Below are 288,358 nucleotides of genomic sequence, written 5' to 3'. Positions count from 1 at the left end.
TTCAATACAAGGATTCTTAGAATTTCTATTACAAGGAATCCTGGATGCATCTTTTCTTATACAACATATGTTTAATCCAACTACGTAAAAAGGTTGTTCCATATCCAACACATTGACTGATCTATCTGATAGAATTAAAAGGGTTATTCCCATAAAGCTTTAAAGTTATAAAAGTACAATATAAAAATATATTTGTAACATTCCTGGCGGCATCACTGCATGGCCTCCCATCCCCCACCTGCCTTACACACCAACTTACTCACTACTCTGGGCATTGCTGTGTGTTCTGTCCTCTGCCGCCTCCTTGCTGTGAAACCTCATGTCTCCTGCTTGCTGGCTTCATGCTTCATGGCTGTGTGCTTAGGGCGGCGGCCCTGGCACTTCCTGTTTCTTATAGTGTCAATGTGCACCTTCCTAAGATGTCCCCTGACAATTGCCAAGAGGCCTCAGGTACTTAAGGCATCCTCGCCCATTGGAGAAAGCCTGAGCAACAATTTCTCTCAGTCAGTGACTTGCTGCTGTGTTGCCATGTCCTGTCTCTGTTTTCTGCCTTTTCTGGGGGCTGCATTCCCGCACCTGTTACTGTGCTATATGTGTCTTGTGTTCCTGCCTCCCTGAGGGCTGCATACTCAGGCCTGAATCCTTGTCCTACATTTGTTCCCGTGTCCGTTCCTGTCTGTACTGTGTCCTATTCCTGTACCTTATCCCACACCTGACCTTGTCTGAACTGCATCCTTTACCATTTGTATCCCTGTCTGTTGCCTTTCCTATTCCACTGTGTGTTTCCTTGTGGTCTCTGCATCCTGTGACTTTGCTCTGCACTCTGCTCTGCTCCGCTCTTTGCTCCACACCCTGCAGCTCTGCTCCGTACCTTGTGGTTCTGCTCTGCTCCACATCCCACAATTCTGCCCTGCACCACACCTAGCAGTTCTGCCCTGTAGTCTGAACTGATTCCTACTGGTTCTTACCGGTTCCTGTCTGAACAGGCTCCTACCAGTTCCCATATACCATTCATACTTGTCCGTGTTTCTGTCCTCTCTGAATCAGTTCCAGCTTATCCAGTCTGAACAGGTCCCTACCAGTTCCCATATACCATTCATTCTACTCCATGTCCCTGTCCTTCCCAAGTCAGTTCCTGCCCCTTCTGTATCAGCCGTACCCGCCTGCCAGTGTCTCAGCTGTGCCCGCCTGCCAGTGTCTCAGCTGTGCCCGCCTGCCAGTGTCTCAGCTGTGCCCGCCTGCCAGTGTCTCAGCTGTGCCTGCCTGCCAGTGTCTCAGCTGTGCCTGCCTGCCAGTGTCTCAGCCGTGCCTGACTGCCAGTGCCTTAGCCATTCCTGCTTGCCTGCCAGAGTACCTGCCGTGCCCGCCTACTCACAAGAGTAACAGCTGTGCTCACCTGTCTGTCTGCCAGTCGAGCCTGTCGCCCACACCTGTCCTAGCATTCCGTCCCCAGTGAGATCAGCTGCTACAGCCAGACACTGCCCTGCAGTGGTAACTGGCAGCTACCTCCCGCACAAACCTGACCTCGCCATCAGAGGCTCCACTGAACACCAAGGTAGCTGCTTAGTCACGCTCCTTCCAGGGTAGTCTGGTTTGTGGCACAGTGGGTCTACACCTCCACGCTCTCGCCAACCGGTCAGGTATATGAATAGAAGGATGAGCTTTTTTATATAAGTACAGACGAGAAAATTTATTCAGATTTATATGTAAATACTTTTATGCCCTAAAAAGACAAAAGTATTCTCTGAGTGATAGCTTTACTGTCTAACCAGGAAAATTAAAGCTGCAAGATAACATAGCACATAGGTTCCTTTATCGGGCAGGTTTACAAGTGAACCACTGAAACAAGAGCACAACATGAAATGTATAAAAAATTAAGATAATTATTAATAAAGATTATTATTAAGTCTGAGGTCTGGTTGCTGCCGAAATTCCAGGACTGCATTGAATTGTCCATGAATTGAGGTGCCAGAAAGAAGCCATCCAGCCCTCAGGGATTCTTCTTTCTGCCATTTTAGCTCTGGACAAAAGTGCGTTGCACAGTGACTTCTGAGGTCTGGTTGTGGCTGGGAGTCAAGGTGTACAATGAATAGGCCGGGATGTATGGTGTGGAGGAAAGAAACACTGAGGACACAACCGTGGACAGCAGGCAGCAAAAGGGCTGGAAAGGTTAGCAGTGAGGTGAGTATAAGAACTTTTTTCATCTTACAGTAAAATCCACGTAATTTGGCAAATTCAAATTTGGTATGATCCATTATTTCTCTATGTGCAAGTCCTTAAAATAAAACTCAATCAAATAAATTTTATATTCAATTTTAGGAGTTCATCTTCATATTGAGATGACTTAATCTATCACTTTGTACATGCAAAGTCATGCCCCCCGAAGAGGCATTGAGCAAAACGCGTGTTGGGGGTCTCCTATCTACTACGTCTCTTGCAGGTCTGTCTATGTGTTTGTCCATGCCTTTGAATTTTGCTTTCATTTGTATAGCCTATGGTTAGGTTTCCCTCTTCCTCCTCCTTTATGCCCATATTAATGTTTAGCATCTGACTGTGGGCATGTTTACTTTCTATATTCTATGGTACTGAGGCACTACGCACTTTATTGAATTTATTTTTCAGCACTAATGATTTACTTTGAATTTTGATTTTACCATGATGTATATCTCGAGCCATTAGAATTGGTTTCTCTATGCCTGTATTATTGTGTTACTTGAGTGTGGTTATACATACTGCTTCTAATTATGTCACTAAGACGGTATACTTTTTCTTTTATATAACAAGCTAATATATAACTTTTTTAACACTAAGTATTCACTTTTAATTTTGATCTTATTATATTTTTCGTATTTAAACCACTACCAAAAATATCTGCTTTGATTAATTTTGCTCAGGCTAACAGAGACTTCTTACTGCTCCCCTGCTCTGACGTGGCACTTAGATGTCGCCTTCTGTTGTATTTTAATTCCATTTTTGTCTCTATTGAATCTATATTTAATTCTGTTATTTAATCTTGTGATAAAAATTATTGAGTATTTTATATAGCTCTGGTGTCCATTTTTCTTTGGTTTTCTTCACTTTGTACATGCAGTCTGATATGTGGACACTGTTGTATGAAGAAGAATAAGGTGAGCCGAATGACAAAGATATTTGTTGGAAAAACTTCATTGTAAGGGCTCGTGCAAATGACCATACTTTCGGTCCGAGTGCTATCTGTTTAAAAAAACGATTGCACTTGGACAAATGTTATTCAGTGGGGCAGTGCAGATTAGCAACTTTTTTTTCACTGACCAAATCGGCCCAAAACAATGCAGCGGACAATAGTTTCTTCTATAAATCGGATGAGAATCACTCATTCAAGTCTATGGGTGCACAAAAAAATCTGATGCTATATGGAGCCACAGTACAGCATTCAATTTTTACAGATACTTTGCAATTCTGCAACATTGGAAACTGTAAATGATCCTGTAAATGATTAATAGCTGCTGTAAAAAATGGATTGTCTACAGACAGCACATGGATGACAAGTGAGAAAAAATGGTCCCATTTTCCTGGTTGAAATTCTGAACAATTTTTCATACAGTCCTGTGAATCTACCATTACTTGAGTTTTATTAATTTAAATTCCTGGTAATTAATAGCTGTATCTGGATGCATAGTCATAAAGGAACACTGGTACTCATAGGACTCATATGCTTCTGCACCAGAGATTTCAGTGAAAAAAATGCAAGTTTTACTGAATATTTTCCCACAAAATGTAAATGCATCTGATAAGCTTCTTCTGCTCTATAACTTCCTGCCTGTATATCAGATATCATTTTCAACATTACACATTCCCTTTTAAGCATGTATAAGAATACCCAGGATTCCCACTTAATAAGTGGCAGGTATGGTGGAGAAATTAAGCCACAGTAATAGGCCATACGTGTCCAACATGTAGAAACTGGGAAAATATGTAGTGAGTGACTGATATATGAAAGTGTTTATGCCAGTTTTTGGGGGGGCTTAATACACTTTTGAAAAGTCAAACTGTTTTTGCGCTGCATAATGTTTTCCAAATAATCAGCATCTTTTTGGTAATTTGTTTCACGTCAGTCCTGACCAGCTGTGCCAAAATGGGCAGCGCTGGGGCAGGGGCATCGCTTTGCTTGCCTGACAAACTCTTTACCAAATATTGTGTACTTTAGATCAGAATGTGGGTGCACATCACTTGTAAGGTGAGCCTGATTCATTAATTGGGTTCTCCAACAATGTAACAAAATGGCCTCCTGTTATGTAATTCAAATGGAAGCCTGTCATAGTTACATGTCAGGATTGGCAGCAATCCGAAGAAACACCACTCTCGAGACCTGCCTCTCAACCGAAAGGAGCTGCATTGTAAGCACACATACCTCCGTGAGCTGAGAAATGTGTGACAGGAAAAGTAATAAATCTTCTCCTCATGGCTGACTGCGCAGATTAGACGCAGGCTGGAGGAAAAAATCTTTTTGCTCAGTCATCCATGAGTAGAACATTTAGGCCGGGGTCACACTTGCGAGTGCAATGCCAGAAAATCGCGCGAGTCTCTCGACTTAATCCCCGGAACTGCCGCCGGCACTCTGGACCGGGGCATGCGGCTGCATGTATTTCTATGCAGCTGAACGCTCTGGTCCCGAGTGCTGGCGGCAGTGCCGGGTATTGAGGCTAGAGACTCACGAGAGTTTCTGGCATTGCACTCGCAAGTGTGACCCCGATCTTAATTTTTCTCCTGTCATACACTTCTCCCTCCGATCATGGAAGTACATGTGCTTGCAATAAAACTCCTTTCAGGTCTTTGGACCTGTGTTTCATCAGACTGTAGCCCATCTTGACACGTGACTAGGACAAGCTGCCGTTTGAATTATGGGATGGGGGTCATTTTATTATATTCTTGGAGAAATCTTTAAGAGGCTTGCACCTCTTGATAAATCAGAAACCTCTTAGTCCGCAACACTGCTTCATTTAGACTGTTGAGTACAACACCATTCTTAATGAATCAGTTCCTTAATGTGTGTAATATTCCACTGGGTGATCCCAAAATATACACAAGAAAGGATATTCTACAAAAAAAAATGTTTTCGCTAGTTTTCTACAACCTTTGTAAATAAGTTGATGATGGAGATAGCTCTTTTCCTCCTTTCTCACCCGTCTTTCTACATAAAGTAACAATGTAAAATAGATTTTCTGACATACGGTACTCTCCCTATAACCAGGTGCCTGTTAAGCACATTTTTGGAACTGGTGTTGTGACAGTTCAGACAAGAAGGTTGTCCAATTAATCATGTAGAGAAAATGAAATTAAAATTGCAATCAGAAATCATGTACGCTTTCTTTAAGAAAAACTCTGAGATCCATAACACTTGCACTGATATAAAAGCTTTTTAATAAAATTGTAAACTAGAAAAAGAGATTATTGTTGTTAAAAATCCCCTGGGATAGTTAATTACACACATTAACACCTAAACAATAAAAGATTTTTCATGCCAGGCCGCACAGCGGGACTTGTCTCACAAGGAGGAGACTCAGCTGTGACTTCAGCTTTGCATATATATATATGCAGATGACAGCTTCCAGGAACATTATGTGAAGTGGCACAAGACATCAGGTGGAAGAAATCTACACAAGATAAGATGCTTTCCTTGTCTGCTTACCCAGGCTATTACACACCATATAGAAATACGTCTGGGGAAATATCTTCAACTTTTCAATGATTTTCTGTCTGCAGAGCAATAGCTGTTGTTGATTCCCTCAGATAATATTCACCAGGGAACTTAGCTAAATGTTATCTCGCTGTATTAAAGATAATTTCCGAAACACTGAGAAATGGCAGTAGATTCCAAATGAATACATTATGGTAGCAATGAGCTTGAATTGTTAACCCATGATTTGTCCTTAACTTAAACTTGTAAACATTTTTATATTGTAGCTATAATTAGTACTGCATATGGGATCGTTAACATGACTGTATTTTTGATCTGAGTGCCATCCGTGGGAAAAAAAACATGTATAGCACTCACAACCATGTTATCCATTAGGGAGCTGCAGAAAATGTTTTTCTCACTGACTGAATCTGGGAGTTCAAAAATTTGCAACTGCACTAGTTTCTTTCGTAAATTTGGATGAGAACCGCCCATTCAAGTCTATGGATGCATAAAAAAAAAATTGGCTTCCATGCAGAACTACAGAATGGCGTTGTTTTTTTTTATACATTACTAATCTCTAACATAGGAAACTATTAGCGGTCTTAATTTATGAATAGCTGCTGCTGCTGTAAAAACGGAGTACAGCTCTGTATCATTTTTAAAGCTAAGTGCATAAGCTGAGTATTTGGTCCGTATTTTAACTCAGTATGAGAAAGCCAAAATCTGGAAAAGTCAGAGGAAAAGTATAATAGAAACACGTCACCACTTCTGTATTTATCACCCACTACTGGTTTTGGCTTAGAAATACTGAGGCAAAAACTCACCAAATCCTCAACATGCACATGATACCTTATACTCTTGTGTAATCACGACCTATAGTTTATTAAAGCGAGATCACTAAATGTAATCTGTCAGGCCAATTTGACTAATAAAAGTAGTGGTAAGGCTGTATAAATTCTATCTGTTTTGTGGTATTCCGGTGTACTAGCGATGAAAAATAAAGTTTTGACTCCAAATACAAATACCGTATATACTCGAGTATAAGCCGACCTGAGCATAAGCCAACCCCCCTAATTTTGGCACAAAAAACTGGGAAAACTTAATGACTCGAGTATAAGCCTAGGGTGGAAAATGCAGCAGCTACTGATAAATGTCAAAAGTAAAAATAGATACCAATAAAAGTAAAATTAATTGAGACATCAGTAGGTTAAGTGTTTTTGAGTATCCATATTGAATCAGGAGCCCCATATAATGATCTATAAAGTTTATGATGGCCCCATAAGATGTTCCATATTAAAATATGCCCCATATAATCCTGCATAAAGGTTAATAGTGGCCCCATAAGATGCTCCCTAGACGCATTTGCCCAATATAATGCTGCACAAACATTGATTATGGCCCCATAGGATGCTCCATAAAGATTTTTGCCCCATATAGTGCTGCACAAATGTTGATTATGGCCCCATACAGACACTTGCCCCATATAGTGCTGTACAAATGTTGATTATGGCCCCATACAGACACTTGCCCCATATAGTGCTGCACAAACGTTGATTATGGCCCCATACAGACACTTGCCCCATATAGTGCTGCACAAACATTGATTATGGCCCCATAAGATGCTCCATAAAGATACTTGACCCATATAATGCTGCACAAACATTGATTATGGCCCCATAAGATGCTCCATACAGACATTTGCCCCATTTGCTGTTGCTGCGATAAAAAAAAATCACATACTCACCTCTCCGTCGCTCAGGCCCCCGGCACTTTCAATATTCACCTGATTTTGTTTCGGTGCCGCTCCATCTTCAGAGTCTTCTGCACTGACATTCAGGCAGAGGGTGCGCACTAACCATGTCATCACGCCCTCTGACCTGAGCGTCACTGCAGAAGATGCTGAAGATGGAATAGCGCCAGAAGGAGGAACAGGTGAATATCGCGCAGTGCAGCGCTCCTCTCCCCATTATAATCACCTGCTCCTGGCGCTGTGCAGTCCCTGCTTCCCCGCTGTTGCACTTATAACTGTACTGAACGGTCACCGTTACCGCTCATTACAGTAATGAATATGCGGCTCCACCGCTATGGGAGGTGGAGCCGCATATTCATTACTGTAATGAGCGGTACCATGTGACCGCTCAGGTACAGGAAGAAGCTGGGGCGCCGGGAACATGCAGGGACCGTGCCAGGAGCAGGTGAATATAATTAGACAGCCCCTGCTCCCCCTCCCCTGCTGACCCCTGGGTATGACTCAAGTATAAGCCGAGAGGGGGACTTTCAGCCCCCAAAAATGGGCTGAAAATCTCGACTTATACTCGAATATATACGGTAAGCTGGTAAATACATTGTAGGCATGCCAACTAGGGATAAATGAACCCGAATTCTAAAGCTCGGGGTTCTTACTGGGCACCTAGTATCCGGTGGGGAACTACGAACACAGACTTCCGTGTTACTGTTCGGAGTTAAGATACTTAATAAAGCTTGTTATCAGTCTGCAGAGCAGCCAATCATCAAGCGTTCAAGCTGTGAGAACTTCTGGAGCCATCAAAGCCATGCCAAGTATTGGCATCACTGTGATTGACTGGCGACACCCGTGACCTGGCCAGTATAACTACCGAATCACAGGTGGTGGCGCTGCTCAAGTAAAAATAAAGTGTAAAATAAATGAATAAATGAAAAAAAAAACAATGTGGGCCCCCATATTTATAATAACCATCTAAGGGAAATCAGACAGCTGTGAGATGGTTTTAATATGCTGGGAAGGGCCAATATCTAAGGCCCTTCCCAGCCTATTAGCATCAGTCCCCAGCTGTTTTTTTTGCCTTAGCTAGTTATTAAAAATAGGGAGGACCTCACATCATTTGTTAGGGGCTCCCTCATTTTATCCCTGGTGTGCTGGCGCTGACATCAAGTCCACTGGTTAGTAAAGGAGAGGCATCTGTCAGACACACCCATTACTAACCCAGTAGTGAAAAGAAATAATCACACACACAAAAAATCGTTATTTGAAAAAATTCCCCAACAAATACCCTCTTTGACTCACTTATTAAAATGAACGAAAACACTCGTCTGCCAATAGTATTCCAAATGTTAATCCCATGATGATCTCCATCTCTGTCTTCCAATGCATAAAGCCCTTTCAGAGAATTTAATAAAAAGGTAAAAGAAGGAACCTGGAGTTTTTTCTCAAATAAATATTTTTTTGTGTGTGTTTATTTTTTTTTACTACGGGTTTAGTAATGGGGTATCTGAAAGACACCTCTACATTACTAATCCATGGACTTGATGTCAGCACCAGCTGCAGACATCAACCCCACAATCCCATCATCCCAATTGCCACTGCATGAGGTAAATTGAGAAGAGATGAAGCTAAGCGCCAGAATAGGCACATTTAATGCATGTGCCATTTCTGGGGAGGCTTAGAGCTGCTTTTATTAGGCTGGGAAAGGGCCAATATCCATGGACCTTCCAACCCTATTAATATCAGCCCCCAGCTTCCTGCTTTGCCATAACTGATTTTTAAAAATAAAAGAGACCCCATGTCATTGTTTGTGAGTACCCCCATTTTTAATAACCAGCAAAGGCAAAGCAGACAGCTGAGGGCTGAAATTAATAGGCTGTGAAGGTGCATGGCTATTGGTCATTTCCCAGCATAAAGGACTATGGACAGCACACATGTCACATATATACATATGGAGAACACACAGACACGGACCAAGGATATCACCGGTACTGTTTTTTTCCTGTACAGGAATCACCAGGAATTGTGAAGGAGCCTAATGTTGCAATTAACAGGAAAAGCTTGGTCATTTACATATACATTTTCCATGTGAAAATCAATTATGAAAATCAGATGATAAACACTTAAAACACTGGGACTGTTATAAGTATACGTGAAAAATTACTGATGTCTGAATGAGGCTTTATATTTCTCTTTCTTTCTAGTATACACTACAGGTTTTATTAAAAAAACAGCATCTAAAATTGCACTAAGACTAGAGATGAGCGAACGTACCAAGGTTTGGTTTGGTTCGAAATGGCGAATGTCCCGATGTTTGACAAACAATTCAAGGAACATACCCGAACCCCATTTACATCAATGGAAGGCAAACCAAACACACAGACCACACCTTCAGTGAGACCAAAAAGCGGCTAAAACAGATACAATTAGGGGCAGACACCAGGAAAAGTTGCATCAATTGACCAATCAATTGTGTCATAAATAAATAATTTTAAAAAATTGATGTGGTTTCCCCTATGTTTTTGATAACCAGCCAGGCAAAACTGACAGCTGCGGCGTCAGCAAGGCTGGTTATCAAGAATAGAAAGGTTCCCATGCTGTTTTTTTAATTATTTAAATAAATAATAAAAAAAAAATGGCATGGGGTCTGCCCCATGTTTGACAGCCAGCCAAGCTAAAGCTGACCACTGTGGGCTGGAAATCTCAGGCTAGTAAGGAGCCATGAAAATTGAATCCCCCAGTCTGAAAATACCAGCCCACAGCCACCCCAGAAATGGCTCATCTACTAAATGTGCCAATTCTGACCCCTTTGCCCGGCTCTTCCCACTTGCCCTGTAGTGGTGGCAAGTGGAGTTCATATTTGTGGGGTTGATATCACTTTTGTATTGTCTGGTGACATCATGCCGATGGCTAAGTGATGCAGAGGCATTTATAAGATGCCTATACATTATTAGTCCTATAGTTATATCGTAAATAAGCATACAGCCAGAATAAAGTCCTATAATTGAAAAAATAACACAGATTCCTTTAATGAATCTGTTAAACCATACTTACAGATGCAACCGTCCAGGCTGATAATCACTGAGGAATGAGCTCTTGCAAGCTCAGCATCACTGTCTAGTGGTGACATCATCGAGGTAACCGCTGGTCACTGAGGCTGCATTCCCAGCTGGTTCCCTGAACAGCGGTGACCTTCGTGAGATTACTGCTAGCACAGTGAGAAAAAGTCTCAAGGTTCTGCGCTGATCTCACTCAGGTCCCCACAGTTCAGGGGCATGACTGGGAATGCAGCCTCAATGACAAGTACTAACCACGATGATGTCACCACTAGTCACTGAGGTTGAATTCGCAGCAGTTCATTCCTAAATGGTTCTCAGCCTTCATGGTCGCATCTTGCCACTGTCCAGGTAGAAAACTGTTTATCCCCAGTCATGGATTGCAGCTTGAGACAGAATGACGGACAGGTGAGGGATATGGTTGTTTTTAATTTTTTTTATTACAGGAGACCATGGCATCAGTGGAATGGGTGATCACATGAGTCCATAGTGAACTCGATCATTTACCGAACTTTGGATGACTTGTATTCGAATGCGCAGCTTTCGTGTCAATTTTGAGATTGGCAATCGTTTATCAAACAACTTCGCTCGTCTCTACCTAATACTACATTTATTCGACCATATCTTCAATCCAATTGCTGTCTGTGTAAAAAAACTGACATCAATGAAAAAACACTATGACTAAAACTGTGTTATCCAATTGGGCTGTTTAGATTACAGCTCTTTTACAAAAAACAAATGTCAGCGTGAAAAAATATTGTAGCTTGTATTTGTCTCTTACATATTTCAGATGAGACTCTCCCATTTAAGTCAATGGGTGTGGAAAAAAAGGGATTCCATAAAGAGTTTCTGCATTGCATCTGATTTTTATGGATACAATGGAATTCTTAGCAAAGAAAACTATATTCCATGTTGTAAATGTTAAAAACTGCTGATGTATAGATAATTGATATCAAACAAAATGAACACAGATAGCATACAGATGAAAAATCATTTTTCTCGATAAAAATCAGATGATTTTTTATCTACTTAAGAAAGATAGCCAAATGCTACATAAAACCTTTGGTCTGGATTTGCACACATGCACAGAAAATTCTGCTGCTTTTTCATTGGCAATTAAAAGATTTTTGCATTTCCAAAATGCTGTGTCCTAATGTTGCTTTAAAGCGAACCTGTCAGTAGGATTTTGCTAAGTAAACTACACGCATTGTCAGGTTGGCACAATTACATTAATTAATATGATACCTGGGAGGAAGAAATACAGTTAGGGCCAGAAATATTTGGACAGTGACACAAGTTTTGTTATTTTAGCTGTTTACAAAAACATGTTCAGAAATAAAATTATATATGTAATATGGGCTGAAAGTGCACACTCCCAGCTGCAATATGATAGTTTCCACATCCAAATCGGAGAAAGGGTTTAGGAATCATAGCTCTGTAATGCATAGTGTCCTCTTTTTCAAGGGACCAAAAGTAATTGGACAATGGACTCTAAGGGCTGCAATTAACTCTGAAGGCGTCTCCCTCGTTAACCTGTAATCAATGAAGTAGTTAAAAGGTCAGGGGTGGATTCCAGGTGTGTGGTTTTGCATTTGGAAGCTGTTGCTGTGAGCAGACAACATGCGGTCAAAGGAACTCTCAATTGAGGTGAAGCAGAACATCCTGAGGCTGAAAAAAAAGAAAAAAACCATCAGAGAGATAGCAGACATGCTTGGAGTAGCAAAATCAACAGTTGGGTACATTCTGAGAAAATAGGAATTGACTGGTGAGCTTGGGAACTCAAAAAGGCCTGGGCGTCCACGGATGACAACAGTGGTGGATGATCGCCGCATACTTAATTTGGTGAAGAAGAACCCGTTCACAACATCAACTGAAGTCCAGAACACTCTCAGTGAAGTAGGTGTATCTGTCTCTAAGTCAACAGTAAAGAGAAAACTCCATGACAGTAAATACAAAGGGTTCACATCTAGATGCAAACCATTCATCAATACCAAAAATAGACAGGCCAGAGTTAAATTTGCAGAAAAACACCTCAAGAAGCCAGCTCAGTTCTGGAAAAGTATTCTATGGACAGATGAGACAAAGATCAACCTGTACCAGAATGATGGGAAGAAAAAAGTTTGGAGAAGAAAGGGAACGGTACATGATCCAAGGCACACCACATCCTCTGTAAAACATGGTGGAGGCAACGTGATGGCATGGGCATGCATGGCTTTCAATGGCACTGGGTCACTTGTGTTTATTGATGACATAAGAGCAGACAAGAGTAGCCGGATGAATTCTGAAGTGTACCGGGATATACTTTCAGCCCAGATTCAGCCAAATGCTGCAAAGTTGATTGGACGGCGCTTCATAGTACAGATGGACAATGACCCCAAGCATACAGCCAAAGCTACCCAGGAGTTCATGAGTGCCAAAAAGTGGAACATTCTGCAATGGCCAAGTCAATCTCCAGATCTAAACCCAATTGAGCATGCATTTCACTTGCTCAAAGCCAGACTTAAGACAGAAAGACCCACAAACAAGCAAGACCTGAAGGCTGCGGCTGTAAAGGCCTGGCAAAGCATTAAGAAGGAGGAAACCCAGCGTTTGGTGATGTCCATGGGTTCCAGACTTAAGGCAGTGATTGCCTCCAAAGGATTTGCAACAAAATATTGAAAATAAAAATATTTTGTTTGGGTTATGTTTATTTGTCCAATTACTTTTGTCCTCCTAAAATGTGGAGTGTTTGTAAAGAAATGTGTACAATTCCTACATTTTCTATCAGATATTTTTGTTCAACCCTTCAAATTAAACGTTACAATCTGCACTTGAATTCTGTTGTAGAGGTTTCATTTCAAATCCAATGTGGTGGCATGCAGAGCCCAACTCGCGAAAATTGTGTCACTGTCCAAATATTTCTGGCCCTAACTGTACATATTGTGGTTCTTGTGTAATCAGTTTTACAAGTTTTCAGTTAATGAGATGCTTGTGCTCTGGGGCAGAGTTTTAAAATTGGTGCTCTATGCCAGAGAAACCAAGAAGAGATCTGCCCACAGGCCGGCCAAGAAACACTCTCTCTGCCTCTACGATTAGGAACATGTTCGTGCTTCAGGGCAGGCGTGTGGGCTGGTCTGTACTTGGTTTCTCTGGCCTGGAAGATAAGACTCTGTCTACAGTCCCACCCCAGAGCATGAGCATCTCATTAACTGAACATTTCTAACACTGGTGATTACACAAGAACCACAAGACAGGTTTCTTCACCCCAGATATCATTTTAATCAGTGTAAAAATGCCAACATGACAATGCCTGTAGTTTACTTAGCAAAATTTTGCTGACTGGTTTGCTTTAAGGTCTTCAGCATAAAAAGATAAGTGAATCAAATCAAAAACTTATTTTTGCTAACTTTTTTTTTAAAAATTGTCTTTAACACGAATCCTAAAATGTTGTGATTTGATTCTCTCAAATCCAGCAAAATGGAGAATGGATTGAACCAGAGGGGTGGACAGTGAGATGAGAATTAGATTGTTTCTTTTTCTTAATATCGTTAATTTATTATGTTCTGGAATCAGGAGGGAATCTAAAGCACAATAATGAACATTCAATTAGCATTGAATAAATTGGCTACGATTTAAATTTCTCTGTAGAATTTGCCAAATTTAAATCTTTGTAGATTCAATTATGTATACATAGCACCCAATGGAATTACTAAGCCGTGAATTGAATCTTTAGGAACATTTTGGTTAATCTTGGGAAACTGAGCCCCAAACCTCTAAAAAATCATAATACAAAATGTGGTATAGTTAAAACATTTGCAATCCAACATGACAGTCTGAATAGTCACCATGTTGAAATATGTAGGAGACACGCCAGTTTGGCCCTGTACTTTCTCTAGGAAGATCATCTATTTGATAAAGGTATCAGAGCAATTAAATGACCATCCTGAAAAGGTTCTTCCTAATGGTCCAAACATATAAATATGTTCAAACAGACTGCTCTGGTGGACGGTAGCAGAATTTAGCAGACAGTGCGCAAATGCACTTTGTATGCTAGGACAAGAAATGTCGCAAATCTTGCACTCAACATCACTGTCCGGAGGTGCCAACTAACCAGTGGCGTAACTACCGCGGTTGCAGCGGCCGCCACTGCGATGGGGCCCGGCAGGTCAGGGGCCCGCCGCCCGGCAGGTCAGAGGTAGGGTTGAGTGAAACGGATCGTTCATTTTCAAAAGTCGCCAACTTTTGGCACAGTCGGGTTTCATGAAACCCAACCCGATCCCTGTGTGGGGTCGGCCATGCAGTACGTGACTTTCGCGCTAAAGTCGCGTTTCAATGACGCGAAAAGCGCCATTTCTCAGCCAATGAAGGTGGACGCAGAGTGTGGGCAGCGTGATGACATAGGTCCTGGTCCCCACCATCTTACAGAAGGGCATTGCAGTGATTGGCTTGCTGTCTGCGGCGTCACAGGGGCTATAAAGGGGCGTTCCCGCCGACCGCCATCTTACTGCTGCTGATCTGAGCATAGGGAGAGGTTGCTGCCGCTTCGTCAGAAGCAGGGATAGCGTTAGGCAGGGTCCATTAACCCCCAAACCGCTTGTGCTGTAGCGATTTCCACTGTCCAACACCACCTTTTGTTTGCAGGGACAATGGAGGCTACATTTTTTTTCCTCAGCGCTGTAGCGCATTGGGCTGCCCTAGAAGGCTCCCTGATAGCTGCTTTGCTGTTTGTACACCGCTGTGCAAACCAACTGCTTTTTTCAAAGCAAAAATCCTGTTGTTCCTTCCTTTCTGCACAGCTATCTTGTTTGTTTGTCCACACTTTTGATTTAATTTGTGCAGCAGTCCACTCCTTGTTATTGATGCCTGCCATACATTGCTGAGATTACTGCAGGGAGATAGTAATTGTAGGACAGTCCCTGTTTTTTTTTTTTTTTAATTCTCCCTGAAAAAAAATAAATAGTGGGAGATTAATCTTGGCATTTGTGCTTGAGTGCCAGTCGTGTGTGCCATCTCTCTCCAATTTTGGGGCATAGAAAGCCTGGTGTCTATAATCCTTTTTTTTTTTTTTAAATTCTCCCTAAAAAAAAAATAGTGGGAGATTAAGATTGGCATTTCTGCTAGAGTGCCAGTCCTGTGTGTGCCATCTCTCTCCAATTTTGGGGCACAGAAAGCCTAGTGTGTAATACTGGGCCTGATTTCTTGGCAATTCTCCCTAACAAAAAAAAGTAGTGGGAGATTAAGATTGGCATTTCTGCTAGAGTGCCAGTCCTGTGTGTGCCATCTCTCTCCAATTTTGGGGCACAGAAAGCCTAGTGTGTAATACTGGCCCTGATTTCTTGGCAATTCTCCCTAACAAAAAAAAGTAGTTGGAGATTAAGATTGGCATTTCTGCTAGAGTGCCAGTCCTGTGTGTGCCATCTCTCTCCAATTTTGGGGCACAGAAAGCCCAGTGTGTAGTACTGGGCCTGATTTCTTGGCAATTCTCCCTTACAAAAAAAAGTAGTGGGAGATTAAGATTGGCATTTCTGCTAGAGTGCCAGTCCTGTGTGTGCCATCTCTCTCCAATTTTGGGGCACAGAAAGCCTAGTGTGTAATACTGGCCCTGATTTCTTGGCAATTCTCCCTAACAAAAAAAAGTAGTGGGAGATTAAGATTGGCATTTCTGCTAGAGTGCCAGTCCTGTGTGTGCCATCTCTCTCCAATTTCGGGGCACAGAAAGCCTAGTGTGTAATACTGGGCCTGATTTCTTGACAAATCTCCCTAACAAAAAAAAGTAGTGGGAGATTAAGATTGGCATTTCTGCTAGAGTGCCAGTCCTGTGTGTGCCATCTCTCTCCAATTTTGGGGCACAGAAAGCCTAGTGTGTAATACTGGGCCTAATTTCTTGACAATTCGCCCAGAAACAAAAAAAAAGTGGGAGATTAAGATTAGCATTTGTGCTTGAGTGACAGTCCTGCGTGTGTGGCATCTCTCTCAAATTGTGGGCCACAGAAAGCCTAGTGTCTGCAATACTGTTTTTTTTTGGTTTTTAATTCTCCCTTTGAAAAAAAAAATGGGAGATTAATATTGGCATTTGTGCTTGAGTGCCAGTCGTGTGTGAAATCTCTCTCAAATTGTGGACCACAGAAAGCCTAGTGTCTGTTTTTTTTATTTTGGTTTTTAAATTCTCCCTGAAAACAAAAAAAATAGTGGGAGATTAATATTGGCATTTGTCCTTGAGTGCCAGTCGTGTGTGCCATCTCTCTCAAATTGTGGGCCACAGAAAGCCTAGTGTCTGTTTTTTTTTATTTTGGTTTTTAAATTCTCCCTGAAAACAAAAAAAATAGTGGGAGATTAATATTGGCATTTGTGCTTGAGTGCCAGTCGTGTGTGCCATCTCTCTCAAATTGTGGGCCACAGAAAGCCTAGTGTCTGTTTTTTTTTTTTTGGTTTTTAAATTCTCCCTGAAAAAAATAAATAGTGGGAGATTAATATTGGCATTTGTGCTTCAGTGACAGTCCTGCGTGTGTGGCATCTGTCTAATTTTGTGCCACAGAAAACCGAGTGTGTAACATTGTGCCTGATTTTCCTTGCAGTCTCACCCACCTATAAAGGGATATCTAAATCCTACAGAAGTTTGAGTTCACCTTGTAAGTTGTTTTACAGTAACAAATACCGTTACTTTGGTTACGTTTTTAAAACAATGAAGAAGTCTGGTGGAAGAGGTCGTGGCCATGGGCGTTCATTGCCAGCTGGTAATGATGGTAGTGGTGGTGGAGCATCAGGTGGTCGTGGGAAAAACAATATAGCACCTAAGTCTCGAGCTGTGGAGCCAGGTTTGTCGTCTGGCTATACAAGGCCTCGAACGCTCCCTTTTCTGGGAGTAGGAAAACCGCTTTCAAAGAGCAAGTTTTGGCTTTCCTTGCTGACTCAGCCTCTAGCTCTTTTGCCTCCTCTTCTGAAACTGGTAAATGTAAAAGCAGCGCGTCGTTAGTGGATGTTCACGGTCAGGGACAAGTCGCTCCATTGTCCTGTTCAGCAAAAACAACAACAGAGAAGGATGCGTCAGGTGACACAACGGGTTACTCCATGGAGCTCTTTACACATACCGTTCCTGGGTTAGAAAGTGAAACAGTTAACAGGCCATGCCCATTACCAGTTGAATCGGACATGGAGTGCACAGATGCACAGCCACAGCCAGATTACTATGCTGTTCTTTTGACTCAGACCACCACATTGCCCTCGCAGTGTACTGATCCAGAATCAGACCCTGATGAGACTATGGTGCCCCGTCACAAACGCTATACCACCGGCTTACACGGTAACACAGACGAAGTTGCACATGAGATAGAAGAGGAGGTCATAGATGACCCAGTTGTTGACCCCGATTGGCAGCCATTGGGGGAACAGGGTGCAGGTGGCAGTAGTTCTGAAGCGGAGGAGGAGGGGCCGCAGCAGACATCAACATCGCAACAGGTTCCATCTGCCAGGCCCGTATCTGGCCCAAAACGCGTGGCAAAGCCAAAACCAGTTGGAGGACAGCGTGGCCATCCGGTTAAAGAAGCTTAGTCTGCAATGCCTGAAAAGGTATCCGATGCTAGAAAGAGTGCAGTCTGGCATTTTTTTAAACAACATCCAATTGATCAGCACAAAGTCATCTGTCAAAAATGTTCAACTACCTTAAGCAGAGGTCAGAATCTGAAAAGTCTAAATACAAGTTGCATGCATAGACATTTAACCATCATGCATTTGCAAGCCTGGACTAACTACCAAACGTCCCTTAAGGTTGTAGCACCCTCGGCCAATGAAGCTAGTCAGCAACGCTACATCCATTCCGTCACTGTAAGGCAACCATTTTCCGCACCACCTGCAGTATCTGTTTCGTTGCCAGGCCAAAGCAGCCAGGGTCAGGGAATCACCAGTTTCGTAGTAGGAAACACTGCATCTAGGGCACCGGCAAGAATACCATCTCCAACCGTCTCTCAGTCTGCCATGTCCACCGGCACCCCCGCTAGTTCCACAATCTCCAGTTCTCCAGTCCAGCTCACCCTACATGAGACTCTCGTTAGAAAAAGGAAGTACTCATCCTCGCATCCGCGTACACAGGGTTTTAACGCCCACATAGCTAGACTAATCTCGTTAGAGATGATGCCCTACCGGTTAGTTGGAAGCGAAGCTTTCAAAGCCCTGATGGACTATGCTGAACCACGCTATGAGCTACCCAGTCGACATTTCTTTTCGAGAAAAGCCATCCCAGCCCTCCACCAGCATGTTAAAGAGCGCATCGTCCATGCACTCAGGCAATCTGTGAGTACAAAGGTGCACCTGACAACAGATGCATGGACCAGTAGGCATGGCCAGGGACGTTACATGTCCATCACGGCACACTGGGTGAATGTGGTGGATGCAGGGTCCACAGGGGACAGCAATATTGGGACAGTTCTGCCTAGCCCACGGTCTAGGAAACAGTTGGCTGTAGCCGTTCGCCCCCCCTCCTCCTCCTCCTCGTCCTCCTGCAGAAGCGAGAGCTCGTCCACAGACCGCAGTCGCACAACCACTCCATCCGCAGCTGCCACTGTTGCACACCAGGTGTCCCATTATGGGGCAGCTACTGGCAAGCGTCAGCAGGCTGTATTGGCTATGAAGTGTTTGGTCGACAACAGACACACCGTGGAAGTTCTGTCCGAGTTCTTGCAGAAAGAAACGCAGTCGTGGCTGGGCACTGTAGATCTTGATCTAGGCAGGCAAAGTAGTGAGTGATAACGGAAGGAATTTCATGGCTGCCATCTCCCTTTCCCAACTGAAACACATTCCTTGCCTGGCTCACACCTTAAACCTGGTGGTGCAGTGCTTCCTGAAAAGTTATCCGGGGTTATCCGACCTGCTCCTCAAAGTGCGCGGACTTTGCTCGCATATCTGCCATTCGCCCGCACACTCCAGCCGTATGCAGACCTATCAGCGGTCTTTGAACCTTCCCCAGCATCGCCTAATCATCGACGTTGCAACAAGGTGGAACTCAACACTGCACATGCTTCAGAGACTGTGCGAACAGAGGCGGGCTGTTATGTATTTGTGGGAGGATACACATACACGGGCAGGCAGTAGGATGGCAGACATGGAGTTGTTAGGTGTGCAGTGGTCGAAGGTACAAGACATGTGGCAAGTCCTTCAGTGTTTTGAGGAATGCACACGGCTGGTAAGTGCAGACAACGCCATAATAAGCATGAGCATCCCCCTAATGCGTCTGCTGATGCAAAGTTTGACGTACATAAAGGAGCAGGCTTCTGCAGCAGAGGAAGAGGAAAGCCTTGATGACAGTCAGCCATTGTCTGGTCAGGGCAGTGTACAGGACGAGGTAGCGGGTGAACAGGAGGAGGAGGACGAGGAGGATGATGGGGATGAGTATTTTTTTAATGAGGAAGCTTCTCCGGGGCCACTGGAAATTGTTGGCGTGGCAAGGCCGGATTCTGGTTTTTCGAAGGACACAAGTGACGTAAATGTGCCAGAAACTGACCCTCAACCCAGCACAACCGCAGATTTGACAACTGGAACTTTGGCCCACATGGCGGATTATGCCTTACGTATCCTCAAAAGGGACACACGCATTATTAAAATGATGACCGATGACGATTACTGGTTGGCCTGCCTCCTTGATCCTCGCTATAAAGGCAAATTGCAAAATATTATGCCACATGAGAACTTGGAACAAATATTAGCAACCAAACAATCAACTCTTGTTGACCGTTTGATTCAGGCATTCCCAGCACACAGCGCCGGTGATCGTTCTAATACGAGCTGCAGGGGCCAGCAGACCAGAGGTGTTAGGGGTGCACACATCAGAAGTGGCGTTGAACAGAGGGGTTTTCTGACCAGGTTGTGGAGTGATTTTGCTATGACCGCAGACAGGACAGGTACTGCAGCATCAATTCAAAGTGACAGGAGACAACATTTGTCCAGTATGGTTACTAACTATTTTTCATCCCTTATCGATGTTCTCCCTCAACCGTCATTCCCATTTGATTACTGGACATCCAAATGACACCTGGCCAGAATTGGCAGAATATGCATTGCAGGAGCTTGCTTGCCCAGCAGCTAGTGTGCTATCAGAAAGAGTATTCAGTGCTGATGGTTCAATATTAACCGAAAAAAGGACTTGTCTGGCTACCCAAAATGTTGATGATCTAACCTTCATTAAAATGAACCACTACTGGATTTCGAATTATTTTGCCCCACCTTTCCCGGCTGACACCTAGATTTCCAATGAAAAGGTCTTGCTTCTGGACTGCTCTGACAGAGTTTTCCAATCTCGTAATTTGCAGCAGCTGTTTGTCCAGCATACAACATGTTTACACCACCCTAAATGGCCAAACTCCCCCACGGGGCCGTGCTCTCGCCACTTAGCGCAAGCACCCGTGAGAGTGCCGTTTGTCTGAAGAGGTGGGCGTGCACGCTTTTGGTCGATGGCACTGCCACTGGGTCCCTCATAGTACAATAAAGTGTCTCTGGTGGTGGTGGCGCGCAACCAATGTCAGACACACCGTTGTAACATGAGGGGCCCTGGGCCTGTACCGCCAGCCACAAGGCAGTTTCCCCCCCCCCACCAGCTCAAACAGAGCTCTACGATTTGCAAAATTATCTCTCACAGCTCCAGCAATGTTTAGTCTATGCGCTGACATCCTTCAATGCCTGGCACTGACAATACCAATGTGTTGACATGTATGATGCTACTTAAAATAGTCTGGGGCAGTGTCCTATATTTACACCAGTAAATACTTTGCGCCAAATTACTAGGTCAGAAACACAGCAGAGGAGCCCACCCCTGTACCTAAGTATGCCACCCTTTTGTTTTTTGGTTTTGTTGTATTGCGAGACATTAACATCTATTTATTTTTTGGGAGTACTAACTGTCAGACACTCATTACAATCGGCCTCCGCTGACAACACCAATGCTGCCTGTGTACCCCTGCAAGATAATTCCAAGTGCATAGAGCCTACTTTTGTTATATTAGGCCTACTAAGCCTGTCTGCGGTCCCTCCTTCCAATAGTCCTTCACTGACCAGACCATTGCTGCCCGTGTACCCCTGGAACCTATTTTTAAGGGCTTACAGCCTACTTTTGTTATGTTAGGCCTACTAAGCCTGTCTGCGGTCCCTCCTTCCAATAGTCCTTCACTGACCAGACCACTGCTGCCCGTGTACCCCTGGAACCTATTTTTAAGGGCCTACAGCCTACTTTTTTTATGTTAGGCCTACTAAGCCTGTCTGCGGTCCCTCCTTCCAATAGTCCTCCACTGACCAATGACCAATGCTGCCCGTGTACCCCTGGAACCTATTTTAAAGTGCCTACAGCCTACTTTTGTTATGTTAGGCCTACTAAACCTGTCTGCGGTCCCTCCTTCCAATAGTCCTCCACTGACCACACCACTGCTGCCCGTGTACCCCTGGAACCTATTTTAAAGTGTCTACAGCCAACTTTTGTTATGTTAGGCCTACTAAGCCTGTCTGCGGTCCCTCCTTCCAATAGTCCTCCACTGACCACACCACTGTTGCCCGTGTACCCCTGGAAGCTATTTTAATGTGCCTACAGCCTACTTTTGTTATGTTAGGCCTACTAAGCCTGTCTGCGGTCCCTCCTTCCAATAGTCCTCCACTGACCAGACCACTGCTGCCCGTTTACCCCTGGAACCTATTTTAAATTGCATAGAGCATCCTTTTTTTAATTGTAGGCGTACTAAGTCTGTCTGCGGTCCATAATTGAAATTGTCCTCCACTGACCAGAGCAATGCTGACTGTGTACCCCTGTAACCTTTTTTAAACTGCATTGAGCCAAATTTTTTGTTTAAGGCCTACTACCTGTGTCTGTCTGCGCCACTCAATACAGCTGTCCTCCTCTGAAAAAAGCTGAGCGTCAATAGTCTGGTTTTCAGCCTATAGGAATTTGAAAACTGCATTGGGGCTACTACTTCGGTAGGGCTTACTAACAGTGTCTGCCGCTCCAAGGTGTTCTCCAGGTTGCCTCTCCATAGCTTCGATCTTCTAGCTCTCGTTCAGTAGTTGTTGAAACAACACTGCATTAAGCCTACAAGTTGGGTCTGGGTTGTAGAGATGGTGTCTGCCGCTCCAAGGTGTTCTGCAGGTTGCCTCTCCATAGCTTTGATCTTCTAGCTCTCGTTAAGTAGTTGTTGAAACAACACTGCATTAGGCCTACAAGTTGGGTCTGGGTTGTAGAGATGGTGTCTTCCGCTCCAAGGTGTTCTCCAGGTTGCCTCTCCATAGCTTCGATCTTCTAGCTCTTGTTCAGTAGTTGTTGAAACAACACTGCATTAGGCCTACAAGTTGTGTCTGGGTTGTAGAGACGGTGTCTGCCGCTCCAAGGTGTTCTCCAGGTTGCCTCTACATAGCTTCGATCTTCTAGCTCTCGTTCAGTAGTTGTTGAAACAACACTGCATTAGGCCTACAAGTTGGGTCTGGGTTGTAGAGACGGTGTCTGCCGCTCCAAGGTGTTCTCCAGGTTGCCTCTCCATAGCTTCGATCTTCTAGCTCTCGTTCAGTAGTTGTTGAAAGAACACTGCATTAGGCCTACAAGTTGGGTCTGGGTTGTAGAGACAACGTCTTCCGCTCCAAGGTGTTCTCCAGGTTGCCTCTCCATAGCTTCAATCTTCATGCTCGTGTTAAGTAGTTGTTGAAACAACACTGCATTAGGCCTACAAGTTGGGTCTGGGTTGTAGAGACGGTGTCTGCCGCTCCAAGGTGTTTTCCAGGTTGCCTCTCCATAGCTTCAATCTTCATGTTCGTGTCAAGTAGTTGTTGAAACAACACTGCATTAGGCCTACAAGTTGGGTCTGGGTTGTAGAGACGGTGTCTGCCGCTCCAAGGTGTTCTCCAGGTTGCCTCTCCATAGCTTCGATCTTCTAGCTCTCGTTAAGTAGTTGTTGAAACAACACTGCATTAGGCCTACAAGTTGGATCTGGGTTGTAGAGACGGTGTCTGCCGCTCCAAGGTGTTCTCCAGGTTGCCTCTCCATAGCTTCGATCTTCTAGCTCTCGTTCAGTAGTTGTTGAAACAACACTGCATTAGGCCTACAAGTTGGGTCTGGGTTGTAGAGACGGTGTCTGCCGCTCCAAGGTATTCTCCAGGTTGCCTCTCCATTAGTGTTGAGCATTCCGATACCGCAAGTATCGGGTATCGGCCGATACTTGCGGTATCGGAATTCCGATACCGAGATCCGATATTTTTGTGATATCGGGTATCGGTATCGGAAGTGTAAAATAAAGAATTAAAATAAAAAATATTGTTATATTCACCTCTCCGGCGGCCCCTGGACATCAGCGGGAGGATCCGGCGTCCGGCACGGCTTCTTTCTTCAAAATGCGCGCCTTCAGGACCTGTGGAATGACGTCCCGGCTTCTGATTGGTCGCGTGCCGCCCATGTGACCGCCACGCGACCAATCAGAAGCCGCGACGTCATTCCTCAGGTCCTAGAAGGCGCTCATTCTAGGACTTTAGCTGAGGAATGACGTCGCGGCTTCTGATTGGTCGCGTGGCGGTCACATGGGCGGCACGCGACCAATCAGAAGCCGGGACGTCATTCCACAGGTCCTGAAGGCGCGCATTTTGAAGAAAGAAGCCGTGCCGGACGCCGGATCCTCCCGCTGATGTCCAGGGGCCGCCGGAGAGGTGAATATAACAATATTTTTTATTTTAATTCTTTATTTTACACTTTAATATGGATCCCAGGGCCTGAAGGAGAGTTTCCTCTCCTTCAGACCCTGGGATCCATGAGGATACATTCCGATACTTGATGTCCCATTGACTTGTATTGGTATCGGATATCGGTATCGGCGATATCCGATATTTTTCGGGTATCGGCCGATACTATCCGATACCGATACTTTCAAGTATCGGACGGTATCGCTCAACACTACTCTCCATAGCTTCGATCTTCTAGCTCTCGTTCAGTAGTTGTTGCAACAACACTGCATTAGGCCTACAAGTTGGGTCTGGGTTGTAGAGACGGTGTCTGCCGCTCCAAGGTGTTCTCCAGGTTGCCTCTCCATAGCTTCGATCTTCTAGCTCTCGTTCAGTAGTTGTTGAAAGAACACTGCATTAGGCCTACAAGTTGGGTCTGAGTTGTAGAGACGGTGTCTTCCGCTCCAAGGTGTTCTCCAGGTTGCCTCTCCATAGCTTCAATCTTCATGCTCGTGTTAAGTAGTTGTTGAAAGAACACTGCATTAGGCCTACAAGTTGGGTCTAAGTTGTAGAGACGGTGTCTGCCGCTCCAAGGTGTTCTCCAGCTTGCCTCTCCATAGCTTCAATCTTCATGCTCGTGTTAAGTAGTTGTTGAAACAACACTGCATTAGGCCTACAAGTTGGGTCTGGGTTGTAGAGACGGTGTCTGCCGCTCCAAGGTGTTCTCCAGGTGGCCTCTCCATAGCTTCGATCTTCTAACTCTCGCTAAGTAGTTGTTGAAACAACACTGCATTAGGCCTACAAGTTGGGTCTGGGTTGTAGAGACGGTGTCTGCCGCTCCAAGGTGTTATCCAGGTTGCCTCTCCATAGCTTCGATCTTCTAGATCTCTTTCAGTAGTTGTTGAAACAACACTGCATTAGGCCTACAAGTTGGGTCTGGGTTGTTAGAGACGGTGTCTGCCGCTCCAAGGTGTTCTCCAGGTTGCCTCTACATAGCTTCGATCTTCTAGCTCTCGTTCAGTAGTTGTTGAAACAACACTGCATTAGGCCTACAAGTTGGGTCTGGGTTGTAGATACGGTGTCTGCCACTCCAAGGTGTTCTCCAGGTTGCCTCTCCATAGCTTCGATCTTCTAGCTCTCGTTCAGTAGTTGTTGAAACAACACTGCATTAGGCCTACAAGTTGGGTCTGGGTTGTAGAGACGGTGTCTGCCACTCCAAGGTGTTCTCCAGGTTGCCTCTCCATAGCTTCGATCTTCTAGCTCTCGTTCAGTAGTTGTTGAAACAACACTGCATTAGGCCTACAAGTTGGGTCTGGGTTGTAGAGACGGTGTTTGCCGCTCCAAGGTGTTCTCCAGGTTGCCTCTCCATAGCTTCGATCTTCTAGCTCTCGTTCAGTAGTTGTTGAAACAACACTGCATTAGGCCTACAAGTTGGGTCTGGGTTGTAGAGACGGTGTCTGCCACTCCAAGGTGTTCTCCAGGTTGCCTCTCCATAGCTTCGATCTTCTAGCTCTCGTTCAGTAGTTGTTGAAACAACACTGCATTAGGCCTACAAGTTGGGTCTGGGTTGTAGAGACGGTGTTTGCCGCTCCAAGGTGTTCTCCAGGTTGCTTCTCCATAGCTTTGATCTTCTAGATCTCGTTCAGTAGTTGTTGAAACAACACTGCATTAGGCCTACAAGTTGGGTCTGGGTTGTTAGAGACGGTGTCTGCCGCTCCAAGGTGTTCTCCAGGTTGCCTCTCCATAGCTTCAATCTTCATGCTCGTGTTAAGTAGTTGTTGAAACAACACTGCATTAGGCCTACAAGTTGGGTCTGGGTTGTAGAGACGGTGTCTGCCGCTCCAAGGTGTTCTCCAGGTTGCCTCTCCATAGCTTCGATCTTCTAGCTCTCGTTCAGTAGTTGTTGAAACAACACTGCATTAGGCCTACAAGTTGGGTCTCGGTTGTAGAGACGGTGTTTGCCGCTCCAAGGTGTTCTCCAGGTTGCCTCGCCATAGCTTCAATCTTCATACTCGTGTTAAGTAGTTGTTGAAACAACACTGCATTAGGCCTACAAGTTGGGTCTGGGTTGTAGAGACGGTGTCTGCCGCTCCAAGGTGTTCTTTAGGTTGCCTCTCCATAGCTTCAATCTTCATGCTCGTGTTAAGTAGTTGTTGAAACAACACTGCATTAGGCCTACAAGTTGGGTCTGGGTTGTAGAGATGGTGTCTTCCGCTCCAAGGTGTTCTCCAGGTTGCCTCTCCATAGCTTCGATCTTCTAGCTCTCGTTCAGTAGTTGTTGAAACAACACTGCATTCGGCCTACAAGTTGGGTCTGGGTTGTAGAGACGGTGTCTTCTGCTCCAAGGTGTTCTCCAGGTTGCCTTTCCTGAGCTTCTATCTTCAGGCTCTTGTTAAATAGTTGTTAAATGGAACAACTGCATTTGGCCTACTAGTTGGGTTGGGGCCTACTAACAGTGTCTGCTGCTCCTTGCTGTTCTCCTGGTTTCCTGTCCTGAAATTCCACTTTCAGGCTCTCGTTAAGTAGTTGTTAATGTTAGACTGCATTTGGCCTACTAGTTGGGTTGGGGCCTACTATCGGTGTCTGCCGCTCCTTGCTGTTCTCCTCCACTGAACAAAGCTGTGCCGCCTGTTTACTACTGTTGCCAATTTTGAACTGCATTTAGACTACTTACTGATTTGGGCCTACTCTCTGTGTCAGCCTCTCATTACAGTTGTCCTCCACTGCAATGCCCCCTGGTTAGTCCTGTTACCAATTTTGAACTGCATTTAGCCCACTTTATTCTTTGGGCCATTTATCTGTGTTTCCTCCTCATCCTGCCCATTGCCCAGCCAGTGATGGATGAGTCTGCTGGTACATTGACCCATAATGCAACATTCCCCGTGCATGCTACACAGCAAGATTGTGACCCTGCTGAAAGTCAGGTTCCTCTTCCCGCATACCATACCACCTTACACGGGGACAAAGAGGAAGGTGCAGATGAAAGTGCAGGTTCCTTCATCAGGTGGGGGAGGAATACTCGTTGGCGACGTCACTGGCACAGGGCCCCTCATAGTACGCAAAAGTGTCGCTGCCGGTGGGAGGCGCCCCCGCCGTGCAAACACACCGCCATACTTTGAGGGGCCCTGTGCCAGTGCCAATGCCAACGAGTGGGCCCCCCCTGCTTGCTCAGGATCACAGCACTTGCAAAGTTGAAATACTTACCTCTCCCTGCGCCACTGCCGTGACGTGGTCCAGATTTCCTGGACCCACTAAATACTTGAACCAGCCCTACCCCCCACAACTTTAGCCAAATGACCCCCAATTTCCAATACCTTACTATTATTATAAGGTAAATTAAGATTGACAAGCTTCAGTAACAAGAATGGATGTTTTTGCCATTAAAATGGGCACTGTACATGTTTTCCTGGCCTCCACTCACTGCCGACTATGCTCCCCCATTGACTTGCATTGGGTTTCGTGTTTCGGTCGATCCCCGACTTTTAGCGATAATCGGCCGATTCCACTCGAGTCGACTGTTGAGATAGTCGGGTTTCGCGAAACCCGACTCGACCCTAAAAAACTAAAAGTCGCTCAACTCTAGTCAGAGGCACCGGCCGACACCATGTTGCAGTGCAGAAGATCCCTCCCTCACGGCAACATTCCGAGGCGTATCTAGGGGAGGCAGGGCGCAGCCGGCAGGGGGGGCGCAGTCGGGGGCGCCTAATGTGGTGGTCCGCAGCATCTCCCCCGGCCGCTGCATTCTGCCACCCCCCGCACTGGGAGTCAGCTGTTCTCTGCGCCAACTGTCAAGCTGACAGCCGGCACAGAGAAGCTGCAGATCGCCGACTCCCAATGTGAGCAGAGGTGGAGGGGAGCCCCTGCAGAGTGGCTGCGGCAGGCAGGGAGAAATCCCTGCAGCGCCACTGCCCAGCGATCTGTCTTCCTGCTTCCTCTCACACAGACGTGCTGCAGGATGACGTCATCATCCAGCGGCCGGCTGTGTCAGAGGAAGGAGATGAGATGCTGCGGCAGGGCGTGAGGTGAGGTGTGTGTGTGTGTGTTGCACTCTGCAGGGGAATGTGTAGAGAAGTAAATGGTGTGTGTGTGTGTAGAGGGAGGAGAGGGCAAGGATGGGGATGGTGGTGGAGGAGGAAATGATGGAAGTGGTGGAATGGGCAAGGATGTGGATGGTGGTGGAATGGGCAAGGATGGGGATGGTGGTGGAGGAGGAAATGATGGAAGTGGTGGAATGGGCAAGGATGGGGATGGTGGTGGAGGAGGAAATGATGGAAGTGGTGGAATGGGCAAGGATGGGGATGTTGGTGGAGGAGGAAATGATGGAAGTGGTGGAATGGGCAAGGATGGCGATGGTGGTGGAGGAGGAAATGATGGAAGTGGTGGAATGGGCAAGGATGGGGATGGTGGTGGAGGAGGAGATGATGGAAGTGGTGGAATGGGCAAGGATGGGGATGGTGGTGGAGGAGGAAATGATGGAAGTGGTGGAATGGGCAAGGATGGGGAGGGTGGTGAAGGAGGAAATGATGGAAGTGGTGGAATGGGCAAGGATGGGGATGGTGGTGGAGGAGGAAATGATGGAAGTGGTGGAATGGGCAAGGATGGGGATGGTGATGGAATGGGCAAGGATGGGGATGGTGGTGAAGGAGGAAATGATGGAAGTGGTGGAATGGACAAGGATGGGGATGGTGGGGGAGGAGGAAATGATGGAAGTGGTGGAATAGGCAAGGAGGCGTATCTAGGGCAGTGGCGTATCTTGGGGGGGGCATGTAGGGAATTAATTAATAGGGAATTAATTAATAGGGAAAATGTGAATTTGGGTGGAAAATATTTTGGCATGGTGGGGGGGCCCCATTTGAAAGTTCGCACCGGGGCCCATAACTTTGTAGTTACGCCACTGCAACTAACCAATGAGTTGCATTTAAATAAAAGAAGATAGAAAAAATAATCTGCCTGTAACAATAATATCTCTTCAAGTGTACTTGAGCTGTCCCATATTTTATGATTTATCTCATTTGTCCATGTTCATGTTGATATACAGCATAATGAAATCTTGGATTATGAATGTCATTGGATATTGCCATCACAGAGCAATATGATATGGTTTTATTTCTTTGTATCAGTGTTAAGTGGTTAACTGCATATTACAGAAAAGCAGGGCTAGTTTCCTTCCTGTTGTGCATACTGTAACAAAATGCACATAAACTAAGAGAGAGATTTCCATAAACCGAGGCCATATTTCTGTCACCGCGTATGCAGTTTTATTATTACTATTACTCTTAGCCATCTCTTCACATTCCTATATTGCTAAACATATTCATTGCCTGGATAAATTCTTCATGAGTCTTTGTATTTGTTTAACTGTAAGATCAACAGACAGAAGTTAGAATTTTCTATGTGCCACTGCAGAGTCAACGTATGTGGACATCATTCAGGAATTCACTAGAATATTAAAGACACTGACAGAAAAAAACATTCTTAGGTGTCAGCTACTGATTACAGTGCATTGTGGAACCCTGAAGAGCTTGGCGTCGCATAAGTTTTTGGCTCAGAGTGCATGAAGCTGTGATAAAATTCAGTAAACTACAATTTAAATGCTGCTTGCAGTTTACCAATGATTTTGTCTTCTATGCCAAGTTGAAAAATAGTTGTAAGAAGAAGCCTTAAAAGAAATGCACAACTTTGGGCATGTTCTAATTAAATGTACATATTTTTAGGTACAATTTTTTTATTGTATTTCATTAACATTTTTGGAGCATTGGGTTGCTGAATCAGCGTATCACCATACATAGCAGTGTGGAATGAGTTACCAGTGAATCCATCGGAGAACACATTTTGATGTCGGGTTTGTAACTAGAGATGAGTGAACCTGAACTAAAAAGTTTTGGTTTCGTACCAAACAGGTCGTGTCCGGTGCTAAATGCCGAGCACTGACTTCTTCTGGAAGTCCGTTGCATTGTTCGAAGTTCTGGGGGAAGGAGTAGGAGAGAGCATTTTCAGCTTAAAGTTAGGGTTCCCATTGTTTTCAATGGAGTTTGGGTTCTGGTTCAAGTTCGGGTACAGTTTGGAATAAACTTCTGGTTGGGTACCATAATCCAAATTTCCACTCATCCCTATTTGTAACCAATATATTTTATCTTCTGAAAAAAAAAAATTAAGCTGATATACAATATGTACCCCAAAATAAAACTGCACATACAGTAGCATATTTTTTATTTGTGCCCTCCTTTTGTACCCAGACCACTCATATGCCTCAGGCAAAAAGTGGGCTGTAGCATGGCATAGTGAATAATATAACAAGAACTCCAGACCCTAGGAATGCCCAGCACTATTGAAGAAGTAGAATCTAGAAATAACGGCTCATGAGTTCATGATTAGGGATAAGCAAACCCAAACAGAAAAGTTTGGGGTTCATACCGAGCACCTATTGTCCATTACCAAACCCCAAATCCAGACTTTTTACTGCATGGCCAGTTTCCTGTTATGGTTCTCCAGTCTAATAAAGCTTTTTGAAAGGCTGCAGTGCTGCCAATTAACTTGCTTTTAGACTCTGAGTACTTCCAGAGCCATCAGAACCATCACAAATATTGGCATAGCTATGATTGATCAGCGCAGCACGAGACCTGTATAAAGGTCTAATCACGAGTGTCGCCGCCATTTTACTCTCACTAGATGGTGGCCCGATTCTAAGGCATCAGGTATTCTAGAATATGTGTTTATGTATGTTTAAATATAGCAGCCACATAGCATAAAGCAGAAGCCACGTAACACAGACAGCCATGTAGTATATAGCACAGCCATGTAGTATACAGGAGGCACATAGTATATAACACAGCCCACGTAGTTTATAACACAGCCCACGCAGTATATAACACTGCGCACGTAGAGTAAAACACTGCCTACGTAGTATATAAAACTGCCCACATAGTATATAACACTGCGCAAGTAGTATATAACATTGCCCACGTAGTATTTAACAATGCCCACGCAGTATATAACATTGCACACATAGTATATAGCACTGCGCGCGTAGTATATAACACTGCCCGCGTAGTATATAACACTGCACAGATAGTATATAGCACAGCCCACGCAGTATATAACACAGCCCATGTAGTATATAACACAGCCCACATAGTATATAACACAGCCCATGCAGTATATAACACTGCGCATGTAGTATAAAACACAGCCCACGTAGTATATAACACAGCCCACGTAGCATATAACACTGTGCATGCAGCACATAACACAGCCCACATAGTATATAACATTGCCCACATAGTATATAATACTGCCCACATAGTATATACCACAGCCCATATAGTATATAACACTGCTCACATAGTATATAACACTGCGCACGTAGTATATAACACTGCCCACACAGTATTTTACAATACCCACGTAGTATAAAACACTGCCCACGTAGATTATAACACTGCCCACGTAGTATATAACACTGCCATGTAGTATATAACTATGCCCACGTAGCATATAACACTGCCCACGTAGTATAAAACACTGCCCACGTAGTATATAACACTACCTACAGAGTATATAACACTACCACGTAGTATATACCACAGCCCACAAAGTATATAACACAGCCCACGTAGTATATAACACTTCCCACGTACTATAAAACACTGCCCACGTAGTATATAACACAGCGCACGTTGTACATAACAATGCACACATAGTATATAACACTGCCACATAGTATATAACAAAGCCCACGTAGTACATAACACAGCTCACATAGTATACAACACTGCCACGTGTTATATAACACTGCCCACGTAGTATATAACACAGCCCACGTAGTAAATAACACTGCCCCGTAGTATATAACACAGCCCACGTAGTATATAACACTGCACACGTAGTATATAACACTGCCCTCGTAGTATATAACACTGCCCACGTAGTATATAACACAGCCCATGTAGTATATAACACTGCCCATGTAGTATATAACACAGCCCACGTAGTATATAACACTGCCCACGTAGTATATAACACAGCCCAAATGGTATATTACATTGCCCACATAGTATATAACACAGCCAACGTAGTATATAACACTGTCCACGTAGTATATAACACTGCGCACATACTATATAACACTGCCCTCGTAGTATATAACACTCCTTACGTAGTATATAACACTGCCCACATAGTATATAGCTCAGCCCACGTAGTATATATCACTGCCACGTAGTATATGACACAGCCCACGTAGTATTTAAAACAGCCCACTTAGTATATAACACTTGCCACGTAGTATATAACACTGCGCACGCAGTATATAACACAGCACTCATAGTATATAACACTGCGCATGTAGTATTTAACACTGCCCATGTAGTATATCACACTGCCCATGTAGTATATCACACTGCCCATGTAGTATATAACACAGCCCACGTAGTATATAACACTGCCCACGTAGTATATAACACAGCCCACATAGTATATAACACAGCCCAAATGGTATATTACATTGCCCACATAGTATATAACACAGCCAACGTAGTATATAACACTGCCCACGTAGTATATAACACTACGCACATACTATATAACACTGCCCTCGTAGTATATAACACTGCTTACATAGTATATAACACTGCCCACATAGTATATAGCACAGCCCACGTAGTATATATCACTGCCACGTAGTATATGACACAACCCACGTAGTATTTAAAACAGCCCACTTAGTATATAACACTTGCCACGTAGTATATAACACTGCGCACGCAGTATATAACATTGCACACATAATATATAGTACTGCGCGCGTAGTATATAACACTGCCCGCGTAGTATATAACACTGCACAGATAGTATATAGCACAGCCCACGCAGTATATAACACAGCCCTCGTAGTATATAACACAGCCCACATAGTATATAACAGCCCATGCAGTATATAACACTGCACATGTAGTATAAAACACAGCCCACGTAGTATATAACACAGCCCACGTAGCATATAACACTGTGCATGCAGCACATAACACAGCCCACATAGTATATAACACTGCCCACATAGTATATACCACAGCCCATATAGTATATAACACTGCTCACATAGTATATAACACTGCGCACATAGTATATAACACTGCCCACACAGTATTTTACAATACCCACGTAGTATAAAACACTGCCCACGTAGATTATAACACTGCCCACATAGTATATAACACTGCCATGTAGTATATAACAATGCCCACGTAGCATATAACATTGCCCACGTAGTGTAAAACACTGCCCACGTAGTAAATAACACTGCCCCGTAGTATATAACACAGCCCACGTAGTATATAACACTGCACACGTAGTATATAACACTGCCCTCGTAGTATATAACACTGCCCACGTAGTATATAACACAGCCCATGTAGTATATAACACTGCCCATGTAGTATATAACACAGCCCACGTAGTATATAACACTGCCCACGTAGTATATAACACAGCCCAAATGGTATATTACATTGCCCACATAGTATATAACACAGCCAACGTAGTATATAACACCGTCCACGTAGTATATAACACTGCGCACATACTATATAACACTGCCCTCGTAGTATATAACACTGCTTACGTAGTATATAACACTGCCCACATAGTATATAGCACAGCCCACGTAGTATATATCACTGCCACGTAGTATATGACACAGCCCACGTAGTATTTAAAACAGCCCACTTAGTATATAACACTTGCCACGTAGTATATAACACTGCGCACGCAGTATATAACACAGCACTCATAGTATATAACACTGCGCATGTAGTATTTAACACTGCCCATGTAGTATATCACACTGCCCATGTAGTATATCACACTGCCCATGTAGTATATAACACAGCCCACGTAGTATATAACACTGCCCACGTAGTATATAACACAGCCCACATAGTATATAACACAGCCCAAATGGTATATTACATTGCCCACATAGTATATAACACAGCCAACGTAGTATATAACACTGCCCACGTAGTATATAACACTACGCACATACTATATAACACTGCCCTCGTAGTATATAACACTGCTTACATAGTATATAACACTGCCCACATAGTATATAGCACAGCCTAAGTAGTATATATCACTGCCACGTAGTATATGACACAACCCACGTAGTATTTAAAACAGCCCACTTAGTATATAACACTTGCCACGTAGTATATAACACTGCGCACGCAGTATATAACATTGCACACATAGTATATAGTACTGCGCGCGTAGTATATAACACTGCCCGCGTAGTATATAACACTGCACAGATAGTATATAGCACAGCCCACGCAGTATATAACACAGCCCACGTAGTATATAACACAGCCCACATAGTATATAACAGCCCATGCAGTATATAACACTGCGCATGTAGTATAAAACACAGCCCACGTAGTATATAACACAGCCCACGTAGCATATAACACTGTGCATGCAGCACATAACACAGCCCACATAGTATATAACACTGCCCACATAGTATATACCACAGCCTATATAGTATATAACACTGCTCACATAGTATATAACACTGCGCACATAGTATATAACACTGCCCACACAGTATTCTACAATACCCACGTAGTATAAAACACTGCCCACGTAGATTATAACACTGCCCACATAGTATATAACACTGCCATGTAGTATATAACAATGCCCACGTAGCATATAACACTGCCCCACGTAGTGTAAAACACTGCCCACGTAGTATATAACACTACCTACAGAGTATATAACACTACCACGTAGTATATACCACAGCCCAAGAAGTATATAACACAGCCCACGTAGTATATAACACTTCCCACGTACTATATAACACTGCCCACGTAGTATATAACACAGCGCACGTAGTACATAACAATGCACACATAGTATATAACACTGCCACATAGTATATAACAAAGCCCACGTAGTACATAACACAGCTCACATAGTATACAACACTGCCACGTGTTATATAACACTGCCCACGTAGTATATAACACAGCCCACATAGTAAATAACACTGCCCCGTAATATATAACACAGCCCACGTAGTATATAACACTGCGCACGCAGTATATAACACAGCACACATAGTATATAACACTGCGCATGTAGTATTTAACACTGCCCATGTAGTATATCACACTGCCCATGTAGTATATCACACTGCCCATGTAGTATAAAACACAGCCCACGTAGTATATAACACTGCCCACGTAGTATATAACACAGCCCACATAGTATATAACACAGCCCAAATGGTATATTACATTGCCCACATAGTATATAACACAGCCAACGTAGTATATAACACTGCCCACGTAGTATATAACACTACGCACATACTATATAACACTGCCCTCGTAGTATATAACACTGCTTACGTAGTATATAACACTGCGCACATAGTATATAACACTGCCCACACAGTATTTTACAATACCCACGTAGTATAAAACACTGCCCACGTAGATTATAACACTGCCCACATAGTATATAACACTGCCATGTAGTATATAACAATGCCCACGTAGCATATAACATTGCCCACGTAGTGTAAAACACTGCCCACGTAGTAAATAACACTGCCCCGTAGTATATAACACAGCCCACGTAGTATATAACACTGCACACGTAGTATATAACACTGCCCTCGTAGTATATAACACTGCCCACGTAGTATATAACACAGCCCATGTAGTATATAACACTGCCCATGTAGTATATAACACAGCCCACGTAGTATATAACACTGCCCACGTAGTATATAACACAGCCCAAATGGTATATTACATTGCCCACATAGTATATAACACAGCCAACGTAGTATATAACACCGTCCACGTAGTATATAACACTGCGCACATACTATATAACACTGCCCTCGTAGTATATAACACTGCTTACGTAGTATATAACACTGCCCACATAGTATATAGCACAGCCCACGTAGTATATATCACTGCCACGTAGTATATGACACAGCCCACGTAGTATTTAAAACAGCCCACTTAGTATATAACACTTGCCACGTAGTATATAACACTGCGCACGCAGTATATAACACAGCACTCATAGTATATAACACTGCGCATGTAGTATTTAACACTGCCCATGTAGTATATCACACTGCCCATGTAGTATATCACACTGCCCATGTAGTATATAACACAGCCCACGTAGTATATAACACTGCCCACGTAGTATATAACACAGCCCACATAGTATATAACACAGCCCAAATGGTATATTACATTGCCCACATAGTATATAACACAGCCAACGTAGTATATAACACTGCCCACGTAGTATATAACACTACGCACATACTATATAACACTGCCCTCGTAGTATATAACACTGCTTACATAGTATATAACACTGCCCACATAGTATATAGCACAGCCTAAGTAGTATATATCACTGCCACGTAGTATATGACACAACCCACGTAGTATTTAAAACAGCCCACTTAGTATATAACACTTGCCACGTAGTATATAACACTGCGCACGCAGTATATAACATTGCACACATAGTATATAGTACTGCGCGCGTAGTATATAACACTGCCCGCGTAGTATATAACACTGCACAGATAGTATATAGCACAGCCCACGCAGTATATAACACAGCCCACGTAGTATATAACACAGCCCACATAGTATATAACAGCCCATGCAGTATATAACACTGCGCATGTAGTATAAAACACAGCCCACGTAGTATATAACACAGCCCACGTAGCATATAACACTGTGCATGCAGCACATAACACAGCCCACATAGTATATAACACTGCCCACATAGTATATACCACAGCCTATATAGTATATAACACTGCTCACATAGTATATAACACTGCGCACATAGTATATAACACTGCCCACACAGTATTCTACAATACCCACGTAGTATAAAACACTGCCCACGTAGATTATAACACTGCCCACATAGTATATAACACTGCCATGTAGTATATAACAATGCCCACGTAGCATATAACACTGCCCCACGTAGTGTAAAACACTGCCCACGTAGTATATAACACTACCTACAGAGTATATAACACTACCACGTAGTATATACCACAGCCCAAGAAGTATATAACACAGCCCACGTAGTATATAACACTTCCCACGTACTATATAACACTGCCCACGTAGTATATAACACAGCGCACGTAGTACATAACAATGCACACATAGTATATAACACTGCCACATAGTATATAACAAAGCCCACGTAGTACATAACACAGCTCACATAGTATACAACACTGCCACGTGTTATATAACACTGCCCACGTAGTATATAACACAGCCCACATAGTAAATAACACTGCCCCGTAATATATAACACAGCCCACGTAGTATATAACACTGCGCACGCAGTATATAACACAGCACACATAGTATATAACACTGCGCATGTAGTATTTAACACTGCCCATGTAGTATATCACACTGCCCATGTAGTATATCACACTGCCCATGTAGTATAAAACACAGCCCACGTAGTATATAACACTGCCCACGTAGTATATAACACAGCCCACATAGTATATAACACAGCCCAAATGGTATATTACATTGCCCACATAGTATATAACACAGCCAACGTAGTATATAACACTGCCCACGTAGTATATAACACTACGCACATACTATATAACACTGCCCTCGTAGTATATAACACTGCTTACGTAGTATATAACACTGCCCACATAGTATATAGCACAGCCCACGTAGTATATATCACTGCCACGTAGTATATGACACAACCCACGTAGTATTTAAAACAGCCCACTTAGTATATAACACTTGCCACGTAGTATATAACACTGCGCACGCAGTATATAACATTGCACACATAGTATATAGTACTGCGCGCGTAGTATATAACACTGCCCGCGTAGTATATAACACTGCACAGATAGTATATAGCACAGCCCACGCAGTATATAACACAGCCCATGTAGTATATAACACAGCCCACATAGTATATAACAGCCCATGCAGTATATAACACTGCGCATGTAGTATAAAACACAGCCCACGTAGTATATAACACAGCCCACGTAGCATATAACACTGTGCATGCAGCACATAACACAGCCCACATAGTATATAACACTGCCCACATAGTATATAACACTGCCCACATAGTATATACCACAGCCCATATAGTATATAACACTGCTCACATAGTATATAACACTGCACACATAGTATATAACACTGCCCACACAGTATTTTACAATACCCACGTAGTATAAAACACTGCCCACGTAGATTATAACACTGCCCACGTAGTATATAACACTGCCATGTAGTATATAACAATGCCCACGTAGCATATAACACTGCCCACGTAGTGTAAAACACTGCCCACGTAGTATATAACACTACCTACAGAGTATATAACACTACCACGTAGTATATACCACAGCCCAAGAAGTATATAACACAGCCCACGTAGTATATAACACTTCCCACGTACTATATAACACTGCCCACGTAGTATATAACACAGCGCACGTAGTACATAACATTGCACACATAGTATATAACACTGCCACATAGTATATAACAAAGCCCACGTAGTACATAACACAGCTCACATAGTATACAACACTGCCACGTGTTATATAACACTGCCCACGTAGTATATAACACAGCCCACGTAGTAAATAACACTGCCCCGCAGTATATAACACAGCCCACGTAGTATATAACACTGCACACGTAGTATATAACACTGCCCTCGTAGTATATAACACTGCCCACGTAGTATATAACACAGCCCATGTAGTATATAACACTGCCCATGTAGTATATAACACAGCCCACGTAGTATATAACACTGCCCACGTAGTATATAACACAGCCCAAATGGTATATTACATTGCCCACATAGTATATAACACAGCCAACGTAGTATATAACACTGCCCACGTAGTATATAACACTGCGCACATACTATATAACACTGCCCTCGTAGTATATAACACTGCTTACGTAGTATATAACACTGCCCACATAGTATATAGCACAGCCCACGTAGTATATATCACTGCCACGTAGTATATGACACAGCCCACGTAGTATTTAAAACAGCCCACTTAGTATATAACACTTGCCACGTAGTATATAACACTGCGCACGCAGTATATAACACAGCACACATAGTATATAACACTGCACATGTAGTATTTAACACTGCCCATGTAGTATATCACACTGCCCATGTAGTATATCACACTGCCCATGTAGTATATAACACAGCCCACGTAGTATATAACACTGCCCACGTAGTATATAACACAGCCCACATAGTATATAACACAGCCCAAATGGTATATTACATTGCCCACATAGTATATAACACAGCCAACGTAGTATATAACACTGCCCACGTAGTATATAACACTACGCACATACTATATAACACTGCCCTCGTAGCATATAACACTGCTTACGTAGTATATAACACTGCCCACATTGTATATAGCACAGCCCACGTAGTATATATCACTGCCACGTAGTATATGACACAACCCACGTAGTATTTAAAACAGCCCACTTAGTATATAACACTTGCCACGTAGTATATAACACTGCGCACGCAGTATATAACACGGAACAAATAGTGTATAACACTGCGCACGTAGTATATAACACTGCCCATGTAGTATATCACACTGCCCACGTAGTATATCACACTGCCCACGTAGTATATCACACTGCCCACGTAGTATATAACACTGCCCACGTAGTATATAACACTGCCCACGTAGTATATAATACTGCGCAGGTAGTATACAACACTGCCCACACAGTATACAGCACAGCCCACTCAGTATATAACACTACAACATAGAATATAACACAGCCCACGTAGTATATAACACTGCGCACATAGTATATAACACTGCCCACGTAGTATTAAACAATGCCCACGTAGTATATAAAATTGCCCACGTAGTATATAACACTGCCCTTGTAGTATATAACACAGGCCACACAGTATATAACACTGCCCACGTAGTATATAGCAGCCTCGCAGTATATAACACTGCCCAAGTACTATATAGCACGGTGGGCACCTTATCCCTGTTAAAAAAAGAATGAAAATAAAAAATAGTTATATACTCACCCTCCGGCGTCCAGCAAAGCTGTCCCTATGTGCGCGATGCGGCCGCCAGCTTCCATTCCCAGCGATGCATTGCAAAATTACGGAGATGACTTAGCGGTCTCGCGAGACCGCTACGTCATCATCTCGCGAGACCGCAATGCATCGCAAGGAGTGGGAAAGGCGCCGGAGGGTGAGTATATAATAATTTTTTTTTTTTAAATTATTTTAAACATTAAGTTTTTTTTACTATTGATGCTGCATAGGCAGCATCAATAGTAAAAAGTTGGTAACACAGGGTTAAGTGGAGTAGGGAGAGGTAAGTATTTCAACTTTGCAAGTGCTGTGATCCAGAGCAAGCAGGGGGGCCCACTCGTTGGCACTGGCACAGGGCCCCTCATAGTACGGCGGTGTGTTTGATGGTGGGTGGCTCCTCCCACTGGCAGAGACACTTTTGCGTACTATGAGGGGCCCTGTGCCAGTGACGTCGCCAACGAGTATGCCCCCCACCTTATGAAGGAACCTGCACTTTCATCTGCACCTTCCTCTTTATCCCCGTGTAAGGTGGTATAGTATGCGGGAAGGGGAACCTGACTTTCATCAGGGTAAGATTCTGGCTGTGTAGAGTGCAAGGGGAATGTAGTGGTCTGGGTCAATGTACCAGCAGACTCATCTAGCAGTGGCTGAGCAATGGGCAGGATGAGGAGGAAACACAGATATAGGCCCAAATAATAAAGTAGGCTAAATGCAGTTCAAAATTGGTAACAGGACTAAACAGGCGGCATTGCTTTGTTCAGTGAAGGAAAACTGAAATGAGTGGCAGACACAGTTAGTAGGCCGAAATAATAAAGTAGGCTAAATGCAGTTCAAAATTGGTAACAGGACTAAACAGGCGGCATTGCTTTGTTCATTGGAGGACAACTGTAATGAGTGGCAGACACAGTTAGTAGGCCCAAATAATAAAGTAGGCTAAATGCAGTTCAAAATTGGTAACAGGACTAAACGGGCGGCATTGCTTTGTTCAGTGGAGGACAACTGTAATGAGTGGCAGACACAGTTAGTAGGCCCAAATAATAAAGTAGGCTAAATGCAGTTCAAAATTGGTAACAGGACTAAACAGGTGGCATAGCTAGGTACAAGGGTGGGCTCCTCTGCTGAGTAGCAGACAGTGGTAGTAGGCGCAAAGTATTAACTGGTCTAAATGGAGGCCAGGGCCCCTGTATATTTTAACTATCATCTATCATTTCAACAAATTTGTATTGGCAGTGCCATTGAAGGATTTAACAGCACAGACTACACGGTGGTGGAGCAGGGAGAAGTAAGTATTGTAAGTGGTAGAGCACTGTTCGAGCTGAGGGGGAACACTCTCTCGTGGGTGGCGGTACTGGCACAGGGCCCCTCATATTACGATGGTGTGTCTGACATTGGTTGTGCACCACCACCGTCAGAGACACTTCATTGTACTATGAGGGACCCTGTGCCAGTGCCGTCACCCAAGAGTGGGCACACCCACCTGTCCAGGCAAACAGCACTCGCACGAGTGCTTGCGCCAGGTAGTGACCACGGCCCTGTGGAGGGAGTCAGCCCATTTAGGGAGGTATAAAAATGGCCTATGATGGACATTCAGCAGCTGCAAATGGAGGAATTGGAGCAGTCAGTAAGAGGAGGACAAAAGCAAGACATTTTTCCAGCAAGCTACGTGTCAGCAGGGGAAGGTGGGGCAAAATAATTTGAAATCCATGATTGGTTCATTTTAATGAAGGTTAGAACATTAACATTCTGGGTAGCCAGATGTGTCCTTTTTTCGGTCAGTATTGAACCAGCAACACTGAAGACTCTTTCTGATAGCACACTAGCAGCAGGGCAAGCGAGCTCCTGTAATTAGTGTTGAGCATTCCAATACTGCAAGTATCGGGTATCGGCCGATATTTGCTGTATCGGAATTCCGATACCGAGTTCCGATATTTTTGTGATATCGGAAATCGGTATCGGAGTGTGCGGTGCGTATGGTTCCAAGGGTCTGGAGGAGAGGAAACTCTTCTTCAGGCCCTGGGATCCATATTAATGTAAAAAATAAAGAATAAAAATAAAAAATATGGCTATACTCACCCCTCCAAAGAACCCTGGCTGTCACCGCTGCAAGCGTCCGCCTCCGTTCCTGAGAATGTAGTGAGTGAAGGACCTTCGATGACGTCGCGGTCAGGTGAGCGGTCACGTGAGCGGTGAGGTGACCGTGACGTCATCGAAGGTCCTTCACTCTCTGCAATTCTCAGGAACGGAGGCAGGCGCTTGCAGCGGTGACAGCCTGGGTCCTTCGGAGAGGGTGAGTATAGCCATATTTTTTTTTTTATTCTTTATTTTTTACATTAATATGGATCCCAGGGCCTGAAGGAGAGTTTCCTCTCCTTCAGACCCTGGGAACCATCAAGGATACATTCCGATATTTGTGTCCCATTGACTTGTATTGGTATCGGAACTCGGTATCGGCGAGATCCGATATTTTGCCGGTATCGGCCGATACCATCCGATACTGATACTTTCAAATATCGGAAAGTATTGCTCAACACTACCTGTAATGCATATTCTGCCAATTCTGGCCAGGTGTCTATTTTAGATGCCCAGTAATCAAAGGGGAATGACCTGTGAGGGAGAACATCGATAAGGGAGGAAAAGTAATTCGTAAACATACTGGACAAATGTTGTCTCCAGTCACTTTGAATCGATGCAGCAGTATCTGTCGTGTCAGCGGTCATTGCAAAATCACTCCACAAACTGGTCATAAAACCCCTCTGTCCAATGCCACTTCGGATTTGTGCACCTCTAACACCTCTGCCATGTTGCCCCCTACGGCTCGTGTGAGAATCATCACCGCCGCTGTGTGCTGGGAATGCCTGAACCAAACGGTCTACAAGAGATGCTTGTTTGGTAGCCAATATTTGCTCAAGGTTCTCATGTGGCATGATATTTTGTAATTTTCCTTTATATCATGGATCCAGGAGGCAGGCCAACCAGTAATCGTCATTGGTCATCATTTTAATAATGCAGGGGTCCCTTTTTAGGATACGCAAGGCATACTCAGCCATGTGGGCCAATGTTCCAGGTTTCAATTCACTGCTTGTGCTGGGTTGAGGAGCACTTTCTTGCAAATCAACATCAGTTGTGTCCCGCAAAAACCCTGAACCTGACCTTGCAACACCACCAGTTTGTATTGCCCCCTAAGAAGCATCCTCCTCCCATAAATATTCATCCCCATCATCCTCCTCCTCCTCTTCATCCACCACCTCATCCTTGAGAGTTCCCTGAACAGACAATGGCTGACTGTCATCAAGGCTTCCCTCCTCCTCGGCTGCAGACGCCAGCTCCTTAATGTGCATCAAACTTTGCATCAGCAGACGCAAAAGTGGGATGCTCATGCTTATGATGGCGTCGTCTGCACTTACCAGCCATGTGCATTCCTCAAAACACTAAAGGACGTGACAGAAGTCTTGTAGCTTCGACCACTGCACACCAGACAACTCCATGTCTGCCATCCAAGTGCCTGCCCGTGTATGTATATCCTCCCACAAATTAATTACAGTACGCCTCTGTTCACACAGCCTCTGAAGCATGTGCAGTATGGAGTTCCACCTTGTTGCAACGTCGATTTGTGGGCGGTGCTGGGGAAGATTCAGCGATCGCTGATAGTTCAGCATACGGCTGGAGTGTACGGGCGACCGGCAGATGTGCGAGCAAAGTCTTCGCACCTTCAGGAGCAGGGCTGGTAACTCCGGATAATTTTTGAGGAAGCACTGCACCACGAGGTTCAAGGTGTGAGCCAGGCAAGGTATGTGTTTAAGTTCTGAAAGGGCTATGGCAGTCATAAAATTCCTTCCGTTATCACTGACTACCTTGCCTGCCTCAAGATGTACACTGCCCAGCCATGACTGAGTTTGTTGCTGCAAGTACTCGGCCAGTAACTCCACGGTGTGTTTGTTGTTGCCCAAAAACTTCATTTGTAACACAGCCTGCTGACGCTTACCACTAGCTGTTCGATAATGGGACACCTCGTGTGCAACACTTGCAGCTGCGGATGGAGTGGTCATGTGACTGTGCTCTGTGGACGAGGAGGAGGAGGGGTAGCGAATGCCTACAGCCAACTGTTTCCTAGACCGTGGGCTAGGCAGAACTGTCCCAATATTGCTGTCCCCTGTGGACCCTGCCTCCACCACATTAACCCAGTGCGCCGTGATGGACACGTAACGTCCCTGGCCAAGCCTATTGGTCCATGCATCTGTTGTGAGGTGCACATTTCCACTGACTGATTGCCTCAGTGCATGGACAATGGGATGGCTTTTATCGCAAAGAAGTGCCGACTGGGTAGGTCATACCGTGGTACTGCGTAGGCCATCAGGTCTTTGAAAACTTCGTTTTCAACCAACCAGTAGGGCATCATCTCTAACAAGATTAGTATAGCAATGTGGTCGTTCAAACCCTGTGTACACGGATGAGAGGATGAGTACTTTCTTTTCCTAACGAGAGTCTCTTGGACTGGAGAGGTGCATATGGTGGAACTAGCGGTGGTGGTGGTGGACATGGCGGATTGAGAGAGGGATGGTGATGGTATTCTTGATGTTGGCCTACATACAGTGTTTCCTACCAATAACCTTGTGATTCCCTGACTGATTTGGCCTTGCGACAATACCTCCACATTTGCTGCTGGTGGTGTCCTAACCGGTGGCCTTACAGTGAGGGAAGCAATGTAGCATTGCTGACTACCTTCATTCTGAGCAGGTGCACCAACGGTACGGGACGTTTGGTAGTTAGTCCAGGCTTGCAAGTGCATGCTGGTTAAATGTCTAAGCAAGCACGTTGTATTTAAATTTTGAGGATTCTTCCCTCTGCTAAAGGTCTTTGAGCATTTCTTACAGATAACTTTTGACTGATCATTCGGATCTTGGTTAAAAAATTGCCACACTACACTCTTCCTACTATGGAATACCTTTTCAGGCATTGCACGCTGTGCTACTTTCTCCGGATGGCCACGCTGTCCTAAAACTGTTTTTGTTTTTGACAAATGTTTTTGGCCAGATACAGGTCTGCCAGATGACAGCTGTTGCAATGTAGATGGCTGCTGCGGATCATCCTCCTCCGCTTCTGAGCTACTGGCAGCGGCACCCTCTTCCTCCAATGGCTGCCAATCTGGGTCAACAACTGAGTCATCTATCACCTCCTCTTCAATGTCATGTGCACCTTCCTCTGTGTCACCGTGTAAGGTGCTATAGCGTTCGGGACGGGGCACCATAGTCTCATCAGGGTCAGATTCTGGCTCAGTACACTGCGAGGGCAATATAGTGATCTGAGTCAATGGAACAGCATAATAATCTAGCTGTGGCTGTGCATCAGTGCACTCCATGTTCGATTCATCTTGTAGTGGGCAGTTAACAATTTCCCATTCTAACCCAGGCACGGTATGTGTAAAGAGCTCCATGGAGTAACCTGTAGTGTCGCCTGATGCATCCTTCACTTTTAGTTTTAATGAAGGACACAAGGAAACGTCTTGTTCCTGGCCGGGAGCATCCACTCGCTGCTTTTATATTTGGAACTTTCTGAAGAGGAGGCGAAAGAGCTAGAGGCTGAGTCAGCAAGAAAAGCCAAAACTTTTTCCTGCTGATCTGGCTTTAAAAGCTGCTTTCCTACTCCCAGATAAGGAAGCCTTCGAGGCCCTGTGTAGCCAGACGATGACACTGGCTCAACACCTCCAGCCTTAGGTGCTATTGTGCTTTTGCCACTACCACCAGATGCACCATCACCACCATCAGTACCAGCTGACAACCACCGCCCACGGCTGTTCCACCAGACTTCCTCATTTTTTGGAAAATCTAACCAAAATAACAACCGTTATATGGTACTGTAAAACAAGGTAGAAGGTATACAGTGGGGCAAAAAAGTATTTAGTCAGTCAGCAATAGTGCAAGTTCCACCACTTAAAAAGATGAGAGGCGTCTGTAATTTACATCATAGGTAGACCTCAACTATGGGAGACAAACTGAGAAAAAAAAATCCAGAAAATCACATTGTCTGTTTTTTTAACAATTTATTTGCATATTATGGTGGAAAATAAGTATTTGGTCAGAAACAAACAATCAAGATTTCTGGCTCTCACAGACCTGTAACTTCTTCTTTAAGAGTCTCCTCTTTCCTCCACTCATTACCTGTAGTAATGGCACCTGTTTAAACTTGTTATCAGTATAAAAAGACACCTATGCACACCCTCAAACAGTCTGACTCCAAACTCCACTATGGTGAAGACCAAAGAGCTGTCAAAGGACACCAGAAACAAAATTGTAGCCCTGAACCAGGCTGGGAAGACTGAATCTGCAATAGCCAACCAGCTTGGAGTGAAGAAATCAACAGTGGGAGCAATAATTAGAAAATGGAAGACATACAAGACCACTGATAATCTCCCTCGATCTGGGGCTCCACGCAAAATCCCACCCCGTGGGGTCAGAATGATCACAAGAACGGTGAGCAAATTTCCCAGAACCACGCGGGGGGAACTAGTGAATTTACTGCAGAGAGCTGGGACCAATGTAACAAGGCCTACCATAAGTAACACACTACGCCACCATGGACTCAGATCCTGCAGTGCCCGACGTTTCCCACTGCTTAAGCCAGTACATGTCTGGGCCCGTCTGAAGTTTGCTAGAGAGCATTTGGATGATCCAGAGGAGTTTTGGGAGACTGTCCTATGGTCTGATGAAACCAAACTGGAACTGATTGGTAGAAACACAACTTGTCGCGTTTGGAGGAAAAAGAATACTGAGTTGCATCCATCAAACACCATACCTACTGTAAAGCATGGTGGAGGAAACATCATGCTTTGGGGCTGTTTCTCTGCAAAGGGGCCAGGACGACTGATCCGGGTACATGAAAGAATGAATGGGGCCATGTATCGTGAGATTTTGAGTGCAAACCTCCTTCCATCAGCAAGGGCATTGAAGATGAAACGTGGCTGGGTCTTTCAACATGACAATGATCCAAAGCACACCGCCAGGGCAACGAAGGAGTGGCTTCGTAAGAAGCATTTCAAGGTCCTGGAGTGGCCTAGCCAGTCTCCAGATATCAACCCTATAGAAAACCTTTGGAGGGAGTTGAAAGTCGGTGTTGCCAAGCGAAAAGCCAAAAACATCACTACTCTAGAGGAGATCTGCATGGAGGAATGGGCCAACATACCAACAACAGTGTGTGGCAACCTTGTGAAGACTTACAGAAAACGTTTGACCTCTGTCATTGCCAACAAAGGATATATTACAAAGTATTGAGATGAAATTTTGTTTCCGACCAAATACTTATTTTCCACCATAATATGCAAATAAAATGTTAAAAAAACAGACAATGTGATTTTCTGGATTTTTTTTTCTCAGTTTGTCTCCCATAGTTGAGGTCTACCTATGATGTAAATTACAGACGCCTCTCATCTTTTTAAGTGGTGGAACTTGCACTATTGCTGACTGGCTAAATACTTTTTTGCCCCACTGTATATAAACTTGTTGAGAATTTAAATCTCCCTTTTTTGGGGGGAGACTGAACCAAAACTCAGGCCCAGTGTATATAATAACGCAATCTAAGTAGCAGAAAGTGGCTGGCTGATATATGACAAACTAACAGGACTGCAGTATATCCACTTTGTGAGAATTTGAATCTCACTTTTTTGGGGGGAGACTGAACCAAAACTCAGGCGCAGTGCATAAATCAACACAATGTAAGTGGCAGAAAGTGGCTGGAAGATATATGAAAAAATACAAGGACTGTAGTACAATTTCAATCTCCCTACAATGATCTCAGGAAAAGTAGGGCAGCAATAAAAAGGACTGCTGCACACAAAAGTGTGGACAAATAAACAAGTTAACTGTGCAGAAAGGAGCAACAGGATTTTTTCTTTTAAAAAAGCAGTTTGTTTGCACAGCAGCGTACACACAGCAAAGCAGCTATCAGGGAGCCTTATAAGGCAGCTTAATAAGCTACAGAGCTGATGCACAAAAATATAGCCTCCACTGTCCCTGCAAAAAAATGGTGGTGATGGACAGTGGAAATCGCTACAGCACAAGCAGTTTGGGGGTTAATCTTCCCTCCCTAACTATATCCCTTCTTCTGATGAAGCTGCAGCAACCTGTCCCTATGCTAAGATCGGCAGAAGTAAGATGGTGGCCGGCGTGCACGCCCCTTTCTAGCCCCTGTGATGCCGCAGAAAGCAATCCAATCACTGTCGTGCCCTTATCTAAGATGGTGGGGACCGAGACCTATGTCATCACGCTAACCACACTCTGCATCCTCCTTCATTGGCTGAAAAATGGCGCTGAAAGCGTCATACGAAACGCGCGCAGATCACCGACCTTATGGCCGATCCCACACTAGGATCGAGTCGGGTTTCATGAAACCCGACCTTGCCGAAAGTCAGCGATTTTTGAATTTGTCCGATCCATTTCGCTCAACCCTACCCGTCGCTGATTGGTCGCGGCCTGGCAGCCACGACCAATCAGCGACGCGGGATTTCCATGTCAGACAGACAGACAGGCAGACGGAAGTGCCCCTTAGACGATTATATAGTAGATTAATGTAGGAATATGATGCAGCTAGAATGCAGGACAGATTGTGACTGTGCACTCTGCAAAAAAAAATGCTGTGTGTACTCTGCAATCCATATCTGTTGTAGCAGGGCCGCCATAAGGGCATTACTGACCTGACTGGCGTATGGGGCCCGATCAGCAGAGGAGGCCCACATCAGGTTCCGTCTCTACTGCTGATCGGGCCCCAAAGGCAGGATTTTGCCAGTGCAGTAACTGAACCTGCGTCTGAAATGCAGGTTCAGCTACTCTATTGCCATGCGGACCAGGACCGTACGGCAATATGTTAAGCCGCCAGCCAGTCGAAGGCTGGCAGTTGACATCAGCACGCACATTGCTGGCATATGATCTCATTGTCATTCGCCAGCGAGTGTGCTATTGAAATACCTGGAGGGATTATCATCACCACAGGAGAGCAGGAGAAAGGTTTTTTATTGAAAGCAGCAAGCCGCAATATGTTTCACATGCAGGATGAAGACACATGGACCATGTGTTTCCATCCTTCTCAGGGCAGAATGGAGACAAGGGGGCAGGATGGGAGACATGGGGGCAGAATGGAGACAGGGGGCAGAATAGAGTCAAGAGTAGAATGGAGATACAGGAGCAGGATTGGAGACATGGGGGCAGAATGGAGACAAGGGGCAGGTTTGGAGACACGGGACAGAATGGAGACATGGGGGCGGGATGGAGACACGGAGGCAGAATGGGAGACACGGAGGCAGAATGGAGACACAGGGCAGAATGTAGACATCCTTTTCTGCGGCCTCCCTGCTAACACCCTTGCACCTCTCTAGTCCATCCTTAACTCTGCTGCCCGACTAATTCATCTCTCTCCTTGCTACTCCTCCACTTCACCCCTCTGCAAATCTCTTCACTGGCTCCCATTCCCTCAGCGTATCCAGTTCAAATTACTAATACTGACCTACAAAGCCATCCATAACCTGTCTCCTCCATATATCTCTGAACTAATCTCCCGATATCTTCCCTCACGTAATCTCCAGTCCTCCCAAGACCTCCTTCTCTCCTCCACACTTATTCACTCCTCGTCCAATCGCCTCCAAGACTTCTCCCGAATATCGCCCATCCTCTGGAATTCTTTTCCCCAACACGTCAGACTATCAACCACATTCGGATCCTTCAGACGGAACCTAAAAACCCATCTCTTCAGGAAAGCCTACAGCCTGCACTGACCCCGCTGCCTCCTCATCACTACCGAAGCTACCACCTCACCAACACTGGAGTTCCTGCAACCCTCAACCTACTGTCTCCTTCCCCATAATCCTGTAGAATGTAAGCCCACAAGGGCAAGGTCCTCGCCCCTCTGTATCAGTCTGTCATTTTTAGTTTGTATACTGTAAGTGATATCTGTAACTTCTATGTAACCCCTTCTCATGTACAGCACCATGGAATCAATGGTGCTATATAAATAAATAATAATAATAATAATAATAATAAAAGGGGCAGAATGTAGACATGGGGTCAGAATGGAGACACAGGGAAGAATGGAGACACAGGGCAGAATGTAGACACGGGGCAGAATGGAGACAGGGCAGAATGGAGACTAGGGGCAGAATGGAAACAAGGTGGCAGAATGGAGACATGGGGCAGAATGGAGACAAGGGGCAAAATGGAGACAAGGGGGCAGAATGAAGACAAGGGGCAGAAAGGAGACAAGGGGCAGAATGGAGATACGGGGGCAGGATGGGAGACATGAGGGCAGAATGGGAGACACGGGACAGAATGGAGACAGATGGGACAGGAATATGGGGCAGGTTGGAGACAGATGGTGCAGAATCATGGGGCTTGATGGAGACACATGGTGCAGGAATATTGGGCAGGATGGAGACAGATGGTGCAGAATTATAGGGCAGGATGGATACAATGGAGACAAATGGGGCAGGATCATGAGGCAGGATGGAGATAGATGGGGCAGGATGGAGACATGTGGGGCAGGATCATGGGGCAGGATGGAAACACATGGTGCAGGAATATTGGGCAGGATGGAGACAGATGGTTCAACATCATGTGGTGGTAATATGTTTTCTGGACATGGAGCAGTGTTATTTGTCCCTTGTATGTGATATTATTTGGTCACTGTGGTGGTAATATGTGGTCTGGACATGGTGTGGTGGTATTTGTTCCTTGTATGTGGTATTATAGGTCACTATGTGGTGGTAATATGGTGTCTGGTCATGACGAAGTGGTATTTGTCTCCTGTATGTGATAATATTGGTCATTTTAAAAATTTAAAAATAGATAAAAATATACCTAATTTGCATTGGCTATTTTAACAAATGATCAATAGGATAGAGTAGAGTAGGGCCCGGCCAAAATAGTCTACCTTGTTGTGTGGCGGCTTAAAAAATCTTTTGACTGTGGACAGTTTGACGGATGGAGGTGGGGCTGGTGTGGAGCCTGGGCGGAGTCTCAAGGGGGCCATAAAAATTTTGCCAGTATGGGGCCCCAAAATTCTTAGTGGCAGCTCTCGGGGTTTGGTGTCCAGGGACAAGTTTCTAAAAAGTCCGTCCGAACCCGGCGAACCCGAACATCCACGAGTTTGCTTATCAATATTCATGATTGCTCACATTCATCTGGCCCTTGGCATCTTGGCATTACCAAAGCTTGGATTGCATTCTTCGACTCTTGTTTGGACTTCCAGAAAACTTGTTTGCAGGGAATCTTCCAAATCTAAGCTGTGCATATTTTGCAGAAATACTAATATGGAGTTTACACTCAGGTCTTTTACTCTTCTGTTTGATCTGACACCTTCATATTTAGACGGTGCAGAAATGTTTTCTAAAAAGCGTACACTGTCTTAGGAACCTTTCATTATGATTTCCTTGACATTCTGTTTCTTCCTGGCGACACTCTTCCTAGGGACTCTCCTTATCAAAGTTTAAGGATATGTCTGACTATATCAAGGAAAATTTGGGTTTCATTATGAATATTCTTTTATGACTGGAGCTGGATTCTTTTTCTATAAGAGTAATAGAACCTTGAAACCATCTATTCACTGAGCAAGATGACTTTGAAAAACAAATATGTAATACCTTTGATCTTAGAATTGCTTGATCGCATGAAATTAGTTATTTTTCCATGTTGGATCTCCTAGGGATGTCTAATTGGATTTAGTGAAGGAGACATGGAAACTCCCTGTAATAACCAGTATGCGCACTATAAAAAACCTTATAATGCCATTTGGTTTCAATAATGATAAATACCTCGGGGGGTCCTAACACATTGCTTAAGTTATTATCCAGGACAGCCCACATGCAGCCAGATGGCCAATCAGTGACTATCTGCTGAAGACATTACTGAGACACTAAAGGAAAGTCCCTAGGATGCTAATATTGTTCATATAATGCCGTATAATTTTGATTGATTTGGGGTACATATATATATCAGTAGGCAATGCTGAAAGAATAAACTACTAGTGATATATAAGTGGGCAGCAGTCAATGTGTTAAGGCTCTCCATAGATTTCTCAGCCTTACAAACTACAAGTGTCATCAAGTCATTAAAAATGTATTTAATGTGGTTTCTTTCCTCACTGCCCTAATTCACAGAAGTGAATTCAAAGATTTGGTCAACTTTTGCAAAGTTAAACACTTCTTTCCACTTTCTTTTAGCTTCAGTTTTTCATCATTCTGAACAAAATAAATAGTTCTTCTTGAAGGTCAATGCTATTTTAATCAAAGTTTATTTTTTATTTTCAATAGTCTAATGGTAAAAAACACATTTCCTATGGATTATTTTCTTATTGGATCTTTGCTTTTGAGAAAAACTATTCAATCAGAGGCAAAGAATTGCTGGCAATGAATCTTGAAGGAATAGATATAATAATAAACTTGGCACTCAGTGTTTGAACAAAAAAGAGCTTCCTTTTATTTGTGCATCCAGACAAAAATGGTTATGAACGTTTTCGGTCCGTCACAGGACCTTCATCAGAACATTCTTTAACATGAACCTGATGTGAAGGGGTGCTCTGTAAGCGGTCATGAGCGTCCAAATTATAGGGACCTGCTGCTGCGGGTATGTGCTGTAGACCAGCTGGGCATCATAAGCCAAGGACAGCGCAAAAGGCAATGGCAAAACTATTGCAAAAAGAACCGTGCTGTATCCCAGTGTGCGAATGCGCCGTACAGCAGGGAGCGTTCCTCCCTGGTCCATGTTGAGTGTGATACACACCATGTCACCAAATAGCCCATTGAGCATCTGTAGCCCTATATACAGACCCACTGACTGATTCCAAGATTGTAGACACCTGTGATGCTAGTTAGGCTAGTTAGTGAACACATCTTGATTTAAAATGTCCCTTTTGTCACATTAGTTTCAGGGGTACCATCATTTCTGTCCAGGCCTATTTCATGAGTTTTATTTTTTTAAAGATTCTGTGGAAGCATCTTTGAAAAGCAATGTCTGACTTTCATTTGTTCCTTTTCATAGATCGTTCATTTATTATTACTTTTGTCAGATTCAAGTTATTTCTGTGACCATTGTGGGTTTTTCTGTCATTAAACGAGGGGTACCAACAATTTTGACCACGTGTGTGTGTATTCATATATACATATATATATATATATATATATCTACTATATAATTGTCTAAGGGTTACTTCCGTCTTTCTGTCTGTCCTGACTGTCACGGATATTCATTGGTCACGGCCTCTGGCTGCCGTGACTAATCAGCGACGGCCACAGTCCGATTAGTTCCTCCCCTGCAGTCAGGTGCCCGGCGCCCGCTCCATACTCGCAGTCACCGCTCACACAGGGTTAATGCCAGAGGTAACGGACCGCATTATGCCGTGGGTAACTCACTCCGTTACTGCCGCTATTAACCCTGTGTGACCAAGTTTTTACTATTGATGCTGCCTATGCAGCGTCAATAGTAAAAACATCTAATGTTAAAAATAATAAAAAAATAAAAAATCATTATATACTCACCTTTCGCGATACTTCGGTGACCGTTCCATGCAAGTGGCAGGTTCTGGTGCCAAGGATGGTATGGGAGAAGGACCTGCCATGACGTCATGGTCATGTGATCGTGATGTCATCACAGGCCCTGCGTGCCTGCGCGAGAAGGACCTGCCATGACGTCATGGTCATGTGACCACGACGTCCTCACAGGTCCTGCGTGCCTGCGCAAGAAGGACCTGCCATGACGTCACGGTCATGTGACCGAACTACAAGGGGCCCTCGGAAGGTGAGTATCTGTTTATTTTTTATTTTTTAACCTGTAACATACGTGGCTGGGCAAAATACTACGTAGCTGGGCAAGATACTACGTAGCTGGGCAATATACTACGTGACTGGCCAATATACTACGTGGCTGGGCAATATACTACGTAGCTGGGCAATATACTACGTGACTGGGCAATATACTACGTGACTGGGCAATATACTACGTGGTTGGGCAATATACTACGTGGCTGGGCAATATACTACGTGGGCTGTGCAATATACTACTTGGCTGGGCAATATACTACGTGGCTGGGAAATATACTACGTGACTGGGCAATATACTACGTGTCTTGGCAATATACTTCGTGGGCTGTGCAATATACTATGTGGCTGGGGAATATACTACGTGGCTGGGCAATATACTACGTGGCTGGGCAATATACTACGTGGGCATGCATATTCTAGAATACCCAATGCGTTAGAATCGGGCCACCATCTAGTATACTGTATATATATATATATATATATATATATATACTGTATATATATATATATATATATATATATATGTGACGCCCAGGAGACCGGGATACCCAGCACCGGACCAATGGAGTCTGTCTCTTGAGGGGGATGTCACGGGTGGCTTGACCCGGTGCTGTGGCCTCAGGCAATGCACAGTGTAAGGGGTATCGTGAGGGGACAGGCACTTACTTGATCAGCAACAGGTTCTCCCAGCGGTGACGATCCCGATCCTGGATAGATGGCTATTGTCCAAATGAAAGACTGAGGCACTGAAACGTTTAACCAGTTTACTTTAACATAAAAGGATTTACAACCAGTCCTGTCACCGGAGTCTGTATGGGAACTCTGAGTTACTTTGACCCTGCCGGGGTCTTCGCCCCTTATTGTACGCAGTTTCTGTGTGGCCCTGCTGCTGTATGTGAACTGGCTGCCGGCCCAATCTGTCCCCTCCGGGTCCTGGTTCGACGGGCAACCCGAGTCCTTTTATCGGCTTACCCCCTCCAGGAGTACCGCTGAACTCTGTGTCTGTTGCTGCGTCCGGCCCTAGTGAAGCTGATATCACCTCACGTTTTTCCGGTTGCTGTATTATATATAATGAATACAGCCACGGATCCGGTATCCGTCTTTGCGCCTGTTCTGGGTAGTGATTAATGCTACCCGGTTCTCACAATGTCCTTTTTCTCTATCACTCTTCTCCTCAGGCCGGTGATTTAGGCCTGGTAACAGTCACAGGGCTGTTAGAGATTCAACTGTATGACCTCTCACTTTCAGCTCCTTGGCCCAACTGCCATTTCTTCTCTCAGACCAGAATGGATCAAAGGGAGTCTCTGGAGCTCCCCCTTCTGGCCGGAGGTGGTAGTGCAGTCTTGCTGTTTTAGTGTTTGTATCTACTGTCAGTAACTATTTTTGTGGCAAATACCCCTAGGGGTGCCACATTTTCCCCCTTAGTTAAGAACAGTACTCCGGGACTGTGGGACAATAACATTTTGAAATAACAATTAATATGTACAGTCTTAAAAATGAAAAGTTACAAAAACCACTCAAGGAAACAAAAATAGAGTTCTGTAAAAAGTCACTTCAAATAGTGTCCATTAATACAGTCCTATCCTTGAAGGTATTAGGAAAGGCACTGTACTTAGTGTCCAGGAATTTAGTTCCATTTTTCCAACAGAGTTATCAATATAAAGTCTAAAGAAAGTTCAAAAAGAGCAAAAAGCAAAGTTCAAAAAGCAGTCTTTCCGGAGCTTTGATTTAGTGCCTCTGGGCTGATAAAAAGTTCAAGAATATGCAAGAAGTTCATACAGACAAGTCTCTGTAGGCACTGGGCTTAAACGATGCAGACTGATAACAATGACTATACTACATTTTCTGTTTAACTATATACGGCATAACATATATACAATTCACATTATGAGCTTTATAGTTGGTAATCTGCATACCTGGCCGGTAATTGACCCTGGGTACTACGCTGTGATCTACGTAATAGCGGTATCTCTTCATGTGGAGTACTACTGTCTACTGCGGATGTAGTATCTGCCCGCTCTGCTAAAGATAATTCCATGACTATGGAGTTGGCATGTCCACCGTGAATGGGATTAGTCTGACCAGGAATCTGTTCTTCCTGGCCTGGAACCTCCTGTAGTACGGGGTCAGCCTCTTCCTGTCTTGGGACTTCTGGTATTGGGTTCGGTGTTGGGTAAAAGGCCACCATGGGAACCACTACTGCACCATGGTATGTTAGTAGGGTTTTGGGAAAGTCTCCTATACAGGTGTGATACACTTCCTCTTCTTTTTCCTTTACTGGTTGAACCTGTATGGGTTGAATAACTTCTGGTTCTGGCTGGACAACGTCTGGCTCTTTCAATGCTTCCGGACATAATTTAAGATTGTCTCTTGACACTAGTACAGCTGTTAAGCCTCCGTTTTTGCTAATGAGACACATTTTAGGATTATCCACTCTTGTTGGTAAAACTGTGTAGGGTACGGCTTCCCACTGATTGTCCAGTTTATTGGTTCGACGATTTCTCTTGAGCACTTGGTCACCCGGTCTTAATGGGGTCGCTAGAGCATTCTGGTTGAAAGTTCGCTCTTGTCTTTCTCTAGTTTGCTGAAGGCTTCTTTCCACACTCTCTTGCACTTGGCGATACTGCTTTTGCCGTATGATATCCCAATTGGAGTCTTGAACTTCTGCGTCTGGTTTCAGAATTCCCATTTCTAGATCGATTGGTAATTGGCCGGGTCTTGCACGCATAAGGTAAGCTGGGGTGCAGTTGGTGGAGCTCACCGGGACATGATTATACAGATCCACCAAGTCAGGCAATCTCTCTGGCCATTGATTCCTTTCTGTCTCAGGTAAAGTCTTTAGTAGGTCTATTACAATATGGTTCATCTTCTCGCATAAGCCGTTTGTTTGTGGATGATAGGCCGTCGTCCGGATCTTTTTGCAACCATACATATTACAGAATTCTCTGAAGATCTCTGATTCAAAGGCTGTACCTTGGTCGGTGAGAACCTGTTCCGGATATCCATGGGGTCTACAAAAGTACGTTTGGAACGCTTTGGCTGCTGTTTTTGCTGTTAGATCTTTTACGGGTACTACTACCAAGAAGCGTGAATAATGGTCCACGATGGTCAAGGCATAGACATAGCTGGACCGGCTTGGTATTAACTTCACGTGGTCTATGGCTACAAGTTCAAGTGGTTGTTTGGTGATTATGGGCTGCAGTGGTGCTCTTTGGTTCTTTTGATCGTTTCTTCTGAGGTTGCACGGGCCACAATTTCTGCACCACTGTTCGATTGATTTTCTCATCCCGACCCAATAAAATCTTTCTCTTAGAAGTACTTCTAACTTTTTCCAACCGAAGTGACCAGCACCATTATGGTAAGCTTCAAGGACCATCTTCACATCTTGTTTAGGCACGATAATCTGCCAAACCAATTCATGTGTTTTCGGATTGGTGTATCTTCTACAGAGCTTCCCTTGATACAGGAACATTTTGCCTCTCTCTTTCCAGAGTTGATGCGTCTCTTCTGGGGGCATCCTCATCAGGATATGCACTTTGCTCAGTCAACAGTTCCTTCACCAACTTCACAGCCGGATTGCTGTCTTGGGTGTCAGCCCATCTATGGTGTGCTAACGGATTAAAATTCACCTCTTGTTGTTTCTGATAGGTACTTGACTGATGATGTTTTGCCTTGGGACGATGGAAGGCTGGTAGTTCAATTTCTTCAAGCTCCCCCGTTTCCTCTTCTACATCTCTCAAGTGTGGCATCCGGGATAGGGCATCGGCATTTCCATTCTTGCGACCTGCTCGATACTTGATTATGAAGTTGTAATTAGATAACCGGGCTATCCATCGCTGTTCTAACGCACCTAATTTGGCTGTGTCCAGGTGGGTCAATGGATTGTTGTCAGTATAGACAATAAATTCTGCAGCGGCCAGATAGTGTTTGAAACGTTCAGTCACAGCCCAAACTACTGCCAGTAGTTCCAATTTGAAGGAGCTGTAATTTTCTGAATTTCTTTCAGTAGGCCGGAGCTTTCTACTTGCAAAGGCGATGACTTTCTCCTGACCTTCTTGCTTTTGTGACAGCACCGCTCCTAGTCCCACATTACTGGCATCGGTGTAGAGGATGAAAGGTTGATGGAAATCTGGGTATGCCAGAACCTCTTCTCCGGTTAGTGCCTTCTTTAGTTGTTCAAAGGAGTCTTCCCTTTCGTCGTTCCACTGAAAAGGAGGGTTTCGGTTTGAAGGTTTCTTCGTCTGCCCTACCAAGGTGTCTTGCAAGGGTGCTGCCAACTTGGTAAATCCTTTTATAAATCTGCGATAGTAACCCACCAATCCCAAGAATTGTCTCACTTCTTTTGCGCTGGTAGGTCTTGGCCAATCCCTTATGGCGCTTATTTTCTCGGGATCTGGTGCTACTCCCTCCGAACTCACGATGTGTCCCAGGTACTGTACCTTTGGCTTGAGAAGGTGACATTTGGATGGATTGACTTTCATGCCATACCTGGATAAGGCTTCGAACACTTCTGCCAGGTCTATTAAGTGTTGTTCGTAAGTCTTTGAGTAGACGATCACATCATCTAGGTACAGGAGGACGGTCTCGAAGTTCTTGTGTCCGAGGCAGCATTCCATCAGCCGCTGGAAGGTACCGGATGCGTTGCAGAGTCCGAACGGCATGCGATTAAATTCACATAGACCCATTGGTGTGGTGAATGCCGTCTTTTCCTTATCTCCCTCAGCCACAGGGACTTGCCAATACCCGCTTGTTAAGTCTAAGGTGGAAAAATAATTAGCAGATTTCAAAGCAGTTAAGGACTCTTCTATCCTAGGCAAGGGGTAGGCGTCTTTATGGGTGATGTTATTAATCTTCCGGTAGTCTACGCACATTCTCATGGTTCCGTCCTTTTTTTTGACAATCACTAGAGGGGCCGCCCAGGGGCTACAGCTGTCTCTTATCACCCCGGCCTGTTTCATCTCCCTCAGCATATCTTTTGCACACTGATAGTGAGCGGGCGGTATGGGTCTATATCTTTCTTTTATTGGGGGATGGTCACCTGTGGGGATTGTGTGTTCTACCCCTTCTATCCGTCCGAAGTCCAATGGGTGTTTACTGAAGACTTGTTCATATTCCGTCACTAGCCTATACACCCCTTGTTTTTGATGGGTAGGTGTTGAATTTATGCCCACGTGTAGCTGTTGGCACCAATCCTCCATTTCTCCATCTGAGCCATTGCCTTCCACCTGACAGGTTGGTTCTAAGGGCTCAATGGTTGTGATCGCATTGTTGTCAACAGTATATAGCTTTGCCATTGTAGCATACCTTGGCAAAGTGACCTCTTCCTCTCCACAGTTCAAAAGTCGTACCGGCACTCGTCCCCGGTGTACCTCGACTATCCCTCGTGCTGTGAGTATAGTGGGCCTGCTGTCGGTGTACACTGGTTCTATTAAGGCTTGATAATCTCGTCCCTTAGTACCAATTGCTGCTCTACACCATACCAGCATTTCTGTTTTTGGTGGGATTACAATAGACGTTGGATCACTTACCCTCACACTGCCGATTTCTCCACCTGCAACTTCTACCTGTTGCCTTAACATCAATACTTTTATTTCCCTCCGGAGAACTCTCTGCTGGCAGGATTGGGCAGTTTCAGCAATTTGCTGTAAGACAGAAATGACTTCGGAAAAGCAGTTCTCTAACACATTCATTCCTATCAATACAGTTGGTTCACAGTTCCGCCGGTCAACATCAACAACAATTATACCCTGTTTCTTCAATTCTACTTTATCAATCTTTATGGTCATCTCCCTGAATCCTAGTTTCGGTACCAACTTACCATTACTGGCCCATATATCTAGTTCAACATCAGAGGGCCCTTTATCAATATCTGCATCAGCCCAGTACCTCTTATAAAGGATATACGGTATAGATGAAATCTGGGAACCTGTGTCCAGCAAAGCGTTGAGAGGAATTCCGTCCAGCACGATAGGGATAATGGGTCGTCCTCCGATGTACCTGTCGTGCCAGGGTGTTGGGCTTTGAAAGTTCATTCCTGTGAAGCGGCCCGCATTCCCAGGGGATTCCCATTTAAATCACAATCTCGTGCAAAGTGGCCTGGCTCCTGGCAACGGCGGCAAATGGGCTGTCCATCCGGTTGGTAGCGGTCGCGGGGTCGTCCTCTCCATGTCGGGTATCTCCGGGGTCTCATCCAATGAACATCTTCTCTACGGTTTGCCAACTCCATCTTGGGTCCTCTCATCTCCTGCATGGTTTTAGCCATTGAAGCAACAACATCAGTTAAAGAGTCAAGCTTTTGTTGAAGAGCCTCATTAGTACTGGGCCCCAGGGGCTTAGCAATGGCCCCGGACATAGCTGATGTCACTGGTACTCCATGTTGTTGAGGAGCCTCTGCCATGAGTTGCGCAGGCTCCTGATCCCGAGGTGCTTCTGCCAGCTGGAGACGTATAACGCTCTCCTTTAATTGGGCAAATGTCAATTCAGGGTTCTTAAAAACAAGCATGCTCACATGCCCCCGGTGAGAAGGGGTGTAGAGTCCCTCAATAAATTGATCTCTTAGCAGTTTATCCGCTCCGGTGTTAAAAATGGGTTCAGCCAGTGTAAGTGATTTAAGGGCTTCCTGCAGGTTTAAGGCAAAGTCTCTCACGCACTCATTAACTTTTTGTTTGCAATTAAAGAATCGTACTTTAGCTTTGCTGCTGGCAGTGGTTTCAAATGTAGCTTTTAATCCAGCAAATATGTGTTCAACAGTGCCTTTTAGATCAGCTGCCCATGCTGTGACTTCTCGCTTAGCATGGCCACTTAACTGCATCATCAGGAGACTAACACGCTGAACTTCACCCACGGGGAACATGTCAAAATGGGCCAGCATCTTTTCTCTGAAATCGTCAAGGGTATTAGGCTCACCTTCATACATTGGAAGCCATGGACCACCCGGGGTATATGGCATCAGCACCGGCATGATGGGCGCCACTCCTTGCACCGCTGCGCTACCGGACTCTCTATCGACACTCTGTCTTTCAGCTGTATTAGCGTCGCCGGGTGCTGCGGCGTCTCCGTGCTGCGACATACTGTGCCCCCTTAGTTAATCCGGACCCTTCCGGTCCTCCGCTTCCGTCGGGATAGTGTAGATTCGTTCCGCTGTGCAGCAGGATCGATTTTCCCCTTGCTCTGACGTCAGAGCGCTCAGCTTGGTGCCGCCCACAATGACACGCACCCTGCTACTCCCACCTGCCGCGCGCTCTGTAATGGCGGATTCTGAAGTTTTTCAGTTAGACTGGGGCTCAGGTGATGGCGTAGCCCTATTAACAGTCTCGTGCCTAACGGTTATGAGGTGATTACCTCAGGGGATGGCGGCCATCTTTACTCCATTATAACCAATGGGGAAAAGTCACTTTCAATAGTTTTCAATGGGAAATGGAATTTTCTTTAATAAAGTCAATTTTCAAGATTTTTCATCCAAGTTTTCACAATTTTGGACTCCAATCATGGCACACAATACCCGGTATACGGGCTGGCTGGATCCTGTTCGTGACGCCAATTGTGACGCCCAGGAGACCGGGATACCCAGCACCGGACCAATGGAGTCTGTCTCTTGAGGGGGATGTCACGGGTGGCTTGACCCGGTGCTGTGGCCTCAGGCAATGCACAGTGTAAGGGGTATCGTGAGGGGACAGGCACTTACTTGATCAGCAACAGGTTCTCCCAGCGGTGACGATCCCGATCCTGGATAGATGGCAATTGTCCAAATGAAAGACTGAGGCACTGAAACGTTTAACCAGTTTACTTTAATATAAAAGGATTTACAACCAGTCCTGTCACCGGAGTCTGTATGGGAACTCTGAGTTACTTTGACCCTGCCGGGGTCTTCGCCCCTTATTGTACGCAGTTTCTGTGTGGCCCTGCTGCTGTATGTGAACTGGCTGCCGGCCCAATCTGTCCCCTCCGGGTCCTGGTTCGACGGGCAACCCGAGTCCTTTTATCGGCTTACCCCCTCCAGAAGTACCGCTGAACTCTGTGTCTGTTGCTGCGTCCGGCCCTAGTGAAGCTGATATCACCTCACGTTTTTCCGGTTGCTGTATTATATATAATGAATACAGCCACGGATCCGGTATCCGTCTTTGCGCCTGTTCTGGGTAGTGATTAATGCTACCCGGTTCTCACAATGTCCTTTTTCTCTATCCCTCTTCTCCTCAGGCCGGTGATTTAGGCCTGGTAACAGTCACAGGGCTGTTAGAGATTCAACTGTATGACCTCTCACTTTCAGCTCCTTGGCCCAACTGCCATTTCTTCTCTCAGACCAGAATGGATCAAGGGGAGTCTCTGGAGCTCCCCCTTCTGGCCGGAGGTGGTAGTGCAGTCTTGCTATTTTAGTGTTTGTATCTACTGTCAGTAACTATTTTTGTGTCAAATACCCCTAGGGGTGCCACATATATATATATATATATATATATATATATATATATATATATATATATATATATATATATATAAACCCCTTCGCGATCTTGGGCTTTTCCATTTTTGAGTTTCCATTCTTTGCTTCCCTTCTTTCCAGGGCCATAACCTTTTTATTTTTCCATCAATATAATCATGTGGGGACTTGTTTTTTGTGGTACTAGTTGATCTCTGCAAACAGGTAGTGGATTGGATGGCAGATGATGTTTCCAGTCTGTTTCCCTGCTCCACTCTGTGTTCCACACAGTTCAGTCTCACGAGCCAGTAGTCTGGACCACATAATCCTCACCCTGATCCTCCTTCTTCTTACCATAGTGAGTCCTAGCAGGCAAGTGATCCCACACTGTTACACTATGAGGAGATCTTTACCTTTACATTTGTTGCTTCTTTTGACCTCTTGAAGTGGACCAGAATGCAGAAGAGGAAGAGGAGGTAGTGTATGATGAACTAATTGACCCAACCTGGCAATTAGAGGTGAGCAAAGCTTTTAAGGTTCTGTTTGTCTCAGTTCGCAGACCTTACCAGAGCCCCACTGATTTCAATGGGAGGCAAAATCAAATGCATAGACAACATCTTCAGGTGGCCATAAAAGCTGCCAAAACATCTAAATTTAGGGTCAGACATCAGGAAAAGTGGCATCAAATGACCCAGAGTACAAATAGTAAAATTGCCCTACATGGATACATGGAACAGCGCCTGGGACAAAGCTTGGACCAGCATTTCTAGCTTAAACATTGATCAATAACAGTTAGATGAGTGACAGGTGTAGGATTGATACTCTGAGAGCTCTGCCAAATTCAAGCAACACACATGAAGGAGACCCAACTTGGAGTCCAACCATTCCCAAAAATTAGAGGGAGACACCAGGAAACGTGGCATCAAGTAGACATTTTATAATGGCACAGCAGTCAGGCATGGGCCATGCATGAGACAGAATCTGGGCCAGAGTTTACATTTCTCCTGCCTTTACAGGCAACACACAACAAGGAGACCCAAATAAGAGTCTCTATTTATCAAAAATTTGGTAATAATAAGAGGAATATTAGGTGCTTTTAAAAAAAGAAGGCAAATTGTAAAAGTAACAGCAATGGAAACACCATCTGATTGTTGCATCACCAAGGCACTTGTTAGTAACATCAGAAGCAGTAGCCACGAAAAAGGTGTTACAAGCTGCAATAATGTGAGATCAATGCAGCACACTATTAAAAATACACTATCGCCTAGACTGCGACTGGGGTGCAAAAGTTATTGGAGATCAATGACTTGTTCATCTTGATGAAAGTTAGGTGGACTACACTTTTAGGGTACAGTTGGATGCACTTATCTGTCAGGAAACCATCAGCAGTGATGAAGACACTATCTGAGAGAACGCTGAATGCTAGGCATGACAAAACCTCCAACGAGTGACTAGCGAGCTAAGGCCACTCTTCCATTTTTGAAGACCAAAATGCAAAAGGGTCCAAACTCCCCCTGATGGCATCAATATTGAGCAAGAGATACCGCTGCACTATTATCTCCAGTCGTTCATTATGTGTCAGACATGTATTCTGTTCTGCTGGTGCAAGGGATGTTGTAAAAAAATGTGCTAAATGATTAAAGGAAATTGCTTCTGCCACTTACACTGCTGCTGCTAATGTTTTTACATTGTCGACTCGACATTCCCGGGGTTGGAAGTCTAAAACTGAATTCCACACTGTGTGCCTTACTGCTGTCTTGGGGAAAAACCACTCTTAAGATTGTCTACAAGCGTGTTTCGATACTCCCGCATACGCGCGACCCTTGAATCTGTCAAAATTTACTCTTGCACCGATTACCTAACAGAATGGCAACTTAGCAGTCAGCACTATTTCTAATCCTAACAATATGGGTATAATGTTGAAGATAGCGCAGCAAGAAAGCGTTCATGTGTCAGGCACCTCCATGAGGTCCAAGTCCATGGTATGTTTGTGGCGGGATAACACTCAAGCTTGTTTCCTCCGTCCCCTCCCTCCAGCCACAGACAACAGAGAGGAAATCATTATTTTCTTCATCTACTGACTGATGCGCTCCCATCACCTCTTCGTCCTTGTCCTCCTTCATTTGTTCCTCAACTCCTACACCTTAACTAACAGGTTGTTTGGTAGCACGAGGCCCCATGATAGTTGTAATCCACCCTCCCATTGTGGTATCTCGGTGCCCATTCTACTGCTGCTGAATGAGACAGTTGTCGTGTGGCAGTAGATTTCTGTAAAACTGTGAGATCAGGTTTCAAAGAGCATGTAAAGACAGGAAATAACTGGGAGAGGGGAGATTTTTTGATAATTTGGAGAGGAGAGAAACAAAACTAATAGAACTGTGCCTGTCAGATCAGTGTTACAAAACTGCAGCACAGAACTAGGAGAGATGGGGGAAAGCTGACCCTGCACTAAGACTATGCTAAAACCCTACGATGGAGTGGGCGACCCATTCCTTGCGAATAGACCCACCGATGATCCTAGCCTAAACTCAGCAAAGACCTATAAGATAAGGGGAAGGAGGTCCCTAAAAGATCTAAGGACTGGGTACAAAAATCAGGTCACCTCCTAATAGGAAACACAGAGAAGGCTGCAGAAACAAACTGAAAACAGAAACAAAAGATAGCAGAACCAGAGATCCCAGAACTGCAAAATATCAAACACCGAAACCCGTCTAAGCACCTAGCCAGAACCCTAGCAGATTAACACTGTTGTCCAGCAAGGAATTGGAGGCAGGTGCTGGGTAATAAAGGGTAATACAATCATCTGACCAAGACAAATTAGCACCAGGGGAAAAAGACCAGAAGCCAGAAAACCACAAGATGGCGGATAGTCAAAACAAAGCAGATTCTAACAATCAGCTGAGCCTGATGGAGGATTAAAAGGATCCTGTCACTAGCTTTATGCTGTCAGACCCATAGTCATCATGAATCAGGGCCTAGCTGCAAGATTGTAGCCAGATATGTTTTTCTCTGAAGGGTACTGGTATCTCAGACAAAAATATAAATAGAAGATTTGGCTGGGGACCATAGCTGGAGATGAGACTTTGTCATGTTTTCATCAGAAGTCTTCTCCTGCACTTCTCTACTTGATTGACAGGTCTCTCCAATGACTTGGAGTGGAGCTGAGCAAAACTGGTCAGTCAAGCACCAAACTAGTCTCACCTCTAGCTATGGTCCCCAGCCAGATCTTCTAGTTATATTTTCTATGAAATACCAGAATGTTTCAGAGAAAAATATATCTGGCTGTAATCATACAAAAAGGCTCTGATTTGCTTGCTTATGACTTAAGCAGCATGAATGAAGTGACAGGTTCCTTTAAAGTTAGATGTACTATATAAAATGATCTACTTAATAGAAGACACTTTTCTGTTATGATGAGTGGCTTGGGTGAGATATTAGCCAATACACTGTTTTTACTGCTTATACATACAAGTTGTATGGTTTTCTCAGCAGCTTTTAATGTGTGTCACAGATCGAAGGAAGATATTCAAAGCCAAAAGGTGTAAGAGGCTGTTATTACCAAAGTGGTTTTGATGTAAACAAGAGTACCTTGGCGAGCATCCTCAGAAATACGAAGCAGCCTCTTCGGTAGCTGGCAGCCATGAGTAGTGAGAGAGGCCTCGTCATATGCTACTTTCTGAAGTGGGGTTAATTGGAAGCTGTCAAGAAGCAGGCAATTACTGACACAAACTGAACAGCAGTCTGTGCTGGGAAGATTCAAGGCTTCATGCCTGGTCTACTTTATATAAGATGGTCTGTCTTGTAAGAAAAGATAATGATTTATCAATGCAACTGTCTCGTCTTTGTCTTCTTAACCCTGTTGGCAGGGAAGAGGTTAGTTTAAAGTATAAATGCACTGATGGCTGTGGGGAAATAATATTTTTTTCTTTCTTGCAGCAAGAAGGCATGAATTGAGTTTAAAACTCTACATCTTATGAGATCTTTCCGTTCCCTAATCTCATAAAATCTCCAACCCAAAGGACAAGTTTTCAGTCGTTAGCTGCAATCGAAAGATATGATTTGTTCAGGAAAAGTCAGATGTCATGACGTGAGGAGTAAAACTCTAGTTTATGCTGCAATATGTTATTTTATATGCTGTCCATCACTTCAATATCTGACTTTATTTAAATATAAAAAGGGCAATGTAAGCAAAGAGCTTCACACTATATTGAAAATGTGACATAATATGTATCATTCTTGTAATTTCTACCACCTTAGTTTGACCTCTCGCTATCGTTTCATTCTTTGTACATGAATAATTCATTGGGCTCCAATAAATGTTTCTAATAACCCCTTCTATTACTTTAAATAGAAAAAAAGTGTTGTTTAATATCTCATACAGTACAGAAGTGCTAGTACACATACAAATGTGGTACCCATAAATATTGGGTATTTCAACACTTTCTGATTGGTAGAAGTTCATCTCTGGGACCAGACAAATTGTGAGAATATATAGGCTGAAGCACCACAGCTCTTGAATTTTTCCTGGGTTTTATATAAAGATGCTGCTACATCTGCAATGAATAATGATCCTACAAATGCATACATATTTTGGGAACCTGTATTGCCCATGCTACACAATTACATTTCCATACTTGGTGTGCAGACATTAGGTGTTGAAACCATTGTTCAGGAATCAGGAGACATCCAGGAACAAAAACGATTCATCCAGGACAGAACAAAAGTGATAAGTGAGTCTTTTGCAATTTGAATGTGCCAACTTCGCCTAATTTATCAAAAAATCTCATTTATGGAGAATCAATTCATGATTAATCACAATTCTTTCAATTGCCCTGAAAAGGCATGTAGAATGAGGCAGTTTATTAAGCTGTTATCTCATGTCACATATCTTGGGATATGTTGAGGCAAGAACGCAGGTAAACATTAGCACATTGGCTTAAGTGTATAGCAACCATTTGAAAAGCTATCCTTAGTTTGTAATGATGAACTTTTTAGTAAAGAGATGCGGTAACACATTTAAAAGTACGTTGTACTGAAATAATCTTATGCAATATACCTGGATATGTTTTTAAAATAAGACATATGATTTTTTTTTTATAAAAAGGCCACCCGAGTGAACTCAAATGCTAACACAAAAATGTAGTTTTCAAATTTTATATTATTCATATTATTCCACATAAAAAGTAAAGAAAAAATAACTGGAGTAAGATGTCCCACCAGCAGAAAGTCCGTAATGTCCAACTTAAGTAAGGAGCATAAAATATTTATACCAGGAGAATTTGTTTTGAGAATGGTATGTTCTCGATTGCAGATCCAATAACCAGGAGAACATACCGTTCTCGAAAAACACCTCCTGGAATAAATATTTGATGTGCTTTTCTTCAACTGAGCATTTCTAATTCTCTGTTGGATCACATCTTACTCCAGGTTTTATTTTTTATTGTTTTACATTTTATGCTGTGCTCTTTTGATGGACCTTATCTACTGAGAACTACAGGATTTGGACAGCTCTACCTTAAAGATGTGGTTGGTCCAACATTGATAATATCTATATATATAATTGTCTAAGGGTTTTTCCGTCTGTCTGTCTGTCTGTCTGTCTGTCTGTCTGTCTGTCCTGGAAATCCCGGCTCTCTGATTGGTCGAGGCCGCCAGGCCTCGACCAATCAGAGACCGGCACAGCATCGACGTAGAAATCCCGCGTCTCTGATTGGTCGAGGCCGCCAGGCCTCGACCAATCAGCAACGGGCACAGAGACGATGATGTCATAAAGGACGTAGAAATCCCGCGTCTGATTGGTCGAGGCCGCCAGGCCTCGACCAATCAGCAACGGGCACAGCGACGATGATGTCATAAAGGACGTAGACATCTCACGTTTCTGATTCAGCGACGGGCACAGTATCGACGTAGATGTCATAATGGTTGCCATGGCGACGATGATGTCATAAAGGTTGCCTCGACCAATCAGCGACGGGCACAGTCTGCCGCGAATTCTGGAATCATCATTGTCCATATACTACGGGGACATGCATATTCTAGAATACCCGATGCGTTAGAATCGGGCCACAATCTAGTCCTTTATAAATATGTATCTTTAAGTTCTAACCACTTTTGCTATTTGCTTTATTGTAAAGTCATAAAGGCAAACATTGTAACCTCCGTAAAGGTACCGTCACACTCAACGATATCGTTAACGATATCGTTGCTTTTTGTGACGTAGCAACGATATCGTTAACTAAATCGTTCTGTGTGACAGCGACCAACGATCAGGCCCCTGCTAGGAGATCGTTGGTCGCTGGGGAAAGTCCAGCACTTTATTTTGTCGCTGGATCTCCCGCTGACATCGCTGAATCGGCGTGTGTGACGCCGATTCAGCGATGTCATCACTGGTAACCAGGGTAAACATCGGTTTACTAAGCGCAGGGCCGCGCTTAGTAACCCGATGTTTACCCTGGCTACCGTTGTAAATGTAAAAAACAAACACTACATACTTACATTCCGGTGTCTGGTCAGGTCCCTTGCCTTCAGATTCCCGCACTGACTGGTGAGCGCCGGCCAGCCGTAAAGCAAAGCACAGCGGTGACGTCACTGCTGTACTTTACGGCCGGCGCTCAGTCAGTGTTGGAAGCTGAAGGCGAGGGACCTGACCAGACACCGGGAATGTACGGTAAGTATGTAGTGTTTGTTTTTTTACATTTACAACGGTAACCAGGGTAAACATCGGGTTACTAAGCACAGCCCTGCACTTAGTAACCCGATGCTTACCCTGGTTACCCGGGGACTTCAGGATCGTTGGTCGCTGGAGAGCTGTCTGTGTTACAGCTCTCCAGCGACCAAACAGCGACGCTGCAGCGATCGACATCGTTGTCGGTATCGCTGCAGCGTCGCTTAGTGTGACGGTACCTTTATGGTTCAAAGTCCCAAAAACACAACCACAGTAAAGAAACCAGCAAAACCAAACAACTGCCTGGAGGTGTGTTTTCTGATTGAGCATCACTATGTCTTAACTACTATGATATTTGAACATTTTGTTTTTTTATTTTTGAGGGAATTTGTGTTTCTTGTGGCACTCCAATATAAACTAACTTGTTTACTGAATTTGATGTATATTGCACTTTTGTATTAGCCATTTAAATATTTTTGTTTTCTTTTGGTGCCCGTTTACTATTGGGATTTCTCTTTATCTTTGTGTCTATTATGTTGGAACCATGGATGTTTCTTAATCTATTTTCAGTGAAACTTTTCTAATGTTTATATTTATTTTTATCCTTGCCCTTTTTTCCTTTTACTGATCACTTAAAGAAATATGAAAGATAGGTCAGTGCATTGGGTTATTTGTTACTACCGGGTTACAATCACATTCTATGGTAAGGTCACTATGTTGTGTTTGTGATAAAGAGATTCAAAGGGGTCAGATAGAGTAGTAGGAGAGCGGGAGTGTTATACACATCTTCAAGGTAATTTGTAATTTTTTTTTTTAGACTTCCTATACCTAGTGAATTTGAGTTTTTTAAACATTCTGTCAACTCTACCTATTGCCTTTCAATATAAAAATTGATTACCACTACTTTATCGCTACAATGTAATCCAAGCAACAAATACTAAGGTTGCACCACAATATACAAAGGATTACTGTAGAACATTGAACCTGCATTGCTGCCATAGGAAATAGGAAAAAATTGAAAAAAGCGCTATATAATGTACACATGAAATATTTATCTGCAAAAATTGCTATGAAAAAAGGAAGGTACTTCGCACATGTATTGGCCAATATATGTGAGCCCAATTGCTATATCAAGGCGTCCTTCGTAAATTGGGTCCCTGTCCTGATATGTCACCTCTCCTGGGCAAAAAGACTTTAATTTATGGGGCAGGAATGGACCAGCTAATGTGCTTAAAAGCAACTGCGGTTGATGGGAGTGTGAGTGCACATGTCCAAAAGGCTATGATTAAATAGAAAAGAGAGAGGTGACATATCAGGACAGGGACCCAATTTACGAAGGACACCTTGACATGGCAATTGGGCTCACGTATATTGGCCCATCTATGTGCAAAGTACCTTCCTTTTTTCATAGCAATTTTTGCAGATAAATATTTCATGTGTACATTATATAGAGCTTTTTTCTCAATTGTTTCCCTATTTTCTATGGCAGCAATGCTGTTTCAATGTTCTAGAGTAATCCTTCTTTGTATATTATGGTGCAACCTTACTATTTGTTGCTTATATGAATTTTTTGGTTGGTGCCTGTTCACAATGTAATCCAGCCATGAGAACTTTAGCTTCAGGTAACATAAACAAATTGTATTTTTTTCTTTATAAATGGAAGTCTATATAGCAGCTAAACAGACTAGATTCTGTGATTTTTTTTTAATTAAGACATTTGAAATTTTTAGACAGTTTTTTTTATTTTGATGCATTGGAACAATGAGAAAAGCATGGTTTTGGAAATACTAATAGCCTTCAAGCAAACCTAATGAGATGAGGAAAGTAAAAATACATACCATATGTGGCACTCCAGGAATTCGGTTGCCACAATGGCATTGCCTCCCTCACAGGGGGTGATGTCAGGCCTGAAGCAAGGAGGGATCCCTTGGCCAGGCATACACTGCATGCAACACAGTTCCTGCTCTGGGCCAGAAAGGGGAGCTTGAACCCAACTTCAGAGGAGGTGCTCTCTCTGGTCAGGAGGAGGAAGCTCATTTAGAGTTTCAGTTGATCAGTGCTGGGGACTGGATGAGTGAGGAGCTTGTCCCCAGACTAGAGTTGCAGTGTGAGTCAGATAGGAAGAGAGAAGTATAGGAAAGTTTGGGAAGAGGAGCTGTGACCACGCTCATCCCAGAGCTCGTCACTAGAACTGGACACCGGAGTCTGTGGCTGCAGGGTATCACGGTTCCAGCAGCTAAATCCAGGGAGCAAGGGATTGCGGGTCCCCAGGCCCCATCACACACCTGAAGGCATAGCAGCATGTTAGAGCCTGAAGAAGCCACGAGGAGCGACACCTGTGAAAGACTTAAGGTACCAGCCATGAGGGTAACGTTTTCTGTCAGAAAGTGAGAGGAACAGAGGACTGAGCATAGCTTTATGCAGCAAGGACCTCAGAGAGAAAAGCACAGAAAGTTGGCCTCCATCCCACCTGTCTGAGTTGATCCTAAGTTGCTTCAGGTTGCCTGGACCTCCATTGTCATCTGTAACCAGTGCTCCGGTCTGCATCTCTATGCATCCAGTAAAGGTAAAGGAAGCTACAACCCCGCTGTGTCCTCAGATTTATTTGCTACACCATCTGCCCTGCACTACAACCACCATCATCATCTCATCACTTATACATACAGTTGCCCGGGAGTCTAGCTCTACCTGTGGAGAGCTGTACCGACTCTGCTGCATCACCAACAGCCCCAGTGGACTCTGAAACAGCGTTGGCTAATGTCTTTATTGCCGAATACCACAGGTGGCATCACAAACTATTTCATTTATCCCCTCTACTAATCCCCTTTTCATTTTTATTGGATGCTCAGGGCCACAGACCTGGTCACTGCTGCCATGACACTTCCCTTTTAAGAACATTGCCCAACCCGGTACTGAGTACCCCACGGACCTTGGCGGCGCTCCACATATACAGGACAGCAGTTAAGTGTCGATGTCTGGGAGCATTGGGATTAGCTGGCATCTCCTCTGCATCAAACTTTTGATAAAGTACCCTAATTGAGAGTAGGTAATCACTACAGAGAAATGTAAATTCTATAGTTTATTCTTTGCCTTTTTTTTACTTGTCAATGTATGAAAGGAATTAAAGAATTTTTTTCCCACATAAGAAAAAACATATAATGTATTAGTAAATTAGAAGTTAAAGTATTATTAAAGGTAATTATTATTTCTACTTTGCTTTCAGAGACAAAGGGTCCGATTCATTGAAATTAGCACTTTGCAAGTCTTAATGCAATGGCATGCACCAAATTCTATAAGAGGCATAAGCCTCTTAATGAATTGGGCACTACTTATCAATTGTGTGAGTCTCCAAGTGACTTGCCAGAAATGGTTTGTTATGGACTTTTGAACTTTTGTGGTATAACTTATGCCACTAGTGAGTGGCAGATCTGGCTGGAAATAGTGCGAAAATGCCAAAAGCCACAAAAAAACAGGTTTTGCATCAGAAATCTATGTATGAAAAATTAGGCACTTGGTAATGAATTGCTCATTCTGATTCTTAAGATTTTTTAGGATTGACATGAAGACTTTCACTTGGCCGTTTCAAAACGTTATCTATATTCTTCTGTCCTAGCGCACTTCCGCAGAAACCTTTCACACCTTGACATTCACTCACTGACTCTATTGTACCACTGTCCTCCATATCTTCTCTCCATGACACAGAGTGACACCATTTTCAGCAACACCATACTCACATCCATCAGCTATTGACTCGGTTGCCGCTCTCATGCATGACAATTTGCAACATATCAATAGACAAACATGACACCAAACTTCACCAAAAAGCTTTGTCAACTGTCCAGGGTTGCACAGCTGCGCTGGAAAAAAAACACTCTCAAAAAGACTTCAGTGCATTCAAAAAAGCAACTTTCTCATTCAAGTTATTCCTCATTTCTGCTAAACATCTCTACTTCACAACCCTCATTCTCTTTATGGCACAACTCGAAACAGTTATTCAACACTTTTATCTGCCTCCTCCATCAAGCACTGCCCCCCTCTGACCTTCCTCATCTCTGTAAAAGACTTGGCTGCACACTTCAAAAATAAAATTGACCAAATAAGACAAATCTTTACTGCATAATGCCTATATTCAGCTATGCCCCCATATCACTTGCCTTCAATCTCCTTGAACAGCATTTCCATGCTGATGTCACGGGGTTACCGTAACATAGAGGAGCCAGAAGACCGCAGCGTCTGATAGCTCCTACTCCTGTGCTGAAAAGAAACACTTCACCTTCCTTTTAAATGCAGTTTATTTCTTTTGGCAGAACAGGGGTTAATCAGCCATGTTGGGAGCTCTGGGAGTCTGAGATCTCAGCTGAGCTCAGTTAGCCACTCCTCTCCCCTACATAGTATGAGTCTTGTTTTAAACACATCGTCAGAACTAGCTTATGCTGCATGGCTTGGAGGAGACATGTTTTTTGGTGCTTATATGAGGAGTTTGGAGGAGTTATCTGTGACAGTTGCCTGGGTTAGTAAGTGCGATAATTCCCTTCCATCTTCTTATTTTGTTCTTTCCCTATCCTACACTCCCATGCATCCCTCTGTTATATGTGAGTGAATATTTGTGTGCCTGGTATTTTCAGTTACCCCTTGTTCATGTTGCCTTGTTTGTTGGGTTGGTGTACTGCGGTGCATAGCAGCCCCCTCTTCCCTGGGTGGGGGAAGGGAACAGATGGAGGACTAATTCAGGAGATAAGGCAAGGGTGGCGGCCCTGGCATCTTCACCTTCAGAAGTATCCCAGGGAATGGGGCAAGCTAGGGTGTCCTCTGGTGTTAAGAACAGGTAAGGAGTCCCTGGTACCATGTCACCGACAGCAGAGTGACAGCTGAACTTTCTGTTACGGCTGTGACCGCAGACGCGGCCGAGCCGACGCCTCCACATCGCCAGACATAGCGACGTGGGGCGAGCGTCCCAAAAAGGAACGCAATGTGGACCCACTGGACCACATAGAGTTACCTGGACCTACCCAGACTAGGGAAGGGCAGTAAGCAGGGTCTGTGACAGCTGAGCATGTGAGCAAGATGACGATATGCAGAACTAGACTACACCGCACAACTTCAGGTATGAAGAAACAAAGTTTACTTAAATGATAGCACAATACATAACAGAACATAATGATGTCAAGATCCCGATTCCACACGTCTAGGAAGGGTACACGTCTCATACATCGGACGAAGGCAGGAGGACATCATGGGTTGATGAAGTCCAGGATTATCTGGCATGGGCATGCTAGGACGGCCTCTCTCTCAGGCCTCAGGCGCAGCACAGACTCAGCAGGAGAACATCAGACACCGACTTCACACGGACTTCTGTTGATGGCAAGGGTCATTACGGGTTGATGCAGTCCAGGGTCATCTGGCACGGGCTTACTAGGATGGCCCCTCTCAGGCCACAGGAACAGTACAGGCACAGCAGGAGAACATCAGACACAGACCCAGGACAGACGTCATCACAGGGTGGACCCCAAGGAACTGGTGGAACATCGGGTCACAGGCAGGACATCAGGACATCGGACACAGGCAGGACATCAGGACATCGGACACAGGCAGGACATCAGGACATCGGCAGGACATCAGGACATCTGGGACACAGGCAGGGCAACAGGACATCGGCAGGACATCAGGACATCGGACACAGGCAGGACATCAGGACATTGGACACAGGCAGGACATCAGGACATCGGACACAGGCAGGACATCAGAGACAGGCAGGACATCAGCAGGACATCAGGACATCTGGGACACTGGCGTGGCAGCCCAGGTCATCGGCTGGGACACTGGCGTGGCAGCCCAGGGAATCAGGACATCAGACACCGGAAGGACATCAGGAATACAGGATAGACATCTGGGACACTGGCGTGGCAGCCCAGGTCATCGGCTGGGACACTGGCCTGGCAGCCCAGGGAATCAGGAAATCAGACACCGGAAGGACATCAGACACAGGCTGGACATAGTAACATAGTAACATAGTAACATAGTTAGTAAGGCCGAAAAAAGACATTTGTCCATCCAGTTCAGCCTATATTCCATCATAATAAATCCCCAGATCTACGTCCTTCTACAGAACCTAATTGTATGATACAATATTGTTCTGCTCCAGGAAGACATCCAGGCCTCTCTTGAACCCCTCGACTGAGTTCGCCATCACCACCTCCTCAGGCAAGCAATTCCAGATTCTCACTGCCCTAACAGTAAAGAATCCTCTTCTATGTTGGTGGAAAAACCTTCTCTCCTCCAGACGCAAAGAATGCCCCCTTGTGCCCGTCACCTTCCTTGGTATAAACAGATCCTCAGCGAGATATTTGTATTGTCCCCTTATATACTTATACATGGTTATTAGATCGCCCCTCAGTCGTCTTTTTTCTAGACTAAATAATCCTAATTTCGCTAATCTTTCTGGGTATTGTAGTTCTCCCATCCCCTTTATTAATTTTGTTGCCCTCCTTTGTACTCTCTCTAGTTCCATTATATCCTTCCTGAGCACCGGTGCCAAAAACTGGACACAGTACTCCATGTGCGGTCTAACTAGGGATTTGTACAGAGGCAGTATAATGCTCTCATCATGTGTATCCAGACCTCTTTTAATGCACCCCATGATCCTGTTTGCCTTGGCAGCTGCTGCCTGGCACTGGCTGCTCCAGGTAAGTTTATCATTAATTAGGATCTCCAATTCCTTCTCCCTGTCAGATTTACCCAGTGGTTTCCCGTTCAGTGTGTAATGGTGATATTGATTCCTTCTTCCCATGTGTATAACCTTACATTTATCATTGTTAAACCTCATCTGCCACCTTTCAGCCCAAGTTTCCAACTTATCCAGATCCATCTGTAGCAGAATACTATCTTCTCTTGTATTAACTGCTTTACATAGTTTTGTATCATCTGCAAATATCGATATTTTACTGTGTAAACCTTCTACCAGATCATTAATGAATATGTTGAAGAGAACAGGTCCCAATACTGACCCCTGCGGTACCCCACTGGTCACAGCGACCCAGTTAGAGACTATACCATTTATAACCACCCTCTGCTTTCTATCACTAAGCCAGTTACTAACCCATTTACACACATTTTTCCCCAGACCAAGCATTCTCATTTTGTGTACCAACCTCTTGTGCGGCACGGTATCAAACGCTTTGGAAAAATCGAGATATACCACGTCCAATGACTCACCGTGGTCCAGCCTATAGCTTACCTCTTCATAAAAACTGATTAGATTGGTTTGACAGGAGCGATTTCTCATAAACCCATGCTGATATGGAGTTAAACAGTTATTCTCATTGAGATAATCCAGAATAACATCCCTCAGAAACCCTTCAAATATTTTACCAACAATAGAGGTTAGACTTACTGGCCTATAATTTCCAGGTTCACTTTTAGAGCCCTTTTTGAATATTGGCACCATATTTGCTATGCGCCAAATAAGAAATAATGGTTTATCTATTACATTACTTAGTTCTCTTAGTACTCGTGGGTGTATGCCATCCGGACCCAGAGATTTATCTATTTTAATCTTATTTAGCCGGTTTCGCACCTCTTCTTCGGTTAGATTGGTGACCCTTAATATAGGGTTTACATTGTTTCTTGGGATTTCACCTAGCATTTCATTTTCCACCGTGAATACCGTGGAGAAGAAGGTGTTTAATATGTTAGCTTTTTCCTCGTCATCTACAACCATTCTTTCCTCACTATTTTTTAAGGGGCCTACATTTTCAGTTTTTATTCTTTTACTATTGATATAGTTGAAGAACAGTTTGGGATTAGTTTTACTCTCCTTAGCAATGTGCTTCTCTGTTTCCTTTTTGGCAGCTTTAATTGGTTTTTTAGATAAAGTATTTTTCTCCCTATAGTTTTTTAGAGCTTCAATAGTGCCATCCTGCACTGCATCAGGAATACTGGAAAGACATCTGGGACACTGGCATGGCAGCCCAGGTCATCAGCTGGGACACGGATGGCAGAGGACCAGGTAGCGGAGGCCATCAGGTTCCTAGCTACGGCCGTCAGGCTCCGGGCATCAGACCTAGGAAGGAACTCAAGCGTGATGGTGCAAGCACCGCCGAACTGGAACTGGGCCAGACGGGGTTAGCACCGCATGGAAGGCTGAGCACAGAATAGTAAGAGCTTAGCCAGAACACCGAACTCCATCTTTAAAAGATGAGCCCGGAAAGTTCAGTCACTGGGTGCGGGGTGTAAGACACAAAAGGACTTCAGGAACATAACACAGGCAGGTTCAGACAGGATCAGGTACTGGATATACAGCCTCCAGGACGGGCGGATCTGGGTACTCTGCCACCAGAACAGGCGGGTAAACAAGACACAAACGGATCTGGATATACAGCCTCCAGGATAGGCAGATGTGGGTACTCTGCCCCCAGAACAGGCGAGAGACAGGTATCAGCTCTCCCAGAACATACTGCAGACAGAACGGGAGCTGGATACCTCACAAGGCAAGACACAGAAACAGAATGCAGTGCTCTGGCAACGCCTAACAGGAAAGAGGGAGTTTATACAGGAGCTGCTCCTCAGCAATAGGCTGAGGAAGCAACACAGGTGCACACTCAAACCCTAATAAAAGCAGGGTAGGTGTGGCCGCGCGCACCCTAAGCACAAACAGAAACCATTACAGCACAGGAACTGTGGCTTAGGGCACCTAGCAGCGACTGCTAGCCTGGACACACGTGGAAAGTCATGCACCAGTTGCAGAGGACCTCGCAAACCATGGCTAGCTTCTACAGCAGCAGCCAGGGACCGCACATGCGAGTGGCCATGCAACAGAGCAAAGACATCATAGCACATGTACAGCTACACAGCGGTGGCAGGGAACTGAGAAGCATCCATACAGGTAACAGACTACAGTATCCCTGCAAGTTAGGGGGAGAGGAGCAAGGGTTAAAGCAGAGACATGCAAAAGTAACGCCGAAGAAAAAGGTATAAACCCAGCGGCGTTACACTTTGTACAGCTTATTCTAGCTCATTCGTTGATAACCTACAATCCGACTTCCAACCCCACCATTCTGCCGAAACTGCCCTGACCAAAATTACTATAGACTTATAATGCCAAAGTTAACAGATAATTCTCTATACTCCTCCTTTTAGATCTGTCCTCTGCCTTCAGTACAGATGACCACTCCCTCATATTACATATCCTCTCTTCCCTTCCCATCAAAGACTTTGCTCTCTCCTGGATCTACTCATACCTTTCTAACCGCCCATTTAGTGTCTCCAATGGCCATGGTACTGCTGAAAATGTCATCTTGTCCCGCAAAAAACGAGCCGCCATACAGCGTCATCAAAGAAAAAAGAAAAAAGTTATAGTCCTCAGAATAAACCGATGCAAAAATAATTATTTTTTCTATAAAATAGTTTTTATCGTATAAAAGCACCAAAACATAAAAAAGATATAAATGAGGTATCGCTGTAATCATACTGACCCAAAGAATAAAACTGTTTTATCCATTTTACCAAATGCAGAACGGTATAAACGCCTCCCCCAAAAGAAATTCATGAATAGCTGGTTTTTGGTCATTCTGCCTCACAAAAATCGGAATAAAAAGCGATCAAAAACCGTCACATGCCTGGAAATGTTACCAATAAAAAGTCAACTCGTCCCACAAAAAACAAGACCTCACATGACTCTGTGGACCCAAATATGGAAAAATTATAGCTCTCAAAATGTGGTAACGCAAAAAATATTTTTTGCAATAAAAAGGGTCTTTTAGTGTGTGACAGCTGCCAATCATAAAAATCCGCTAAAAACCCCACTATAAAAAAAAATCAAATTCCCCTTTATCACCCCCTTAGTTAGGGAAAAATTAAAAAATTTAAAATATGTATTTATTTCCATTTTCCCATTAGGGTTAGGGTTAGGGCTAGGGTTAGGGCTAGGGTTAGGGCTAGGTTTAGGGCTAGGGTTAGGGCTAGGGTTAGGTTTAGGGCTAGCGTTAGGGTTAGGGCTAGGGTTAGGGTTAGGGCTAGGGCTAGGGTTAGGGCTAGGGTTAGGGCTAGGGTTATGGTTAGGGTTAGGGTTGGGGCTAGTGTAAAGGCTACAGTTAGGGTTGGTGCTAAAGTTAGGGTTTGGGTTGGGGCTAAAGTTAGGGTTAGGGTTTGGATTACATTTACGGTTGGGAATAGGGTTGGGATTAGGGCTAGAAGTGTGTCAAGGTTAGGAGTGTGGTTAGGGTTACCGTTGGGATTAGGGTTAGGGGTGTGTTTGGATTAGGGTTTCAGATATAATTTGGGGGGTTTCCACTGTTTAGGCACATGAGGGGCTCTCCAAACGCAACATGGCGTCCGAACTCAATGCCAGCCAATTCTGCGTTGAAAAGGTAAAACAAAGCTCCTTCCCTTCCGAGCTCTCCCTTGCGCCCAAACAGGGGTTTACCCCAGCATATGGGGTATCAGCGTACTCAGGACACATTGGACAACAACTTTTGGGGTCCAATTTCAACTGCTGCCCTTAAAAAATACAAAACTGGGGGCTAAAAATTAATTTTTGTGGAAAAAAAGATTTTTTATTTTCACGGCTCTGCGTTATAAACTGTAATGAAACACTTGGGGGTTCAAAGTTCTCTAGATAAGTTCCATGGGGGGTCTAAATTCCAATATGGGGTCACTTGTGGGGAGTTTCTACTGTTTAGGTATATTAGGGGCTCTGCAAATGCAATGTGACGCCTGCAGACCACTCCATCTAAGTCTGCATAGCAAATGGTGCTCCTTCTCTTCTGAGCCCTCCCATGCGCCCAAACAGTGGTTCCCCCCACATGTGGGGTATCAGCGTACTCAGGACACATTGGACAACAACTTTTGGGGTCCAATTTCAACTGCTGCCCTTAAAAAATGCAAAACTGGGGGCTAAAAATTAATTTTTGTGGAAAAAAAAGATTTTTTATTTTCACGGCTCTGCGTTATAAACTGTAATGATACTTTATACCTGGTATAAGAGAGATGCCGTAAAGGTACACATAAAATTGGCCATTTTTATGCGCTAAACGCTCTCATTTTTCATATTTCTAGTGCAGTAATGCAGTTCAAATTTCGTGTTTTCAAGTTTGCATGTTTTAGCGCTGCATTGTGCTGCCTTATTTACTTAACTATATACGAGTTGGCGACTCTAGGTTCAGCACCTGTACACACTGAGTCTATGTTTGGATGTGCAGGTCAGGTTTTTAAAATGTATTCTCTAGCCTTCTGATCGTGCACTCCGCCTCCTAGCTTCAGGTGTTTTAATTACAGCAGGTCCAATACCCCTCCACAGAGAGAGAGAATTTTAGTCTAAGAAGAGGTTTCACATGTACCCATTCAGATGGAGATGTTTATTCTCAGTGAGGTAAGGCAAGTGTAGGACCTGGTATAAGAGAGATGCCGTAAAGGGGCTACCAGGTACACATAAAATTGGCCATTTTTATGCGCTAAACGCTCTCATTTTTCATATTGCTAGTGCAGTAATGCAGTTCAAATTTCGTGTTTTCAAGTTTGCATGTTTTAGCGCTGCAGTGTGCTGCCTTATTTACTTAACTATATACGAGTTGGCGACTCTAGGTTCAGCGCCTGTACACACTGAGTCTATGTTTGGATGTGCAGGTCAGGTTTTTAAAATCTATTCTCTAGCCTTCTGATCGTGTACTCCGCCTCCTAGCTTCAGGTGTTTTAATTACAGCAGGTCCAATACCCCTCCACAGAGAGAGAGAATTTTAGTCTAAGAAGAGGCTTCACATGTACCCATTCAGATGGAGACGTTTATTCTCAGCGAGGTAAGGCAAGTGTAGGACCTGGTATAAGAGAGATGCCGTAAAGGGGCTACCAGGTACACATAAAATTGGCCATTTTTATGCGCTAAATGCTCTCATTTTTCATATTTCTAGTGCAGTAATGCAGTTCAAATTTCGTGTTTTCAAGTTTGCATGTTTTAGCGCTGCAGTGTGCTGCCTTATTTACATAAACTGTAATGAAATACTTGGGGGTTCAAAGTTCTCTAGATAAGTTCCATGGGGGGTCTAAATTCCAATATGGGGTCACTTGTGGGGAGTTTCTACTGTTTAGGTATATTAGGGGCTCTGCAAATGCAATGTGACGCCTGCAGACCATTCCATCTAAGTCTGCATAGCAAATGGCGCTCCTTCTTTTCTGAGCCCTCCCATGCGCCCAAACAGTGGTTCCCCCCCACATGTGGGGTATCAGCGTACTCAGGACAAATTGGACAACAACCTTTGGGTCTAATTTCTCCTGTTACCCTTGGGAAAATACAAAACTGGGGCTAAAAAATAATTTTTGTGGGAAAAAAAGAATTTTTATTTTCACAGCTCTGCGTTATAAACACTTGGGGGTTCAAAGCTCTCACAACACATCTAGAGGAGTTCCTTAGGGGGTCTACTTTCCAAAATAGAGTCACTTGTGGGGGTTTTCAATGTTTAGGCACATCAGTGCCTCTCCAAATGCAACTTGGCGTCCCATCTCAATTCCTGTCAATTTTGCATTGAAAAGTCAAATGGTGCTCCTTCGCTTCCGAGCTCTGCCATGCGCCTAAACAGTGGTTTACCCTCACATATGGGGTATCGGTGTACTCAGGACAAATTGTACAACAACTTTTGCAGTCCATTTTCTCCTGTTACGCTTGGTAAAGTAAAACAAATTGGAGCTGAAGTAAATTTTTTGTGAAAAAAAAAGTTAAATGTTCATTTTTATTTAGTGGATGCTTTCCTGAAACGGAAAGTACTTGCAAGCAGCATAATACAAAGAATAGCAGGTTTACCCAGAATCCTTTGCAGTAGGCGGAGCTATGCAAATCATCTCTTTCCACCCCTGTCTAATCCACAGCGCTTGGAACCGCCAAGCGTGCAATGCTGCGGATTAGTTTCTAAATTTACACAGCCAACCAATTCCTACCTGCGGACACGTGTTTCGGGCTTTAGGCCCTCATCAGCACAGGGCTGGAATTGGTTGGCTGTATGGAGTGGGGCTCGGTGAGCAAGCGATACATACATGCTAGCCACCTTAGGGAGAGACCCAAGTTGGGCTAAATGTAGCGGGACGAAAGAGACCGAAAAGCCCTCTACTCAAAGGAAATACATAGTGGATGCTTTCCTGAAACGGAAAGTACTTGCAAGCAGCATAATACAAAGAATAGCAGGTTTACCCAGAATCCTTTGCAGTAGGCGGAGCTATGCAAATCATCTCTTTCCACCCCTGTCTAATCCACAGCGCTTGGAACCGCCAAGCGTGCAATGCTGCGGATTAGTTTCTAAATTTACACAGCCAACCAATTCCTACCTGTGGACACGTGTTTCGGGCTTTAGGCCCTCATCAGCACAGGGCTGGAATTGGTTGGCTGTATGGAGTGGGGCTCGGTGAGCAAGCGATACATACATGCTAGCCACCTTAGGGAGAGACCCAAGTTGGGCTAAATGTAGCGGGACGAAAGAGACCGAAAAGCCCTCTACTCAAAGGAAATACATAGTGGATGCTTTCCTGAAACGGAAAGTACTTGCAAGCAGCATAATACAAAGAATAGCAGGTTTACCCAGAATCCTTTGCAGTAGGCGGAGCTATGCAAATCATCTCTTTCCACCCCTGTCTAATCCACAGCGCTTGGAACCGCCAAGCGTGCAATGCTGCGGATTAGTTTCTAAATTTACACAGCCAACCAATTCCTACCTGTGGACACGTGTTTCGGGCTTTAGGCCCTCATCAGCACAGGGCTGGAATTGGTTGGCTGTATGGAGTGGGGCTCGGTGAGCAAGCGATACATACATGCTAGCCACCTTAGGGAGAGACCCAAGTTGGGCTAAATGTAGCGGGACGAAAGAGACCGAAAAGCCCTCTACTCAAAGGAAATACATAGTGGATGCTTTCCTGAAACGGAAAGTACTTGCAAGCAGCATAATACAAAGAATAGCAGGTTTACCCAGAATCCTTTGCAGTAGGCGGAGCTATGCAAATCATCTCTTTCCACCCCTGTCTAATCCACAGCGCTTGGAACCGCCAAGCGTGCAATGCTGCGGATTAGTTTCTAAATTTACACAGCCAACCAATTCCTACCTGTGGACACGTGTTTCGGGCTTTAGGCCCTCATCAGCACAGGGCTGGAATTGGTTGGCTGTATGGAGTGGGGCTCGGTGAGCAAGCGATACATACATGCTAGCCACCTTAGGGAGAGACCCAAGTTGGGCTAAATGTAGCGGGACGAAAGAGACCGAAAAGCCCTCTACTCAAAGGAAATACATAGTGGATGCTTTCCTGAAACGGAAAGTACTTGCAAGCAGCATAATACAAAGAATAGCAGGTTTACCCAGAATCCTTTGCAGTAGGCGGAGCTATGCAAATCATCTCTTTCCACCCCTGTCTAATCCACAGCGCTTGGAACCGCCAAGCGTGCAATGCTGCGGATTAGTTTCTAAATTTACACAGCCAACCAATTCCTACCTGTGGACACGTGTTTCGGGCTTTAGGCCCTCATCAGCACAGGGCTGGAATTGGTTGGCTGTATGGAGTGGGGCTCGGTGAGCAAGCGATACATACATGCTAGCCACCTTAGGGAGAGACCCAAGTTGGGCTAAATGTAGCGGGACGAAAGAGACCGAAAAGCCCTCTATAGCATCCACTATGTATTTCCTTTGAGTAGAGGGCTTTTCGGTCTCTTTCGTCCCGCTACATTTAGCCCAACTTGGGTCTCTCCCTAAGGTGGCTAGCATGTATGTATCGCTTGCTCACCGAGCCCCACTCCATACAGCCAACCAATTCCAGCCCTGTGCTGATGAGGGCCTAAAGCCCGAAACACGTGTCCACAGGTAGGAATTGGTTGGCTGTGTAAATTTAGAAACTAATCCGCAGCATTGCACGCTTCGCGGTTCCAAGCGCTGTGGATTAGACAGGGGTGGAAAGAGATGATTTGCATAGCTCCGCCTACTGCAAAGGATTGTGGGTAAACCTGCTATTCTTTGTATTATGCTGCTTGCAAGTACTTTCCGTTTTAGGAAAGCATCCACTATGTATTTCCTTTGAGTAGAGGGCTTTTCGGTCTCTTTCGTCCCGCTACATTTAGCCCAACTTGGGTCTCTCCCTAAGGTGGCTAGCATGTATGTATCATTTTTATTTAAACATTCCCAAAATTCCTGTGAAACACCTGAAGGGTTAAAAAACTTCTTGCATGTGGTTTTGAGCACCTTGAGGGATGCAGTTTTTAGAATGGTGTCACACTTGGTTATTTTCTATCATATAGACCCCTCAAAATGACTTTAAATGAGATGTGGTCCCTAAAGAAAAATGGTGTTGTAAAAATGAGAAATTGCTGGTCAACTTTTAACCCTTATAACTCCCAAACAAAAAAAATTTGGTTCCAAAAATGTGCTGATGTAAAGTAGACATGTGGGAAATGTTACTTATGAAGTATTTTGTGTGACATATCTCTGTGATTTAATTGTATAAAAATTCAAAGTTGGAAAATTGCAAAATTTTCAACATTTTTGCGAAATGTCCTTTTTTTTCACAAATAAAAGCAGGTAATATCAAAGAAATTTTACCACTATCATGAAGTACAATATGTATAGAGAAAACTTTGTCATAATCACCGGGATCCGTTGAAGCATTCCAGAGTTATAACCTCATAAAGGGACAGTGGTCAGAATTGTAAAAATTGGCCTGATCATTAACGTGCAAACCACACTTGGGGGTAAAGGGGTTAAGGGAAAAATATTTCCTTACCAACGGAGCCGTGTATGATCTAATGATTGCCCCCCCATATAACATAAATTAACTGTTTTTTATCACATCTTTGTGAAGCAGAGTTCAAATTCCCTAGTCACACGCAGGCCTGATTACTGCCACACCTTTTCTCAATCAAGAATTCACTTAAAAAGGACCTGACTGACAAAGGAAGCAGGCCAAAAATCCTCAAAAGCTAATCATCATGCCGAGAGTCAAAGAAATTCAGTGATTATCCCCCAAACGAAATGACTGTTTGAGCCACCCTTACTGCAATCAAGCATTTGCAATAATTGAGTCTTTTACAATGCTCTGGTGGAATTCCCAAAGCTTCGCAAAGATGTGATAAACTACAGTTAATTTATGTTTTAAGGGAGGAGGCAATAACTACGTCACACAGGACTCTGTAGATTAGGAATTATTTTCCCTTAATAATAAAGACCTACTGTACATTTAAAAACTGCATTTCAGGTTTACTTGTGTTATCTTTGTCTAACATTTAAATTTGTTTGGTGATATAAAACATTTAAGTATGACAAATATGCAAAAGAATAGGAAGTCATAAAGGGAAAAATACTTTTTCACACAACTGCAATAGTATATGGATGAGTAATTGAGTACAGAAAAAAAATTCACTGCTTCTTGGGAGTGTGATATGACAATAAAATGTACCAAAGGGCACCTAATACTATATGGATGAGTAACTGAATACACAAAATGTTTAAACTCTTTTTGGGAGTGTTATATAAAATAAAATGTGTCATAAAGCACGTACGACTCTAGACGAGTAATTGATTCTTGAAAAATGTTTCAACACTTTTTTGAAAGGTTATATAACAGAGAAAAGTACCACAAAACATGCAAAGCAAAAAACCATAGCAAAAATTTTCTTTAGGTCAGATGCTGCAGCTATATATTTAGCAATGGACTGCAAAGCCCTAATCCCTGCCTACAGACTGTATTTAGCCACTCTCCCTGCTTGTGCAATTTTCTCTCCCTCCCTAGGTTAATTGCAGAATGTATCTGATACAAACTGCAAAGCACAAAATTAGCCCTTACAAGGACTGTTAGTATGATGGTCCAGATTCAACACTACAGGACTCTGATTATGTAAACTGTTTACACACACATCTGGACAAGCATTTTCTCCCTCCAATAACTACTGTCACAGAGCTATGCAATGGTCTCAGTGTGCCAAGCCTGATGGTGCCTGTCCTTTTATAACCCCTGGTGATGTCACGTGCCAGCCAATGACAGTAATGCCACTACCAAGATGGCTGCAGCATTACTGTGACTCGCAGGCAATCCTTGCATGCTTATAGGCTGTGTAAGAGGTGCCAAACATGTGGAGCTGGGATTCGAGTTTGAATTCGAGTACAGGCTAATGCTCGCCGAACGGCAACCACATTTGATCACAGACACCCAGACTCTTGAGTGATATCTAAATATCACCGAGCACATTCGCTCACCTCTAATAATTATCCAATTACTTTTCATATCTTTAAAAAGAGGCAGCTACATATTAAAGAGCTGTAATTCCTAAACCCTTACTACAATTAGGATGTGAATACCCTAAAATGAATTTGAGAGGTGGCACTTCAAATCTATATTGATTATAGACCTATATCTTGAATATGTTTTAGTAAACAGCCTAAATGCCAATCTGTGCCACTGTCCAAATGTTTTTTGGATGTAACTGTATTTATCAAGTGGAATGGAAATCTACTCAAGTTTTACATAGATCCACATTAAACAAAATTACAGATTTTTTACAGCAAAATGGTGGCTGACGGCTGCCATTTTTGTGAATCATAATAGACCATCAAGAGGTTAAAAAATCCTTTTACTTACCTTACTGCTTACCTCTCCGGCCCGTACCATCATCGCTGTTACCACTCTTGTCATCATCAAATCTTCTGATTGTTGCCACTTGTGCTGAAATTTTGTGATGTCATAACATTGTTACTCTATTTACAGAACCCTCATCAAAATTAGGTGTTTCGGCCCGGCGTGAGAGTCCCGGTGATTACTGTGTAAGTGGTGACCAGAAGTAGTGGAAAGGACCGGATGGGTGACGTGGGAGCTCACAGGCCAGAGAAGTGAGCAGTAAGATACCGTATATGTAAAGATTATTTTTTTTATCTTTTATAGGTTATGCCTATTATGCGCTGGTATCTGAGTAGACCCCAGAGCATAATAAGTGACATTAAAGTTGCAGAGATTTACTTCTCTTCAAATCATATTTCCAGAAAAATTTGCACAAACAGGCAAATTCAAATTTTGCCTTATCAGCTCATCTCTAGTACCAAGGCATCTAAATAAGGTATAAAACGACTTTGTAGACGATCGTCATTAAAAATGATGCATCACTTTGTGTACATCTATATATATTTACATCAATACAAATCAAACTATCAACTTTGAAAAATACAATCCTACATAGCAGATGAGATTTTTTTTAATCAAGACAACTGGAATTTATTTTATTTTATTTTAAATTGGAATAATGAAAAAAAATGGTTGCAGAAATACAAACAGCCTTCAAGCAAACCAGTTGTGATGAGAAAGATAAATATACATATTTGCTTTGTGAGTATTGGATGGCAGTAATGTGACAATGTCTGGGAGCATTTGGAAATGCCAGTACCTCCTCTGCATAAAACTTTTGAAAAATTACCATAATTGAGAGTGAGTAATCACTAAAGAGAAATGTAAATTTTACAGCACAGAGTTTATATTAAATGTTTATTGTACAGTAAATGTCACTTTTATATGTTATTTTCTTCAGTCTTTCAGTTATGTAAATTTAGCAGGAGAAGATGAAGTTCCCCTGACAAATATCTTTGAATGTACTATAGTCCAACAATGGTGAAAGAATATACATAAACCTAATGACCAGCTTATTTGGATCGGTTAATTATTTCTTAGTCACTTTTTGCCCATTTTCATATGTGTAATGTCTGACTCTGTGCTCTACACTTTCAAGATTATATTTTACTTGGTCTTTGAATTTTGACACGCTGTAATATATCATTTTGTCTGCATAATGACTGTGTTCTCAGCTTCAGTACCTGATTGGCACCTTCTGAAAACTTTACTAAATGTTCCTCCTAATAATTTGTGTAAAACATAACAAACCACAATGTACTCATCTTTCTCGGGTCCAATAGCATGTTTCCCTCTCTTCCCTTGGTGTCTGACATTAGCTGTAATGCTGACATCATGTCGAATGCGAGGCAATCAATCAGTGAGCCAAACTGCCTTGCCTGTATAGATGGAACGCACCCTTTAGATTGGCTGAATGTACTGATTGGCTACCGTGCTCTTGATGTGTCATCAGTAGTGTTGAGCGATACCTTCCGATATTTGAAAGTATCGGATGGGATCGGCCGATATCGATACCCAATACCAATGCAAGTCAATGGGACACAAATATCGGAAGTGATCCTGGATGGTTCCCAGGGTCTGAAGGAGAGGAAACTCTCCTTCAGGCCCTGGGATCCATATTCATGTAAAAAAATGTACTATATAAAGCTGAATGTGTGTGTGTGTGTATGTGTGTATGTCCGGGATTGGCATCTGCACCGTCGCAGCTACAGCCACAAAATTTTGCACAGTCACACGTCTGGACCCCGAGAGCGTCATAGGCTATATTGTGAGGTGAAATTTTAACCCCGCGCGTTCCAATTCACCAAACAATTTTGCCCCTATCTACATAATGGGGAAAAAAGTGAAAGGAAAAGTGTTGGAAGCGTCGCAGCTACAGCAACAAAATTTTGCACAGTCACACGTCTGGACCCTGAGAGCGTCATAGGCTACGTTGTGAGGTGAAATATTAACCCCGCGCATTCCAATTCACCAAACAATTTTGCCCCTATCTACGAAATGGGGAAAAAGTGAAAGGAAAAGTGTTGGAGGCGTCGCAGCTACAGCCACAAAATTTTGCACAGTCACACGTCTGGACCCTGAGAGCGTCATAGGCTATATTGTGAGACGAAATTTTAACCCCGCGCGTTCCAATTCACCAAACAATTTTGCCCCTATCTACATAATGGGGAAAAAAGTGAAAGGAAAAGTGTTGGAGGAGTCGCAGCTACAGCCACAAAATTTTGCACAGTCACACGTCTGGACCCCGAGAGCATCATAGGCTATATTGTGAGGCGAAATTTTAACCCCGCACGTTCCAATTCACCAAACAATTTTGCCCCTATCTACCTAATGGGGAAAAAAGTGAAAGGAAAAGTGTTGGAGGCGTCGCAGCTACAGCCACAAAATTTTGCACAGTCACACGTCTGGACCCCGAGAGCGTCATAGGCTATATTGTGAGGCGAAATTTTAACCCCGCGCGTTCCAATTCACCAATCAATTTTGCCCCTATCTACATAATGGGGAAAAAAGTGAAAGGAAAAGTGTTGGAGGCGTCGCAGCTACAGAAACAAAATTTTGCACAGTCACACGTCGGGACCCTGAGAGCGTCATAGGCTTGGTTGTGAGATGAAATTTTAACCCCGCGCGTTCCAATTCACCAAACAATTTTGCCCCTATCTACATAATGGGGAAAAAAGTGAAAGGAAAAGTGTTGGAGGCGTCGCAGCTACAGAAACAAAATTTTGCACAGTCACATGTCGGGACCCTGAGAGCGTCATAGGCTTCGTTGTGAGATGAAATTTTAACCCCGCGCGTTCCAATTCACCAAACAATTTTGCCCCTATCTACATAATGGAGAAAAAGTGAAAGGAAAAGTGTTGGAAGCGTCGCAGCTACAGAAATAAAATTTTGCACAGTCACACGTCTGGACCCCGAGAGCGTCATAGGCTATGTTGTGAGGTGAAATTTTAACCCCGCGCTTTCCAATTCACCAAACAATTTTGCCCCTATCTACATAATGGGAAAAAATGAAAGGAAAAGTGTAGGAGGCAAATTGACAGCTGCCAGATGTGAACAAGGGGGACTTAAAGAATGAGAGCGATGGCGCCAAAGAGTATATACCATACAGTTGCTAAGGTGGGGCCTCGACATGGGATACTCACCACACATGGGGATATGAACACACACAAAATGCGCCACACACTACCACGTGCTTGAACACATATTACCCTCAGCACACATTTCACCACAAATACACCAACCTCGCCACATAAAAGTCAAAACACAAAAGTCGCCACTCAAAACTCGCCACGGGCAGAACTCGCCACATGCAAAAACTAGGCTCTTGCAAAACTCGCCACAAGTGCAAAATTCTCCTCATGAAAAACTCGCCACATGCAAAACTTGCACACACGGAAAAATTGCCACATGCACAAAAGTTGCAACACATGCAAAAGTTGCCTCACACAAAACTTGCACATACTCAAAAGGCACCACACATAATACTCGCAACGCGCAAAACTCGCCATGCGCAAAACTTGCTGCACACAACTTGCTACACTAACCTGTCACATGCAACTCGACACACAAAAAGTTGCTACACGCATGTTGCTACACAAAACTCATCTCACAAAAGTCGCTGCATGTCGCCACACGCAACTCAACACACACAACTTGACAAACGAAACTCGCCCAAAAACACACACAAGTCTGGTATTATCCTTCAAAAATAAAAATCTGATTAATAAGCAGACAAACTACAACAATTGCACCATATAGGAAATACGGCAGCTGTCAGTCACATGACCTGTCTATTATGTGTATGTGTGAGCTAATATATACTGCCAGGGGGAGGGCTTCCTGTTGGCTGGGGATTTATCAGGCTGCCAATTTAGCTTACAAATACTGAGGTAAAAATACTGAGCAAATAACGTGTGAACGAGGTCTAATACAGGAGGAGATGACACACAGGTATATACTATATACAGGGGAGATGACACACAGATATATACTATATACAGGAGAGATGACACACAGGTATATACTATATAGAGGAGGAGATGACATATAGGTACATATATATACAGGAGGAGATGACATAAAGGTATATACTATATACAGGAGGAGATGACATACAGGTATATGCTATATATAGAAGATGACATGCAGGTATATACTATATGCAGGAGGAGATGACACTCAGATATATACTATATACAGGGGAGATGACACACAGGTATATACTATATACAGGAGGAGATGACATACAGGTATATGCTATATATAGAAGATGACATGCAGGTATATACTATATGCAGGAGGAGATGACACTCAGATATATACTATATACAGAGGAGATGACACACAGGTATATACTATATACAGGAGGAGATGACATACAGGCATATACTGTATATAGAAGGAGATGACATTCAGGTATATACTATATATAGGGGAGATGACACACAGCAGGTATATACTATATACAGGGGAGATGACATACAGGTATATACTATATACAGGAGATGACATACAGATGTATACTATATATAAGGGAGATGACAAACATGTATATACTGAGGTGATGAGGTGAAAATGAGAGGTGTGAGGTGAAAATGAAAAGGTGTGAGTGCAAAATGAGAGGAGTGAGGAAAAATAGTGGAGTGATCAGAAAATTACAGATGTGAGGTTGAAATGACAAGTGTTAGGGGGGAATGAGAGGAGTGAGGGAGAAAATGAGAGGTGTGAGGGAGAAAATGAGAGATGTGAGGGGGAAAATGAGAGATGTGAGGGGGAAAATGAAAGATGTGATTGGGAAAATGAGAGGCGTGATGGGAAAATAAGAGAAGTGAGGTGCTATAACTAACCACAGATATTTACTATGCCCAGGCAACGCCGGGCTCTTCAGCTAGTAAAGAATAAAAATAAAAAATATGGATATACTCACCCCTCCGACGAACCCTGGCTGTCACTGCTGCAAGCGTCTGCCTCCGTTCCTAAGAATGCAGTGAGTGAAGGACCTTCGATAACGTCACCTGACCGCGACATCATTGAAGGTCCTTCACTCTCTGCATTCTTAGGAACGGAGGCAGACGCTTGCAGCGGTGACAGCCAGGGTTCGTCGGAGGGGTGAGTATATACATATTTTTTATTTTTATTCTTTATTTTTTTACATGAATCTGGATCCCAGGGCCTGAAGGAGAGTCTCCTCTCCTCCAGACCCTGGGAACCACATGCACCGCACACGCCGAAGATGACTGGGAACACTTCCGATTCCGATTTCCGATATGGCAAAAATATCGGAACTCGGTATCGGAATTCCGATACAGCAAATATCAGCCAATACCCGATATTTGCAGTATCGGAATGCTCAACACTAGTCATCAGGAGATAATATAGGAACAAAAGTTTCACATTTTGCTGATCTGTGCGAGTCTCAGCAATCGGACCACCACTTTACAAAGGTAAAAAACATTTGTACTGACAACAAGCATAATAGGCAAAGTCTAGTAGATGCTAAAATCTCCTATTTCTCTCATTTAAAATGTTGTTGATAACACTTTATCTTTCCTTTCCTTATCCTTTTGTTTAGATCAATGTTGTGCATATGTATGTTTTTACTGCACAAATAATTTCACCTTTTTCTTGCAAAGAATACAAATACTGAAACACTTAAAATAAGCCAATTTACAAACTACGCCATGATATAAACACCTCTATGTTATGCAGGGTAAAAACATTCACAAAACGTTCTATTATTTTAATATTTTTCTCCTGACCTGGTCTATCTGCCAATCAAAATACAGCTACAAGCGTCAGCTTACCACCAAGTATGCTTTCAATGACAGTTGCGTCAGCTTACCACCAAGTATGCTTTCAATGACAGTTGCGTCAGCTTACCACCAAGTATGCTTTCAATGACAGTTATGGAGCTTTGTTCTGAGTGGTAGGCCAAATTTATTATGTCTTCGTGAAACACAGACCAAGCTCAGATGGCAATACGCTTCCACACCATCAAGTCTCTTGATAGGTATATACGAGGAAGTGAGCTTAGGTCAGGAGACCTAACTGCTGGATCAGATCTTTCTTTTCAAACTCAAGTCAGTGTTTCACTTACTTCTAAAACCAGCCTTATTCGGTCTTGACCTTCCAACGTCTGACCTTCAAGGTTGAAAACTTTTTTTTATGATTGAAATCTTTTAGTCCTTTGTTGTTTTTAATAGCTAACTCTTAATCCTTGCAGGATTTCCGCCCCTGAACCTTTCAGTCCTACCTGTTGATACTGATTTTGACTTTTTCCAAGATCATTAATAAGACTAGACACATAATTCAGAGAGTTTTTAGACGCTTTATGAAGTTATTAGATATTAACCTCCATAAAACAACTGTGCTACTAAAGAAAGACTCTGATCAGAACTGATGCATTTATAATGTCCAGTACTGAAGTGGCAGGGTTGATCAAATTTGAACAGAGAAACACAGTGTCCTTTACCACTCTCTCAGTAAGAATAACACCCATGGTCAGACTGGAAGGTCTAGGTCTTACAGAATGAAATTATTCTAGAATCCCACACTATGGCTATATGAAAACACCTGTAAGCCATTATCTCCATTATATTGGAGCATCGACTTTAAAAAAGACAGTACATCCTGCACATCTACTTTGTTTACACCTTACTGGGATGTACAATATGTTAGTTTGCATTAAAATGGTTTTTGGTGAAAATGAGTTATTATCACCTATCTGCAGGATCAGTGACAACTTTTTGATTGTGAGTTTCTGACTACTCACATATCAGAAGAATGGGAAACTTTCATCCTTGACAGAACTCTTTTATCCCCATTTAAAGATGGAGTGACAGGTTAGATATCTCGCTGCGACCCCATTCATTCGCTTTGAGGTTGTCAGTAAAAGCCGAGCACACTGCTCGACAGCCACTTAGGGAATGAATGAATCAGTGGTTAAAGTAATCATTCTAATGGACATTTTGCCTATCTGTGCGGGTCCCAACAGTCAGACCACCAATCAATAAGTTGTCACTTATCCTGTGGAAATGTAATTACTTGTTTTCACCAGAGAACCCCTGTAAGTGCCACTGTGTAACAAAATGTTACAGGACAGGAAGGGTTTAAACTTACAAGTATTTAATCTCTAATGGAAATAATGAATCTTCAATTCAGTGATATCATAGATAACAAGTGACCTCCATACACAACACAATCCACTATGTCAATGCCAGTATACCAATAATACCACATACAAGTAACAAATACAGGGACATCATGACCAGACCACATAATGCCACCACAGTCATGGAACAATACCACATACAAAAGGTAAATACCACCACACAATGACCCGACCACGCATTACCACCACACAGTGAATAATTAATACCACATGCAAGGGACAAATATCACCATACCATGACCAGACCACATATTACCCCTGCAAAGTGACCAAATAATCCCCCATACAAGGGAGAAATACTGCCATACAATGCCAAGACCACATATTATCAAGATATAGTGATTCAATAATACCACATACAAGTGGATAAATGGTGAGGCAAAGTAGAGGTGTTTTTTTATTGGCTGGCTGAGAGTGCCTTCAGTTCCTTTGCTTTGTCTTCCTCCCGCTACCCTGCTGAAAGTGCAGATTCCTCACCTGTGGCCCATGGTGGTCTCTCTTCCACCTCACCTTCTTGCAAATCAGTCAAGCAGTCTGAGCCCCAAGTCATGCAGCATTCACTTCTGTTTGTTGATGACTCTGCTGGCTGTGGTTCTGTGGGCCATCCACCTGGTCCTGACCAACAATTGTAAGAGATTCAGTACACTGATGCCCAACCACTTGTTCTGTTGGAGTATGAGTATGTTGTAGGGGTAGTGCAAGCAGTCAGCGGACCACTGCAGCACATCTCTGATGATGATGAACCACAGGTGCCAACTGCTGCAGCTTTCTGCTGTGTGTAGCCTGGCAGGGGTGAGAACTTGGTGGAAAATCAGGATTATAATTATTATTAATTTTTTTTACAGCGAAATTAATTCCATGGTGCTGTACACGAGGAATGGTTATGGTTACATAAAAAACACAAATAGAAATTACAATGAACAAACTAATAAAGACAGACAGATTCAAAGTGGGAGATGACCCTATACTTGCAGCCTTACATTTTACAGGACAGTGGGAAAGGATACAGTAGGTTTAGGTGCTGCAGCTGCTCTCGTGTTGGTGAGGTGTCAGGGGGGTCATTGCAGGCTATAAACTATTCTGAAGACATGAGTTCTCAAGATCCGCTTGAAATTACCGAAAGTAGGTACTACCCCAAGTAGTAGTAGTAGTACTCAGAGTAGTAGTACTCCAAGAGATTTTTCGTCATAGTAATCCCAGATGTTTTTGACACAGTACACACAAAGGTTTTTTGGCAAAATACTCCAAATGGCAGGGTTGCAGAGCCCTAATGGCACAGTTATTTTTGAGGCACAGCTACAACTCGTACAGATACAGCAGTAGAGTAAAACATTTTTTACACACACTACAATAAGACGGCTGCAGAGTGGAGTAACTTTTTAGAAACACTACTATTATAATTTTATCACCCCACAAATGGGAAAGAGACATAATGCAAAATCTTTAGGACAGAACACATTATATACCGTGTAAAACAAGATCACACTGGCGCTGTCCTGTTTCGCTATACTGTGTAAGCCGCTGGCACCCTGGCAGATGGGATGTGCGAATTTGCCCAAGCAAATGTCCAATAAAAAAGTAAAACAGGGGGCTGCCGCCCTAATACACATGTGCCGGTGCACAGCCTTAGGTGCCTGTAGTCACTGCATGTTCCGGAATAGCTAGAGCTGCACTTGTGTGTATATACCATTTCGTCCTAGGCCCCTATCACCGACCACCAAAGGCAATAGCCATGGAAATACTCCCACTAAGTTGTACACATGCAAAAATGGAGTAAGACAATCCATCAAAATGATAAAAGAATAAGTATTTTTATTTGACTTATTATATAAATAGGCACTTAAACAACAATTACAACCATATCAAAGACATAGTTCTTATGAGCAAAGGAACAGTTGTGACAGGAGAAAATCAAGTTCAACACCGAAGGTGAAGCATAGTGGGTCAGCGATTAGTAACCAAACCCAGAAAATAAGTAAAGTGACAGTGCATTCAACTCATCAAAAAAGTTAGTGAGAGTCATGCAGCTATACCAGCACTACCATAGTAAACAAGATATTCAGATATGCAATCATAGTGTTAAAAACATATACGCTGACTATAGTAGCACACAAATCACCCATATTCATTGCTCTTGCCCATAGCTATCATGTGACATTGCACCTACTGCCCCACCGCGTGTTTCGCATTGGCTTCTTCGGGGTGCTGCTATACTATGGTCTGTCTCCATTGCCCATTATAAACTTCTCTGCCAGGTGTTAAACATATCGCTGAGTACATGTGACCGATGACCAGGACCAGAAGTTGCATCACCTCAGGCCCTAAAATGGCGATGCGTGTCACAGGAAATGCCCAATGACATCACTAACCCACACGCATCATATGCCGGCACCGGAAACGACGCTCCAGTGGTCACTCGCATTGGAGACATGCGCATCAGCGATCCCTCATGTTAGCAAGCAAGCCCAGGATGGTCCAGAGCCCTCCCTGTATAAGTATGAAAATGTGCACATCAATGTGAACGGTACAGGGACAGCAAAACAGGTTCAATCATGCATCAACAATATATTGGGCATAGATATCAGATGATATGTAACTATGACAAATACATTCTTATTCAGACAAGCATTTTCAACATGAGGATATACATTTTCATTAGACAAAACGATATCTGCATGGAGAATTTCCTGCAGAAGACAAGAAATCCGCATAATACAGGGTGGGTCATTTATATGGATAAAGCTGGGTGGGCCATTTATAAATTTGCATCCAAAATGGCCGACTTCAAAATGGCCACCATGGTTACCATCCATCTTGAAAAGTTTCCCCCTCCCATATACTATTGTGCCACAAACAGGAAATTGATATCACCAACCATTCCCATTTTATTTAGGAGTATCCATATACTGTACATGGCCCATCCAGGTCTATCCATATAAATGGCCCACCCTGTACATTCACATACATGTGTATTATAAGTGAAAAAGATAAAAATATATTTTGAAAAAATACAGGTGTAGTTGTAATTTGATTAGTATAGGATTGACATCCCATAAACTATGCGTGAGGACACGCGAACATGTGAGAGATATTGAGACCGCCCGTGATGTGAACGACGTGGAGGGTCTTAAAACAAATCCCAGACATTTCAGACTAAAACATAACTGTAATCCCACTTATTTGAAGATTTGAGAAATTGATCAAATATGTATGGGCATTAGAGGTGGTGATGTTGTACGGACCCTCACACAGAGGGAATGTCGTTGGATTGCTGTTTCGGACACGTTGGCACCAGCGAGTTTAAATGAAAATGGATCTTTTGATGTTATGTTTATTGTGTTTGTCGTCTCTTTTTTTGTGGTTTTAGTAATTTTGTGTTGTATCATCAAATTTAGTTGAATTTATCCCCTTGGACCCACCATTTGCCATTATATCTGTTTTGGAGAAAAATAAGGTAATTTCCTACGGACATGTGCAGCTTCAATTTTCAAGCCATTGGTGTCTTATTTAGAGCACATTCAAGTCACAGTTTTTAATGTTATTTTATTTTTTATTTAATATTTTGTATCTTTTGTTGATTATAATGTCACTAGATTTCACTCATTTTGTGATATTTTACACAGTATAGTATTCATATAGGTTATTATATGTTTTGTAATATATTTGGGAGACATATGAATTATATGCGTGTCCGCCTTGATCTTTATGCATTTGCACTTTAATATAATTGTGACAATGGTGCCTACATTCAGTAGATTTCCTTTTGGAAATATGTGTATATATTTTGATATATGCACATACATGTGTAGTTTAATATATTTCACATAGTTATCACTTTTTTCATAACATATTTTTATCTTTTTCCCTTATAAGACACATGTGTGTGAATATATTATGTGACTTTCTTGTCTTCTGCAGGAAATTCTCCATGCAGATATTGTTTTGTCGAATGGGAACTTAAATCCTCATGTTGAAAACGCCTGTCTGAATAAGAATGTATTTGTCATAGTTACATATCATCTGATATCTATGCTAAATGAATATATTGCTGCTGCTCCTGTACCATTCACATTGATGTGCACATTTTCATACTTATACATGGAGGCAGTGGACCATCCTGGGCTTGCCTGCTAATAAGAGGGATTGCTGGTGTGCATGTTTCCAATGTGAGTGACCACCGGGGCGTTGTTTCGGGTGCTGGCATATGATGTGTGCGGGTCAGTGATGTCATCAGACATTTCTCGTGACCCGCTCCACCATTTTGGTGCCTGAGGTGACTCAACTTCCGGATCTCATAGTCAGTCACATGCACCGTACTCAGCGATATATCTAACACCTGGCAGAGGGGTTTATAAGGAACAATGGAGACAGACCATAGTATAGCAGCCCCCCGAAGAAGTCAACGCGTTGTGGAAGCAAGTGCGATGTCATAGGATAGCTATGGGTAAGAGCAATGTATGTGGGTGATTCTTGTGCCACTATAGTTAGCGCGTATATGTTTTGAACACTATGATTGCATATCTGAGTATCTTGTTTACTATGGCAGCGCTGCCCGAGTCTCCCTGATTTTTTGATAAATTGAATGCACTGTCACTAACTTATTTTATGGGTTGGTTTACAAAGCTCTGATCCGCTATGCTATACCTGTGGTGTTGCACTTGATTTTCTCTTGTTGCACCTGTTCTTTTGCTCATAAGAAATCTATCTTTGATATGGTTGCACTGGTTACCCATCCACTCCAGAATCCAGTACAAACGTATTACCCTCACCCACAAAGCACTCCATGGCTTAGCACCACCCTACATCTCCTCCCTGGTCTCAGTCTACCACCCTACCCGTGCCCTCCGTTCTACTAATGACCTGAAGATAACATCCTCAATAATCAGAACCTCCCACTCCTGTCTCCAAGACTTCTCACGTGCTGCGCCAATTCTTTGGAATGCACTACCCAGGTTAATACGATTAATCCTCAATCCACACAGTTTTAAGCATGCCCTAAAAACGCATTTTTTCATACTGGCTACTGCCTCAACGCATTACCCTAACTATCCCTGTGTTGCCCATTCAAAATGTTTACCATAACCTGGTTCCTCGTATCATGTCCTCACATGCCTTATGCATTTAATAGCCCTTTGTGTCTGTACTGTTACATACTTAGGCTGATAACCGGTTTATGCAGCATTATATGAACACCCGATTCTTACACTATGGCTGGTCCGAACAACGAAAGCAATTGTTACCATCCACCTCTCGTGTCTCCCCTTTTTCCTCATAGATTGTAAGATTGCGAGCAGGGCCCTCTTGGTATCTGTTTTGATCTATGTGTTTATTCTTATGCATGTATGTCTATTGTCTGTTCAAGTCCCCTCTAAAATCTAAAGTGCTGCAGAATAAGTTGGCGCTATAGAAATAAAATTATTATTATTATGGTTGTAATTTTTGTTTAAGTGCCTATTTATATAATTAGTCAAATAAAAACACTTATTCTTTTACCCTTTTTTGGTGGATTGCCTTACTCCATTTTTGCATGTGTGCAAAATGTGAAAGACATGTTACAAAGTAGAATTTGTTTACACACACCACTCTAAATAAAACGCGGCAGAGTACAATTATTTTTTACACACATTACTTGTATAGACACAGTTCTACAGCAAAATTATTTGTTTGGCCTAGAAATGGAAACAAGATGGCTGATACAAGTTATTTACTTACAATTCTACTAGAAAATACACACCGGTCCTGAAAAATCATTTGGCCTATAAATGGCAACAAGATGGCTGATGACAATTATTTTTTCCCAGACAACTAGCAATCACACATTGGTCCTTAAAAATTTATTTCTTTGGCCTATAAATGGCAATGAGATGGCCAATGCCAATTGTTTACTAAAAAACATACACAGGTCCAGAAATGTTTTTTCTTTGGCCTATGAATGGCAACACGATGGGTGATGGCAGTTATTTATTTGTAACAATTTTACACCATAAAAAGACAGAAAATAATAAACAACCATATACTTCACCTGTCCGATGTGAATATAATTCATATCTAAAAGCAACAGCATACTGAATGGCACTAGGAACACAGCCGACAATAGAGGAAATTTTTCTCAATTCACGCCTTTTTTTTCCAATTTTCCTGGTGACATGCAGCGTTACGCTCCACTGGTGAAATGGTGCTCAGCATATATATATGGAATAACTCAGTCTTCAAATCCACAACAAAAGAAAGGAACATATGCGGCACTCACCCAGCTTGCGTGAAACTGTTGTCTTTAATAGTTCAATAGGCTGGTTACAATCATTGCATACAGTTCAGCAGAAAACGGTGAGGGTGCGGGGGGTGTGGATGGGATGACGGCCGTTTCGCACGGTATGCGCTTCTACGGGTCCATGTGACCCGTAGAAGCGCATACCGCACAAAACAGTCATCGTCCCATCCACACCCCCCGCACCCTCACCGTTTTCTGCCGAACTGTATGCAATGATTGTTATAATGTCCCAAGTGTCTCTTTCAAGCAATAAATATTCTTGGGTGTCTCCTTAAAGTAATCATGCTCTTGATAGAAGTAGTAAGTGGCCCCTAAAAAATATTACTGCCTCTTAAATGCTCTAGTCATAATTAAAAAGGCCCAATTTCAAACATAATGTCCTCTGAGTGCCCCCCATAGCTCTCTATATACAATATGATGGTCCTCACAGACCCCTATATATAGTATTACAGAATTCACAACTCACTATACAAAGTATGCTGCCCTCAAAATCTCTGTGTATTCAGTATGGTGGCTCCCACAACTTCCATAAACTCAGTCTGCTGTCCCCCATAGCTCACATATATAAATTACAATGTCCCCAAAGCCCTTATATACAATTTGATGTTACCCACAACTCAATGTATGCAATATATCAGCATCACCTCACTATATAAAGTATGCATCCCACACAGCTTCTTATATACACTATAATGGACCCCACAGTCTGATAAATACAATATTGGCCCCACAGCTCCCTTATATAAAAGCCATTCCACCATGTCAAGTTGACCCTATTTGGAACGGTTCTAACCTCTAGCATTAAAACATTACTATTTGTCAAGTGATGTGCATGTGAATAAGGGCTGAGATGGACTGAGACCTGGCTTATGGATACCTAGTCATGGGAAACTAGATGACTGTAAGGGTCATTATAACCTTGGGGCACTATAACCTTCAAAGGAGGGCACACAGAACCTTATTACTTAGGTAGCAATACTTTCTAAAGGTACCGTCACATTTAGCGACGCTGCAGCGATTTAGACAAAGAGCCGATTGCTGCAGCGTCGCTGTTTAGGTCGCTAGGAGACGTCAAACACCGGCAACAGCTGAGCGATGCAGGAGCGATCCAGTGACGTACTTATTGTTCTCGCTGGTTGTTCGCTCCATGAAAAAACATTGCTGGCATTGTTGCTTTTGCTGTCAAACATGACGAATCACGCCGACCTGACGACCAAATAAAGTTCCGGACTTCTAGCTACGACCAGCAATGTCACAGCGGGATCCAGATCGCTGCTGCGTGTCAAACACAACGAGATCGCTATCCAGGACGCTGCAACATCACGGATCGCTTTCGTTCTCGTTCTAAAGTTGCTCAGTGTGAAGGTACCTTAAGGTACTTAATTAGTTTTAGAGGCACACTTTATCTGGCGCACTGCTTGTATAGCATTTTTGGGGGGATTGGTTAAACATAGTAATGACGTAATATTTGAAGTAATGGGGTAACTGTTCCACATGCAGGCAAGATAAAGTGCTTTTTGTGGATTGGGAATAGGCAAGGAAAGTGATGGAAATGTGAGAAATGAAAATGTCTTTCTTGCAAACAGTTTGGTAGATGGAAAATATCATCCTGTCTGTCTGAGCAGATGGAAAAGACGATAAAAGTGAATGACCCCAATGGTTGGCAGGATTGGTATCTACTACTCGAGCATGTAGTATGATGTTAATATCAGTCTTTTTTATAGTGTTTTTATTAAATTTAGTTTCTTTTCACCTGGTTTCAGCTTGAGTGACAGGATACCGCTCATACACAAATAGGAATAGATCAGTATAGTGTCGGGCTGGTGTGCCAAGGGCCTACTAGTAACATTGATTTTTGGCTGGCCTATTTTTCACCTGCATATAAATATTACACTATTCTCAACCACAAATTTACCTATACTATTAAACTGGGTAGTTTGGTTAATGAATTATGAGCTGCTGCTTTTTTCTGTATGGAGTGAATCAAGTGAATTATGCCAAGTACTGTCCATACAATGGGATTGAGGGCCCACCGGGAGATTACCCTAATACCCTATGGGCCAGTCCAGTAAATGAACTGTAGCTGAGAGGGAACAAGCCAAAGAAGAGCTAGTCACTTGACTGTTCTCCCTATTGGTGGCTCCATTTTTAACATACGTCTTGTCTTAAAGCTGCAGATGCTTGTATACAGAAAGTTTTTGGGGGTGACCTGACAAAATACCTTCCATAAGTATTCTTGTAAAAGGTCAGTATCTAATAATATATTACATTTGTCGTATTTGAAAAATATATGTGATCTTTGGATGGATTTTGGCAGCTGATTTATTACATGTTTAGATCATAACATTCTATATTTATAATGATACACTCATACTGCAATCATTAAGATAAGCAAATCAGCAAAATGTAACACAATGGCCCTCTCTCGACCAAAAGAATGTTAACTCAGCTTGAAAAGAAGCTAAATAAAACGCAGCCAAGTACATATCTGAAACATGTAATGCGAATCTGTGACATGGAGAGCAATACACTTTTCCACCTTGCACCGTGTAGCTGTTGAAATAATCCCATTGTCCTGTTAAACTGCATGCTGTGCTCACAACCAGCTATCAGTGAACACAGCCCTTTGAAGTGGTGCTGGCAGAATTATATCTTTATCTACTGGCTGAGTCATTTCCAGCCAGATTTAGAAAAATGAAATCACTTTAAAATGTGTGAATTGCCTGAAGCCAGAATGAGAGCATCCTTCTCAGCCCTCACATTCATTTCTGTGTATTTTGGTACCTTAGCCACCTTTGAAATTAGAAGAAAACCAAAATTATTCTCATGATGGAAAATCGATGTGTTAGATGTGCTGCTTCCCTCTCCATCTTGAAACCCTTCAGAATTACTTACTCTAGAAAAACATGTTTATTTCCATAATTGTTCCCTTGAAGTATAGCTTACATTTAAATATCATAACTCTATTACGATAAAGCAAGGGAGAAATCCTAATAAATATTATTATGTATGTTAATGATTTCTAAAACAGATGTAATTTATTGCCTTACAGGGGTTGCCCACTACTGGAAAACCCAATCTTTACAGCCCAATTGTTCTGCTCAAAGTATAACACAGCTTAGTCCTGGACGATCGCTGCTCCTCCGATCTCCTTATGTATCCTGTTGGTCATGAGATATATTTATGTCATGTGATTCTTAATAATAAGCAGCTGTTGCTTTATTTATTCCATCAGATGACTCTATGGAATAAAGAAGGATGCAGATAATTAGTGGACATCGATTGGCTGCAACGTTCACATGAAATAGCAATACCACATGACATCCAGGGGGCACAGCAGGCAGATCAGAAAATCCAGGTGGTAAGAATGCAGTTTTTTATTTTGTGCAGCAAACTGGATCTATGGAGACAGGGTTGTCCAATATTGGATAACCCATTTAATGAGGACCTTTCACCAATTTTAACATTTTAAACTGGCCACATCATGAAATAGGGGCTGCAGTGGGGTATTACCAAAGATTTTACTCTGTAGGAGTGTACTTTTTCCTCTGCACGGTATTAATCAACCATAAGCAAGAGACAGCATGCAGTAGATTATAGAACACACCGACAAAAGTTCAGAAGAATATGCATTCTCTTGTGAGACTTGTTATGACATATACTCACTGACAGAAGTTATGTCGCTTATCCATGTTATGTAAATAAAAGCTTATAACCTAACGTTAAATTCATCCATTGGTTGTATAAATTATTCTTTTGAAAGCTGAAACCCTCAGGAATGTGGTTTTGGTTAAGAAGATAAATTTGCATCAATGCAGAAATATTGATCAGTTAATGGACACAGACTGGTGAGATTTTGGCAAGACAAAAGTTTTGTCGCCTGGTTATATAATGCACCCAATCCTAGTTTACATCCTCACCTGTGCTTAGTAAATGATCGGTTAATTAGTGTGTGTATAAAAAGAAACCCAGCACCCCAGACCTTCACTTGAACTGCAACTTGAGCTCTGACAACATGCCAACAATCCACCCTGCGATCAAAGCCTGGATTATCAAGAGGCTGAAGACCAGATCCACTGCAGAGGTGGCTGGCACCTTTAATGTGTCTCAGTGTCAAGTACAAAGAATTAAAAAATGATTTGAAGAGACTGGAGATGTGTTTGACAAGCCCATGTCCGGCAGACCCCACAAGACAACTGCTCAGGAGTAGCGTTTGCTGGCTAGAAAATCCAAAGCAAGCCCCTCTTCCACTGCAGTAGAGCTCCAACAGGCCTGATCACTTCAAATCACTTTGTCAACTAGAACAGTTTGTCGGATTTTGTCTCAAAAAGAAATCCATGTTCGAAACAGTGCCCAGAAGCCAGCACTAAACAAAAGGCAAGTAAAAAACTGTGTGGCATTTGCAAAGTCCCTCAGCCTACTAAATGGATGGATGCTGGAAAAGTGGCAGAAGGTGGATTTCTCTGATGAATCTTCAGTAGAATTACACCACAGCTGCCGCAAATACTGCAGGAGACATACTGGAGCCTGTATGGATCCAAAATACACCTAGAAAACAGTTATATTTGGTGGTGGAAAGATCATGGTCTGGGGTTACATTCAGTATGGGGGTGTGCAAAACATTTGCAAGGTGGAAGTCAATATCAATAGCCTAAAATTTCAAGAAGTATTAGCTACCTCTTATATTCCAAATCATAAAAGGGATTAAATTCTGCCGCAGGATGGTGCTCCATCTCAAACATCCATCTCTACAACAAAGTTCCGCCAGGCAAAGAAAATGAAGGTGCTCAAGGACTGGCCAGCCCAGTTACCAGACATGAACATTATTGAGCATGTTTGGGGTAGGATGAAAGAGGAAGCTTGGAAAACAAAACCAAAGAATCTAGATGAACTCTGGGAGGCATGTAAGACTGCATTCTTTGCTATTCCTGATGACTTCATTAATAAATTGTATGAATCATCGTTGAACCGCATGGATGCAGTCATTCAAGCTCATGGAAGTCACACAAAATATTAAATATGACTCTAAGAGCACTACAACTTCATTCACCAATGTTATGCAACATATATTTGTATTTCAAGTTAATTATTTGTTTGAATATCACATTACTTTCTGTGGGCGACAAAACTTTGTCTTGCCAAAATCTGACCATTCTGTGACCATTAACTGATCAATATTTCTGCATTGATGCCAGGTTATTTTCTTAACCTAAACCACATTTCGGAGGGTTTCAGCTTTTAAAAGAATAATTTATACAACCAATGGATAAATTTAGCGTCAGGTTATAAGCTTTTATTTACATAACATGGATAAGCAACATAACTTCTGTCAGGGAGTGTACAATGTTGCTCTTCGGTCTGATCTATGTACATACTGTGCAGAGTACAGCATCCTGAGTATCATTACAAACACTGCCAGCTTTTATCTCATGGGAGTCAGTGTGTGGTGAATGGGAGAACCACTGAGCCTCGTGTCATTATAAACACCTCAAGCAGCTTTCATCTCATGGCAGTCAGTGTGATTGGTGGATTGTTGAGCTAAGTGTTGTTTCAAACACCTTTTGCTGTGACGATAATATGTCAATCACAGTACTTTATAATACACTAGATGGTGGCCCAATTCTAACGCATCGGGTATTCTAGAATATGTATGTAGTTTATTCATGAAGATTTCAGAATAACGCAATGAATACACAGGATTCGGCCGGCCGGGCGCGACCAATTAGCAAAGCGTGGTTCAAATCCCACACCAATCGTGGTCGGACTGTGTCTGTCGCTGATTCTTCGCGGCCGGCCAAGCATGACCAATCAGTGAAGCCAGGACCAGCTCCAGGTTTTTGAGGGCTCCGGGCGAAAGAGTCTCACAGCCCATGTAGCATATAATACATTCCACGTAGTATATAGCACAGCCACATAGTATATAGCACAGCTACATAGTATATTGGACAGCCACGTAGTATATTGCACAGCCATGTAGTATATTGCACAGCCACATAGTATACAGCACAGCCCATGCAGTAGCTAACACAGCCCACACAGTACATAACACAGCCCACATAGTATATAACACAGCCCACATATTATATAACACAGCCACATAGTATATAGCACAGCCACGTAGTATATTGCACAACCACATAGTATATAGCACAGCCCACATAGTATACAGCACAGCGACATAGTATATAGCACAGCCCACGCAGTAGCTAACACAGCCCACACAGTACATAACACAGCCCATGTATTATATAGCACAGCCCACACAGTATATAGGACAGCCCACATAGTATATAACACAGCCCACATATTATATAACACAGCCCACATATTATATAGCACAGCCACGTAGTATATAGCACAGCCACATAGTATATTGCACAGCCACGTAGTATATCGCACAGCCCACATAGTATATAGCACAGCGACATAGTATATAGCACAGCCCACGCAGTAAATAACACAGCCCATGCAGTACATAACCCAGCCCACGTAGTATATATCACAGCCAACATAGTATATAGCAATATGGGCACCATATCCCTGTTAAAAAAGAATTAAAATAAAAAATAGTTATCTATTCACCTTCCGGCAGCCCCCGCATCCAGGCCAGGCCTTTAGCGATGCTCCTAGCGACGCTCCATTCCCAGTAATGCCTTGCAGCAATAACTCGTGATAATGTAGCAGTCTCGCGAGACCGCTACGTCATCTGGGGTCATTGCCACAATGCATTCTTGGGACCGGAGCATCGCGAGGAGCGAGAAAGGCTGCCGCGGATGCCGGAAGGTGAAAATATAATGTTTTTTTTATTTTTAACATTATATGTTTTTACTATTGATGCTGCATAGGCAGCATCAATAGTAAAAAGTTGGTCACACTTACAGGGTTAATGGCAGCGTTAATGGACTGCGTTACACCGCGTTATGCTGCGGTGTAACGCAGTCCATTTAACTGACTGCTAAAACGCTATGTGGGTGCTTACTGGAGGGGAGAATGGCGGGGGCACTGACTGGAGGGGAGTAGGGAGGGGCCAATTCAGGGCCGGACTGTGCCTGTCGCTGATTGGTCGCGCCCAGCCAGCCACGACCAATCAGCGATGCGGGATTTCCATGACAGACAAACAGACAAACAGACGGAAGTGGACTTTAGACAATTATATATATAGATGATGATACAAAAATTGATAATTGTTCTGAAAAATAATGAAAACAAATGATGAAAAGGTGAAAAAAGGGGCAGGAAAATTTACGATGTTAATGATGAAATATAAATAAATGGGACACACAGAGAATGGGAAGTACTTTCAGATGGTTGATATAGTAGTCCAAATGTTGCATAAAAATTGCTAGTGCTTAGTTAATAAAGTTCATCTTAGCAAGTCAAGTCACAGAATGTGATAGTTCTAAAATATAAATATTAGTTCATATAATGTGACATGAGGAATCAGCATAAATTCTACTGGAAGAAACTTGTATATGTATCAATAGGACATTAAGTGAGAAATATTGAAATATTAAAAATGTGATACCTGCCGTCATAGTAATATAATGAGCACCAGCATCTCCCTTGCCCTATATAGAACCTCGACGTGTGTTTTGTTGTTGCACACAACTTTGTTAGGAGGTAAGTAATGAGTTTAGGACCAGGATTATATCCAGTGGGTATGGAAAGTATTCAGACCCCCTGAAATTTTTTTCTTTGTTTCATTGCACCCATTTGGTAAATTTAAAAAATATTTTTTTTCTCATTAATGTACACTCTGCAGCCCATCTTGACTGAAAAAACAACAGAAATGTAGAAATTTTTGCAAATTTATTAAAAAAGAAAAGCTGAAATATCACATGGTCATAAGCAGGGCCGGCTCCAGGTTTTTGAGGGCCCCGGGCGAAAGAGTCTCAGTGGGCCCCCCCTTTAACACATACCACAATTCATGATGCACAGATATACTCAATAGACGGAACTTGTCATGTCCCCAAACTCTAATAGTAGGCAGATATCGGGTTAATCCACAGGTTAGGCTATGTCCCCACGATCAGGATATAGCAATGTTTTGGACACAGAGTATTTTCGCTGCATCCAAAATGCTGTGTTCTAATCATGCAGTAAATCCGCATGTGTTCAGTGAACCATGCGGATTTACTGCATGAAATGAATAGCTATGGGTGAGACTATGCAGACTAGCGTCTCCGCTGCAGATAATCAACATGCTGCAGCTCGTAAACCCGTGCCACGGGTGAGTTTACGCAGTGGTAAATAGAAGCACAGTCGGCATGGGATTTCTATAAATCTCATCCACTATGCTTGTAATGTAGAACACAGTGCTTTGAGTGACGGCTTTAAAAAAAAAAAGCTACTGTTTCCTTATTCGTTGTAAAGATTTTTTTTTAAAGTCCATCAAATGTCAGTAAGACGCTCCTGCCTCAAAGAAAAAAGTCCAGCGAGAATAAAGTGTTGAAAAAGAGCTCAGGTAAAGTCCAGAAACTACTAATATAAAGGAGGTTTTAGGTTTGCACAATGCAAGAGAAAAGTAATGATTTCTGAAGAGTTTTTTCTTGAAAAACAGATTGTTTTTCCTCTTGTATGACATGTTCACACAGAGGGTTTTTGGCAGTGTTTTACTACTGGTGTTTTTTTAAAGATTTTCTACTGCAAAAACTGAGAAAAAACACCTCAGTATGAGCCGCCCTTAGAGTCTCCACAGAGCAGATTTCCATATGAACTACCCACAAATCGCCCCATAATCTCCAGTGGGTAATCTGCACTGCTGGTCATTCCAGTGGATTTTTTTTTTAACCTGTGACATGTCACCTAGTGAACAATGTTCCTGGACACTGCAGTGGGTGGCTGTACACAATGGGATGGGATATTCCACACGCAGACCCCACAGCGAGCACCACAGGGTCAGCCACAGATTTTTTTGCTTCAGAATGATTCTAGTGCACTTACACCTCAGAGTGAACATTAGGTAAACTAAGATGTGTCATATCTCCCATAAATCCTGTAAGACTGGGCCCGAATGTCACATACCGGGATGTCTCATGTTGTGCCAGTGCTGCCCTTCATAAACTGTTCTAAGTACATGGGTACAAATGTCAGGAATTTCTAGAAATAACTCCTCTTCTCAGGGCAATGGGAGCAGCGCCCTGAGGAATGAGTAATGACCCTGCCAGCAGATTCCCCCTGCTGTACCCAGGAAAGTTGGGCAGCACAGGGGCAGGGGCCGGGGGACATGTGCTGTACCAGGGCAGAATGAGTGGAGCCCCTGTGCCCTCAGGGCCCGGAGTGTGGCATCAGCAGTGGCAAAAGGGCTCTCAGGCCGGCCTCCTGCACTCACAGGGGAATAAGTGCCCCCTGCAGCCAACAGCTATTCAGGAGTAAGGTGGAAAGTTGCGCGGCGCCCCCCCATACCTGCTGATATAGCCGTCACCGTCCCCATCACAGGTCTGGAAGATGCATGCACCTCATGATCCTCTCCTCCTCGCCGGTGCTGGAGAAGTTGCTGCTACCTTTGCAGGCAGCTGCTGCTCTCGGTGACTTCCACAGCCGCCGCCATAGTGCACGGCTGGCAGTGGGCATCCACAGACTGGCCACTGTTGGATGAGGAACATCCCGGAGCTAGCTGCGGACACAGCCACCAGTTCCCTGCCCAGCTCTCCTCTCTCCCAGGGGCTGTTCCTGTTCCTTTCGCGCTCCCCTGCCACACCATGTGCTGAGTGCGCTCCTCCCCCCGCTGAGGGGAATAGTGAGGAGGGCGGGCCCGATGCAGGTTCCGGCGGCCCTGCTGAACAGTGTGTGTGCGCAGCAGTATCCCAGCGCGAGTGGGCCCTCCCGTCTCGCCAGGGCCCCGGCATTTGCCCGGGTGCGCCGGGTGCTGACGCCGGCCCTGGTCATAAGTATTCAGACCCTTTGCTCAGTATTGAGTAGAAGTACCCTTCTGAGCTAGGACAGCCATGAGTAATCTTGGGAATGATGCAACAAGTTTTTCACACCTGGATTTGGGGATCCTCTGCCATTCTTCCTTGCAGATCCTCTCCAGTTCTGTCAGAATGGAATGTTGAACGTTGGTGGACAGCCATTTTCAGGTCTCTCCAGAGACGCTCAATTGCTTTTAGGGTGAGAATGGTCACAGAGTTGTTCTGAATCCACTCCTTTGCTATTTTAGCTGTGAATGTGGGCACATGGTTAGGCCTTTAGAAATACATGTCAGATGCTCAGCGTACAGACACTCTAATGAATGAAGTGAGAGAAGAGCCACCCCCGCATGTCATATGGTTTTTATATATATATATATATATATATATATATATATACACTGCTCAAAAACAAAGGGAACACTTAAACAACAGAATATAACTTCAAGTAAATCAAACTTCTGTGAAATCAAACTGTCCACTTAGGAACCAACACTGTTTGATAATCAATTTCACATGCTGTTGTGCAAATGGAATAGACAACAGATGGAAATTATTGGCAATTATCAACACTCACTCAATAAAGGACAGACCCCTAGTGATGAGCGAATATACGGTACTCGTTACTCGAGATTTTTCGAGCAAGCTCGGGGGTCCTCCGAGTATTTTTTAGTGCTCGGAGATTTATTTTTTCTTTCTGCAGATGAATGATTTACATCTGTTAGCCAGGATAAGTACATGTGGGGGTTGCCTGGTTGCTAGGGAATCCCCACATGTAATCAAGCTGGCTAACAGATGTAAATCATTCAGCTGCGGAAAGAAAAACGAATATATTCGCTCATCACTACAGACCACATCTCAGTACCAATGCTTTCTGGCTGATGTTTTGGTCACTTTTGAATGTTGGCTGTGCTGTCACACTCATGGTAGCATGAGATGGACTCTACAACCCACACAAGTGGCTCAGGTAGTACAGCTCATCCTGGATGGCACATCAATGTGAGCTGTGGCAAGAAGGTTTGCTGTGTCTGTCACCGTAGTGTCTGGAGGCGCTACCAGGAGATAGGCCAGTACACCAGGAGATCTGAAGGGGGCCGTAGGAGGGCAACAACCCAGCATCAGGACCACTACCTCAGCCTTTGTGAAAGGAGGAGGAACAGGAGGAGCACTGCCAGAGCCCTGCAAAATGACCTCCAGCAGGCCACTAATGTGCATGTGTCTGCACAAAAGGTTAGAAACTGACTCCATGAGGATGGTCTGAGTGCCCGACGTTCAAAGATGGGGGTTGTGCTCACAGCCCAACACTGTGCAGGATGCTTGGCATTTGCCACAGAGCACCAGGATTGGCAAATCCTCCACTGGCACCCTGTTCTCTTCACAGATGAATGCAGGTTCACACTGAGCACGTGACAGACATGACAGAGTCTGGACACGCCGTGGAGAGTGATCTGCTGCCTGCAACATCCTTCAGCATGACCAGTTTGGCAGTGGGTCAGTAATGGTGTGGGGTGGCATTTCTTTGGAGGGCCGCACAGCCCCACATGTGCTCGCCAGAGGTAGTTTGACTAGCATTAGTTACCGAGATGAGATCTTCAGACCCCTTGTGAGACCATATGCTGGTGCGGTTGGCCCTGGGTTCCTACTAATGCAAGACAATGCCAGACCTCATATGGCTGGAGTGTGTTAGCAGTTCCTGCAAGATGAAGGCATTGAAGCTATGGACTGGCCCGCCCATTCCCCAGACCTGAATCCGATTGAACACATCTGGGACATGTCTCGCACCATCCACCAACGTCATGTTGCACCACAGACTATCCAGAAGTTGGCGGATGCTTTAGTCCAGGTCTGGGAGGAGATCCCTCAGGAGACCTTCCACCGCCTCATGAGGAGCATGCCCAGGCATTGTAGGGAGGTCACACAGGCACGTGGAGGCCACAAACACTACTAAGCATCATTTCCTTGTCTTGAGGCACTTACACTGAAGTTGGATCAGCCTGTAACTTCATTTTTCATTTTGATTTTGAGCATCATTCCAACTCCAGACCTCCGTGGAACATTAGTTGTGATTTACTGTATTTTGATCATTTTTAGGTTTTATTGTTCTCAACACATTCCACTATGTAATGAATAAAGATTTACAACTGGAATATTTCATTCAGTGATATCTACTAGGATGTGGGATTTTAGTTTTCCCTTTATTTTATTGAGCAGTATATATATATATATATATATATATATATATATATATATATATATGTTTCGCACCTGTTTCTATATATGACGCTACCATGTATCCTGAGCTATGTGTATGGAAATAAATGTCATGTCAGCAAATATACCCAGTAAACAACTGAGAGTAAAAATGAATAACCATAATTAATATTTAACAGATATCTGGTGAGAATTTCATGTCTATAAAACCTTCTCCAAAATCCTATCTCAATATGTAGTATGTGTAATAATAATAATAATATCAGCAAATACCTCCAATTAGAAGTGTACTATAGTTTTTCTGCTTAGCGATGTCTTTCCTCATGTGTAGGCATTGCAGGACCTTGGGTATGCATTGTTACGACCACTGATATAGTGACAGTTAGCTAGTTGGTAGTGTTCAGAACCATGGATACCGACCACTTCCAATTGCGAATTAGAAAACTATACTACATTTCTAATTGGAGGTATCTGCTAATATTATTATTACACCTACTACATATTGAGATAGGATCTTGGAGATGGGAATACCCCTCTATGTGAAAACAGCTCTTTAGGAAGTATCATTTGATCCTTTTTATCCCGTTTTACATGCCTTTTCTTTGAACGCCTTGTCTATTTATTTTTGCTGGTGCTAATTGTGATTATATTGCGGTTTGTCCTGATGAGGAAGTTACCGTAATGAACTTAACCCCTTCACCCCGAAGCCTGTTTTCACCTTCATGACCAGGCCAATTTTTTAAAATTCTGACCACTGTCAATTTATGAGGTAATAACTCTGGAATGTTTCAATGGATCCTGGTGATTCTGAGATTGATTTCCCGTGACATATTGTACTTTATGATAGTGGTAAAATTTCATCGATATGACTTGCTTTTATTTGTGAAAAAAATGGAAATTTCGCAAAAATTTTGGAATTTTCAAACTTAATTTTTATGCCCTTAAATCAGAGAGTCAAATCGCACAAAGTAGTTAATAAATAACATTTCCCACATGTCTACTTTACATCAGCACCACTTTGGAAACATAATTTTTTTTAGGAAGTTATAAGTGTTAAAAGTTGACCAACAATTTCTCTTTTTTACTACAAAATTTGCAAAAAATTTTTTTAGGGACCACATCACAATTGAAGTGACTTTGAGGGGCCTATATGACAGAAAATACCCAAAAATTACACTGTTTTAAAAACTGCACCCCTCAAGGTACTCAAAACCACATTCAAGAAGAATAAAACATCCAAAATGTATTGAAGAATTGAAGAAAATCCATAAGACCATAGTGATTGCGGGTCTTGCCAAAGTGGGTGCAAACGATGCGTTTCAGTTCCAAAGAGCCTTATTCATGGTTGCTGGATGTACAGTCATGAATAAGGCTCTTTGGAGCTGAAAAGCATCAGTTGCATCCACATTGGCAAGAGCCACATTCACCATGTTTTTATGGATTTTATTCTTCAATACATTTTAGAGGTTTTATACTTACCTGCCTCCATGCTGAAATTCTTCTTTACGTTTTGATACAGCTGGATCCCAGGCTTCTCTGTGTGTGCTCCAGCAGAACATTGGTGCAATCATTCAGTGGTGAGCTGACTCTCCCTCCCCTTTTTCCTGTTGGTTAATTTACTGCTGTAATAATGACGTGTGAACGATTAATTTCATTAACATAAGGAACTTGACCCTTTTTAAGTTTCCAAGAAGGTAATGTTAATGAGCATTCTACCAGTGTATGCAAAGCAATGACAATTATCAAAAACTGAAAAGCAAGTGTATATCTCAATAAAAAAGAAGCAAGGAAAAGTAAAAATTATCAATATTGTTTTCTGAGGCCTCTGACATGTATAGAACTTTATATTGGTTAATTACTATAAGAGTGAGTGGATCTTGGCATTTAACTTCACATTGATTTTAGGGAAGGCTACATTCTTCATCCATAGAACATAGTACAGCAGCTAGAATGATTACTTAAGAATGTTGTGATGAAAATTGCAGCAAAGAAACAGTAAGAAAAGTGTTTATTACACTATTCATTAAACCCATCCAAGCCCCCAATAAAGTCCAATATGAAACAAAAGTAACTTATAGAAGATAGGAATAACAGTGTTGATTCTGTTTTTGCAGATGACACCAAATTATGTAGTATAGTAAAATATTCAAAATTGAGAAACCTTGTGGTCGATACATTTTAGTAGCTAGCAAAAAAGTGGTAACAAGCTTTTGAGGCTACTCAGTTCTCTTCAGCAGGCATATGTTTGTAGCATAGTCCAATCCACGGAAGATGCTCATAAGTTACAAGCTGACTTGGATACACGAAAGATATAAATCTTGGTACCGTGTTAGCAAGTGGAAAGAAAAATATTTAGAATTGAGAGTCCTCAGTGGTTGATGCCGGGATCCGTTGAAGCGTTCCAGAGTTATAACCTCATAAAGGGACAGTGGTCTGAAAAGATGGTAACAAATTGCAAGCTTTCGAGACTACTCAGGTCACTTCATCAGGCATTTACCTGATAAAGCGACCTGAGTAGTCTCGAAAGCTTGCAATTTGTTACCATCTTTTCAGGTAGCCATTAACCCCTTTACCCCCAAGGGTGGTTTGCATGTTAATGACCGGGCCAATTTTTACAATTCTGACCACTGTCCGTTTATGAGGTTATAACTCTGGAACGCTTCAACGGATCCTGGTGATTCTGGCAATGTTTCTTGTGACATATTGTACTTCATGTTAGCGGTAAAATTTCCTTGACATTACTTGAGTTTATTTGAGAAAAAAATGGAAATTTTGCAAAAAAAATTAAAATTTTGCAATATTCAAAATTTAAATTTTCATGCCCTTAAATCACAGAGATATGTCACACAAAATACTTAATAAGTAACATTTCCCACATGTCTACTTTACATTAGCACAATTTTGGAACCACATTTTTTTTGTTAGGGAGTTATAAGGGTTAAATTTGACCAGCAATTTCTCATTTTTACAACACCATTTTTTCTTTAGGGACCACATCACATTTGAAGTCACTTTTAGGGGTCTATATGATTGAAAATACCCAAGTGTGACACCATTCTAAAAGCTTCACCCCTCAAGGTGCTCAAAAACCACATTCAAGAAGTTTATTAAACCTTCAGGTGTTTCACAGGAATTTTTGGAATGTTTGAAAAAATGAACATTTAACTTTTTTTTCACAAAAAATTTACTTCTGATCCAATTTGTTTTATTTTACCAATAGTAACAGGAGAAATTGGACCCCAAAAGTTGTTGTACAATTTGTCCTGAGTATGTTAATACACCATATGTGGGGGTAAACCATTGTTTGGGCATATGGCAGAGCTCGGAAGGGAAGGAGGGTCATTTGACTTTTCAATACATATTGACTGGAATTGAGATAGGACGCCACATCGCATTTGGAGAGCCCCTGATGTGTCTAAACATTGAAATCCCCCACAAGTGACACCATTTTGGAAAGTAGACCCCCTAAGGAACTTATCCAGATGTGTGGTGAGCACTTTGAACCCTCAAGTGCTTCACAGAAGTTTATAATGTAGAGCCGTAAAAATAAATAGTCTTATTTTTTTCATAAAAATTATTTTTCGCCCTCAATTTTTTATTTTCCCAAAAGTAACAGGAAAAATTGGACCTCAAACGTTGTTGTACAATTTGTCCTGAGTACGCTGATACCCCATATGTGGGGGTAAACCACTGATTGGGCGTATGGCAGAGCTCAGAAGGGAAGGAGCGCCATTTGACTTTTCAATACAAAATTGGCTGGAATTGAGATGGGACGCCATGTCTCGTTTGGAGAGCCACTGATGTGCCTAAACAGTGGAAACCCCTCAAAAGTGGCCCCATTTTGGAAATTAGACCCCCTAGTGAACTTATCTACAGTAGATGTGTGGTGAGCGCTTTGAACCCCAAGTGCTTCACAGAAGTTTATAATGTAGAGCCTTGAAAATTAGAAAATCTTTTTTTTCCACAAAAATGATCTTTTGGCCACAAATTTTGTATTTTCCCAAGGGTATCTGGAGAAATTGGACCCCAATAGTTGTTGTGCAATTTGTCCTGAGTAGGGTTGAGCGACTATTACTTTTTTAGGGTCGAGTCGACTCAAAAGTCGAGTGAAATCGGCCGATTATCGCGAAAAGTCGGGGATCGACCGAAACACGAAACCCAATGCAAAGTCAATGGGAAATCTCTCTCTTCTCTCTCTCTCTCTCTCTCCTCCATCCCTGAACAGAAAAGCTGGTGTTACACATTGCAAATCGCTACAGCGCACAAGCGAGAAGATGGCGATAGGAGTGCACGCCCCTAAGACCTATCTCATCACTCTGCCCACGCTCCTTCATTGGCTGAAAAAATGGCACCAAAGGCGTCATACGAAACGCGACTTTGGCGCGAAGATCGCCGACCGCATGGCCGATCCCACACTAGGATTGGGTGGGGTTTCATGAAACCCGACTTTGCCAAAAGTTGGCGACTTTGTTGTTCAAATTGTTCGATCCGTTTCGCTCAAGCCTAGTCCTGAGTAATCTGATACCCCATATGTGAGAGAAAGCCACTGTTTGGGCACATGGCAGAGCTCAGAAGGGAAGAAGTGGAGTTTTAGAATGCAGACCTATATGGAATGGTCTGCGAGCATCACGTTGCATTTGCAGAGCCCCTGATGTACCTAAACAGTAGAAACCCCCCCCACAAGTGACCCCCCAAGGAACTTTTCTAGATGTGTTGTGAGCACTTTGAACCCCCAAGTGTTTCACTAAAGTTTATAACGCAGAGCTGTGAAAATTAAACATCTTTTTTTCTCCACAAAAATTATTTTTTTAGCCCCCAGTTTTGTATTTTCCCAAAAGTAACAGGAAAAATTGGACCCCAAAAGTTCTTGTGCAATTTGTTCTAAGTACTCTGATACCCCATATGTGAAAGAAAACTACTGTTTGGGTGCATGGCAGAGCTCAGAAGGGAAGAAGTGGCGTTCTGGAATGCAGACTTTGATACAATGGTCTGCAGGCGTCACGTTGTGTTTGCAGATCCCCTCATGTACCTAAACAGTAGAAACCCCCACAAGTGACCCCATTTTGGAAACTAGACCCCCCAAGGAACTTATCTATATGTGTGGTGAGCACTTTGAACCCCCAAATGCTTTACTAAAGTGTATAACGCAGAGCCGTGAAAATAAAAAAATCTTTTTTTTCCCACAAAAATGATTTTTTAGCCCCCAGTTTTGTATTTTCCTATGGGTAACAGGAGAAATTGGACCCCAAAAGTTATTGTCCAATTTGTCCTGAGTACGCTGATAACCCATATGAGGTGGTAAACCACTGTTTGGGCGCATGGCAGAGCTCAGAAGGGAAGGAGCGCCATTTGACTTTTTAATGCAAAATTGGCTGGAATTGAGATGGGAAGGGAAGATGCACTGTTTTACTTTTTCAATGCAGAATTGTATGGATTGAGATCGGACGTTATGTTGCATTTGCAGAGCCCCTGGTTTGCCTAAACAGTGGAAACCTCCCAATTCTAACTCCAACCCTAATCCCAACCCTAACCACATCCCTAACCCCAACACACCCCTAACTCTAATACCAACCCTAACCACACCCCTAACCCCAACACACCCCTAACCCTAATCCCAATCCAACCATACCCCTAACCCTGACGCACCCCTAACCCAACCGTAAGCATGATCCAAACCCTAACCCCAATTCTAGCCCCAACCCTAATTTTAGCCCAAACCCTAACTTTAGCCCCAACCTTACCCCTAACTTTAGCCCCAAACCTAACTTTAGCCCCAACTCTAACTCTAACTTTAGCCCCAACCCTAACTTTAGCCCCATCCCTAACTTTAGCCCCAACCCTAACCCTATGTTTAGCCCCAACCCTAACCCTAATGAGAATATGGAAATAAATACATTTTTTTAATTATTTTTTCCTAACTAAGGCGGTAAAAATGGGGGGTTTGATTTACTATTTATAGTGGGTTTGTATATTGGGTTTTTATATGAGGTTTTTATGATTGGCAGCTGTCACACACTAAAAGTTGCTTTTTATTGCAAAAAATATTTTTTGTGTTACTACATTCCGAGAGCCAGAATTTTTCCACGAGTTGACGTTTTTATTGGTATCATTTTCCGCCACGTGACATTTTTTGATCGCTTTTTATTCCGATTTGTGTTAGGCAGAATGAACAAAAAACAGCAATTCGTGAATTTCTTTTGGGGGGGCGTTTATACCGTTCCGCATTTGGTAAAATTGATTAAGCAGTTTTATTCTTCGGGCCAGTACGATTACAGCAATACCTCATTTATATTATTTTTTTATGCTTTGGCGCTTTTGTACAATAAAGACTATTTTATAGAAAAAATTATTATTTTTGCATCGCTTTATGGTGGGGGCGATAACTTTTTAATTTTTTCACTGATGACACTATATTGTGTGTCATTTTTTGCGGGACAAGATGATGTTTTCGGCGGTACAAAGTTTATTTATATCTGTCTTTTGTTCGCGTGTTATTCCACTTTTTGTTATGTGGTATGATGATAAAGCATTGTTTTTTGCTTTTTTTTTTGCGGTGTTCACTGAAGGGGTTAACTAGCGGGACAGTTTTATAGGTCGGGTCGTTACGGACGCTGCAATACCAAATATGTGTGCTTTTATTGTTTCTTTTATTTACATAAAGAAATGTATTTATTGGAACAATATATATATTGTTAGGAGTCAAGTTCCCACCGCTGCACAGGTTGAATCTCGAACCTTGTCTGCTGCGGTCTCTCATTCTGCATCAACCGAAGTGGAGCCTACTCAGCGGAGACGTCGGTCCCAGCATCTCACTCAGTCTGGTTCTGTGCAAAGGGTTACTGCTGCCTTTCCAGGCTCTGCCATTGTAGCCTGTACTGATCAGCGGCAAGCAGGCGTCTCTGGGACTAAGTCCTGCTTTTCCTCTTCTGAGCATGCCCAAAGGAAGACCTCTCAGTGGAGGTCTGGGGTCACATGCTCAGGTACTGCAGTAGCTCCTAGTGGTCCTCCAGGAAGGTCCTGAAGTTTTTCAGTTACTGTAGCAGTTCTCATTGGTCCTCTAGGAAGGTCCTGAACTTGCTGCAGCTATAAAAGGTTCACATGGCCGCACGGCCATGCGCTAGTATACTCTTGTTTATGTGTGTGTGTTGTGAATGAAAGTCGCTCTTTAATCATCCCCTCCCTTGTGTTTGAATGCTTGCGTAAGGAGGATGATTGTAATCTAGCGCCCGACTTTACCAACATAGTACACAAACAGCGTCTATTGCTGTGACCGCCAGTGCGGCGCGGTGCGCTATCACCGCGCTTTCCAAATCCAAGTCTGGGTGGTAAGTAGCGTCCATCAGTGCAGCACCGCATGCACTCTCGTGCTACTTTATTATTATTTCAGTTACGTGCGGTACTGCAGCCCTGTGACGCAACAGGGTTCGCTTCTTTCACACAGGGTGAAGCTAACCCATGTGTGTATTCTCATTGTACCGCCATATAGTCTGTGATTGCTTAGCAGCAGGTTCCATCACTGCACGGTGGACCCCGGGCTGCGAACGCACCTTATTAGTTTTCTCTAATTATTTGGTGCGTTCCGCTAGCCCTAACATATATTTTTTCTTATTTGTTAAGTTTTTCTTTTACACATGTAATTTTTTTTTTTTTACTTTGTCCCAGTGTGAGACATCGACCGCCAGTGCAGCGCCGTGCGTTATTAAAGCGCTTTCCAACCCAAGCCTGGGTGGTTAGTGACGTCTGCCAGTGCGGCACTGCTCGCACTCTTGTGCTACTAATTACTTAAGTTTATTCTGACACCCAGTTGCAGTGTCGAGCGAAGTGGTCTAGACGAACCAATCCCGTGTCTTGGAATTGGGTTCTGTGACTTCTTGCTTACGCTCTTGGTGCGGTACTACGGCTCTGTGACGTAACAGAGTTCGTTTCCACCGCCATATAGTGCCGCCATTTGCCAGCAGCGGGTTCTCTCCGGCACGGTGGACCCCGGACTGCGAACGCACCTTATTATTTACTCGGTGCGTTCCGCCAGTCCTAACAGCATCTAAGATCAGCAGGACATTGTCATATATTAATAGTATGTAAACTCCCGGGACAGAGACATAACACTACTACTTTACAAAGAGTTAGTGTAAACTTAGTGGGAATATGCAACCCAGTTCTGGACGCCAGTTCTTGAAAGGATGCCCAGGAACTAGAAAAGTTACAAAGAAGAGCCACAAAATTGATAACTGACATATATGATCTTGGATATGAGGAAATATTAATCACAACACCAAATGGCGGGTATAGTACATCATGAGCAGATATCAGTTCACGCATCACGATGTGCTCCACTTGTCATGTTCCGGATCCACAAACTTCAAGTTATGTCGCTGTATGTAACTATGTAACTCTTAAATATATTTAAAGGGATAGTTCTTTTAAAGAGAATCTGTCAGCAGCTTTTTGATATTTTATCTTCAAGAAGCATAATGCGGAGAGCCTGATTTCAGAGATGTGTTACTTTCTCAGCATTTTGCTATAGTAGTTACACAATCAGCAGGAGATTATCATTGCAGGACTTGATTTCATGTGCAAGCCAGTCTAGCTAATCAGTGTTACCCCGCCTCCACCACTGATTGGTAGCTTGCTGACTATGCACAGTGTACACAGGAAGCTGCCAATCAGTGGTGTGGGCGGGGTTATACAGAGCTCAGCATTCTGACCACTGCAACAACTACAGCAGAGAAAACAGGGCTTCAATCAAAGCTGCACCGGAAGCCCAGCAAGTGACACAATGCTGGAATCAGGATCTCTGTCCCAACATCATGTAGCTCTCAGATTACATAGCAAAAACCACTGACAGATTCACTTTAGATATTCTAGATAACTTGGTTCCTTACATAAAGCATTGACATAAATCCTGGTACTGTACATATTTTTACTCTTGGTTCCTTTGTACAATATTGCATACATTTTTTAAATTTCAGAGACAATTTAGCTTGCTAAATCCTTTAACACAGCACTAGAAATAGAAACATCCTTGCTTATCATCTCATTATGGAGGGTAATTTAACTCTTTAAGCTTAGACAGGCTCATTGGTATTGGGCTCCTATCCCAGATCAGAAGGAATGAAAACAATCATGATTTCCCTTTACTTTTTACTTTTTCTATCATTTTAGTTTGTTTTTTTTTCCCTTTGCCCCTGCGGTGAGAATAAGCGGAGCATCAATCAGAGAGCACGAAACGCAGCTAGATTTGCTTTATCTATTGATCGGCTATTGCCTCTGATCTCTGCAATTTCCTCTTCCCTTGCCTTGTACAAGCAGATGTATCTCCAGACAGGTAACATCTTCATACAGACGGTTCATCATTCTCAGATACCTAACTCGACAGACACTTAAGAGATCCCATTTGGAGGCTTGGAGAGCACAAATGGAATTTGTTCCTCAATTGTATATCTGAGAGGTGAAAGGAAGAAGGATGTTGTTTGCGATCAGGAAAATTTACCACTCAGGAAAAAAAGAAAACTATGTACTTAAAGTTCTGTTCTACTTATTCCATCACTAAAAATATAGATTTTTTTTTTTGTATTTAATGCATTTTACTTCTTTGACTTCCCGTGGATCAATATAAACTAAAATATGTTTCTTAGAGACATATGACAGAGAACACCCTCCAGTTTTCTGAGTTCATGCAGCATTAGTCATTACTTTTCATTTATTTCTGATATTACTTATATTGTATGTGATTATCATCAGGCATCAGGAAAGAATGAGAATATCTGTCGGCTTTCAGCTACGGTATAATGTTGGTTGGTGTCATTAAATGAAAGGCCACTTCATCATCACAGCCAAAAAGAGACTGAATGGCAGGTCACTTCTTAGTCTTATTACCCCTGCCACTTCTACACTCCACATATACTTCTTCTTTCAAGCGGGTTGCGTAAATTGCATGTTGAATTTTATTGCTATCTGAATTTATTATTCTTCTGCCAATATGAATATTGTAGACATTTATATAGTGTATACACAAAAAACACTTTGTGGAAAATTCATCAAGGTGCGCCAATATGTTGCCTGGCGGTCGCGACCAATCAGCGACGCGGGATTTCCGCTACAGACAGACAGACAGACGGAAGTACCCCTTAGACAATTATATATATAAATACACTCCCTGACAGAAGTTATGTCGCTTATCCATGTTATGTAGATTAAAGCTTATAACCTGACATTAAATTTATCCATTGGTTGTATAAATTATTCATTTGAAAGCTGAAACCTTCCGAAATGCGGTTTAGGTTAATAAAATAAATTGGCATCAATGCAGAAATATTGATCAGTTAATGGTCACAGAATGGTCAGATTTTGGCAAGGCAAAAGTTTTGTTGCCCACAGAAAGTATTGTGATATTAAAACCAATAATTAACTTAAAATACAAATATATACTGCATATCATTGGTGAATGAAGTTGTGGTGCTATTAGAGTCATATTTAATATTTTGTGTGACTTCCATGAGCTTGAAGGACTGCATCCATGCGGTTCAACAATGATTCATACAATTTATTAATGAAGTCATCAGGAATAGCAAAGAATGCAGTCTTACATACCTCACAGAGTTCATCTAGATTCTTTGGTTTTGTCTTCCAAGCTTCCTCTTTCATCCTACCCCAAACATGCTCAATGATGTTCATGTCTGGTGACTGGGCTGGCCAGTCCTTGAGCACCTTCATCTTCTTTGCCTGGCGGAACTTTGTTGCAGAGATGGATGTATGAGATGGAGCACCATCCTGCTGCAGAATTTGACCCCTTTTATGATTTGGAATATAAGAGGTAGCTAATACTTCTTGATATTTTAGGCTATTGATATTGCCTTCCACCTTGCAAATGTTTCGCACACAACCGAACTGAATGTAACCCCAGACCATGATCTTTCCACCACCAAATGTAAATGTTTTCTTGGTGTATTTTGGATCAATATGGGCTCCAGTAAGTCTCCTGCAGTATTTGCGGTGGCTGTGGTGTAAATGTACTGAAGATTCATCAGAGAAATCCACCTTCTGCCACTTTTCCAGCATCCATCTGTTTAGCAGGCTGTGGGACTTTGCAAATGCCACATGGTTTTTTATTTGCCTTTTGTTTAGTGCTGGTATCTGGGCACTGATTCGACCATGGAGGCCATTTCGAGACAGAATCTTACAAACTATTCTAGTTGACACAGGGACTTGAGGTGACCAGGCCTGTTGGAGCTCTGCTGCAGTGGAAGAGGGGCTTGCTTTGGATTTTCTAACCAACAAACGTTCCTCCTGAGCAGTTGTCTTGCGGAGTCTGCCGAACCTGGGCTTGTCAAACACTTCTCCAGTCTCTTCGAATCTTTTTTGAATTCTTTGTACTTGACACTTAGACATATTAAAGGTGCCAGCCACCTCTGCAGTAGATCTGGTCTTCAGCCTCTTGATAATCCAGGCTTTGGCCGCAGGGTGGATTTTGGGCATGTTGTTAGAGCTCAAGTTGCAGTTCAGGTGAACGTCTGGGGTGCTGGGTTTCTTTTTATACACACACTAATTAACTGATCATTTATTGAGCACAAGTGAGGATGTAAACTAGGATTGGGTGCATTATATGACCAGGCGACTAAACTATTGACTTGCCAAAATCTGATCATTCTGTGTCCATTAACTGATCAATATTTCTGCATTGGTGCCAATTTATTCTCTTAACTTAAGCCACATTTTGGAGGGTTTCAGCTTTTTAAAGAGTAATTTATACAACCAATGGATGAATTTTAACATCAGGTTATAAGCTTTTATTTACATAACATGGATAAGCGACATAACTTCTGTCAGGGAGTGTATATATATATATATAGAGAGAGAGAGAGAGAGCGAGAGATGGCTTTTTTTTAGCATAATTATGTGCTAAGGATTATCCTGATACTTTTGATACCACTTTTTACCTAAATGTACCTTGTGTTGTTTGATCATGTACTACCTTACAATTTTCTCTGTTTAAATGAATTAATATTGTGTTTAATATGTAGAATGCAAGCTCGCAAGGGCAGAGTCCTCTTCCCCACTGTATCAGACTGTAATTTTTAGTTTGTTTACTGTAAGTGATATCTGTAATTTGTATGTAACCCCATCTCATGCACAGCACCATGGAATCAATGGTGCTATTTAAATAAATAAAAATAAAAATAATAATTTGTTATTTTTAATTGAGGTCTCCAGTGTTTTTGATAGGATGATTCTCCTTTTACATGTAGCTTACAAATACTATGCCCTCATACTATTGTTCACTCTGTATTTTGCCACTCATACTGTGCCATTACACTATCCCTCAATCAGCGTACTGTCCTGCACACTGAGAACTCAAACTATCACTCACACTACATATTGCCACTTCATATTGTGCCTTGATATTATACTACATTGTGTATCATGTTCCCATACTGTGCCCTCACACTTGATACTACCCCTATATATTGCGCCCTCGCACTATTGCTCAAACGAAATTGCCCCATATGCCCACATCCTTTACCTACTCTATGTATTGCCTTCCTTCTGTACTGGGCCCCACTCTATTCCACACTCTGTATAATGCCCCCATACCCTGCGGTCACATTATATACTGACCCCTCTACCTTACCCTATGTTCCTCACACTGACCCCCTATATTCCTCACACAATATACTGCCACCATACTGTGCCCTCACATTATCAATCCTTTATGCCTCCCCTCATACTGTGCCCTCACACTATATGCAGCCCAGAATTCTGTTCCTCAGACTATATATTTTCCCCAAAAAAGAAAAATAGAAAAGAAAAAGAAAAATAAGTGGCCAGTATAGAAACACATACCTACACGATACATCAGCAAACTGTGATTATAGAATACATGATCTGCAATATTGCTGCCAATTTTAAAAAGTAAGGTACTTAGCTAGCCATCAAACATATCAAGTTGACCTTTCAATATGGATAGTCCCTAATTGTTAAATGTCCTACCTCTCCATGTAACAATCCAACCTCATGTGAATGGGGAGTGAAAATGATACCAAGTGTAGCTCACAATCACAATTAAAACTTTATGTGATAAAGATGGGTGAATAAGGGTGCTGAGCCCTAAAGAGGGTCACCCCCTCAATGTGTACTACAAAAAAAGAAAAATACGTCCCTCACACAATTAGTATTAAATTAATGTACAGGTGGGCAATAGTGTTGAGCGATACCATCCGATACTTGAAAGTATCGGTATCGGATAGTATCGGCCGATACCCGAAAAATATCGGATATCGCCGATATCGATATCCGATACCAATACAAGTCAATGGGACATCAAGTATCGGAAGGTATTCTCATGGTTCCCAGGGTCTGAAGGAGAGGAAACTCTCCTTCAGGCCCTGGGATCCATAGGGATGTGTAAAATAAAGAATTAAAATAAAAAATATTGATATGCTCACCTCTCCGGCGGCCCCTGGACTTCACACTGCTAACCGGGAGGCTTCTTTGTTTAAAAAGCGCGCCTTTCGGACCTGTGAATGACGTCCTGGCTTCTGATTGGTCGCGTGCCGCCCATTCGCAGGTCCTCAATTCCTATAATTAGCAGTTTTGTGAATGAGAATGACGTCGCGGCCTCTGATTGGTCGCGTGCCGGTCACATGGGCGGCACGCGACCAATCAGAAGCCGGGATGTCATTCACCGGTCCGAAAGGCGCGCTTTTTAAACAAAGAAGCCTCCCGGATAGCAGCGTGAAGTCCCTATTGATTCGATACCGATACCCGATATCACAAAAATATCGGATCTCGGTATCGGAATTCCGATACCGCAAATATCGGCCGATACCCGATACTTGCGGTATCGGAATGCTCAACACTAGTGGGCAAATATGCCATGTGGCCAATATGGAAATATGTGCCTACTTGATGCATCCGTACGCCGTGATTAATGAATACATGAACTACAACATTGTTGCAAACTTTAAAAATGCAAGTAGCTTACATTTAGCATTTTTTGATCAAGGAGCCATCCAACCACATCAAGGTGACCTTTTAAAAAATACTACTCTCCATTGTATTACCTCATGCTATATACTGCCCCCTATAATGTGCCCCAACACTATATACTGCCTCCCATACTGTGCCATAACATGATTTATTGCACCTCATACTGTGTTTTACACTATATACTGACCCTCATACTGACCCCCATATTGTGCCCTCTCGTTATTACTCATTTTTTATTCTGAACCATTTTTGTAAAAATTCCTTGAATCTTCGGCTATACCGAGCACTTCCAGCTCAAGTGTCTTCTCCTCCTTTGTATCAACTGCTGTGTGATGAGGCGACCTAATTTTGCTCCGTGCTGCAGCATCTTCAGCAGTATAATCTGATTGGTGCTCTTCTGACCCCCAAAGTACCAGTGCACTCAAATGTTAACAAGGAAAACACAAAATAAAGGACTCCTTACTCTTTAGCAGAGATGCCAGCTTTATTTCTTGCAAGGAGTGAAAAGCGATGAGGAAGAGTCGGCTAATCGCAATTAGCAGGAATCCTGCAGGAATCCACCGCCCGGAGCCACCCTAGGCCAGGCAATCAAAACACAGCAGAAAAACGAAGAGCTCTCCAGCAATGGTGAAACAAAGGGTAAGTATAAAACTATATTACATTTATTTACATCCAACAGGTCGGCATTCCATAGTGATACACAATTGTACAACCAATGAGTTTCGGCTAGCGTGCCTTAGCCACGGTAAAGGGATGTAAATAAATGTGAAGTTTTATACTTCCCTTTGTTCACCATCGCTGGAGATCTCTTTGTTTTTCCGCTGAGTTTTGTTTTTTGGTGTTCCATAGGAGAAGAGTTTCTTCTTTTTGCTATGCCAATACAAGCAGCCTGCTGCCCTTGTTATCAATTAATGGTAAAGTAATTAGAAAGTGCAAAAAAATAAACATGAAGTATAAGTCAGTCGACAGTTGCCGATACCAGCAGTAGTGCCAATCGGAGAAGGGATCATATTTTTTTACAATTGATTTTGGATGTACAGTCTTTTTTTTTTTGTCAATCTTTCCACAACAGTTTGTGCTTCAATGTACAGTATCTTCCCCCTGCAATCACTACATGTCCAGGTCTCTAATGAAAGTATTATGTGTTATGTGCTTTGTGTTGATCCTCCTGGCGCTCAATGTAGTGACAGCTTCCATGCAGCATCATTGTGTGCTATATATCATAAATTAATACCAAGCTTTTCTTCAAAGGTCACCTCTGAAAACAAAAAAAAAAACATTTAATGCTGACTGTTGTACAACTTGGCATAGTTAGACCTAGTACAAAAAAACACAATAACCTATTAATTCTGCCATGCATGATGGTTAATCATGGAAAGCAGGAATTAGAACTTGTCGAACTTTTTGCAACAACATTTTACAGTAGACTCATGTGGCAGAACTTTAGTGATTATGTGGTGACCTCGAAGGTAAGAAAATATGGATCATGAATGAAGTAGTAGTTCCTTGACTTGCTCATTATTCTGCTTGCGATAATAAGAGAGCGTTTTACTTTTCTAAAATATAAAAGCTGCTCTGAGTAAAGCTCCGACGGCAATGAATCCAAAGGAAAACATATTTGCAAATTCATTATTGTTTATGTCAGGAAAGCAACAGTGTGTGATAAATTTGAACAATGCAAGATTAATATTGGCACAGAAACAATATTGTGCTGCCACAAACTAATACATTGTGAAAATGTTCTGCTATCCAACATGCGGATATTAATAGCCTATCCTAAATCATTTTAAACTTGGTCCTAACTGGAAAGAGAAATGTAGATGATGGGAACTTTGTTATAGAACTTATTTTTTTTCTCTCTAGCTTATTTCGTAATCAGTTCACTTATGCCTCAACCTCCTTTCAATATTGCAGCAAATAATGATGTTAGTAAATTTATGGAAACTTGAATATATATTCCCATGTTATCGGCATCAAACTGTATGTTTAAAACACCCATGATATCCCCAAAGATAGGCAATCATTTGATTTGTCAGCATGTAAAAACATGTTCAATAGTGATGAGCGAGTGTACTCATTGCTCGGGTTTTCCCGAGCACGCTCGGGTGGTCTCCGAGTATTTGTTAGTGTTCGGAGATTTAGTTTTCATCCCGGCAGCTGAATGATTTACAGGTACTAGCGAGGCTGAGTACATGTGGGGGTTGTCTGGTTGCTAGGGAATCCCCACATGTAATCAAGCTTGTTAGTAGCTATAAATCATTCAGCTGAGGTGATGAAAACGAAATCTCCGAACACTAACAAATACTCGAAGACCACCCGAGCGTGCTCGGGAAAACCCGAACAATGAGTACACTCACGCATCACTAATGTTCACATTTTTCTTTCTTTTGGTCAGGTTTCTCTGACTATTTTACAATAGAGATGAGCGAATCTTTTAACATTTGAGTTTGCCATCTTCTCCAAATTTTTCAAAAAAAGTGCTCAATCGAAAGACATTCAAGGTCTCCGATTGCCTTGAAAGGACCCAAATGACACTTTGAGCTCTCTTGAACCCCTTTTTAAGTTCTTTAAAGAGAATTGGTCAGTAGGATCCACCCTTCTAAGCCGTCTACATGGGTATACAGTTCATAGCTCATGATACCTTGATGTCTGCAATTCAGTGTTTTATTCCACTTTATTCTTATTTGTAAATGAGCTGTTCAATACTGTGGCCGGTGTGAGGCAGTGACAGGTATTATATGCGAGGGTCACTATGTGTCCCCCAGGATGTGCATAGCAGCTCATTAAGGCCACTGGAGTGCATTGCAGTCCCAGATATAGCTGTGATTGCAGTGCAAAATAAAAGTAAGTTTGGTCTTGGGCAAGCTTTTTGCCCAAGGCTAATTTAAGAAAACCCTGCATGGGTTTTTATTTTTGGATTACAGGATGATAGTAGGGAAGTTCACTCCCTCCAGACCAGGTCTTACAAGTTGCCCATGGCTACAGATTCCATTTAAAAACCCTGCCGCAAAGGGTTGGGTGTGTTAGTCTTGGCTTGCAAACTGCAGAGCGGGTGGCTCTGCAAGGCTCAGCCTGTGTGAAGTAACATGGAGCCAAGCCAAGCCAAAAGGCCTGGCACCTCTCAGTGTGACACAGTGATGCAGTCACCCACAGAAACAGGTCTCGGACACAGACTGTCTTGATTACCAGCTGCGATCTGAAGGATACTATTTGACATTAATTAAACTTTGTTCTGAACTTTCCTGTGGTCACTGCCTGTCTGTCACACTGCACCAACCCCAATGCACTAATCTGCATGAGAATCTGCCTCCAGGGATTATTTTTAATAAAAGAAGGAGCTGCCTGTGTCAGACATATAGCTAACACAGAACAGTAAAGCTGAACTTTGTCTCCTTACAAGCACATTTGCTGCAGCTCTCACAGCTCTACTGTATTGCGACAATATTATAACTGTCTGCCTGTGAGATGGAAGTTGAAGCAATGAGAGGAACCTGCATATTAGTCAGATATAATCACACACAGCTCTGCAGTGAGATCAGGGGAGCAGTGAGCAGCTATTACAAATCACACTTGCAATGCCCCCTTTTATCTATGTATACACTGTGTGCAGAATTATTAGGTAAGTTGTATTTTAGAGAATTATTTTTATTATTGATCAACAATAGTGTTGAGCGATACGGTCCGATACTTGAAAGTATCGGTATCGGATAGTATCGGCCGATACCCGAAAAATATCGGATATCGCCGATACCGATATCCGATACCAATACAAGTCAATGGGACACCAAGTATCGGAAGGTATCCTGATGGTTCCCAGGGTCTGAAGGAGAGGAAACTCTCCTTCAGGCCCTGGGATCCATAGGGATGTGTAAAATAAAGAATTAAAATAAAAAATATTGATATATTCACCTCTCCGGCGGCCCCTGGACATCACGCTGGTAACCGGCAGGCTTCTGTGTTTAAAATGAGCGCCTTTAGGACCTGCGAATGACGTCGCGGCATCTGATTGGTCGCGTGCCGCTCATGTGACCACCACGCGACCAATCAGAAGCCGCGACGTCATTCGCAGGTCCTTAATTCCTAGAATTAGGAGTTTAGTGAATAAGAATGACGTCGCGGCTTCTGATTGGTCGCGTGGCGGTCACATGAGCGGCACGCGACCAATCAGAAGCCGTGACGTCATTCGCAGGTCCTAAAGGCGCTCATTTTAAACACAGAAGCCTGCCGGTTACCAGTGTGATGTCCAGGGGCCGCCGGAGAGGTGAATATATCAATATTTTTTATTTTAATTCTTTATTTTACACATCCCTATGGATCCGATACCGATACCCGATACCACAAAAGTATCGGATCTCGGTATCGGAATTCCGATACCGCAAGTATCGGCCGATACCCGATACTTGCGGTATCGGAATGCTCAACACTAATCAACAACTATGTTCTCCATCAACCCAAAAGGCTCATAAATATCAAAGCTTAATATTTTTGGAAGTTGGAGTGGTTTTTTTTTAGATTTGGCTATCTTAGGAGGATATCTGTTTGTGCAGGTAACTATTACTGTGCAGAATTATTAGGCAACTTAATAAAAACCAAATATATTCCCATCTCACATGTTTATTTTCACCAGGTAAACCAATCTAACTGCACAAAATTTAGAAATAAACATTTTTGACATGCAAAAACAAAACCCCCCAAAATTAGTGACCAATATAGCCACCTTTCTTTAAGATGACACTCAGTAGCCTTCCATCCATAGATTCTGTCAGTTGCTTGATCTGTTTAGGATCAACATTGCGTGCAGCAGCGACCACAGCCTCCCAGACACTGTCCCGAGAGGTGGACTGTTTTCATTCCCTGTAGATCTCACATTTTGTGAGGGACCACAGCTTTTCTATGGGGTTCAGATCACGTGAACAAGAGGGCCATGTCATTATTTTTTCTTCTTTGAGACCTTTACTGGCCAGCCATGCTGTGGAGTAGTTGGAGGCATGTGATGGAGCATTGTTCTGCATGAAAATCATGTTTTTCTTGAACAATACCTACTTCTTCCTGTACCACTGCTTGAAGAAGTTGTCTTTCAGAAGCTGGCAGTAGGTCTGGGAGTTGAGCTTAACTCTATCCTCAACCCGAAAATGTCCCACAAGTTCATCTTTGATGATACCAGCCCATACCAGTACCCCACCTCCACCTTGCTGGGGTCTGAGTTGGAGTGGAGCTCTCTGCCCTTTACTGATCCAGCCTCTGGATCATCCATCTGGCCCATCAAGAGTCACTTTCATTTCATCAGTCCATAAAACCTTTGAAAAGTCAGTCTTAAGATATTTCTTGGCCCAGTTTTAACATTTTATCTTATGTTTCTTGTTCAAAGGTGATCGTTTTTCAGCCTTCCTTACCTTGGCCATGTCCCTGAGTATCACACACCATGTGCTTTTTGTTACTCCAGTAACGTTGCAGCTCTGAAATATGGCAAAACTGCCGGCAAATGGCATCTTGGCAGCTTCACGCTTGATTTTCCTCAGTTCATGGGCAGTTATTTTGCTCCTTTTTTTCATTTGCCATGAAACGCTTGGTTGTTCGGTGATCACGCTTCAAAAGTTTGTCAATTTCAAGACTGCTGCATCCCTCTGCAAGACATCTCACAATTTTGGACTTTTCAGAGCCCGTTAAATCTCTCTTCTGACCCATTTTGCCAAAGGAAAGGAAGTTGCTTAATAATTAAGCACACCTTATATAGGGTTTTGATGTCATTAGACAACACCCATTCTCATTACAGAGATGCACATCACCTGATTTACTTAATTGGTAGTTGGCTCTCAAGCCTGAACAGCTTGGAGTAGGACAACATGTATAAAAAGTATCATGTGATCAAAATACAACTTGCCTAATAATTCTGCACACAGTGTATAATCGTCTAAGGGACACTTGCGTCTGTTTGTCTGTCTGTCTGTTTGTCTGTCTGTAAAGGAAATCCTGATTAATTCTGGAATGCTGTAGATATGCCCCCGATGTAACCTTAAAGATGAGAAAAAGAGGTTAAATTATACTCACCTGGGGGCAGTCCGATCCGATGGGCGTCGCGGTTCGGTTCGGGGCCTCCCATCTTCTTACGATGACGTCCTCTTCTTGTCTTCACGCTGTAGTGCGCAGGCGCCGGGAAAGGTCAGAGAGGCTCTTTCCCTGGATTAGATTAGTTGTGTGAAAGTTTTATAGTCTCACTATCCAAGTAAGATTAGAGACCTGATGCCCTCTACTGTCTCTGGAACAGATTCCTCAGATTTTGTAGTAAGTCATTTGCATTTTAAATTTGCCATTTAATACGACAACTTTCATATTGTTGTGTTGTGTCCTGGACCACAGAAATGTTTGGCCACCAGGAAATGTTTTTTTTTTTAATCTCTAATAATGTTGCAATGAGAACTCATACTTGCTCTCAGTTTTTGTCCTGCTTCCCCCACATAGAGAGCCCCAATAGGACATATACTTAACAGATTTAAGTACACCACATTGGAAGAGGAACATGTAAATGTCCCGGGAATGTTATAGTCTTGCTGTATGTTGGGAATCTGTATCCTGTCTTTGGTCTCTACATCAGCCCAGGTTTTGCAGCTCTTTGCAATAAGGATAAGTTCCTCTTTGTGTATCTGAGGGAAACAAAAGAAATGATCTCCACAAGGAGAAACCTCACTCCTTTGTTCCCATTCATGCACTTTTTAATTTTAATGGATCACCCAGATTACATCGGCCTTCTATATTTCGTGAACTTGAATGGTTTGACAACTGTTTAATGTGCAATAGTACATGTGAAAAAGACTTGGGTATACTAATAGGTCAAAGACTGCAGATAAGTAAACAGTGTGATGCTGCAGGAAAAAAGGCAAAAGTCCTATGTTGTATTAAGAGAAGCAAAGAGTCTAGATCACATGAAGTAATTATCCCCTTCTACTCCTCCTTGGTCAGGCCTCATCTGGAAAATTGTGTTTAGTTCTGTGCACCGCATTTTAAAAAAGACATTGAAAAATTGGAGCAAGTTCAGAGAAGAGCTGCCAGGATGGTGAGCAGACTACAAATCAGGCCCTACGAGGAACGGTTGAAGGATCTGAAGATACAGATTAGATATTAGAAACAACTTTTTGACAGTTAGAGTGAGTTCTCCTTCAACGGAAATCTTCAAACAGAGGCTGGACAGACATCTGTCTGAGATGATTTAGTGAATCCTGCATTGATCAGGGGGGTGGACACGATGACCCTGGACGCCCCTTTCAGCTCTAACATTCTATGATTTTATGATTCTATGACTTTTGGTGGCTAATACTCCTTGTATTGTGTTTTTGCATTTTCAAAAGCCTTGTTTAAGAAACCTGGAACCATAGCACAATCAATGGTCCAGCCATAATCTCTACATGTTGCCTCCATCAGTAAATTATATTGTCTGCTGCTATATTTCTATACAAAAACAAAAGAATCTGCAGAGCATTTTTTAAGTGGATAGTTTAAGCTAAAGTTTTCAGGCAGAAGCCATATTTCTTTAAAAACAAAATTAAAAAAAGAAAATATTCATTTTGTTTGGTAAATCAGACCTTATTAATATACCACGTAATAGCATGAGTAGCTTGAAAATATGGTTATTTCAGATATAGTTGTTACTAATGCCCAGAACTAGACAAATGCCTTTTGCGTAACTTTATCATGAATGCTTTTTTCATATACACATAAAGACTAAAAAAATTAAATGGCAAACTAAAGAGACAATGGAGCTCACATCAATTGCAAAGCTTATAAAGAGACTTTCAGCCCAAAACAGCCATATAAAATAAGCACATAAAATTGTCTGAGCAATATCCCACAGAAAAATGTAACCTTTAGTGATCAAATTGTTTCTTCATTTCTACATTTACTAACGTTTAATCAAGTAAGTTAATTAGTGTGCCAAGTATTGGACTGAGGTGTCAAGGGCCCAAAAGTAACCAACTTTTCAACTACATGCAATTGTGACATTATCCTCAGTCACAAATTAATATAACAATCAACTGGAGAGATTATTAAATTAATAAGATGCTGCCTTTGTCTTTACATAGTGATTTAAGTATACAAATACAGTAACAAATAAAGCTCATATAAGAGGGTGGTGGCCCACTTCTGCCCAGGGGCCCACCGGAGGATTCCCCTGCTCTCCTGTGGGCCCGTCCAAGCCTGATGCACCTTTGGTATTGCCAAGAGGTTCAATGCATAATCTGCCCACTAGTTTTACATGCTCACTTCTTCCTTCACTAGAAATTGACAGTGCTGACTTACATAAGCTTTTTCATCAGACAGTGTTCGCTCCACGCAAGCCAGTGCTGATGGAGGTGGGGACATGTAAAATTAGGGATTAGAAAAGTTCATTCAGTTTTTGGTCACACCAAGTGTAACTCGTGAGCGGAGTCACGGATGAGAAAAAACAACTCCTACACAGTCCACTCTCTGTAACTACTTTACTTAGTTATGAGGGTAATTTAACTAGACAATAGAAAACATAAAAAAACAGTTATACACACATTTAGCAAGAAGACCGAAACCCCTTATGCTGCACAACACGACACCCAAACGATCTGTACTCCTGTATTTTCTATAAATCTACCTACTGGCATGCCTTGTCTAAACCGGACACACCTTACCTGTGAACACCCTGGAGACTGGATTAATTATATGAGTGTAGCGTATGGGCTAGCCTGCAGTTTAGCACAACAGTTTACAATCTTACAAGCATTTTCTTCTATTCCCCAACCAAATATCCATCTCCCATCCCGATATGATCCCAATGAACTCAGAGGAGTAGTCCATCCTCAGTTATATTGAAAATACCCCAAAATTAACCATCTGTATCAGCGAATTAGCCGTGAACAAAGTCTATCGAAGTTGAACAACTGCCCCATATTATAATAGTCCACAGAAACTCTCTCTCTCCTGAAACAAAAGGAAGTTCAAGTTTGGTCTGGGGTACGTTACGTACTATATTGACCCCAAGGCGTAGAATAGAATTCTTAGTTACGGAACAAACAGGAAAAGTGGCAACAGTTCCATAAGTTCTGGACTCTGGTTTTGGCAATAAATGTGGCTTGAACAGTCAATATGCCAAACTATCTAATCACAGGCTCTATCTTAGTCATAAGACTTATTGCACCAGAATGTAGTGTGGTGCGTGCATGGTTACTTACTGTGGTGGCACAGTGGGCCTTAGTGTTCTTACTGACCTGGGTCTGCTCTGGACAAACAATCAGTCTATATGGACAAGTGCAGGGACCCTCCAACAGGTAAGCGGTAAAATGATACTTGTGACTTAACTCTTCATTGGTGTCCAACACCTCTCACATGAAGACCCGGCCTTTTCTGTCTCTTAGCAGCATTCCTGGCAGAAATCTCCTCACATCTGGACAGGTTCTGGTCATGAACAAGTTCAGCTCCAATCTACCGCTACATGGATCTCGGTGAGGTGCTTCCACAAGAGGATGTTGTCAGATTTTTCTCCTCTCCCTGTTCTCATAGCTGCAGACTACCTTTAAGATGGCCGCGCTTCCTCTTCCTGTGTTTCACATCAGTCACATTGTAGTCACACCTACTGATATTTTCTAAGCATACCCCAGACTTTCAGCAATGGTTAGACAACAGCAACATCTTGAGAACGAATAACAACATTTACTGTAGATAAGCAAATCTATTTACAACAGGTACAGAGGATCTACTGGTGTGGATACAGGTATTCACAATTATAACACTCTGGTGAGCCGACACGCATGTCACACTAAGGGTGCACTGAGCACAATAATTTGCATATTTGATTAAAGGGGTTGCCTATCCTCAGGGTGCAAGTGTGCAGTTACTGTATGTGACTAGGGTTGAGCGAAACGGGTCGAAATTGTTCAAAAGTCGCCGACTTTTGGCAAGGTCGGGTTTCATGAAACCCGACCCGACCCCAGTGGGGGTCGGCCATGAAGTCGGCGATCTTTTGAATCTGGAATCGGAATTCCGATCCCGATTCCCGATATGTTTAAGATATCGGGAATTGGTATCAGAATTCAGATTAAAGTGTAAAATATAGAATTAAAATAAAAAATATTGCAATACTTACCCTCTGACGCGCCCTGGTACTAACCGGCAGCCTTCCTCCTTCGAATCCGCGCTTCTAGGACCTTGCCGTGACGTCGCGGTGACGTTGCGGCTTGTGATTGGCCGCGAGGCCGCCCATGTGACCGCTCGCGCGGCCAATCACAAGCCGCGACGTCACCCGCGACGTCACCGAAGGTCCTGGAAGGGCTGATTCTTAGGAAGGAAGGCTGTCGGAAGGAAGCAGGGCGCTTCCGAGGGTGAGTATATTCCTATTAGGTATATACTCACCCTCGGAAGCGCCCTGCTTCCTTCCGACAGCCTTCCTTCCTAAGAATCAGCCCTTCCAGGACCTTCGGTGACGTCGCGGGTGACGTCGCGGCTTGTGATTGGCCGCGCGAGCGGTCACATGGGCGGCCGCGCGGCCAATCACAAGCCGCGACGTCACCCGCGACGTCACCGAAGGTCCTGGAAGGCTGATTCTAAGGAAGGAAGGTTCCCGGTTAGTACCAGGGCGCGTCAGAGGGTAAGGATAAGGATATTTTTTATTTTAATTCTATATTTTACACTTAAATATGGATCCCAGGGCCTGAAGGAGAGTTTCCGCTCCTTCAGACCCTGGGAACCATGGAAACCCAATGCACTGCATTGGGTTTCGAGTTTCGGCCGACCCCGACCCCGACTTTTTTATAGGATCGGCCGATTTCACTCGACCCGACTTTTCCAAAAGTCGGGTTTCGTGAAACCCGACCCGATCCTATAAAAGTGAAGGTCGCTCAACCCTATATGTGACTGAGACTTATGAATCCTCACATCACAGCATTGCGACATTTTAACGTGTCCGACCTCACTCATTGTACTTGCAATGAGTGAGGCCGTGCACTTCTAGTCGTCTCGTAATCACATGTATGCTACTTTTATAGGGGTCATATCCCCTACAAGGCAATATGCTTAGTTTGCACTGTTAGTTTGTCTGACAGCCTCTTTAAGGTGAAATGCAGAAATGAACTGTTCAGTCCAGTTCATAATAAACATAATTTTTTGCCAAATAAAGGGGTTGCATGAGATTAGAAAAAAAATAACTTTTTTCACTAGTGATCTCAGTCCCCACTCAGTTCAATCATCTGTTAACAGAAATATAGGGGGCTTCCACTTTACCTGTAGCACAAAAGCTCTGGAAAAGCAAAATGACCCCTCGCCCCTGAAAAGAAATTCAGCAAATTCTCAGCTCCCAAGTTGAAATTCCCCCTCCTTTCTGAGCCAAAGTGTGCCTAAACTAGATTTAGCTTCCACATATTTGGCATTTCTGTAGTGATAAGAGCCTGCCTAACTTATGTGTGCATATCTCCAGAAGCAAGAGCTGGGCATAATGTACTGGTCACTACAATGGCAGCTTGAAATTTTTACTCAGCTTGTTTCAACTGCTGCTTGTTACTGGAAAACACTGATGGAGTCAAAATCGACACTACATGTGTAGATAAATGCCCAAGGGGTTGCAATTTCAGGTTCTGGCCCTCCCGATTCTTTCTATATAACTAAGTAGTACTGTACTGCCACGTATGGGGTATTGCCACGTTCAGTAGAAATTGTGAGACAAATTTTGGTGCCATTTTTACCCATTTCCCAGTATGAAAATGTAAAAGTTGGGGCTAAAACACAATCTTAGTGGTAAGATATAAATTATTTTACCTTCACAGCCCTTATAAAAGTCTGTGACACACCTGTGGTATTAATATAATCACTGCACCCCTAGATTAATTCATTCACTAATTTTAGTTTATAAACGGGGTCACTTATGGGGGGTGGGGGGGGGGGGTTCTGCTGTGTTGGCAGCACAGGGGCTATGCCAATGTAACATGGTCCACCCAAACAAGTGGAGCAAAATCTGCACTACAACATGGCAGTTCTTCCTATCTGAGCTTTGCACTGTGCCTCAAAACTAGTTTTTTGACAACATATGGGGTATCAGTAAATTCAGAAGAAGATGCACAACAAATTTTGAAGTCCATTTTTTCTCTTTTACCCTTGTAAAATTCAAAATTTGGAGCTAAAAAGATTTTTGAGGGTAAAATGTTTTTTTTTTAACTTTCACGGCTCTACGTTATAAACTTCTATGAAGCATCTGTGGGTTCAAGGTGCTCAACACACATGTAAATAAGTTCCCTAAATGGTCTAGTTTCCAAAATGGTGTCACTTGTTGGGGGTTTCCACTGTTTAAGCACATTAGGGGATCTTCAATCGCAACATGGCATCCGCTAATTATTCCAGCAAGTTTTACATTCAAAAAGTCAAATGGCGCTCCTTTGCTTTCAAGCTCTGCCGTGCGCCCAAACAGTTGTTTTCCCCAACATATATTGGGTTTCTGCGCTTTCAGGAGAAATTGCACAACAAATAATATGGTCCATTTTCTCCTGTTACCCTTGTGAAAGTAAAAGAAAATAGGTGTTAAGTAAAATTTTTGTGAAAGAAAAGTAAATGTTTATTTTTTCATTCCATATTACAATAATTCCTGTGAAGTACCTGAAGGGTTAATAAACCTCTTAAATGTGGTTTTGAGTATCTTGAGGGGTGCAGTTTTTAGAATGGAGTCACTTTTAGGTATTTTCTCTCATATAGACCCCGCACAGTCACTTCATATGTGAGGTGGTCCTTAAAAAAAATAATTTTGCTAATTTTGTTGTAAAAATGAGAAATCGCTGGTCAACTTTTAACCCTTATAACTTTGTAACAAAAAAATTATGTTTAAAAAATTGTGCTGATGTAAACTAGACATGTGGAAAATGTTATTCATTAACTATTCTGTGCGATATGACTCTCTGATTTAAGGGTATAAAAATTAAAATTTTGAAAATTGCGAAATTTTCAAAATGTTTGCCACATTTACGTTTTTTTCATAAATAAATGAAAGTCATATCAAAGAAATTTTAACACTATCATGAAGTAAAATATGTCATGAGAAAACAGTCTCAGAAATAGTGGGATTCGTTGAAGCATTACAGAGTTATGACCGCATAAATTGATAGTGATCAGAATTGTAAAAATTGGCCTGGTCAAGAACATGAAGACAAGGTTTGGAGTGAAGTGGTTAAGTTATATAATAAGCAGACTGTTCTGAAAAAGTAATGGACAAGTCATGCTGGTTTTAGATAGCTATTTAGTTTGTTTTGTCATAATCATACAGACGTTTTTATTTTTTTCTATTTACTGTGTAGTTCAGTGCTGAGAGGTACATGCTGGATTAAGATGCTAACACATCGGCCCTTGTCATTCTTTCTGAACAATGATTTGTTGCGCATTGAATATGTATCGATTACTCCTTGATTGCAGGTTAAAGAGTCAGTCTCTCCGGATGGCAACAATATACCAGAGGGCAGCTGAGAGGCAGGATGGACGATATTGTTTACAACTTTCTGAGAAATGCTTTAACCTCAGCAATATCACTGGTGCAATGACCTCATTTAGCTATTGCCATTTAGCATTTGCAAAATAATCTGTAAGCAAGGTTTTCTGTCTAACCAAATTCTCCATCTCATGTCAAGCAGCTTCAAGAACTTGGCCGTAAGCTTTTTGTTCCTGGCTGGTTTGTTTAATTCACATGCAGAGAATCAAGGCTTATCTTTAAATAATGTATATGCTACAGCATTTCTATTGTTTGCAACTTGGCCTATAAATGCAGGGCGCAACACCCATAACAACAACCAAAGAGCTTTCATTATTATTCCAACTTGTACCCACCAGTTCAATCTCCTATATCTTAAAAAAAACTGGAGATAGTGCGACAGAGAGGAGCTGGAAAATCGCGGACTCTGGTTTCAGTAAGGCTGCCGTCACACTTGCAGTATTTGGTCAGTATTTTACATCAGTATTTGTAAGCCAAAACCAGGAGTGGAACAATCAGAGGAAAAGTATAACAGAAACATATGCAGCACTTCTGTATTTATCACCCACTCCTGGTTTTGGCTTACAAATACTGATGTAAAATACTGACCAAATACTGCTAGTGTGACGGCAGCCTAACTCTTGCACTGGTTAGAAGTATTTCACCATCTTATTAAGCAATGCAGGTTTCTTATTGCTGACATTGTAAGGATTAATCTGTTCAGTTGAAGCTCCTACCTGGATTTATTCTGCTATTCAGTATTGGCTATTCCCTTCTGCTATATATGCTCATCTATGGCATTTATGGATTACCAGTGTTAGCTCTTGCTGCCTAGTTTTGGAGTGGAGGTATACAGTTATATGAAAAAGTTTGGGCACCCCTATTAACTTAAGCTTAATGTTTTATAAAAATTGTTGTTTTTTTTCAACAGCTATTTCAGTTTCATATATCTAATAACTGTTGGACACAGTAATGCTTCTGCCTTGAAATGAGGTTTATTGTACTAACAGAAAATGTGCAATCTGCTTTCAAACAAAATTGGGGGGGGGGGGTGGTCTACGAAGCTGGTACAGAATTCACAGCATTCAGATGGATAGAAATAGATTGTAGTTTTTTTCTCATCGCATTTCAGGGGAACTGGAAGAGGTCAGTTTGGCCTAGAAATGTTGAGAATAAAATACAATCTTTTACATTCATCTGAATCTTGTGAATTCCTCACCAGCAGTACAGCACACCCACATTTCTCCCTATGGTCTATTCAACCATCAGAGCAGCAGCAGCTGGGGTATTGCTATCTAAGGTCTTTTAATTGTTGTGGTTTTACAGCATCAAAAGGTCAGTGCAAAAAAAATGAATTAAAATGGCATGTTATGCCCTATGTGCACTTTTTGTCAATCCTTAGTCTATAAGTTTATGATGAAGGATTATTCCCAAAACCACAAAGATGGCCCAGAGTGTTGCAAACTTTAATTCATCTGTCATTTCATACATTTTCTAAAGCCTTTTCTGCCCAATCTCTTCCCTAATAATGACCTCCCAAGAATCAAATTAGGCTACGTTCACATTTGCGGTGCGTCGGGCACAACCGCGGCGACGCATTCGCCATGCACCCCTATATTTAACATGGGGGCGCATGGACATGCGTTTTGTTGCGTTTTGTGATGCATGCATTTTTTGGGCGCAAGCGTCAGGGTGCAGAGGATGCTGCTTGTTGCATTTTTTTTGCGCTGTACAAATGAACGCATGTGTCAAACACAGCGTTTTGCTGCGTCTTGCATGCGTTTTTGCGTGCGTTGTGCGTTGTAACGCAAATGTGAATGTAGCCTTACCTCTTTCCACTAATGAAACTGTTCTGTGATACTTTTTGAAGTTTTTACTGTAATGGCTGTGCTACTCACTTCAGTCTATTACTTTTTCCTTTCACTACTGGTATATAGAAACCAAACATGTGTAATATATCATCCTCATCTCAGATAACGCTTGCACAGTGTCTAGCTTGTCCACCTGAGTGCAGCACTTGTCGCTACATGTGTAGTTTCCTTTTTAATGACAGTTATAGTATTTTTAGGATATGCCTCTGTGTCTCTATGCTCATCATCATTCAGCTGCAAATCTATCTTAAGTAGTGCATAGAAGAAGAGAGTGAGAACACTTCAGCACAGAGAAGACAAATTATGCTTACGGTAAATGTATTTCCCCATGTAGCAAGTGGGACCTCCAGTCATACTTGGCGGAGGATGAATAGAGGGACCAATGTAAATTCAAAGGATCTATACAAAGTAAGTTGAATTGAACATTACGTCTAATAATATTTGCTGTAATAATTCTAGGCTTTGTGATTGTGGGACTACCCCTTTAAAGGCAACCTGTCACGAGTCACGACCTTGAAAAATTTGCATCAAGTGCATTGAAAAATCCTTAAGCTCACCTGATTCAGATGTGTTGTTCCGTTTTACTCATTATCACTCCATTCCGGAGATATTCATATTTGATGCTTTTGACAGCGCAGTATGTGAAATCTCTGCTTGCAGTGCAACTGGGCGTTTCTTCAAACTTTTCTCTGGGCATATGAGTTTTCACCTCTCCCAAACAAACTATGTCACACACAGTTTGGGAGCATCTGAGATTGATAAATTGCTAGATCAACTGCTGAGTTGTTATTGACAGCATGGGTGGAAACACAAAAACACAGAAAACTTTAAAGAAACACCCAGTTAAACTGCAAGCTGTGAATTCTCATGCTACTCTCTTAACCCCTTCAGCCCAAAGCCTGTTTTCACCTTCCGACACTTTTTCCAGTACTGACTAGTATCACTTCATGAGGTATAACTTTGTAACGGTTCAACATATCACAGTAATTCTGAGAATTTATTTGTCTTTGTGTGACACATTGTACTTTACGTTAGTGCTAACTTAAGTCAATATGTTTTGGTTTACTTGTGAAAGTATAGGAAATTTGGCAAAAATGTAGAAAATTTTGCAATTTTCAAACTTTTAAATTTTATGTCCTTAAACCAGAGAGCTCTATCACACAAAATAGTTAATAAATATAATTTAACACATTTCTAATTTACAATACTTTGCATCAGTATACTTTTTTAAACACAATTTTTCTTTAGGAAGTTAGAAGGATTAAAAGTTTAACAGCAATTTTTCATTCTTCCAGTTTTCTAAACAATGGAAACTCCCCACAAATGACACCAACTTTCAAACTACACCTCTCAATAAATTTATCTAGAGGGATGTTGAGCACGTTGAACCTGAAAGTGCTTCACAGAAGTTTATAATTTTGATCCATGAAAATAAAAAAATACATTTTTTCCACAAAAGTGTTCCCTTAGCCCCAAATACTTCATTTTCACTAAAAAAGGAAAAAACAACAATACAATTTCTTCTGAGTGCACTGATACCCGATATGTGATGGAAAACTACTGTTTGGGGGCACAACAATGCTAGGAAGGGAATGAGCACCATTTCCTTTTGTGCGCAAAATTGGCTGAAATAGATAACAGACATGATGACATGTTTGCAGAGCAAAAGAAAAAGAAGTAGGCCATATGGGAAGTATCACTACACAAAAATACACATAATACAAATTTTATTAGGCCGGGATCACACACAGCGAGATACGGCCGAGTCTCGCAGGTTAAAACCAAGCTCTGGCACCGGCACTCCAGAGCAGAGCATACGTCCGCGTAGCAATACATGGAGCCGCACGATCCGCTCCAGATTGCCGGCGCCAGACCTTGTTTTTAACCTGCAAGACTCGGCCGTATCTCGCTGTAGTGTGACTCCGGCCTTAGGTACAAATCCACACAAGAAAACTTTTTAAAAACATTAATAAAATGTCACACATGTGAAAATACCACAGAACAAATAAGCTTATAATAAAGCTATAACCCTAACCCTATCCCGCATGTGAGCCAGAAATATGTGTTCCAGCACATATGTAAGCAGCATACCATCAAATGATACTGAAGGATGGAGATAAAGAGGGGAAGGAAATATATACAAAGGTATCAATATAAATAACTTCCCTCAAAGACATAAATCTGCCAAAAGATAAAAGAGATGAGATCAACGGCTTTCCCAGAGTACGAGTCAAACAGACCCATAGGGATTGACTAAGCAGGTAAGTCGCCATGTCTACATGTTGTAGGCAGAGTTAGAGGCAGCCGTGTCACCACTCCAGTTGGCTTCGTCACGGGTGATCATTTCCTGTTCCTTGTACCAATTTATATACTTATATTATAGGGTTGAGATCAATTGCAGCTGTCCTGCCTTACCAGGGAAGCATGGAAACCGCCTGACCGGAAGTACTCTGATGCGCACAATGTTGCCGTAGGTACTTCGTACACAAGGAACACTGGGCATGCGAGGTATCAAGGACACCCCTTGGTCCCAAGGGATTTGAGGATTCAAATTTTTCCGGCCTGGGAGGCAGATGACTCCTTCCGACAAACATGGGAGGGTGGTCTATTGAAATGTCCAAATATTGTTATGGACATGCTTATTGAACATGATCAGGGCACTTTGTCCGTTATCAAAGACATGATTAAGGTCTGTGAGATTACATTTGAAAAATTTGACCAACAAACTTTGGTTGAGCCTTTTAAAATATAATTGAAGGCCCCCATTGATCATTTTGAAAAGGAGTTATAGGTAGTAAGAAGAATAAGTTCAAGAGAGATCAAGTGGACTTCAAACAGGGATGGGCATATAGATGGATACATACAGTAAGGGCAATAAAAGGCCCACTGGTCCAGCTACAGTAGCCAATGATGATTTGGCTACTCTACATGAACTCACATCGAGTGATTTTTTTATCCTCCAAACCAAGCGAATTCGAGGACGCAATGGGAGGGGTCGAAGGAAGAATAGATTCACGTAAGAAAAGAACCAGGAATTTCAGGGTCTGGTGTCCCAAATACAAATGAAAAACCCAACAGAACAGGAAAACGGTAGCTCCCTCTCCTATGCCGGACACCTCTTTGGACTCGGGTAAGCTTCAAATCATTAACTTGTCTTCTTATGTTCTTCTGGATATAGAGGTTTCTGTCCTTGAGCGGGGGTCGTCTTTTTGTCCCATTTTTGTCCCTTTTTGTCTTGATAAGCTCACGCTGATTAAAGATGTTTATTTATTTTGCAGACAGTTAACTTTTAAGTTACTTTATCACCATCCTTCTGCAATTGATGATCTTCCTTTGGTCGAGAGACAAGTGTTCAGGGATTTGCTAGACCTTTTAGAAGAAAATGATGAAGGATGCACTAGAACAAGATTTTCTGGTAGGTTACCATCTCAGGCTACACTCTCGTTTTCATTATTTCCTGCGGTACAGAGTTTTTTTGATATGGTCTGTGATGAGATAAGGACTCTGTAGTTGGATTCCAACAGAGACAGAAACATCAGCAAGGCTGAATGGGCGGCTATCACTAGACTTGGATCTAATAGAGATATTGTGGTTAGGGAGGCTGACAAAGGGGGCAATCTGGTCATTTGGCCAGTTGAATGTATCTTAAGGAAGCTAAACATCAGTTTACTAATTCTATTTGTTATCAGGCTCTCCCCTCTGACTCCTCACAGGCCTTCAAAGCCAAACTGGACCGACTGTTGGAGGCTGCACGGACTTGCAATATTATCAACAAACATGAAAAAGATTTTTTGATTAACCACCATCCCAGGACACCAACATTCTATATTCTTCCGAAAGTTCACAAATCTACCTATGAGCCCCCAGGTAGGCCTATTGTGTCCGGGATTGGTGTTTTGTTGGAATGTCCCTGCATTTATCTTGATTTTTTTCTTCAAACACTGGTCTCCTCTCTTAGGTTCTTTGTGAGAGATTCTACTTTTCTTATTCAACAACTACAGGACTTGATTCTGCCTCCCAACACTTGGTTGGTTACTCTGGATGTAGAGTTATTGTATACATGCATTCGGCACAATCTAGGCATCCAAGCTGTTTCCTACATCTTAGATCAACAATCCACTGGCGATAGGAAGCATGACTCCTTCCTTCTGGATCTCTTATTTTTTGTATTTGACAAGCATCACTTTCTGTTTGACCGTGTTCACTACAGACAAGCCACAGGTACCGCATTGGGTGCACGTTGTGCGCTCTCATATGCAAATTTATTTTTAGGGTGGTGGGAGATCACCAGGGTGTATTGTCTGGAGGTATTTTCCACCCATATTGTGAAATAGTTTTGTTATATTGATGACATTTTGTTTTTTTGGACAGGCACCCTGGGAGCTTGTCAGAACTTTGTTGAGATGTTGAATGCCAATCCCTGGAAAATATGACTGACGGCACAATTCTCTCCGAGTACGGTGGATTTTTTGGATTTGAGGCTTTCTCTCAACAACTCTCCAATCTCCACAACCCTCTATCGTAAACCTACGGCTACAAGCAGCCTGGGGCAATTTGGCAGCTTTCATTCATTACACCTGAAAACAGTCACAGTGGAGACCATCGCAACAATGGAATCACAATCGTGTTGTGCCGATCAGAGCAGAGAGAAAGCGCTCCCACGTCAATATCCCTGTTACCATTGACAGTTGCCTCAGAGGGGTTAAACACCTGCAATCACAGCTAGTATGGATCATGGGCATTACTGCATGTCAGCTGACACTCGGTAATGATTGTGCTGGCTTTAATAGAGAGCACATGTACATGTATGGCGCATGTCATGAAGGGCTTAAAGGGAACCTGTCCCCCCCCAGCCATTAGAAACTAAAAGAGCCTCCTTGTGCAGCAGTAATGCTGCATTCTGACAAGGTGACTCTTTTAGTTATTGGTGCAGTTAAAGCAGAAATAATGCGTTTTATAATTTCGCAAAAATACCTGTCTTTAGTTGTGGAGGCACGTCTTTCCCCCCTGCTGAACACACCACACTGCTGTCACTCAAGGCTTCTTCGGTGCTGGGCTCCTCCCCCTCCATGCTGTTTTCAAATTAAATCCGATGCCTGCGCTCTTTTGTTCTGCCTGGGGCAGGCGCAGTGAGCGCTGCCCGTCTGACCTCAGATGCAGTCTCGCAGACTGCGCCTGTGTGGCCACCCTGCTTGTGAATCCCAGCCCCGCACTGTGAATAAAGCATAACACACACACCTGACCGCTCATGTGACCAAGACGTCATCGAAGGTCCTTCACTCACCGCATTCTAAGGAACAGAGGGAGACGCTAGCAGCGCTGTGAGCCAGGGCCTGTCCGAGGGTGAGTATATCCATATTTTTTATTTTTATTCTTTATTTTTTACATGAATATGGATCCCAGGGCCTGAAGGAGAGTCTCCTCTCCTCCAGACCCTGGGAACCACACGCCGTATAAGATGACTGGGCGTATAAGATGACCCCCGTCTTATATGGCGGGCATATCCCAAATTCCATATTTTATATGGAAAAGTTGGGGGTCGTCTTATACGCCCAGTCATCTTATACGCCAGAAAATACGGTATCTATTAACTGTTTATCTAAATGTAAAAAAATCGGGCAGCACTCCAGTTCAAGGAAAAACTGTGGGCTTTAATCTAGCACCAAGTGGAGCTACGTTTTGACCTCACAGCATGGTCTTTATCAAAGTAGTAAAAGTAAGTGAAATTTACAGCAAAAAACACACAATGAGTATTTGGATGGAGACATTTCTACACCATTTCTGCATCACTTACTATCTTTTGACAGGAAAAATGCATACAATTGTTTTTGATGCATTTTTGTGTGCGTTTTCACAAATTTTTTACTTTCATTTTTGTAAGTATTTTTGTACAGCAATGATGAATGCTGTTTGTAGGCTACTTTCACACTAACGTTGTTTGGCGTACGTCGCAATGTGTCGTTTTGGAGAAAAAATGCATCCTGCAAATGTGCCTGCAGGATGCGTTTTTTTCTCCATAGACTTGCTTAAGCGACGCATTGCAATATATGGCCACATGTCGCATCCGTCGTGCGACGGATGCGTCGTGTTTTGGCGGACCCTCGGCACAAAAAAACGTGTTACATGTAATGTTTTTTGTGCGTCGAGTCCGCCATTTTTGACCGTGCATGTGCGGCCGAAACTCCGCCCCCCCTCCCCGGACATTACAATGGGGCAGCGGATGCGTTGAAAAACTGCATCCGCTGCCCCCATTGTTCATTTCTTTCGCAATGTGCATCGGTACTTCGGGCCAATGCACGGCGACGGCCCCGTACCGACACTAGTGTGAAAGTAGCCTTATTAAAAAATAGTTAGAAAAATAGGAAAAAAGGCTTAGTTAAAAAGATGGATAGATGGATATATAGATGCTAGAGGGAGAAAGATAGATAGATAGATAGATAGATAGATAGATAGATAGATAGATAGATATGCAATAGATATATACTGCAATCTGTGATTAGTTCATTGATTAAGTAAATAAATAAATAATTAAAAAAACTGTGTAAGGTCCCCGCTAATTTTTAAAACCAGCACAGATGAAGCAGACAGCTGCGGGCTTCTATTATCAGGCTGGGGTGGTTCATGGTTATTGGGCTATTCATAACATGGAGCCCAGTTAAGAGAATTGGGCTTTATAGGCTGTAACAGCAACACACACTGTGGATCTGGCAGAGATCTGAGATAGCTGGCAGTGTCAGTCACTGGCGGTGATTTCAGTAAGGTTAACGACATAGACACTGAATCTTCTGGAATTTTGGATGGGGCTCATCATGGGACATTGATGTGGATTACGGTGGAGTTCTCAGCTGCTGGGACACATGGTGGCTGTGACCTAAGATTACCAGAGTTCACAACCTCCATGTGTTCAAGTAGCTGGGAACTCCAGTAACCTTAAGTCTACCTTAACCCATTATCTACCAATGTCCTTTTTTGGGACGCCTAATCTTTAGCTTCTAGTAACTAAGATTTAATAATTTTCATAATTAGGTCCAACATTTTGTGTTGTGTTTGTAAAATGAATGTTTTCAAAATAGGAAATCATGTCATTGTCATTTTTAATTGAATATTGGGACGCCCTTTTCTGAAAAATCCGTACTTGTAAAATTTTAATTTGGCAAGTAATGGGTTAAAGACTCCCTTGTTTTTATTGTTGAAAAATCACAGCTGTCATCAATCCCAAATCCTATTACCCCAATTATTATTATTATTATTATACATTTTTATAGCGCCATTTATTCCATGGCGCTTTACATGTGAATACGGGGCAAATATAGACAATTACATTAAACATGAGCAGATAACAAGGCACATGAGTACATAAGGAGGGAGGACCCTGCCCGCGAGGGCTCACAGTCTGCAGGGGGTGGGTGAGGATACACTAGGAGAGGGAATTGCCACCGCACCAGGGCAATCGGGAAGAGCTGAGACAGGGATCCAGAATTAATGCATCTAATGAGATGTGCCAGTTCTTTGGCAGCTGCAGACTGATATTTTTAGACTGGGAAGAAACAAAGAAGCATGGCCCCTACCAGCCTGATAATGTCAGCCTGCAGCTGTCTGCTTTGCCTTAGCTGCTTATTATGTCAAGGTGAAAAGATATATCTTCATACCCTTTTTGTACTTTATAATCTTATGCTGTGAAACAATAAGTTTTCCCTTTTGCTTGTTGATGCAAATGTAACTGTATTTAAGATGGCTGCCAGTATTCACCTTTGCCCTAGTTTTGTTTCTGTTGAGAAGCTAGTTTCGTTTCTGAAGCTAAAATATCACTTCTGCTGAAATGGAAATCTGAGTGACGTGAAGAGAGGAAGATCCACCAGATGACGTCAGAACCAACCAGAAAGACTGAATACTAGACACATATTGCTTAACCCCGCCTAACCCCACCCATTGCACACCTTCCCCCAATGGACCATATAATGTTGTGTATCAGGAAATAAAGTCAGTTGTTGTTGCTGTGACGTTGCCACTACGTGTGGAAGCACGAGTATGCACTGAGATTGAACCAGCACTGTGTCTGACTCATTCTTATCCGGTACCAATGCTCTTAATCTAATTTGGAATGACTGGTGAAGGAAGTGTGGCACCCCTAGGGGTATTTGCCACAAAAATAGTTACTGACAGTAAGTACAAATACTAAAATAGCAAGACTGCACTACCACCTCCGGCCAGAAGAGGGAGCTCCAGAGACTCCCCTTGATCCATTCTGGTCTGAGAGAAGAAATGGCAGTTGGGCTAAGGAGCTGAAAGTGAGAGGTCATACAGTTGAGTCTCTAACAGCCCTGTGACTGTTACCAGGCCTAAATCACCGGCCTGAGGAGAAGAGGGATAGAGAAAAAGGACATTGTGAGAACCGGGTAGCATTAATCACTACCCAGAACAGGCGCAAAGACGGATACCGGATCCGTGGCTGTATTCATTATATATAATACAGCAACCGGAAAAACGTGAGGTGATATCAGCTTCACTAGGGCCGGACGCAGCAACAGACACAGAGTTCAGCGGTACTCCCAGAGGGGGTAAACCGATAAAAGGACTCGGGTTGCCCGTCGAACCAGGACCCGGAGGGGACAGATTGGGCCGGCAGCCAGTTCACATACAGCAGCAGGGCCACACAGAAATTGCGCACAATAAGAGGCGAAGACCCCGGCAGGGTCAAAGTAACTCAGAGTTCCCATACAGACTCCGGTGACAGGACTGGTTGTAAATCCTTTTATGTTAAAGTAAACTGGTTAAACGTTTCAGTGCCTCAGTCTTTCATTTGGACAATAGCCATCTATCCAGGATCGGGATCGTCACCGCTGGGAGAACCTGCTGCTGATCAAGTAAGTGCCTGTCCCCTCATGATACCCCTTACACTGTGCATTGCCTGAGGCCACAGCACCGGGTCAAGCCACCCGTGACATCCCCCTCAAGAGACAGACTCCATTGGTCCGGTGCTGGGTATCCCGGTCTCCTGGGCGTAACAATTGGCGTCACGAACAGGATCTAGCCAGCCCGTATACCGGGTATTGTGTGCCGTGATTGGAGCCCAAAACTGTGAAAACTGGGATGAAAAATCTTGAAAATTGACTTTATTAAAGAAAAATCCATTCCCCATTGAAAACTATTGAAAGTGACTTTTCCCCATTTGTTATAATGGAGTAAAGATGGCCGCCATCCCCTGAGGTAATCACTTCATAACCGTTAGGCACGAGACTGTTAATTGAGCTACGCCATCACCTGAGCCCCAGTCTAACTGAAAAACTTCAGAATCCGCCATTACAGAGCGCGGTGGGTGAGAGCAGCAGGGGGCGTGTCATTGTGGGCGGCACCAAGCTGAGCGCTCTGACATCAGAGCAAGGGGAAAATCGATCCTGCTGCACAGCGGAACGAATCTACACTATCCCGACGGAAGCGGAGGACCGGAAGGGTCCGGATTAACTAAGGGGGCACAGTATGTCACAGCACGGAGACGCCGCAGCACCCGGCAACGCTAATGCAGCTGAAAGACAGAGTGTCAATAGAGAGTCCGGCAGCGCAGCGGTGCAAGGAGTGGCGCCCATCATGCCGGTGCTGATGCCATATACCCCGGGTGGCCCATGGCTTCCAATGTATGAAGGTGAGCCTAATACCCTTGACGATTTCAGAGAATAGATGCTGGCCCATTTTGACATGTTCCCTGTGGGTGAAGTTCAGCGTGTTAGTCTCCTGATGATGCAGTTAAGTGGCCATGCTAAGCGAGAAGTCACAGCATGGGCAGCTGATCTAAAAGGCACTGTTGAACGCATATTTGCTGGATTAAAAGCTACATTTGAAACCACGGCCAGCAGCAAAGCTAAAATACGATTCTTTAATTGCAAACAAAAAGCTAATGAGGGCGTGAGAGACTTTGCCTTAAACCTGCAGGAAGCCCTTAAATCACTTACACTGGCTGAACCCATTTTTAACACCGGAGCGGATAAACTGCTAAGAGATCAATTTATTGAGGGACTCTACACCCCTTCACACCGGGGGCATGTGAGCATGCTTGTTTTTAAGAACCCTGAATTGACATTTGCCCAATTAAAGGAGAGCGCTATACGTCTCCAGCTGGCAGAGGCACCTCGGGATCAGGATCCTGCGCAACCCATGGCAGAGGCACCTCAACAACAGGGAGTGCCAGTGACATCAGCTATGTCTGGGGCCATTGCTAAGCCCCTGGGGCCCAGTACTAATGAGGCTCTTCAACAAAAGCTTGACTCTTTAGCTGATGTTGTTGCTTCAATGGCTAAAACCATGCAGGAGATGAGAGGACACAAGATGGAGTTGGCAAACTGTAGAGAGGATGTTCCATGGATGAGACCCCGGAGATACCCGACATGGAGAGGACGACCCCGCGACCGCTACCAACCGGATGGACAGCCCATTTGCCGCCGTTGCCAGCAGCCGGGCCACTTTGCACGAGATTGTGATTTAAACGGGAATCCCCTGGGAATGCGGGCCGCTTCGCAGGAATGAACTTTCAAGGCCCAACACCCTGGCACGACAGGTACATCGGAGGACGACCCATTATCCCTATCGTGCTGGACGGAATTCCCCTCAACGCTTTGCTGGACACAGGTTCCCAGATTTCATCTATACCGTATATCCTTTATAAGAGGTACTGGGCTGATGCAGATATTGATAAAGGGCCCTCTGATGTTGAACTAGATATATGGGCCAGTAATGGTAAGTTGGTACCGAAACTAGGATTCAGGGAGATGACCATTAAGATTGGTAAAGTAGAACTGAAGAAACAGGGTATAATTGTTGTTGATGTTGACCGGCGGAACTGTGAACCAACTGTATTGATAGGAATGAATGTGTTAGAGAACTGCTTTTCCGAAGTCATTTCTGTCTTACAGCAAATTGCTGAAACTGCCCAATCCTGCCGGCAGAGAGTTCTCCGGAGGGAAATAAAAGTATTGATGTTAAGGCAACAGGTAGAAGTTGCAGGTGGAGAAATCGGCAGTGTGAGGGTAAGTGATCCAACGTCTATTGTAATCCCACCAAAAACAGAAATGCTGGTATGGTGTAGAGCAGCCATTGGTACTAAGGGACGAGATTATCAAGCCTTAATAGAACCAGTGTACACCGACAGCAGGCCCACTATACTCACAGCACGAGGGATAGTCGAGGTACACCGGGGACGAGTGCCGGTACGACTTTTGAACTGTGGAGAGGAAGAGGTCACTTTGCCAAGGTATGCTACAATGGCAAAGCTATATACTGTTGACAACAATGCCATCACAACCATTGAGCCCTTAGAACCAACCTGTCAGGTGGAAGGCAATGGCTCAGATGGAGAAATGGAGGATTGGTGCCAACAGCTACACGTGGGCATAAATTCAACACCTACCCATCAAAAACAAGGGGTGTATAGGCTAGTGACGGAATATGAACAAGTCTTCAGTAAACACCCATTGGACTTCGGACGGATAGAAGGGGTAGAACACACAATCCCCACAGGTGACCATCCCCCAATAAAAGAAAGATATAGACCCATACCGCCCGCTCACTATCAATGTGCAAAAGATATGCTGAGGGAAATGAAACAGGCCGGGGTAATAAGAGACAGCTGTAGCCCCTGGGCGGCCCCTCTAGTGATTGTCAAAAAAAAGGACGGAACCATGAGAATGTGCGTAGACTACCGGAAGATTAATAACATCACCCATAAAGACGCCTACCCCTTGCCTAGGATAGAAGAGTCCTTAACTGCTTTGAAATCTGCTAATTATTTTTCCACCTTAGACTTAACAAGCGGGTATTGGCAAGTCCCTGTGGCTGAGAGAGATAAGGAAAAGACGGCATTCACCACACCAATGGGTCTATGTGAATTTAATCGCATGCCGTTCGGACTCTGCAATGCATCCGGTACCTTCCAGCGGCTGATGGAATGCTGCCTCGGACACAAGAACTTCGAGACCGTCCTCCTGTACCTAGATGATGTGATCGTCTACTCAAAGACTTACGAACAACACTTAATAGACCTGGCAGAAGTGTTCGAAGCCTTATCCAGGTATGGCATGAAAGTCAAGCCATCCAAATGTCACCTTCTCAAGCCAAAGGTACAGTACCTGGGACACATCGTGAGTTCGGAGGGAGTAGCACCAGATCCCGAGAAAATAAGCGCCATAAGGGATTGGCCAAGACCTACCAGCGCAAAAGAAGTGAGACAATTCCTGGGATTGGTGGGTTACTATCGCAGATTTATAAAAGGATTTACCAAGTTGGCAGCACCCTTGCAAGACACCTTGGTAGGGCAGACGAAGAAACCTTCAAACCGAAACCCTCCTTTTCAGTGGAACGACGAAAGGGAAGACTCCTTTGAACAACTAAAGAAGGCACTAACCGGAGAAGAGGTTCTGGCATACCCAGATTACCATCAACCTTTCATCCTCTACACCGATGCCAGTAATGTGGGACTAGGAGCGGTGCTGTCACAAAAGCAAGAAGGTCGGGAGAAAGTCATCGCCTTTGCAAGTAGAAAGCTCCGGCCTACTGAAAGAAATTCAGAAAATTACAGCTCCTTCAAATTGGAACTACTGGCAGTAGTTTGGGCTGTGACGGAGCGTTTCAAACACTATCTGGCCGCTGCAGAATTTATTGTCTATACTGACAACAATCCGTTGACCCACCTGGACACAGCCAAATTAGGTGCGTTAGAACAGCGATGGATAGCCCGGTTATCTAATTACAACTTCATAATCAAGTATCGAGCAGGTCGCAAGAATGGAAATGCCGATGCCCTATCCCGGATGCCACACTTGAGAGATGTAGAAGAGGAAACGGGGGAGCTTGAAGAAATTGAACTACCAGCCTTCCATCGTCCCAAGGCAAAACATCATCAGTCAAGTACCTATCAGAAACAACAAGAGGTGAATTTTAATCCGTTAGCACACCATAGATGGGCTGACACCCAAGACAGCAATCCGGCTGTGAAGTTGGTGAAGGAACTGTTGACTGAGCAAAGTGCATATCCCGATGAGGATGCCCCAGAAGAGACGCATCAACTCTGGAAAGAGAGAGGCAAAATGTTCCTGTATCAAGGGAAGCTCTGTAGAAGATACACCAATCCGAAAACACATGAATTGGTTTGGCAGATTATTGTGCCTAAACAAGATGTGAAGATGGTCCTCGAAGCTTACCATAATGGTGCTGGTCACTTCGGTTGGAAAAAGTTAGAAGTACTTCTAAGAGAAAGATTTTATTGGGTCGGGATGAGAAAATCAATCGAACAGTGGTGCAGAAATTGTGGCCCGTGCAACCTCAGAAGAAACGATCAAAAGAACCAAAGAGCACCACTGCAGCCCATAATCACCAAACAACCACTTGAACTTGTAGCCATGGACCACGTGAAGTTGACACCAAGCCGGTCCGGCTATGTCTATGCCTTGACCATCGTGGACCATTATTCACGTTTCTTGGTAGTAGTACCCGTAAAAGATCTGACAGCAAAAACAGCAGCCAAAGCGTTCCAAACGTACTTTTGTAGACCCCATGGATATCCGGAACAGGTTCTCACCGACCAAGGTACAGCCTTTGAATCAGAGATCTTCAGAGAATTCTGTAATATGTATGGTTGCAAAAAGATCCGGACGACGGCCTATCATCCACAAACAAACGGCTTATGCGAGAAGATGAACCATATTGTAATAGACCTACTAAAGACTTTACCTGAGACAGAAAGGAATCAATGGCCAGAGAAATTGCCTGACTTGGTGGATCTGTATAATCATGTCCCGGTGAGCTCCACCAACTGCACCCCAGCTTACCTTATGCGTGCAAGACCCGGCCAATTACCAATCGATCTAGAAATGGGAATTCTGAAACCAGACGCAGAAGTTCAAGACTCCAATTGGGATATCATACGGCAAAAGCAGTATCGCCAAGTGCAAGAGAGTGTGGAAAGAAGCCTTCAGCAAACTAGAGAAAGACAAGAGCGAACTTTCAACCAGAATGCTCTAGCGACCCCATTAAGACCGGGTGACCAAGTGCTCAAGAGAAATCGTCGAACCAATAAACTGGACAATCAGTGGGAAGCCGTACCCTACACAGTTTTACCAACAAGAGTGGATAATCCTAAAATGTGTCTCATTAGCAAAAACGGAGGCTTAACATCTGTACTAGTGTCAAGAGACAATCTTAAATTATGTCCGGAAGCATTGAAAGAGCCAGACGTTGTCCAGCCAGAACCAGAAGATATTCAACCCATACAGGTTCAACCAGTAAACGAAAAAGAAGAGGAAGTGTATCACACCTGTATAGGAGACTTTCCCAAAACCCTACTAACATACCATGGTGCAGTAGGGGTTCCCATGGTGGCCTTTTACCCAACACCGAACCCAATTCCAGAAGTCCCAAGACAGGAAGAGGCTGACCCCGTACTACAGGAGGTTCCAGGCCAGGAAGAACAGATTCCTGGTCAGAGTAATCCCATTCACGGTGGACTTGCCAACTCCATAGTCGTGGAATTATCTTTAGCAGAGCGGGCAGATACTACATCCGCAGTAGACAGTAGTACACCACATGAAGAGACACCGCTATTACGTAGATCACAGCGTAGTACCCAGGGTCAATTACCGGCCAGGTATGCAGATTACCAACTATAAAGCTCATAATGTGAATTGTATATATGTTATGCCGTATATAGTTAAACAGAAAATGTAGTATAGTCATTGTTATCAGTCTGCAACGTTTAAGCCCAGTGCCTACAGAGACTTGTCTGTATGAACTTATTGCATATTCTTGAACTTTTTATCAGCCCGGAGGCACTAAATCAAAGCTCCGGAAAGACTGCTTTTTGAACTTTGCTTTTTTGCTCTTTTTGAACTTTCTTTAGACTTTATATTGATAACTCCGTTGGAAAAATGGAACTAAATTCCTGGACACTAAGTACAGTGCCTTTCCTAATACCTTCAAGGATAGAACTGTATTAATGGACGCTATTTGAAGTGACTTTTTACAGAACTCTATTTTTGTTTCCTTGAGTGGTTTTTGTAACTTTTTATTTTTAAGACTCTGTACATATTAATTGTTATTTCAAAATGTTATTGTCCCACAGTCCCGGAGTACTGTTCTTAACTAAGGGGGAATGTGGCACCCCTAGGGGTATTTGCCACAAAAATAGTTACTGACAGTAAGTACAAATACTAAAATTGCAAGACTGCACTACCACCTCCGGCCAGAAGGGGGAGCTCCAGAGACTCCCCTTGATCCATTCTGGTCTGAGAGAAGAAATGGCAGTTGGGCTAAGGAGCTGAAAGTGAGAGGTCATACAGTTGAGTCTCTAACAGCCCTGTGACTGTTACCAGGCCTAAATCACCGGCCTGAGGAGAAGAGGGATAGAGAAAAAGGACATTGTGAGAACCGGGTAGCATTAATCACTACCCAGAACAGGCGCAAAGACGGATACCGGATCCGTGGCTGTATTCATTATATATAATACAGCAACCGGAAAAACGTGAGGTGATATCAGCTTCACTAGGGCCGGACGCAGCAACAGACACAGAGTTCAGCGGTACTCCCAGAGGGGGTAAACCGATAAAAGGACTCGGGTTGCCCGTCGAACCAGGACCCGGAGGGGACAGATTGGGCCGGCAGCCAGTTCACATACAGCAGCAGGGCCACACAGAAATTGCGCACAATAAGAGGCGAAGACCCCGGCAGGGTCAAAGTAACTCAGAGTTCCCATACAGACTCCGGTGACAGGACTGGTTGTAAATCCTTTTATGTTAAAGTAAACTGGTTAAACGTTTCAGTGCCTCAGTCTTTCATTTGGACAATAGCCATCTATCCAGGATCGGGATCGTCACCGCTGGGAGAACCTGCTGCTGATCAAGTAAGTGCCTGTCCCCTCATGATACCCCTTACACTGTGCATTGCCTGAGGCCACAGCACCGGGTCAAGCCACCCGTGACATCCCCCTCAAGAGACAGACTCCATTGGTCCGGTGCTGGGTATCCCGGTCTCCTGGGCGTAACAGAAGGATATTGTCGTGACGACCCCGACAATTATAAGTAGAAGGGATCCCAGATCATTTTATTTATATTATTTATCTATTTATTGCTAAAAATGAGAGGGAAATACAGTGAGAGATGGCTTTTTTATTTTTTTCTCTTTTTTTATTTTGCATGAGATACAATTCATAATACAATAAATAATTTTTCTGAACCATTTTTCCGTAAAATCCATTTTATCTTTCGTTTTGTATGTTTTATTGTCAGTCCGTAAAAGTGGCCTAATACTCTGACAACACTGTTCCCAGCAGTGACCTGAGAGTCAGAAATGCATTCAGGCATCTTCCCCATTCTGTTCCCATTCCATTTCAGCTATTTATTTCAGCAATTTTTTTAGACCCCCCAGACCTCCTGGTAGAATCTTCAGGAAAAATGCTTGAATTTCCTATTGACTTCCATTATGCTCATTACCCGAAACAAGCATCCAAGCATTATTATAATTTGCTCGATTTGAGTAACAAGTATTTTAGTGCTCGTCCATCACTAATCCTGAGCCGACATCTTTATTGATACCATTTTGGGGTAAATACAATTTTTTTTATCTCTCATTGCATTTTTCTTTGCAGTGTTGTAGTGGCCAAAAAAAATAATAATTTCTGGTGTTTTGATCAGTTCATGATCCTACATCAAAAACAGGGAGCCAGGGAGTCGAGAAGTCAGTAAGTGGTTAATATCCTTACATATCCATTAAAAATGACCCCTACATATCAATCTATAAATGACCACCATGATCTTACTTTGTTCTGACCTCCAGCCTTGAGTGAGAGCATAATAATTCCATTGGTAATACATCTCTCATAATATCAGGTCATTTATGGGACTGCATTACATGTTTGGTCATGCTATACAATACGCATTCCTTTGTTCCTCTTTTACTATTAACTGGATAATAGTTTAATATAAAGGTTTCCAAGAGATATACAATATTAAAATTACATGAATAATTATACAGCTGTAAAAAAAAAAAAAGGACGCAGAGTATCTATTATTGTATGAAGAAGTGTTAAATGGGTTTCTTGCTGCTCCTTAGAGGAATAATAAAGCCGGTTATTTGGCTTCAAAATAATGTAATTGCCAAATAAAATTAAACATAAAACAACCGAGGTGACATTAAAGACTGTTTTAAAGTAAGCCAAGAGCAAAAATGCCTGCTAATGCCAGAGGGGTTCTCATGCCAAAGTCATTGGTAATGAAAATAGTTTTTTAACCATTGATGTACTTTTAAAAAGTTATTCCATGTTATAAATAGGATAGAATGAACACATTACAATAATAAAGTTTGTCATTTAATAGCTTTTTCTGTGTTGCACTGTTATCTGCTTTTTTGTCTTTTATGGTGTGTAGCTCATTGCCAAAGGGATCGGTAACTGCTGCGGTCTAGGAGCAGTGGCTGAATATGCACATATGATACAGTACAGTGATACTATACACTTTTATGCTGAGATCTTATTAGCGTATGGCATCCTATGTGAGAGCATCGGATGCGATATGCTAATGACCCTCGTCTCCTGCTCTGCTGCAAGCGTGATCCGAGTGCTCCGATCCTCTCAAATGTGAGAATCGGATCACAGGTCAGGAGAAGAAGGAGAGAGGTGAAGATCCACCAAACAGATAGGTACGCAAATGGCATGAACATTGTTGTTTGTCCTGATGAAGAGTTATGATCACCTCGAATCGCGTTGACAAATAAAACGGCATCCATACCGCCTCTCTTTCTTTATCGTTTATTGGATCCTCGGCAGGTTTTAATTCCATTTTCATTTCCAAGTTTCCATCATTCACTAAGAATATTTGTTTACTTCAGTGGCATAAAAATCTGTTCTGGCCATTGGATGAACACAGAATTAGGCTGTGTGCACACAATGCAGAATTTTCTGCATAAAATCTGCACTAAATCTGCATCTCCTGGCAGAATCCGCAGGTGCGTTTTTTATGCGTTTTTTATGCATTTTTTGTGCAGATTTTACCAATGGATTTCTATAATGGAGGGGTGCAGAAACGCTGCAGAACTGCACAAAAGAAGTGACATGTACTTCTTTGAAATCTGCAGCGTTTCTGCGCAGATTTTTCTGCACCATGTGCACAGCTTCTTTTTTTTTCACATTGATTTACATTGTACTGTAAATCACAGTGCAGTTCTGCAGCGTTTCTGCTGCAGAAAAATCTGCTGCAGTTCTGCATTAAATCTGCATCGTGTGCACATACCCTTCACGGCCTTCACTGGACATGAAAGTAGAGAAAGTAGAGAAAAACTGATGAAAGGTTGCAACACAGAATAGTCAGGATGGTGGATAAGCAGCCCCAATCAATTTTCAAAGAAATTCAAGCTGTCCTGTATCAGTGTCAGCGCAGACTATCCATCAACATTTGAATGAAATGAAATGCTATGGCAGGAGACCCAGGAGAACCCCACTGCTGAGTCAGAGACATAAAAAAGCTATATTGCAGTTTGCCAAAATATACCGTATGTGAGTAAGCCAAAATCCTGCTGGGAAAGCAACTGTTTTAGTAAAGCACATCATTCTATTGTTTACAGAAAATGGAATGAGGCCTACAAGGAAAAGAACACGATACCTACAGTCAAATACGGTGAAGGTTCAAATATGTTTTGAGATTGTTTTGCCACCTCTTGCGCTTGGTTCCTTGACTGTGTGCAGTGCACTATGAAATCTGAAGATTATTAAAGGATTTTGGATCGCAATTAAGTGCCCAGTGTCAGAAAGCTGGATTTGTGTCGAGTGGTTCATCCAGCAGGCCAATGATCCCAAACATAATTCAAGAGGTACACCAAAATTCATGGGAAAAAAAGCACCAGAGAGTTCTGAAATGACAATCAATGAGACTGAATCTAAATCTCATTGAACAACTGTCAAGAGATCTAGAAACTACTTTTGGGAGAAGGTGCCTATATGAGAGACCTGTAGCAGTTTGCAAAAGAAGAGGGGTCCAAAATTCCAGTTGAGAGGTGTAAGAAGCTGTTGATGGTTATAGGAAGTGATTGATTGCAGTTATTTATTCCAAAGTGTGTGCACCAAATATTATGCTGAGGGTACCAACAATTTTGTCAGTACCACTTTTGGGGTCTCGTGTGACATTTTATCCAATTTGCTTTTTTTCTGTTTTTTTTTGTGTTGTTCCAATACACAGAAAGAAATAAACAAGTGTATTACAAAACATGTGTAATTGCAGTAATTTTCTGGAAGAAATGCTTCATTTTCAGGAATACTTTCAAGGGTGCGAGCACTTTTGGACATGACTGTATGTTATTGTTTTTAGCAAATATATTTCAGGTGCTAGACTGTTTTTAATTTAAACTCGTTAGTCGTTACAGTATGGACTTAACCTACATTGCTCCTTTGCACCAATGGATTCATGGTTACCTGTAATTAAGAGGGCGAGCAGATATAAACTTTTTCTGTAAACCCTGATGATGGTATACACAAGACTATTTGAATAACACTCTGAAAGCGTGCACATATGGCCATTCAGTGTTGCAAATGGAGTGTAGAGCATTGTAATCTCCACACTAGTAATTCTTCTAGAAAACAAATCATAATATAGTACTCTTTGGAACATGCCACAATTTTTTTGCATGAATATGTGTGAAAAAAAATTGGTATGTCTTGGAGCAAAACTGGAACTGTGCACACATTTACAATATGCTCAGATAGTCATGGCTGCAATTTTAAGGAGTCTTACTTTGGTAATATAGTGTGGTGCCTTCAGAAACACATAGGCTAGGTGCAGATGAGTGTATTTTTTGTTATCCAAGAAAATCTGATCAATCATGCTTATCACACTCTGACCAGACTGATCAGAGTTTGATCAGAGTATGATTAAAGTACGAACCGATTTTCTTAGATGAGGAAAAGATGGAGAGAAAAATCACGCTATATTCTCCTTTGTGGTAGTCCATGGAAATCATAATGAACTAACATGACATCTGAGCAGGGCCAGACTGGCCATCGGGCAGTTCTGGCAAATGCCAGAAGGGCGGTGGCAGTAGTGGGCCGCTCGAGTGTGCCGCTGTCGGCACACTCACCCTGCTGTCGGCATAGAAGCTGTTACAGTTAAATGCAATGATGGAGGAGAGAGAGCGTCTGCTGTCGCTCCCTCTCCCATCATTCCCCGCTCTGCCTGCCACTGACACTGCGGGTGCGCGATGACATAATATCATCGCGCACCTGCTGTGTGACCGGGCGGGCAGACTGCAGCTGCTGAGACCAGAGCCAGGAGCAGCGCGGGGCAAGAGGAAAGGTAAGTAGAGTGTTTGTTTTTATTATTATTATTATTATTATTATTATTATTATTATATATCAATGAGTGATAACTGGATTGTGGGGCTATTGGGGAGGGGGCTGCATTACATTCTATGGGGCTGGGCTGCATTATATTGTATGGTGGCTGTGCTGCATTACATCCTATGGGAACTGGCTGCATTACCTTCTATAGGGGCTGTACTGCATTACATCCTATGGGAACTGTGCTGCATTACATTCTATGGGGGCTGTGCTGCATTACATTCTATGGGGGCTGTGCTGCATTACATTCTATAGGGGCTGGCTGCATTACATTCTATGGGGCTGGGCTACATTACATTCTATGGGGCTGGGCTGCATTGCATTCTATGTAGGCTGGCTGCATTACATTCTATGGGGGCTGGCTGCATTACATTCTATGGGGACTGGCTGCATTACATTCTATGGGGGCTGTGCTGCATTACATTCTATGGGGCCTGTGCTGTATTACATTCTATTGGGCTGTGCTACATTACATTCTATGGGGGTTGGCTGCATTACATTCTATGGGTGCTGGCTGCATTAATTTATATTATATAGGGACTGGCTGCATTACATTCTATGGGGCCTGTGCTGTATTACATTCTATTGGGCTGTGCTACATTACATTCTATGGGGGTTGGCTGCATTACATTCTATGGGGGCTGGCTGCATTAATTTACATTCTATGGGGGCTGTGCTACATTACATTCTATGGGGGCTGGCTGCATTACATTCTATGGGGGCTGTGCTGTATTACATTCTATGGGGGCTGTGCTGCATTACATTCTATGGGGCTGGCTGTATTACATTCTATGGGGGCTGTGCTGCATTACATTCTATGGGGGCTGGCTGCATTACATTCTATGGGGTCTGTGCTGCATTACATTCTATGGGGACTGGCTGCATTACATTCTATGGGGGCTGTGCTGCATTACATTCTATGGGGCCTGTGCTACATTACATTCTATGGGGGTTGGCTGCATTACATTCTATGGGGGCTGGCTGCATTAATTTACATTATATGGGGACTGGCTGCATTACATTCTATGGGGCTGTGCTGCATTACATTCTTTAGGGCCTGTGCTGCATTACATTCTATGGGGCTGTGCTACATTACATTCTATGGGGGTTGGCTGCATTACATTCTATGGGGGCTGGCTGCATTAATTTACATTATATGGGGACTGGCTGCATTACATTCTATGGGGCTGTGCTGCATTACATTCTTTAGGGCCTGTGCTGTATTACATTCTATGGGGCTGGCTGCATTTCATTCTATGGGGCTGGGCTGCATTACATTCTATGGGGGCTGGCTGCATTATATTCTGTGGGGCCTGTGCTGCATTACATTCTACGGGGCCTGTGCTGTATTACATTCTATGGGGCTTGTGCTGTATTACATTCTATGGGTCTGGGCTGCATTACATTCTATGGGGCTGTGCTGCATTACATTCTATGGGGGCTGGCTGCATTAATTTACATTCTATGGGGACTGGCTGCATTACATTCTATGGGGCCTGTGCTGTATTACATTCTATGGGGGCAGGGCTGCATTACATTCTATGGGGCTGTGCTGAATTACATTCTATGGGGGCTGGCTGCATTACATTCTATGGGGGCTGGCTGCATTACATTCTATGGGGGCTGGCTGCATTACATTCTATGGGGCTGGGCTGCATTACATTCTATGGGGCTTGTGCTGCATTACATTCTATGGGGACTGGCTGCATTACATTCTATGGGGTCTGTGCTGCATTATATTCTATGGGGTCTGTGCTGTATTACATTCTATGGGGGCTGTGCTGCATTACATTCTATGGGGACTGGCTGCATTACATTCTATGGGGGCTGTGCTGCATTACATTCTATGGGGCCTGTGCTACATTACATTCTATGGGGGTTGGCTGCATTACATTCTATGGGGGCTGGCTGCATTAATTTACATTATATGGGGACTGGCTGCATTACATTCTTTAGGGCCTGTGCTGCATTACATTCTATGGGGCTGTGCTACATTACATTCTATGGGGGTTGGCTGCATTACATTCTATGGGGGCTGGCTGCATTAATTTACATTATATGGGGACTGGCTGCATTACATTCTATGGGGCTGTGCTGCATTACATTCTTTAGGGCCTGTGCTGTATTACATTCTATGGGGCTGGCTGCATTTCATTCTATGGGGCTGGGCTGCATTACATTCTATGGGGGCTGGCTGCATTATATTCTATGGGGCCTGTGCTGCATTACATTCTACGGGGCCTGTGCTGTATTACATTCTATGGGGCTTGTGCTGTATTACATTCTATGCGTCTGGGCTGCATTACATTCTATGGGGCTGTGCTGCATTACATTCTATGGGGGCTGGCTGCATTAATTTACATTCTATGGGGACTGGCTGCATTACATTCTATGGGGCCTGTGCTGTATTACATTCTATGGGGGCAGGGCTGCATTACATTCTATGGGGCTGTGCTGAATTACATTCTATGGGGGCTGGCTGCATTACATTCTATGGGGGCTGGCTGCATTACATTCTATGGGGGCTGGCTGCATTACATTCTATGGGGCTGGGCTGCATTACATTCTATGGGGCCTGTGCTGCATTACATTCTATGGGGACTGGCTGCATTACATTCTATGGGGTCTGTGCTGCATTATATTCTATGGGGTCTGTGCTGTATTACATTCTATGGGGGCTGTGCTGCATTACATTCTATGGGGTCTGTGCTGTATTACATTCTATGGAGCTGGGCTGCATTGCATTCTATGGGGGCTGGCTGCATTACATTCTTTGGGGGCTGGCTACATTACATTCTATGGGGGCTGTGCTGCATTACATTCTATGAGGCCTGTGCTGTATTACATTCTATGGGGCCTGTGCTGTATTACATTCTATGGGGGCTGGCTGCATTACATTCTATGGGGCTAGGCTGCATTACATTCTATGGGGCTGTGCTGCATTACATTCTGTGGGGCTGTGCTGCATTACATTCTATGGGGACTGGCTGCATTACATTCTATGGGGTCTGTGCTGCATTACATTCTATGGGGGCTGTGCTGTATTACATTCTATGGGGCCTGTGCTGCATTACATTCTATGGGGCTGGGCTGCATTGCATTCTATGGGGCTGTGCTGCATTACATTCTATGGGGGTTGGCTGCATTACATTCTATGGGGACTGGCTGCATTACATTATATGGGGACTGAGCTGTAGTGCTGGATACAGCTGTAATTATATGTTATATAGTCATGTTACACTCCCCTCACTTCTTGTAACCTACAAGTGTACAAAGATATTATACAGTCACCATGTGACAAGTGGGCCTGTGTGACTTCAAATGCCAGGGCTGAATTTTAGTCCCAGTCCGGCCCTGCATCTGAGTGCAGTCCATTGCTTTCTATGGACTAATTGACTTGCATGGCCGAGTGGGATCCGAATATCGGATCAAGCATATGAAATAAAATTTAGCATATAATCACATCGGATACATATGATAACATATAAAACATTGGATCAAACATCAGCCCAAGCATACAGTGAATTTGTGCTCTAACAGATACTCTCTGTAGAAAAAAATTGGACATGTAGATGAACTCATACTCTATCATTGGTCCGAGTGTGATCCAATGTTTTGCAGATCACACTCAGACTGACAATACACTTGACCGCAGCTAGCCTAAAACTAATACATTGTACCTGTGAAAATGTACTTAGTGCATTTTATAAACCGTATATACTCGAGTATAAGCCGAGATTTTCAGCCCCAAAAAATGGGCTGAAAGTGCCCCTCTCGGCTTATATTCGAGTCATGGAAGGCGGGGGGGTAGGCGGGTGAGGGGGAGTGACGAAGGTCACATACTCACCTGCTCCTGGCGCTCTTGACCCAGTCCCTGTGTGTCCCATGGTCTCCGGCGCCGACACCTTCTTCCTCTGTTCAGCGGTCACGTGGTACCACTCATTAAAGTAATGAATATGGACTCCACTCCCATAGAGGTGGAGCTGCATATTCATTCCTGTAATGAGTGGAACTAGTGACCGCTGAACAGAGGAAGAAGCTGCGGGCGCCGGGGACCATCTGTCCGGGAGAAGCTGCCAGGGACCGTGCTGGTAGCAGGTGAGTATTGCTTATTCACCTGTCCCTCGTTCCAGCGTTGGTGCCGCTCCATCTACCGCGTCCTCTACAGTGACTGTCCAGGTCAGAGGGCACGATGACGTATTAGTGTGCGTGCCTGAACAGTCAGTGCGGAGAGACGGGACGCTGAGGAGCAGCGACGAGAGGTGAGTATGTCTTTTTTTATTGCAGCAGCAGTATTATATGTGACACATTGTTATATGGAGCGTCCATCGGGCCATGATGTACTGTATGGAGCATTATAAGGGGCATATTTGTATATGGAGCGTCTATGGGGCCATAATGAACTGTATGGAGCATTATATGGGGCATATTTATATATAGAGCATCTTATGGGGCCATAATGAACTGCATGGAGCATTATATGGGGCGTACTTCAATATGGAGCATCTTATGGGGCCCATCATGAACTGTATGGAGCATTATATGGGGCTCCTGATTCAATATGGATGTTCAAAAACACGTAACCTACCGATGTCTCAATTAATTTTACTTTTGTTGGTATCTATTTTTATTTTTTAAATTTACTGGTAGCTGCTGCATTTCCCACCCTAGGCTTATACTCGAGTCATTAAGTTTTCCCAGTTTTATGTGGCAAAATTAGGGGGGTCGGCTTATACTCGGGTTGGCTTATACTCGAGTATATACGGTATGTTTGAATATTAAGTGCATGTGCATTTTAGAGATGAGAGGATTTTTTTTTAATTCAAATTCAAAGATTTTGCCAAATTTTCCTAAAAAAAAATCCATATGTGAAAAATAAATTTGCACAAATCTCAGTGCTGGAATACCATGAGAACTTGACTCTACAGAAGAAAGAAAGGACCTCACTGACAAACCCAGAGACTCAGGACAAGGAAATCGTCTCTACCATACAAACAACAGAGTGAGAAATGATGCTGGGAAAGTTTACTGTGAACCGGAAATCGAATTTCAAAGTGTTTGAAATCGTGTGAAACTGAAAATTTCAAGAAGTTCAAATTGAACTTGATCCTCCACAATACAATCCCACTATTTTTCATGTTTGCATTTAGAAAGGGTACATTTTTGTGTGTGCATAAATGTACCATGTGACCAAGTATTTAATAAGAATAGTAAGAATTTTGATCTCTATAGTGCCAACATATTCCTCAGCACTTTACAATTCAGAGGGCATAGAGTAAAATATAATACAATACCTACCAAGAGGAGTGAGGTTTCTGCTCTCAGGTTAACAATCTATGAAGAAATAGGAGTGGACAACCAAGGTAAAAATAAAGTGATTGTCATCTACTGTCCAGCCATTAATATAATAAATAGGGGAATTCAAATAATTCTGTTTGAACCAATCATCAGCCAGTATTTGTGCAAGTAAAGATACAAAGTGCTATTGAGCTCATAGGAAGGGGAACAGGGGATAGCTAGATTAGGCTTGACTAATGAAATGTGATTTTAGGGCACATCTGAAACTGTGGATTCCGGGAATTAGCTGAATTATGTGGGGTAGTGCATTCCAGTAAACTGGTGCAGGACAAGAGAAGTCCTGGAGGCAGGAGTGAGAGGTTTTGATTGTAGAGGATCTTATGTCGCTATCAGATAGGAGAGGACAGTTAGGTTAGTAGTCAGAGATGAGGGAGGCGATATGGGGTGATGCAGAACTCTGGAGAGCTTTATGGGTATGAATGATAAGTTTATATTGGACTTTGTAGCAGTTGGGCAACCAGTGCAAAGACTGGCACAGAGAGGCAGCATTAGTGTAATGTTTGGACAGAAATTTTTTCCTCAGTGCTACATCCAGGATAGATTGAATAAATGACAGTTTAGTAAGAGGGAGACAGATTAGTAGAGAGTTGCAGTAACCCAAGCGAGAATGAGTTAGATCAGCAGTAAGAGACTTTGCAGACTCAAAGGAAAGGAAAGCTTGAGTTCTAGAGATATTTTTAAGATGCAGGTGACATGAGCGAGTGAATGACTTGGCATAGGGAACAATGAAAGATCTGAATCAAATATGACCCAAAGACAGAAAGTATGCTGCTTGGGAGTTAAAATAGAACTACCCAAAGAAATGGCAATTATGGGTTTAGGTAGGTGAAAGAGCGGTCAGATAAGTAGGAAGAGAGCCAAGAGAGAACACTTTTCATGAGGCCGGTATAGCAGAGATTAGTGAAGAGATGCGGGTGATCCACAGTGTCAGATGCTGCATAAAGAACCAGGAGAATCAGCAAAGAGAAGTGGCCAATAGCTTTTTTATTTTAGTAGATTGTTAAGAGACAGTTTCTGTAGATTGTAAAGATCGGAAGTTGCATTGTCAAAAGTCAAGAAGCGAGTTATCGGAGAGTTAGCAGTGTTTGTGAAAAGTGCATATGGGTGAGTTAGTTTATTTCTAGTTTTATAATAAATCTTTATCGTAAGTGCTATTAGAAAGCAATACTCATTGTCTCAGCACAACTGAAAAACAGTTTGTGATATTGTGATGGAAAAGTAAACTAAATGGGGCTTGGTTAATCTCCGTGCCTCGGGCAGCATGGGGTATAAATTTGGCCCTGGCTGCCCAATTCACCCACTAATTAAAGCTGATCACTGTGGATTCTAGCAGCGAAACACCTTGTGACTAGCTTGTTACTTCAAGCAAAAAAAGATTGCCCAAAGCTGACTATTCCTTTAATGTTGTTTGCTATGTAAATTCTTCAGAATGTGTTATGCATGAAAAACTCAAAAAAGAGTTATTTGAAGCAGGTTACAAGACAGGTTCCCTGGGCATTGCTTAATTTTTAAAAATATATGAGAACAAGGAATTTCCATAAAATACTTATGACCATATCATGAAATTGTAGAAGAAATTTAGAATCATTTGTCTCTATGTCTACCTAATTTTAGATGTGTGTCTATTAATGTGAACTTCTTCGTATTAAATAATTGACCTTCTATTCTGGTCAACGCTGATAATTTCCAATGTCATAAGTCTCTACTTTAGAAACATTTTCAATTATATTAATGCTTAATATAGTAGCATAATGTTCATTGAGACAAGATGAGTAGAAAATATTAATAACATCAGATGACAGTTTCAGAGAACTCTCTATTATAGGAATACTCAGGGAAACTTGAGAAATATTTGCAAAGTCTACTTATATCATATAACAGTATTCAGAAATTTTACATTGAATTTACAATATGCACTTTTGGAGATTATCAATTAATTTGCCAGGTTTGATGATTGCACAGTATCTTTGGTTTATACTATAAAAAATCAAAGTGGTTGAAAAATATTTTTCACCTGAAATAGAAATGAACAAAAAACATTTGAAAATTTGCATAAATTTGTATCAGTTTTCAAATCGTATTAAAAATCTTAAAGTTGATTGAATATACTATAAACACATATTATTGGTGCAGCAGCTTAAAACTTTCCTCAACAGAAGCCATTGAATCCAGATGAAAGTACATCTAACCAAATATATACTTGGAAATGTATGAAAGAACACAATTAGAATATATTGTACATACAAATCAATCTGATGACTTAGAAAAGCAAATATTCAGGGTCATTGTATAGCAATCTACAAAGATAAGATGCTTAACAAAAGAGAAGGAGATGTCTAGGGAGGCACAAAAATGGGCTGCATTCACTGAACTCGGAAAATATTAAAGTTAAGAAATACCACACTTGGATATCTATAATTTTACTTGTTGAAGTCAACCAACCACAGGAAACAGAATCCACTGATGCATAATATATAACTATCAAACTGGCCATATGCCTCAATCAAGGACCATGATAAGTATATACGGACACTTCAAATACCATAAATCCTGCAAAATCTCACGTAGTTAATGTCCAAGCAAAAGTCTGATAACAACTAACAAATTTTATTCAGAAAAGATACAAGGCATAATACATATGACAAATTACTGAAAGCACAGAAAAATATGCGGCCACCAGTACGTCCTCGCCAGGAGCTCAGATGTCCTCTTAGTCCCAAAATGTCCACCCACCCTGGAGGAGTGGGCCCAAGAGAGAACCACTGGTTGCAAATTAGGTGGAAGAAAAGTCTTGCCTGGAGGCACAGACTCTAGCGAAACTGGGGCCACAGTTCTCAGGCTCTCAGAAGAGACAATAAGCCGAGGCTCCTCCTCCTCGTCTGATGACACTAAGGAGCGGGAGAAAGTGTCAGCACGAGTGTTCTTCTCCCCGGAGAGAAAATGGAGGGTGAAGTGGAACTGGGAGAAGAAAAGAGACCATCTGGCCTGGTGAGAGATTAGCCGCTGAGCGGTTTGTAAATACACCAAATTTTTGTGGTCGGTGAATACTTGGAAGGGATAGCGAGCCCCCTCCAGGAGTTGTCTCCACTCCGAAAAGGCCAACTTCATGGCTAGAAACTCCCTGTCCCCAATGGAATAATTCCTCTCTGCCAGTGAGAAGGTCTTGGAGAAGAAGAAACAAGGATGCTCCGACCTTGAGCATCCTTCTGGAAGAGGACTGCTCCAGCACCGACAGAAGAGGCATCCACCTCCATGATAAATGGTTTATCAACATCGGGGCGATGCAAAATGGGAACTCTAGCGAAGTGTGACTTGATAGAGAGGAAGGCTTTGGAGACCTCCTCTGACCGCAATTTGGGATTAGCTCCCTTCTTGGTGAGGGTAACCAGGAGAGCTACCAAGGTTGAGAAGTGGGGAATGAACTGGCGATAATAGTTGAACCCCATAAAGTGCTCTACCGCTTTGAGAGAATGGGGTTCCTGCACAGTCCATCACAGCCTGTAGCTTAGCAGGATCCATGGCCAACCCCCGGGCGGACATGATATAGCCCAGGAAAGGCAAAAACTCCTGCTCAAATAAACACTTCTCCAACTTGGCATGGAAGGAGTTTGCCCATAAGAGGTCGAAGACTTTGGAAACATCTCTCTGGTGGGAGTCTATATCTGGAGAGTAGATGCGAATATCATCCAGATAGACTATGACAGAGGGGGAGAGCATATCCCAGAAGATATCATTCACAAAGTCTTGGAAAATGGCAGGAGCATTACAGAGCCCAAAGGGCATCAACAAGTATTCATAGTGGCCATCCCTGGTGTTAAATGTCGTCTTCCATCCGTCCCCTCACGGATGCGAATCAGGTTGTAAGCACCCCGCAGACTAAGCTTAGTAAATACCCTCTTCCCCCCACAACTTATCGAAGAGTTCAGATATAAGTGGCAGAGGGTACTTATTCTTAACGGTTATGGCATCAAGACCCCTGTAGTCTATGCAGGGACGTAATTCTCCATTCTTCTTCTGCACGAAGAAGAACCCATCCCCCGTGGGTGACAGTGACTTCCTAATGAATCCTCTTGCTTCTCCTGGATGTTATGAGACATTGCCTCCATCTCAGGGAGAGGTAACGGGTAGACTCGACCCCAGGGAGGCTCAGCACTAGGCAAGAGGTCAATAGGACAGTCATAGGGGCGGTGAGGCAGAAAAGTCTCTGTAGCCCTCTTGGAGAATACGTCCGCATAGGGCCAATAGTGCCTGGGGAGAGAGGAAAGATCTGCTGGTACCTCAGTAGTAGCAGCCTGAATGCACTCCCTCTGACATCTACCCTCACAAGATTCACTCCATTCCAAAAAATTCTCCCTGTGGACCACTCAATATGAGGGGAGTGGTACCGTAGCCAAGGTATCCCTAACAGGACCTCATCAATTCACTCGGAAATCACAAGTAAAGAGATAATCTCCTGATAGAATGGCAACATAGAAAGAGTAAATGGGATGGTCTGGTGTGTTATCTATGAGGGCAGTGTCGACCCATTCACCACTCGTACGGTCACTGGTTTGGCGAGCATCACCAGGGGTATTGCGCGCCGTTGAGCAAAGGCAGAAGACATGAAGTTTCCCTCCGCCCCAGAATCCACGTGAAGCTCTACCGTATGAGTGGGCGGGCCTATGGTAATTGTCCCCTTGAAGGACAATTTGGAGAAAAACGTTGCCCTGTCTAGTGTACGTCCTCCGACAACCGCTAGACGCTGATGTTCTGACAGCTGGGGACATTTTTTGGCATAATTTCACAACTGCTGGCAGACAGGACAGACCTTGAGTGCATAAGTGGTCCAGGACTTAGACCCCGCTCGTGTCACCTCCATGGTCTCATGTGGCTCAGATACCTGGACCAGAGATTCCGGAAGTTTGGTGAAGGTGAGAGCCAGCCGAAACCTCTTCCTACACTGGGCTCACTCCAACCTTCGCTCGTTAAAACAAAGGTCAATGCGGGTATATATTGCTATTAGCTCCTCCAGTGTGGCAGGAATCTCCCTAGTGGCCAAGGCGTCCTTCACATGGTCAGCTAGTCCCCTCCAGAACACATGGATGAGGACTTTATCCGGCCACTGAAGCTCAGATGCCAAAGTCCCGTAATGGACAGCAAAGTGGCTGACCATGGACGAACCCTGTGGCAATGCCAGCAGTTGGAGCGCCATATCATGGGTGACACGAGGTCCCAAAAAGACCTGCTTCAGAGTGCTAAAGAACCGCTGAACACTCTGCACCACATGATCATCGTGCTCCCACAGAGGCGTAGCCCACTCCAACGCTCTGTCCGACAGGAGGGATATAATAAATCCCACCTTTGCCCGCTCCTTGGGGAAACGTGCAGCCAGAAGCTCAAGATGTATAGCACACTGGCTTACGAATCCCCTACACAGCTTACTGTCACCAGCAAACTTGTCTGGCAATTGGAGATGGGATAATGTCAGAGCAGGGGTGGCAGTGGACAAACTAGCTGCAGCCACGCTAGCAGCCAGAACAGCAACTGCGGTAACATCCACAGCTGAGGTTGTGCGCTCGAGAACCACCAACCTGCCCTCCAGCTGCTGGATTACCGCTGTAGTCACTGTTCGTCCGCCATTACTAGCTAGACCCTGGCGCTAGTATAATGTTAGGACTGGCTGAACGCACCAAATTTAAATAAGAAGCGATATAAGATGCATTCGCAGACCGGGGTTCACTGTGCAGAATAGACACCTGCTGCTCAATAATGATGGACTATATGGCGGTATTAAGAGAAGACACACACGGGTTAGCTTCACCAGGTATGAAGGGAGCGAACCCTGTTGTATCACAGGGCTGCGATACCGCACAGAGAGCGCAAGCAAGGAATAACAGAACTCTGTCCCAAGACTCAGGGTAAGACCGCTTGCGCTCAACACCACTACAGTGATGTCAGGAGTAACTAAACTTAAAATAGATTTAGCGCACTGGGTGCGCGCAGGGCCGCTCTGGCGGACACCGCTAACCGCCCTAAGTAGGGACAGGTAAGCATTCTGGTTGCCCACGGTGCCACATCGCTGCTGATAGACGCTTTAGATTGTGCCAGGTGCTGGATGGCACTAATTGGTGCTAGAAAGCTCCAAAATTTGTGAGCATTCATCAGCACTAGGGATGGGTATGGTTCAGAGCTTTCACCAGAACAGGCATACATCCACACACACACAATAACTGATTTATACTAGCATATGGCCATGCGAACCTTTTAAAGCTGTAGCTCTCCAGGACCTTCCTAGTGATCCAATAGGAGCTGCTACAGGACCCAAACATGTGACCCCCGAGCTCTAATGAGATGTCGACCCGTGGGCATGCTCAGTAGGGGAAAAGCAGGACATAGTCCCTGGAACGTCTGCTCGCCACTGTTCAGTGCTGGCTACAAGAGCTGAGCCTGGAAAGGCAGCAGTAACCAAGTGCACAGTATCAACTTTAGCCAGATGCTGGGATCTAATCTAATAAAAAAACAACAAGCGTGGGAATTTTTCTGAATATTTTCTCATGCTTGAGTTCATCTGAGGTTATGCCATCAGGGGGCGCAGCACCACAAGTCTAGGTAGCTACGTTCCCCTGCTTTACATTAATTCCCCAGTTTTTACAGGCAGGGGCGGCTGCATTATCAGGCTTCTGCTTGTAAAATTATTTAACCCCTTCAGATGGATTTACAGCGCGGGACAAGACTGAATGACGGAAGGTATGGGATATTGTTGTTTTTTTATTTTAACTTTGTTTCAGGTGACAAGGGTCTTCAATTGGATTGAGAGTATAATAAACTATTACAACACCCTGTGTCTTTATTTCATTAAAATACTTTTTCCATAATGTGTGTGTGTGTTTTATTAACCATTTGCTACTATTGGATTAATAATGGATAGGTGTCTTATTGACGCCTCTCCATTATTAACTTGGCTTAATTTCACCTTACAATAGCAAGGTGACATTAACCCTTTATTACCCCATATCCCACCACTACACGGGAGTGGGAAGAGAGTGGCCAAGTGCCAGAATAGGTGCATCTTCCAGATGTGCCTTTTCTGTGGTGGCTGGGGGCAGATGTTTTTAGCCAGGGGGGCCAATAACCATGGTCCCTCTCTAGTCTATTAATATCTGCCCTCAGTCACTGGCTTTACCACTGTGACGGAGAAAATTGCGTGGGAGCCCATGCCAGTTTTTTCCGCGATTTAACCCTTTATTTTAACAGCTAGAGTCCCCAAATTTTGCACACATACACTTCTAACATTAGTAGTGAGGAATATGTAAAAAAATAAGGGTTATGAAAAGGTTTACCGTATGTAAACCATGTCTCATATCCTGTATGGGAAGGAGATAGCAAATGCCGGCAATTGAATTACCGGCTTTTCTGCTATCTAGCGCTGTATAAAATATACATATACAGTTAGGTCCATATATATTTGGACAGAGACAACATTTTTCTAACTTTGGTTATAGACATTACCACAATGTATTTTAAACAAAACAATTCAGATGCAGTTGAAGTTCAGACTTTCAGCTTTCATTTGAGGGGATCCACATTAAAACTGGATGAAGGGTTTAGGAGTTTCAGCTCCTTAACATGTGCCACCCTGTTTTTAAAGGGACCTAAAGAAATTGGACAATTGACTCCAAGGCTATTTCATGGACAGGTGTGGGCAATCCCTTCATTATGTCATTCTCAATTAAGCAGATAAAAGGCCTGGAGTTGATTTGAGGTTTGGTGTTTGCATTTGGAAGGTTTTGCTGTGAAGTAAACATGCGGTCAAAGGAGCTCTCCATGCTGGTGAAACAAGCCATCTTTAAGCTGCGAAAACAGAAAAAACCCATCCAAGAAATTGCTACAATGTTAGGAGTGGCAAAATCTACAGTTTGGTACATCCTGAGAAAGAAAGAAAGCACTGGTGAACTCATCAATGCAAAAAGACCTGGGCGCCCACGGAAGACAACAGTGGTGGATAATCGCAGAATAATCTCCATGGTGAAGAGAAACCCCCTTACAGCAGCCAACCAAGTGAACAACACTCTCCAGGAGGTCGGCGTATCAATATCGAAATCTACCATAAAGAGAAGACTGCATGAAAGTAAATCTAGAGGGTTCACTGCACGGTGCAAGTCACTCATAAGCATCAAGAATAAAAAGGCTAAAAAACATCTAAAAAAGCCAGCACAGTTCTGGAAGAACATTCTTTGGACAGATGAAACCAAGATCAACCTCTACCAGAATGATGGAAGGAGAAAATTATGGCGAAGGCGTGGTACAGCTCATGATCCAAAGCATACCACATCATCTGTAAAACACAGCAGAGGCAGTGTGATGGCTTGGGCATGCATGGCTGCCAGTGGCACTGGGTCACTAGTGTTTATTGATGATGTGACACAGGACAGAAGCAGCCGAATGAAGTCTGAGGTATTCAGAGACATATTTTGTGCTCAGATCCAGCCAAATGCAGCAAAACTGATTGGTTGTCGTTTCATACTACAGATGGTCAATGACCCAAAACATAAAGCCAAAGCCACCCAGGAGTTTATTAAAGCAAAGAAGTGGAATATTCTTGAATAGCCAAGTCAGCCACCTGATCTCAACCCAATTGAGCATTCATTTTACTTGTTAAAGACTAAACTTCAGACAGAAAGGCCCACAAACAAACAGCAACTGAAAACCACCACAGTGAAGGCCTGGCAGAGCATCTAAAAGGAGGAAACACAGCATCTGGTGATGGCCATGAGTTCAAGACTTCAGACAGTCATTGCCAACAAAGGATTTTCAACCAAGTACTAAAAATGAACATTTTATTTAAAATTATTGAATCTGTCCAATTACTATTGGTCCCTTTAAAAAGAGGGTGTCACATGTTAAGGAGCTGAAACTCCTAAACGCTTCATCCAAATTTAATGTGGATACCCTCAAATGAAAACTGAAAGTCTGAACTTCAACTGCATCTGAATTGTTTTGTTTAAAATTCATTGTGGTAATGTCTATAACCAAAATTAGAAAAATGTTGTCTCTGTCCAAATATATATGGACCTAACTGTATATATATATATATACATATATATATGTCTCACTGACATATATATGTATATAGACTGTATATATGTTTTAACGAATTTTTGAGCCCATGGATCCATTGTATGTCCGTTTTGCAAGCCGGCGAGAAAATCTCGCTGTACGGATGCCATACGAATTACATACGGAGGATGACATGCGCAAAAAAGGCTGACACACCCTGCCTATGGATGACATATTGATCACTATTTTGGGAACACTTCTGCGTATTACGGCCATAAAAAACGGACCAAATTTTCATACGCCTAGTGTGACGCCGGCCTTAAACTGATCCTACCTGTTATGATACGGTAGTCTAGGAGCAACATGGAACGAGCTCCGAAGGAAGTGGTAACTGTGCTGACTGCAGTCCCTAAGCTCAACACAACACTAAAAGTAGCCGTGGAATGCTCTTAACTCTCCCTAGGCATCTCGTCACAGCCTAAGAGCTAACTACCCCTAAAGATAGAAGCAGGAAAGCTATCTTGCCTCAGAGAAAATCCCCAAAGGATAGATTAGCCCCCCACAAATAATTACTGTGAGTGGAGAGGGAAAAGACATACACAGAATGAAACCAGGATGAGCAAAGGAGGCCAGTCTAACTAAATAGATAGGACAGGATGGAATACTGTGCGGTCAGTATAAAACACTACAAAAATCCACGCAGAGTTTACAAAAAATCTCCACACCTGACTAAAGGTGTGGAGGGCAAATCTGCCTCCCAGAGCTTCCAGCAAGACAGAATTAATTCACACTGATAAGCTGGACAAACATAGAAAGCACAGAATGGATAAGTCCACAATCTATGGACAGGAAAGGGCAAGCAAAAACTTAGCTTAGCTGAACTGGTCAGGATAACAGGGAACTCCAAAGAGATGTGAATCCAACCAGGAACCATTTACAAGTGGCACTGGCTGAAGATAGAGCCAGACTTAAATAGCCGAGCAGAAGAGACGATAAGTGGAGGCAGCTGATGACAGCTAACTGCAAGGAGCAGCCATACCACTAGAAACCACAAGAGGGAGCCCAAAAGCAGAACTCACAAAAGTGCCACTTACAACCACCGGAGGGAGCCCAAGAGCGGAATTCACAACACCTACCTCCCCCAATGAACTGTGAATGATGACCTGAAACACAGATGTGGGTATAAAAAAGAATATTGTTCTGCAAGAAGATTCAGAGAGTCTTTATGAAACCAAAGCCAGGAAAAGTCTACAGAATAGCAGCCAGGACATCATGGCTCCATCATGAGGGACATTTTTATAACATTCTATAGGATGCTAGCTTAGGGGATCACGATCCAGGCTAAAAGAATACAGATCTGCTCCATTCACTATCACTGAACATATGTATATGTTTGGGAAGGCCATGATTGGAACCCACCAGTCACCTGGCTCCATGGGGATGTTCAGAGAAGCCAGGTTGTGACTATCTGGTCAACTGACCTCATACCTCAATGAACTGCCAGCTTCCTAAGCTTGTCATTACTTCCTTTCTGTGGAGGTCCACCAAAAGAGGGATGCCCCTGGTGGGGGTAGTCGGCCCTGGGATCTTTGAAGTCACATCTGCTCTAATCTCGCTGAGTCAGGGAAGGGTGCGACTCTGTAACTTTCCACCATTTTGGGTATTTTGCTGGGACTGTTTTATAAGATATTGTCTGTTTTGTAATCCAATGAAGTATTGCAGCACTGTTTTCCCTTCACTCTGTGCTGTCTGAGTAGTTTTATGCCCACGGTAAAAGGAGAGTGGGCATCCAGTGGGATGAGCCCTGGTCCATGCAGTCTCAGGCCAGTGGACTAGAGCACCCACTGACCCTCGCTCCGTCTCTCCATAGATGTGTTTTTCTTTTATTTGAACCTTTATGCTTAGGTAATGTCTTATTGATGTGAAATGATTTTATAGCACATCATCAAGGATGCTAAATGCTTTTGGTATACATGAACGTTTAGATATGCTAGATCCTCTCATATCAATTGAGGAAGTTAGAAATGTTTCAATGATATGACAAGTGAAAAGGAGCCTATATTAGAAGGTCTCCCAGTTGAAATATACAATTTCTAGGAAAGCTACTGCATAGATTGTTGGTTTTTACAATTAATCCTACATAGAAATAAGCACATCTGTCAAATTTCATTTTGAGCAGATTTTCTCGCTTTGACAGGCAGATTCATTTCAATGTGAATAAAATCTATCGAAATAAAAAATTACCATTAAAGTGTATTTAGTATTCTCTGAGGTTTTACAGACCCCACAACAGAATAAATAGAATGGAAAGAATAATGTGCATTGTCCCATATGTAACCATGTAAGGAGTCAGGCGAAAGCATAATACAGGTCAGTATCATTTTTTGTATTTATATTTTTATGGCTTCCTGGCTATAAAATGAATCTAGAAACATTTCTGACTTAATAGAATATAAAATTCTTGTGAAAATTCCTAAATTCAATTTGTTTGAAATGTACACACTCTGTCTCTATTACTGTTATAAAGGGAAGATAATGGCTTTAATAGTGGAAGAACAGATAGTGGTAATAACTAAAGAAGATTTGTTACCAGATTTCACAAAAACAAATTGCTTAGATTATTAAATAAATCTCTTAGACTTGATGAAGCCCTCACACTTACTTTGAAAACCAATGTTTTCAAAGTAACCAACCAAGTGTCTGTTACAATATTTTCTACATTTTGTTCCATGACATTAAAATAAATGTTTAATTAATCCTACTCTTGCTGTACAAAGGAAGGTTTGTCTCATGTCCCTGCTGCTCCGTATACTTTTTAAATTACAGAATAAAGATGCAAATAAGTATTTTCTCAATTTATTACAGAGTTTCAACATTTTTTTTAGTCTAGAGTGTCATCTGAATCGTCATACATCAAATGTTAGGTAGTAAAGGAAAGCAAATTCACCAAATAGCACCAAATTGTAAATACTACTTAGAAAACCTAACTTTTAATACTCTAATAAAATATGAATAATAATACCACAAAACCTTCACCCCAATACAAAGCAGTCTGTAATAAATAATATGAATGACGGAAACAGTAGAGAGCAATCCCTATTTACTATTGTCTCCCTATCTGTCAGCGGAGGTTGGCACCCTCAATCTTGGCGCCCCCACTCATCGGCAGTTGTCCCTCCTCTCCCTAAATGCACCTATAAAGATAATTAGGGTGCAAAGGTTTTCAGTAAAGTACCATATATAATCAGGTCAACGAGATACCCTACTTCTGGTACAATATGGTATGTGAAATATATCAGAGGGGTTAAGACAACAAAAACAGGCAAATTAGAAAGGAGATTCAAGGGTACAGGCAGATATTGCACATAATCCCAGATACCCAGGGGGAGGTTTTTGAGATTGAAAAGGTGAGTATATCTGTTAGTCAAATAACAGGCATTCACAGGTACCCCTAGACCTCAAAATCTCCCCTATAGTAAACTCAACAGAGCTATTTTAGTGCTTTAAATCCATATAGTAAACAGATGTAGAGGCGCTTTCATGAGTTCAAGGAGTTGCTTTCAAGCGATGGTAAACTCCACATTTGTATTTCATATATCCCCGCTGAATAATAATATGCTGGGAACAGGGCTGGACTGGCCATCTGGCAATTCTGGCAAATGCTAGAATGACCTGTCTGGTCATGGGCCACCTTGTATACTGCGTTGTTAACAAGTCACCAATACTGTTAATAGTTGTGATGGAGATATCATTAGAAATATTGGTCTTCTAGTAAATCTTGCTTTCCTCCACGCAGGGTAATATTAGTAATATACCCCATTTGATGTTTGGGGATGGGGACAGCATGGGCCTGTGTGATTTAAAATGCCAGTCCATACCTGGCTGGGCCCATATACAATGCTCTAAGGGCACAAACCCTAAAGGGGATTTTCTTTCAATAGTGGTAAATAGGGTTGAGCGACTTTTACTTTTATAGGATCGGGTCGGGTTTCACGAAACCCGACTTTTTCAAAAGTCGGGTCGAGTGAAATCGGCCGATCCTATAAAAAAGTCGGGGTCAGCCGAAACTCGAAACCCCATGCAGTGCATTGGGTTTCCAATGGTTCCCAGGGTCTGAAGGAGAGGAAACTCTCCTTCAGGCCCTGCGATCCATATATAAGTGTAAAATAAAGAATTAAAATAAAAAATATCGCTATACTCACCCTCGGACGCGCCCTGGTACTAACCGGGAACCTTCCTTCCTTCGAATCAGCGCTTGCAGGACCTTGCGGTGACGTCGCGGCTTGTGATTGGTCGCGCGACCGCCCATGTGACCGCTCGCGCGACCAATCACAAGCCGCGACGTCACCGCAAGGTCCTGCAAGCGCTGATTCTTAGGAAGGAAGGCTGCCGGAAAGAAGCAGGGCGCGTCCGAGGGTGAGTATATACCTAATAGGAATATATTCACCCTCGGACGCGCCCTGCTTCTTTCCGGCAGCCTTCCTTCCTAAGAATCAGCGCTTGCAGGACCTTGCGGTGACGTCGCGGCTTGTGATTGTGGTATAGAAAATGTAAAGCACAGCCTGGAGGGGAGGTGCACAGTCTATAGGTGCCCAAACCTTGATATATAGTAAACAAGTGACTAGCACACTCCAAGAAATTGTGATGCCAATAAAGTGGGGTTTATTACATACAATGATCACAAACGTTTCGGTCTATTCTTTGACCTTCATCAGTGTGCTGTACAAAACGGAACATAACAATAAAGTGGGGTGTAAACAAAATAGAACATGGTAATAACAAACAACGAAAGTATATACATCACGGGGTACTGCGTCATGGAATAAAATGAAAGAAATCTAACAATCATGGAGAACCATCAACAAATATATGTCTACGCATGGATAGGGTTGCAAAACGGCGTACAAGCAGAGAAACCGTGAAGATGAAACAGTATAGAAAGACTGTAGCGAGTATACAGTGTGACCTAGTGGATGAAAAGGTAAGCACAGTATAATATGAGACCTACCTAAGTACACTTGTATGCCTGTATGGGCCCCAATAATAGATGATATATTTTTTTGCATCTATAGTAAACCAAATAAGAGGTAAGAAATAATGACATATACCGTGGTACCGTTACAGTGTACTATATGTGGTTTGATATGGGCACAATGTGAGGGTACATACCAGTATATTATGTCTGGAGGATTTGAACCAGACAAGGTAAGGCAGGAAGCTGTCTATAAAGTAAAAATAATGGGGTATAATACAGGCCAAACTAAGGTGCAGGGATGCCGACTGGCTATAATGGAGAGATACATACCCAACTTAGAGGTAAAGCCAAATAGAAAATAACGGCTGTACAAAACAGCCAATCTGTAAGGGGAAAATGCTAGGTCAACACGGAATTCTACAGGCTTACTAGGTAGATAAGAAACCGATATCGGTATGTAATGGGGAGCTTGTAAAAGGCTAGACTTACCAGCGCAGAAAGAAGGATAGGGATCTCCGCGGTGTCCGCCGCAAGGAGGTGTAAAGCAATGTGTCTGAATCTGCTTCTTATAGTGTGTGTAGCCGCCATATAAGCGCGCGGTGAGCCGGCATGTGAACCGGAAACAGGGCGGAGCGGTGGTGACGCAGGTGTCAGATGACCGCAGGGGGCGGTGACTAGTGCGTGCCACAGAGGAGACAAAGATGGAAGTGCGTTCCAAGGAGAGGAGTGGAAGATAGCTGTGCAGGTGGCCGTGGGGTGTCACAGGCAGCAGCGGTCGTGGAATCAGAACGGACGATTCTGTAGAGACAAGATTGTAATTAGTATGAGATGAAGAAGAACATACTAAATAAAAATGACGACATAATGATATTATGTAGATATATGTATATATATAATCTGCATCGTTACAAGGTCTCTATTATAAACAAACAGAACACTGAACCATGTAGGTGATAAGGACATATCCCTATTATGAATAAACAGAACACCGAACCATCTAGGTGATAAGGACGTGTCACAGTATAAACATAATGTCAGTTACCGACAAAAGGAGTATATCTCATACAAGTCCGATGCCTGTTAAAAAAGTAAACGTGAGTGGTCTAAACCCTAGATCATATTACTATATAATAAGTCTACTGAGACTTAGGGGTAGAAGCCCCTTAAGGGTATATCAAGGCCCGTATTAAGACTGAAGTGTCGAATAATAGTATCGGGATGGGATACCAAGAGACGTTTACAAAAACCTGGTGTAGGGACATCATGTGAGACTCCAAAAGGTAAGTTGTTCTGGTCCAGGAGAGACAACTGCAAGTTATGCACGGTGTTAAAAATTACACGGTAGTTCACAGAGATAGATATACAATCAGGATGTTATTATAGATGGCCTGATGGGTAAAACCATACTCTGGTTGCTATTACATAAAGGACATTAGTTCGTAGTCCCTGTTTAATCCTCTGGGGGTGAGAGTGTTCAGTTCATGGATCCAGTAAGCCTCTCTACGTTTTAACATCGAGATACGATCCCCGCCACGTCTAGGTGGAGTAACTTGTTCTATAATTTGAAATTTTAATTGGGACAGGTTGTGGCCTTTTTCAATAAAATGTGACGGTAGGGGAAGTAGTAGGTTCTTGCACCGGATGGTAGACTTGTGTTTTGATATCCGTGATTTTACTGATTGAGTAGTCTCGCCCACGTACAGCAAACCGCAAGGGCATTTGATGAGATAGACAACAAAATTGGTGTCACAGGTAAAGAAATTGTTGATTGGATATCTTTTCCCAGTGTATGGGTGATGAATGATACTACCCTTTATCACATTGTTGCATTGATTGCAATTAAGGCAAGGGAAGGTACCTGTTCTGGGGTTACTCAGGAATCGTTGAGTAGGCCCAGGGTGTGTTGGACCAATATCTGCACGGACCAGGCTATCCTTAATGTTGCGAGGTCGCTTAAAACATGGCAGGAAGGGGTGTTGGAACTCTTTGACCATTGGGAAAGCCGTTTGGAGGATATGCCAATGTTGGCGGATGGTTTTGTGCAATCTGTATGCGGCCGGATGGTACTGGTGCACAAATGGAATCCGAGACATTACTGAATCCCTTACCCTCGTGGTTTCATTGATATTGGCAATCTCTAAGATGCGTGGGGGGTATCCCCTCTCGCGGAATTTGGACTTCATCTCTGAAGTCCTTTGTTCCTTAATTATAGGATCCGAAACGATTTTGGTTACCCTATGTAATTGTGATTTTGGGATAGATTTTTTCATATTTATAGGATGGAAGCTATCGTAATGTAACAGACTGTTACGATCTGTGGGTTTAGAATATAGGTCTGTAGAAAGATTGCCATTCATGTCTTTAATAACTACTGTGTCCAAAAAACTTAAATGGTATGGGTCATGTGTCATGGTAAAGTCCAAACCGGGCCAAGATGTTCTAAGAAATAAAAAGAAATCCTGTAGAGAATCAAGATCACCCCTCCAGATGCAAAAGACATCATCTATATAACGTTTCCATGTCAAAACATGGTCCTGGAAAAGTTTGTGAGTATATATAGATGTGTCTTCGAAATGGGCCATATAGGCATTGGCATAAGGAGGTGCCACATTTGAGCCCATGGCCGAGCCCCTTACCTGGAGGTAATAGGCGTCCTCGAAAAGAAAAAAATTGTTATTTAAAACGATGGACAAAAGATCACAGCATAGGTCGACAAGATCGGGATTGGTGTCATTAATGGAAAGGAGCCACCGGGTCGATTGTATGCCATTCATGTGGGGTATAGACGTGTATAGATCTTTAACGTCGAATGATACCAGGAAGGTCTCGGGAGGGATGGGTGTAATACTCCTGATGATTTCAAGGAAGGCACCGGTGTCCAATAGAAAAGAGCTTGTGTTCCTGATGAGAGGTGTTAAAATTTTTTCTAGATAAATAGAGAGCGGAGCCAAAATCGAGTCGGTGGAAGCTACGATGGGTCTTCCAGGTGGATTTTGCAGGTTCTTGTGTATTTTGGGCAAGATATAGAAAACTGGTGTGATTGGATGTTTTTTAGTTAGAAAGACTCGAGTTTTACAGTCCAGGATACCACGGGACTGGAAACCCTCTAACGTTGTGTGAATAACGTTTTGAATTCTATTTGTAGGGTTCTGAGGAAGTTTTTCATATGTATTAGTGTCACTAAGCTGGCGGTATATCTCGTTCCTGTAAAGGAATTTGTCCATTATCACTATGGCCCCTCCCTTGTCTGCTGGCTTAATGATAATACTTTTATCCTGCTGAAGAGATTTTAGGGCTTGTCGTTCAATTGTGGTGAGATTGGAGGGGTAGTGGATCCTATCTCTATCATTATCATTCCGTAGTTTTTGGAAGGAACTATCTACAAATTGAATGAAAGTCTCGAGGGGGTGTGACCCTTTGGGCGGTTGGTATGTGCTTTTATCTCTCAAACCAAGACTAGCTGCTGTAATACCTATTGGAGGAGGGGCTGGTGTAATGGATGCTGCTATCTGTTCAGTGTTAGAAAAGTGTACCTTAAGCCTTAAAGATCTATAGAACTTCTGTAAGTCCATGTCCATTTGGAATGTGTTATGTTTATAACTGGGACAAAAAGAAAGGCCCTTCTGCAGGACGCTGTGTTCAGCCACTCCTAATGATTTTGAAGAGATATTTACAACTAATGGTTGTATACCTGTGAGCGTGTCACTCTCCTGAAGTCCATATTTCGTGGCCCTGTGGAGCCCCCGTCTGGTCCTCTTCTTTTCCCTTGTCGTTTTGACCGGCCTAAAAAAGGAACTTGGTAGGGGTATCTGCCGGGTCGCTCTGGTTCCGAGTCGGAGGTGGTGTAGTCCATAGACGAGCGATAGCCATCCTGTCTGGAGAGTTTCTTGGTTGAAGACTTGTCTTGCCATAGATAAACTCTATTTTGTTCGTAGTCCTCAAGGTCCCTCTGAAACTTGTTTCTCTTCTTGAGTTCGATGTCACGGCGGTGTAAGGTGATGTTTGACTCGATTTTCTTTTTGACGGTGTTGAATTCGTCCACTGGTAGAGTTGAGGAGAGTTGACTCTCAATGTTCTTGATTTGTTCTTGTGTGGTGGCAATCTTCTTATGCAGATGTTCCAATGTCAGGACCATAAGATCAAAAGAACATTTATTCAAGATTAATTCAAATTTGGTACAGAATTCTGTGGAATTACTAAAAAGGGTGGGACGAAGTGCGACTCTTAAGCCCCGAGGAATCCTCTGAGCTTTGAGATTCTCGGTTAGGGTGGCCCCGTGCAATTCAAGATTGGTGCAACGTCGGAGTTCGCGCTCCCAATCCCTGCCCCGTGTTTCACAGGGTGGGATCCTAAGGAAGTCGCTAGGAATTTTAGACAAAGCGATGATGTTAGACGTCTCCTCTGGATTGTATGAGAAAGTTAGGGCTGACATGACAGTGTCGGCGTGCTGAACATATGGGTAGATACAGTGGTATAGAAAATGTAAAGCACAGCCTGGAGGGGAGGTGCACAGTCTATAGGTGCCCAAACCTTGATATATAGTAAACAAGTGACTAGCACACTCCAAGAAATTGTGATGCAAATAAAGTGGGGTTTATTACATACAATGATCACAAACGTTTCGGTCTATTCTTTGACCTTCATCAGTGTGCTGTACAAAACGGAACATAACAATAAAGTGGGGTGTAAACAAAATAGAACATGGTAATAACAAACAACGAAAGTATATACATCACGGGGTACTGCGTCATGGAATAAAATGAAAGAAATCTAACAATCATGGAGAACCATCAACAAATATATGTCTACGCATGGATAGGGTTGCAAAACGGCGTACAAGCAGAGAAACCGTGAAGATGAAACAGTATAGAAAGACTGTAGCGAGTATACAGTGTGACCTAGTGGATGAAAAGGTAAGCACAGTATAATATGAGACCTACCTAAGTACACTTGTATGCCTGTATGGGCCCCAATAATAGATGATATATTTTTTTGCATCTATAGTAAACCAAATAAGAGGTAAGAAATAATGACATATACCGTGGTACCGTTACAGTGTACTATATGTGGTTTGATATGGACACAATGTGAGGGTACATACCAGTATATTATGTCTGGAGGATTTGAACCAGACAAGGTAAGGCAGGAAGCTGTCTATAAAGTAAAAATAATGGGGTATAATACAGGCCAAACTAAGGTGCAGGGATGCCGACTGGCTATAATGGAGAGATACATACCCAACTTAGAGGTAAAGCCAAATAGAAAATAACGGCTGTACAAAACAGCCAATCTGTAAGGGGAAAATGCTAGGTCAACACGGAGTTCTACAGGCTTACTAGGTAGATAAGAAACCGATATCGGTATGTAATGGGGAGCTTGTAAAAGGCTAGACTTACCAGCGCAGAAAGAAGGATAGGGATCTCCGCGGTGTCCGCCGCAAGGAGGTGTAAAGCAATGTGTCTGAATCTGCCTCTTATAGTGTGTGTAGCCGCCATATAAGCGCGCGGTGAGCCGGCATGTGAACCGGAAACAGGGCGGAGCGGTGGTGACGCAGGTGTCAGATGACCGCAGGGGGCGGTGACTAGTGCGTGCCACAGAGGAGACAAAGATGGAAGTGCGTTCCAAGGAGAGGAGTGGAAGATAGCTGTGCAGGTGGCCGTGGGGTGTCACAGGCAGCAGCGGTCGTGGAATCAGAACGGACGATTCTGTAGAGACAAGATTGTAATTAGTATGAGATGAAGAAGAACATACTAAATAAAAATGACGACATAATGATATTATGTAGATATATGTATATATATAATCTGTATCGTTACAAGGTCTCTATTATAAACAAACGGAACACTGAACCATGTAGGTGATAAGGACATATCCCTATTATGAATAAACAGAACACCGAACCATCTAGGTGATAAGGACGTGTCACAGTATAAACATAATGTCAGCTACCGACAAAAGGAGTATATCTCATACAAGTCCGATGAATGTTAAAAAAGTAAACGTGAGTGGTCTAAACCCTAGATCATATTACTATATAATAAGTCTACTGAGACTTAGGGGTAGAAGCCCCTTAAGGGTATATCAAGGCCCGTATTAAGACTGAAGTGTCGAATAATAGTATCGGGATGGGATACCAAGAGACGTTTACAAAAACCTGGTGTAGGGACATCATGTGAGACTCCAAAAGGTAAGTTGTTCTGGTCCAGGAGAGACAACTGCAAGTTATGCACGGTGTTAAAAATTACACGGTAGTTCACAGAGATAGATATACAATCAGGATGTTATTATAGATGGCCTGATGGGTAAAACCATACTCTGGTTGCTATTACATAAAGGACATTAGTTCGTAGTCCCTGTTTAATCCTCTGGGGGTGAGAGTGTTCAGTTCATGGATCCAGTAAGCCTCTCTACGTTTTAACATCGAGATACGATCCCCGCCACGTCTAGGTGGAGTAACTTGTTCTATAATTTGAAATTTTAATTGGGACAGGTTGTGGCCTTTTTCAATAAAATGTGACGGTAGGGGAAGTAGTAGGTTCTTGCACCGGATGGTAGACTTGTGTTTTGATATCCGTGATTTTACTGATTGAGTAGTCTCGCCCACGTACAGCAAACCGCAAGGGCATTTGATGAGATAGACAACAAAATTGGTGTCACAGGTAAAGAAATTGTTGATTGGATATCTTTTCCCAGTGTATGGGTGATGAATGATACTACCCTTTATCACATTGTTGCATTGATTGCAATTAAGGCAATGGAAGGTACCTGTTCTGGGGTTACTCAGGAATCGTTGAGTAGGCCCAGGGTGTGTTGGACCAATATCTGCACGGACCAGGCTATCCTTAATGTTGCAAGGTCGCTTAAAACATGGCAGGAAGGGGTGTTGGAACTCTTTGACCATTGGGAAAGCCGTTTGGAGGATATGCCAATGTTGGCGGATGGTTTTGTGCAATCTGTATGCGGCCGGATGGTACTGGTGCACAAATGGAATCCGAGACATTACTGAATCCCTTACCCTCGTGGTTTCATTGATATTGGCAATCTCTAAGATGCGTGGGGGGTATCCCCTCTCGCGGAATTTGGACTTCATCTCTGAAGTCCTTTGTTCCTTAATTATAGGATCCGAAACGATTTTGGTTACCCTATGTAATTGTGATTTTGGGATAGATTTTTTCATATTTATAGGATGGAAGCTATCGTAATGTAACAGACTGTTACGATCTGTGGGTTTAGAATATAGGTCTGTAGAAAGATTGCCATTCATGTCTTTAATAACTACTGTGTCCAAAAAACTTAAATGGTATGGGTCATGTGTCATGGTAAAGTCCAAACCGGGCCAAGATGTTCTAAGAAATAAAAAGAAATCCTGTAGAGAATCAAGATCACCCCTCCAGATGCAAAAGACATCATCTATATAACGTTTCCATGTCAAAACATGGTCCTGGAAAAGTTTGTGAGTATATATAGATGTGTCTTCGAAATGGGCCATATAGGCATTGGCATAAGGAGGTGCCACATTTGAGCCCATGGCCGAGCCCCTTACCTGGAGGTAATAGGCGTCCTCGAAAAGAAAAAAATTGTTATTTAAAACGATGGACAAAAGATCACAGCATAGGTCGACAAGATCGGGATTGGTGTCATTAATGGAAAGGAGCCACCGGGTCGATTGTATGCCATTCATGTGGGGTATAGACGTGTATAGATCTTTAACGTCGAATGATACCAGGAAGGTCTCGGGAGGGATGGGTGTAATACTCCTGATGATTTCAAGGAAGGCACCGGTGTCCAATAGAAAAGAGCTTGTGTTCCTGATGAGAGGTGTTAAAATTTTTTCTAGATAAATAGAGAGCGGAGCCAAAATCGAGTCGGTGGAAGCTACGATGGGTCTTCCAGGTGGATTTTGCAGGTTCTTGTGTATTTTGGGCAAGATATAGAAAACTGGTGTGATTGGATGTTTTTTAGTTAGAAAGACTCGAGTTTTACAGTCCAGGATACCACGGGACTGGAAACCCTCTAACGTTGTGTGAATAACGTTTTGAATTCTATTTGTAGGGTTCTGAGGAAGTTTTTCATATGTATTAGTGTCACTAAGCTGGCGGTATATCTCGTTCCTGTAAAGGAATTTGTCCATTATCACTATGGCCCCTCCCTTGTCTGCTGGCTTAATGATAATACTTTTATCCTGCTGAAGAGATTTTAGGGCTTGTCGTTCAATTGTGGTGAGATTGGAGGGGTAGTGGATCCTATCTCTATCATTATCATTCCGTAGTTTTTGGAAGGAACTATCTACAAATTGAATGAAAGTCTCGAGGGGGTGTGACCCTTTGGGCGGTTGGTATGTGCTTTTATCTCTCAAACCAAGACTAGCTGCTGTAATACCTATTGGAGGAGGGGCTGGTGTAATGGATGCTGCTATCTGTTCAGTGTTAGAAAAGTGTACCTTAAGCCTTAAAGATCTATAGAACTTCTGTAAGTCCATGTCCATTTGGAATGTGTTATGTTTATAACTGGGACAAAAAGAAAGGCCCTTCTGCAGGACGCTGTGTTCAGCCACTCCTAATGATTTTGAAGAGATATTTACAACTAATGGTTGTATACCTGTGAGCGTGTCACTCTCCTGAAGTCCATATTTCGTGGCCCTGTGGAGCCCCCGTCTGGTCCTCTTCTTTTCCCTTGTCGTTTTGACCGGCCTAAAAAAGGAACTTGGTAGGGGTATCTGCCGGGTCGCTCTGGTTCCGAGTCGGAGGTGGTGTAGTCCATAGACGAGCGATAGCCATCCTGTCTGGAGAGTTTCTTGGTTGAAGACTTGTCTTGCCATAGATAAACTCTATTTTGTTCGTAGTCCTCAAGGTCCCTCTGAAACTTGTTTCTCTTCTTGAGTTCGATGTCACGGCGGTGTAAGGTGATGTTTGACTCGATTTTCTTTTTGACGGTGTTGAATTCGTCCACTGGTAGAGTTGAGGAGAGTTGACTCTCAATGTTCTTGATTTGTTCTTGTGTGGTGGCAATCTCCTTATGCAGATGTTCCAATGTCAGGACCATAAGATCAAAAGAACATTTATTCAAGATTAATTCAAATTTGGTACAGAATTCTGTGGAATTACTAAAAAGGGTGGGACGAAGTGCGACTCTTAAGCCCCGAGGAATCCTCTGAGCTTTGAGATTCTCGGTTAGGGTGGCCCCGTGCAATTCAAGATTGGTGCAACGTCGGAGTTCGCGCTCCCAATCCCTGCCCCGTGTTTCACAGGGTGGGATCCTAAGGAAGTCGCTAGGAATTTTAGACAAAGCGATGATGTTAGACGTCTCCTCTGGATTGTATGAGAAAGTTAGGGCTGACATGACAGTGTCGGCGTGCTGAACATATGGGTAGATACAGTGGTATAGAAAATGTAAAGCACAGCCTGGAGGGGAGGTGCACAGTCTATAGGTGCCCAAACCTTGATATATAGTAAACAAGTGACTAGCACACTCCAAGAAATTGTGATGCAAATAAAGTGGGGTTTATTACATACAATGATCACAAACGTTTCGGTCTATTCTTTGACCTTCATCAGTGTGCTGTACAAAACGGAACATAACAATAAAGTGGGGTGTAAACAAAATAGAACATGGTAATAACAAACAACGAAAGTATATACATCACGGGGTACTGCGTCATGGAATAAAATGAAAGAAATCTAACAATCATGGAGAACCATCAACAAATATATGTCTACGCATGGATAGGGTTGCAAAACGGCGTACAAGCAGAGAAACCGTGAAGATGAAACAGTATAGAAAGACTGTAGCGAGTATACAGTGTGACCTAGTGGATGAAAAGGTAAGCACAGTATAATATGAGACCTACCTAAGTACACTTGTATGCCTGTATGGGCCCCAATAATAGATGATATATTTTTTTGCATCTATAGTAAACCAAATAAGAGGTAAGAAATAATGACATATACCGTGGTACCGTTACAGTGTACTATATGTGGTTTGATATGGACACAATGTGAGGGTACATACCAGTATATTATGTCTGGAGGATTTGAACCAGACAAGGTAAGGCAGGAAGCTGTCTATAAAGTAAAAATAATGGGGTATAATACAGGCCAAACTAAGGTGCAGGGATGCCGACTGGCTATAATGGAGAGATACATACCCAACTTAGAGGTAAAGCCAAATAGAAAATAACGGCTGTACAAAACAGCCAATCTGTAAGGGGAAAATGCTAGGTCAACACGGAGTTCTACAGGCTTACTAGGTAGATAAGAAACCGATATCGGTATGTAATGGGGAGCTTGTAAAAGGCTAGACTTACCAGCGCAGAAAGAAGGATAGGGATCTCCGCGGTGTCCGCCGCAAGGAGGTGTAAAGCAATGTGTCTGAATCTGCCTCTTATAGTGTGTGTAGCCGCCATATAAGCGCGCGGTGAGCCGGCATGTGAACCGGAAACAGGGCGGAGCGGTGGTGACGCAGGTGTCAGATGACCGCAGGGGGCGGTGACTAGTGCGTGCCACAGAGGAGACAAAGATGGAAGTGCGTTCCAAGGAGAGGAGTGGAAGATAGCTGTGCAGGTGGCCGTGGGGTGTCACAGGCAGCAGCGGTCGTGGAATCAGAACGGACGATTCTGTAGAGACAAGATTGTAATTAGTATGAGATGAAGAAGAACATACTAAATAAAAATGACGACATAATGATATTATGTAGATATATGTATATATATAATCTGTATCGTTACAAGGTCTCTATTATAAACAAACGGAACACTGAACCATGTAGGTGATAAGGACATATCCCTATTATGAATAAACAGAACACCGAACCATCTAGGTGATAAGGACGTGTCACAGTATAAACATAATGTCAGTTACCGACAAAAGGAGTATATCTCATACAAGTCCGATGAATGTTAAAAAAGTAAACGTGAGTGGTCTAAACCCTAGATCATATTACTATATAATAAGTCTACTGAGACTTAGGGGTAGAAGCCCCTTAAGGGTATATCAAGGCCCGTATTAAGACTGAAGTGTCGAATAATAGTATCGGGATGGGATACCAAGAGACGTTTACAAAAACCTGGTGTAGGGACATCATGTGAGACTCCAAAAGGTAAGTTGTTCTGGTCCAGGAGAGACAACTGCAAGTTATGCACGGTGTTAAAAATTACACGGTAGTTCACAGAGATAGATATACAATCAGGATGTTATTATAGATGGCCTGATGGGTAAAACCATACTCTGGTTGCTATTACATAAAGGACATTAGTTCGTAGTCCCTGTTTAATCCTCTGGGGGTGAGAGTGTTCAGTTCATGGATCCAGTAAGCCTCTCTACGTTTTAACATCGAGATACGATCCCCGCCACGTCTAGGTGGAGTAACTTGTTCTATAATTTGAAATTTTAATTGGGACAGGTTGTGGCCTTTTTCAATAAAATGTGACGGTAGGGGAAGTAGTAGGTTCTTGCACCGGATGGTAGACTTGTGTTTTGATATCCGTGATTTTACTGATTGAGTAGTCTCGCCCACGTACAGCAAACCGCAAGGGCATTTGATGAGATAGACAACAAAATTGGTGTCACAGGTAAAGAAATTGTTGATTGGATATCTTTTCCCAGTGTATGGGTGATGAATGATACTACCCTTTATCACATTGTTGCATTGATTGCAATTAAGGCAATGGAAGGTACCTGTTCTGGGGTTACTCAGGAATCGTTGAGTAGGCCCAGGGTGTGTTGGACCAATATCTGCACGGACCAGGCTATCCTTAATGTTGCGAGGTCGCTTAAAACATGGCAGGAAGGGGTGTTGGAACTCTTTGACCATTGGGAAAGCCGTTTGGAGGATATGCCAATGTTGGCGGATGGTTTTGTGCAATCTGTATGCGGCCGGATGGTACTGGTGCACAAATGGAATCCGAGACATTACTGAATCCCTTACCCTCGTGGTTTCATTGATATTGGCAATCTCTAAGATGCGTGGGGGGTATCCCCTCTCGCGGAATTTGGACTTCATCTCTGAAGTCCTTTGTTCCTTAATTATAGGATCCGAAACGATTTTGGTTACCCTATGTAATTGTGATTTTGGGATAGATTTTTTCATATTTATAGGATGGAAGCTATCGTAATGTAACAGACTGTTACGATCTGTGGGTTTAGAATATAGGTCTGTAGAAAGATTGCCATTCATGTCTTTAATAACTACTGTGTCCAAAAAACTTAAATGGTATGGGTCATGTGTCATGGTAAAGTCCAAACCGGGCCAAGATGTTCTAAGAAATAAAAAGAAATCCTGTAGAGAATCAAGATCACCCCTCCAGATGCAAAAGACATCATCTATATAACGTTTCCATGTCAAAACATGGTCCTGGAAAAGTTTGTGAGTATATATAGATGTGTCTTCGAAATGGGCCATATAGGCATTGGCATAAGGAGGTGCCACATTTGAGCCCATGGCCGAGCCCCTTACCTGGAGGTAATAGGCGTCCTCGAAAAGAAAAAAATTGTTATTTAAAACGATGGACAAAAGATCACAGCATAGGTCGACAAGATCGGGATTGGTGTCATTAATGGAAAGGAGCCACCGGGTCGATTGTATGCCATTCATGTGGGGTATAGACGTGTATAGATCTTTAACGTCGAATGATACCAGGAAGGTCTCGGGAGGGATGGGTGTAATACTCCTGATGATTTCAAGGAAGGCACCGGTGTCCAATAGAAAAGAGCTTGTGTTCCTGATGAGAGGTGTTAAAATTTTTTCTAGATAAATAGAGAGCGGAGCCAAAATCGAGTCGGTGGAAGCTACGATGGGTCTTCCAGGTGGATTTTGCAGGTTCTTGTGTATTTTGGGCAAGATATAGAAAACTGGTGTGATTGGATGTTTTTTAGTTAGAAAGACTCGAGTTTTACAGTCCAGGATACCACGGGACTGGAAACCCTCTAACGTTGTGTGAATAACGTTTTGAATTCTATTTGTAGGGTTCTGAGGAAGTTTTTCATATGTATTAGTGTCACTAAGCTGGCGGTATATCTCGTTCCTGTAAAGGAATTTGTCCATTATCACTATGGCCCCTCCCTTGTCTGCTGGCTTAATGATAATACTTTTATCCTGCTGAAGAGATTTTAGGGCTTGTCGTTCAATTGTGGTGAGATTGGAGGGGTAGTGGATCCTATCTCTATCATTATCATTCTGTAGTTTTTGGAAGGAACTATCTACAAATTGAATGAAAGTCTCGAGGGGGTGTGACCCTTTGGGCGGTTGGTATGTGCTTTTATCTCTCAAACCAAGACTAGCTGCTGTAATACCTATTGGAGGAGGGGCTGGTGTAATGGATGCTGCTATCTGTTCAGTGTTAGAAAAGTGTACCTTAAGCCTTAAAGATCTATAGAACTTCTGTAAGTCCATGTCCATTTGGAATGTGTTATGTTTATAACTGGGACAAAAAGAAAGGCCCTTCTGCAGGACGCTGTGTTCAGCCACTCCTAATGATTTTGAAGAGATATTTACAACTAATGGTTGTATACCTGTGAGCGTGTCACTCTCCTGAAGTCCATATTTCGTGGCCCTGTGGAGCCCCCGTCTGGTCCTCTTCTTTTCCCTTGTCGTTTTGACCGGCCTAAAAAAGGAACTTGGTAGGGGTATCTGCCGGGTCGCTCTGGTTCCGAGTCGGAGGTGGTGTAGTCCATAGACGAGCGATAGCCATCCTGTCTGGAGAGTTTCTTGGTTGAAGACTTGTCTTGCCATAGATAAACTCTATTTTGTTCGTAGTCCTCAAGGTCCCTCTGAAACTTGTTTCTCTTCTTGAGTTCGATGTCACGGCGGTGTAAGGTGATGTTTGACTCGATTTTCTTTTTGACGGTGTTGAATTCGTCCACTGGTAGAGTTGAGGAGAGTTGACTCTCAATGTTCTTGATTTGTTCTTGTGTGGTGGCAATCTCCTTATGCAGATGTTCCAATGTCAGGACCATAAGATCAAAAGAACATTTATTCAAGATTAATTCAAATTTGGTACAGAATTCTGTGGAATTACTAAAGAGGGTGGGACGAAGTGCGACTCTTAAGCCCCGAGGAATCCTCTGAGCTTTGAGATTCTCGGTTAGGGTGGCCCCGTGCAATTCAAGATTGGTGCAACGTCGGAGTTCGCGCTCCCAATCCCTGCCCCGTGTTTCACAGGGTGGGATCTTAAGGAAGTCGCTAGGAATTTTAGACAAAGCGATGATGTTAGACGTCTCCTCTGGATTGTATGAGAAAGTTAGGGCTGACATGACAGTGTCGGCGTGCTGAACATATGGGTAGATACAGTGGTATAGAAAATGTAAAGCACAGCCTGGAGGGGAGGTGCACAGTCTATAGGTGCCCAAACCTTGATATATAGTAAACAAGTGACTAGCACACTCCAAGAAATTGTGATGCAAATAAAGTGGGGTTTATTACATACAATGATCACAAACGTTTCGGTCTATTCTTTGACCTTCATCAGTGTGCTGTACAAAACGGAACATAACAATAAAGTGGGGTGTAAACAAAATAGAACATGGTAATAACAAACAACGAAAGTATATACATCACGGGGTACTGCGTCATGGAATAAAATGAAAGAAATCTAACAATCATGGAGAACCATCAACAAATATATGTCTACGCATGGATAGGGTTGCAAAACGGCGTACAAGCAGAGAAACCGTGAAGATGAAACAGTATAGAAAGACTGTAGCGAGTATACAGTGTGACCTAGTGGATGAAAAGGTAAGCACAGTATAATATGAGACCTACCTAAGTACACTTGTATGCCTGTATGGGCCCCAATAATAGATGATATATTTTTTTGCATCTATAGTAAACCAAATAAGAGGTAAGAAATAATGACATATACCGTGGTACCGTTACAGTGTACTATATGTGGTTTGATATGGACACAATGTGAGGGTACATACCAGTATATTATGTCTGGAGGATTTGAACCAGACAAGGTAAGGCAGGAAGCTGTCTATAAAGTAAAAATAATGGGGTATAATACAGGCCAAACTAAGGTGCAGGGATGCCGACTGGCTATAATGGAGAGATACATACCCAACTTAGAGGTAAAGCCAAATAGAAAATAACGGCTGTACAAAACAGCCAATCTGTAAGGGGAAAATGCTAGGTCAACACGGAGTTCTACAGGCTTACTAGGTAGATAAGAAACCGATATCGGTATGTAATGGGGAGCTTGTAAAAGGCTAGACTTACCAGCGCAGAAAGAAGGATAGGGATCTCCGCGGTGTCCGCCGCAAGGAGGTGTAAAGCAATGTGTCTGAATCTGCCTCTTATAGTGTGTGTAGCCGCCATATAAGCGCGCGGTGAGCCGGCATGTGAACCGGAAACAGGGCGGAGCGGTGGTGACGCAGGTGTCAGATGACCGCAGGGGGCGGTGACTAGTGCGTGCCACAGAGGAGACAAAGATGGAAGTGCGTTCCAAGGAGAGGAGTGGAAGATAGCTGTGCAGGTGGCCGTGGGGTGTCACAGGCAGCAGCGGTCGTGGAATCAGAACGGACGATTCTGTAGAGACAAGATTGTAATTAGTATGAGATGAAGAAGAACATACTAAATAAAAATGACGACATAATGATATTATGTAGATATATGTATATATATAATCTGTATCGTTACAAGGTCTCTATTATAAACAAACGGAACACTGAACCATGTAGGTGATAAGGACATATCCCTATTATGAATAAACAGAACACCGAACCATCTAGGTGATAAGGACGTGTCACAGTATAAACATAATGTCAGTTACCGACAAAAGGAGTATATCTCATACAAGTCCGATGCCTGTTAAAAAAGTAAACGTGAGTGGTCTAAACCCTAGATCATATTACTATATAATAAGTCTACTGAGACTTAGGGGTAGAAGCCCCTTAAGGGTATATCAAGGCCCGTATTAAGACTGAAGTGTCGAATAATAGTATCGGGATGGGATACCAAGAGACGTTTACAAAAACCTGGTGTAGGGACATCATGTGAGACTCCAAAAGGTAAGTTGTTCTGGTCCAGGAGAGACAACTGCAAGTTATGCACGGTGTTAAAAATTACACGGTAGTTCACAGAGATAGATATACAATCAGGATGTTATTATAGATGGCCTGATGGGTAAAACCATACTCTGGTTGCTATTACATAAAGGACATTAGTTCGTAGTCCCTGTTTAATCCTCTGGGGGTGAGAGTGTTCAGTTCATGGATCCAGTAAGCCTCTCTACGTTTTAACATCGAGATACGATCCCCGCCACGTCTAGGTGGAGTAACTTGTTCTATAATTTGAAATTTTAATTGGGACAGGTTGTGGCCTTTTTCAATAAAATGTGACGGTAGGGGAAGTAGTAGGTTCTTGCACCGGATGGTAGACTTGTGTTTTGATATCCGTGATTTTACTGATTGAGTAGTCTCGCCCACGTACAGCAAACCGCAAGGGCATTTGATGAGATAGACAACAAAATTGGTGTCACAGGTAAAGAAATTGTTGATTGGATATCTTTTCCCAGTGTATGGGTGATGAATGATACTACCCTTTATCACATTGTTGCATTGATTGCAATTAAGGCAAGGGAAGGTACCTGTTCTGGGGTTACTCAGGAATCGTTGAGTAGGCCCAGGGTGTGTTGGACCAATATCTGCACGGACCAGGCTATCCTTAATGTTGCGAGGTCGCTTAAAACATGGCAGGAAGGGGTGTTGGAACTCCTTGACCATTGGGAAAGCCGTTTGGAGGATATGCCAATGTTGGCGGATGGTTTTGTGCAATCTGTATGCGGCCGGATGGTACTGGTGCACAAATGGAATCCGAGACATTACTGAATCCCTTACCCTCGTGGTTTCATTGATATTGGCAATCTCTAAGATGCGTGGGGGGTATCCCCTCTCGCGGAATTTGGACTTCATCTCTGAAGTCCTTTGTTCCTTAATTATAGGATCCGAAACGATTTTGGTTACCCTATGTAATTGTGATTTTGGGATAGATTTTTTCATATTTATAGGATGGAAGCTATCGTAATGTAACAGACTGTTATGATCTGTGGGTTTAGAATATAGGTCTGTAGAAAGATTGCCATTCATGTCTTTAATAACTACTGTGTCCAAAAAACTTAAATGGTATGGGTCATGTGTCATGGTAAAGTCCAAACCGGGCCAAGATGTTCTAAGAAATAAAAAGAAATCCTGTAGAGAATCAAGATCACCCCTCCAGATGCAAAAGACATCATCTATATAACGTTTCCATGTCAAAACATGGTCCTGGAAAAGTTTGTGAGTATATATAGATGTGTCTTCGAAATGGGCCATATAGGCATTGGCATAAGGAGGTGCCACATTTGAGCCCATGGCCGAGCCCCTTACCTGGAGGTAATAGGCGTCCTCGAAAAGAAAAAAATTGTTATTTAAAACGATGGACAAAAGATCACAGCATAGGTCGACAAGATCGGGATTGGTGTCATTAATGGAAAGGAGCCACCGGGTCGATTGTATGCCATTCATGTGGGGTATAGACGTGTATAGATCTTTAACGTCGAATGATACCAGGAAGGTCTCGGGAGGGATGGGTGTAATACTCCTGATGATTTCAAGGAAGGCACCGGTGTCCAATAGAAAAGAGCTTGTGTTCCTGATGAGAGGTGTTAAAATTTTTTCTAGATAAATAGAGAGCGGAGCCAAAATCGAGTCGGTGGAAGCTACGATGGGTCTTCCAGGTGGATTTTGCAGGTTCTTGTGTATTTTGGGCAAGATATAGAAAACTGGTGTGATTGGATGTTTTTTAGTTAGAAAGACTCGAGTTTTACAGTCCAGGATACCACGGGACTGGAAACCCTCTAACGTTGTGTGAATAACGTTTTGAATTCTATTTGTAGGGTTCTGAGGAAGTTTTTCATATGTATTAGTGTCACTAAGCTGGCGGTATATCTCGTTCCTGTAAAGGAATTTGTCCATTATCACTATGGCCCCTCCCTTGTCTGCTGGCTTAATGATAATACTTTTATCCTGCTGAAGAGATTTTAGGGCTTGTCGTTCAATTGTGGTGAGATTGGAGGGGTAGTGGATCCTATCTCTATCATTATCATTCCGTAGTTTTTGGAAGGAACTATCTACAAATTGAATGAAAGTCTCGAGGGGGTGTGACCCTTTGGGCGGTTGGTATGTGCTTTTATCTCTCAAACCAAGACTAGCTGCTGTAATACCTATTGGAGGAGGGGCTGGTGTAATGGATGCTGCTATCTGTTCAGTGTTAGAAAAGTGTACCTTAAGCCTTAAAGATCTATAGAACTTCTGTAAGTCCATGTCCATTTGGAATGTGTTATGTTTATAACTGGGACAAAAAGAAAGGCCCTTCTGCAGGACGCTGTGTTCAGCCACTCCTAATGATTTTGAAGAGATATTTACAACTAATGGTTGTATACCTGTGAGCGTGTCACTCTCCTGAAGTCCATATTTCGTGGCCCTGTGGAGCCCCCGTCTGGTCCTCTTCAAAATAGAGTTTATCTATGGCAAGACAAGTCTTCAACCAAGAAACTCTCCAGACAGGATGGCTATCGCTCGTCTATGGACTACACCACCTCCGACTCGGAACCAGAGCGACCCGGCAGATACCCCTACCAAGTTCCTTTTTTAGGCCGGTCAAAACGACAAGGGAAAAGAAGAGGACCAGACGGGGGCTCCACAGGGCCACGAAATATGGACTTCAGGAGAGTGACACGCTCACAGGTATACAACCATTAGTTGTAAATATCTCTTCAAAATCATTAGGAGTGGCTGAACACAGCGTCCTGCAGAAGGGCCTTTCTTTTTGTCCCAGTTATAAACATAACACATTCCAAATGGACATGGACTTACAGAAGTTCTATAGATCTTTAAGGCTTAAGGTACACTTTTCTAACACTGAACAGATAGCAGCATCCATTACACCAGCCCCTCCTCCAATAGGTATTACAGCAGCTAGTCTTGGTTTGAGTGATAAAAGCACATACCAACCGCCCAAAGGGTCACACCCCCTCGAGACTTTCATTCAATTTGTAGATAGTTCCTTCCAAAAACTACAGAATGATAATGATAGAGATAGGATCCACTACCCCTCCAATCTCACCACAATTGAACGACAAGCCCTAAAATCTCTTCAGCAGGATAAAAGTATTATCATTAAGCCAGCAGACAAGGGAGGGGCCATAGTGATAATGGACAAATTCCTTTACAGGAACGAGATATACCGCCAGCTTAGTGACACTAATACATATGAAAAACTTCCTCAGAACCCTACAAATAGAATTCAAAACGTTATTCACACAACATTAGAGGGTTTCCAGTCCCGTGGTATCCTGGACTGTAAAACTCGAGTCTTTCTAACTAAAAAACATCCAATCACACCAGTTTTCTATATCTTGCCCAAAATACACAAGAACCTGCAAAATCCACCTGGAAGACCCATCGTAGCTTCCACCGACTCGATTTTGGCTCCGCTCTCTATTTATCTAGAAAAAATTTTAACACCTCTCATCAGGAACACAAGCTCTTTTCTATTGGACACCGGTGCCTTCCTTGAAATCATCAGGAGTATTACACCCATCCCTCCCGAGACCTTCCTGGTATCATTCGACGTTAAAGATCTATACACGTCTATACCCCACATGAATGGCATACAATCGACCCGGTGGCTCCTTTCCATTAATGACACCAATCCCGATCTTGTCGACCTATGCTGTGATCTTTTGTCCATCGTTTTAAATAACAATTTTTTTCTTTTCGAGGACGCCTATTACCTCCAGGTAAGGGGCTCGGCCATGGGCTCAAATGTGGCACCTCCTTATGCCAATGCCTATATGGCCCATTTCGAAGACACATCTATATATACTCACAAACTTTTCCAGGACCATGTTTTGACATGGAAACGTTATATAGATGATGTCTTTTGCATCTGGAGGGGTGATCTTGATTCTCTACAGGATTTCTTTTTATTTCTTAGAACATCTTGGCCCGGTTTGGACTTTACCATGACACATGACCCATACCATTTAAGTTTTTTGGACACAGTAGTTATTAAAGACATGAATGGCAATCTTTCTACAGACCTATATTCTAAACCCACAGATCGTAACAGTCTGTTACATTACGATAGCTTCCATCCTATAAATATGAAAAAATCTATCCCAAAATCACAATTACATAGGGTAACCAAAATCGTTTCGGATCCTATAATTAAGGAACAAAGGACTTCAGAGATGAAGTCCAAATTCCGCGAGAGGGGATACCCCCCACGCATCTTAGAGATTGCCAATATCAATGAAACCACGAGGGTAAGGGATTCAGTAATGTCTCGGATTCCATTTGTGCACCAGTACCATCCGGCCGCATACAGATTGCACAAAACCATCCGCCAACATTGGCATATCCTCCAAACGGCTTTCCCAATGGTCAAAGAGTTCCAACACCCCTTCCTGCCATGTTTTAAGCGACCTCGCAACATTAAGGATAGCCTGGTCCGTGCAGATATTGGTCCAACACACCCTGGGCCTACTCAACGATTCCTGAGTAACCCCAGAACAGGTACCTTCCCTTGCCTTAATTGCAATCAATGCAACAATGTGATAAAGGGTAGTATCATTCATCACCCATACACTGGGAAAAGATATCCAATCAACAATTTCTTTACCTGTGACACCAATTTTGTTGTCTATCTCATCAAATGCCCTTGCGGTTTGCTGTACGTGGGCGAGACTACTCAATCAGTAAAATCACGGATATCAAAACACAAGTCTACCATCCGGTGCAAGAACCTACTACTTCCCCTACCGTCACATTTTATTGAAAAAGGCCACAACCTGTCCCAATTAAAATTTCAAATTATAGAACAAGTTACTCCACCTAGACGTGGCGGGGATCGTATCTCGATGTTAAAACGTAGAGAGGCTTACTGGATCCATGAACTGAACACTCTCACCCCCAGAGGATTAAACAGGGACTACGAACTAATGTCCTTTATGTAATAGCAACCAGAGTATGGTTTTACCCATCAGGCCATCTATAATAACATCCTGATTGTATATCTATCTCTGTGAACTACCGTGTAATTTTTAACACCGTGCATAACTTGCAGTTGTCTCTCCTGGACCAGAACAACTTACCTTTTGGAGTCTCACATGATGTCCCTACACCAGGTTTTTGTAAACGTCTCTTGGTATCCCATCCCGATACTATTATTCGACACTTCAGTCTTAATACGGGCCTTGATATACCCTTAAGGGGCTTCTACCCCTAAGTCTCAGTAGACTTATTATATAGTAATATGATCTAGGGTTTAGACCACTCACGTTTACTTTTTTAACAGGCATCGGACTTGTATGAGATATACTCCTTTTGTCGGTAACTGACATTATGTTTATACTGTGACACGTCCTTATCACCTAGATGGTTCGGTGTTCTGTTTATTCATAATAGGGATATGTCCTTATCACCTACATGGTTCAGTGTTCCGTTTGTTTATAATAGAGACCTTGTAACGATACAGATTATATATATACATATATCTACATAATATCATTATGTCGTCATTTTTATTTAGTATGTTCTTCTTCATCTCATACTAATTACAATCTTGTCTCTACAGAATCGTCCGTTCTGATTCCACGACCGCTGCTGCCTGTGACACCCCACGGCCACCTGCACAGCTATCTTCCACTCCTCTCCTTGGAACGCACTTCCATCTTTGTCTCCTCTGTGGCACGCACTAGTCACCGCCCCCTGCGGTCATCTGACACCTGCGTCACCACCGCTCCGCCCTGTTTCCGGTTCACATGCCGGCTCACCGCGCGCTTATATGGCGGCTACACACACTATAAGAGGCAGATTCAGACACATTGCTTTACACCTCCTTGCGGCGGACACCGCGGAGATCCCTATCCTTCTTTCTGCGCTGGTAAGTCTAGCCTTTTACAAGCTCCCCATTACATACCGATATCGGTTTCTTATCTACCTAGTAAGCCTGTAGAACTCCGTGTTGACCTAGCATTTTCCCCTTACAGATTGGCTGTTTTGTACAGCCGTTATTTTCTATTTGGCTTTACCTCTAAGTTGGGTATGTATCTCTCCATTATAGCCAGTCGGCATCCCTGCACCTTAGTTTGGCCTGTATTATACCCCATTATTTTTACTTTATAGACAGCTTCCTGCCTTACCTTGTCTGGTTCAAATCCTCCAGACATAATATACTGGTATGTACCCTCACATTGTGTCCATATCAAACCACATATAGTACACTGTAACGGTACCACGGTATATGTCATTATTTCTTACCTCTTATTTGGTTTACTATAGATGCAAAAAAATATATCATCTATTATTGGGGCCCATACAGGCATACAAGTGTACTTAGGTAGGTCTCATATTATACTGTGCTTACCTTTTCATCCACTAGGTCACACTGTATACTCGCTACAGTCTTTCTATACTGTTTCATCTTCACGGTTTCTCTGCTTGTACGCCGTTTTGCAACCCTATCCATGCGTAGACATATATTTGTTGATGGTTCTCCATGATTGTTAGATTTCTTTCATTTTATTCCATGACGCAGTACCCCGTGATGTATATACTTTCGTTGTTTGTTATTACCATGTTCTATTTTGTTTACACCCCACTTTATTGTTATGTTCCGTTTTGTAAAGCACACTGATGAAGGTCAAAGAATAGACCGAAACGTTTGTGATCATTGTATGTAATAAACCCCACTTTATTTGCATCACAATTTCTTGGAGTGTGCTAGTCACTTGTTTACTATATATCGCGGCTTGTGATTGGTCGCGCGAGCGGTCACATGGGCGGTCGCGCGACCAATCACAAGCCGCGACGTCACCGCAAGGTCCTGCAAGCGCTGATTCGAAGGAAGGAAGGTTCCCGGTTAGTACCAGGGCGCGTCCGAGGGTGAGTATAGCGATATTTTTTATTTTAATTCTTTATTTTACACTTAAATATGGATTCTGATACCGATTTCCGATATTGCAAACATATCGGAACTCGGGATCGGAATTCCGATACCAGATTCAGAAGATCGCCGACTTCATGGCTGATCCCGCACAGGGGTCGGGTCGAGTTTCATGAAACCCGACTTTGCCAAAAGTCGGCGACTTCTGAAAATGGCCAACCCGTTTCGCTCAACCCTAGTGGTAAACTTTCAACCAGATTCCTATTGCACATATCTTCCACCCCAAAAAAAGGACAAAAAACCCTATTGTGCTTAAGGATTCATATGCTACATGTAAAGTATACCATACAAATAAGTCCAGCATGTATAATCTCGATGCGTTTCCCCATTGTTTAGTTCCTCAGGAGAATATACTGGTATAGCCCTACATCAAAGAGTGACTTATAATATATGCAAGGCGGTCAGCGTGGGAGTAATGCCCGCCTTAAGCCAGGAGTCAGTGCCCTCTTTGCTGTTAAAGGTGTTGACCGACCACTAAATGCTGTAAAATAATAAAGTAAGTAATACATTACTGATTGTGCTGCCAAATCTGAATGGACATTTGAGACATTGACCATTGCATGACCACTAAAGGTGGTGATTGGCTAAAATGCTGATTTAGGCACTATTTTCTAAACTTAATTTTCTTTCTCGAAAAACCACTCTTCATTAAAATGAACCTTGCGGAACTTTAACTATCGAATGTAATTATGTAAGTGTTACTTGAAAAATGACCATAGGGCATATGTCAGTCAAATTTTCACAGCTTTGTAGATTATATATTACATCATGTATATAATTACTAATTGCTCTGTCAGCAAAAATTCTGAGTGACAGATGTTTTGTACAGGTAAGATACAGTACTGGTATAATTGTGTATCTTCTGAGTTGACAACTCAGGCAAAGCTGATCAAAGACATTTGAGCATAATTTAAGCAGCTTGTCAGGTTAAAAAAAATGTCATATTCAACATGTGAAAGGAAGTCACAGAAAATAGTCAAGAGCAAATCTAGCCATTAAATTGCTTGTTATTTGCATTTCTTGTAATAGAAGATAAAATCATTGGAGGTAAAATTAGATTAAGATTTAAAGGAAGTGTCAGTTTATGTTAGTATAAAATAGATTTCCATTCAGAAGCATTCTAATGAAATATCTTCCAAATCATAATTATTTCAGAGACTTCACACATGGCTATACCTATAGCTTCTTGGGGAACCTGTATAAGAAAACATTACATGATTGTATCCTGCCTTTTTCACAGGGGTTCATGCCTGCATACCTTATAGAGATAAGCTATTTTCAGTAATTTCTGAATGTTATGGGTTTTAAGCTACTCGAGAGTTCCGAGCATGCTTGGTTGTTGTCCGAGTACATTGAGCGTGCTCAGAGATTTAGTTTGTGTCGCCGCAGCTGCATGATTTGCGGCTGCTAGACAGCCTGAATACATGTGGGGATTGCCTGTTTGTTAGGTAATCCCCTCATGTATTTAGTCTGTTCAGCAATCGCAAATCATGCAGCTGCGGCGACAAAAACTAAATCTCTGAGCACACCCAAAATACTTGGACAACACCCAAGCATCCTCGGAAATCTCGAGTAACAAACATACTCGCTAATCACTAGTCTTAAGTCATAGAGAGCAGCACAGACTGGGGATGATGGTGCAGTGAGGCAAACTTGGATTCACGGTCATAAGCAGTTGGATCATTGAGGACCAGGATAGTAGAAGGGCAGACAGACAAGTAGAGCAGAAAACACTAGATGAAGCAAAACCTTATGTTCAGATATATACAGGGGCTGTAGCTGAATAGAGAGTCTGGGACTTGCATCAGACAAATGGTAATAGCAAAGATATATGAAATCTGTGACTTGCAACAAACAAATTGTTAAAGGCAGAGACATACAGGATCTTGACTGCAGAATGATATGGTAGGTGTGAACTGGGAAATAAATGCTGGAAGTTAAATGGAAGTCGGCAGTGTCAGGATATAGCTAAACACCTAGTTGGAGCTGAGCTAAATAGATGGTAAAGCCAATTCTAATAGTCACATAGTAACTGAGAGCAATGTTTTCTTAATACTTAGACAGCACATGACTACCTGACCTGCCCCAAAAGACACCATTAAATGATTTATTTTTAAATTAAATGTGTGTATATTCATATCTCCCAACTTTTAAAGTACAGAAAGAGGGACAAATTATGAAGCGTGCACAGCGAACAGTGGACAATTTTAGTAACGCCCCTGGCCACACCCCAGCCTACACTCATTTACCATTTCTTTCTACAGTGAAAGTATGAAATGTCAGAGGTGCAGTGGTAGTGAGGGAAATTCAGCAGACACCTGAGACTGTAGTGCGTAGACCCAAATCCAGGACTGTCTACTGTATCCAGGACAGTTGGGACAAGAGATGAGCAGATCGATTCACCGGACTCCAGTCTTGATCATTGCTACCTGGTGGCGTCTTATCTTAAGGAGTCCGTGGCACAGCTTTTGATTAGCCAGGGCTGGTGAGACGTCATCTATGCATCATGCTCATTTCTGGTTGGGTCCTAGGAACTATTTTATTCATTCATTCATAGGCGTAGCAGCCAGAACTTTCTTAACTTTATGCAGCTTCACTTCTTCTTCTGCTGGTCTGCTAGTCGTCGAGTCAAGGTGTGTTGACGTCACCCAAGATGAGGAAGCGGTGACTATTTATCCACACGTCTCTTGTGACTATACCAATAACCTGTTAGTCGTTGAGTCAAGGTGTGTTGACGTCACCCAAGATGGGAGAGCGGTGACAATCTCTCCTGCGGTCTCTAATGACTATACCCATAGCCTGTTCATGGAAATACCTCCACCTTTTGGACGTTTTTTCCTGGATAATTGGCTGAAAATGGTTCCTATGTGGGTGCCTTCACCGTCTATATGGCCGGTTGGTGAAGAATACATAACAGAAGTTTTTTCCTCTCAGTTTTTTTCTGATCCGGTGGAATTGTTGTTCTCCACCCTCTGTTCTAATAATTTTTCCTGTGTTCAGTACTCAGGAACATCTCTGCTACAAAGTTTGTCTCTGGATATCGGGCAGAAGACGTATCCTGTGAGTGTTCCTTCAGCTTCCATATGGCCGTCTGGTGAAGATATCAAGCCATCTCCGCTACCTGAAAGTTTGTCTCTGGATATCGGGCAGAAGATGTATCCTGTGAGTGTTCCTTCGGCTTCCATGTGGCCGGCTGGTGAAAATATCAAGTTAGTAGCATCCAAGTCCCTGCTTCTTGTTTACCATGAGGAAGTCGTCCAGTCCATTGAGGAAGCTAACCCTGTTGGGCACAAAGAGACTTTGTCTTCTGAGATTCCTGGTGACCCGTTTGCCTTATCCTACTTTGAAGATGTTATGACTTGGACTGTGAGTGGTTTATTTCTTCTTCTATGGATCATTTTGACTAGTTTGAAGAAGAGGGGGCGTAAAGGAGGGGGTACTGTAACAACCCTGCCAGCATCACTGCATGGCCTTCCATTCCCCACCTGCCTGTTACATCAACTCACTCACCCAGTGCCATGCTGTGAGACCTGTCTGCTGCCGGCTCCATGCCATGTGCTTCATGGCGGCTTGCTCTGTGTACACTTCCTGGCTGTGTGCATAGGGGGGCGGCGCCAGCCACTCCAGATTCTTATTGAGACTGTGTGCACCTCCCTTGGGTGTTCCTGGCCAATAGCCTTGAGGCCTCTGATACTTAAGGCATCCTCACCCATTGGAGGATGCCTGAGCAAACTATTCCCCTCAGTTAGCACTTGCTACTGAGCTGCCAGGTTGTGTGTTTCCTGTCTCAGAGGGCTGCAATACTGAAGGCCTTCATCTGTGTTCTGTTTGTGTAACCGTTCCTGTTTCTCCTTTGTCATTTGTCATTTCCCACTCTGCTGTGTGTACCTGCGCCTTATCCTCCTGCTCTGCTTGCCACTTTCTGTGGCTCTGCATCTCTGCTCTGTTCTACCACAACCTGTGGTTCTGTGCCTCTCGGCTTTCCTCGCCACAACCTGTGGTTCTGCACTCTTTTACTCTTGGCGTTACCTCCTGCGGTTCTGTCTCTTAGCTCCGCCTCAAGCATCTCCGCTCTTGGCTCCGCCTCCAGCATCTCCGCTCTTGGCTCCACCTCCAGCATCTCCGCTCTTGGCTCCGCCTCCAGCGTCTCTGCTGTTGGCTCCGCCCCCTGCAGCTCTGTCCTTGGCTCTGCCTTCTCCTTCTCTACTCTCTGCTCTGCCTTCTCCTTCTCTGCTCATAGCTCTGCCTTCTCCTTCTCTTTTCTTAGCTCCACCTCCTACTCTTACTCCGCCTCCTGTGATTCTGCTTTGCTTCCACTTTTGCTCTATCTTTATTCTGCAACTTGCCATACAGGTCTCTACCTGTTTCTTTATATTCTCCAGTCTGAACAGGTTCTTACCTGTTTCCATACATCCATCTGAATACCAGTTCCTACCAGAGTATCAGTCCTGTCTGCCAGTACCAGCCATGCCCGCCTGTCAGCCTGAGTGCCAGCCGCGTCCGTCTGCCTGCCTGTATCTCCGTCAAGCCAGTCCGCCTGTCAGGGTCTCTGCCATACCCATCTGTCAGCCAGTGTCACAGCCGTGCCTGCCTGCCCGTGTCTTGTCCCCGGTGGGATCAGCATCCACAGTCCGACTCCACCCTGGAGTGGTTCCTGGTAGCTTCCTATTGCACAAGTCTGACCTCACCATCAGAGGCTCCAGCAAACACCTAGGAAGCTACTTAGTTACGCCCCTTCCAGGGAAGTTCGGTCTGTGGTCTAGTGGGGCCACACCCCCAAGCGCCAACCAACCAGTCTCGGCACGAGCGTTACAACTATTTACTGTAGGGATACTGTCATGGCACTGTTGCAAGATATCCTGGGGATAAGGACTCCTTCCCTATCCATAAACCAGGGACACCCTAGCTATCACTGCTTCCCGAATTACTTCTGATGGTCATTTTGATATCTGATGGAATTCCCTATCAGATACAGTTTGGCCCAAAATACTTGCTGCCACACTCAGCCCCCACCTTTGGCATTCCCCCAGGCAAAAAGGGAGGAAGTCAAATACACATCAAACAATGGGACCTCATTATCCAGCGAAGACACTCCCTTGGACAGGGCAGATGGATGGCTTTTTTAATTAGCTAGCGCAAAAAGGCCTTTGAAACTCTCCCCAGGGGGCCAAAAGGCATTGACCCTGTATCCCACAGCACTAAGTCCAGCAATTATCACAGGCATGTGAACTCTTGTGCAATTACCAGCCAACTGGCTTCCTTTGTTGAACCCAGGCTGAAACACAGACATATTGGCACCGCATATCCCAGGTTCAACAGCACAAGGCTCTGAGATATTGAATCTAAAAAATGAACAATAGTAAAAGAATGCAATATATCTGAACCTAGTCAAGCGCATAATGGGAATATGCCTTCCTTTCCTCACAAGCCACTTTGTAAGAGCTCATACTCACTTGCGTGAAATACGGCCAAGTCTCGCTTGGTAACACCCGACTCTGCCGCTGACACTTGGGAGCTGAGTGTGCAGCTCCATGTATTGCTATGCAGCCGCACGCTTCGCTCTGGAGTGACAGAGGCACGGCCGGGTTTTAACATGTGAGACTCGGCTGTATTTCACGCAAGTGAGTATGAGCCATTAGTGAGGAACTCTGACAGTGACAGCTGGGATGATTAAATATATATCCCCAGCCTGGACTGGTGATATATATCCCCCCTCAATGGGAGCTCCTCAATAACTCGTACCTATAAGGGAAGCCTCTCCAGCGATTATTTCCCCTCGGTGCAGTTCCCTGGCTGACATGGGGTAAATAATGGTGCCAGAGAGCCGATCCCTGCTGGGTCATACTCTCATCTCTAAAGAGGTGAGTGAAGTTGACACACCCTTTCCCATGTACGATCCGTCACAGTGAATATGCCAGGGCCATGTGCCTTACTGAGCTCGTAAATCAACCCTTATACGTCCCCTTCCCCACCCAGGAAAGTGAGGAGTTGTAGTGTTTAAGAATACACAAACCAGACTAAAAAGGCAAAATTTCCAAGGATAAATAAAAATACCAATCATATAAATATGTACTCACAAACAACAGCCAATTAGCCATTAGATGTGCCAATTCTGGTGCTTTGTCCAGCTCTTCCTGCATGTTCTGGTGCATTGGCAAGCTGAGTAATATTTTGAGGTTTATGTCAGCTTAGTAAAGTCAGCTGACGTCATTCTCAGGGGTTAGCAATGGCCCCTCCCAACCTATTAATATCAGCCCGTAGCTGTCTGTTTAGCCTTTGCTGGTTACTAGAAATATGGGGGATTTCATATTTTTTTAAACGATTTAAATAAATAATTTAAAAAATGGTGTGGGGACCCCCATTTTTGATAACCAGCCAAGCTAAAACAGACAGCTGGGGGCTGGTATTCTCAGGCTGGGAAGGCCCATGGATATTTGACCCTCCCCAGCCTAAAAATATCAGCCTGCAGCATCCCCAGAAAAGATACATCTATTAGATGCTCCAATTCTGGCACTTTTCCCTTGGCCTAGGGTGTTGGCAAGCATGGTAATATTTTGAGGTTGATGTCTTTTTTTTCAAACCCAGGGGTTCGCAATGGAGAGATGTCTATCTGATACCTTCATTACTAAGCTAGTACGCAAAAAACAATAAAAGCCCACAGTCCTTTAATTGAACAATCATTCTCTTTATCATTTATTAACATAAAAATAAAAAATCAAAGTTACCCTTACATGTCCACCATTTATCCTTAATAATGATGTCCCACGACGAACACCAACTCCGCTACATTTCATTGCGTTGCTGGACAGTGAGATGGGAAATGTGACCGCTCAGTAAGACAGCTAGATCACTCTGAGAAGAGTGTGAGAACGTGGCTGCATGTGACTCGCGGTGACGTCACTCTCATCGTTCTCACGCTAAGTTCAGTGTTATCTGGTTGATGGGCTGAGCGGTCAAATTATGGATTTCACAGTTCAACAATGCAACCAGATGTATCAGAGTTAATGTTTGTCATGGGACATCATCATTATGCATTGACGGCAGACAAGTGAGGATTGCTTTTCTTTTTCTTTTTATGTTAATAAATGGGATAAACGGTGGATTTGTTGGGGAGTGTTTCTTTGAATTAAAGGACTTTTCTCTGTGTTTGTCTTTCTTACTTTTGACTATGGGGTTAGTAATGGTGGTATCTGATAGTCGCCTCTCCTTTACTAGCCGCTGGACTTGATGTTAGTGGACATTAAAAAGCTGACATAAACTCCATAACTATTAATCCATTAGCCAATGCACCAGGGCAAGTGGGAAGAACCGAGGCCAAGAGCCAGAATTGGCACATCTAATGGATTCACCATTTCTGAGGCAGCTGAGGGCTAGTGTTATTAGCCTGGGAGGGAGCCAATGTCTATGGCCCCTTCCTAGCCTATTAATATCAGCAATCAGCTGTCTGTTTCTCCTATGCTGGTTACTAAAAATAGGTGGGACTACGCGTCATTTTTTAATACCTTTATAATACCAGTAAAGGGTACACAGACAGCTGTGAGCTGATATTAATAGCCTGGGAACCTCCATGCTTATTGCTCCTGTCACAGAATAATAACATCAGTCTCCCAGCTGTTTGCTTTCCCTCAGCTGGGTTTTAAAAATAAGGGGGACCTCTTAGTCATTTTTCTTCTTTTATTTAATTGTTTATTAGATAAATACATGTACAGTAAGATACACATTGCACTAATTATATATCACACTGACATCTTTATTACTAGGCACAGTTGCTGGCTAGTGAGCAGTCTCATCAGCGTCACCTGCTCTCACTACTATCAGCAAGACCAGGCGCATGATGATGAGAGTAGGAGTCATAAGCCAACCCCTGACAGCCAGTAATCAGTAACCATTTTTTATAAAGTTTGGCTGAACTCTGCAGAACCAAACATGCATGGGTCTGCCCATCTGTTCTATTTTATTCGACAATGCTTATACCTGTATTATTTAGTCTAGGGCAAGCTGCTGGAGGAGCGCTGTTAGTGCATTACAGGCCTTAGTGAAGAAACCAAAAACCAACAGTACTCAACAGAGTTACAACTATTTTATTCTAGTCCCTATTAATATACCTCTTAGCTTTATACCTAATTTAAAATGCGCAACACATGAAGGAGGGTTGGGGAAGTGGATGTGCTGCTGATGGTGCACACAGAGGCAGAGTCAGTGGGACAGGTTAAACTGTGCCTGCTGTAGGAACACAAGAAACATGCTTCTTTTGCACTTTCACTTTATATGGGCATGGATCTAATAGTTACTCTCATCATGCATTACTACTAACCGCATAAACCTGAGACAACCAAGCACTTTCATGCATTTGCAATTTATACCTCCTATTCTATGATACACTGTGCTGTTTAATAATTAATACTTCCCATATAGGCATTGTCTCTATGTGATATACATTTTTCCACAATTTTTCATATACATTGTATCTTGGTTCCCAACTTCTCGTTTGGACCTTCGTCCATTTATTCAAGGTGGGAGTCCCTTGTTTTTATATTATTTGTTTTTACTTTCACTTTCTTTGTTCTGATATCCTTGTTTATCACTTGATTTAAATAAATATTTATTTTGGTGCAGTACATCTAACATACTTGGACTTTTTTTTAATCGGATTTGTCCTCTCTCCTCTTTTCCTTTGTTTTTACTGATTGTCCCGTTTAGCCACATGCATTGTCCAGTCCTTTTGTTTTGTGGATAATTCACTACCAATGTTTATAGCACTATACGTATATCACACAACTAGACCAATGCAATCCTTCCTTTAATTTTTTTCTAGACCTTGCACTTATTGCATAGGGTTTACCAGGCTAGTAATCTCACTGTTTTTGAAATTCTAACAAAATTTATTCTGAGGCCATCCTTTACATGTTTTCCAGAGTGTATTGCAATCCCTCCTTTACATTTTTGCTAGGCTTTGCTTTTAGCGCATATGCGGAGACTTATTTCTTTTAAAATTCTACCAAGGTTTATTCTGGGGCTCTCTTCTACATGTCTTCCAGAGTGTATTTGTGTCCCTCTTCAGTTTTTTTTGCAGCCTTTGCACTTAGTTCGTAGCATTTATGAGCCTAGGAGTCCAACTACCAAACAATTTTAACAGAACATGTATGATGCCCTCCTTTATAAATTAAACAAGATTTGTCTGACCATATCACACACACATCACATGCCTAGATAAGGTAGTAGAATGTTAAAATTCCATTAACTGGCAATTTTTTTTCACCTTTGAAAGTAATGAGAAAGTGCAAACACTCAGCAAAAATGCCACGTGTGAACATAGCTTATAGGGTGGAGGAGACTTTTTTTGTCCTCTCTTTTTAATCTTGCTTTATATACAAGTCATTATACAGGAAATAATGTTTCCTTACATTTTTCCTGTAAAATCTGCTTTATCTTCAGTTTTGGATGTTTTATTACCACTCCGTAAAAGTGGCTTAATGCTCAGACAAAATTGTTCCCAGCAGCCACCAGGGAGTCAGAGATGCATCCAGGCATCTTCCCCATGCTGTTTCCATCCTATTTCAGCACTGTTTTCATCCATTTCAGCAATTTTCATGTACCCTCAGCCCTCCTAGGACGGTCTGCTTGAAAAATGATTGAGTTTCCCTTTCACTTCCATTATACTTGTTACTCAAGTCAAGCCCATCCGAACATCCGCCCTGCTTGATTCAAGTAAGGAGCACTCAGGCTAAGTGCACACGTTGCAGAATTGGCACGGAAATTTCCGTGGCAATTCTGTGACTCCTGCCGTGGGTATATCGCATGCGGAATTGGCATGCATATTCCCGCAGAAAAATAGCGTTTTGCAAGCATAATTAGCTTGCAGAATGCTGGCGTTTTCCAAGCGATCTGTAGCATCGCTTGGAAAACTGACAGGTTGGTCACACTTCTCAAACAGTGTTTGACAAGTGTGACCAACTTTTTACTATTGATGCTGCCCATGCCGCATCAATAGTAAAAGATAGAATGTTAAAAATAATAAAAAAAAATAAAAAAAATGGTTATACTCACCTACCGCAAACAGCCGATCTCCTCAGCGGCTTCCGTTCCTATAGATGGTGGGTGTGCAGGACCTTCGATGACGTCGTGGTCACGTGACCGCGATGTCATAGCGGTCATGTGACCGCAACGTCATCGCAGGTCCTTCACACACCATCTACAGGAACGGAAGCGGCCGCATGCAGCGCTGAGGGGCAGGAAGACTCCGGGGCCGTCAAAAGGTGAGTATATCAGGATTTTTTTATTTTAATTCTTTTTTTTAACCATTATATGGTGCCCAGTCCGTGGAGGAGAGTCTCCTCTCCTCCACCCTTGGTACCAACCGCACATGATCTGCTTACTTCCCGCATGGTGGGCATAGCCCCATGTGGGAAGTAAGCAGATCAATGCATTCCTAGGTATGCGGAATCACCGCGATTCCGCAAATTTAATGAACATGCTGCTTTTTTTATGGAATGCGAATCCTCTCAGGAAAAAAATGCAGCATGTGCACAAAAAATGCGGATTGCATTCTATTAAATAGGATGCTTAATGTGAGCAGTTTTTTCACGGTTTTAAAGCGTTTTTATAGCGAAAAACTGCAAAAAAAGCAAAAAATTTGCTACGTGTGCACACAGCCTCAAGCATTTTATTGCTCATTCATTACTATTAGAGACATAAGGAATTCCTGATCACCGGTCTCTTTGTAACACACGTTAAAATGAAGTTTTATGGAAGACATCATGCAGCAGTACTGAGGACTGCAGTCTGAACTCAGAAGTGAGATAGATTTAATCTCTTTTTTTATAAATGAGTTCAGGAGGCAGGTTGGAGGTCATAAAAGTGGCTTAAAATGAATAAATATATATTTTTCTTATAAGTTTCTTCTATTTCTTTGAAATATTGAATTATATAACAATTGTATAAATGACAGATTACCATTAATGGGAACCTGTAACCAGTTTTTGAGTCTCTGACCAAATGCCATCACCACCTTTATCTGCTCCTATACAGCTTTCCACAAATGTGTGTATCGTCTTCTAACTCCTCCAGAGACCAGGGTTTGAGTCTCTGAAGAAATGCTACCATCTTTATCTGCTCCTGTATTCCTTGTCACAAATGTCTCCACCGTCTTCTGAGTCCTCCTGAATATCCCCCAAAATACCATTTTGACTACTCCTATGCTTTATGTAAATGAGGATGTTCCTGTCACAGGTCCTGTCCTGTGGATTTGATTAACATGAATTATACTTTCTACATCATCCACAAAATGAAACAAAATCTTGTGTCTGCACAGAAATCTCACAGAAGTGAGTATAAAACATCACTGTGCATGCGCCAATGGTTGTAATTCCTGCTCCAACATAATGGAAGCTTTAGCCCTCATTGTTTTCTTCCCTAACATTGGAAATGATACAATTCATGGCCGTGGGTGCCCATGTAAAAGGGACAGTCTTTAAAGGGGTGAGTGAAACAATAAAAGTTTGTGATGCCACCTGTGGTATTTGGTCAGGGATGACCAACGCTGCTTAAAGGGGTCCTCTGGGGTGATGTTATGGCAGCTGGGATGGTGTAGCTTCCCACAGGTGAAGCTGGGTCCCCAGGGCTCCAGGTGTAGTAGATGAAGATGTAGTAAAAAAAGAGAGGACACACTGTTGCAGTCTCTTAACTTGCTATAAGGCAGCCACAGTCCAGGGTGTCAGATCACTGATGCTGGTATGGTCCAGCCGTCTGGGAAGCGTCCCAGGAATCCCCCTAACTAGGTGGAGTTGAAAGCTTTCCTTCCAGCGCTGTGTTGTTGTAGTCCCTTGCTGCCTTAGTTCTCACACAAGGTCCTCACGTCCTCTCTCTGTTCATGGTGGACAGGTAACTTGCAATCTGCTGTCCGCCAGTTTCTGCTGTGAGGCATAAAGTACTGCACAACCTCGGACTTCCGGCAACCGGTATCCGCGCTCAGCGTTGAGGAAGCTCACTAGCAGCTTCTATCTCCCACTCTTTCACTTCACCTTTGCTCCTTCCTCCTTTCAGTCTCTTTACAAGTTGCTCTGCTCTATTTTTCCTTCCCCGGAGCTGCAGAATCATCTGAACGGCTCCAGCTTTCCTTCCTCACTCCTCAACCTCCTCTCACCAACTGTCTAACTCCTGACTGACTCGTCCTCCTGACCAGAGAGAGCAGCTCCCCTGAAGTTGGGTGTAGAGATCCCCCTTCTGGCCTGGAGTCAGAATGGTATTGTATATGCTGAATACCTGTTAAAGGGATCCTTCCTTGTTTCCATGCATGACATCACTCTCCCCATGAGGAAAGCAATGCCATTGTAACAACCGGTTACCCGGGGTGTTACACTCTCCCCCGTTAAATCCAGTACTCCCAGACTGTGAAAACAAAAAGACAATAAATGGTTAAAAATATATGCAAAAATTATAAAATATGATTTACAATAAGAGCTCCTCAATAACTCGTACCTATAAGGGAAGCCTCTCCAGCGATTATTTCCCCTCGGTGCAGTTCCCTGGCTGACATGGGGTAAATAATGGTGCCAGAGAGCCGATCCCTGCTGGGTCATACTCTCATCTCTAAAGAGGTGAGTGAAGTTGACACACCCTTTCCCATGTACGATCCGTCACAGTGAATATGCCAGGGCCATGTGCCTTACTGAGCTCGTAAATCAACCCTTATACGTCCCCTTCCCCACCCAGGAAAGTGAGGAGTTGTAGTGTTTAAGAATACACAAACCAGACTAAAAAGGCAAAATTTCCAAGGATAAATAAAAATACCAATCATATAAATATGTACTCACAAACAACAGCCAATTAGCCATTAGATGTGCCAATTCTGGTGCTTTGTCCAGCTCTTCCTGCATGTTCTGGTGCATTGGCAAGCTGAGTAATATTTTGAGGTTTATGTCAGCTTAGTAAAGTCAGCTGACGTCATTCTCAGGGGTTAGCAATGGCCCCTCCCAACCTATTAATATCAGCCCGTAGCTGTCTGTTTAGCCTTTGCTGGTTACTAGAAATATGGGGGATTTCATATTTTTTTAAACGATTTAAATAAATAATTTAAAAAATGGTGTGGGGACCCCCATTTTTGATAACCAGCCAAGCTAAAACAGACAGCTGGGGGCTGGTATTCTCAGGCTGGGAAGGCCCATGGATATTTGACCCTCCCCAGCCTAAAAATATCAGCCTGCAGCATCCCCAGAAAAGATACATCTATTAGATGCTCCAATTCTGGCACTTTTCCCTTGGCCTAGGGTGTTGGCAAGCATGGTAATATTTTGAGGTTGATGTCTTTTTTTTCAAACCCAGGGGTTCGCAATGGAGAGATGTCTATCTGATACCTTCATTACTAAGCTAGTACGCAAAAAACAATAAAAGCCCACAGTCCTTTAATTGAACAATCATTCTCTTTATCATTTATTAACATAAAAATAAAAAATCAAAGTTACCCTTACATGTCCACCATTTATCCTTAATAATGATGTCCCACGACGAACACCAACTCCGCTACATTTCATTGCGTTGCTGGACAGTGAGATGGGAAATGTGACCGCTCAGTAAGACAGCTAGATCACTCTGAGAAGAGTGTGAGAACGTGGCTGCATGTGACTCGCGGTGACGTCACTCTCATCGTTCTCACGCTAAGTTCAGTGTTATCTGGTTGATGGGCTGAGCGGTCAAATTATGGATTTCACAGTTCAACAATGCAACCAGATGTATCAGAGTTAATGTTTGTCATGGGACATCATCATTATGCATTGACGGCAGACAAGTGAGGATTGCTTTTCTTTTGCTTTTTATGTTAATAAATGGGATAAACGGTGGATTTGTTGGGGAGTGTTTCTTTGAATTAAAGGACTTTTCTCTGTGTTTGTCTTTCTTACTTTTGACTATGGGGTTAGTAATGGTGGTATCTGATAGTCGCCTCTCCTTTACTAGCCGCTGGACTTGATGTTAGTGGACATTAAAAAGCTGACATAAACTCCATAACTATTAATCCATTAGCCAATGCACCAGGGCAAGTGGGAAGAACCGAGGCCAAGAGCCAGAATTGGCACATCTAATGGATTCACCATTTCTGAGGCAGCTGAGGGCTAGTGTTATTAGCCTGGGAGGGAGCCAATGTCTATGGCCCCTTCCTAGCCTATTAATATCAGCAATCAGCTGTCTGTTTCTCCTATGCTGGTTACTAAAAATAGGTGGGACTACGCGTCATTTTTTAATACCTTTATAATACCAGTAAAGGGTACACAGACAGCTGTGAGCTGATAATTAATAACCTGGGAACCTCCATGCTTATTGCTCCTGTCACAGAATAATAACATCAGTCTCCCAGCTGTTTGCTTTCCCTCAGCTGGGTTTTAAAAATAAGGGGGACCTCTTAGTCATTTTTCTTCTTTTATTTAATTGTTTATTAGATAAATACATGTACAGTAAGATACACATTGCACTAATTATATATCACACTGACATCTTTATTACTAGGCACAGTTGCTGGCTAGTGAGCAGTCTCATCAGCGTCACCTGCTCTCACTACTATCAGCAAGACCAGGCGCATGATGATGAGAGTAGGAGTCATAAGCCAACCCCTGACAGCCAGTAATCAGTAACCATTTTTTATAAAGTTTGGCTGAACTCTGCAGAACCAAACATGCATGGGTCTGCCCATCTGTTCTATTTTATTCGACAATGCTTATACCTGTATTATTTAGTCTAGGGCAAGCTGCTGGAGGAGCGCTGTTAGTGCATTACAGGCCTTAGTGAAGAAACCAAAAACCAACAGTACTCAACAGAGTTACAACTATTTTATTCTAGTCCCTATTAATATACCTCTTAGCTTTATACCTAATTTAAAATGCGCAACACATGAAGGAGGGTTGGGGAAGTGGATGTGCTGCTGATGGTGCACACAGAGGCAGAGTCAGTGGGACAGGTTAAACTGTGCCTGCTGTAGGAACACAAGAAACATGCTTCTTTTGCACTTTCACTTTATATGGGCATGGATCTAATAGTTACTCTCATCATGCATTACTACTAACCGCATAAACCTGAGACAACCAAGCACTTTCATGCATTTGCAATTTATACCTCCTATTCTATGATACACTGTGCTGTTTAATAATTAATACTTCCCATATAGGCATTGTCTCTATGTGATATACATTTTTCCACAATTTTTCATATACATTGTATCTTGGTTCCCAACTCCTCGTTTGGACCTTCGTCCATTTATTCAAGGTGAGCGTCCCTTGTTTTTATATTATTTGTTTTTACTTTCACTTTCTTTGTTCTGATATCCTTGTTTATCACTTGATTTAAATAAATATTTATTTTGGTGCAGTACATCTAACATACTTGGACTTTTTTTTAATCGGATTTGTCCTCTCTCCTCTTTTCCTTTGTTTTTACCGACTGTCCCGTTTAGCCACATGCATTGTCCAGTCCTTTTGTTGTGTGGATAATTCACTACCAATGTTTATAGCACTATACCTTTATCACACAACTAGACCAATGCAATCCTTCCTTTAATTTTTTTCTAGACCTTGCACTTATTGCATAGGGTTTACCAGGCTAGTAATCTCACTGTTTTTGAAATTCTAACAAAATTTATTCTGAGGCCATCCTTTACATGTTTTCCAGAGTGTATTGCAATCCCTCCTTTACATTTTTGCTAGACTTTGCTTTTAGCGCATATGCGGAGACTTATTTCTTTTAAAATTCTACCAAGGTTTATTCTGGGGCTCTCTTCTACATGTCTTCCAGAGTGTATTTGTGTCCCTCTTCAGTTTTTTTTGCAGCCTTTGCACTTAGTTCGTAGCATTTATGAGCCTAGGAGTCCAACTACCAAACAATTTTAACAGAACATGTATGATGCCCTCCTTTATAAATTAAACAAGATTTGTCTGACCATATCACACACACATCACATGCCTAGATAAGGTAGTAGAATGTTAAAATTCCATTAACTGGCAATTTTTTTTCACCTTTGAAAGTAATGAGAAAGTGCAAACACTCAGCAAAAATGCCACGTGTGAACATAGCTTATAGGGTGGAGGAGACTTTTTTGTCCTCTCTTTTTAATCTTGCTTTATATACAAGTCATTATACAGGAAATAATGTTTCCTTACATTTTTCCTGTAAAATCTGCTTTATCTTCAGTTTTGGATGTTTTATTACCACTCCGTAAAAGTGGCTTAATGCTCTGACAAAATTGTTCCCAGCAGCGACCAGGGAGTCAGAGATGCATCCAGGCATCTTCCCCATGCTGTTTCCATCCTATTTCAGCACTGTTTTGATCCATTTCAGCAATTTTCATGTACCCTCAGCCCTCCTAGGACGGTCTGCTTGAAAAATGATTGAGTTTCCCTTTCACTTCCATTATACTTGTTACTCAAGTCAAGCCCATCCGAACATCCGCCCTGCTTGATTCAAGTAAGGAGCACTCAGGCTAAGTGCACACGTTGCAGAATTGGCACGGAAATTTCCGTGGCAATTCTGCGACTCCTGCCGTGGGTATATCGCATGCGGAATTGGCATGCATATTCCCGCAGAAAAATAGCGTTTTGCAAGCATAATTAGCTTGCAGAATGCTGGCGTTTTCCAAGCGATCTGTAGCATCGCTTGGAAAACTGACAGGTTGGTCACACTTCTCAAACAGTGTTTGACAAGTGTGACCAACTTTTTACTATTGATGCTGCCCATGCCGCATCAATAGTAAACGATAGAATGTTAAAAATAATAAAAAAAAATAAAAAAAATGGTTATACTCACCTACCGCAAACAGCCGATCTCCTCCGCGGCTTCCGTTCCTATAGATGGTGTGTGTGAAGGACCTTCGATGACGTCGCGGTCACGTGACCACGATGTCATAGCGGTCATGTGACCGCAACGTCATCGCAGGTCCTTCACACACCATCTACAGGAACGGAAGCGGCCGCATGCAGCGCTGAGGGGCAGGAAGACTCCGGGGCCGTCAAAAGGTGAGTATATCAGGATTTTTTTATTTTAATTCTTTTTTTTAACCATTATATGGTGCCCAGTCCGTGGAGGAGAGTCTCCTCTCCTCCACCCTTGGTACCAACCGCACATGATCTGCTTACTTCCCGCATGGTGGGCATAGCCCCATGTGGGAAGTAAGCAGATCAATGCATTCCTAGGTATGCGGAATCACCGCGATTCCGCAAATTTAATGAACATGCTGCTTTTTTTATGGAATGCGAATCCTCTCAGGAAAAAAATGCAGCATGTGCACAAAAAATGCGGATTGCATTCTATTAAATAGGATGCTTAATGTGAGCAGTTTTTTCACGGTTTTAAAGCGTTTTTATAGCGAAAAACTGCAAAAAAAGCAAAAAATTTGCTACGTGTGCACACAGCCTCAAGCATTTTATTGCTCATTCATTACTATTAGAGACATAAGGAATTCCTGATCAAGCGGTCTCTTTGTAACACACGTTAAAATGAAGTTTTATGGAAGACATTATGCAGCAGTACTGAGAACTGCAGTCTGAACTCAGAAGTGAGATAGATTTAATCTCTTTTTTTATAAATGAGTTCAGGAGGCAGGTTGGAGGTCATAAAAGTGGCTTAAAATGAATAAATATATATTTTTCTTATAAGTTTCTTCTATTTCTTTGAAATATTGAATTATATAACAATTGTATAAATGACAGATTACCATTAATGGGAACCTGTAACCAGTTTTTGAGTCTCTGACCAAATGCCATCACCACCTTTATCTGCTCCTATACAGCTTTCCACAAATGTGTGTATCGTCTTCTAACTCCTCCAGAGACCAGGGTTTGAGTCTCTGAAGAAATGCTACCATCTTTATCTGCTCCTGTATTCCTTGTCACAAATGTCTCCACCGTCTTCTGAGTCCTCCTGAATATCCCCCAAAATACCATTTTGACTACTCCTATGCTTTATGTAAATGAGGATGTTCCTGTCACAGGTCCTGTCCTGTGGATTTGATTAACATGAATTATACTTTCTACATCATCCACAAAATGAAACAAAATCTTGTGTCTGCACAGAAATCTCACAGAAGTGAGTATAAAACATCACTGTGCATGCGCCAATGGTTGTAATTCCTGCTCCAACATAATGGAAGCTTTAGCCCTCATTGTTTTCTTCCCTAACATTGGAAATGATACAATTCATGGCCGTGGGTGCCCATGTAAAAGGGACAGTCTTTAAAGGGGTGAGTGAAACAATAAAAGTTTGTGATGCCACCTGTGGTATTTGGTCAGGGATGACCAACGCTGCTTAAAGGGGTCCTCTGGGGTGATGTTATGGCAGCTGGGATGGTGTAGCTTCCCACAGGTGAAGCTGGGTCCCCAGGGCTCCAGGTGTAGTAGATGAAGATGTAGTAAAAAACGAGAGGACACACTGTTGCAGTCTCTTAACTTGCTATAAGGCAGCCACAGTCCAGGGTGTCAGATCACTGATGCTGGTATGGTCCGGCCGTCTGGGAAGCGTCCCAGGAATCCCCCTAACTAGGTGGAGTTGAAAGCTTTCCTTCCAGCGCTGTGTTGTTGTAGTCCCTTGCTGCCTTAGTTCTCACACAAGGTCCTCACGTCCTCTCTCTGTTCATGGTGGACAGGTAACTTGCAATCTGCTGTCCGCCAGTTTCTGCTGTGAGGCATAAAGTACTGCACAACCTCGGACTTCCGGCAACCGGTATCCGCGCTCAGCGTTGAGGAAGCTCACTAGCAGCTTCTATCTCCCACTCTTTCACTTCACCTTTGCTCCTTCCTCCTTTCAGTCTCTTTACAAGTTGCTCTGCTCTATTTTTCCTTCCCCGGAGCTGCAGAATCATCTGAACAGCTCCAGCTTTCCTTCCTCACTCCTCAACCTCCTCTCACCAACTGTCTAACTCTCCCCAACTGCCTAGCAACTGACTCGTCCTCCCGACCAGAGAGAGCAGCTCCCCTGAAGTTGGGTGTAGATTCTGGCCTGGAGTCAGAATGGTATTGTATATGCTGAATACCTGTTAAAGGGATCCTTCCTTGTTTCCATGCATGACATCACTCTCCCCATGAGGAAAGCAATGCCATTGTAACAACCGGTTACCCGGGGTGTTACACTCTCCCCCGTTAAATCCAGTACTCCCAGACTGTGAAAACAAAAAGACAATAAATGGTTAAAAATATATGCAAAAATTATAAAATATGATTTACAATAAGTTATGTAAACTTTTCTTCCCTTTATGGGAGGCTGTTTTTTAAAACGTTTGCAGGAACATATATACAAGTGCATAAAATAACTTTTCTTCCCTTTATCGGAGGTTTCTTTCTAGAACGTTACATAACACAAGTGCAAACATTTTTCAAGTGCAAACATTACATTAATAACACTTTTACTTCTTGTTCTAGGGCAGGTTCTCAGGCCTGCATCCTCCTGGACTGGAGGCCAGCTGGATCTGCTCCTTAGGGGTCACTTGCATGGACTGCACAATTTTGGTTAAGAGCATAGTCCCGTATACTGTTCTGCACCCTCTGTTTACATCCAAAGAATCTCATTTTTATTTCTGCTGCAGTGCGAGTGTCAAAAGTGTCCTTCAGTCCAGCCAATATCTGTTTGACAGTCCCTTTCTCAGTGCTTGGCCAGGACTTTACTTCCCTCTGGGCCACACCAGTTAACTGTCCAATGAGGATGTTGAATTTTTGCTCCTCAGGCAGGGGTACACATTAAACAAACTGCAGAGCCTCTCCTTAAAATCACTCAGGGTGTGACTACCCTGAGTATTGTGGTAACCAGGCCACTCCTGGTATGTATGGCATCAATAACGGCAATATAGGAGCTGGTGCTGTAGCTGCGGCCACCGCTGGATCTGGCGGCATTATTGGGGCTGCGGACACCACTGGGTCCCGCGGCATCATGGGGCTGTGGCTGCATCTGCCGCCGGGGCTGCATCTCCACCTGGGCTGAACATGCTCCTTCTCCCCCTTGTCAACTTCAGTCAGGCCCTGCCATCTATTACCTTGATCAGTGGCTGCTCCGTTAGCAGGCTGGAAGAACTCCTTCCGGTCTCCAAGTTGGGGCTTTCTGCTTTCCACCCGCTCACAACAGAGTGCACCAGAGCTTCACTTCCGCGCTCTTTCTTCTGGGTGCCGCCCACGACGGCACGCTTCCTCTGCTTCCCGCACACCATGTGGAGCTGTAATGGCTGCAGCTTTTGGCGGCAATTTTTGAAAATTCTTTTGTGCACACCGTGTGACGCAGTTATGGAGATGGTTAAGTAACCCAGTCTCTGGTACACAATTTAATAAAGTCTCTCTAGTTTCTCAATAAAGCACAGTCTCTTAGGTGCTTTAAGACCCATTTGCTGTGTAGGTCCATCCTTTTCGTGATGCCAAAATGAAACGCCCGCCCGGGCCGTAGAGTACTCCGTATCAGGTTTGGTCCTTAAAGGGATGTGTCAAAGCGGCAGTGACCCGGTCCGTGTCCCTGGGTGCCCATGTAAAAGGGACAGTCTTTAAAGGGGTGTGTGAAATAATAAGTTTGCGATGCCACTTGTGGTATTCAGTCAGGGATGACCAATACTGCTTAAAGGGGTCCTCTGGGGTGATGTCATGGCAGTTGGGATGGTATAGCTTCCCACAGGTGAAGCTGGGTCCCCAGGGTTCCTGGTGTAGTAGATGAAGATGTTGTAGTAAGAAACAGAGGACACAATGTTGCAGTCTCTTTACTTGCTTTAATGCAGCCATAGTCCAGGGTGTCAGATCACAGGTGCTGATATGGTCCGGCCAGCTTGGAAGTGTCCCAAGATTCCCCCTAACCAGGTGGAGTTGGAAGCCTTCCTTCTAGCACTTTGTTGTTGTAGTCCCTTGCTGCCTTAGACCTCACACAAGGTCCTCACATCCTCTCTCTTTCCCCTTTTAGGTAGGACACTAACCCGTACGACAGGTAACTCAAGCCTTTTTACAGGATCTCTATCACGACCCGGGCTTTATCTGCTACTGTGTCCTCGGGGATTAATGATGGACAGGTAACTTGCAATTTGCTGTCCACCGGTTTCTGCTGTGAGACATAAAGTACTGTACAACTTCGGTCTTCTGGCTACCGGTATCCACGCTCAGCTCACTAACAGCTTCTCTCTCCCGCTCTTTCACTTTGCCTTTGCTCCTTCTTCCTTTCAGTCTCTTTACAAGTTGCTCTGCTCTATTTTTCCTTCCCAGGAGCTGCAGAATCACTCGTCTGAATGGCTCAAGCTTTCCTTCCTCATTCCTCGCCCTCCTCTCACCAACTGTCTAACTCTCCCCAACTGTCTAGCAACTGCCTAGCAACTGACTCCTCCTCCCGAAGAGAGAGCAGCTCCCCTGAAGTCGGGTGTAGAGCTTCCCTTCTGGCCTGGAGTCAGAACGGTGTTGTATGTGCTGAATACCTGTTAAAGGGAACCTTCCTCGCTTCCAAGCATGACATCACTCTCCCCATGAGGAAAGCAATGCCAATGAAACAACCAGTTACCTGCGGTGTTACAAAAGCGTGGGCCTGCAAGGCTTCTGCACAGGTGCAAGATTTTGTTTCACTATGTAGTTGACTGGAGAAATTAAAACGTTACTTTGGGGGTATACAGGGGCAGTCATTAGAAGATAGAGTAGACACATTTGTGGAATGCAGTACAGGAGCAAATAAAAGTGGTGGCATTTTATTTGGAGACTCAAAAAAATGGTGACAGGTTCCCTTTGAAAGTGTCTGGCTGTGAGGCTTGAAATCATATGTAAATTAAAGTATTTGTGTTATGAGCAGGCTGTCAATCACAGTGCAGAAGAGTGATAACGCGCTAACTGTGCACTGAGCATTCACTGTAAACGCTTCCTCAACTCGAAGCGAGCAGCTGCAGGGAGATTGTACCTCCGTTTTATCCCTGCAGCTGCTGCTCAAGTAACATGGCTAAACAGAATATTAACTCTATTTGTCTTCAGTCACCCCCCTATAAATGCAGGTAAAATAGAATTTCTGGATATAACAGGCTCCCTTTAAGTTTAGTTTATTTCTTCAAGTAAAAAAAAGGGGTACCTGCATTGCTAAATTTGCCGATTGCTTCAGCTGTGTAAAACCCAACATTGCCATTTCTGGCAACCTAACGTGTCCAGTAACAAATAAACTTGTGGCATCAATGTAATTTCTATATTATAAAAAAAATAACCTTAAAAAAACTAAATCAAAAAGCTAAGATATTTTGCAATAGGACATTTTATCAATGTTATCTTTATAGATGTTTTTAACCGGCAATGAATAATATTTTATATTTCTCACTTTATGTATCGTTTTCTGTATAAAATCCCAGCGTGTCTCCAACAGAAACGATGTAGTTTATAGTTTGTTGTCCCAACTGTCCACTTATCTGTTTAGAATTCGCACATGCGGCGTTATCTATTTAGAAACTGTTTTTCCTAAACTGGTATCAGGAATATTCTGCTGTTCTTTGCCAATGCTAATATCTATTTTCCCTACTTTGTGTTCTCTGATTTACTGCTGCTTGCTTTATAAAAATGACAATTTTCTGTAAAGATTTTTCAGTATGAGAAGATTATAGTTTTGTCAATAACAGACACAGTAGGCCGAGCCTCAGATAACATACAATGGAGATTGTGAGACCAGCTTGCAAATCCCCCAGTATAAAGAGTCAGCGTTCCCCATATCCGCGAGCTGGGATATTCTCCATAACTAATATACGCAAAGTCAAATCATGACATATTTTGGTATCTAATTAGACAAAATTATCATTATTAGTATTTTTTGATGAGGCAGTCAATTTCTCTTCATTTTTTCCAACCTCTATTTCATTTCCCAATTCTCTCATTTTCTCCTTTCTGTCTCCCACTCAGAGCCTCCTCAATGTCATTTGCCAATGAACTTGGCTTGGTATTACAGAGCTTGGAGATCACACCCCCGGTTCACAGCCAGACAATATTGTAATGTTTTGCAGAAACTAATTATCTTCAGAACGTGTGCCCTGAAGACAGACTGGGAAGAGAGAAACATGTAATGCAATTATGGGTTTAAATGAATATAACATTTATTTACTAAAACCATTTTCTGAAATGTAAGCTTTTCCCGAGGGGAAGAATGGGCTATTTACACTGTGTGACACTCTTACCGGCTCCGGCAACAAGAGAGTGTTTAGAAAGTGGTAAAGGGGAGCAATAACTTGAAAGCGATGATGCAAGTTCTCCTAACTAGCAGCAATGTATTGTGTGTGGAACAATTGCACCACAATTAAAACCTCACAGTGAGAAAAATTACATTTATCCTATGCAGGAAAAAGTCACTGGCCAATAAAATATATCGTAGAGTGAGGCAAATTTATTAGAACAGAATTTAATTGTACTTGAATTTTAGAAATATCTATACATTCCCCAGAATGCAGATTTGGACCCCACTGGCTGCCATTTTGCTGAACCAAGCCAGCAAAAAGCTTCACGATGAAAAAAAAAATCACCTCATCGCTCAGCTCCTGTACTACCTTCACCGTACGCTCTCCACCATAGAGTCCTTGCTGCCTCTTCTTACAATCACCACACGGAAACACAAGGTCTCGTCATGCTAGGCCGGGATTTCCATCAGGACGTGTGTCATAATCTTACAAAGGGAACTCGAGGCTGGATTTTCCGAGATGACTAGACCGGAAGTGTCCCTGTACATGCAAAGGGATGACCAAGGCTTAATCGCAGAAAAAGTCCCAGTGTATCATGAAGATGCCCAGGGTTTCAGTGCATGGCGGCGGTACGAGGATGCGCCAAGGGCTGTACAGCAGATAGTGAGCAACAGAGTTGAGCAATGAGGTGAGTATTGGTTTTTTTGTTTTCCTACGTTTTATGTTTTTTATTATCTGAGGTCTCTCTAGAGGATAATGATAAGAGACATTCAACTCAAGAAAGACAAATTATTGCAAATGACAATCTCGAATCTTATCAGATCCGCTCGTCTCCAATATACAGGTCTTGTAGCATCATAGAGCAGAGCACTACTCCCAAAGGGCGTATACTGTATTACATGGTTGGTCATCCATCAAAGGGAGGTAATGTATATGGCTTGCTTCAATGACTACATGGAACTTCTGAAGCCACAGACATAACATCAAACTTATCACAGGTTTATTTTAACCCCATTGCCTGAATCAACTAGAATACATCTAATATAATTAAATGCAACCTCTATACATATATCCTATTATTTCATATGGCATTTTGGGACACATTCCCTGTTAGGCATAATAGAGCTCATCCTTTATTCTGGTGGACCCAGCCTAAACATGGTCAGTCTTTCATTTGAATGTAGGCACCATTTACTGCAATTTCTTGCAACTTTTTTGCATGAGCTTCAAGGTACATCACTGTGCTGATCCATGCTATATGTTTTTGGACCTGGTTTGATTTTTGGCATTGGAAGAAGCATGCTAAGCTATCCCTTAACCTACCCTGTTTATATTGCCAAAATAATTGATAAAATAAATGCCTAAATTAGCTGTAATCAAATGACTTGTGCTATATCCATGTTCTAAACCAGGACTCTCCAACCTTTAACTCAAGAGCCACATGTTGCTCTTAGGCCTGTGATGTGTGGCTGTGAGTACATTCTCTCAAGTGCAGCTATTAGGTGCAGATTTGATACATACCAGAAATGTACTAGAAGGCATTATTCGCTGATCTCCATACGTAACATCTGCCAAGTGTGAATAACTCTCTTGATTTCAATTTTGCTTTGTCTCTTTTAATTGTACCCTCTGGAACTCAGGATCAGCATGCAACAAACTCCTCTACATCCAAGATTTCTTCCTTTCCAATTCCCTTGATTTTCTGTCTCTCACTAAAACCTGGATGCAGCAGTCTGACACCACCACCACTGCTTCTCTCTCTTATGTTGGTCAACTGTGTGGAACTGGCCACAGACTTTTTCCTGCACAGTGCAATGGTACATGAATCTTATTGTTGTGTTTATTAGAGATTTGTTTGCTCATCAGTTTAAGTGTACTAATTTTACCTGGAAAGTGTTTAGCTTCAGGAATCAATGTTTTCATTCAGTGATAGTAAGAACAGGAAGACATGTGGGCTGGATCTTAAGTATACATAAGGCCTACATTAGCATTTCTTTCCTGCATCTGGGGGGGGGGCATGTATGTCTTTGTTACTCTCTGCATGCTTAATACTAGTGTTGAGCGATACCTTCCGATATTTGAAATTATCGGTATCAGATGGGATCGGCGGATATCCCAAAAATATCAGATATCGCCGATAACGATACCCGATACCAATGCAAGTCAATGGGACACAAATATTGGAAGTGATCCTGGATGGTTCCCAGGGTCTGAAGGAGAGGAAACTCTCCTTCAGACCCTGGGATCTATATTCATGTAAAAAATAAAGAATAAAAATAAAAAATATGGATATACTCACCCCTCCGACGAACCCTGGCTGTCACCGCTGCAAGCGTCTGCCTCCGTTCCTAAGAATGCAGTGAGTGAAGGACTTTCAAGGACGTCGCGGTCGGGTGAGCGGTCAGGTGACCGGTCACCTGACCGCGACGTCATCGAAGGTCCTTCACTCTCTGCATTCTTAGGAACGGAGGCAGACGCTTGCAGCGGTGACATCCAGGGTTCGTCGGAGGGATGAGTATATCCATATTTTTTATTTTTATTCTTTATTTTTTACATGAATATGGATCCCAGGGCCTGAAGGAGAGTCTCCTCTCCTCCAGACCCTGGGAACCATATGCACCGCACACGCCGAAGATGACTGGGAACATATAGGAACTTCCGATTCCGATTTCCAATATCGCAAAAATATCGGAACTCGGTATCGGAATTCCGATATAGCAAATATCGGCCGATACCCGATATTTGCAGTATCGGAATGCTCAACACTACTTAATACACAACACTGCAGACAGGCTGGAGACTCTAAAACATTGTTCATTCTATGAGCTAAAAGCAAATGTTTAAGAGAGAGGATGTGAACACTTCTGCCCACCCATAGGACTGACCCCAGGAGAGGAAGAACAATAAAGGTAGCATCACACTGAACGATATCGCTAGCGATCCGTGACGTTGCAGCGTCCTGACTAGCGATATCGTTCAGTTTGACACGCAGCAGCGATCAGGATCCTGCTGTGACATCGTTGGTCGGTGCAGAAAGTACAGCACTTTATTTCGTCGCTGGACTCCCTGCAGACATCGCTGAATCGGCGTGTGTGACGCCGATTCAGCGATGTGTTCACTTGTAACCAGGGTAAACATCAGGGTTACTAAGCTCAGGGCCGTGCTTAGTAAACCGATGTTTACCCTGGTTACCAGCGTAAAAGTAAAAAAAAAAAACACTACATACTTACCTTCCGGTGTCTGTCCTCCGGTGCTGTGCTTCTCTGCACTGTGAGCGCCGGCCAGCCGGAAAGCTGAGCACAGTGGTGACGTCACCGCTGTGCTTTCCGGCCGGCGCTCACAGTCATTGCAGGAAGCAAAGCGCCGGGGGACAGACAGCGGAAGGTAAGTATGTAGTGTTTGTTTTTTTATACTTTTACGCTGGTAACCAGGGTAAACATCGGGTTACTAAGCGCGGCCCTGCGCTTAGTAACCCGATGTTTACCCTGGTTTCCAGGGGACCGGCATCGTTGGTCGCTGGAAAGCTGTCTGTGTGACAGCTCTCCAGCGACCAAACAGCGACGCTGCAGCGATCGGGATCATTGTCTGAATCGCTGCAGCGTCGCTAAATGTGACGGTACCTTTAGCCACATGTTTATTGAGGCTGTTGATGTAGTGATGACGAGGGGCGAGGATTTGTTGGTGAAGTCCTGGTACCCCTGCATGGATGGCCTATAGAGATTGGAGATCGGTTGCCAGCTGGAGCTTGATCCATGTGCTGCGATCATGGTATGAAGCATGAACTGTGACTACAGATTACACTGGTGGGAGATGCAAAATTTGTGGGCCAACCAAAAATTGGAAGACAGTGGGTAACACCTGGTATGAGGGCAGTGAACTATTGACCCCAGGATGGGATATTTTGACTGGAACATTGCATTGTAACCAGCTACACGGAGTTGCTGCAAGACCATGGATGTAGGAAATAAAGATGGTTGCATTGTAAACCTGCCCAGGTGATAATTACAACTCAAAACCTCAGATCTTCACAGCTACAATTCTCACATACCCTCAGACCTGAGAACAGACAATGTGGAAGAGTTGTCGAAAGTAGAACAGCACTCCATCCAGGTGTAGTAGTAGAAAAGCTTTATTCCGCAATAGTGCAACACACTATTTTTCAATCAACAATAGATCTTTATCTGTTGTTGATCAAAACGTTGTGTGTTGCACTATGGCAGAATAAAGCGTGTCTACTACTACACCTGGATGGAGCGCTGTTCTTCTACTTTTGATTGCTAGGATTTTCCAAGAGGGTTCCTAGGTCTTGGAATGAGCGCCCCAAAATAGTGAATGCTGTCAGCTTTTCTTTTTATAATGTGGAAGAGTTGGTCTGCTTCTTTGATCTCAATGTAATTTCCAGGTTATCCCCTCAGTACCCTCACTTATATTTCTTTTCTTTGAAGTCCACATCGTTAGAATCTTCAAACCCTTCTTCCTCGGAGTAGCGGCTATGAATCACCCTCTGGTCTCATACCAACAATTCCTGGATCTATTTACCACCTGGATTCTCCACTTTCTATGCAGTGACATTCCTACTCACATCATAGGGTTCTTTAATATCCCCTCTGATGATCCGCTCTCTCCATTTGCCACTCTCCTACACATAAAGATGGGAAAATGCTGGACCTGTTTTTCTCCCGACTCTGCTTAGTGCATGACATTATGAAGTCCCCTCTTCTGCTCTTTGACCACAACCTACTTTCCTTCTCTTTCAAGAACTGTCTCCACACCCAGGACACCCCCACTTATCATACATAAAGAAATCTACATGCCATAAACACCCAGCAGCTTATGAAAAATATACAGCCATCTTTAGCAAACATCTCCTCCCTCACCTGTCCAGACTATGAAATGTTACATTATAATAATACATTGCAGAGTGCCCTGAATGAAGCAGCACCGTCTACATGCAGAGGGACCCGACACAGATAGCGACAATCCTGGCACAAACTGGAAACATGCTTTCTCTAGCACTGCTCAAGGTCTGCCAGGCATCTGTGGAGACTTCTTCCACTGTAAATTCATGCTAAAACTTATAACTCTGCTCTCCATCTGGCCAAACAATTCTATTTCACCACCCTCATCATATCACTAGCCAACAATCCAAAATGACTCTTCTAAATGTTCCACTCCCTCCTGATACCTTAAGTTCATGCACTGGTCATTAACCTCAGCTTTGACAATTTAGCCACATAATTCCTACAAAAAATCAATAACATCAGAATATTTTTTTTTCACAATCCCCTCAGAGCCTGGGTCCCCTTCCTTCCTGAAACTTAAACTCAATTCCCATTTTCGAATCTATCACAGAAGAAATGACCAGGCTCCTTAATTCTTCTCACCCTATATCCTGCACCAGTGACTCTATTCACTAATATCTCCTCCAGTCCCTCTCCCAAGCTATCACTACCTACTTAACTAAAATATTTAACCTCTCTCTTTCTTCCGGTATCTTTGCCTCTTTGTTCAAATATGCCATTATTGTGCCGTAACTTAAAGGGAATTTGTCATCCCCTGAGCGATTTTGATCAATTGCTATGGGCATACAGGTAATATAATGGTTAAACCAGTCTTACCTGTATGCCTCATAGCTGTGGGGTAGATCTTGAGAAATTAATTTAGAATATTGTATGCTAATGATTTTTTCCAGGCTCTGGGGCATACAGTCTGCCTCCTGTCTTCATTATAATGGTACCTCCCTCTCATCAGTGTCACACTGACCTGTTCGATGCTGTAATCCCGTGAAGGCGCTATGCACGTGCGCGGTTAGGCAAACCCTGTCTGCCCTCCCATGACTAGTGTCTGCATTGATCTTCTGAGCAGGCAATGACTCACCGTGCCTGCTCAGAGGATCAATGCAGATACTGCCCATAGGAGGCAGACAGGTTTTGCATAACTGCGCGAGTGCATAGGGCACGCGTGGGATGGCAGCATCGAACAGGTCTGTGTGACACTAATTATAATGAAAAAAGGAGGCAATGATTTCTTCCAGGCACCACATGCCCCAGAACCTTGAAGAAATAATTAGCATATAACATTGTAAATTAATTTCTCAAGATCTACATCTCAGCTACCTACGAGGCATACAAATAAGACTGGTTTAAACATTCTATTACCTGTATTCCCATAGTAATAGATCAAAATCTTCCAGGGGGTGACAGATTTCCTTTAAAAAAACATCCCTCAACCAGAACTGCGCTGCAGACCTGTCTCTAATCTTAAGTATATCTATAAACTCCTCGAATTCCTGGCCCACTCTCTTGGTAACAATCCGCTATCTCTCAGATCACTCTGTTCTTGATCCTTTGCAATCTGGTTTCTGCTCTTTACACTCTACTGAAGTTGTTAATGACCTATAAACAGCAAAATATATTTTCCACAACTCGGCTGTTTCTCCTGAATCTCTGTTTCACATTTAACACTGTGGATCACCAGCTCATCCTCACTATGGTCCACTCTATTGACCTAAAGGATGCTGCTCTCTTTTGGTTCTCCTCGTAATTCCCTGATCTCTTTTTCACTGTATCTTTTGTGGGCTCTTACTCCTCTCCTCCCCTTAATATCTGGGTTCCTCATGGCTCAATCCTAGGTCCTCTTCTTTTCTCTCTTTACTCCTCCCCTATTGGAAACACCATCAGCAGATTTGGTTTCCAGTATCATCTCTATGCTGATGATACCCAGTTATACACTTTTTCTCCTGACATCACTCACACATTAATACAAAATACCAGGGATTGTCTGTCTGTTGTCTCTTACACAATGTATTATTATCTGAAACTGAATCTCTCCAAAACTTAACTTTTCATTTTTCTTTCCTTCACTAACCTACCTATACTCGATATTGCAATTACCTTGGGTGGTTCTGCGGCGCCCCAGGGTCCTGGTCATTGCAGTGATATTGCTTCCCTCTCGGGGAGAGTGATGCTACGTTTGGAGGCAAGAAATGATAACTGCATCCAGGTATCACAAACATGCAACACAGTCACACTCTAGACCTCCAGGGGGAGCTTCTGCTCCTATTTATTAGGACACTCCCTACATATATAATGTATATATATATATATATATATATATATATATATATATATACTGTATATAAAACTGGTAGTCTGTAGGGAAAGTTAGAAAGTTCCAGACAGTAGTCTGAGGAGGACAGAGGGTCCAAGGAGCTGTGCATGCCCTCAGAGCTGCAGATCCCAGAAAGAGACATTGAAAGGCAGAATTGTATTGCTTCGAGCATGAAGGAAGTCGAAGCAAAGGAGAGGATACCAGAAGGGGACCAGCCCTGCTCAGGCTGCCTCCTTCTGAGGTGCAAAATCCCGGTAGCCGGAACACCGAGGGAGTAAGGACCTCTACACCTTATTTCAGAGACCGGCAGGACAGCTAATTGCAGGTTACCTGTCGGCACCTACACCCAGGAGGCACGGTGACACCTACAGAGCCTGGTTATCTAAGAGACCCTATAAACAGGCTCAAGTCACCAGTCATACGGGTTTTGTCCTATCCTATACGGGGGGCAGAGAGAGCGAATCATCGCATCTGTGAGACCCTTATGTGAATCCATAGGCAGTAAGGGACTACACCACTGCAGCGCAAGGGAAGGCTACTGATTTCCACCTGGACAAGGGAACTCTGGACTTGCCCCCAAACCAGCCGGACTCTGCCTGCCCTGTGACCGGGTGCCCTGGACTGTGGATGCTGATGTCTTCAGTAAAGGTAAAGAGACTGCAACCTTGTGTCCTCGTTCTTCACCGCACCATTCACCATAGCACCATCTACACACCGGGAAGCCCTGCGGACATACTTCACCTGTGGGAAGGTATACCATCTAGCTGCCATAACATCACCCCAGCGGACCCCTTAAAGCAGCATCAGTCACCCTGACCGAATACCACAGGTGGCATCATGAACATAAACTTTATCCCTTTAAAGACCTTTCCCTTTTATACAGGTGTCCCAGGGCCACGGACCGGGTCAGCCACCATGACATCCCCCTGTGAACCGAAGGACCCGGTACCAAGTACCCCACGGCCCTTGGGGGGCGATCCAGTTCAACCATAAATCCCACTCTCACTGTCTTGTGGTCATGTTTGATACAAAATTTTCCTTTATTCTCAATATACAATCACTTAGTAGCTCATGTTACCTGCATCTTAAAAATATCTCCAGAATCCAAACTTTTCTCACCTTTGAAACTGCAAAAACTCTTATTGTCACACTTTCTCGTCTGGAGTACTGCAACTCTTTACTGATTGGTTTTCCTCTAACCAAAATTTATCCTCTCCAATCTCTTCTAAATGCGACACCGATGCCTCCATCTTGTGCCAATCATTACACCGGTTGCTCATCTGCTACAGAATATAATACAAACTCATCTCTCTCACTCACAAAGATCTCTACAGTTCTGCACCAACTTATATCTTCTCCCTCATCTCTGTCTATCACCCTTCCTGTGCCCTCCATTCTGGAACTGTTCTAAGACTAAAATCCTACATAATCCAAACTTTGCACCTCCATCTCCAAGACTTATTTCGTGATGCGCCATTATTATTATTTGTGGCTGTCTGCCAACTTGGTACATTAGTACAAGGTCTAGCAAACAGCTGTGAAGAGCAAGTCTCCAGATGGAGACTTTTGTGAGTAGCCCTGCACATAAGAGCAGATGTATGCACGTATGATGGCTTTGCGCTTTGAGAGGTAAATTTAGTGCTAAGCTGGAGATAGGATGATGCTACCAGGGTTGATTGTGACTTGTAGGATCGCTACTTCCAACAGGTGGCGCTATAGAGTTTAAGTCCTCTTTTTCTCTGAAGAGGCAATTTGCATATTAAATTTCCCAGAGGAGCATTGCACGGCGAATAAGCCTCCTTACCTTGGCAAGCCAGAGCTAGTATGTCACTGTCCATATTCCTGTTGTCAAATCAAGGGGGTGCTTAAAGCTGGATGCAATAGCATTGTGTGAGTGATTGAAGCAACAATGAGGGTAACGTGGGAAACCCTTGATGCAGGTACACTGCCTTGGTTTGATTTCTGTGGGGAAGCTTTGGCTGTCAACATACATATAATGGGGTCACTTGGTGTTTCTTCTGTGGGGAGGCAGGAGCATGGTGGTAATTCTCTGGGGGGGGGCTTTGAATGTGGCTTGCAACCTTCTCTCAGAACTTTATGTGGCTTTCAATGTATGAAAATTTGGGGGTCACTATTCTAAACTATCTCTCATAACTTTAATACTTTATTAGGCTCACTAGTTCTTTTAAATTAAATTCTAACACTGTATCCAGGATTCCTATATTTTACTATCATTGGAAGATGTGATGATCTACCGTAGGTGAAAAAGATCAAGGTTGGACATTTGAATTTTGTTAATAAATTACAATTGTACAAGCTAATCTTGTAATATAAATAATAACTAACACAACACTGAGAAATGTTACACTAATTACTGCAGGTCATTGTTTACAAAGGTTTCAGCAAATGATCCTTATAATGGTAGAGAAAATTGATTTGGCACACGTAAACAATTACAATGCTTATGTGCTGATAATGTTAGTTTCTCTTAACCCATTACTTGCCAAATTAGCAATTTTCTTTTTTTTTTAATGACAGATTTTTAATGATTTGGGTCCTAATGAATAAGAAACATAATTTTCAAAATTTTTACAAGTATGGATTTTTCAGAAAACGGCGTCCCAATATTCAATTAAAAATGACAATGACATGATTTTCTATTTTGAAAACATTAATTTTACAAACACAACACAAAAAATTGGACCTAATTATAAAAATTATAAAATCTTAGTTGCTAGAAGCTAAAGATTAGGCGTCCCAATAAAAGGGCATTGGTAGATAATGGGTTAAGGATTCTACAGTTTAGCTGCTGTTTTGTAATTCATTTGAAAACTTCCATTTTCATTACTCATTCATCTGCCTAGCATTCATAGTACAGCCGCGAACTAACCAGAAATTGTAGGCAAAGTTAACAGTTTTGTACAATTGGGCTATTACTCTAATAGGGTCAATGCTAAGTTTAAGAGAAAAGCAACGCTGTTCTAAATTATTTGTGTACGTGGAACAGAATGTGGCCCAACTTATGTTTAACATGAAACCACAGGGGAGTGAAGACGATAAGTGTTATTCAATTTCTAAGTTTTTTTTTAAATTTAATCTAGCAGTGTAATAAGCAGATTTAGTCCAACATGTCAACTTTTTTTCAAGGATAACTACTATACTGACAGGTAGGAATAAAGTAAAAAAATAAATTATAAAGGACAAGAAGGAGGAAAAGGGAGGAGAAACAGGATAAAAAAAACATGCACACAAATATAGTAGACCCTGGAAAATGCGATGCATATAAACATCAAAGAAATGTATACCGTGAAAACCCCTTTCATGGGAGACCTAATTTATGGTGAACCTCAAAAGGTCTCAAGATCTGTTGGTCAAATTAGGTGTGATGTATCGGAGAGAAGAACATACACATCCATGTCTGTCAGTGTACAAGGCTTGTCTGGTATCAGGTACAAAGACTCAAGTTCTTATTAGACTCACAGAAAAAAGGGGAATTGCTTAGTAGTAGTGGGTGGACATACCGTCGGTGTAGCTGCACCGGGGACCGGTAGTGGAAAGGGGCCCTTACAGCACAATTAATAATGAAAGCAATCTGGCCAGGAGCTCAATAGGCGGTGTGCCGGCAGGGAATATTTCTGTAGCTCCACTGCCTATGGTAAAAAATGGCAGCAGAAATGCTGGAACATGTCCTTAGCTTCCTGCCCAGTGCTTTCTCTGTGACACAGGCATGTAGGTCATCACTCTGTGTGCCTGTGTCATTTAGAAATTTCCCGGCAAAAAGAAAGAAGCGATGATGTGGCTGGAATGGATGGAGAGTTGAGTGAGTGAATGTCTGTGTGTGTTTTGCTTTTTTTTTATAATACAGGGGGGAATAAAAAACTGGGGAGGTAATACAGTGGGGAGCAATATACTGGGGAGGCAATACAACGGGGAAGCAATACACTGAGGAAGCAATACACTGGAGAGGTAATACACTGGGGGGGGTAATACACTGGGGGAGCAATAAACTGGGGAGGCAATACACTGGGGGAGCAATAAAATGGGGAGGTAATACACTGGGGAGCAATAAACTGAGGAGGCTATACACTGGGCGAGCAATAAACTGGGGAGGCAATACACTGGGGAGCAATAAACTATAGAGGTAATACACTGGAGAGGCAATACACTGGAGAAGCAATACACTGAGGAGGCACTACACTGGGGAGGCAATACACTAAGGAAGCAATATGCTAGAGGAAAAAATAAGCTAAGGAGGTGATACAGTGAAGACACAAAAAGAGCACAGCAAGGTCAAAAATACTCCGTTGTAAAAAAGTAAATAAGCAAGTGCTAGTAAAAAAAATGAAAAAAACAGAGTATTTAGTTAATACGTTTTTTTTGCAAAAAAATGTATATTAAGCTGCTCCACCAATCTTCAAGGTATACCCATAATAGAGCAGTCCTATCTTATGTATATAATCCCTATCTGATGTATTAAAAACCTGATCATCTGTATAGTACCTGTTGTGAATTCTGTTGTCGGGCTCCCTCCTGTGGTCATGAATGGTACTTCGGCTGGTTCTGTCCATGGACTTCCTCTGGTGGGTGTTTCTGAGTTTCCTTCCTCAGGTGACGAGGTTAATTCATTAGCTGGCTGCTCGATTTAACTCCACTTAGATCTCTGCTCCATGCCACCTGTCAATGTTCCAGTATTGGTCTAGTTCACTCCTGGATCGTTCTTGTGACCTGTCTTCCCAGCAGAAGCTAAGTTCCAGCTTGTATTTCTTTGGTTTGCTATTTTTCTGTCCAGCTTGCTATTTTTATTGTTGTCTTGCTTGCTGGAAGCTCTGGGACGCAGAGGGAGCGCCTCCGCACCGTGAGTCGGTGCGGAGGGTCTTTTTTGCGCCCTCTGCATGGTCTTTTTGTAGGTTTTTGTGCTGACCGCAAAGTAACCTTTCCTATCCTCGGTCTGTTCAGTAAGTCGGGCCTCACTTTGCTAAATCTATTTCATCTCTGTGTTTGTATTTTCATCTTTATTATACAGCTAAGAGAAACTAATATAAAATATAACTTTTATTAATATATTCCTAAAAAACTACCCCAAGAAAAACAATAAAGACGTGATATAGTGCGTATTAAAATCTCACTTTATCAGCTAAAGCGTCCATCCGGACTAGCATATCATGGGGATATAGTACCTCTTTCACACAAGAGTCCCTGAAAATAAACAATAACCAGTTCTGATTAAAAAATCAGAATAAAAGGAAGAATATATTTAAGGAGAGAGAAATTGGGTTTTGACCCCACTTTGCTGGTATTATTTTCATCTTTACTCACAGTCATTATATGTGGGGGGCTGCCTTTTCCTTTGGGGAATTTCTCTGAGGCAAGGTAGGCTTTATTTTTCTATCTTCAGGGCTAGCTAGTTCCTTAGGCTGTGCCGAGTTGCATAGGGAGCGTTAGGCGCAATCCACGGCTATTTCTAGTGTGTTTGATAGGATTAGGGATTGCGGTCAGCAGAGTTCCCACGTCCCAGAGCTCGTCCTTTATTATCAGTAACTATCAGGTCATTCTGTGTGCTCTTAACCACCAGGTCCATTATTGTCCTGACCACCAGGTCATAACAGTACAGGTGGCCCAAAGTACTAATGCATCTCAATAGAGGGATTAGAGAAGTTCTGAGACCATTTTTTTTTTCTTTGCAGTGTGTTTTGTCTCTCTCTTCCCCTTTACCTCTGGGTGGTTCAGGACACAGGTGTAAACATGGACATTCAAGGTCTGTCCTCTTGGATGGATAATCTCACTACAAGGGTACAAAACATTCAAGATTTTGTGTTTCAGAATCCGATGTCAGAGCCTAGGATTCCAATTCCTGATTTGTTTTTTGGTGATAGATCTAAGTTCTTGAATTTCAAAAATAATTGTAAATTGTTTCTTGCCTTGAAACCTCGCTCTTCAGGTGACCCTGTTCAACAAGTAAAGATCATTATTTCTTTGTTACGTGGTGACCCTCAAGACTGGGCATTTTCCCTTGCGCCAGGAGATCCGGCATTGCGTGCTGTTGATGCGTTTTTCCTGGCGCTTGGATTGCTTTATGACGAACCTAATTCAGTGGATCAGGCAGAGAAAATCTTGCTGGCTCTGTGTCAGGGTCAGGATGAAGCGGAGATATATTGTCAGAAGTTTAGAAAGTGGTCTGTGCTCACTCAGTGGAATGAATGTGCCCTGGCAGCAATCTTCAGAAAGGGTCTCTCTGAAGCCCTTAAGGATATCATGGTGGGATTTCCCATGCCTGCTGGTCTGAATGAGTCTATGTCCTTTGCCATCCAGATCGATCGACGCTTGCGTGAGCGTAAAGCTGTGCACCATTTGGCGGTACTATCTGAGCATGGGCCTGAGCCTATACAATGTGATAGGACTTTGACCAGAGCTGAACGGCAAGAACACAGATGTCGGAATGGGCTATGTTTTTACTGTGGTGATTCCACTCATGCTATCTCCGATTGTCCTAAGCGCACTAAGCGGATCGCTAGGTCTGCCACCATTGGTACGGTACAGTCTAAATTTCTATTGTCCATTACTCTGATTTGCTCTTTGTCATCCTATTCTGTTATGGCATTTGTGGATTCAGGCGCTGCCCTGAATTTGATGGACTTGGAGTATGCTAGGCGCTGTGGCTTTTTCTTGGAGCCCTTGCAGTATCCTATTCCATTGAGAGGAATTGATGCTACGCCTTTGGCCAAGAATAAGCCTCAGTACTGGACCCAAATGACCATGTGCATGGCTCCTGCACATCAGGAGGATATCCGCTTTCTGGTGTTGCATAATCTGCATGATGTGGTCGTTTTGGGGTTGCCATGGCTACAGGTTCATAATCCAGTATTGGACTGGAAATCTATGTCTGTGTCCAGCTGGGGTTGCCAGGGGGTACATGGTGATGTTCCATTTTTGTCTATTTCATCTTCCACTCCTTCTGAAGTTCCAGAGTTTTTGTCGGATTATCGGGATGTATTTGATGAGCCCAAAGCCAGTGCCCTGCCTCCTCATAGGGATTGCTATTGTGTAATTAATTTGATTCCTGGTAGTAAGTTTCCTAAGGGCCGATTGTTCAATTTATCTGTGCCAGAACACGCCGCTATGCGGAGTTATATAAAGGAATCCTTGGAGAAAGGCCATATTCGCCCGTCGTCATCACCGTTAGGAGCAGGGTTCTTTTTTGTGGCCAAGAAGGATGGTTCTTTGAGACCTTGTATTGATTACCGCCTTCTTAATAAAATTACAGTCAAATTTCAGTATCCTTTGCCGTTGCTGTCTGATTTGTTTGCTCGTATTAAAGGGGCTAGTTGGTTCACCAAGATAGATCTTCGAGGGGCGTATAATCTTGTGCGTATTAAACAAGGCGATGAATGGAAAACAGCATTTAATACGCCCGAGGGCCATTTTGAGTACCTGGTTATGCCATTCGGGCTTTCCAATGCTCCATCAGTATTTCAGTCCTTTATGCATGACATCTTCCGAGAGTACCTGGATAAATTCCTGATTGTGTATTTGGATGATATTTTGGTCTTTTCGGATGATTGGGAGTCTCATGTGAAGGAGGTCAGAATGGTGTTCCAGGTCCTTCGTGTGAATTCCTTGTTTGTGAAGGGGTCAAAGTGTCTCTTTGGAGTTCAGAAGGTTTCATTTTTGGGGTTCATTTTTTCCCCTTCTACTATCGAGATGGACCCTGTTAAAGTCCAGGCCATTTACGATTGGACTCAGCCGACATCTGTGAAGAGCCTGCAAAAGTTCCTGGGCTTTGCTAATTTTTATCGGCGCTTCATCGCTAATTTTTCTACTGTTGCTAAACCGTTGACTGATTTGACCAAGAAGGGTGCTGATGTGGTCAATTGGTCTTCTGCAGCTGTAGAGGCTTTTCAGGAGTTGAAGCGTCGTTTTTCTTCTGCCCCTGTGTTGTGCCAGCCAGATGTTTCACTCCTGTTTCAGGTTGAGGTTGATGCTTCTGAGATTGGAGCAGGGGCTGTTTTGTCGCAAAGAAGTTCTGATGGCTCGGTGATGAAGCCATGTGCTTTCTTTTCTAGAAAGTTTTCGCCTGCTGAGCGTAATTATGATGTTGGTAATAGTGAGTTGTTGGCCATGAAGTGGGCATTCGAGGAGTGGCGTCATTGGCTTGAAGGAGCCAAGCATCGCGTGGTGGTCTTGACAGATCACAAGAATTTGACTTATCTTGAGTCTGCCAAACGGTTGAATCCGAGACAGGCTCGATGGTCGTTATTTTTTTCCCGTTTTGATTTTGTGGTTTCGTACCTTCCGGGCTCTAAGAATGTGAAGGCTGATGCCCTGTCAAGGAGTTTTGTGCCTGACTCTCCGTGTGTTCCTGAGCCGGCGGGTATTCTCAAAGAGGGGGTAATTTTGTCTGCCATCTCCCCTGATTTGCGGCGGGTGCTGCAAAAATTTCAGGCTGATAGACCTGACCGTTGCCCAGCGGAGAAACTGTTTGTCCCTGATAGATGGACTAGTAGAGTTATCTCTGAGATTCATTGTTCAGTGTTGGCTGGGCATCCTGGAATCTTTGGTACCAGAGATTTGGTGGATAGATCCTTTTGGTGGCCGTCTTTGTCACGGGATGTGCGTTCTTTTGTGCAGTTCTGTGGGACTTGTGCTCGGGCTAAGCCCTGCTGTTCTCGTGCCAGTGGGTTGCTTTTGCCCTTGCCGGTCCCGAAGAGGCCCTGGACGCATATTTCTATGGATTTTATTTCGGATCTCCCCGTCTCTCAAAAGATGTCGGTCATTTGGGTTGTTTGTGATCGCTTTTCTAAGATGGTCCATTTGGTACGTTTGTCTAAATTGCCTTCCTCCCCTGATTTGGTGCCATTATTTTTCCAGCATGTGGTTCGTTTACATGGTATCCCGGAGAACATCGTTTCTGACAGAGGTTCCCAGTTTGTTTCGAGGTTTTGGTGATCCTTTTGTGCAAGGATGGGCATTGATTTGTCTTTTTCCTCGGCTTTCCATCCTCAGACAAATGGCCAAACCGAACGAACTAATCAAATTTTGGAAACATACCTGAGATGCTTTGTTTCTGCTGATCAGGATGATTGGGTGTCCTTTTTGCCGTTGGCTGAGTTCGCCCTTAATAATCGGGCCAGCTCGGCTACTTTGGTTTCGCCATTTTTCTGCAAATTCTGGTTTCCATCCTCGTTTCTCTTCAGGGCAGGTTCAGTCTTCGGACTGTCCTGGTGTAGATACTGTGGTGGATAGGTTGCAGCAGATTTGGACTCATGTGGTGGACAATTTGACATTGTCCCAGGAGAAGGCTCAACGTTTCGCTAACCGCCGGCGCTGTGTGGGTCCCCGACTTCATGTTGGGGATTTGGTTTGGTTGTCGTCTCGTTATGTTCCTATGAAGGTTTCCTCTCCTAAATTTAAGCCTCGTTTCATTGGTCCGTATAAGATTTCTGAGGTTATCAATCCTGTGTCATTTCGTTTGGCCCTTCCTGCTTCTTTTGCCATCCATAATGTGTTCCATAGGTCGTTATTGCGGAGATACATGGCGCCTGTGGTTCCATCCGTTGATCCTCCTGCCCCGCTGTTGGTTGAGGGGGAGTTGGAGTATGTGTTGGAGAAGATTTTGGATTCTCGTGTTTCGAGACGGAAACTCCAGTACCTGGTCAAGTGGAAGGGTTATGGTCAGGAAGATAATTCCTGGGTTTTTGCCTCTGATGTTCATGCTGCCGATCTGGTTCGTGCCTTTCATTTGGCTCATCCTGGTTGGCCAGGGAGCTCTGGTGAGGGTTCGGTGACCCCTCCTCAAGGGGGGGGGGGGTACTGTTGTGAATTCTGTTGTCGGGCTCCCTCCTGTGGTCATGAATGGTACTTTGGCTGGTTCTGTCCATGGACTTCCTCTGGTGGGTGTTTCTGAGTTTCCTTCCTCAGGTTACGAGGTTAATTCATTAGCTGGCTGCTCGATTTAACTCCACTTAGATCTTTGCTCCATGCCACCTGTCAATGTTCCAGTATTGGTCTAGTTCACTCCTGGATCATTCTTGTCACCTGTCTTCCCAGCAGAAGCTAAGTTCCAGCTTGTATTTCTTTGGTTTGCTATTTTTCTGTCCAGCTTGCTATTTTTATTGTTGTCTTGCTTGCTGGAAGCTCTGGGACGCAGAGGGAGCGCCTCCGCACCGTGAGTCGGTGTAGAGGGTCTTTTTGCGCTCTCTGCGTGGTCTTTTTGTAGGTTTTTGTGCTGACCGCAAAGTAACCTTTCCTATCCTCGGTCTGTTCAGTAAGTCGGGCCTCACTTTGCTAAATCTATTTCATCTCTGTGTTTGTATTTTCATCTTTACTCACAGTCATTATATGTGGGGGCTGCCTTTTCCTTTGGGGAATTTCTCTGAGGCAAGGTAGGCTTTATTTTTCTATCTTCAGGGCTAGCTAGTTCCTTAGGCTGTGCCGAGTTGCATAGGGAGCGTTAGGTGCAATCCACGGCTATTTCTAGTGTGTTTGATAGGATTAGGGATTGCGTTCAGCAGAGTTCCCACGTCCCAGAGCTCGTCCTTTATTATCAGTAACTATCAGGTCATTCTGTGTGCTCTTAACCACCAGGTCCATTATTGTCCTGACCACCAGGTCATAACAAGTACCAGAGAGAAAATATCCATGAGGACATACCAGATTTAACAGCTTCAGAGCAAATGGCCCAGAGAGGAGTGGTGGACTCCCCAGTCTTGTAGAAACAAGAAAACAATTATAGAACCAAAAACACATGGGCTACTTTCACAGTGAACAAGTCTGTAGGAACATGTTCACACCACCAAGAAACTTGAAGACACAAAAAGAGCACAGCGAGGTCAAAAATACTCCATTGTAAAAAAAGTCACAGTAAATAAGCTAGTGCTAGTCAAAAAATGAAAAAAAACAGGGTATTTAGTTAATACTTTTTTTGCAAAAAAATGTATATTAAGCTGCTCCACCAATCGTCAAGGTATACCCATAATAGAGCAGTCCTATCTAATGTATATATTCCCTATCTGATGTATTAAAGACCTGATCATCTGTATAGTACCTGTATAAGCAGGGTTCAGAGAAAAAAATATCCATGAGGACATACTAGAGGGAACAGCTTCAGAGCAAATGGCCCACAGAGGAGTGGTGGACTCCCCAGTCTTGTAGAAACAAGAAAACAATTATAGAACCAAAAACACATGGGCTACTTGCACAGTGAACAAGTCTGTAGGAACATGTTCACACCACTAAGAAACTTGAAGACACAAAAAGAGCACAGCGAGGTCAAAAATACTCCATTGTAAAAAAGTAACAGTAAATAAGCAAGTGCTAGTCAAAAACCCTGCTTATACAGGTACTATACAGATGATCAGGTCTTTAATACATCAGATAGGGATTATATACATTAGATACGACTGCTCTATTATGGGTATACCTTGACGTTTGGTGGAGCAGCTTAATATCCATTTTTTTGCAAAAAAAAGTATTAACTAAATACCCTGTTTTTTTCATTTTTTGACTAGCACTTGCTTATTTACTGTGACTTTTTTGCAATGGAGTATTTTTGACCTCGCTATGCTCTTTTTGTGTCTTTAAGTTTCTTGGTGGTGTGAACATGTTCCTACAGACTTGTTCACTGTGGAAGTATCCCATGTGTGTTTGGTTCTATAATTGTTTTCTTGTTTCTACAAGACTGGGGAGTCCACCACTCCTCTGTGGGCCATTTGCTCTGAAGCTGTTCCATCTAGTGTGTCCTCATGGATATTTTCTCTCTGAACCCTGCTTATACTATACAGATGATCAGATTTTTAATACATAAGATAGAGATTATATACATTAGATAGGACTGCTCTATTAAGGGTATACCTTGACGATTGGTGGAGCAGCTTAATATTCATTTTTTTGCAAAAAAAAATGTATTAACTAAAAACCCTGTTTTTTTTTCATTTTTTGACTAGCACTTGCTTATTTACTGTGACTTTTTTACAACGGAATATTTTTGACCTCTCTGTGCTCTTTTTGTGTCTTCAAGTTTCTTGGTGGTGTGAACATGTTCCTACAGACTTGTTCACTGTGCAAGTAGCCCATGTGTTTTTGGTTCTATAATTGTTTTCTTGCTTCAACAAGACTGGGGAGTCCACCACTCCTCTGTGGGCCATTTGCCCTGAAGCTGTTTCATCTGGTATGTCCTCATGTGTTGTGAATTCTGCTTTTGGGCTCCCTCCGGTGGTTGTAGGTGGTAATGCAGTCCCTGGGCTGCAGTCCTGGACAGGTGTATCTGCTGTTTGCAATTCTGACTGGGGTATTTAGGTTTCCAGGACTCATTAGTCCTTGCCAGTTGTCAATGTTTCTTGGGAAGTGTTGGACCTCTGTCTGGCTTCTCCTGCTTAGCTGCCAATTCAGCAAATATAAGTGTCTGTTTCTTTTTCTATGGCACACAAGCTGTGTGCTTGTTTTTTTATTGTATTCCTGCTCTGAGTGTAGGAGTCTCTGGAGTTGCAGATATACGTTCCACGTCTTTAGTTAGATGGAGGAATTTTTTGTATAATCTTCTGTGGATATTTTTGGAAGGGTTTTAATACTGACCGCACAGTACTCTGTCCTATCCTTTCCTATTTTAGCTAGAGTGGCCTCTTGTGCTAAATCCTGTTTTCTGCCTGTGTGTGTCTTTCCTCTCCTACTCACAGCCAATATTTGTGGGGGGTTGCCTATCCTTTGGGGTTCTGCTCTAAAGGTACCTTCACACATAACGATATTGTTAACGATATCGTTGCTATTTGTGACGTAGCAACGATATCGTTAATGAAATCGTTATGTGTGACAGCGACCAACGATCAGGCCCCTGCTGGGAGATCGTTGGTCGCTGAATAAAGTCCAGAACTTTATTTCGTCGCTGGACTCCTGCTGACATCGCTGGATCGGCGTGTGTGACACCGATCCAGCGATGTCTTCACTGGTAACCAGGGTAAACATCGGGTAACTAAGCGCAGGGCCGCGCTTAGTAACCCGATGTTTACCCTGGTTACCATGCTAAAAGTAAAAAAAAACAAACAGTACATACTTACCTACAGCTGTCTGTCCTCCAGCGCTGCGCTCTGCACTCCTCCTGTACTGGCTGTGAGCCGGAAAGCAGAGCGGTGACGTCACCGCTCTGCTTTCCGGCTCCCAGACAGTACAGGAGGAGAGCAGAGAAGCAGAGCGCAGCGCTGGAGGACAGACAGCGGTAGGTAAGTATCTAGTGTTTGTTTTTTTTTACTTTTAGCATGGTAACCAGGGTAAACATCGGGTTACTAAGCGCGGCCCTGCGCTTAGTTACCCGATGTTTACCCTGGTTACCGGCATCGTTGGTCGCTGGAGAGCGGTCTGTGTGACAGCTCTCCAGCGACCAAACAGCGACGCTGCAGCGATTCGGATCGTTGTCGGTATCGCTGCAGCGTCGCTAAATGTGAAGGGGCCTTATGGCAAGGTAGAATTCCTTTTTCCATCTATAGGGGTATTTAGTCCTCCGGCTGTGACGAGGTGTCTAGGGTTTGTTAGGTACACCCCATGGCTACTTCTAGTTGCGATGTTAAGATCAGGATTTGCGGTCAGTATAGTTACCACCTACTCCAGTGAAAGTTTTCATGCTGCTCCATGGTCACCGGATCATAACACTCATGGATATTTTCTCTCTGAACCCTGCTTATACAGTTACTATACAGATGATCAGTTTTTTAATACATCAGATAGGGATTATATACATTAGATAGGACTGCTCTATTCTGGGTATACCTTGACGATTGGTGGAGCAGCTTAATATACATTTTTTTGCAAAAAAAAACGTATTAACTAAATACCCTGTTTTTTTTTCATTTTTGACTAGCACTTGCTTATTTACTGTGACATTTTTACAACGAAGTATTTTTGCCCTCGCTGTGCTCTTTTTGTGTCTTCAAGTTTCTTGGTGGTGTGGACATGTTCCTACAGACTGTTATTTGTAAAATCCTTTATGTTATATTCTCGCATTTATGTGAAATGTCCGTGAGCTGCCAGATTTTTTTATTGCACGGCACACGGACTTAGAGTTTTATAGATACATTCATATATCTGTGAAGATCACGGTCTGAGATTGAAATGTGTAAGAATCATAGTATGTCCTGTTCTGATCCATTCAATATAATATTATTTATGCACGGAACTTAAATTCATGATATACACGCAGATTTATTATGTTTTTTTCACAGCTGGATTGGTTACAAGATGTGGGATGGCAGGGGTAAATATCTCCAGCGAAGGGAGGAAGTGAGCTAGTAGGGTTGAGCGAAACGGGTCGTTCATTTTCAAAAGTCGCCGACTTTTGGTAAAGTCGGGTTTCATGAAACCCGATCCGACCCCTGTGCGGGGTCGGCCATGCGGTACGCGACTTTCGTGCCAAAGTCGCCTTTCAATGACGCGAAAAGCGCCATTTCTCAGCCAATGAAGGTAAACGCAGAGTGTGGGCAGCGTGATGACATAGGTCCTGGTCCCCACCATCTTAGAGAAGGGCATTGCAGTGATTGGCTTGCTGTCTGCGGCGTCACAGGGGCTATAAAGGGGCGTTCCCACCGACCGCCATGTTACTGCTGCTGATCTGAGCTTAGGGAGAGGTTGCTGCCGCTTCGTCAGAAGCAGGGATAGCGTTAGGCAGGGTCCATTAACCACCAAACCGCTTGTGCTGTAGCGATTTGCACTGTCCAACACCACCTTCGGTGTGCAGAGACAGTGGAATCTACTTTTTTTTTCTTTTTTCCTCAGCGCTGTAGCTCATTGGGCTGCCCTAGAAGGCTCCCTGATAGCTGCATTGCTGTGTGTACGCCGCTGTGCAAACCAACTGCTTTTTTTCAAAGCACAAATCCTCTTGTTCCTTCCTTTCTGCACAGCTATCTTGTTTGTTTGTCCACACTTTTTATTTAATTTGTGCATCAGTCCACTCCTTATTGCTGAATGCCATACCTGGATGAGATTACTGCAGGGAGATAGTAATTGAAGGACAGTTCCTTTTTTTTTTTTTTTTGTGGGAGATTAAGATTGGCATTTCTGCTAGAGTGCCATCCCTGTCTGTGCCATCTCTCACTCAGTGGGCCATAGAAAGCCTATTTATTTTTTTGCTTGATTTGGGTTTTAAAATCTACCTGAAAAAATCACTACATCAATCAGTGGGAGAAAAATATTGGCCTCAGGGCTTGTGTGCCACTCCTGACTCCTGTGTGTGCCATCTCTCACTCAGTGGGCCATAGAAAGCCTATTTATTTTTGTTGCTTGATTTGGGTTCCAAAATCTACCTGAAAAAATCACTACATCAATCAGTGGGAGAAAAATATTGGCCTCAGGGCTTGTGTGCCACTTCTGACTCCTGTGTGCATCATCACTCACTCAGTGGGCCATAGAAAGCCTATTTTTTTTTTTTTTGCTTTATTTGTGTTCTAAATTCTACCTGAAAAAATCAATAAATCAATCAGTGGGAGATTAATATTGGCCTTTGGGCTTTTGTGCCAGTCCTAAGCGTGCCATCTCTCTCTCTCAGATAGTGGGCCATAGAAAGCCTATTTATTTTTTTTATTGGGTTTATAAATTTTCCCTGAAAAAAAAAAAAATAGTGGGAGATTAATATTGGCTTCTGGGCTTGTGTGCCAGTCCTGAGCGTGCCATCTCTCTCACAAATAGTGGGCCATAGAAAGCCTATTTATTTTTTTGGTTGATTTGGGTTCTAAATTCTACCTGAAAAAATCAATAAATCAATCAGTGGGAGAACAATATTGGCCTCTGGGCTTGTGTGCCACTCCTGACTCCTGTGTGCGTCATCTCTCACTCAGTGGGCCATAAAAAGCCTATTTTTTGTTTTATTTGTTTTCTAAATTCTCCCTGAAAAAATCGTTTTATTTTATTTGGTTTCTAAATTCTTCCTGAAAAAATCATTTTTTTTTATTATTTTTTTTTTCTAAAGTCTCCCTGAAAAAAAAAAAAATCAAATCAGTGGGAGATTAATATTGCCCTTTCTGCTTGTGTGCCACTCTTGACTCCTGGGTGTGCCATCTCTCTCTCTCTCCAATTGTGGGCCATAGAAAGCCTATTATTTTTTTAGCTTGATTTGGGTTCCAAAATCTACCTGAAAAAAAATCACTACATCAATCATTGGGAGAACAATATTGGCCTCTGGGCTTGTGTGCCACTCCTGACTCCTGTGTGCGTCATCTCTCACTCAGTGGGCCATAGAAAGCCTATTATTTGTTTTGTTTGTTTTCTAAATTCTCCCTGAAAAAATCATTTTATTTTATTTGGTTTCTAAATTCTTCCGGAAAAAATCATTTTTTTTTATTATTTTTTTTTTCTAAAGTCTCCCTGAAAAAAAACAAAAAAAAACAAATCAGTGGGAGATTAATATTGCCCTTTCTGCTTGTGTGCCAGTCTTGACTCCTGGGTGTGCCATCTCTCTCTCTCTCTCCAATTGTGGGCCATAGAAAGCCTATTATTATTTTTGCTTGATTTGGGTTCCAAAATCTACCTGAAAAAATCACTACATCAATCATTGGGAGAACAATATTGGCCTCTGGGCTTGTGTGCCACTCCTGACTCCTGTGTGCGTCATCTCTTACTCACTGGGCCATAGAAAGCCTAATATTTGTTTTATTTGTTTTCTAAATTCTCCCTGAAAAAATCATTTTATTTTATTTGGTTTCTAAATTCTTCCGGAAAAAATCATTTTTTTTTATTATTTTTTTTTTCTAAAGTCTCCCTGAAAAAAAAAAAAAATCAGTGGGAGATTAATATTGCCCTTTCTGCTTGTGTGCCAGTCTTGACTCCTGGGTGTGCCATCTCTCTCTCCAATTGTGGGCCATAGAAAGCCTATTATTTTTTTTGCTTGATTTGGGTTCCAAAATCTACCTGAAAAAATCACTACATCAATCATTGGGAGAACAATATTGGCCTCTGGGCTTGTGTGCCACTCCTGACTCCTGTGTGCGTCATCTCTCACTCAGTGGGCCATAGAAAGCCTATTTTTTGCTTTATTTGTTTTCTAAATTCTCCCTGAAAAAATCATTTTATTTTATTTGGTTTCTAAATTCTTCCGGAAAAAATCATTTTTTTTTATTATTTTTTTTTTCTAAAGTCTCCCTGAAAAAAAAAAAAATCAAATCAGTGGGAGATTAATATTGCCCTTTCTGCTTGTGTGCCAGTCTTGACTCCTGGGTGTGCCATCTCTCTCTCTCTCTCTCTCTCTCTCTCTCTCTCCAATTGTGGGCCATAGAAAGCCTATTATTTTTTTAGCTTGATTTGGGTTCCAAAATCTACCTGAAAAAAAATCACTACATCAATCATTGGGAGAACAATATTGGCCTCTGGGCTTGTGTGCCACTCCTGACTCCTGTGTGCATCATCTCTCACTCAGTGGGCCATAGAAAGCCTATTTTTTGCTTTATTTGTTTTCTAAATTCTCCCTGAAAAAATCATTTTATTTTATTTGGTTTCTAAATTCTTCCGGAAAAAAATCATTTTTTTTTTATTTATTTTTTTTTCTAAAGTCTCCCTAAAAAAAAAAAAAAAAAATCAAATCAGTGGGAGATTAATATTGCCCTTTCTGCTTGTGTGCCAGTCTTGACTCCTGGGTGTGCCATCTCTCTCTCTCTCTCCAATTGTGGGCCATAGAAAGCCTATTATTTTTTTTTGTTTGATTTGGGTTCCAAAATCTACCTGAAAAAATCACTACATCAATCATTGGGAGAACAATATTGGCCTCTGGGCTTGTGTGCCACTCCTGACTCCTGTGTGCGTCATCTCTCACTCAGTGGGCCATAGAAAGCCTATTTTTTGCTTTATTTGTTTTCTAAATTCTCCCTGAAAAAATCATTTTATTTTATTTGGTTTCTAAATTCTTCCGGAAAAAATCATTTTTTTTTATTATTTTTTTTTTCTAAAGTCTCCCTGAAAAAAAAAAAAATCAAATCAGTGGGAGATTAACCCCTTTCTGCCATTAGACGTACTATTGCGTCCATGTGGGGTGGGCTTTACTTCCCAAGGACGCAATAGTACGTCATATGCGATCGGCAGCGCTCACGGGGGCAGCGCCGCCGATCGCGGCCGGGTGTCAGCTGCCTATCGCAGCTGACATCCGGCACTATGTGCCAGGAGCGGTCAAAGACCGCCCCCGGCACATTAACCCCCGGCACACCGCGATCAAAGATGATCGCGATGTGCCGGCGGTGCAGGGAAGCACCGCGCAGGGAGGGGGCTCCCTGCGGGCTTCCCTGAGCCCCCCGCAGCAACGCGATGTGATCGCGTTGCTGCGAGGGTCTTACCTCCCTCCCTCCCTGCTCCAGGCCCGGATCCAAGATGGCCACGGATCCGGGTCCTGCAGGGAGGGAGGTGGCTTCACAGAGCCTGCTCAGAGCAGGCACTGTGAAGCAGCCTGCACTCCTATCAGATCGGTGATCTGACAGAGTGCTGTGCAAACTGTCAGATCACCGATCTGTGATGTCCCCCCCTGGGACAAAGTAAAAAAGTTAAAAAAAAAATTTTCAAATGTGTAAAAAAAAATAAAAAAAAATATTCCAAAATAATGAAAAAAAAAAATAATATTATTCCCATAAATACATTTCTTTATCTAAATAAAAAAAACAAAACAATAAAAGTACACATATTTAGTATCGCCACGTCCGTAACGGCCCGACCTATAAAACTGGCCCACTAGTTAACCCCTTCAGTAAACACCGTAAGAAAAAAAAAAAAAAACAAGGCAAAAAACAACGCTTTATTATCATACCGCCGAACAAAAAGTGGAATAACACGCGATCAAAAAGATGGATATAAATAACCATGGTACCGCTGAAAGCGTCATCTTGTCCCGCAAAAAACGAGCTGCCATACAGCATCATCAGCAAAAACATAAAAAAGTTATAGTCCTGAGAATAAAGCGATGCAAAAATAATTATTTTTTCCGTAAAATAGTTTTTATCGTATAAAAGCGCCAAAACATAAAAAAATGATATAAATGAGGTGTCGCTGTAATCGTACTGACCCGAAGAATAAAACTGATTTATCAATTTTACCAAACGCGGAACGGTATAAACGCCTCCCCCAAAAGAAATTCATGAATAGCTGTTTTTTGGTCATTCTTCCTCACAAAAATCGGAATAAAAAGCGATCAAAAAATGTCACGTGCCTGAAAATGTTACCAATAAAATCGTCAACTCGTCCCGCAAAAAACAAGGCCTCACATGACTCTGTGGACCAAAATATAGAAAAATTATAGCTCTCAAAATGTGGTAACGCAAAAAATATTTTTTGCAATAAAAAGCGTCTTTCAGTGTGTGACGGCTGTCAATCATAAAAATCCGCTAAAAAACCCGCTATAAAAGTAAATCAAACCCCCCTTCATCACCCCCTTAGTTAGGGAAAAATTAAAAAAATGTATTTATATCCATTTTCCCGTTAGGGCTAGGGTTAGGGCTAGGGTTAGGGCTAGGGTTAGGGCTAGGGTTAGGGTTAGGGCTAGGGTTAGGGTTGGGGCTAGGGCTAGGGTTGGGGCTAGGGTTAGGGTTAGGGCTAGGGTTAGGGTTAGGGCTAGGTTTAGGGTTAGGGTTAGGGTTGGGGCTACAGTTAGGGTTGGGGCTACAGTTAGGGTTGGGGCTAAAGTTAGGGTTAGGGTTTAGATTACATTTACAGTTGGGAATAGGGTTGGGATTAGGGGTGTGTCAGGGTTAGGGGTGTGGTTAGGGTTACCGTTGGAATTAGGGTTAGGGGTGTGTTTGGATTAGGGCTTCAGTTATAATTGGAGGGTTTCCACTGTTTAGGCACATCAGGGGCTCTCCAAACACGACATGGCGTCCGATCTCAATTCCAGCCAATTCTGCGTTGAAAAAGTAAAACAGTGCTCCTTCCCTTCCGAGCTCTCCCGTGTGCCCAAACAGGGGTTTGCCCCAACATATCCCCAGCGTACTCAGGACAAATAGGACAACAACTTTTGGGGTCCAATTTCTCCTGTTACCCTTGGGAAAAAACAAACTAGGGGCTAAAAAATAATTTTTGTGGGAAAAAAAAAAAAGATTTTTTATTTTCACGGCTCTGCGTTATAAACTGTAGTGAAACACTTGAGGGTTCAAAGTTCTCCCAACACATCTAGATGAGTTCCCTGGGGGGTCTAGTTTCCAATATGGGGTCAATTGTGGGGGGTTTCTACTGTTTAGGTACATTAGGGGCTCTGCAAACGCAATGTGACACCTGCAGACCATTCCATCTAAGTCTGCATTCCAAATGGAGCTCCTTCCCTTCCGAGCCCTCCCATGCGCCCAAACAGTGGTTCCCCCCCCACTTATGGGGTATCAGCGCACTCACGACAAATATGGACAACAAATTTTGGGGTCCAATTTCTCCTGTTACCCTCGGGAAAATACAAAACTGGGGGCTAAAAAATAATTTGTGTGGGAAAAAATTTTTGTTTTATTTTTACGGCTCTGCATTATAAACTTCTGTGAAGCCCTTGGTGGGTCAAAGCGCTCACCACAAATCGAGATAAGTTCCTTAGGGGGTCTACTTTCCAAAATGGTGTCACTTGTGGGGGGTTTCAATGTTTAGGCACATCAGTGGCTCTCCAAGCGCAACATGGCGTCCCATCTCAATTCCTGTCAATTTTGCATTGAAAAGTCAAACGGCGCTCCTTCCCTTCCGAGCTCTCCCATGCGCCCAAACAGTGGTTTACCCCCACATATGGGGTATCAGCGTACTCAGGACAAATTGTACAACAACTTTTGGGGTCCAATTTCTTCTCTTACCCTTGGGAAAATAAAAAATTGGGGGCGAAAAGATAATTTTTGTGAAAAAATATGATTTTTTATTTTTACGGTTCTGCATTATAAAGTTCTGTGAAGCACTTGGTGGGTCAAAGTGCTCACCACACCTCTAGATAAGTTCCTTAGGGGGTCTACTTTCCAAAATGTTGTCACTTGTGGGGGGTTTCAATGTTTAGGCACATCAGGGGCTCTCCAAACGCAACATGGTGTCCCATCTCGATTCCAGTCAATTTTGCATTGAAAAGTCAAATGGCGCTCCTTCGCTTCCGAGCTCTGTCATGCGCCGAAACAGTGGTTTACCCCCACATATGGGGTATCGGTGTACTCAGGACAAATTGTACAACAACTTTTGCAGTCCATTTTCTCCTGTTACCCTTGGTAAAATAAAACAAATTGGAGCTGAATTAAATTTTTTGTGAAAAAAAGTTAAATGTTCATTTTTATTTAAACATTCCAAAAATTCCTGTGAAGCACCAGAAGGGTTAATAAACTTCTTGAATATGGTTTTGAGCACCATGAGGGGTGCAGTTTTTAAAATGGTGTCACACTTGGGTATTTTCTATCATATAGACCCCTCAAAATGACTTCAAATGAGATGTGGTCCCTAGAAAAAAATGGTGTTGTAAAAATGAGAAATTGCTGGTCAATTTTTAACCCTTATAACTCCCTAACAAAAAAAATTTTGGTTCCAAAATTGTGCTGATGTAAAGTAAACATGTGGGAAATGTTACTTATTAAGTATTTTGTGGGACATATATCTGTGATTTAATTGCATAAAAATTCAAAGTTGGAAAATTGCGAAATTTTCATAATTTTCGCAAAATTTCCGTTTTTTTCACAAATAAACGCAAGTACTATCAAAGAATTTTTACCATTGTCATGAAGTACAATATGTCACGAGAAAACAATGTCAGAATCACTGGAATCCATTGAAGCGTTCCAGAGTTATAACCTCATAAAGGGACAGTGGTCAGAATTGTAAAAATTGGCCCGGTCATTAACGTGCAAACCACCCTTGGGGGTAAAGGGGTTAATATTGCCCTTTCTGCTTGTGTGCCAGTCTTGACTCCTGGGTGTGCCATCTCTCTCTCTCTCTCTCTCCAATTGTGGGCCATAGAAAGCCTATTATTTTTTTAGCTTGATTTGGGGTCCAAAATCTACCTGAAAAAAAATCACTACATCAATCATTGGGAGAACAATATTGGCCTCTGGGCTTGTGTGCCACTCCTGACTCCTGTGTGCGTCATCTCTCACTCAGTGGGCCATAGAAAGCCTATTATTTGTTTTATTTGTTTTCTAAATTCTCCCTGAAAAAATCATTTTATTTTATTTGGTTTCTAAATTCTTCCGGAAAAAATCATTTTTTTTTTATTTATTTTTTTTCTAAAGTCTCCCTGAAAAAAAAAAAAAAAAATCAGTGGGAGATTAATATTGCCCTTTCTGCTTGTGTGCCAGTCTTGACTCCTGGGTGTGCCATCTCTCTCTCTCTCTCCAATTGTGGGCCATAGAAAGCCTATTATTTTTTTTTGTTTGATTTGGGTTCCAAAATCTACCTGAAAAAATCACTACATCAATCATTGGGAGAACAATATTGGCCTCTGGGCTTGTGTGCCACTCCTGACTCCTGTGTGCGTCATCTCTCACTCAGTGGGCCATAGAAAGCCTATTTTTTGCTTTATTTGTTTTCTAAATTCTCCCTGAAAAAATCATTTTATTTTATTTGGTTTCTAAATTCTTCCGGAAAAAAATCATTTTTTTTTATTATTTTTTTTTTCTAAAGTCTCCCTGAAAAAAAAAAAAAAAATCAAATCAGTGGGAGATTAATATTGCCCTTTCTGCTTGTGTGCCAGTCTTGACTCCTGGGTGTGCCATCTCTCTCTCTCTCTCCAATTGTGGGCCATAGAAAGCCTATTATTTTTTTAGCTTGATTTGGGTTCCAAAATCTACCTGAAAAAATCACTACATCAATCATTGGGAGAACAATATTGGCCTCTGGGCTTGTGTGCCACTCCTGACTCCTGTGTGCGTCATCTCTCACTCAGTGGGCCATAGAAAGCCTATTTTTTGTTTTATTTGTTTTCTAAATTCTCCCTGAAGAAATCATTTTATTTTATTTGGTTTCTAAATTCTTCCTTAAAAAATCATTTTATTCTATTATTTTTTTTTCTAAAGTCTCCCTGAAGAAAAAAAAAAAATAAAAAATCAGTGGGAGATTAATATTTACATTTGTGCTTCAGTGACAGTCCTGCGTGTGTGGCATCTCTCTCATTTGTTGCCACCAAAAACAGAGTGTGTAACATTGTGCCTGATTTTCCTTGCGGTCTCACCCACCTGTAAAGGGGTAGCTAAATCATACTGAAGTTATAGCTCACCGTGTAAGTTGTGTGACAGCAACAAATACCGTTAGTTTGGTTACGTTTTTAAAACAATGAGGAAGTCTGGTGGAAGAGGTCGTGGCCGGGGGCGTTCATTGTCAGCTGGTAATGAGGGTAGTGGTAGTGGTGGAGCATCAGGTGGTCGTGGGAAAAAAAATATTGCACCTAAGTCTGGAGCTGTGGAGCCAGGTTCGTCGTCTGGCTACACAAGGCCTCGAACGCTCCCTTTTCTGGGAGTAGGAAAACCGCTTTTAAAGCCGGAGCAGCAGGAGCAAGTTTTGGCTTATCTTGCTGACTCAGCCTCTAGCTCTTTTGCCTCCTCTCGTGAAACTGGTAAATGTAAAAGCAGCGCGTCGTTATTGGATGTTCACGGTCAGGAACAAGTTGCTTCCTTGTCCTCTTCAGCAAAAACAACAACAGAGAAGAATGCAGCAGGTGACACAATGGGTTACTCCATGGAGCTCTTTACACATACCGTCCCTGGCTTAGAAAGTGAAGCAGTTAACAGTCCATGCCCATTACAAGTTGAATCTGACATGGAGTGCACTGATGCACAGCCACAGCCAGACTACTATGCTGGTCCTTTGACTCAGACCACAACATTGCCCTCGCAGGGTAATGATCAAGAATCAGACCCTGATGAGACTATGTTGCCCCATCACGAACGCTATACCACCGACCGACACGGTGACACAGACGAAGTTGCACACGAGCTACAAGAAGAGGTAATAGATGACCCAGTTCTTGACCCCGATTGGCAGCCATTGGGGGAACAGGGTGCAGGCGGCAGCAGTTCTGAAGCGGAGGAGGGGCCGCAGCAGGCATCAACATCGCAACAGGTTCCATCTGCCGGGCCCGTATCTTGCCCAAAACGCGTGGCAAAGCCAAAACCTGTTGGAGGACAGCGTGGCCATCCGGTTAAAGCTCAGTCTGCAATGCCTGAAAAGGTATCCGATGCTAGAAAGAGTGCAGTCTGGCATTTTTTTAAACAACATCCAATTGATCAGCGCAAAGTCATCTGTCAATAATGTTCAACTACCTTAAGCAGAGGGCAGAATCTGAAAAGTCTCAATACAAGTTGCATGCATAGACATTTAACCACCATGCATTTGCAAGCTTGGACTAACTACCAAACGTCCCTTAAGGTTGTAGCACCCTCGGCCAATGAAGCTAGTCATCAACGCAACATCCCTTCCGGCAGTGTAGGGCCACCATTTTCCGCACCACCTGCAGTATCTGTGCAGGTTTCTTTGCCAGGCCAAAGCAGTCAGGGTCAGGGAATCACCAGTTTCGTAGTAGGAAACACTGCATCTAGGGCACCGGCGGCAACAATACCATCTCCCACCGTCTCTCAGTCTGCCATGTCCACCGGCACCCCCGCTAGTTCCACGATCTCCAGCTCTCCAGTCCAGCTCACCCTACATGAGACTATGGTTAGAAAAAGGAAGTACTTAGCCTCGCATCCGCGTACACAGGGTTTGAACGCCCACATAGCTAGACTAATCTCGTTAGAGATGATGCCCTACCGGTTAGTTGAAAGCGAAGCTTTCAAAGCCCTGATGGACTACGCTGTACCACGCTACGAGCTACCCAATCGACACTTTTTTTCCAGAAAAGCCATCCCAGCCCTCCACCAGCATGTTAAAGAGCGCATCGTCCATGCACTCAGGCAATCTGTGAGCACAAAGGTGCACCTGACAACAGATGCATGGACCAGTAGGCATGGCCAGGGACGTTAGTGTCCATCATGGCACACTGGGTGAATGTTGTGGATGCAGGTTCCACAGGGGACAGCAATTTTGGGACAGTTCTGCCTAGCCCACGGTCTAGGAAACAGTTGGCTGTAGCCGTTCGCACCCCCTCCTCCTCCTCCTCGTCCTCCTGCAGAAGCGAGAGCTCGTCCACAGACCGCAGTCGCACAACCACTCCATCCGCAGCTGCCACTGTTGCACACCAGGTCTCCCATTATGGGGCAGCTACTGGCAAACGTCAGCAGGCTGTATTGGCTATGAAGTGTTTGGGCGACAACAGACACACCGCGGAAGTTCTGTCCGAGTTCTTGCAGAAAGAAACGCAGTCGTGGCTGGGCACTGTAGATCTTGAGGCAGGCAAGGTAGTGAGTAGTGTTGAGCGATACTGTCCGATACTTGAAAGTATCGGTATCGGATAGTATCGGCCGATACCCGAAAAATATCGGATATCGCCGATACCGATATCCGATACCAATACAAGTCAATGGGACATCAAGTATCGGAATGTATCCTCATGGATCCCAGGGTCTGAAGGAGAGGAAACTCTCCTTCAGGCCCTGGGATCCATATTAAAGTGTAAAATAAAGAATTAAAATAAAAAATATTGTTATATTCACCTCTCCGGCGGCCCCTGGACATCAGCGGGAGGATCCGGCGTCCGGCACGGCTTCTTTCTTCAAAATGCGCGCCTTTAGGACCTGTGGAATGACGTCCCGGCTTCTGATTGGTCGCGTGCCGCCCATGTGACCGCCACGCGACCAATCAGAAGCCGCGACGTCATTCCTCAGGTCCTAAAAGGCGCTCATTCTAGGACTTTAGCTGAGGAATGACGTCGCGGCTTCTGATTGGTCGCGTGGCGGTCACATGGGCGGCACGCGACCAATCAGAAGCCGGGACGTCATACCACAGGTCCTAAAGGTGCGCATTTTGAAGAAAGAAGCCGTGCCGGACGCCGGATCCTCCCGCTGATGTCCAGGGGCCGCCGGAGAGGTGAATATAACAATATTTTTTATTTTAATTCTTTATTTTACACTTCCGATACCGATACCCGATATCACAAAAATATCGGATCTCGGTATCGGAATTCCGATACCGCAAGTATCGGCCGATACCCGATACTTGCGGTATCGGAATGCTCAACACTAGTAGTGAGTGATAACGGAAGGAATTTTATGGCTGCCATCTCCCTTTCCCAACTGAAACACATTCCTTGCCTGGCTCACACCTTAAACCTGGTGGTGCAGTGCTTCCTGAAAAGTTATCTGGGGTTATCCGACCTGCTCCTCAAAGTGCGTGGACTTTGCTCACATATCCGCCGTTCGCCCGTACACTCCAGCCGTATGCAGACCTATCAGCGTTCTTTGAACCTTCCCCAGCATCGCCTAATCATAGACGTTGCAACAAGGTGGAACTCAACACTGCACATGCTTCAGAGACTGTGCGAACAGAGGCGGGCTGTTATGTTTTTGTGGGAGGATACACATACACGGACAGGCAGTAGGATGGCAGACATGGAGTTGTCAGGTGTGCAGTGGTCGAAGATTCAAGACATGTGTCAAGTCCTTCAGTGTTTTGAGGAATGCATACGGCTGGTTAGTGCAGACAACGCCATAATAAGCATGAGCATCCCCCTAATGCGTCTGCTGATGCAAAGTTTGACGCACATAAAGGATCAGGCGTCTGCAGCTGAGGAAGAGGAAAGCCTTGATGACAGTCAGCCATTGTCTTGCCAGGGCAGTGTACAGGACGAGGTAGCGGGCGAAGAGGAGGAGGAGGACGAGGAGGATGATGGGGATGATTATATTTTTAATGAGGAAGCTTTTCCGGGGCCACTGGAAATTGTTGGCGCGGCAAGGCCGGGTTCTGGTTTTTGGAGGGACACAAGTGACGTGGATTTGCCTGAAACTGCCCCTCAACCAAGCACAACCGCAGATTTGAGAACTGGAACTTTGGCCCACATGGCGGATTATGCCTTACGTATCCTCAAAAGGGACACACGCATTACTAAAATGATGAACGATGACGATTACTGGTTGGCCTGCCTCCTTGATCCTCGCTATAAAGACAAATTGCAAAATATAATGCCACATGAGAACTTGGAACTAATATTAGCAACCAAACAATCAACTCTTGTTGACCGTTTGCTTCTGGCATTCCCTGCACACAGCGCCCGTGATCGTTCTCACACGAGCTGCAGGGGCCAGCAGACCAGAGGTGTTAGAGGGGCAGAAATCAGAAGTGGCGTTGGCCAGAGGGGTTTTCTGACCAGGTTGTGGAGTGATTTTGCTATGACCGCAGGCAGGACAGGTACTGCAGCATCAATTCAAAGTGACAGGAGACAACATTTGTCCAGTATGGTTACAAACTATTTTTCATCCCTTATCGACGTTCTCCCTCAACCGTCATTCCCATTTGATTACTGGGCATCCAAATTAGACACCTGGCCAGAATTGGCAGAATATGCATTGCAGGAGCTTGCTTGCCCGGCAGCTAGTGTCCTATCAGAAAGAGTATTCAGTGCTGCAGGTTCAATACTAACAGAAAAAAGGACTCGTCTGGCTACCCAAAATGTAGATGATCTAACCTTCATTAAAATGAACCACAACTGGATTTCGAAATCTTTTGCCCCACCTTGCCCGGCTGACACCTAGCTTTCCTATGAAAAGGTCTTGCCTGTGGACTATTATGAATGACTTTTCCAATATCGTAATTTGCTGCACCTGATTGTCCAGCATACGACATGTTTACACCTCCCTAAATGGCCAACTCCCCACACGGGGCCGTGGTATCGCCACTTGGAGCCAGCACCCGTGAGAGTGCTGTTTTTTTTCTGAAGAGGTGGGTGTGCCCGCTTTTGGTCGACGGCACTGCCACTGGGTCCCTCATAGTACAATAAAGTGTCTCTGGCGGTGGTGGTGCGCACCCAACGTCAGACACACCGTTGTAATATGAGGGGCCCTGGGCCTGTACCGCCGGCCACAAGACAGTTCCCCCCCCCCAGATCAAACAGTGCTCTACCACTTGCAAAATTATCTCTCACAGCTCCACCAATGTTTAGTCTATGCGCTGACATCCTTCAATGCCTGGCACTGACAATACCATTGTATTGACATTTTTGTTATGTTAGGCCTTCGAAGCCTGTCTGCGGTCCCTCCTTCCACTAGGCCTCCACTGACCATTGTACTGCTGCCCGTGTACCCCTGGAACCAATTTTAAATTGCCAACAGCCCAATTTTGTTATGTTAGGCCTTCGAAGCCTGTCTGCAGTCCCTTCTGTCTACTACTACTACACTGACCAGGCCACTGCTGCCCGTGTTCCCCTGGAACCAATTTAAAATTGCCAACAGCAATGTGTTATTATGTTAGGCCTTCGATGCCTGTTTGCGGTCACTCCTTCCACTAGGCCTCCACTGACCACACCACTGCTGCCCGTGTACCCACGGAACCAATTTTAAATTGCCTACAGCCATGTGTTATTATGTTAGGCCTTCGATGCCTGTCTGCGGTCACTCCTTCCACTAGGCCTCCACTGACCACACCACTGCTGCCCGTGTACCCACGGAACCAATTTAAAATTGCCTACAGCCAGCCCAATTTTTTTATTTTAGGCCTTCGATGCCTGTCTGCGGTCCGTTCTTTCTACTACTACTACACTGACCAGGCCACTGCTGCCCGTGTTCCCCTGGAACCAATTTAAAATTGCCAACAGCAATGTGTTATTATGTTAGGCCTTCGATGCCTGTCTGCGGTCACTCCTTCCACTAGGCCTCCACTGACCACACCACTGCTGCCCGTGTACCCATGGAACCAATTTAAAATTGCCTACAGCCAGCCCAATTTTTTTATTTTAGGCCTTCGATGCCTGTCTGCAGTCCGTTCTTTCTACTACTACTACACTGACCAGGCCACTGCTGCCCGTGTTCCCCTGGAACCAATTTAAAATTGCCAACAGCAATGTGTTATTATGTTAGGCCTTCGATGCCTGTCTGCGGTCACTCCTTCCACTAGGCCTCCACTGACCACACCACTGCTGCCCGTGTACCCCTGGAACCAATTTAAAATTGCCTACAGCCATCTGTTATTATGTTAGGCCTTCGAAGCGTGTCTGCGGTCCTTCCTTCCAATAGTTCTCCACTGACCAGACCAATGCTGGCCGTGTACCCCTGGAACCCAGCTGAAAGTGCATGTAGCCTCCTTTTTTTCTTTGTTTTATATTTAGAAAGCCCAGATGAACTACGCTGTGCAACGGTTCAAGCTACCCAGTCGACATTTCTTTTGCGAGAAAAGCCATCCCAGCCCTCCACCGGCATGAAAAAGTCTGCATTGTCATAGCACTCAGGCAATCAAACAGTAGGAAGGTGCACCTGACAAGAGACGAATGGACCAGTAGGCATGTCCACAAAAAGTTACGTGTCCATTACGGCGCACTGGGTTAATGTGTTGGATGCATGGTCCACAGGGGACAGCCTACAAAGTCTGTCTGCAGTCCCTAATTCCAATTTTCCTCCGCTGACCACACCACTGTTGCCCGTGTACCCCTGGAACCAATTTTACAGTGTCTACAGCCTAATTTTGTTATGTTAGGCCTACTACGCCTGTCTGCGGTCCCTCCTTCCAATACTCGTCCAATGACCACACCACTGCTGCCCGTGGACCCCTGGAACCTATTTTTAATTGCATAGAGCATCCTTTTTTTAATAGTAGGCGTACAAAGTCTGTCTGCGGTCCACTATTGAAATTGTCCTCCACTGCCCAGAGCACTGTTGCTTGTGTACCCCTGTAACTTTTTTAAGCTGCAGTGAGCCACATTTTTGGGTTAAGTCCTACTACCTGTGTCTGTCTGCGCCACTCAATTCAGCTGTGTTCCTTTGAAAAAAGCTGAGCGTCAATAGTCTTGTTTTCAGCCTCTAGGAATTTTAAAACTGCATTGGGGGTACAACTTTGGTAGGGCCTACTAACGGTGTCTGCCTCCCCAAGGTGTGCCCCAGGTTTCCTCGCCATTGCTTCGATCTTAATGCTCTCGTTTAGTAGTTGTTGGAAACTACACTGCATTAGACCTACAAATTGGGTATGGGGTGTAGAGAGATGGTGTGTTCCACTCCAAGGTGTTCCCCAGGTTTCCTCTCCATTGCTTCGATCTTCATGCTCTCGTTTAGTAGTTGTTGGAAACTACACTGCATTAGGCCTACAAATTGGGTATGGGGTGAAGAGAGATGGTGTGTTCCACTCCAAGGTGTTCTCCAGGTTGCCTTTCCTGAGCTTCGATCTTCCGGCTCTCGTTTAGTAGTTGTTGGAAACTACACTGCATTAGGCCTACAAATTGGGTATGGGGTGTAGAGAGATGGTGTGTTCCACTGCAAGGTGTTCCCCAGGTTTCCTCTCCATTGCTTCGATCTTCATGCTCTCGTTTAGTAGTTGTTGGAAACTACGCTGCATTAGACCTACAAATTGGGTATGGGGTGTAGAGAGATGGTGTGTTCCACTCCAAGGTGTTCTCCAGGTTGCCTTTCCTGAGCTTCAATCTTCCGGCTCTCGTTTAGTAGTTCTTGGAAACTACACTGCATTAGGCCTACAAATTGGGTATTGGGTGTAGAGAGATGGTGTGTTCCACTCCAAGGTGTTCTCCAGGTTGCCTTTCCTGAGCTTCGATCTTCCGGCTCTCGTTTAGTAGTTGTTGGAAACTACGCTGCATTAGGCCTACAAATTGGGTATGGGGTGTAGAGAGATGGTGTGTTCCACTCCAAGGTGTTCCCCAGGATCCGTCCACATTGCTTCGGTCTTCCGACTCTCGTTTAGTAGTTGTAGAAAACTACACTGCATTAGGCCTACAAATTGGGTATGGGGTGTAGAGAGATGGTGTGTTTCACTCCAAGGTGTTCTCCAGGTTGCCTTTCCTGAGCTTCGATCTTCTGGCTCTCGTTTAGTAGTTCTTGGAAACTACACTGCATTAGGCCTACAAATTGGGTATGGGGTGTAGAGAGATGGTGTGTTCCACTCCAAGGTGTTCTCCAGGTTGCCTTTCCTGAGCTTCGATCTTCCGGCTCTCGTTTAGTAGTTGTTGGAAACTACGCTGCATTAGGCCTACAAATTGGGTATGGGGTGTAGAGAGATGGTGTGTTCCACTCCAAGGTGTTCCCCAGGTTTCGTCCACATTGCTTCGGTCTTCCGACTCTCGTTTAGTAGTTGTTGGAAACTACACTGCATTAGGCCTACAAATTGGGTATGGGGTGTAGAGAGATGGTGTGTTCCACTCCAAGGTGTTCTCCAGGTTGCCTTTCCTGAGCTTCGATCTTCCGGCTCTCGTTTAGTAGTTGTTGGAAACTACGCTGCATTAGGCCTACAAATTGGGTATGGGGTGTAGAGAGATGGTGTGTTCCACTCCAAGGTGTTCCCCAGGTTTCGTCCACATTGCTTCGGTCTTCCGACTCTCGTTTAGTAGTTGTAGAAAACTACACTGCATTAGGCCTACAAATTGGGTATGGGGTGTAGAGAGATGGTGTGTTCCACTCCAAGGTGTTCTCCAGGTTGCCTTTCCTGAGCTTCGATCTTCCGGCTCTTGTTTAGTAGTTGTTGGAAACTACGCTGCATTAGGCCTACAAATTGGGTATGGGGTGTAGAGAGATGGTGTGTTCCACTCCAAGGTGTTCCCCAGGTTTCCTCGTCAATGCTTCGATCTTCATGCTCTCGTTTAGTAGTTGTTGGAAACTACACTGCATTAGGCCTACAAATTGGGTATGGGGTGTAGAGAGATGGTGTGTTCCACTCCAAGGTGTTCTCCAGGTTGCCTTTCCTGAGCTTCGATCTTCCGGCTCTCGTTTAGTAGTTGTTGGAAACTACACTGCATTAGGCCTACAAATTGGGTATGGGGTGTAGAGAGATGGTGTGTTCCACTCCAAGGTGTTCCCCAGGTTTCCTCTCCATTGCTTCGATCTTCATGCTCTCGTTTAGTAGTTGTTGGAAACTACGCTGCATTAGACCTACAAATTGGGTATGGGGTGTAGAGAGATGGTGTGTTCCACTCCAAGGTGTTCTCCAGGTTGCCTTTCCTGAGCTTCGATCTTCTGGCTCTCGTTTAGTAGTTGTAGAAAACTACACTGCATTAGGCCTACAAATTGGGTATGGGGTGTAGAGAGATGGTGTGTTTCACTCCAAGGTGTTCTCCAGGTTGCCTTTCCTGAGCTTCGATCTTCTGGCTCTCGTTTAGTAGTTCTTGGAAACTACACTGCATTAGGCCTACAAATTGGGTATGGGGTGTAGAGAGATGGTGTGTTCCACTCCAAGGTGTTCTCCAGGTTGCCTTTCCTGAGCTTCGATCTTCATGCTCTCGTTTAGTAGTTGTTGGAAACTACGCTGCATTAGACCTACAAATTGGGTATGGGGTGTAGAGAGATGGTGTGTTCCACTCCAAGGTGTTCTCCAGGTTGCCTTTCCTGAGCTTCGATCTTCCGGCTCTCGTTTAGTAGTTCTTGGAAACTACACTGCATTAGGCCTACAAATTGGGTATTGGGTGTAGAGAGATGGTGTGTTCCACTCCAAGGTGTTCTCCAGGTTGCCTTTCCTGAGCTTCGATCTTCCGGCACTCGTTTAGTAGTTGTTGGAAACTACGCTGCATTAGGCCTACAAATTGGGTATGGGGTGTAGAGAGATGGTGTGTTCCACTCCAAGGTGTTCCCCAGGTTTCGTCCACATTGCTTCGGTCTTCCGATTCTCGTTTAGTAGTTGTAGAAAACTACACTGCATTAGGCCTACAAATTGGGTATGGGGTGTAGAGAGATGGTGTGTTCCACTCCAAGGTGTTCTCCAGGTTGCCTTTCCTGAGCTTCGATCTTCCGGCTCTTGTTTAGTAGTTGTTGGAAACTACGCTGCATTAGGCCTACAAATTGGGTATGGGGTGTGGAGAGATGGTGTGTTCCACTCCAAGGTGTTCCCCAGGTTTCCTCGCCAATGCTTCGATCTTCATGCTCTCGTTTAGTAGTTGTTGGAAACTACACTGCATTAGGCCTACAAATTGGGTATGGGGTGTAGAAAGATGGTGTGTTCCACTCCAAGGTGTTCTCCAGGTTGCCTTTCCTGAGCTTCGATCTTCCGGCTCTCGTTTAGTAGTTGTTGGAAACTACACTGCATTAGGCCTACAAATTGGGTATGGGGTGTAGAGAGATGGTGTGTTACACTCCAAGGTGTTCCCCAGGTTTCCTCGCCAATGCTTCGATCTTCCGGCTCTCGTTTAGTAGTTGTTGGAAACTACGCTGCATTAGGCCTACAAATAGGGTATGGGGTGTAGAGAGATGGTGTGTTCCACTCCAAGGTGTTCCCCAGGTTTCGTCCACATTGCTTCCGTCTTCCGACTCTCGTTTAGTAGTTGTTGGAAACTACACTGCATTAGGCCTACAAATTGGGTATGGGGTGTAGAGAGATGGTGTGTTCCACTCCAAGGTGTTCTCCAGGTTGCCTTTCCTGAGCTTCGATCTTCCGGCTCTCGTTTAGTAGTTGTTGGAAACTACACTGCATTAGGCCTACAAATTGGGTATGGGGTGTAGAGAGATGGTGTGTTCCACTCCAAGGTGTTCCCCAGGTTTCTTCTCCATTGCTTCGATCTTCATGCTCTCGTTTAGTAGTTGTTGGAAACTACGCTGCATTAGACCTACAAATTGGGTATGGGGTGTAGAGAGATGGTGTGTTCCACTCCAAGGTGTTCTCCAGGTTGCCTTTCCTGAGCTTCGATCTTCCGGCTCTCGTTTAGTAGTTCTTGGAAACTACACTGCATTAGGCCTACAAATTGGGTATTGGGTGTAGAGAGATGGTGTGTTCCACTCCAAGGTGTTCTCCAGGTTGCCTTTCCTGAGCTTCGATCTTCCGGCTCTCGTTTAGTAGTTGTTGGAAACTACGCTGCATTAGGCCTACAAATTGGGTATGGGGTGTAGAGAGATGGTGTGTTCCACTCCAAGGTGTTCCCCAGGTTTCGTCCACGTTGCGTCGGTCTTCCGACTCTCGTTTAGTAGTTGTAGAAAACTACACTGCATTAGGCCTACAAATTGGGTATGGGGTGTAGAGAGATGGTGTGTTCCACTCCAAGGTGTTCTCCAGGTTGCCTTTCCTGAGCTTCGATCTTCCGGCTCTTGTTTAGTAGTTGTTGGAAACTACGCTGCATTAGGCCTACAAATTGGGTATGGGGTGTAGAGAGATGGTGTGTTCCACTCCAAGGTGTTCCCCAGGTTTCCTCGCCAATGCTTCGATCTTCATGCTCTCGTTTAGTAGTTGTTGGAAACTACACTGCATTAGGCCTACAAATTGGGTATGGGGTGTAGAAAGATGGTGTGTTCCACTCCAAGGTGTTCTCCAGGTTGCCTTTCCTGAGCTTCGATCTTCCGGCTCTCATTTAGTAGTTGTTGGAAACTACACTGCATTAGGCCTACAAATTGGGTATGGGGTGTAGAGAGATGGTGTGTTCCACTCCAAGGTGTTCCCCAGGTTTCCTCGCCAATGCTTCGATCTTCATGCTCTCGTTTAGTAGTTGTTGGAAACTACACTGCATTAGGCCTACAAATTGGGTATGGGGTGTAGAGATGGTGTGTTCCACTCCAAGGTGTTCCCCAGGTTTCCTCGCCAATGATTCGATCTTCATGCTCTCGTTTAGTAGTTGTTGGAAACTACACTGCATAAGGCCTACAAATTGGGTATGGGGTGTAGAGAGATGGTGTGTTCAACTCCAAGGTGTTCTCCAGGTTGCCTTTCCTGAGCTTCGATCTTCCGGCTCTCGTTTAGTAGTTGTTGGAAACTACACTGCATTAGGCCTACAAATTGGGTATGGGGTGTAGAGAGATAGTGTGTTCCACTCCAAGGTGTTCCCCAGGTTTCCTCTCCATTGCTTCGATCTTCATGCTCTCGTTTAGTAGTTGTTGGAAACTACGCTGCATTAGACCTACAAATTGGGTATGGGGTGTAGAGAGATGGTGTGTTCCACTCCAAGGTGTTCTCCAGGTTGCCTTTCCTGAGCTTCGATCTTCCGGCTCTCGTTTAGTAGTTCTTGGAAACTACACTGCATTAGGCCTACAAATTGGGTATTGGGTGTAGAGAGATGGTGTGTTCCACTCCAAGGTGTTCTCCAGGTTGCCTTTCCTGAGCTTCGATCTTCCGGCTCTCGTTTAGTAGTTGTTGGAAACTACGCTGCATTAGGCCTACAAATTGGTATGGGGTGTAGAGAGATGGTGTGTTCCACTCCAAGGTGTTCCCCAGGTTTCGTCCACATTGCTTCGGTCTTCCGACTCTCGTTTAGTAGTTGTAGAAAACTACACTGCATTAGGCCTACAAATTGGGTATGGGGTGTAGAGAGATGGTGTGTTCCACTCCAAGGTGTTCTCCAGGTTGCCTTTCCTGAGCTTCGATCTTCCGGCTCTCGTTTAGTAGTTGTTGGAAACTACGCTGCATTAGGCCTACAAATTGGGTATGGGGTGTAGAGAGATGGTGTGTTCCACTCCAAGGTGTTCCCCAGGTTTCGTCCACATTGCTTCCGTCTTCCGACTCTCGTTTAGTAGTTGTTGGAAACTACACTGCATTAGGCCTACAAATTGGGTATGGGGTGTAGAGAGATGGTGTGTTCCACTCCAAGGTGTTCTCCAGGTTGCCTTTCCTGAGCTTCGATCTTCCGGCTCTCGTTTAGTAGTTGTTGGAAACTACACTGCATTAGGCCTACAAATTGGGTATGGGGTGTAGAGAGATGGTGTGTTCCACTCCAAGGTGTTCCCCAGGTTTCTTCTCCATTGCTTCGATCTTCATGCTCTCGTTTAGTAGTTGTTGGAAACTACGCTGCATTAGACCTACAAATTGGGTATGGGGTGTAGAGAGATGGTGTGTTCCACTCCAAGGTGTTCTCCAGGTTGCCTTTCCTGAGCTTCGATCTTCCGGCTCTCGTTTAGTAGTTCTTGGAAACTACACTGCATTAGGCCTACAAATTGGGTATTGGGTGTAGAGAGATGGTGTGTTCCACTCCAAGGTGTTCTCCAGGTTGCCTTTCCTGAGCTTCGATCTTCCGGCTCTCGTTTAGTAGTTGTTGGAAACTACGCTGCATTAGGCCTACAAATTGGGTATGGGGTGTAGAGAGATGGTGTGTTCCACTCCAAGGTGTTCCCCAGGTTTCGTCCACATTGCGTCGGTCTTCCGACTCTCGTTTAGTAGTTGTAGAAAACTACACTGCATTAGGCCTACAAATTGGGTATGGGGTGTAGAGAGATGGTGTGTTCCACTCCAAGGTGTTCTCCAGGTTGCCTTTCCTGAGCTTCGATCTTCCGGCTCTTGTTTAGTAGTTGTTGGAAACTACGCTGCATTAGGCCTACAAATTGGGTATGGGGTGTAGAGAGATGGTGTGTTCCACTCCAAGGTGTTCCCCAGGTTTCCTCGCCAATGCTTCGATCTTCATGCTCTCGTTTAGTAGTTGTTGGAAACTACACTGCATTAGGCCTACAAATTGGGTATGGGGTGTAGAAAGATGGTGTGTTCCACTCCAAGGTGTTCTCCAGGTTGCCTTTCCTGAGCTTCGATCTTCCGGCTCTCATTTAGTAGTTGTTGGAAACTACACTGCATTAGGCCTACAAATTGGGTATGGGGTGTAGAGAGATGGTGTGTTCCACTCCAAGGTGTTCCCCAGGTTTCCTCGCCAATGCTTCGATCTTCATGCTCTCGTTTAGTAGTTGTTGGAAACTACACTGCATTAGGCCTACAAATTGGGTATGGGGTGTAGAGATGGTGTGTTCCACTCCAAGGTGTTCCCCAGGTTTCCTCGCCAATGATTCGATCTTCATGCTCTCGTTTAGTAGTTGTTGGAAACTACACTGCATAAGGCCTACAAATTGGGTATGGGGTGTAGAGAGATGGTGTGTTCAACTCCAAGGTGTTCTCCAGGTTGCCTTTCCTGAGCTTCGATCTTCCGGCTCTCGTTTAGTAGTTGTTGGAAACTACACTGCATTAGGCCTACAAATTGGGTATGGGGTGTAGAGAGATAGTGTGTTCCACTCCAAGGTGTTCCCCAGGTTTCCTCTCCATTGCTTCGATCTTCATGCTCTCGTTTAGTAGTTGTTGGAAACTACGCTGCATTAGACCTACAAATTGGGTATGGGGTGTAGAGAGATGGTGTGTTCCACTCCAAGGTGTTCTCCAGGTTGCCTTTCCTGAGCTTCGATCTTCCGGCTCTCGTTTAGTAGTTCTTGGAAACTACACTGCATTAGGCCTACAAATTGGGTATTGGGTGTAGAGAGATGGTGTGTTCCACTCCAAGGTGTTCTCCAGGTTGCCTTTCCTGAGCTTCGATCTTCCGGCTCTCGTTTAGTAGTTGTTGGAAACTACGCTGCATTAGGCCTACAAATTGGTATGGGGTGTAGAGAGATGGTGTGTTCCACTCCAAGGTGTTCCCCAGGTTTCGTCCACATTGCTTCGGTCTTCCGACTCTCGTTTAGTAGTTGTAGAAAACTACACTGCATTAGGCCTACAAATTGGGTATGGGGTGTAGAGAGATGGTGTGTTCCACTCCAAGGTGTTCTCCAGGTTGCCTTTCCTGAGCTTCGATCTTCCGGCTCTCGTTTAGTAGTTGTTGGAAACTACGCTGCATTAGGCCTACAAATTGGGTATGGGGTGTAGAGAGATGGTGTGTTCCTCTCCAAGGTGTTCCCCAGGTTTCCTCGCCAATGCTTCGATCTTCATGCTCTCGTTTAGTAGTTGTTGGAAACTACACTGCATTAGGCCTACAAATTGGGTATGGGGTGTAGAGAGATGGTGTGTTCCACTCTAAGGTGTTCTCCAGGTTGCCTTTCCTGAGCTTCGATCTTCCGGCTCTCGTTTAGTAGTTCTTGGAAACTACACTGCATTAGGCCTACAAATTGGGTATGGGGTGTAGAGAGATGGTGTGTTCCACTCCAAGGTGTTCCCCAGGTTTCCTGGCCAATGCTTCGATCTTCATGCTCTCGTTTAGTAGTTGTTGGAAACTACACTGCATTAGGCCTACAAATTGGGTATGGGGTGTAGAGATGGTGTGTTCCACTCCAAGGTGTTCCCCAGGTTTCCTCGCCAATGATTCGATATTCATGCTCTCGTTTAGTAGTTGTTGGAAACTACACTGCATAAGGCCTACAAATTGGGTATGGGGTGTAGAGAGATGGTGTGTTCCACTCCAAGGTGTTCTCCAGGTTGCCTTTCCTGAGCTTTGATCTTCCGGCTCTCGTTTAGTAGTTGTTGGAAACTACACTGCATTAGGCCTACAAATTGGGTATGGGGTGTAGAGAGATAGTGTGTTCCACTCCAAGGTGTTCCCCAGGTTTCCTCTCCATTGCTTTGATCTTCATGCTCTCGTTTAGTAGTTGTTGGAAACTACGCTGCATTAGACCTACAAATTGGGTATGGGGTGTAGAGAGATGGTGTGTTCCACTCCAAGGTGTTCTCCAGGTTGCCTTTCCTGAGCTTCGATCTTCCGTCTCTCGTTTAGTAGTTCTTGGAAACTACACTGCATTAGGCCTACAAATTGGGTATTGGGTGTAGAGAGATGGTGTGTTCCACTCCAAGGTGTTCTCCAGGTTGCCTTTCCTGAGCTTCGATCTTCCGGCTCTCGTTTAGTAGTTGTTGGAAACTACGCTGCATTAGGCCTACAAATTGGTATGGGGTGTAGAGAGATGGTGTGTTCCACTCCAAGGTGTTCCCCAGGTTTCGTCCACATTGCTTCGGTCTTCCGACTCTCGTTTAGTAGTTGTAGAAAACTACACTGCATTAGGCCTACAAATTGGGTATGGGGTGTAGAGAGATGGTGTGTTCCACTCCAAGGTGTTCTCCAGGTTGCCTTTCCTGAGCTTCGATCTTCCGGCTCTCGTTTAGTAGTTGTTGGAAACTACGCTGCATTAGGCCTACAAATTGGGTATGGGGTGTAGAGAGATGGTGTGTTCCACTCCAAGGTGTTCCCCAGGTTTCCTCGCCAATGCTTCGATCTTCATGCTCTCGTTTAGTAGTTGTTGGAAACTGCACTGCATTAGGCCTACAAATTGGGTATGGGGTGTAGAGAGATGGTGTGTTCCACTCTAAGGTGTTCTCCAGGTTGCCTTTCCTGAGCTTCGATCTTCCGGCTCTCGTTTAGTAGTTGTTGGAAACTACACTGCATTAGGCCTACAAATTGGGTATGGGGTGTAGAGAGATGGTGTGTTCCACTCCAAGGTGTTCCCCAGGTTTCCTCGCCAATGCTTCGATCTTCATGCTCTCGTTTAGTAGTTGTTGGAAACTACACTGCATTAGGCCTACAAATTGGGTATGGGGTGTAGAGAGATGGTGTGTTCCACTCCAAGGTGTTCCCCAGGTTTCCTCGCCAATGCTTCAATCTTCATGCTCTCATTTAGTAGTTGTTGGAAACTACACTGCATTAGGCCTACAAATTGGGTATGGGGTGTAGAGAGATGGTGTGTTCCACTCCAAGGTGTTCTCCAGGTTGCCTTTCCTGAGCTTCGATCTTCCGGCTCTCGTTTAGTAGTTGTTGGAAACTACACTGCATTAGGCCTACAAATTGGGTATTGGGTGTAGAGAGATGGTGTGTTCCACTCCAAGGTGTTCCCCAGGTTTCCTCTCCATTGCTTCGATCTTCATGCTCTCGTTTAGTAGCTGTTGGAAACTACGCTGCATTAGACCTACAAATTGCGTATGGGGTGTAGAGAGATGGTGTGTTCCACTTCAAGGTGTTCTCCAGGTTGCCTTTCCTGAGCTTCGATCTTCCGGCTCTCGTTTAGTAGTTCTTGGAACCTACACTGCATTAGGCCTACAAATTGGGTATGGGGTGTAGAGAGATGGTGTGTTCCACTCCAAGGTGTTCCCCAGGTTTCCTCGCCAATGCTTCGATCTTCATGCTCTCGTTTAGTAGTTGTTGGAAACTACACTGCATTAGGCCTACAAATTGGGTATGGGGTGTAGAGAGATGGTGTGTTCCACTCCAAGGTGTTCTCCAGGTTGCCTTTCCTGAGCTTCGATCTTCCGGCTCTCGTTTAGTAGTTGTTGGAAACTACGCTGCATTAGGCCTACAAATTGGGTATGGGGTGTAGAGAGATGGTGTGTTACACTCCAAGGTGTTCTCCAGGTTGCCTTTCCTGAGCTTCGATCTTCCGGCTCTCGTTTAGTAGTTCTTGGAAACTACACTGCATTAGGCCTACAAATTGGGTATTGGGTGTAGAGAGATGGTGTGTTCCACTCCAAGGTGTTCTCCAGGTTGCCTTTCCTGAGCTTCGATCTTCCGGCTCTCGTTTAGTAGTTGTTGGAAACTACGCTGCATAGTGCCTACAAATTGGGTATGGGGTGTAGAGAGATGGTGTGTTCCACTCCAAGGTGTTCCCCAGGTTTCGTACACATTGCTTCGGTCTTCCGACTCTCGTTTAGTAGTTGTTGGAAACTACACTGCATTAGGCCTACAAATTGGGTATGGGGTGTAGAGATGGTGTGTTCCACTCCAAGGTGTTCCCCAGGTTTCCTCGCCAATGATTCGATATTCATGCTCTCGTTTAGTAGTTGTTGGAAACTACACTGCATAAGGCCTACAAATTGGGTATGGGGTGTAGAGAGATGGTGTGTTCCACTCCAAGGTGTTCTCCAGGTTGCCTTTCCTGAGCTTTGATCTTCCGGCTCTCGTTTAGTAGTTGTTGGAAACTACACTGCATTAGGCCTACAAATTGGGTATGGGGTGTAGAGAGATAGTGTGTTCCACTCCAAGGTGTTCCCCAGGTTTCCTCTCCATTGCTTTGATCTTCATGCTCTCGTTTAGTAGTTGTTGGAAACTACGCTGCATTAGACCTACAAATTGGGTATGGGGTGTAGAGAGATGGTGTGTTCCACTCCAAGGTGTTCTCCAGGTTGCCTTTCCTGAGCTTCGATCTTCCGTCTCTCGTTTAGTAGTTCTTGGAAACTACACTGCATTAGGCCTACAAATTGGGTATTGGGTGTAGAGAGATGGTGTGTTCCACTCCAAGGTGTTCTCCAGGTTGCCTTTCCTGAGCTTCGATCTTCCGGCTCTCGTTTAGTAGTTGTTGGAAACTACGCTGCATTAGGCCTACAAATTGGTATGGGGTGTAGAGAGATGGTGTGTTCCACTCCAAGGTGTTCCCCAGGTTTCGTCCACATTGCTTCGGTCTTCCGACTCTCGTTTAGTAGTTGTAGAAAACTACACTGCATTAGGCCTACAAATTGGGTATGGGGTGTAGAGAGATGGTGTGTTCCACTCCAAGGTGTTCTCCAGGTTGCCTTTCCTGAGCTTCGATCTTCCGGCTCTCGTTTAGTAGTTGTTGGAAACTACGCTGCATTAGGCCTACAAATTGGGTATGGGGTGTAGAGAGATGGTGTGTTCCACTCCAAGGTGTTCCCCAGGTTTCCTCGCCAATGCTTCGATCTTCATGCTCTCGTTTAGTAGTTGTTGGAAACTGCACTGCATTAGGCCTACAAATTGGGTATGGGGTGTAGAGAGATGGTGTGTTCCACTCTAAGGTGTTCTCCAGGTTGCCTTTCCTGAGCTTCGATCTTCCGGCTCTCGTTTAGTAGTTGTTGGAAACTACACTGAATTAGGCCTACAAATTGGGTATGGGGTGTAGAGAGATGGTGTGTTCCACTCCAAGGTGTTCCCCAGGTTTCCTCGCCAATGCTTCGATCTTCATGCTCTCGTTTAGTAGTTGTTGGAAACTACACTGCATTAGGCCTACAAATTGGGTATGGGGTGTAGAGAGATGGTGTGTTCCACTCCAAGGTGTTCCCCAGGTTTCCTCGCCAATGCTTCAATCTTCATGCTCTCATTTAGTAGTTGTTGGAAACTACACTGCATTAGGCCTACAAATTGGGTATGGGGTGTAGAGAGATGGTGTGTTCCACTCCAAGGTGTTCTCCAGGTTGCCTTTCCTGAGCTTCGATCTTCCGGCTCTCGTTTAGTAGTTGTTGGAAACTACACTGCATTAGGCCTACAAATTGGGTATTGGGTGTAGAGAGATGGTGTGTTCCACTCCAAGGTGTTCCCCAGGTTTCCTCTCCATTGCTTCGATCTTCATGCTCTCGTTTAGTAGCTGTTGGAAACTACGCTGCATTAGACCTACAAATTGCGTATGGGGTGTAGAGAGATGGTGTGTTCCACTTCAAGGTGTTCTCCAGGTTGCCTTTCCTGAGCTTCGATCTTCCGGCTCTCGTTTAGTAGTTCTTGGAACCTACACTGCATTAGGCCTACAAATTGGGTATGGGGTGTAGAGAGATGGTGTGTTCCACTCCAAGGTGTTCCCCAGGTTTCCTCGCCAATGCTTCGATCTTCATGCTCTCGTTTAGTAGTTGTTGGAAACTACACTGCATTAGGCCTACAAATTGGGTATGGGGTGTAGAGAGATGGTGTGTTACACTCCAAGGTGTTCTCCAGGTTGCCTTTCCTGAGCTTCGATCTTCCGGCTCTCGTTTAGTAGTTCTTGGAAACTACACTGCATTAGGCCTACAAATTGGGTATTGGGTGTAGAGAGATGGTGTGTTCCACTCCAAGGTGTTCTCCAGGTTGCCTTTCCTGAGCTTCGATCTTCCGGCTCTCGTTTAGTAGTTGTTGGAAACTACGCTGCATAGTGCCTACAAATTGGGTATGGGGTGTAGAGAGATGGTGTGTTCCACTCCAAGGTGTTCCCCAGGTTTCGTACACATTGCTTCGGTCTTCCGACTCTCGTTTAGTAGTTGTAGAAAACTACACTGCTTTAGGCCTACAAATTGGGTATGGGGTGTAGAGAGATGGTGTGTTCCACTCCAAGGTGTTCCCCAGGTTTCCTGGCCAATGCTTCGATCTTCATGCTCTCGTTTAGTAGTTGTTGGAAACTACACTGCATTAGGCCTACAAATTGGGTATGGGGTGTAGAAAGATGGTGTGTTCCACTCCAAGGTGTTCTCCAGGTTGCCTTTCCTGAGCTTCGATCTTCCGGCTCTCGTTTAGTAGTTGTTGGAAACTACACTGCATTAGGCCTACAAATTGGGTATGGGGTGTAGAGAGATGGTGTGTTACACTCCAAGGTGTTCCCCAGGTTTCCTCGCCAATGCTTCGATCTTCCGGCTCTCGTTTAGTAGTTGTTGGAAACTACGCTGCATTAGGCCTACAAATAGGGTATGGGGTGTAGAGAGATGGTGTGTTCCACTCCAAGGTGTTCCCCAGGTTTCGTCCACATTGCTTCCGTCTTCCGACTCTCGTTTAGTAGTTGTTGGAAACTACACTGCATTAGGCCTACAAATTGGGTATGGGGTGTAGAGAGATGGTGTGTTCCACTCCAAGGTGTTCTCCAGGTTGCCTTTCCTGAGCTTCGATCTTCCGGCTCTCGTTTAGTAGTTGTTGGAAACTACACTGCATTAGGCCTACAAATTGGGTATGGGGTGTAGAGAGATGGTGTGTTCCACTCCAAGGTGTTCCCCAGGTTTCTTCTCCATTGCTTCGATCTTCCGGCTCTCGTTTAGTAGTTGTTGGAAACTACGCTGCATTAGACCTACAAATTGGGTATGGGGTGTAGAGAGATGGTGTGTTCCACTCCAAGGTGTTCTCCAGGTTGCCTTTCCTGAGCTTCGATCTTCCGGCTCTCGTTTAGTAGTTCTTGGAAACTACACTGCATTAGGCCTACAAATTGGGTATTGGGTGTAGAGAGATGGTGTGTTCCACTCCAAGGTGTTCTCCAGGTTGCCTTTCCTGAGCTTCGATCTTCCGGCTCTCGTTTAGTAGTTGTTGGAAACTACGCTGCATTAGGCCTACAAATTGGGTATGGGGTGTAGAGAGATGGTGTGTTCCACTCCAAGGTGTTCCCCAGGTTTCCTCGCCAATGCTTCGATCTTCATGCTCTCGTTTAGTAGTTGTTGGAAACTACACTGCATTAGGCCTACAAATTGGGTATGGGGTGTAGAGATGGTGTGTTCCACTCCAAGGTGTTCCCCAGGTTTCCTCGCCAATGATTCGATATTCATGCTCTCGTTTAGTAGTTGTTGGAAACTACACTGCATAAGGCCTACAAATTGGGCATGGGGTGTAGAGAGATGGTGTGTTCCACTCCAAGGTGTTCTCCAGTTTGCCTTTCCTGAGCTTTGATCTTCCGGCTCTCGTTTAGTAGTTGTTGGAAACTACACTGCATTAGGCCTACAAATTGGGTATGGGGTGTAGAGAGATGGTGTGTTCCACTCCAAGGTGTTCCCCAGGTTTCCTCTCCATTGCTTCGATCTTCATGCTCTCGTTTAGTAGTTGTTGGAAACTACGCTGCATTAGACCTACAAATTGGGTATGGGGTGTAGAGAGATGGTGTGTTCCACTCCAAGGTGTTCTCCAGGTTGCCTTTCCTGAGCTTCGATCTTCCGTCTCTCGTTTAGTAGTTCTTGGAAACTACACTGCATTAGGCCTACAAATTGGGTATTGGGTGTAGAGAGATGGTGTGTTCCACTCCAAGGTGTTCTCCAGGTTGCCTTTCCTGAGCTTCGATCTTCCGGCTCTCGTTTAGTAGTTGTTGGAAACTACGCTGCATTAGGCCTACAAATTGGTATGGGGTGTAGAGAGATGGTGTGTTCCACTCCAAGGTGTTCCCCAGGTTTCGTCCACATTGCTTCGGTCTTCCGACTCTCGTTTAGTAGTTGTAGAAAACTACACTGCATTAGGCCTACAAATTGGGTATGGGGTGTAGAGAGATGGTGTGTTCCACTCCAAGGTGTTCTCCAGGTTGCCTTTCCTGAGCTTCGATCTTCCGGCTCTCGTTTAGTAGTTGTTGGAAACTACGCTGCATTAGGCCTACAAATTGGGTATGGGGTGTAGAGAGATGGTGTGTTCCACTCCAAGGTGTTCCCCAGGTTTCCTCGCCAATGCTTCGATCTTCATGCTCTCGTTTAGTAGTTGTTGGAAACTGCACTGCATTAGGCCTACGAATTGGGTATGGGTGTAGAGAGATGGTGTGTTCCACTCTAAGGTGTTCTCCAGGTTGCATTTCCTGAGCTTCGATCTTCCGGCTCTCGTTTAGTAGTTGTTGGAAACTACACTGCATTAGGCCTACAAATTGGGTATGGGGTGTAGAGAGATGGTGTGTTCCACTCCAAGGTGTTCCCCAGGTTTCCTCGCCAATGCTTCGATCTTCATGCTCTCGTTTAGTAGTTGTTGGAAACTACACTGCATTAGGCCTACAAATTGGGTATGGGATGTAGAGAGATGGTGTGTTCCACTCCAAGGTGTTCCCCAGGTTTCCTCGCCAATGCTTCAATCTTCATGCTCTCATTTAGTAGTTGTTGGAAACTACACTGCATTAGGCCTACAAATTGGGTATGGGGTGTAGAGAGATGGTGTGTTCCACTCCAAGGTGTTCTCCAGGTTGCCTTTCCTGAGCTTCGATCTTCCGGCTCTCGTTTAGTAGTTGTTGGAAACTACACTGCATTAGGCCTACAAATTGGGTATTGGGTGTAGAGAGATGGTGTGTTCCACTCCAAGGTGTTCCCCAGGTTTCCTCTCCATTGCTTCGATCTTCATGCTCTCGTTTAGTAGCTGTTGGAAACTACGCTGCATTAGACCTACAAATTGCGTATGGGGTGTAGAGAGATGGTGTGTTCCACTTCAAGGTGTTCTCCAGGTTGCCTTTCCTGAGCTTCGATCTTCCGGCTCTCGTTTAGTAGTTCTTGGAACCTACACTGCATTAGGCCTACAAATTGGGTATGGGGTGTAGAGAGATGGTGTGTTCCACTCCAAGGTGTTCCCCAGGTTTCCTCGCCAATGCTTCGATCTTCATGCTCTCGTTTAGTAGTTGTTGGAAACTACACTGCATTAGGCCTACAAATTGGGTATGGGGTGTAGAGAGATGGTGTGTTCCACTCCAAGGTGTTCTCCAGGTTGCCTTTCCTGAGCTTCGATCTTCCGGCTCTCGTTTAGTAGTTGTTGGAAACTACGCTGCATTAGGCCTACAAATTGGGTATGGGGTGTAGAGAGATGGTGTGTTACACTCCAAGGTGTTCTCCAGGTTGCCTTTCCTGAGCTTCGATCTTCCGGCTCTCGTTTAGTAGTTCTTGGAAACTACACTGCATTAGGCCTACAAATTGGGTATTGGGTGTAGAGAGATGGTGTGTTCCACTCCAAGGTGTTCTCCAGGTTGCCTTTCCTGAGCTTCGATCTTCCGGCTCTCGTTTAGTAGTTGTTGGAAACTACGCTGCATAGTGCCTACAAATTGGGTATGGGGTGTAGAGAGATGGTGTGTTCCACTCCAAGGTGTTCCCCAGGTTTCGTACACATTGCTTCGGTCTTCCGACTCTCGTTTAGTAGTTGTAGAAAACTACACTGCATTAGGCCTACAAATTGGGTATGGGGTGTAGAGAGATGGTGTGTTCCACTCCAAGGTGTTCCCCAGGTTTCCTGGCCAATGCTTCGATCTTCATGCTCTCGTTTAGTAGTTGTTGGAAACTACACTGCATTAGGCCTACAAATTGGGTATGGGGTGTAGAAAGATGGTGTGTTCCACTCCAAGGTGTTCTCCAGGTTGCCTTTCCTGAGCTTCGATCTTCCGGCTCTCGTTTAGTAGTTGTTGGAAACTACACTGCATTAGGCCTACAAATTGGGTATGGGGTGTAGAGAGATGGTGTGTTACACTCCAAGGTGTTCCCCAGGTTTCCTCGCCAATGCTTCGATCTTCCGGCTCTCGTTTAGTAGTTGTTGGAAACTACGCTGCATTAGGCCTACAAATAGGGTATGGGGTGTAGAGAGATGGTGTGTTCCACTCCAAGGTGTTCCCCAGGTTTCGTCCACATTGCTTCCGTCTTCCGACTCTCGTTTAGTAGTTGTTGGAAACTACACTGCATTAGGCCTACAAATTGGGTATGGGGTGTAGAGAGATGGTGTGTTCCACTCCAAGGTGTTCTCCAGGTTGCCTTTCCTGAGCTTCGATCTTCCGGCTCTCGTTTAGTAGTTGTTGGAAACTACACTGCATTAGGCCTACAAATTGGGTATGGGGTGTAGAGAGATGGTGTGTTCCACTCCAAGGTGTTCCCCAGGTTTCTTCTCCATTGCTTCGATCTTCATGCTCTCGTTTAGTAGTTGTTGGAAACTACGCTGCATTAGACCTACAAATTGGGTATGGGGTGTAGAGAGATGGTGTGTTCCACTCCAAGGTGTTCTCCAGGTTGCCTTTCCTGAGCTTCGATCTTCCGGCTCTCGTTTAGTAGTTCTTGGAAACTACACTGCATTAGGCCTACAAATTGGGTATTGGGTGTAGAGAGATGGTGTGTTCCACTCCAAGGTGTTCTCCAGGTTGCCTTTCCTGAGCTTCGATCTTTCGGCTCTCGTTTAGTAGTTGTTGGAAACTACGCTGCATTAGGCCTACAAATTGGGTATGGGGTGTAGAGAGATGGTGTGTTCCACTCCAAGGTGTTCCCCAGGTTTCGTCCACATTGCTTCGGTCTTCCGACTCTCGTTTAGTAGTTGTAGAAAACTACACTGCATTAGGCCTACAAATTGGGTATGGGGTGTAGAGAGATGGTGTGTTCCACTCCAAGGTGTTCTCCAGGTTGCCTTTCCTGAGCTTCGATCTTCCAGCTCTTGTTTAGTAGTTGTTGGAAACTACGCTGCATTAGGCCTACAAATTGGGTATGGGGTGTAGAGAGATGGTGTGTTCCACTCCAAGGTGTTCCCCAGGTTTCCTCGCCAATGCTTCGATCTTCATGCTCTCGTTTAGTAGTTGTTGGAAACTACACTGCATTAGGCCTACAAATTGGGTATGGGGTGTAGAAAGATGGTGTGTTCCACTCCAAGGTGTTCTCCAGGTTGCCTTTCCTGAGCTTCGATCTTCCGGCTCTCATTTAGTAGTTGTTGGAAACTACACTGCATTAGGCCTACAAATTGGGTATGGGGTGTAGAGAGATGGTGTGTTCCACTCCAAGGTGTTCCCCAGGTTTCCTCGCCAATGCTTCGATCTTCATGCTCTCGTTTAGTAGTTGTTGGAAACTACACTGCATTAGGCCTACAAATTGGGTATGGGGTGTAGAGATGGTGTGTTCCACTCCAAGGTGTTCCCCAGGTTTCCTCGCCAATGATTCGATCTTCATGCTCTCGTTTAGTAGTTGTTGGAAACTACACTGCATAAGGCCTACAAATTGGGTATGGGGTGTAGAGAGATGGTGTGTTCCACTCCAAGGTGTTCTCCAGGTTGCCTTTCCTGAGCTTCGATCTTCCGGCTCTCGTTTAGTAGTTGTTGGAAACTACACTGCATTAGGCCTACAAATTGGGTATGGGGTGTAGAGAGATAGTGTGTTCCACTCCAAGGTGTTCCCCAGGTTTCCTCTCCATTGCTTCGATCTTCATGCTCTCGTTTAGTAGTTGTTGGAAACTACGCTGCATTAGACCTACAAATTGGGTATGGGGTGTAGAGAGATGGTGTGTTCCACTCCAAGGTGTTCTCCAGGTTGCCTTTCCTGAGCTTCGATCTTCCGGCTCTCGTTTAGTAGTTCTTGGAAACTACACTGCATTAGGCCTACAAATTGGGTATTGGGTGTAGAGAGATGGTGTGTTCCACTCCAAGGTGTTCTCCAGGTTGCCTTTCCTGAGCTTCGATCTTCCGGCTCTCGTTTAGTAGTTGTTGGAAACTACGCTGCATTAGGCCTACAAATTGGTATGGGGTGTAGAGAGATGGTGTGTTCCACTCCAAGGTGTTCCCCAGGTTTCGTCCACATTGCTTCGGTCTTCCGACTCTCGTTTAGTAGTTGTAGAAAACTACACTGCATTAGGCCTACAAATTGGGTATGGGGTGTAGAGAGATGGTGTGTTCCACTCCAAGGTGTTCTCCAGGTTGCCTTTCCTGAGCTTCGATCTTCCGGCTCTCGTTTAGTAGTTGTTGGAAACTACGCTGCATTAGGCCTACAAATTGGGTATGGGGTGTAGAGAGATGGTGTGTTCCACTCCAAGGTGTTCCCCAGGTTTCCTCGCCAATGCTTCGATCTTCATGCTCTCGTTTAGTAGTTGTTGGAAACTACACTGCATTAGGCCTACAAATTGGGTATGGGGTGTAGAGAGATGGTGTGTTCCACTCTAAGGTGTTCTCCAGGTTGCCTTTCCTGAGCTTCGATCTTCCGGCTCTCGTTTAGTAGTTCTTGGAAACTACACTGCATTAGGCCTACAAATTGGGTATGGGGTGTAGAGAGATGGTGTGTTCCACTCCAAGGTGTTCCCCAGGTTTCCTCGCCAATGCTTCGATCTTCATGCTCTCGTTTAGTAGTTGTTGGAAACTACACTGCATTAGGCCTACAAATTGGGTATGGGGTGTAGAGATGGTGTGTTCCACTCCAAGGTGTTCCCCAGGTTTCCTCGCCAATGATTCGATATTCATGCTCTTGTTTAGTAGTTGTTGGAAACTACACTGCATAAGGCCTACAAATTGGGTATGGGGTGTAGAGAGATGGTGTGTTCCACTCCAAGGTGTTCTCCAGGTTGCCTTTCCTGAGCTTTGATCTTCCGGCTCTCATTTAGTAGTTGTTGGAAACTACACTGCATTAGGCCTACAAATTGGGTATGGGGTGTAGAGAGATAGTGTGTTCCACTCCAAGGTGTTCCCCAGGTTTCCTCTCCATTGCTTCGATCTTCATGCTCTCGTTTAGTAGTTGTTGGAAACTACTCTGCATTAGACCTACAAATTGGGTATGGGGTGTAGAGAGATGGTGTGTTCCACTCCAAGGTGTTCTCCAGGTTGCCTTTCCTGAGCTTCGATCTTCCGTCTCTCGTTTAGTAGTTCTTGGAAACTACACTGCATTAGGCCTACAAATTGGGTATTGGGTGTAGAGAGATGGTTTGTTCCACTCCAAGGTGTTCTCCAGGTTGCCTTTCCTGAGCTTCGATCTTCCGGCTCTCGTTTAGTAGTTGTTGGAAACTACGCTGCATTAGGCCTACAAATTGGTATGGGGTGTAGAGAGATGGTGTGTTCCACTCCAAGGTGTTCCCCAGGTTTCGTCCACATTGCTTCGGTCTTCCGACTCTCGTTTAGTAGTTGTAGAAAACTACACTGCATTAGGCCTACAAATTGGGTATGGGGTGTAGAGAGATGGTGTGTTCCACTCCAAGGTGTTCCCCAGGTTTCCTGGCCAATGCTTCGATCTTCATGCTCTCGTTTAGTAGTTTTTGGAAACTGCACTGCATTAGGCCTACAAATTGGGTATGGGGTGTAGAGAGATGGTGTGTTCCACTCTAAGGTGTTCTCCAGGTTGCCTTTCCTGAGCTTCGATCTTCCGGCTCTCGTTTAGTAGTTGTTGGAAACTACACTGCATTAGGCCTACAAATTGGGTATGGGGTGTAGAGAGATGGTGTGTTCCACTCCAAGGTGTTCCCCAGGTTTCCTCGCCAATGCTTCGATCTTCATGCTCTCGTTTAGTAGTTGTTGGAAACTACACTGCATTAGGCCTACAAATTGGGTATGGGGTGTAGAGAGATGGTGTGTTCCACTCCAAGGTGTTCCCCAGGTTTCCTCGCCAATGCTTCAATCTTCATGCTCTCATTTAGTAGTTGTTGGAAACTACACTGCATTAGGCCTACAAATTGGGTATGGGGTGTAGAGAGATGGTGTGTTCCACTCCAAGGTGTTCTCCAGGTTGCCTTTCCTGAGCTTCGATCTTCCGGCTCTCGTTTAGTAGTTGTTGGAAACTACACTGCATTAGGCCTACAAATTGGGTATTGGGTGTAGAGAGATGGTGTGTTCCACTCCAAGGTGTTCCCCAGGTTTCCTCTCCATTGCTTCGATCTTCATGCTCTCGTTTAGTAGCTGTTGGAAACTACGCTGCATTAGACCTACAAATTGCGTATGGGGTGTAGAGAGATGGTGTGTTCCACTTCAAGGTGTTCTCCAGGTTGCCTTTCCTGAGCTTCGATCTTCCGGCTCTCGTTTAGTAGTTCTTGGAACCTACACTGCATAGGCCTACAAATTGGGTATGGGGTGTAGAGAGATGGTGTGTTCCACTCCAAGGTGTTCCCCAGGTTTCCTCGCCAATGCTTCGATCTTCATGCTCTCGTTTAGTAGTTGTTGGAAACTACACTGCATTAGGCCTACAAATTGGGTATGGGGTGTAGAGAGATGGTGTGTTCCACTCCAAGGTGTTCTCCAGGTTGCCTTTCCTGAGCTTCGATCTTCCGGCTCTCGTTTAGTAGTTGTTGGAAACTACGCTGCATTAGGCCTACAAATTGGGTATGGGGTGTAGAGAGATGGTGTGTTACACTCCAAGGTGTTCTCCAGGTTGCCTTTCCTGAGCTTCGATCTTCCGGCTCTCGTTTAGTAGTTCTTGGAAACTACACTGCATTAGGCCTACAAATTGGGTATTGGGTGTAGAGAGATGGTGTGTTCCACTCCAAGGTGTTCTCCAGGTTGCCTTTCCTGAGCTTCGATCTTCCGGCTCTCGTTTAGTAGTTGTTGGAAACTACGCTGCATAGTGCCTACAAATTGGGTATGGGGTGTAGAGAGATGGTGTGTTCCACTCCAAGGTGTTCCCCAGGTTTCGTACACATTGCTTCGGTCTTCCGACTCTCGTTTAGTAGTTGTAGAAAACTACACTGCATTAGGCCTACAAATTGGGTATGGGGTGTAGAGAGATGGTGTGTTCCACTCCAAGGTGTTCCCCAGGTTTCCTGGCCAATGCTTCGATCTTCATGCTCTCGTTTAGTAGTTGTTGGAAACTACACTGCATTAGGCCTACAAATTGGGTATGGGGTGTAGAAAGATGGTGTGTTCCACTCCAAGGTGTTCTCCAGGTTGCCTTTCCTGAGCTTCGATCTTCCGGCTCTCGTTTAGTAGTTGTTGGAAACTACACTGCATTAGGCCTACAAATTGGGTATGGGGTGTAGAGAGATGGTTTGTTCCACTCCAAGGCGTTCCCCAGGTTTCCTCGCCAATGCTTCGATCTTCCGACTCTCATTTAGTAGTTGTTGGAAACTACGCTGCATTAGGCCTACAAATAGGGTATGGGGTGTAGAGAGATGGTGTGTTCCACTCCAAGGTGTTCCCCAGGTTTCGTCCACATTGCTTCCGTCTTCCGACTCTCGTTTAGTAGTTGTTGGAAACTACACTGCATTAGGCCTACAAATTGGGTATGGGGTGTAGAGAGATGGTGTGTTCCACTCCAAGGTGTTCTCCAGGTTGCCTTTCCTGAGCTTCGATCTTCCGGCTCTCGTTTAGTAGTTGTTGGAAACTACACTGCATTAGGCCTACAAATTGGGTATGGGGTGTAGAGAGATGGTGTGTTCCACTCCAAGGTGTTCCCCAGGTTTCCTCTCCATTGCTTCGATCTTCATGCTCTCGTTTAGTAGTTGTTGGAAACTACGCTGCATTAGACCTACAAATTGGGTATGGGGTGTAGAGAGATGGTGTGTTCCACTCCAAGGTGTTCTCCAGGTTGCCTTTCCTGAGCTTCGATCTTCCGGCTCTCGTTTAGTAGTTCTTGGAAACTACACTGCATTAGGCCTACAAATTGGGTATTGGGTGTAGAGAGATGGTGTGTTCCACTCCAAGGTGTTCCCCAGGTTTCCTCGCCAATGCTTCGATCTTCATGCTCTCGTTTAGTAGTTGTTGGAAACTACACTGCATTAGGCCTACAAATTGGGTATGGGGTGTAGAGAGATGGTGTGTTCCACTCCAAGGTGTTCCCCAGGTTTCCTCGCCAATGCTTCAATCTTCATGCTCTCATTTAGTAGTTGTTGGAAACTACACTGCATTAGGCCTACAAATTGGGTATGGGGTGTAGAGAGATGGTGTGTTCCACTCCAAGGTGTTCTCCAGGTTGCCTTTCCTGAGCTTCGATCTTCCGGCTCTCGTTTAGTAGTTGTTGGAAACTACACTGCATTAGGCCTACAAATTGGGTATTGGGTGTAGAGAGATGGTGTGTTCCACTCCAAGGTGTTCCCCAGGTTTCCTCTCCATTGCTTCGATCTTCATGCTCTCGTTTAGTAGCTGTTGGAAACTACGCTGCATTAGACCTACAAATTGCATATGGGGTGTAGAGAGATGGTGTGTTCCACTTCAAGGTGTTCTCCAGGTTGCCTTTCCTGAGCTTCGATCTTCCGGCTCTCGTTTAGTAGTTCTTGGAACCTACACTGCATTAGGCCTACAAATTGGGTATGGGGTGTAGAGAGATGGTGTGTTCCACTCCAAGGTGTTCCCCAGGTTTCCTCGCCAATGCTTCGATCTTCATGCTCTCGTTTAGTAGTTGTTGGAAACTACACTGCATTAGGCCTACAAATTGGGTATGGAGTGTAGAGAGATGGTGTGTTCCACTCCAAGGTGTTCTCCAGGTTGCCTTTCCTGAGCTTCGATCTTCCGGCTCTCGTTTAGTAGTTGTTGGAAACTACGCTGCATTAGGCCTACAAATTGGGTATGGGGTGTAGAGAGATGGTGTGTTACACTCCAAGGTGTTCTCCAGGTTGCCTTTCCTGAACTTCTATCTTCAGGCTCTCATTAAATTGTGGTTAAATGGAACAACTGCATTTGGCGTATTAGTTGGTTTGGGGCCTACTATCGGTGTCTGCCACTCCTTGCTGTTCTCCTGGTTTCCTGTCCTGAAATTCCATTTTCAGGCTCTCGTTAAGTAGTTGTTAATGTTAGACTGCATTTGGCCTACTAGTTGGGTTGGGGCCTACTATCGGTGTCTGCCACTCCTTGCTGTTCTCCTCCACTGAACAAAGCTGTGCCGCCTGTTTACTACGGTTGCCAATTTTGAACTGCATTTCGACTACTTACTGATTTGGGCCTACTCTCTGTGTCAGCCTCTCATTCCAGTTGTCCTCCACTGCAATGCCCCCTGGTTAGTCCTGTGTTACCAATTTTGAACTGCATTTAGCCAACTTTATTCTTTGGGCCTATATCTGTGTTTCC

The sequence above is a fragment of the Ranitomeya imitator genome, chromosome 8 (assembly GCF_032444005.1).
Source record: "Ranitomeya imitator isolate aRanImi1 chromosome 8, aRanImi1.pri, whole genome shotgun sequence".
Lineage (NCBI taxonomy): Eukaryota > Metazoa > Chordata > Amphibia > Anura > Dendrobatidae > Ranitomeya > Ranitomeya imitator.
The sequence above is the reverse complement of the archived record's forward strand: the minus strand, read 5'-3'. Positions refer to the sequence as shown.